This window comes from Nerophis lumbriciformis, linkage group LG25, assembly GCF_033978685.3.
Source record: "Nerophis lumbriciformis linkage group LG25, RoL_Nlum_v2.1, whole genome shotgun sequence".
NCBI classification, from domain to species: domain Eukaryota; kingdom Metazoa; phylum Chordata; class Actinopteri; order Syngnathiformes; family Syngnathidae; genus Nerophis; species Nerophis lumbriciformis.
The window spans coordinates 14,517,459-14,722,500 of NC_084572.2; the positions used below are offsets into that span (position 1 = coordinate 14,517,459).

Genomic DNA, 205,042 nt, shown 5'->3' on the forward strand with positions numbered 1-205,042 from the left:
AGTTTTAGTTTAACTTACTCCTTACCCGGACTAACAGACATTGTAATTGCATGTGTCCGAGCTTGCTCTCGTGTAGTTAGTCAAGCTTGACTCAAATAGTAATCTATATTTCTGGAGAGAGTAATGACGCCTTCCCGGTTAGGGTGAAGGCTGTCCCTCCTCAACAAGCCCGGTTTGCCTCAGAAAGAAGTCCAATTATCAATTAATGTTAGCCCTGTTCTATACAAAAACTAGCGAGCCACTTGTTAAGCAAAACTTATCTGCTATACCTCTCATCATTGACTCTCGCAGGTTGGGGCCGGAGACAGGTACTCGATGCCGGGACATCTTTTTAGCGAGATTACAAGTCCTAGCTATGTTCCTGCGCCTGTTTTGCTTTATCTTACAAATGATCTTCTGAGATTCACAATACCATACATGAGGCAGTATTTCACTCTGGATAGAACTCAATCCATTGATTTTTTTTGCCATATCTGCAGGGAACAGAGCATAATAACCAACCCTCCTCTGCAAGTCAGACGTCATCAGTGACAATATGTCAGGGAAAGCAGATGAGTTAGAGCCTCAAGTATAAAATAAACTTCAAAGTGTCACGGTTTGGTGAGTGTTCTTTGCAAAGTGACCCCAAGGATGCAGAGAATGGCAGGCAGAATGCAAGTAAAACTAGATTTACTGGCAAGAAAAAGCAGGAGACAAAGAATTCCAGCACACCAAGCAGACAACCAAGTACAATGATCCAGCACTGAATGAGGGATCCAAGTGGAACTAAGTCATACTTGCCAACCCTCCCGAATTTTCCGGGAGACTCCCGAAATTCAGCGCCTCTCCCGAAAAAACCTCCCGGGACAAATATTCTCCCGAAAATCTCCCGATTTTCAGCCGGAGCTGGAAGCCACGCCCCCTCCAGCTTCATGCAGACTTGAGTGAGGACAGCCTTTTTTCATGACGGGAGGACAACAGGGTGACAAGAACTAAATCATCCAGACTAGAGATAAATTGTATTATTATGTTTATCTTACCTAAAAATAAATATATATATATGTACTCCGGCTTCCTCCCACCTCCAAAGACATGCACCTGGGGATAAATTGATTGGCAACACTAAATTGGCCCTAGTGTGTGGATGTGAGTGTGAATGTTGTCTGTCTATCTGTGTTGGCCCTGCGATGAGGTGGCGACTTGTCCAGGGTGTACCCCGCCTTCCGCCCGATTGTAGCTGAGATAGGCTCCAGCGCCCCCCGCAACCCCAAAGGGAATAAGCGGTAGAAAATGGAAAAATTTTTAAAATAAATAAATACATTTTTACTATATTTTGCTAAAAACATCAACATTTATTGTATTTTCATTTGTATTTTTTCGTGACTCCTTATTACATCCAGCCATAGAATTATACATTAAAATAAACATATTTGAAATAATTGATTTTAAATTATCATAATAATTCATTTAAAATGACCATATTTAATTATTAAAATAAATGCTTGTTTATCAACAACTTTAGCATTTTATTCATTACGGTACATTTTGAAACTATCAGAACCCAAGTTATGTTATATTCCTTAATATTTATTTGTGCAAGTTTGAAGTATCAATTATCTAAACACAGTTTGTTTGCATATTTTCAGGATGTAGATATCTATATATATATACAGGGCCGGCCCGTGGCATAGGCCGTATAGGCAAATGCTAAGGGCGCCGTCCATCAGGGGGCGCCACGCCAGTGCCACAAATGTTGGAGAAAAAAAAAAGAAAAAAAAAGTTGGTACTATTATTTCTAAATACAAAAAATAATCCCACGTTAATTAAAATGCAAAGTAAAGCCTATTTAATAGAAATATTATTTGTTACAACATTAGCCCCCCCCCCCCCCTCCTCCCCCGCACGGTGCGCCCCCTCCCTTCCCGTATCATGACTCTTTTTGGACGTCGCCACATCAAAAAATCAACACAAGATGTCAAAACGGTCAAAACTGTCAGGTGCCCAGGGAAGAAAAAAGAGAAAAGAAGAGGAGTAGAAACGAGAAAAGACAGAGGTAGCAGGTAGGTAACGTTAGCCTACATGAAATTATTTGTCTGTTACAGAATGTGATAGTAACCTGGCTTTTTAGTATTAAGCTAATGTTACATGATTCGGCAATTGCTAATCAATAAATAGCTAGTTCTGTTTTAACGTCGGGTTAATATTGTGGAGTGGGCTAAATTGTTATGGAAAATAATAATGTAACGTTAGGTAATTACAGTACTCCCACCTTATATTCCTCAGGGACATTTGTATTAGATCTTTTAAGCAGGTGTTTTTTGTTTACATTGTTATTGCCTTCTGGTTAGCTAATGTTTGCCCTGGTATATACCTAATATATAGGTATATACCTAATATATAGGTATATATCTATATATTAGGTATATACCTTTATATACCTAATATATAAAGGTATATATATATACCTTTATATATATATAAAGGTATATATATAAATATATACCTTTATATAGTAGGTATAGTTGTAAGTAAAAAAAAAAGGTCAAAGACAAAGCTATTCAGTTTCTTGTGAGTATATACACTTCACTGCCGATGTGGGGGGGCGCCACCTAAAATCTTGCCTAGGGCGCCAGATTGGTTAGGGCCGGGCCTGTATATATATGTATGAAATACTTGACTTGGTGAATTCTAGCTGTCAATATACTCCTCCCCTCTTAACCACGCCCCCAACCACGCCCCGCCCCACCCCCGACCACGCCCCCACCCCCCACCTCCCGAAATCGGAGGTCTCAAGGTTGGCAAGTATGAACTAAGTAGAACTAATTAATGAGATTCAGGTGTGCTGGCAGAACATGGAACAGAAAATAAGGTGCTTCAAAACACAGACCAAACAGGAAATACTTTCAAAACAAGAGCAACAGTACAGGAAGTGTTTCGAAACATGGGAAGTTAACAAAATCAAAATAGCCATGAAGGATCATTAAAGGGAGCACGTCAAGCGCAGGATGAACACCCCAGAAGCAGCAAAGGTCCACACCCAGGTCCCGGGTGCTGCTACTCTTGGCACAGAGAGCGTTCATGGACTGGCCACCATTGCAACCGACAAGGAGGAAGCAGATAAACGCTAGACAGGCGCTTTTGCACCGGACGAGGACCTCCAAAGCAAATCGAGCGCTTCTGCAGCAAGTGAGGACGGCTAGCGTCAGATGGGCGCTTCTTCAGCAGGCGAGGATGGCCACCGCCAGATGGGCGAGGACGGCCAGCGCTTCTGCTGCAGGTGAGGAAGCTCTGGCGACAACCCCACCGGCATAGAGACAGGCAGCAGCGTCACCAGGACAGGAAGGAATGGTGTCGGCATCGTGGACGAACTCACTGGAGCAGAAGGGAGTACTGGTCGCAAAATCGCTGGTGACGTCATCCCAGCAGGTACGCATGGTAGCTTCATGGATGACCTCACCAAAACAGGGAGGTTTGCTGGTAGCGACGTGGCTGATACAGTCATCCAAGCAGGTAGGCTTGGTAGCGTTGTAGACGACCTCACTGGAGCAGGAAGTAGCTGTGCCTCCCAAGTTGCTCATAGCCCCCCTAAAGGGACGGATCCCAAATGTCCCCAGAGAGAACAACAGACGACAGAGATAGGTGGGAGGGAGCTTGAGAAGCTGGAAAATGCTTCCGTGTGGCCATCACTGGCTAGATAATACACTTCAAAGTGTCTCGGTTTGGTGAGCGTTGTTGGCAGCATGACCCAAAGGTAGCAGAGAATGGCAGGCCGAATGCAAGTAAAACTAGATTTAATGGCAACAAAAAGCAGGGAAAAAACAATTCCAGCACACCAATCAGACTACTAAGTATAATGATCCAGCACTGAAGAAGGAAACCCAGGTGGAACTAAGTAGAACTTATTAATGAATCAGGTGTGCTGGCAGGACATGGAACAGAAAATAGGTTTTCAAAACACAGAGACCAAACAGGAAATACTGACAAAACAAGAGCACCAGGACAGGAAGTTATTCTAAACACCGGAAGTTGGCAACAAAACCAAAATAGTCATGAAGGATAATAACACGAAGGACTCAATAGCCTCACCAGCCATTAACCTTACAGCACATAACTCGACTCATATTTTATATATTTTATTATATTCTTATATAATGAGTAACTAGCACTTTGGTGTTTATATTTATACAGGATTTGTAAAAAAAAATTGTACTTGACCACATTTAATTTCAATCTGTTATTGCAGATATATCACATTGTGAAAATGTTATTACAATTGCATTTTGCCAATCAGCAGTTTCATTTATTTTGTTTCTGGACATTTGTTATTTTGCTGTACATTAGATTAGAGTTACTTACACATTCCTTTGCTTATCTATGGTTTGATAGGAAATATCCATAATGCTTGATTAATTTTCTTCAGTCGTACATTAAACGTGTACACTGACTCAGCAATACCAGACCATAATCAATAAAAATTATTGATATGCAGATGACATAACGTTTTTTTTTTTTATTAGATGTTGAACATATTAACTCAATAACTAATACGTGCTGTTATAAATATTTATATATATATATACATATCTATATAATATATTATATGTGTAATATGATATATAATAATAATATAAATAAAAGGAGGAAAATAGTGCTACAATCGTTGTGAAGAGGTTAGTAAATGATCACATGTGCAGATCAAGTGGAAAAAGAGCTACAGTACTTATTTCGCTCTCTCCTCATCATCATGCAAGTAGCATCATATTGTGTCAACATTGCAAGAGGAAAATGGAATACTTGGGTATCTTAATATGAGTTCAATTAAAAACGACACACAAAACTATCAAAAATGCAATGTGCGACCTGTTGTTGGACTTGCTTGCTGTTCTTCAGAGGTTTGATGCTACGCCCGCTTATCAGAAGCTAAACTTACAGTGTGAGGACCTTCACTTAAGAACACGCCTCTCATCTGTCAGTGATTCCAGTCGTTTCATTGTGTTGTGAGCTCATCACCTCATGAGTGTCTGCATCTTTTTTTTTAGTTGTCTTAGAGCAGTGCATTGGCGAGGGACTGCAGCACATCCCTCTTCTCGTACAAGTACATCTGAGTTTCCCACAGCATGTCCACCAGAACGGAATCGCTGACTTCATCCAGCATCACCTCCTGAGAAAGCTGAGGGCTCAGTCTGCAGGAAGGGTAACAAATAACGTAAAGTGACTCATTAAAATACACAACCACTGTATTGTATTAATAGCTATAATGATAGCAGTGGGGGAAGTGTCAGATCCGTGTGTCACGTTGTCACGTGACAATACAAACTTCAGGCCCAGCTATTAAAAGCAATTGGACCTAATTTAGTAAAATCCAGTCTTTGACCACAGCTATAAATAATTTGTTAACTTAAGACTTGCTTATATATGTGCTGTATATATGAGGGGGCAGTCAGAAATGTGAGCAGGGCATTTAGTGTACACGCTGCTCCATCATGCTCCAGCACTTGTTGTCCGTGCTAATACAGTCATGACATTGCCTTATTCCTAGAATTTGGTTGTTAGCTCCAGTATGGGCCTGACTCACTAAGCTCCATTGGCGTTGTTAGGCCTATTTTAGGGGGGCTCAAGCCCCCCTAAACTATTCTTAAGCCCCCCTAAATAATTTGGTGTTATATACAGTATATATATATATATTTTTTTACAAATACATGCCAACATATTCATTATAAAGCGGCCCGAATATGAGTTTAAATAAATCATATAACCTGTTATTATTCACTCAGTTTCCCCTCACTTCATAGCGTAAGGTAGAGAGCCCCTTTAGTGCGTCGGTATCCAATCCATTCCACTTGTTCATATAGAAAATGCCCATATCACTCAAATTCCAGTCCGCATTTTCTCTGCGACCTTGCTTGCGGTCCTGCAGGTGTACGAAGCACATTATCTTCCTTTACAATGAGTGAAGCTGCACGAAACCTTGTGTGTGCAATTGTAAATAATTTAGTTTTTAAGTTTTGTGTTTCTTGTAGAATCTATATAAAGTAATATACATTATCCTATTGTTAAAATAATGAAAAAAACATCATTAAATATATTTGTTTTATTGTATTGTTACATTAATAGCTGTTGTATTATTATAGGATGGCTTGTTAAACATTTCATAGGATTTTCAGAGGGAGGAAAAACCAAGACATTTAATATAAAATGTGAAATTAATAAATACATAAAAAGAAAAAGAAAAAAAATGGTTAAAAGCCATCGTCCCGGGGAGCATTTAATTTCGTCCTGTGCATTTTTTTTTAAATAATAATAATAATAACAATGAATAATTTCTAAGTCTTTGTTAGCCGTTTGTGAAGTTTTGTGCTCGTGCGCTACGTTCGCTAGCACCCTGTGCATCTCCTGAGGGCTAAGCCCCCCCTGTCCTTAAAAGCTAGTGACGCCCCTGCTAAGCTCCAAATACCACGCGCTAAAAAGCGTGTGCATTTTATAAAATAGTGTGTACTATTAGCGGGCTTGTTGCGTGTGCTATACTAAGACTGCGTGGGCAATTGCAAAGTGGTGCAGACCTCCTTATTTAAATGAGGCTTTTGCATGTACTATATGGGGCATCACCACGGCTCCTACCTGTGGCATTTTTCTATGTTTTCAAACATGCAGGAGATATCCACCACTTTTTATGGGCATTTTAGAAGCAGTAATGCACTGCATCAACATTGACACAATCTTTTTTTTACCTTCTATTTTTTTAGCCGCTGAAAGTGCATTGGAGAGAGGCTGCTCAATGCGCACATATGCATACTTTAATACGTTTTTTTTTTATCAAAGAAATATTTTAATGTTTTAATAATGTTTGTCGTCTGTCCATCGTCTGTCTGTGCAGCCCGAGCACTGATCCTGCAGCCGTGTGTGGAACTGTCAGTTTTCCCAGTCACTAAATAAAATGCAAAATGGTGCTGGCAAAACGGTGATGAGTGTTGATAAATCACATTGCACGTGATAAATAATTATATTTGCATTTTCTTTTCCAAGTATTGTGGGCATTTTGATGATCAGCGTATAGTTTGCATAGTAATGAAGACAGAAATGCAAAAAAAAATATCTATGCAATTTATAGTAAAAAATGTGCGGCAGCATTTGACACAATTAATCACAATATTTTAATCAAAAAAACTAGAACAATATGGCATCAGAGGGTTAGTCTTAAACTGAATAAGAAGTTATCTAATGAACAGGAAACAATACGTGAAGCTAGGCGAACACACGTCTACAACGCTAAATATATCCTGTGGTGTACCTCAGGGATCAATACTAGGACCTAAATTATTCAATCTCTATATAAATGACATTTGTAAAGTTACAAAAGATTTAAAGTTAGTATTATTTGCGGATGATACAACAGCGTTTTGTTCAGGAGAGAACACACAGAAGATACTACAAATAATAACAGAAGAAATTAACAAATTAAAAAGATGGTTTGACAAAAACAGACTATTGTTGAATCTCAGTAAAACTAAAATAATGCTATTTGGCAGAGGTGTGGACTCGAGTCACATGACTTGGACTCGAGTCAGACTCGAGTCATGAATTTGATGACTTTAGACTCGACTTGACAAAATGTAAAAAGACTTTCAACTCGACTTAGACTTTAACATCAATGACTTGTGACTTCACTTGGACTTGAGCCTTTTGAATTGACATGACTTGACATGACTTGCTACTTTCCCCAAAACCCAAAGATGAAAAAGTTATTCGGGAGCGCTCCGTATTTTTCATTGTGTACTTGTCTATCAGCGTTGCGTGTGTCAGCACACCAGCTGTTGTACTGAGCTCAGTACAACAGCCAATCAAATTAGATCTACTTTGTTTTCATCACACAGCATTCATCCAATCAAATTGCAGGACAACCAACGAAGAAGACATGTCCAAACCACACGCCAGTGAACAAAAAATGATACCTAAAATAATTTCGTTTGGGTATAAAAATTACGAGGTGGTCAACACAAAACGGTTTGCAGTATGCAACACATGCGGTTCGAAAATTACTGATGGAGAGGCAACAACTTCCAACTTCGTCCGGCATTTGAAGTTGCACAAAGAACGGGAAGTTTTGAATGTAAGATAATGTTTATTGGCTAAGTAACGTGACTTTTATTTGCTGTGTAGTTAAATCAGTGAGGCTGTAAACTCACTGCTAACGTTATAACGTTATTGCAAACACGGGAATCTGTTGCAGTTCACTACCTCATTCATACTTTTTGTTCAGTGATTTTTTTTAAGCAGGGTTACGTTAGTCAATATATCACACGTAACGTTAGACGGCGGTCAGCAGCACCGCATATTTTAGCCACCTAAAAAAAGACAAAAATAGTAAAATAAAGGTAAAATAAATACTACGCCCCCATCGTGCACAAATGACTGACAGACTCTTGGCTAATTTGGTCTTTTGCAAATGCAATGCAGCATAGGGCCCTGACATATAAAAAGTACAACTTTTTTGTTATGTTCACGTATATGTCATGTTTTTTCAATGTTAACACTTTTGTACAAATAAGTACATTTGCACTTTATTTTTTAATGTGTTTGTTCTGTAAAGGAATGAGTTAATGTTTAAAATGACTGGTTAATAGTGCTATTATAAAGTGCAATGTCAGCACAATTTTCTTTCCTGCAATTTAAAATGCACTTGTTTTAATAAATAAATACAGCGTTTGAAAAGCATACACAATCTGTGTTAATATATTAGTCTGTGGTTAAAAGGACTTGAAAGGACTCGAAACTCAAAATGCAGGACTTAGGACTTGACTTGAGACTTTCCAGTCTTGACTTTGGACTTGACTCGGGGCTTGCCTGTCTTGACTCGGGACTTGACTCGGACTTGAGGGCAAAGACTTGAGACTTACTTGTGACTTGCAAAACAATGACTTGGTCCCACCTCTGCTATTTGGTAACAGTAGAAGAGAAAGTCAAACACAAATACAAATAGACGGAATAGAAATTGAAAGAGTAAATGAAACCAAATTTCTAGGTATAATGATTGATGATAAATTGAACTGGAAATCTCACGTAAAAAGTATACAACATAAAATAGCAAGAAACACGTAGATAATGAATAAAGCAAAACATGTTCTAGACAAAAAATCACTTCATATTCTCTACTGCTCACTAGTGTTACCATATCTGAGTTACTGTGTAGAAATATGGGGAAATAATTACAAAAGTACTCTTCATTCATTAACGGTGTTACAAAAAAGATCAGTTAGAATAATACATAATGTTGGATAGAGAACATACAAATCCTTTATTTATTGAATCAAAGATACTGAAATTCCACGACATAGTGAATTTGCAAACAGCTAAAATTATACACAAAGCAAACTATAACCTGCTACCCAAGAAAATACAACAATTGTTCTCAAAAAAAGAGGAGAAATATAATCTTAGAGAGAAATGTCATTTAAAACATTTGTACGCACGTACAACACTTAAGACCTTCAGGATATCAGTATGTGGAATTAAATTATGGAATGGATTAAGCAAAGCAATCAAACAATGTACTAATATGATCCACTTCAAGAAACTCTTCAAACTTAAAGTGTTTACAAAGTACAAAGAAGAAGAACCATGATAAACATTCTGAATTTATTTAATTCATCCATTCTTTCATTCTTTTACTCTCAAAATAATCTTACTTATCTCATCATATGAAATGTAACTTACTTCACCAATTATTATTTATTTATTTATTTATTTTTATTGTGATTACTTATGGAGTATATTGTCAATAAATTGAGAACAGGAAGTGAACAAAAGTTTTAGCAACTGTTATGTAAAAGAAAAGGGGTAGGATTAAATAAGCTCTCCTTCTTCCTACTCCTTTTCGAACTTGTTGAAAAGAGAAACTGGAGATTGTGATGTATCATGTTGTATGCTTGCATGTTCGAAATAAACTCAAACTCAACTCAACTCAACTCAAAATGGAATTCACGCCTTCTTACTGAAGAGAAGCAATCCACTTTGCACACGTTTAATCGATCAGCTTTTCATCTGCTATCAAGTTTGCACATGTTTTAGTACACGCGAGCCTTTAGTAAATAAGGACCTGTGTCCAACTCCAACCTGGAAAAGGGGATTGCACTTTGTCAGGCCTCTACCTTCACACCTGTTTAACGTGGGTGTCCCACCTGAAGACCAAGTTAACCACAATAAGGTGGCAATCTCTCAAGAGGGAAACTAAAAATGAAAGTAAAATAAAGTATCCTTCATTCACATTTAATCAATTGTCACAACATTTATCTTAACTTGATGGCCTGATTCTTCAACTGAAATTAACCTTAAGTAGGAGTTCACACACAATAGTCACTATTTACAAAATGTAAAGGTACAATAGCCTTATGAATAATAAAAAAAACAATCTTCTCAAACTAGTTTATATCATCATGTCAGCTGAATCATGCCTCAAAGTTTCTACATTCTCAACTTACCTACACAGAGAAACAACAGCAATGCCCGCTCTCTTGACAAAGTAATGTTTTTTTTTAAGTTGTGTTTTCCTGTACCAACTACCGTATTTTTCTGACCAAAGGGAGCACCGGATTATAAGGCGCATTGCCGATGAGCGGGTCTGTTCATATCTATTTTCATACAAAAGGCACACCGGGTTGGTTATAAGGCGCATTAAAAGGGTCATATTATAATTTATTTTTCTACATTTAAAATCATTCCTTGTGGTTTACATACTGTAACATGTAATGGTGTTTATCTGGTCAAAATGTTGCATAGATTATGTTTTACAGACCATCTTCAGGCCGCTTTTTGACCGTCTCTTCAGAATGATTTTGTAGGTGGGTCTCATTCACATGGCTCCAGTTCGAAGGCGTCTTCTCCCCGTCATCTTTGTTGTACCGGTGTAACGTGTAAGAACGGGAGTCAAAGAAGGAGTGTTTTAATGACATTCAGAATTTACTTAACTTAATAACGGAGCAGCATCTCCTCATCCGTGGCTCACTAATGCAACAACGACGCCTGAAATGTGTACCGTGACTAAACGTCCGACCGGAATTCTCTAAAAATAACTAAAGTTCCATAAGTGAATTATGAAAACGCACTATACCAGTAGTTTTCAGCGCCATAGTGAACTACTGATAAATAAAAGTTAGAACTTTACGCTACTTTATATTATAAATGGCAACAGCAGAGGATGAATGCACCACAACAAGAGACTGGAGAAAAAGGAGCTTATTGACTACGGTATCAGCGTGGACTACAATGGCAGATGCGCGCAAATTTTCGAGAATGCAGATCCCAAATACACATCAGCAAGAACTAATAGGTAAGAAAAGTTGGCTTTGCATAATATTGTGAGACAAAACACCAGTTGATGTCTACTAATTGATGCCATTTTGGGGTCCTTATTAAGTTTTGGGTTTGCTTGCTAACGTCATCTTGCAGTGCACACATATCTCTTATGTGTGACTGCCATCTACCGGTTACACTTATCATTACACTATGTACCAAATAAAATTGCTTCAAGGTCAGTAGGCACAACCAGAATTAATCCGTACATTAGGCGCACCAGGTTATAAGGCGCACGGTCGATTTTTGAGAAAATGAAAGGATCTTATGTTCGCTTTATCGTCCAAAAAATACTGTAACAGGGAGTCAACAATTCCCTGTTCTTTGAAATTATATATTTTTTTAATTGTGTTCTCTGATCAGTAAGCATGTAGACACTTGCAGCGTGAAGAAGTTGACATTGTATATTAACGGACAGAAAGCAACGCACGTAGACGATTACAGTATGGGGAAGTTCACACTGACACAAATAATGGTAGCGTACATGTTTGTTTTCATCACCGTTTAAACAGGAATAGCAACTGATGGCTCTTTTCAACACAACACCTGAAGCAGCAGATACACACAGCTTTAACTTACAGTTGTGTCAATACCACGATTAATGGCTTGCCCGCATATGGCAACATATCGTGCAAAAATAAAACGTGTTCACACATTGCGATGTAGAACACGACACACGTTAAACCCACACCTGCCGGTGAGACATTCAACTTGAACTTCCTCATCTCAGAAGGAAAAGCATCTGATTGGCCCACCTTTGTCGCTAACTCCCACCCTGTGTCACAATGTACAGAGGGTGGGAGTGATTGGATATATTCTGAATTATCCTACCAATCTACATAACGTAATTAAATATTATTGGAATTAGTTTCTGACAACTTTTAGTCTTGTCTTAAATTCGTTGACACTGGTTTAGTGAGGGCCGAGGGGAGTGGTGTGTGCGTGTATGTGTGTATATTTATGTGTGTGTATATGTGTGCGTGTGTGTCCGCGTGCGTGCGGACACTCTGACACATCGAAAGGACAGAAAACAGGGAAGATGATATTATACGAGTGTTGTAGCGCGTCCCTTTTTCAACAGATTTCTACGGTACTGGCATACTTTTGTCAACTTGTCATCAATATATTTTGTGGATATATTAAAATATACTTTCTATACTTCAAACATTTTGATTTGAGGAGGCAAGACATTTATTTTCTTGCCCCTGCATAGAGCATGTGTTCTGCATTTCCTCTAATAGTGACTGTCAATTTGTTTTTTGTTTATTTACTCAACTGCAGCGAGCACCCTATCAGCGGTGTGACCCTCATTCAGCAAAATTCTTTTTTGTATTGAATTTTTGGAGAGTACAATTTTGCCTGTAAATATTCTCATTCACTCAGGTCGATGTAGTGCATCCATCCATCCATTTTCTACCGCTTGTCCCTTTTGGGGTCGCGGGGGGTGCTGGAGCCTATCTCAGCTGCATTCGGGCGGAAGGCGGGGTACACCCTGGACAAGTCGCCACCTCATCACAGGGCCAAAACAGATAAACAGACAACATTCACACTCACATTCACACACAAAGGCCAATTTTAGTGTTGCCAATCAACCTATCCCCAGGTGCATGTATTTGGAGGTGGGAGGAAGCCGGAGTACCCAGAGGGAATCCACGCAGTCACGGGGAGAACATGCAAACTCCACACAGAAAGATCCCGAGTCCGGGATTGAACTCAGGACTACTCAGGACCAATGTTCCCTCTAATTTTTCATGTTTGTGAGCAAACGCAAAAACTCCCTGAGCATTCAGCGGAGCCCATGTGAGCGAGGTCAGACGTGCACACTGTGGCTACACCAGCAGCACACCTGTCCCAAACCTGACTAAATAACAAGTTCAATCTCCATCCATCCATCCATTTTCTACCACTTGTCCCTTTCGGGGTCGCGGGGGGTGCTGGAGCTTATCTCAGCTGCATTCGGGTTGAAGGCGGGGTACACCCTGGACAAGTCCCCACCTCATCGCAGGGCCAACACAGATAGACAGACAACATTCTCTTATTATTACAATCAAATGACAGCAGTCATTTCCATGAGATTATTTTCTAATATACTGTAAGTGTTTAGTCCCACTTACAATGACAATAACAAAAAATATTGTTTTTCATGAACTGTGTACTTGTATTGTTTGTCTGGGTGGAGGTCCTGCTTTGGAAATAATGTGTACCCCTTTCAGACATTGCATTCAGTTCCCATTAAAACATTCACATGTTGCACAATGAGATGTAAGCAGGGGATCATGTGTACATTCCTGCAACTTCCTGTTTGTAAAAAATATATATTTTTATTAGTATTTATTTAATATACTAACAGTATTTCATGATTAATATTTATGAATTAAGATTCCTAATAAATGACACTAGAATAAGCACACATTTGATTGGTAAATCATAGTGTAACGACCTGGAATGACACTTTATGTGTGGTGTTGGAGTTGTCCGACTTTTTGTGTGGCTGTAAACGCATCACTGGCTAAGTGCCATATGTGCATGTGTTGGCGAAAGAGCGAGCGGCTGCTGTTGATATAACAAAGTTGGTTTTGGTCTGGTTTGTACTGCAGAAAATGACCAGTTTGCTATATATCATTTTTTTTTTACTAATGTTTTGGTGATGTGTTTATGGCCGACAATAAAGAGTTTTGCTCAGTTAAGTGATCGATGGAATTCATGTCCTCAAAGCGTCTCGACAGACGTTACAATATTTGAACAATGATGACGAAAACTGTTTTCTCTGTCGTGTCAGTGTGTCGAAAATTGTTATGCGCTTATTTTTTTATTTGATTTTGTGCGTGGCATAGACTTGCCGTGCGCAAAGGACGCTTGAGCAGTGCGCAATTGCACAGGCGCGCACCTTAGAGGGAACGTTGCTCAGGACCTTAGTATTCTGAGGCACATGCACTAACCCCTGGTCCGCCGTGCTGCCCGATGTAGTGCAGTGGTTCTCAATTATCTTGTGTTACGCTCCCCCCGCAGGAAGAAGAACATATTTCACGCCACCCCAGTCTCCACCTTGATTATAAATAGTATAATTTGTCTATGAAATTATTACAACCATATCTCTGCATAACGTTGTAAGTTTATTAACATTAAAGGAAACAACATACAGGCCTTTCCTCGTCTCCCACCGTGGTTACAGTGAAGCCAAGTGCTACATACGCTTCATCATATTCTAGTACGGGAAAAAAAGGCATGTTCCCTGAAGTCACACGCTGGCATCGCACCGTGCCCCCCAGGGGGAGCACGCCACATTTGGCAGACGATAGAGCTTTTAATACTATCTTGATAACGCTTGTTGATAACACATTCTAGCTGTGTCACGCAAATTTGCTAACAACAGTGTCCTCAGCGCAATGTAGCATCCTAGCTAGCGATAATGTCCTGCCACGGTGCATGCTTCTAAATCATTAATCCTCGCCTCGATGGCGGCAAATAAACTGTGTTTCTAACAAGTACCATTATCACTACAAGACAAAAGATAGCTAAACATGCAACATTACACATTGTGGGAGGACACAAAAAATGAAAGCTAACTGCTAAAGTAAAGATCTTGAATGGGATGGTCACAGCGATACAAATATCGACAGTAACAATCCCAAGTGTAGTATCAGCATATCATCTATAATACAGTAATTAGATCGATATTTTTTTATTATTTAAAAAATGTTTTTGTTTTAGTTTTTGTTTACAAATTCAGGAAGTAAAAGCCAATAACAGTTTTTGCTTTTGTTTAGTTTTTTTCACTATTATTTAATTACAAAGTATGTATGAAATAAAAGGGAAAGTGTTCAAATATTAATTGATACTGTGTGATTACATTAGTGTTCAAAAATGTTATAATTTATTGATCCTGAAAATTTTAAGTAGGAATATTGCTATGGCCAATATCGCCGCTGTAACTACTTGGCATTGGATAGATACCCAAGTTTGTAATAGTGCCCAAAACGAATGTAAACTATCCAAACTAAAGAACAGGTGCTTATTGTATTTTAACAGAAGTGTAGATAGAAACGTGTTACAACAGAAAGTAATAAGATAGTATCAGTAATTTAGCAAGTACAAAGATGCAATTCGTTATCGCATATGTCAACAGCTAAATTAGGAGCCTTTGTAATCTGTTTTGAAATAGTTCTATTGTCATTTACCTGCCAAAAAATCTATCATGATATGTGTTGTTATTGCAAAAGGCTCCAACATATATCACAATATAGATTTCAGGCCATATCGCCCATCCCTACATAGAAGACATTTCGCCTCTCATCTGAGCAGACTTCATGCTCACAGACTTAGATAGGACAGCTCTAGTCTGAGGCCATGGTGCAGGACCCAAAGTATTTATCCTTCAAAAGTGGGCACATGCCCACGCAAGGATAGTTCCGCTTTATTGGGGTGCGAAATGACAGTTGTTAAGATACTTTGGAGTGAGACCTCTGCCAGCACAACAAATAATCATTGACATCACAATATATTACAATTGATTATGATATACATAGATTACACTCCTTTTTGCTCACACTACTCCCACTACATAATTAGCCCCTAAAAACATTAACTTTTTTTTTTTAATCTATAATCTATTTCAGCATTACAGATGCCAGGTCTGCTATGTGGGCAGTATGTGACATTTACAGTTACACATGGAGGTTTCAATCATAGTAAAGGTAAATGTAGCCTACTTAATGATTGTAGTCTACCGGGAGACGTTCATACCTGTGGTAGATGGTGTCAGTCATCTCACACCAGGCTCTGGCTCTGTCCACTGCACAGCCATCAGAGTCAGTGCACTGTTCAGTCAGGCAGAGATGATATTAGTTGATGATGCATACTCAATGTTTGTGTCCGAGCTCTGATACTCACGCAGTCTACCAGCATCTTGCCCAGCTCCTTGGCTCCCACGATGCTCTTAGCCAGCTCCAGAGGGTTGGAGGGTCGGAAAACGTCCACGGAACTTACCGCCACCTGGGGAGGCTTACCTAGTGCGGAAGGGACACATTTACGAGACAGTGTGAGAAACAGCGAAGGGGACACATTTACGAGACAGTGTGAGAAACACTCTCACCAGTTCAACATTAATCTACCATACATTCCGGACTATAAACCGATACTTCTTTCTTACACTTTGAACCCTGCGGCTTATAAAATGGTGCGGCTAATTTATGAATTAGTTAATTGCAAATGTTTTGTGTTCAATCGTGTTCACTAAACCCAAGCAGAAGACTGATATTGCGTGTTATTGTTTGTGCTGTGCTGCCATCTTTTGGATAAGTTCGAGTGCTGCGAGTTGAAAATGTACTTCCTGTTTTGCCTTAAAGAATAGAATAGAATAGAATTGAAAAGAAAGTACTTTATTGATCCCTGGGGGAAATTCAGCTCCACAGTTTGCTCACAATAGAAAATAATAATAATAATAAATAATCTAATATATATATTATATCATATATATAATATATAAATAATATTAATAATTAATTAATAATATAATTCTACATTTAAGTGCTGTCAAGAAGGAACATATGCATTATGCAGTCTGATGGCTGTCGGTATGAAGGACCTCCTGTGTCGTTCCGTGTTGCATTTTGGGAGTCTGAGCCTTCCACTGAACGTGCTCATTCTCTCTGCCAGGTCCGAGTGTAGTGGGTGGGAGGTGTTGTCCATAATGGCTAGGAGCTTTGCTAGACTTCTCCTCTCTGACACCACCGCCAGAGAGTCTAGCTCCACTCCCACCAGGTTACTGGCCTTCTTTACCAGCTTGTCCAGTCTGTTTGCATCCCTCGCTCTCAGCCCACTGCCCCAGCAGGCCACGGCGTACAAGAAGGCACCCGCCACCACCACCGACTCGTAGAACATCTTCATCATCTTTGTACAGACGTTAAACAGTCCATATCGATTCTGCTCAAAAGGATTCTTCATTCATCACTCTAAGCAGCACGGCACTCGTTATGTCAATAACGAGTGCCATTAAATGAATATTAATAACAGAAAGAAACAACCCTTTTGTGCGAATGAGTGTGAATGAGTGTAAATGGGGGAGGGAGTTTTTTTGGGTTGGTGCACTAATTGTAAGTGTATCTTGTGTTTTTTATGTTGATTTAATAAAAAATAAAAAATATATTTTTTTGGTTGGGGACCACTGATCTACATCATAGCATTGCTAGTTATTGGTAGAACATATAGGATATTTGATACAGCTGTAATGTTTGGGATTGTCTAATTTTTGTCATAATGAGCACATAGAAGTGAGGGTCTTACCAGTGCCAAGGGAAACAACGAGACCAAGCTTCTTGATTTCAACTCCGTGGCCCTGAGACGCGGAAGGGAACGTTACTGGATGTCCGATTTTTGTTTATACAACACTCATTCAAAGAAACAGTCACCTCTGCTTTGAGAACTTTGTAATACTGATGGATCTCTGACATGGCATCTAGCGTGGGGTTGTTGGCCAACAGTCCGCCATCAAGGAAGCGTCCCATTGGGCGGAAGTAGGTGGGAGCGGCGCCACTGGACCGGGCAGCTCGCCACACTAGTTGCTCTTATTTCAAGAGAAAGCAGAAAAACACTAACAGTCTGTCAAGCGCTTTGCAGGCATGCAAACACACACCTTCCTCAGTCAGCTTCCTACGTTTACTGGCAGACTCCACTGTGTATCCTACTAGCAACACATCCTCACTCTCCCATCCTGCAACAACACGGCTGGCACACTACGCACACGCACACACAAGAAGCACAGTCGGCACGCGTCTTACCTTGCGGAATGGTGAGAGGCTTGAAGGTGGCCGTGGTGGCGTAAGGGGACTCTCTTTGTAAGAAGGGCGGGTCGTAATTCCTAAAAATGTGGAGCTCTCCCGGATGGCGGTCTGCTAAAACACTGGTCACCATCACTCTGTGGAGGAAGAAGAGGAAGGGTGAAGCTTAACATTATGACTCCAAAACCTAAATCTTATGGAAATATAGGCCTCAGGAGTCAATCAAAACATGCAGTGTTTGAGACTTAATTAAAGAAATACCTTTAGAACAACACTATGTGGCAGTATCACTTTATCAATCAATTAATCAACGTTTACATATATAGCCTTTAATCAAAAATGTCTCAAAGGGCTGCACCTGCCACAACAACATATTCAGCTCAGATCCCACGTAAGGGCAAAAAAACCCTCAACCCAATGGGAACAACGTGAAACCCTGGAAGGGACCGCAGATGTGGGACACTGGGAATCATTAATAAGCCGGAGTTCTTTGAACACAGATTTCTGGCCAGGACATACGGTACAATACAATCAGCAGGAAAGGATGGAGCTAAATCATTTACTTTTGTACATACGCAGTAAAACCTTAAAGTCGCATCTGAAATTCATAGGAAGCCAGTGCAAGTGAGCCAGTGTATGAATATTATGATCAAACTTTCTTGTCCTTGTCAAAAGTCTAGCAGCCACATTTTGTACCAACTGTAATCTTTTAATGCTAAACATAGGGAGACCCAAAAATAATAAGATACAGTAATCGACACGAGACGTAACGAACGCATGAATAATGATCTCAGCATCGGTGGTGGACAAAATGGGACACATTTTAGCGATATTACAGAGATGAAAGAAGGCTGTTTTAGTAAGACTCTTAATGTGTGACTCAAATGAGAGAATTGGGTCTAAGATAATAGCAAGATTCTTTACGAGTCGCTTTGTGTAATTGTTTGGTTGTCATATGTTAAGGTGGTATTATTAAATAAGTGCCAGTGTCTAGCAGGACCGATAATCAACATTTCCGTTTCCTTAGCGTTAAGATGCAAAAAGTTGCTGGACATCCATTGTTTAATATCATTTAGACACACCTCCAGGTGACTACGATCTGGTGTGTTGGTCAGCTTTAGGGGCATGTAGAGTTGGGTGTCATCAGCATAACAGTGAAAGCTAACACCGTATTTCTGTATGATGTCACATAGCGGCAGCAAATAAATACTGAAAAGTGCAGGGCCAAGAACCGAACCTTGTGGAATGCCGCACGTTACCATAACATACTCCGAGGTCACATTGTTATGGGAGACGCACTGCAACCTGTCAGTAAGATAGGAGGTAAACAAAGAAAAGGCTAAGTATATCATACCAATACGTGTTTTGATACATTCTAATACAATTTTATGATCAACGGTATCGAAAGCAGACCTAAGATAAAGTAGCAGCAACATGGATGACGCATCAGCATCCATAGATAGCATTAGATCATTAGTAATTTTTGCGAGGGCTGTCTCCGTAGAGTGATTTGCCCTGAAACCGGACTGAAAGGGTTCACAGAGATTGTTGGACGCCAAGTGTTCATTTAGCTGCTGTGCAACAATTTTTTCGAGGATTTTCGAGCTAAAGGGAAGGTGGGACACCTGGTGGTAGTTTACCATGAGGTCAGGATCGAGGTTAGGTCTTTTGAACAGAGGATGAATAACCACTTTTTTGAATGCTAGAGGAACAGTACCAGAGGAAAGAGGTGAGTTAAAAATATTTAGCACTGATGGTCCTAATATTACAAACATCTCCTTGATAAGTTTCAAAGGAAGTGGGTCAAGTAAACATGTTGTTTGTTTTATCCCATTTACAAGTTGCAGGAGTTCCTCTAATGTTTTTTCTTCAAATAGAGAGAGATTATTTTGGAGGGCAATATCCATCGTACATATATTTGTATCTGCGTTAATAGAACCCAGTTGGAGCTGTGACGTGTTATCTTTAATCTCCATTCGAATTAGTTAAATTTTCTGAGTAAAGAATTTCATAAAGTCATCAGTCGAGTGGGTGGAGCTACTGGGGGAGTCCATTGTTGGGTTAGCAATGCTACTGTATTGAACAAATATTTAGGATCTTTTTTATTGAGGCGGATAAGATTGGAGTAGTAATTAGCGTAAGGTAAGCGCTTCTTTATAAGTCATAAAACTATCACTCCATGCTTGATGAAAAACCTCAAGTTTAGTCGCACGCCATTTGCGTTCCAGTTTAAGAGCTCTGGTTACTTCTGTGAACCAGGGGGTACAGCTTTTTGGGACCTTTTTTTAGCTTTAGCGGTGCTATACTATCAATGGCGTTGTGCAGGGCATCGTTAAGGTTGTTAGTGAGGTTATTGATAGAGCCCACATAATTTGGGAAAGGAGAGTAGTTTTACTTTGATTTAGGTGGTTAATTTATTATTTATAAACAGTTAATAATATTTTATAACAGTTAAGAATATTTAAAAAAATCTTAAAAAACAATTTGTACAGTCACAAACAAAAGCATTAGGGGATGGTTACAGCTTGACACTGAAACAGACTAATTGTATATATGTTTTATTTGTTCCAGACCATTACACATTCAAAAATGTTCAGTTCATTCATCACACGCATGCTTAACATTTTTTGATTTTGAATTACCACATTTCCAGGAATTCCACCTTTTTCCAAGACATGTTCCCCACAATTGTAATGAATAAATAGACAATTTTTCAAAAGTCCACATATCAGAGTCAAATATTTTGTTAGTTCACTCTGATAGGATGTTTACTGTTATCATATTTAATTTTTAGCTCATTTTGAAGCCATACACCTCAGATTCAAATAGTGTGTTACTTCAGGCATGTCAGCATGTTAGCTCATTTTGCAGGTGTACGCCTCAGAGTCAAATATAAAATGTTTCTTGCATGCTAACTTTTAGCATACTTTAGCAACTTTTAACGTAGCATGTTACTATGCTAGCTTTTTTCGCTTACTTTACCAGTATACAACCAAGAGTCATATATTGTGTCACTTAACCCTATCTGGCTAGCGTGGTAACTGTTTGCATTTCAGTTCCTCTTCAGCTTTTCAGCCTTTATGCGCAAATTCTACTGAAATAATAAGAAATTACAAGAGCCATTTCTTACTGGAAAAACTGTGAGAAATTCCCTTTACACATTTTGTTTTAAAATTTGAAGTCTACCAGTGTCATGGAACTTGGATAACAATACCTGGGATACTGGACATCTGTCATTTTGGTGTTCTCTCCGAATTCATTCTTCAGGAAGTCCTCCAGTGGGGCCGACTCGTATGGTCGAGACCCTTTGAACACCTGCTCCTTCATCCTGAAGTACAAGCAGCGGAGGTACTCCATGGATTTCCCTGCACGTTTGAAGCAGCGTTGTCATCGTGCTCGCGCTGAAATATAAGATAAGGAACAAAAAAGAAATCACAAACCGTGGACTACAGCCAGGGCCAGGATTCCACCTGTGCTGGTGCCAGCCACCCAGTCGAAGAGCTCTCTCGTAGGCCGGCCCGCCTCTTTCTCCAGGGCAATTAGCATCTGGATCAGAACCAGCCCTTTGATGCCTCCTCCATCCAGACACAGCAGTCTGTCAATTCTGCAGAGGAGAGGAGAGACCTCACATTTAATTATCAATGGAAGCCTTTCACACAGTGAAACACAATCTGCTTAAAGGCCTACTGAAACCCACTACTACCGACCATGCAGTCTGATAGTTTATATATCAATGATGAAATCTTAACATTGCAACACATGCCAATACGGCTGGGTTAGCTTACTAAAGTGCAATTTTAAATTTTGCGCGAAATATCCTGCTGAAAACGTCTCGGTATGATGACGTCAGCGCGTGACGTCACGGATTGTGGAGGACATTTTGGGACAGCATGGTGGCCAGCTATTAAATCGTCTGTTTTAATCGCAAAATTCCACAGTATTCTGGACATCTGTGTTGGTGAATCTTTTGCAATTTGTTCAATGAACAATGGAGACAGCAAAGAAGAAAGCTGTAGGTGGGAAGCGGTGTATTGCGGCCGACTTCAACAACACAAACACGGCCGGTGTTTCATTGTTTACATTCCCGAAAGATGACAGTCAAGCTTTACCATTGGCCTGTGGAGAACTGGGACAACAGAGACTCTTACCAGGAGGACTTTGAGTTGGATACGCAGACACGGTACCGTGAGTACGCATGCAGCTGTGGCTTCCAAACATTTGATCGCTTGCCCGTACGTGCGTGTTGCTATGTGCATGTCACGTACGTAACTTTGGGGAAATATATGTGCTGTATGAACTTTGGGGAGGTGAACGGTACTTTGGGCTGTGGGATTGAGTGTGTTGTGCAGGTGTTTGAGTTGTATTGGCGGGTTATATGGACGGGAGGGGGAAGGTGTTTGTTATGCGGGATTAATTTGTGGCATATCAAATATAAGCCTGGTTGTGTTGTGGCTAATCTTGTGTTTATTTACTGTTTTAGTCATTCCCAGCTGAATATCAGGTCCCACCCGCCTCTCACAGCATCTTCCCTATCTGAATCCTTCACTCTCACTTTCCTCATGGCCATGATTGTAAACAATGTGCAGACGTGAGGAGCTCCACAACCTGTGACGTCACGCTACTCGTCTGCTACGTCCGGTACAGGCAAGGCTTTTTTATCAGCGACCAAAAGTTGCGAACTTAATCGTCGATGTTCTCTACTAAATCCTTTCAGCAAAAATATGGCAATATCGCAAAATGATCATTTATGACACATAGAATGGACCTGCTATCCCCGTTTGAATAAGAAAATCACATTTCAGTAGGCCTTTAACTTCTTTTTACACTTGTGTGAGAAGAAAACCTTTCAATATCAACAGTGCAATTATAAAGATTTTATGATGGCAACAGCTTAACCCTGGAACAAATTATTTTATATTTATATGAAGAAAAAGACATCTCTAGACTGTAATGTGTTGATTCATAACGTAAGACACACCTCATTTTCTTGGTACCGTCCACTTGGGATGTGCCTCTGCTCATTGCTGTGATAGCAGCTCCCATGTGCATAATGTCCTCAAAACCTGCCAGCCAATCAGAGCGGTCATTAGCGCGGTGCGAAGGCATAAAGACAGGAAATAGGAAAGGGAGTGGAACTCCTTTTGATTCAGCCAAAATGGTTTGCATTTGTTTTTGATTCATTTAACTTTGCAAAAAATCAGGATATACACAAATACAATGTAGCTAAACTCAGACCTCAATAAAATAAATGTTTAAGGAAAGGGTAGTATAAGAGCGAGTGGAGTAATGGCATTACCTATGCCCGCCTGCGCTACGGCTTTGCTGGAGAACGGGGAAGGGCTGCCAGGAGTGGGAGGATGGCAGCGTTGCACACCTACACTACACAGCATGTCCAGCAGTATCTTTCTATTGGGGCCTTCGTTAAAGCAACATGCAATTAGTTAGACATGCACACACCTACACACTTACGCACGCACACACGCGCACACACACGCACACACACACACACTGCAATAACAACAGGCAGAGAGAGAAACGGATGTGAGCAATCGTGCATTTTACAGAAACATTGCATCGTTAGTAAATTATAGCACTTCAATATTGTGTTTGAAATGATATTTAATTACAACTTCAAAATTAAATGCACTCTGTTAGGGTTCAAAATGATAGCAAACAAACGATATATGATGAAAAAATTGTTACCAGATATTAATATTGTGCTCAAATTTTAGCCAGTGACCTACTTCATAGAGAATAAACCGTTCTTTGACCTACAATCGGAAAATTCTGCGGTCTGGAGTGAGGGGCTTATATTTTAATGACTTCATGATATAATGCAGTATCACAATATTGTGATGTATTGCGATATTCCAAATGCAGCTGGAAATCCAAGTTTTATACTAGAGGACAAAAATAATAATTTGGAACAACTAAATAAAAGAACAATCTAATTCAAATGATCTATTTCGATTTAAAAAGTGGATCAGGTTTCTTGCCACTTCTTATAACGCTCCACTTCTTGTACTGTCTTGCTCACCACTAAGCCGGCACCAATTTTTCTTTCAATTGATATTAAAAGTGACATTAAAAAATGGAGATTATGTTGTTGGAAAAAGTATTGAGATATTTTGCCATATTCGATTTCCCACTACTAATTGTTACAGACTACTTGCATGGGGGCCAAGGGCAGGGAGTGACGCTGTAAAAAGACTGATATATCTATTATAAACTTTTCTATTTAAATGACTCATCCTGCACTACAATGTGATAACATAATTTTTTTTTTTACTTTTGAACTACTTATCACAGACTCATAAGCTGTTTCTCACAACAAACTACCCAATAAGTAATGTATAGACAATTTGTCAACCATTATATTGTAGTGGTGCTCATGTTTATTAGTAATTGGGGATAGAAGGTATTAATAACTCATAGTTATATTTCTTTACAGCTCAATACATTGTTACACAATTTTTTTTTATGTTAACTGGAATTTACAAAAAGGAACATAACAAAAGCAAAGAGTGAGGCTTTTAGGAATGAAGAGTACTCTTTGGCTATTGAGTTGTAATGTCACCCTCTGCTGTTCAGGACTTAATATGTATGGTACTGCGGGAGGCAATCAAGCATGTTATAGAGACTACATAAGAAATGCTTGGTAATGTGGTAAGATCATTATTGTTAGTATGCAGTATGTCTATCACTATAAATATACAGTAGATCCTTGCCGTTCGCTGGGTTACGTTCCACAGTGAATGACAAAATACAGATTAATGAATAAATACCATTCGATATTATATACTGTGTAGTCCCGATCAGAGTTGTGTGGAAAGAGAGTATGGCCAACTCGGTTTAGGGGATCTCCTCAATGATTAGTCAAAAGGGATTAATGTGACTACAAGGCGCCATGACTGCTACTAACTTTGAGGTGATGCGATGTATTTGGGGCGCTTCCTTGTTAGTTTTTTGATGTGAAAAAATGCCTGGTTGTGCAGCATGGGGCTGCTCCACCCGCGAGAACTGTGGAAATCTTTTACATTGCTTTCCCCACAACGGGGAAAGAAGACAAATGAGGAAAGTGAAGGTTAGCGAACGACACTGAAGAGCCACTGATTACAGCGTCTTGTGCCAGGTAAACACACGACACAACGTCTGCGTTTTGTTCAGGAGAGAACACACAGAAGCTAATAGAAATAATAACAGAAGAAACGAACATATTAAAGAGACGGTTTGACAAAAACAGACTCTCTTTGAATCTTAGTAAAACTAAAATAATGCAATTGGGTAGCAGTAGAAGAGCAGGTCAAACACAAATACAAATAGATGGATATTGAACAAGTAAAAGAACCCAAATGTTGGGTGTAATAATAGATAAGAAAATTAACTGGAAATCTCATAAAAAATATACAACATAAAGTGGCAAGAAATACGTCAATATGAATAAAGCAAAATAAGTTCTGGACCAAAAATCAGTCCACATTTTCTACTGCTAGCCAATGTTACCATATTTGAGTTATTATAGTAGCAAATACGGCTGCAAAAATATACTCTCAATACTAAAAGCATGTTCTTTTGTAAGTTTATAAGCTGGAGTATGTTTACAACTATATATAGACATATTATTTTGGTTTATTTCGTCAGAAAAACTGACATCAAAACGACAGAAATTGCATTTATTCAGGCACAGCCGCACACATCCTTGGTAGCAGTCATAGCGCCTGTTTAGTTGGCCATATACTGATACCAACATTTGGTACCCGTACTATTATGTATTTTTATACTTTTTGAAATTAAGGGGAAAATAAAACATTACATTATTGGCTTCATTTTAAAAGAAAATCTTATAACACTAAATTGATTGGATTCAGCATGCCATAATATAAGAATAGGTTAGTATAGAATGGAAAAACATGTTTTACAAAACAGATGCCGAAAAAAAAGAAGACGTTTTTTTTTCTTTTCTTTCCCGCCTGTGCATCGGTTGGGGACATCTCTGCGCTGCTGACCCGTCTCCGCTCGAGATGGTCTCCTGCTGGCCCCACTATGGACTGGACTCCCACTATTATGTTAGATCTAATATGGACTGGACTTTCACAATATTATGTCAGACCCACTCGACGTCCATTGCATCCGGTCTCCCCTAGAGGGGGTGGGGGGTCACCCACATATGCGATCCTCTCCAAGGTTTCTCATAGTCATTCACATCGACGTCCCATTGGGGTTGTGAGTTTTTCCTTGCCCTTATGTGGGCTCTGTACCGCGGATGTCGTTGTGGCTTGTGCAGCCCTTTGAGACACTTGTGATTTAGGGCTATATAAATAAACATTGACTGATTTATTGATTGATTCTTTTAAAAACAGTACAGTACCTTTTTTAATATATTAGTACTCGGTACTTTGTTAGTACCGGTATACCGAAATGTATAAGTACCCCACACTAATGAATGATAATCATAGTTGATTATTAAATTTACTATACCTTAAGTAAATGACATTGATTATGAAGATGCCACAAGCATCAGTAGCCAATTAGGTACAAATAAGCGCCCAGCCATTGGCTACCTTTAAACCTCAGACCAATATTGTAATATTCCATTTCATCTACAAACAAAACTTCAAGATTTGGCTTTTTGTACTGGTTTTAGCCAAGTCCCTTTATTTAATAACTTGCTAACAAAATAACACCCTCCATCTTTTACCTCAAAGCCCAGGCGGGATCTACTGTACATTGCTAACAACATGTCGGTGGACGTACCTTTGCTGGTGCGAGCAGCGATCAGTCCCGGCGTCTCTCCCAAGTCGTTGTGGATCTCCACATCGGCCCCGAACACAATAAGAGCTTTGATCAACTCCATGTGATCCATCTATTCCAACATGAACGTTCCAGTTAGTTTATCTTGGTAGTGTTCCACATTGGACTACGCACCTTCATGGCTAGGTGCAGTGCCGTGTTTCCGTCCTGCCCCTTCAGGTTGGCGTTGGCGCCGTGGGTGAGCAGAACCATCGCCGCCTCGAAGCGACCTTTCTTGGTCAAAATGTGAAGGGCGCTCTCGCCGGTTTTGCTGAGGTAGTTAATTGTGCAGCCTTTATCCAGCATCATGCGACACATCTGGAAGAAAGGAGTTGTCAAGTGTATGAAAGTCAAGCTGTTTTGGTGAACCACCGTAAGTAAGTGTGACAATCCTCACCTCGGCTGTTTTAGCCCAGTGGAGCGGCGTGCCTCCATACAGAGAGTCTTCAGCATGCAGCTGGTCAGGATCCGCTTTTAGGACCTCCTCTGCACAGCTGACAGACAAAGCTTAAATTGGTACAATTCAGATTACGAGATAAATAATCTCCAGAAATATACCACTAAAATTTCAAAAACTCAAATTAGTCACTGAGGCATTTGGCTTTTTAAAGTATTTTTTTTTTCCAATACAGAATAATCAAAATCAGCTTTATTGGCCAAGTATGTTTAACACACAAGGAATTTGACTTGGTAGACTGGGCTTTCTCTGGTCAATGTATGACAAAATAAAACGCAATAACTACGAAAGATCGCAGTACTGTGGTGGCCATCCACGGCACCATCTTGGTATGAGAAACAACAGGGAAACATTAAAGAACCTAAAGGACATAAACTAAAGCACAGAGCTGATGCAACCACCTGGCACTTCAGTAGCACTATTTATCCAAACAGCTACAAAAGTAAAGCACAACGAAAAATCAAAACAATTAGCAGTAATGGCAAAGAGGAAATGTGTGACGATAACCATAGAACTGCAAATTAAGCTTATTGTGACTTAAGGGAAGGGTATACACGTCTATCCTGGTTGCTCAGTTCAAAGTTCTTCTGCACATTTGATATAACCTTCCCTGCACAATTTATTTATTTCAAAGTATAATTTTTGGCAGTTAACTTCTTTATACACTTACTGTACCTGTATGATAAGTAAAAATTGTAAAAAAGTGTCATGCATGTCACAGCATTGTAGGGGACTACACTGTGTTTTTCCAATTGTAATCTACGCTACCGTTGCTATGCGCTCTGTAGAAATCAATGCGCCCAGGAAAGAAGTTACGGTTCTGCTTAAAGCAGCACAAAGTAACTTTCCAACCTTCATAAAATATTTTCAAAACTTTTGGGATAAAACATTGACTTACAACTAGTTGAATGACACCTCTGCCATGGCCTGAGGGAATCTGTATTTCTTTCACTGGCACTGAGCAATTTTGAAGAATGTGGCAGAAACCCTGCCACACAATAAACTTCAAACCTGCCAACTTGCTTTACGGCATACATCACTTCCCCCTTTTCCCATTCCTTACAAAGACGGCAGTTGATGTGAACGCTTACGTGCAATTACTGCAAAGAAAAAGGGAGGCTACTCGGATAATAGGACAGTAAAGGATCAACATTGGTCCGGCTTTCACTCGCTGGCATGAGTTCAAAGACAAGGAGGGATTTCAGACCGATGGTGCTTTGGCTCTGTTCCTGCTTTACGATTAAGTACCTTTTGATGCTCAAATCAAAATGCTAATGCTAATGTTAGCCATCAGAAATTTGAATGGTAGCAATAAATAGCCACCAGCTTCATAGTTCGCAGTACCACACTGACACGACCAGCCGGCAACAAACTCAAAAGTACTGTATAAAGAAAAAAACATGACTTGACATAATGACTGCAAACCGCAAATATAAAGTTTGAGTAAAATATATAAGTTCCTACTGTCGAAAGATCAGTCATACTGAGTCATTGTAGGATTATTGTGTCAGTTTTTATGTACGTGACAGTAGTTTCTGACAAATGATGACGCTATGCACTGGTCCTTATGGGAAATGTGGTCTTCCTTCAGGCAAAAAACTACCGTTTTGGTCCACTGGCGCCGCCAAAATCAACCAAAACTGAAAGTTCTTAAATGGGGCTTTAAAGGCCTACTGAAACCCACTACTACCGACCACGCAGTCTGATAGTTTATATATCAATGATGAAATCTTAACATTGCAACACATGCCAATACAGCCGGGTTAGCTTACTAAAGTGCAATTTTAAATTTTGCGCGAAATATCCTGCTGAAAACGTCTTGGTATGATGACGTCAGCGCGTGACGTCACGGATTGTAGAGGACATTTTGGGACAGCATGGTGGCCAGCTATTAAGTCGTCTGTTTTCATCGCAAAATTCCACAGTATTCTGGACATCTGTGTTGGTGAATCTTTTGCAATTTGTTCAATGAACAATGGAGACAGCAAAGAAGAAAGCTGTAGATGGGAAGCGGTGTATTGCAGCCGACTGCAGCAACACAAACACAGCCGGTGTTTTATTGTTTACATTCCCGGAAGATGACAGTCAAGCTTTACCATTGGCCTGTGGAGAACTGGGACAACAGAGACTCTTACCAGGAGGACTTTGAGTTGGATGCGCAGACGCGGTACCGTGAGTACGCATGCAGCTGCGGCTTCCAAACATTTGATCGCTTGCCCGTACGTGCGTGCCGCTATGTGCATGTCACGTACGTAACTTTGGGGACTTTGGGGAAATATATGTGCTGTATGAACTTTGGGGAGGTGAACGGTACTTTGGGCTGTGGGATTGAGTGTATTGTGCAGGTGTTTGAGTTGTATTGGCGGGTTATATGGACGGGAGGGGGGAGGTGTTTGTTATGCGGTATTCATTTGTGGCATATTAAATATAAGCCTGGTTGTGTTGTGGCTAATAGAGTATATATATGTCTTGTGTTTATTTACTGTTTTAGTCATTCCCAGCTGAATATCAGGTCCCACCCGCCTCTCACAGCATCTTCCCTATCTGAATCGCTCCCAATGCCCTCTAGTCCTTCACTCTCACTTTCCTCATCCACAAATCTTTCATCCTCGCTCAAATTAATGGGGAAATCGTCGCTTTCTCGGTCCGAATCGCTCTCGCTGCTGGTGGCCATGATTGTAAACAATGTGCAGATGTGAGGAGCTCCACAACCTGTGACGTCACGCTACTCGTCTGCTACTTCCGGTACAGGCAAGGCTTTTTTATCAGCGACCAAAAGTTGCGAACTTTATCGTCGATGTTCTCTACTAAATCCTTTCAGCAAAAATATGGCAATATCGCGAAATGATCAAGTATGACACATAGAATGGACCTGCTATCCCCGTTTAAATAAGAAAATCGCATTTCAGTAGGCCTTTAAAATGACCAACATACTGTGAATATTACATGTTATCATGAATGTGCCTGCTACTATATTAAATATATTTATAGCATGTACCGTATTTTCCGCACTATAAGGCGCACCTAAAAACCACAATTTTTCTCAAAAGCTGACAGTGCGCCTTATAACCCGGTGCGCTTTATTACGATTCATTTTCATAAAGTTTCGATCTCGCAACTTCGGTAAACAGCCGCCATCTTTTTTCCCGGTAGAACAGGAAGCGCTTCTTCTTCTACGCAAGCAACCGCCAAGGAAAGCACCCGCCCCCATAGAACAGGAAGCGCTTCTTCTTCTACCCGCCCCCGGAAGAAGAAGAAAAAACGCGCGGATATCACCGTACGTTTCATTTCCTGTTTACATCTGTAAAGACCACAAAATGGCTCCTACAAAGCGACAAGGATCCGGTTCATAAAAAGACGCAATCTCTCCATCCGCACACGGATTACTACCGTATTTCACAGCAACTGATATTCCTGTGAACCGCACTGTGGAACGGGAGCACGTACGGTGAATATTCGCACCACAGGGAATGAGAAGTCATCCTTCACTGTGGTTCTAGCTTGCCATGCTAACTTCCACCCATGGTGATATTCAAAAGGAAGACCTTGCCAAAAGAGACCTTTCCAGCCGGCGTCATCATAAAAGCTAACTCGAAGGGATGGATGGATGAAGAAAAGATGAGCGAGTGGTTAAGGGAAGTTTACGCGAAGAGGCCGGGTGGCTTTTTTTCACACAGCTCCGAAGGCGAACACACCTTCACTAAGACGGGCAGACAGCGCCGGACGACATACGCCAACATTTGCCAGTGGATCGTAAATGCCTGGGCAGATATTTCGGTCACAACTGTGGTCCGAGCTTTCCGGAAGGCAGGATTCACAGAACTGCTGCACAACAACAGCGACACTGAATCCGATGACTTCGACGAGACGGAGCCGGCCATTTTTGGATCCCACGCTTGCGCAACTTTTCAATTCGGACACCGAAGACGAAGAATTCGAAGGATTTACGAATGAAGAATAACTTCAGAAGGTGAGCGCTATGTTTATTTTGTGTGTTGTGACATTAACGTTCGAGCAACATTATGTTGCTTTTGCTCTACACCATTTTGAATTTTACTATGTTTGTGATTGCACATTTGCGTACATTTTGGGACAGAGTTGTTAGAACGCTGGTTTTCAATATATTATTAAAGTTTGACTGAACTATCTGACTGTTTTTTTGACATTTACTTTAGCGCAGCGTTTTTTTGACATTCACTTTAGCGCAGCGTAGGCGCGGCTTATAGTCCGGGGCGGCTTATTGGTGGACAAAATTATGAAATATGTAATTCATAGAAGGTGCGGCTAATAATCCGGTGCGCCTTATAGTGCGGAAAATACGGTATATAAAATGTGTTTGGAGGTTTTTTAATAGTTTTTAGAGAGCTTTATAAGCAGGTTATATTGTATCTCCAGTACATGTGTGGTTAGCTGCCTCTTATTAGCCATTGTTGACTACTTAGAGTACACAGAAATGTTCTTGTCTCACACAAGGATTGCGGATGATGGGCAAAATTCCCCCCAAAAGTACCGAAAAAAGGAGGCGTCCATCACTTGCTACCAAAGTTAACAGTGAGCACAAAATGTAGTGTTTATTATACAGTGTCTCATTTATTTTTTACACTTGAATGTCAACTAATAAAAGGGTAAAGCGTGACTTGAAACTGTGCCTGTACAGTTAGTAAATTGATTGAGTTTGACATCAGTTTACTGGCTGTTGAGTTTTATACATGTAAGCACCTTTGGTCGCCGGCTCACCTCTTCTCACTGTACTTCATGGCGGTGTGGATCGGGTAGCCGACGCCACCCAGGATGTTGCACTTGGCCCCGCCCCCCAGGAGGGCTTTGACGGCCTCCAACCTGCCCAGGCGGCAGGACACGTGGAGCGGCGTCTCCCCGTTGTTGTTGAGCTCGTTCACACCAGAGCACAAGCGTGAGCACAGGACCTGAGCAAAGACAGAACAAGGGTTGGGTATCAATAATTGATGGATGGATTTTTCATCAGGAAGCATTTAGTCAATTATGTGGAATTAGACGGGCAGAGGTGATATTGTGCCGTTGCTATGTCTTACAAGCGGTGGAGGCCTAATGGATTTCACCATTTGGTGGCAACAAGCAAAGGTTGCAATTAATTCAGGCAATTAGTTTGCTGCCTAAATGGGCAACCGAAACAGGAAGTAAACAGGAAGGGAGCAAGCAGCAAGTGTCGATGTAAAAACAACAAATTTGTAGTGAACATTACAATACAGTTCAAACCTACAAAACAGATTAGCAGAAAGTGAACAGAACGAGGATTACTGTTGTTTTTCTCATTCAAACAAGGCATGTAACGTTTGATGGTTTGTAGAAGCTTTAGAACAAGGCCCTCAAACTTAATTTAACTGGGGTCCCAATGGAGGTAAAGTTTGGGTGAGGCTGGACAGTACAAAGTTTTCACTTCAGAATCGCATTTTACCACATGACTGAATTTGTTAACACTTCAGCTTGCTTTACGCAGGTTGCTCATTGTGTTTGTTGGGCTGGACTTTTTGTGTTTCGCCATTACTGTAGTTAGAGTCTAGTGCAGCGGTCTTCAACAATTTCCATGTCAAGGACCCCCAAACTGACAGAAAAATGGAGCGAGAACCAGCTAATTATACAAAATGTATAAAATTGTGTTTTAACTTTAACTGGTCCTCATGGTATCTTGTTATTGAACAACACTGAAATATTCAAATAATACAATATAGTTCTGCTAATCACTAGCTGGCAACTAGCGCCATTAATCATGAGCTGGAAACTAGAGGGCTAATTGCTAGCTTGGATATAATATAATTACACAATAGTGTGTTGGATCACAGTTAATGTGTATTTAAAGACATTTAAATTTGTGGAAAAATTGCAGGGGAATATAAAACCATATTGAACAATCATCAATCGAATCATCCCCAAATTTTCACGACCACCCTGCAGTACCTCTGCGGACCCCTTGTTGAATACCTCGGGTCTAGTGGTGTACAAGATTCCCATAATACATTCAATTATTAGCTGTCCAGGGTGCGCTGGTCGCAGTTCAACTAAACATTGAAGTTAGAAAGAGGGCCACAAAATATGACTGCAAGTTTGAAACCCCTGCTTTAGAATATATCCATCAATCCATCCATTTTCTACCGCTTGTCCCGTTCGGGGTCGCGGGGGGTGCTGGAGCCTATCTCAGCTGCATTCGGGCGGAAGGCGGGGTACACCCTGGACGGGTCGCCACCTCATCGCAGGGCCAACACACAGACAGACAACATCCACACTCACATTCACACACTAGGGCCGATTTAGTGTTGCCAATCAACCTATCCCCAGGTGCATGTCTTTGGAGGTGGGAGGAAGCCGGAGTACCCAGAGGGAACCCACGCAGTCACGGGGAGAACATGCAAACTCCACACAGAAAGATCCCGAGCCCAGGATTGAACCCCGGACCTTCGTATTGTGAGGCACACGCACTAACCCCTGTCTTACCGTGCTGCCTTGCTTTAGAATATAGCATTTTTCTAAAGACAGTGACAGACATTTTTTGGTAAAAGGTGTCCATTAAACAGGAGTACATAGGCTTTTTTTGTAAAAATGATTGGGTTAGAGTAATTTCGATTTATTTTTGGCTTCAGTTAAAAAAAATGCAGCGCATTTAGAGACCGCATTAATCGATGATAGTTCCTTCGTGTCATTTAACACTGATACACATGCCTGAACACCGGGGCCGAAGGAGGGAAGCCTGAGCCGAGTGCTTTAGCAAAGTAGCGTCTTATCAGGTTTCCACTTGCTGCACTACTATAAGACCATGGAAATGTTAATTTTAATTAACTTAGTGAGTTCTTGCTTTTCACTCTGTCTGAATGTAACCTAAGGGTTACCTGGATGATGACGGGGGAGTCGTGCTTGGCGGCAAAGTGCATGGGCGTCTCCCCTTGGTTGTCTCTGATGTCCGTGCGTGCCTGGCTCTCCTCCAGAAGCTCCTTCACACACGCCGAGTCGCTTCGCTCGCACGCCAGGTGCAGCGGCGTCTGACCCAGCGCATCACGAGTGTTGATCTGACTGCAAACACAAATTTGTCCCATTTAGACAATCCAGTTTCAATCAAAATCAAACATATCCTGTTTCACCTTTGGACATAGTTATGCTTAAGGCAATCCCTAAGACCCGTATCCACGGCGATGTGAGCGACGCTCCACTCTGGGTGGTTGCGGAGGCAGTCCACGATCATCTGCACTGTCTCGGCCTTCATCGGCGGGAGTGTTTCATAAAAGGGTGGGAGCTTGAGAGCATACTGCGGGAACCAGTTCATGGCGTCCTCCTCTGATCCCACCTGAAAAAGCCTGTTAACGGATTTCACAATATTTATATTAGTTGTAGAATGCATTTGATGGATTTGTTAATTGCATAATATATAGAGGCAGCGTTTACAAAGATCTACAACTTAGTTCCTCGTATATCCATCCATCCATCCATTTTCCATCCTTGTCCCTTTCAGGGTCGCAGGGGGTGCTGGAGCCTATCTCAGCTGAATTTGGGCGGAAGGTGGGGTACACCCTGGACAAGTCGTCACCGCATCACAGGGCCAACACAGATAGACAGACAACATTCACACACTAGGGCAAATTTAGTGTTGCCAATCAACCTATCCCCAGGTGCATGTTTTTGGGGGTGGGAGGAAGCCGGAGTACCTGGAGGTACTCCAGTCAAGGGGAGAAACATACAAACTCCACACAGAAAGATCCCGAGCCCGGGATTGAACTCAGGACCTTCGTATAGTGGCTGTTAAATTACTCAAATGCAAGGAGTATCAGGTGTCTCCTAATGCTGATACAGAATGAGGAACACAGATTTGTAATGCTTTCAGACCGCTTTATAGATGCCATGTCTGCTCTAGAGGCAACATGCGTTGGGGTTAAGACGTCTACTGTGAAACATGGGATCAATAAGTGCCCCAAGCCGTTCAAGACAAACAGATGAGACAATGATTCTCTTTGTTTGTGGACCTTGTAGGTCAATAAAACGAGTAAACAAAATAAACATTGAGCAATGAAGTCACAAATGATGTGACCCACTGACCTGAGGGCCCCCATAGGTGTATCGGGACACGTAAGCACACAGTCCCATGATTGGCACTGGGCGTTCTTATACAGAACCAGGCGTCCGTCCTGTCTCAGCTTGAGCTTTCCTCCCCCACCGTAGTCGGACAGCTGCACGTCCCTTACCCGGTAAGGGTTACTGAAGAGGGTCGATACGGAGGAGACCGTGTCCAAAAGACGCCCCAGGAACTGCATTGCAACCTGTTATGAATTACATTTGATATGTAATGCAGAGTCAAATGGCCTGTAATCTATTATAGTGATGTCTAACCAAGTAGACGGAATTAAAAAATGATACAGCATTTTTCCAACTAGTTATGATTTTTTTTCTTAAACAAATTGTTTACTAGTATAGTAAGTAAATAGTAGTGCTAAAAGCTGGAGCTATATGCATTACCATTTATTATTTTATTATATTGACATCACTGCTAATTATACACCTACTTGAATGCAATACAGCGTAGAAGTGCATCATTATTGATGACAAAAAGCATTACATACAAGAGACTACACTGATTCTGTTGATTTTGGGTCATCGGACAGTTTTAATTTCACATGACAGTATTCTCGACAGGCGTTGCAACCAGCCAGAGAAATGTTATTTTAACCCCGGCTCATATCGTTTAAACAATGACCAAATGGATAACGAGTATTTCTAGTGGAAATAGTTACTTGCCAAGTGTAGTTAATCGCATTAAATGGCGTACACGCGTTAAGTTAGCATCTACTTACGCCGAGCCGTGATGTCTGACTCCTGACAGCAGCGACGCCAACAACAATCGCCGCACTGCAACCAAGCATGATGGGTGTCGGGATCGAACCAATCACAGCGATCAACGGGAAGAAAGTAGGCGGGACCTAAAACGGCATCGAACCAGCGCACTTTCCATTGAATTTATCATTGAAAGTACTGTAAGAAATTGACATAAACAGGATGGATACAAAAAGAGTGACAATTTACATAGCAAAACGCATACTTTTTGCATATACTCAAACGATTCCCATTAATTTCCCCCTAATGCATATTAAAATAAATCATTGGAATAATGTTTGCATATTATACCGTGCTCATATTTTTCAGTGCATATTCAAATCAGTTTTGAGCGTTTCAGAGATTCATTTCACAACATGTCATACATTGTCAAATGTGGTTGCTAAAGACTAATAACTAAATAATAAAAGTCAGATATATATAAATGAATAAGTATACAGTACAGCATAAAAGTTTAATAGATAAATCAATGCAAATATATTATTAGCTCATCCATTCATTTCCTACCGCCTGTACCTTTAAATAAGTTTATAATTGAATTATGTTATTTAATAAAATCTCATGAATTTTTTACCCAAATATCACTATTCATCCATCCATCCATTTTCTACCACTTGTCCCATATCACTAATCATTCTTTATATTTCTCATATTTAGTTATGTTTTATTTCATGGCATATTTTGTTATTGTTTTATTATTAGTATTTATCATTGTAAAAAAGTGTGTTTTCTTCTTTCTTACTGGTATAAAGCACTTTGTGTTGACAACTTGACTTTGCTATAAAGTGCTATATGAATAAAGTTTGATTGATTTTTTTGATAACTACCACTAAAGTTTGATTGATTTTTTAATAAATACCATCCATCCATCCATCCATTTTCTACCGCTTATTCCCTTTGGGGTCGCGGGGGGCGCTGGAGCCTATCTCAGCTACAATCGGGCGGAAGGCGGGGTACACCCTGGACAAGTCGCCACCTCATCGCAGCCAATCAAACTTTATTTCTATTTATTCTTTTTTATATTAATACATAATAATAATAATAATAAAACAATAACAAAATATGCCATGAAATAAAACATAACTAATTATGAGAAATATAAATAATTTTTTTGTGATATTTGGGTATATAATTCACTAAATGACGTAACATTAACGGATTTTATCAAATAACCTAATTCAATTATAAACTCCTCTCTGAGCTGCCACCTTACCGTGGTAGAGGAGTTTGCGTGTCCCAATGATCCTAGGAGCTATGTTGTCCGGGGGTTTCTATGCCCCCTGGTAGGGTCTCCCAAGGCAAACTAGTCCTAGGTGAGGGATCAGACAAAGAGCAGCTCGAAGACCTCGATGAAGAACACAAACCAAGGACCCAGATTTCCCTCGCCCGGACGCGGGTCACCGGGGCCCCCCTCTGGAGCCAGGCCCGGAGGTGGGGCACGATGGCGAGCGCCTGGTGGCCGGGCCTGACCCCATGGGGCCCGGCCGGGCACAGCCCGAAGAGGCAACGTGGGTCCCCCCTCCAATGGGCTCACCACCCATAGCAGGGGCCATAGAGGTCGGGTGCAGTGTGAGCTGGGCGGAAGCCGAGGGCAGGGCACTTGGCGGTCCGATCCTCGGCTACATAAGCTGGCTCTTGGGACGTGGAACGTCACTTCGCTGGGGGGGAAGGAGGCTGAGCTAGTGCGTGAGGTGGAGAAGTTCCGGCTAGACATAGTCGGACTTACTTCGACGCACAGCAAGGGCTCTGGAACCACTTCTCTTGAGAGGGGCTGGACTCTCTTCCACTCTGGCGTTGCCGGCAGTGAGAGGCGACGGGCTGGGGTGGCAATTCTTGTTGCCCCTTGGCTCAAAGCCTGCACGTTGGAGTTCAACCCGGTGGACGAGAGGGTAGCTTCCCTCGGCCTTCGGGTGGGGGGACGGGTCCTGACTGTTGTTTGCGTTTACGCGCCAAACGGCAGCTCAGAGTACCCACCCTTTTTGGATTCACTCGGGGGAGTACTGGAGAGTGCTCCCCCGGGTGATTCCCTCGTTCTACTGGGGTACTTCAACGCTCATGTTGGCAGCGACAGTGAAACCTGGAGAGGTGTGATTGGGAAGAATGGCCGCCCGGATCTGAACCCGAGTGGTGTTCTGTTATTGGACTTTTGTGCTCGTCACAGATTGTCGATAACAAACACCATGTTCAAACATAAGGGTGTCCATATGTGCACTTGGCACCAGAACACCCTAGGCCGCAGTTCCATGATCGACTTTGTAGTTGTGTCATCGGATTTGCGGCCTCATGTTTTGGACACTCGGGTGAAGAGAGGGGCGGAGCTTTCTACCGATCACCACCTGGTGGTGAGTTGGCTGCGATGGTGGGGGAGGATGCCGGACAGACCTGGCAGGCCCAAACGCATTGTGAGGGTTTGCTGGGAATGCCTGGCAGAGTCTCCTGTCAGAGAGAGTTTCAATTCCCACCTCCGGAAGAACTTTGAACATGTCACGAGGGAGGTGCTGGACATTGAGTCCGAGTGGACAATGTTCCGTACCTCTAATGTCGAGGCGGCCGATTGGAGCTGTGGCCGCAAGGTAGTTGGTGCCTGTCGTGGCGGTAATCCTAGAACGCGTTGGTGGACACCGGCGGTGAGGGATGCCGTCAGGCTGAAGAAGGAGTCCTATCGGGTTCTTTTGGCTCATGGGACTCCTGAGGCAGCAGACAGGTACCGACAGGCCAAGCGGTGTGCGGCTTCAGCGGTCGCGGAGGCAAAAACTCGGACATGGGAGGAGTTCGGGGAGGCCATGGGAGGAGTTCGGGGAGGCCATGGAAAAAGACTTCCGGACGGCTTCGAAGCAATTCTGGACCACCATCTGCCGCCTCAGGAAGGGGAAGCAGTGCAGTGTCAACACCGTGTATGGTGGGGATGGTGCTCTGCTGACCTCGACTGCGGATGTTGTGGATCGGTGGAGGGAATACTTCGAAGACCTCCTCAATCCTACCAGCGCGTCTTCCTATGAGGAAGCAGGGCCTGGGGAATCTGTGGTGGGCTCTCCTATTTCTGGGGCTGAGGTTGCCGAGGTAGTTAAAAAGCTCCTCGGTGGCAAGGCCCCGGGGGTGGATGAGAACCGCCCGGAGTTCCTTAAGGCTCTGGATGTTGTGGGGCTGTCTTGGTTGACAAGACTCTGCAACATCGCGTGGACATCGGGGGCGGTACCTCTGGATTGGCAGACCGGGGTGGTGGTTCCTCTCTTTAAGAAGGGGAACCAGAGGGTGTGTTCCAACTATCGTGGGATCACACTCCTCAGCCTTCCCGGTAAGGTCTATTCAGGTGTACTGGAGAGGAGGCTACGCCGGATAGTCGAACCTCGGATTCAGGAAGAACAGTGTGGTTTTCGTCCTGGTCGTGTTACTGTGGACCAGCTCTATACTCTCGGCAGGGTCCTTGAGGGTGCATGGGAGTTTGCCCAACCAGTCTACATGTGCTTTGTGGACTTGGAGAAGGCATTCGACCGTGTACCCCGGGAAGTCCTGTGGGGAGTGCTCAGAGAGTATGGGGTAACGGACTGTCTTATTGTGGCAGTTCGCTCCCTGTATAATCAGTGTCAGAGCTTGGTCCGCATTGCCGGCAGTAAGTCGGACACGTTTCCAGTGAGGGTTGGACTCCGCCAAGGCTGCCCTTTGTCACCGATTCTGTTCATAACCTTTATGGACAGAATTCTAGGCGCAGTCTGGGCGTTGAGGGGATCTGGTTTGGTGGCTGAAGGATTAGGTCACTGCTATTTGCAGATGATGTGGTCCTGATGGCTTCCTCCGGCCAAGATCTTCAGCTCTCACTGGATCGGTTCGCAGCCGAGTGTGAAGCGACTGGGATGGGAATCAGCACCTCCAAGTCCGAGTCCATGGTTCTCTCCCGGAAAAGGGTGGAGTGCCATCTCCGGGTTGGGGAGGGGATCTTGCCCCAAGTGGAGGAGTTCAAGTACCTCGGAGTCTTGTTCACGAGTGGGGGAAGAGTGGATCGTGAGATCGACAGGCGGATCGGTGCGGCGTCTTCAGTAATGCGGATGCTGTATCGATCCGTTGTGGTGAAGAAGGAGCTGAGCCGGAAGGCAAAGCTCTCAATTTACCGGTCGATCTACGTTCCCATCCTCACCTATGGTCATGAGCTTTGGGTCATGACCGAAAGGACAAGATCACGGGTACAAGCGGCCGAAATGAGTTTCCTCCGCCGAGTGGCGGGGCTCTCCCTTAGAGATAGGGTGAGAAGCTCTGTCATCCGGGGGGAGCTCAAAGTAAAGCCGCTGCTCCTCCACATCGAGAGGAGCCAGATGAGGTGGTTCGGGCATCTGGTCAGGATGCCACCCGAACGCCTCCCTAGGAAGGTGTTTCGGGCACGTCCGACCGGTAGGAGGCCACGGGGAAGACCCAGGACACGCTGGGAAGACTATCTCTCCCGGCTGGCCTGGGAACGCCTCGGGATCCCCCGGGAGGAGCTGGACGAAGTGGCTGGGGAGAGGGAAGTCTGGGCTTCCCTGCTTAAGCTGCTGCCCCCGCGACCCGACTTCGGATAAGCGGAAGAAGATGGATGGATGGATGGACTTCTTTAATGTTATAACACTGTTTGTTTTTTTATTATTTATTTTACAAACCTTTATTTATAATCTTCAACATTTACATACAGTCAAGAAATAATAATAAACAAAACAAGTACAGAAACAGTACAAAAAAAAGTACAAAACAGCGCCAGGGAGTTGTAGACTCAATAAAGTAACTAAAATAGAATGCAAAATATATACCTGTATATGTAACAAAATGTAAAGCCATAGGCTCACACAAGTTCCGTAAATAGTCCAAATTTGGAACACAGCATCATAGTTTTCACAGCGCTTTGGTTGTTAGAGGTAGAGAGTAGGGATAAATGTGTTAAAATGTAATATTGGAAATTATCGGTATCGTTTTTTTATTATCGGTATCGTTTTTTATTTATTTTTATTATTATTAAATCAACATAAAAAACACAAGATACACTTACAATTAGTGCACCAACCCAAAAAACCTCCTTCCCCCTGCGGCTTAATTTGACTCAACACGGGGAACCTTACCTGGCCCGGACACGGAAAGGATTGACAGATTGATGGCTCTTTCTTGATTCATTCACACTCATTCACACAAAAGGATTGTTTCTTTCTGTTATTAATATTCTGGTTCCTACATTATATATCAATACAGTCTGCAAGGGATACAGTCCGTAAGCACACATGATTGTGCGTGCTGCTGTTCCACTAATAGTACTAACTTTTAACAGTTAATTTTACTAATTTTCATTAATTACTAGTTTCTATGTAACTGTTTTATATTGTTTTACTTTCTTTTTTATTCAAGAAAATGTTTTTAATTTATTTATCTTATTTTATTAATTTTTTTTAAAAGTACCTTATCTTCACCATACCTGGTTGTCCAAATTAGGCATACTAATGTGTTAATTCCACGACTGCATATATCGGTATCGGTTGATATTGGTATCGGTAATTAAAGAGACAATATCGGAATATCGGATATCGGCAAAAAGCCATTATCGGACATCCCTAGTTATAACACTGGGTTGTTTTTTGTTTTTTGTTTTTTTATTTTACAAACCTTTATTTATAATATTCAACATTTACATACAATCAAAAAATAATGATAAACAAAACAAGTACAGAAACAGTACAAAAAAAGTACAAAACAGCGCCAGGGGGTTGTAGACTCAATAAAGTAACTAAAATAGAATGCAAAATATATACATGTATATGTAACAAAATGTAAAGCCATAGGCTCACACAAGTTCCGTAAATAATCCAAATTTGGAACACAGCATCATAGTTTTCACAGCGTTTTGGTTGTTAGAGGTAGAGAGTATTTTAAAATAGAGTTCTAATTCTTTTTTAAAGGCACAAAAAACAGGTCGGGTATTGAGAAACTTACATTTATGAATATAAAACTTAGCCAATTGTATAATGATGTTGCAAAGGTAAAATTCCTTTTCAAAATTGTTTTATATACGGTGTAAATCCAAATAGCACATCTTTAAAACAAAGAAAAAATGTGTATAACACTGTGTTGTATTCCTACTTTTTCCGGTCACGATGACGTCAAATGAAAAAGAAGCGCGCGCTTGTGCATTCGCATTAGTGTCTTCCTGGTTGCCATGGCGACCATGGGGGCTGGGTTTGACCATGTGACGCACAACAGGCTGCCTCCGCCGCGCATAATGTCGACGCTGCCGCGCTGCAGAGCCCAGTAGGTGTGTGAGCGTCTTTCTGTGGGACAGTTTGGGCCGTGGTCGAACCGAGCAGAGCCAAACTCCTCGCTGAAGAAAACTTGAGACGTAAAGAAGAAGGAACACGATGGAGCTCTCGGCCATGGGCGACCGCGTCTTTGCCGCGGAAGCCATATTGAAGCGCCGCGTCCGAAAGGTGAGCCCCCCCCCTCCCCCTGTCGCCATGCCCGCGTCTTTTGACAGATGTTGGCCGCGGGAAGTACACAAGCTGACGGGGAACTCTGTCGTACTGAGCGGCGGAGGCCTTATGCTCGGCTAGGCTAGGCTATATGCTAATATACGAAGCTGTAAGTCAGCTTTTTTTAGGGCGTTTTCAGTGGAGGAAAAAGTATAACAAAAGAGGAGTGTGGCTGCGGGGAACCGTGTTCGAAAACTGGGGCCTTATTTATCTTAGTGGCTAATGGTTGCTAAAGCTACACGGTTACACTGTGTATAAATACATCACATTGGCTCTCATGTTTAATACGACTTTTTTCTAGCTGTTTTCTGCAAGATTTAAACGTACTTAACACCGACTTTTCCATGTTATAATATTCCATCTGGAATCCCAGTAGATACTCAAAAGGTTGGGACCACCATAAGGTCACTAGCGTAAATCAAAAGCCTGTCAACAATGGCAGGGGTGCAAAGGTCAAGTGTCATTACAATGCAGGGAACCAGTAGCCCCCCTGCCTGCCTCTCTTAAAAGGCCTCCCATGACCCCTCAATGGCCTCAACTTTGTTTCTTTTACTTTCACGTCTTGAAACCGTCTTCTCCCTTTGAGTTTGAAGCAGGCTGGAAACACAGTTTTTATAAAAATAAAAAAACACAAGTAATTGTAACCCAGCAGTCATGAATAAAGTTATAGAGTAAGACATACGAACATGTCGACTAGAGATGTCCGATAATGGCTTTTTTGCAGATATCTGATATTCAGATATTGTCCAACTCTTAATTATCGATTCCGATATCAACCTATACCGATATATACTGTTGTGGAATTAACACATTATTATGCCTAATTTTGTTGTGATGCCCCGTTGGATGCATTACACAATGTAACAAGGTTTTCCAAAATAAATCAACTCAAGTTATGGAAAAAAATGCCAACATGGCACTGCCATATTTATTATCGAAGTCACAAAGTGCATTATTTTTTTTTAACATGCCTCAAAACAACAGCTTGGAATTTGGGACATGCTTTCCCTGAGAGAGCATGAGGAGGTTGAGGTGGGCGGGGTTGCGGTGGGGATGGGGGGGTAGGGGCTAGCGGGGGGTGTATATTATAGCGTCCCGGAAGAGTTAGTGCTGCAAGGGGTTCTGGGTATTTGTTCTGTCGTGTTTATGTTGTGTTACGTGCGGATGTTCTCCCGAAATGTGTTTGTCATTCTTGTTTGGTGTGGGTTCACAGTGTGGCGCATATTTGTAACAGTGTTAAAGTTGTTTATACGGCCACCCTCAGTGTGACCTGTATGGCTGTTGATCAAGTATGCCTTGCATTCACTTGCGTGTGTGAAAAGCCGCATATATTATGTGATTGGGCCGGCACGCAAAGGCAGCGCCTTTAAGGTTTATTGGCACTCTGTACTTCTCCCTACATCCGTGTACACAGCGGCGTTTTAAGAAGTCATAAATTTTACTTTTTGAAACAGATACCGATAATTTCCGATATTACATTTTAAAGCATTTATCTGCAGTCCGATATTATCGGACATCTCTAATGTCGACCATAGGCGCCGAAAATTATTTTAAAGATTGAAAGTTGCCATCAGTCAAACGTGGGTGCTCGGGCCCCGAAGCACCCACGGAAAATGCCGAGCACCCACGTGGGATTGATGGCAACTTTCAATCTTTAATATCATTTTTGAAAAATCAATCTTGTTGTTGTTAATTTTGTGGCGAGTTAGGTCCGTTTTACATTATAAAAAAGTCACAACTCATATAGTCTATAATTAACAAAGCCTAACCAAGATTTCATTGAGCACGATAATGAACTAATGACACATGCATCTTGACTTTGAAAAAAATGCACACTAGCGAATGAAGGCCATACTTATTCAACAGCAATACATGTCGCACTAAGGGTGGCAGTATGAACAATGCCAACACTGTCATAAACATGTCCCATATAGTGAAACCACACTAATCAACAACGACAAACACATTTTGGAAGACTATTTGCATCGCAACACAACATAAACCATACAGAACAAATTCTCAGAATTCCCTGCAGCACCAACTCTTCCGGGACGCTACAATATAAACAAACGTCATTGGTGGATCTACACCTAAGATCCACTGTAATCATACCACGTACAATAGCGTATCTAGTCGATACTACTATGATTACATCGGTATTTTTTAACATCACAAAATCTTCTTTCGTTTTTTTTTTATTTGTATTATGTTTATAAACTAAGGAAATATGTCCCTGGACACATGAGGACTTTGAATATGACCAATGTATGATCCTGTAACTACTTGGTATCAAATTGATACCCAAATTTGTGGTATCATCCAAAACTAATGTAAAGTATCAAACAACAGAAGAATAAGTGATTATTACAGTTTATCAGACGTGTAGATAGAACATGTTGAAACAGAAAATAAGCATATATTAACAGTAGATTAATAATTCATTTTCTACCACTTGTCCTTAATAATGTTGACAAAATAATAGAATGATAACTGACACAATATGTTACTGCATACGTCAGCAGCTAAATTAGGAGCCTTTGTGTGTTTACTTACTACTAAAAGACAAGTTGTCTTGTATGTTCACTATTTTATTTAAGGACAAAATTGCAATAAGAAACATATGTTTAATGTACCCTAAGATTTTTTTTGTTAAAATAAAGCCAATAATGATTTTTTGTGGTCCCCTTTATTTAGAAAAGTACCGAAATACTTTTGGTACTGGTACCAAAATATTGGTATCCGGGAAATCCTAACACACACACACACACACACACACACACACACACACACACACACACACACACATACACACACCGAGCACCCACTGGCAGAAATGTAGATCGGCGCATATGATGTCGACAATATGGTCGAAGATCCTTTATTCAACAGGCGTGCTATTGTTTTTCGGAATGTTCTTCAAAAATGTTACTCAAAAATCCTACAAATGACAAGAAATCTGCTGTTTTTGGGAATCTACTCAATATATAAGTCAGATCTTCTATCAGGGGTAGCAAACTCATTTTCATTGAGGGCCACGTCACAGTTATGGCTACTTTCTGAGGGCCACTTGTAACAGAGAAATAGAAAAAAATAAAAAAATCTGTAGATTTTATGGTTAAAAAAATATACGTAATTTTTTTTCATTTACAGTAATATGCTGTAAACCAGAAGTGCCCACACTTTTTCAGCAGGCGAGCTACTTTTCAAATGACCAAGTCGAGGTGATCTACTTCATCTTCATATGTGTGTGAATATATACAGTACAGGCCAAAAGTTTGGACACACCTTCTCATTCAATGCGTTTTCTTTATTTTCATGACTATTTACATTGTAGATTGTCACTGAAGTCATCAAAACTATGAATGAACACATGTGGAGTTATGTACTTAACAAAAAAAGGTGAAATAACTGAAAACATGTTTTATATTCTAGTTTCTTCAAAATAGCCACCCTTTGCTCTGATTATTGCTTTGCACACTCTTGGCATTCTCTCGATGAGCTTCAAGAGGTAGTCACTTGAAATGGTTTTCACTTCACAGGTGTCATAGTTTTGATGCCTTCAGTGACAATCTACAATGTAAATAGTCATGAAAATAAAGAAAACTCATTGAAATGAGAAGGTGTGTCCAAACTTTTGGCCTGTACTCTGTGTGTGTGTGTGTGTGTGTGTGTGTGTGTGTGTGTGTGTGTGTGTGTGTGTGTGTGTGTGTGTGTACGTGTATATATATATATATATATATATATATATATATATATATATATATATATATATATATATATATATATATATATATATATATATATATATATATATATATATATGTATACCGGTGTGTGTGTATATGTATATATATATGGATGGATGGATATATATATATATATATATATATATATATATATATATATATATATATATATATATATATATATATATATATATATATATATATATATATATATATAGTTTATTTATTTTTATATTTATTTCGACGTTATTATGTTTTTGTTAACGTGTCAAAGGTGTTTTAATGAAAATACAAGCATGTTTAACATATAGATTCCCTTCTTTCATCAGGACAAAAATATAAGTTGGCGTAATACCTGATTTTGATGACTTGCATTGATTGGAATCAAGACAGGATTCACAGTCGTGCTGTTAACTTCCACATTTTTGAACTTAGATTGTGGAGGAGAAAAAAAGTCATTTTTTCTGTCCAATACCACATGAAAGAGGTTGGTTTTTGGCATCTTATTTGTCCAGCTTACATACTCGTATCCTTGACAAGAAATACAGTGATGACAAACGCCGTAACCTGCTAGCTTGTGTGCGTTAGCTTTCTGAGACTCATATTTTGTTAGCACAGGCAGGATGGAGCAACACTTTTATTGTGAAGACAGGAACTGTGTGGTCGGTCTTTAGGTTTTGATGGCAGGTACGGCGCGAGAGTCTATTTCTCGCCTTCCTGACAGTGGTTTCTTTTTTTCACACTGAGCTCGCAGCAGCAAGCGTCATCTCACATTATCCTCGGGTGCCTTGAATGTCAATCAAGTGACAAAAGTGACGTCATAATGAAGATTGATGATTGCTAATTTTTAGGTCTGTTTTTTAATGCCTGGCTGGTAATCGACTGACACACCCTCCGCGATCGACCGGTAGCTCTCTATCGACGTAATGGGCACCCCTGCTGTAAACAAATGTATGGTTAAAATGAACGGTTGTTGTTTTTCATTGTATATTTTTTGTAAATGGAAAAACTTTTTCTGTAAAATTTACTGCACAATACTGTCATTAGAAAAAACGTACCACACTAAAAACTGGCAGCTCAGTTGCCAGATGTTTGCCGTAAAAACAATGGTACTGTTTTTCTATTGATAGTAATATGATGTACAAACTACCGTAGATTTTACAGTAAAAAACTGGCAGCTCAGTTGCCATAATTATACTGTAAAATCTGTTGTCCTTTTTACAGTGCACAATTTAAAGGATAAATTGCATTGAAATCATAAGTCAAGCCGATTAGTTAAGTTTTTAATTTTTAAAAATCAATGTATAAGAATATATTTGTTGAATATTAGATCATATTAAAGTTTAAAAGATAAGTAATTGCATGCTGTACATATTTTTGTCAAAATAGAAAGAAATGAAAAATATCTCAAGTGACTGTTTTTATTGCAGGGAAGACTTGAATACCTGGTGAAATGGAAGGGATGGGCAATGAAGTAAGTTTAGTAGCTTTGATGGTCACACATGCACTGTGGAGCTATTTTTAATGTCTTAAAATAGAAATCCTTTCTTTTTTTTTTTTAAATGTATTAATGTGTCCTCTTTTGTTCTCCTCATCTTTATTCAGGCACAGCACCTGGGAACCAGAGGAGAATATTCTAGATGACAGACTCATACTCGGCTTTGAGCAAAAGTAGGACAATATGTTGATTTCATTAATAATTACTTGTAAAGGATGGTTAGTTGTGTTTTTCACAATAAACTAATATGTTATTGTTTTTGTCCAGGGAACGAGAGAGGGAGCGTAGTGGTCCGAAAAAACGGGGACCAAAACCCAAAAACCTCGCCACAAGGGTATGAAGATGAACCATTGAACTTCAGTGTGAAAGGGGCTATTATTTGCTGTATTTCCTTAACTATTGGCCTCCACTCTAATAGACACCATTACCCAATTAATCGCCAATGCCACTTACATTAATTGAAATGTTCCACCTTAAATAGATGCCTCTTTAATTATTATTTTTTAAATTACAGTCTCTCTGAAAGGTGCTAATTTCCGTGCTTCCTCAAATAATGGCCTTCGCTCTAATAGACACCGTTCCTAATTAATTGTAAGTGCAACCTAAAGAAATGGGAACTTACCACCTGAAATGCCTCCTATGAGCAAAAAACATCATTATTGTACAGTCTGCCTGAAAGGGGCTACTATTTACCCTACTTTTTACTTAATTTGTGATCTCTAGTCTGATAAAGTGAAGTGAAGTGAATTATATTTATATAGCGCTTTTCTCTAGTGACTCAAAGCGCTTTACATAGTGAAACCCAATATCTAAGTTAAATTTAAACCAGTGTGGGTGGCACTGGGAGCAGGTGGGTAAAGTGTCTTGCCCAAGGACGCAACAGCAGTTACTAGGATGGCGGAAGCGGGGATCGAACCTACAACCCTCAAGATAGACACCATACCCCGAATAATAAAAAAATGCCTCTTGAATACAGTATTTTTACAGTTTTGTGTGAAATATGCTACTATTTTACGCAAGACCTCTGCTAAAATAGACACAATGAGCCAATTAATAGCCTGCTAAATAAATAAAACGCTTCACCTGAACTGAACGCCTCCCAACTGGATTTTGTAAAAATGACAGTCTGTGTGATAGAAACTACTGTTTACCATACTTTCTTAAATTTTGACCTATGGTTTATACTGCAAAAAATAGCCAGCGGCACTTGAATAAATAAAACACTACACATGAAATGGATGTCTCCTAAAGGATAAAAAAAAAGAAAGATGTCTTTTACAGTTGGTGCAAAAGTGGCTACTATTTTACATAAGGCCTCTGATCTAATAGATGCCGCGCCTCAATTAATTTCCAGCACAATCTTGATAAATAAAACACTGCCTTAAAATGAATATCTCCTTAAAAAAAGATGTATTTTACTGTTTCTGCAAAAGTGGCTACTATTTTACCCAAGGCGTCTACTATAAAGGACACCATGGCTCAATTAATTGCTAGCGTTACTGAAATCTATAAATTGCTCCTCTCAAAATGGACACCTCTTTAAAAGAGATGTATTTTATACTGTGTGTGAAAAGGGCTACTATAGTATATAACCTATTTCTTCAAATAGTGTCCACAGCTGTCATAGACATCGTGCCTCTTATTAGTGTCCAAAACAATCTTAATAAATAAAATGCTGCACTTGAAATGGATGACTTCTAAATAAAACCATAAATAAATATAAAAGCGGTAGAAAATGGATGGATGGATAGATGTCTCTTAAGCATAATACATGTAGACACTTTGTGGACACTTTACCCCTATTAAATACCATTACTCTGCTGTTGAGTAGATTAGACTACACTGCCTAGGCCACTATGTGAGAAAAAGCAGTAATTATAAGGGATGTTCCGATCGGGGTTTTATGCTGCCGATTCAGATTAAGATCATCCATGAGTGACCCCGGCCAATACTGATACCAATCACATGGATTAACTGTAAATTTTTCTGTGTATTTATGGTGAGTGCTATCAACAGTTTAAGAATAGTTAAACTAGTTTTCTATTCTCTTGCTCTGTGTGTAATATGTAATATGATAATGATACCTAAAGGGGAACTGCACTTTTTTGGAATTTTGCCTGTCGTTCACAATAATTATGAAAGACATCACGATGGATGGATTTTTTAAAATGCATTCTAACTTGTAAATAAAGGTCAGTTTTCCGACAAGTTGGAACACTTTGACATCCAATTTAGACCTGGGAATGGTGAGAACGACACGAAAAGACGCTTGGTCACTCCCCACCCCCTTTCTTTGTGAGGATTATGAGTAAATTTTCATCTAAATATGAATATATGAACATCCTATGACAGCAGACCTTGTACATTAAGTGATGTTTTATTATGTTTGCTGGCTCTCATGAAGTCTGTAATGAGTAATAATCAGTGATGAAGAAGAAAAAAAGTGAATGTTGTGATCTTCACTTACTATACTATACTATACTTAAAATCAAATCAAAATATGTAAGTATTAAATGTTATTATAAATGTGCCTGTTACTACATTACATACTGTATATACTTACAGTATACAAATAAAACCTTAATGGAGGTGTTTCGATGACTTTTAAGGGCTTTATAGGCAGAATAGAGCGGCCCCCGTAGGATCCATTTTAAGCGCACTTTTGATCGCATTTATTGAATATTTAAAATGCATTAAAAAAATACATCCGTCATGTCTCATAATGATTGTGAATGATAGGCCAAATTCCAAAAAAGGTGCAGTTTCCCTTTTAAGACACAAAGAAATGCAGTTTGTTTGCTGTAATGGAGTTGAATATCATTAGTAGAGAGGAGCGGCTTCACACTGTGTATGGAGACACATAATTAGCTGCTAGTTGCTTGTCAGCTGGGCGACTAAAAATAAATACAGTGTCAGCCAGAGGGGATCAGCATTTGTGACCGGCATTAAAATGCATTAATGGGCAATGGTGATCACATATTTTTTTTACCAAAATCAGTCGATACCGATCGGTGGCCAATTGATCAGCACATCTCAATTGAATTATTTTTCATATACACATACAGTATGTATGTAAACAGATAAGTGTGTATGGATTTGGATGTATAAACACATAAAAGCAATAAAATGTGTGTGTTTTTCCGAAGACACAGCCAGCACTGCGAGAACCATGCAGCCGATCCACAAAGTCCCGCCGGACGACGTCGCACTCTTCCTCTGTGACCCCTTCTTCCTCTACATCGCCTCATCCTTCAGCATCTTCCTCTTCCTCGAGTTTGGCTCCTTCCCCAAAGCTCAACTCCCTGGCGGCCACCCACAAGCTGAAGAAGGACATCCATCGTTGCCACCGCATGTCCCGCCGGCCTCTGCCTCGCACGGATCCCATGTCCTTCTCCAGCCCCGGCGGCTTTCCGTCTCGCCCTCACGCCTCCCCTTTCTCCGAGACCGTCCGCATCCTCAACCGCAGGGTCAAGCCCCGCGAGGTGAAGAGGGGTCGTATCATCCTCAATTTGAAGGTGATCGACAAGCCGAGACGCGGCGGCTCGAGCGGAGGAGCCAGGAATCTTCCGGGTGGACGCCACAACATCCCATCCCGGAATCGCATCATTGGGAAGAAAGGAGAGGCTCCTTACAGACCTTTCCAGCCTCCGCTGAAGATGCTCGGTTTCCCCATGTATGGGAAGCCATTTGGGCTGCAATGCGGAGGTCCTCTGACATTCCACCCTCAGCCTGGGTCCTGCAACACCCGGAACCTCCGTCCAGCCCAGTCCTGCCCCCCGGCTCCCCCTTCCACCACCAGTGCCCCCAAAGGAAGGTCTCTGCCAACCACTGCTGCAGCTGAATCCTCCAAGTCCAGTGAGGCTCCTGAAACCAGTGAAGGTCCTGTAGAACCCCAAAATAACCCACCATCCGCCAAACCTTCTGTCTCACCTATACCAGCAACCTCACCCTCTTGCATGAGAGGTGAGGAAGAGGCCCCAAACCCCTCCCTTCCCCAAGAAGCAGGGGGCCAACCCGAACCCGCCAGGGTGCCTGTTGAGGGGGATCCCGACTGGCACCCAGAGATGGGACCCAGCTGCAAAGATGTGGTGGTCACCGACGTCACCACCAACCTCGTTACCGTTACCATCAAAGAGTTCCCCTCTCCTGCCTCTGGCCCCGCCTCTCCGGCTTCCGTCGCAGAAAACGGGACCTCCGAGGAGCCCGCCCTTCCCAAACCATAGGAAATCATTAATAACACCACTGGTGTTTTTAAAAATAAATGTGCCCTTTTTGCCACTTTAGGCCCTTCCCACCTTTTCCTAAAGGTGTTTCCACATGTGCCCACTGGTCAAAATAATAGGTACACCTGTACAGTCAACAACGAGCTTGTGTATTATAGTGGTTGCTGTAGAACTGTATCGCGTCACTGAGAGCTATTTTGTTTATCATAATACCAAATAGAAATGGTCAAAATGCACTAATGCAACAATAGACATATGATGATGGACGTGAGCATCATCTATTAAAATAAATCTTTGCAAGTGTACATAATACAGATTCCAGTGAGTATACATAACTATGAAAACAACTCCGCCCATACATTGAATTATAACAAAATATGTATTTTGAAGTGTACAGTATACATAAAAAGAGCAGCTACTAGGTTATTCTTGTCCACTTGCACAGCACTGATGCCTTAAGGCACACTCAAACAAGCTATCATTTGTGAACAGACATAGAAAACCCTTTATAACAACAGCTTTTTAAGCCACAGCAGTTTATTTAGCGTTGTTCCAATATATGATTTTTTATAAGTTTTTGCACATGGGACTCTCACATATTGCAACAATATACAGCGAGGCAAAAAATCAAATGCACTTGACTGCATCCAAACAGTATTCTTTGTTCATCCATTGCCTTTCTACTTCTATTCCCTACAACGCATACATAAAGGTTATACATAAACATGCAACCCGTTGGTATTTATATATGTATATATATGCACACCACGCCGCGCTAGACTTTGTAAGTTATCCTTGCCGCCTTTTCTTGCTTGTGTATTTTACCCCCAAACTGCAAAGACTCTTTAAAAAGGACCAGATTATACTGTACATATGTATACAGTGCATCCGGAACGTATTCACAGCGCTTCATTTTTCCCACATTTTGTTTTGTTACAGCCTCATTCCAAAATACAATACAATTTTGTCCTCAAAATTATTCCACAGACAATAAATACCCCATAATGACAATGTGAAAATATTTTTATAAAACATTTTTGCAAACTTATTAAAAATAAAAAAATCACATAATCCTAAGTATTTACAACATTTGCTCAGTACTTTGTCGATGCAGCAATTACAGCCTCAAGTCTTTAAATACGATGCCACAAGCTTGGCACACCTATCTTTGGGCAGTTTCGCCCTTTTCTCTTTGCTCATTTCTCTTTGCAGCACCTCAAACTCCACCAGGTTGGATGGCAAGAGTTGGTTTTCATCCAGGATGTCTTTGTACATTTCTGCATACATCTTTCCCTCTATCCTGACTAGTTTTTCCAGTTCTTGATGCTGATAAAGATCTGCATAGCATGATGCTTCACTGTAGGGATGCTATTGGTCTGGTGATGAGCGATGCCTGATTTCCTCCAAACATGATGCCTGGCATTCTCGCCAAAGATTACAGTCTTTGTCTCAGACCAGAGAATGTTGTCTCTAATGGTTTAGCAGTCTTTCAGGTACTTTTTGGCAAACCTTTTACTAAGAACTCTCTTCTGTCTGGCCTCTGTACCATACAGGCCTGACTGGTGGATTGCTGCTGAAATGGTTGTCCAGGAAGGTTCTCCTCGCCACAGAGGAATTCTGTAGCTCTGGCAGAGTGACCATCGGGTTCTTGGTCACCTCCCTGACTAGACTAAGATGAATGCTGCAATGTGCAGAGACATCCTGGATGAGAACCAACGCTTCCCATCCAGTCTGATGGCACTGATGGGGTGCTGTTAATGAGCGAAACTGCCCAAAGATAGGTGTGGCATCCTATTCAAAAATACTTGAGGCTGTTTTTGCTGCCATAGTGCATCAACAAAGTATTGCGCAAAAGCTGTTAATACATAAATGTACATATGATGCTTTATTTTTTTACTTTTAATAAATTTGCACCAAATAATATATATGTTGGAAGAAGGGTGTAACATAAAATGTGGAATAGATGAAGCACCGAATAGTTGCACACATTTATGTGTGTTTTGCCACATTAGCACTCTTAGTATTCACGTGTCAAATTCGGGAAGGTTCACGATGATGCTTTAAGTGGTTTCACGTACATCAATACCCTATTTCCACAAATTCTGGCTGACATTTTACTCAGCTGCAGAGAGTACCAGGCGTGTTGGAGGCTGACCCAGTTGTCCTCTACTTACGGCACTGTTACGTAGAAGAGCGCAATCTTGTGTCATGTCTTTTGTACAGAATTGCTAGTGAGTTGCGTGTCGTCTTGCTGCAATGATTTCATGCTTACAAGGCTATAATTGAGGTAACCATTCAAGCTCAACCCTTGTGATTGAGATGGAGCGTCTACTGGAGCAATGACCTTTATTTAAGGAAATATAGTAGCTTGTGCGTCTATTCAGGCAGAGTCGTTCAAGTGGACAGTGCAATTAATGAGGGAAGTTTAGTAGTTTAGGTCTGACATTTATTCACACAGACATGAAATTAAGGCATGGTGTACTGTCTACTAGTGCAAAGGCCACTATTTAAGGAAATACGGCAGTTGGTGCCTCCTAAAATGAACTCATGTGGACCATGTAATTGAGCTATGGCCTCTAACAAAGCACAGGCTACTATTTAAGGAAATATGGTACTTAGTGGATTCATTTTTCAAATGGAGAATGCACCTGAAAATTGAGACATTTTGTTAATGGAGCATAGGCCCTTATTTGAGGAAATATGGTAGCTTGGGTATTTAAGCTAAAGCCTTTAATTGGACCATGCATATGAGATATGGTGTCTACTAGATCAGATACTTAGAGGAAATTTGGTAGCTCGTGGAGCTCAACTGAACCCTTTAAATTGGAACTTCTAATTGAAATGTGGTGTTTTCTAGCTCAGACTTATCTGAGGAAATATGGGCGCTAAGCTGAACCATTTTGTCAAACCATTTACAATAATTGAGATATGGTGTTTTAGATTGGAAACTTATTTCAGGGAAATATGGTAGTTTGTGCATCTAAGCCGAACCCTCTTATTAAACAATGTAATTGAGATACAGTGCTCACTAGATTGGAGACATATTTGTAATATGTTAGCTTGTGCATCTCAGCTGAACAATCCGATTAAATCATGTTATTGAGATGTGTTTTTTTACCAGATCAAATACTTATTTGATGAAATATGCTAGGTTGTGCATCTCAGCTTAACCATTTTATTCAGATATTAGATATGGTGTATCATAGATTAGATTTATTTGAGAAAATATGGTAGCTTGTGCGTCTCAGCTGAAACCTTTATTTGGACCATGTAATTTGAAAAAGGGGTTTACTAGATCAGACTTATTTGAGGAAATATGGTAGCTTGTGTAACAAAGCTGAAACCTTTTGTTGGACCATGTAATAGAAATATGGTATTTAGTAGATCCGAGACTTGTTTGAGGAAATGTAGGTGTTAGTGTATCTAAGATGAACCCTCTTATTAAACCATGTAATTGTGATATGGTGTGTATTCGATCAGATACTTTTTTTGAGGAAATGTGGGAGCTTGTGCATCATTCTCAGCCAAGCCCTCCTATTAAACAATGTGATTGAGATATGGTGTTAACTAGATCAAATATGGTAGCTTGTGCATCTCAGCTTAACCATCTTGTTAAACGTGTAATTTAGATGTGGTGTATACTAGATCAGACCTATTTGAGAAAATATGGTTGCTTGTGCATCTCAGCTGAACGAATTGAATTGCTTGTAATTGAAGTATGGTGTTTACTATGATCAGAGACTTATTTGAGGAAATATGGTAGTTTGTGCATTTAAGATAAACCCTTTTAATCGGACCTTGTATTTTATATATCGTGTTTACCATATCAAATATTTATTTGAGGAAATATGGTAGCTTGTACATTTCAGCTGATCCATCTTATTAAACCATGTAATTGAGTATGGTGTCTCCTAGTTCAGAGACTTATTTGAGGAAATATTCATCTTAGCTGAAACCTTAATTTGGACCATGTAATTTAAATATGGTGTTAACGAAATCAGACACTTATTTGAGCAAATATAGTAGCTTGTGTATCAAAGCTGAACCCCTTGGACCATGCAATGGAACTATGGTGTTTACTAGACAAGAGACCTATTTGAGGAAATATGTGAACCGTGCAATAAATTGAGGAATGGCGTTTACTAGAATGTAGGGCACTATCTGTGGAAATATACTTTGATCCCATTGCAACATCTCGACCTTCTCAGACTTTGACACTAAACCGAATGACTTTGCCTTACCTACCGCTGCTGCGTTCACTCCTAAATACCAATTAAAATACACACTCCTGTAAGCATGACTAGAAAGACCGCATCATTAGCAAGCTGTAAAAACACATCTGAATGGCTTCTCTATTGAACACAATGTTTCCTCTTCTGCGTACTGGATGGTTTTATTTGTCGCTAGTATTGTTTCAATACTTACTCACAGGTTACCCTTGAAGTTTATTGTCAAAGTATCACATGAAGAAACCACACTTTTTTGAAGCTGAATGACATTTGGAATAGACTCTTCCATATCTCTGCTAAGTTGTGAGTAGAAGTAGGAGTGTTAGGCTGATGTTTTCGTTCTAATATCGGGGTAGCACAACTCGACGTGGTGGCCTATCTTTTACCAAATAGGGCTTGTGTGATTGTTTTGTTTTTTAGCCACGTTTTACCACTTTTTAAACGTGCTATATAATTCCAATGATTTTTGTTCCTCCTCTTTGTACTGTATTACAGTGTTTTCGACATATGCATAATGATTTTGTAATTGTGATGCAATTCAATATGACTAGAAGGCTTTTTTATTGCTGGTATGAATTGTGCATTGCATTAGTGCGCGGAGGGCGACATACTGTTGTAATGTATCTTTTTGAAGCATGTTTTGCAAAGCCGTATTGTACAGATTATATATTCACTGTCATCATGTGTTACCTGTAAGTCTCCTTGTTGTTTTTGTTTTCTTTTACCAGGCTTTAAATTAAAAACGCTGTAGCAAAGCAGATCTCTTTCTCATTGAACTACAGTGGAGCTTCTACAGGAGACACTGCTTCTGCTTTTGAAAGCAATTATATAATCTTGGTGAAATCATCAAACAAATGGTAATATTGTTACATTTCTTTGCACGTGTGAATACTGTTTTCTTGTAATGTCATTATTAGAGTTCATCTATAAGGAAGTCATCTGTGCAGTTTGTGAATATTTCACAGAGTGGTGCTGTTGGACCGTTATGAAGAGACTTGGGACTGCATCACAAAGCCTGGTGTGTATCCATATATCAAAATCAAGGTATTCTTGTATTTTACATAATTTCTATTATAATGAATTGAATGCAGACTACACCAAAGGCTACATCTACAGCGGTCACCACCCCCTTATCTGTTCAGAGGCTAGACGGAATTAAAATCGTCCCTGCGGTGTCACAGCAGCAGTGGCCCACTTCTGTGCATGCAATGTCAGCCACCTCTGGAGATTAAACTGCAATCTAGGCTGCAGGTCACCATAATGAGCGCTTGGGCCTTATCATGTGGTGGACCTTTTTAGTTTAATTCTAAAGCGGAATGTTAGTTGACTAAACCCTGTTGTTACCATGCAGTACAGTTTGATGGAACAAGTTATTGGTAGGCGGGAGTCAAATGCCCCAAAATATCCACACCACACTTGCAAGACTTTTCAGCACACTTTGGTGGGATACCAGTTGGTCAATCAATTGCAATCAAAACCTTTATATAGCGCGTTCCATACACTGAGAATGTGCAACACAAAAGCAAAAAAAAAAAAGGAACACATGAATGCACACAGCACCATTGACAATAACGAGACATGGCATGGCACTGAGGATTGAGGAAATCACCTTTTTTAACGAAAAATTTGTCACGGCCTGACCCCAGGATGCAGAGACTGCAGAGAAAATTGTTTTAATAAGAAGAGTAGTGCAGCAGGGAAGTGCACAATTAGGAAAAGTGGTCACGAGAAAGCTATGCAACATGGAGGTGCAGAGCACAATGATCTAGAGCAGTTTTTCCACCGAGTACCACTTCAGAAAACACTTTGCTCTCTAAGTACCACCGTAGACCAACATTAAAGCAAACGGTCTAGTTGCGATTGATTGAATGCCCTGAGAATACAAGGACATGGATGAATCCATAAACACGTCCAACGTTAAAATACAGTAGCATAGTAGGCCTACGTATTCATTAAAACAAGGCAGAGGTTTTATTCAACAAGTATATTGTTGGCCACTGTAACATTACACACAGTTTGAACAGTGACACTGCGTTTGAATATAGGAAAATAAAACACTGTACTTTAATCAAGTGGTTCTGTAGCGTACCACTAAATGGAGTCCGAGGACCACAAGTTTTTGATTGATTGATTGGGTTAGGGTTAGGGTTAGGGTTAGGGTGGGGGGGGGGTGTTTAAATTAAACTTTTATTTTTATTTTATTTTTACAAGTTTTCATGGTTAGCTTAACCAAGGGGTTGCACGGGGTTAGGGTTAGGGTTAGGGTGGGGGGTGGGGGGGGGGGGGGGGTGTTTAAATTAAACTTTTATTTTAATTTTATTTTTACAAGTTTTCATGGTTAGCTTAACCAAGGGGTTGCACACTCCAGAAGCTGAACTGAACACAGGCTTTACACAACACAACAATCAGGCAGAATGCGGCTCCAGAGCTGCGGGTAGCAGACCCCTGCACTAGTGCATACTACGCGTACCACAGTTTGAGAATTACTGATCTTAAGGACAGGGCTGACCGAAAATGCATCCCGATTGTCAGACGGGAGAAATAACGTCAAACAGAAAATGGACACAAGAATACAGTGGGTATGGAAAGTATTCAGACCCCTTTAAATGTTTCACTATTTGTTTCATTGCAGGCATTTGCTAAAATCAAAAAAAGTTCATTTTATTTCTCATTAATGTACACTCAACACCCTGTCTTGACAGAAAAAAAAAAACATGTTCAGTTTAGGTTCAGTTTATTTCAAACATACATACAATACAATTACTGTGTAATGCATCACATATTTCCAGTTGTTTCATTACAGCATTTCCAAAAAGGAGTAGGAAGAAGCAGAGCTTATTTAATCCTACCCCTTTTCACATCATAGCATAATCATTATCTCTCTTTGGAAAAAAAAAAAAAGGTTCACAATGTTTATAATTGTTCTTCTTTGTACTTTGAACAACTGTTTGAACAGTCTCTTAAACTTTAAATCATCCATCCATCCATCTTCTATCGCTTATTCCCTTCGGTGGTAGTGGGGGGCGCTGGAGCCTATCTCAGCTACAATCTGGCCCGCCTTCCTCCCACCTCCAAAGACATGCACCTGGGGATAGGTTGATTGGCAACACTAAATTGGCCCTAGTGTGTGAATGTTGTCTGTCTATCTGTGTTGACCCTGTGATGAGGTGGTGACTTGTCCAGGGTGTACCCCTATTCGTGCTTTTTGTTTGATTTATTTGATTAATCCATTCCCATAATTGAATTCAACCAATTGATATGCTAAAGGTTTTAAGTGTTGTACGTGCATAGGCATATTTTAAATTAGATTTTCCTCTCAGGTTATATTTCTCCTCTTTTGTTGAGAAGAATTGTACATACGTGGGTAGCAGGTTATAGTTTGCTTTTTGCATAATTTTAGCTGTTTGCAAATGTACTAAGTCATTGAATTTCAATATTTTTGATTCAGCAAATAAAGGGTTTGTATGTTCTTTATATCCAACATTATTTGGGTGGGGTGACCGGGGGATGGCCTCGCCGCGCTCTCCGGGGATGGGGGTTGGGCTCGTGGGGACCCGGTTGCCGATGGGGCGGGGGCGGTCTTCCCGTCCGGTTGCGGGGAGTCTCTGGGTCCCTCGGGCGGGGCGTCTCGCCTTTCTGCCCGTGTGGGGTGTGGTCTCTCGCTGGCTTGGGGTCTGGCTGTCCCCTGCTTTTCTTGTGCCCTGTCCTCTGCTGGGTGCATCTGTCTGCGGCCTGCTGCTGGCCCTTGTGGGCGGTGCGGTGGGCCGGGCTCTGGGGTTCCTGTCGCTGGTCGGCTTGGCTGCGTGGGGGCGGTGGTCCCTGGTTCCCTGGGCACGCCTACTGTTTGTGGGTTGGGCTCTCGAGGGGGCTGGGGCCGTACTCTGGCTCCCACACACTCCGGGAGTCGAATATATTGTACATACAAATTCACATATGCTCACATACATACATAGGTACCTACGCTCCCACATACATACACTAATACAGTACATATTTACATACTTAAAGTTCGTACATTCACACGCACATTCAATATACAAACATACACATACACATTCTGTACATATACATTCACTGTACAAACACGTATACACATTCTGTACATACAGTATACAAGCACATATGCATACGTACACTCATGCACATAATCACGTTTCATCAAACATATTAACGTTGTTGTCCTAGGGTAAACTGGGTATAACACATGGCACACTGACAAAGCTTAACCTATTGTTACTATAACAATCTACAAGGTTAATGTAGGTTGCTTCTCTTTCTCCCCCTCCATTTTTCTGCATTCTTTCGTATCTCAAGTTATCATTACGTATATGTATTGTTGCATTTGAACAACTGTAATGTCGATAATAAAGGTAAAGTATTGGTATTGTTCATTATCAATAGTGCTATTTCTATTGGTATTTGTATTGCTCCATCTGTAGTGTAATAATGCTCATTGTCATTTTTGTATTTTTATTTATTTTTTCCGCTAACTGCTTATTTGTAATTACTTTTACCATCATTTTTGTACATGTCGTATTTGCTGATGTTGCTCTGTTGTTGTTGTTGTTGTGTTTGCTGTTGTTGTTTTTGTCTCTCTGTCTTATCCCCCTCTTGTCCCCACAATTACCCCCTCTGTCTTCCTTTTTTTCTCTCTTTCTATCCCCTCCTGCTCCGGCCCGGCTGCACCAAATAATAATATAAATCCATATAATAAAGTCAAATACAAATAAGGCAACAAGAGACGTATCCTACACTTCTCTTTTGTAAAGTAAATCTGAACAGCCAACATGGGCATCTACATCAACTATATGATTTGCCTGAGAAGCTGGACAGGACAAAACATAAATAAAATATATATATATATATATATATATATATATATATATATATATATATATATATATATATATCCAACATTATGTATTATTCAAATTGATCTTTTTTGTAACACTGTTAGTGAATGAAGCGCACATTTGTAGTTGTTTTCTTATATTTCTACACAATAACTCAGATATGGTAACACTAGTGAGCAGTAGATAAAAATGTAAAAATGTTTGCAAATAAAAAAACATAATTTTTTACCCTTTGCTCAATATTTTGTTGATGCATGTTTGGCAGCAATTACAACCTCAAGTCTCTTTGAATATGATGCCACAAGCTTAGCACACCTACCTTTGGGCAGTTTTGCACATTCCTCTTTGCCAATTTCTCTTGACAACACCTCTAAAGCTCCATCAGGTTGGATGAGAAGCATTGGTTTTCATCCAGGATGTCTCTGTGCATTGCTGCATTCATCTTTCCTTCTACCCTGACTAGTTTCCCAGTTCCTGCTGCTGAAAACCATGCCCACAGAATGATGCTGCCACCACCATGCTTCACTGTAGGGATGGTATTGGCCTGGTGATGAGTGGTGCCTGGTTTCCTCCAAACATGAGGCCTGGCATTAACGCCAGAGCATTGCAGCTTTGTCTCATCAGACCAGATCATTATTGTGCTTCCCAGAACTATTTAGGTGCATTTTGGCAAGCTTTTTACTAAGATATTACTTCCGTCTGGTCACTCTACCATACAGGCCTGACTGGTGGATTGCTGCAGAGAAGGTTGTCCTTCTGGAAGGTTCCCCTCTCTCCACAGAGGAATGTTGTAGCTCTGACAGTGACCATCGGGTTTTTGGTCACCTCCCTGTCTAGACTAAGATGAATGCAGCAATGTACAGAGACATCCTGGATGACAACCAACACTTCTTGGAGCGTATGAGTTGCTGCAAAGAGGAATGAAAGAAACTGCCCAAAGATAGGTGTGCCAAGCTCGTGGCATTGTATTCAAAAAGACTTGAGGCTGTGATTGCTGCCAAAGGTGCATCAACAAGTATTGAGCAAAGGGTCTGAATACTTTGAGCACGGAACAAAGTCGAATACCTTCTCGAAGTCCACACAACACGTGTAGACTGGTTGGGCAAACTCCCATGCACCTTCAAGGATCCTGACGAGAATATAGAGTTGGTCCACAGTTCCACGACCAGGAAGAAAACCACACTGCCCCTCCTGAATCTGTGGTTCGACTATCCAGCGTAGACTCCTCCAGTACATCTGAATAGACCTTACCGGGAAGGCTGGGAGTATGATCCCACAATAGTTGAAACATACCTTCTAGTTTTCCTTATTAAATAGAGGAACCACCACCACAGTCTGCCAATTCAGAGGCACTACCCCCGATGTCCATGCAATGCTGCACAACCTTGTCAACCACAGCATCCAGAACCTTAAAGAACTCAGGGTAGATCTAATCCACCCCCGGCGCCCTGCCACCGAGCAGCTTTTCAACTACCTCTGCAACATTAGTCCCAGAAATCGAGCCCACCACAGAGTCCAGAAGCACTGATCCTTATTGGAAGACATGTAGGTGGAATTGAGGAGGTCTTTGAAGTATTCCACCAATCCACAACATCCTCAGTCGACAACAGCAGCACACCGTCCCCACCATACACGCACGGTAAATGGTAAATGGGTTGTACTTGTATAGCGCTTTTCTACCTTTTTTAAGGAACTCAAAGCGCTTTGACACTATTTCCACATTCACCCATTCACACACATTCACACACTGATGGCGGGAGCTGCCATGCACGGCGCTAACCAGGCCCATCAAGAGCAAGGGTGAAGTGTCTTGCTCAAGGACACATTGGACGTGACTAGGATGGTAGAAGGTGGAGATTGAACCAGTAACCCTCAGATTGCTGGCACGGCCACTCTCCCAACTTCGCCACGCCGGTGTTGACAGTGCACTGCTCCCGACTCCTGAGGCGGCGACGGTGGTCAAAAATCGCTTTGAAGCCGTCCGCAAGTCGTTTTCCATGTCTTCTCCAAACTACTCCCATGTACGAATTTTTGGCCTCTGCAACCGCCAAAGCCACACACATTTGGCCTGTCGGTACATGTAAAGATTGAAAATAATGGGAACAAAAATTGAGCCTTTGGGAACCCCACACGTTATTTGATGTCAAAACACAAGCCTGAATAGGAGATACCATCCGAACTGTACCGACTGACTGAAACGACCGTAGCTGAGTTACACGTAGCAGTGGCGGTGCGGTGCGCTTTCTTTCATTAGGTACTGTGTGTACTTTTCTAACATTTACATTGTATGAGACACATAAATAAACTTCCCCATAGTGTACCACTTTTCAGCACGCTTCCATTGGGGTACCAGTTTACAGTACGGCTGATGGAAACACAAGCCCGAATATGATTTACTAATCATACTAAACTGTGTTGCGTATCAGAAACTCAAAACACAGGTTTTGAGTTGGAGACACACTTGTAATTTCATGCATTTCACCGTCAATACGGTTCGTACTGCTTTGATTTGCAAATTATATACCACCAGCTCAGTGGCCTTGTGGTTAGAGTGTACGCCCCAAGACTGGGAGGTTGTGAGTTCAAACCCCGGCCGAGTCATACCAAAGACTACAAAAAATGGGACCCAATGTCTCCCTGCTTTGCACTCAGCATCAAGGGTTAGAATTGGGGGTTAAATTACCAATTGATTCCTGAGCGCGAAGCATGCTGCTGCTCACTGCTCCCCTCACCTACCAGGGGGTGGACATGGGGGTGGGTCAAATGCAGAGGTCAAATTTCACCACACCCAGTGTGTGTGTGACAATCATTGGGATTTTAACTTTATTCTGTCAACAATTTGACTGGTGTACAGCTGGAAACCCAAGCTTGATTTGAATCTACTCAACTGTTTTGTGGAAACATAGTTTTGACTCTAAAGGAATGTTATGCATTTCCTGAGCAAAAGTTCTGAAAAAGCAGCTCCCAGTTCTGCAGTCATGTTCATTTCGATATAGCATATGTTCATGCAGGGCCCCCAAAATATCCGACTTCTACCGTCCCACTTTTCAACAAACTTCTTTGCGTGTACCAGTTGCATCTCTATGCCCGGTTGGAAGCGCATGAATAGGATTTACTGATACTTACCGTAATCCTGACAACCGTACCGCTTGACGGCAACATTACTAAGAGGCCACCTGTGTCTGCAGTGTTCATTCGTCAACATTAAAGACGGTCTATACTACCACTTACAACAGTCTTGAGACCCCTCTAATAAAGCTATTCTCATATGTCACCATGACAACCCCTTCAAAGCCTGGCAGACTATTCACCGTTAACACCCCACTTCCCCACAATAGCTCCCCTATGACTTCTCAGTATCGGCTTCTTGGAATCAATAGAGACCTTCCGAGTCAATGCTTGAATCATGTTCAATTGTCTTCCATTCAGTCAACTCGAGGGTTCGCTAATATCTACATTTTTTTTTTCCCTGCCTCCTCTATAGCTTGTTTTTCCGGGAGTACAAAGCAATTGATTTATTCCGTTTCCTGAGAAATGTGAATGTGGCTTATTATTGTTTATTAATCTTGTCTCACTTGGGGAGTTTTAGTAAAGAAATCAATTAGCTTGTTGAAGAAAATATATGCAATTTATTTCATATTTGGCTTACCATATATGTACATGTGTGTGCATATATACATCTTTTTTTCTCCTCATTCTTTTCATAAGGCTGTTATTGGTTGGAGGAAAAATGCAGCAGCCTCACCACAAATAGAAAAGTCTGCAATGTTACAGTTCATCCTCACCTTTTCTGCACTCCATATCCTGTTATACACACACACACACACACACACACACACACACACACACTCTTGTATTCGTCACCTTCTTGAGACCTCTGAAAAATGCCTACCTCTTTAGGACCACCCTTTCTAGATATATAAAGATTTCTGAAAAATGCCTACCTCTTTAGGACCACCCTTTCTAGATATATAAAGATTTGTATTTACAACATTAATAATATATACATACTGTGCAAATATAAAATAGCTTGTTGTGAAAAATTAGTTGGAATTTCACAAGAAAATGGTGACAATTTCACAAGAAAAACTTGAATTTTGGCAGTATTATAATAAAAGTCGTAATTTTACTCAACGCAAGTCAAAATTTTACAAGAAAAACTGAACATTTGTGCAATAATATGCTAAAAGTTGGAATTTTACTTAATATAGGCGCAATTTTACAAGAAAACATTTTGGCAATTTTATGAAAAGTCGTAATTTTACTCGACAAAAGTCTTAATTTTATAAGAAAACTTTAAAATGTTGGCAATATTATAATAATAATCGAAATTTTACTTGGCAAAATTCTGACAAGTCATAATTTTACTTAAAAAAATGTCACTATTTTACAAGAACAAAAAAATTGGCAATATTGTGCTAAAAGTCAGAATTTTATGACAAATGTCACCATTTTGCATTAAAAAGTATTAATTTTACATCAAAAAGTAATAATTTTACCAGAAAATACTGCAATGTTACAGAAACAGAAAGAACATGAGAAATTGTTCCCAATTTTATAAGAAAAAAGTCAACACATTGTGAGTAAAATACTTTTTAGTTCATTTGTTTTGTTTGTAATTGGTTTTTAATCTTCATTATTTACTTCAAGTTATTTCTCTATATACATTTTTTTTTTTTATTTAATTTTGTCCAAAAGGGGGCACATTTCTATATCTTACACGCATTTGTTATTACATATGTTGACCAGAGGGGGAGCATTTCAAATTTTTACACACACTTGTTATTTCATATGTTGACCAGAGGGGGAGCACTTTTAGAAGCGACACACAGTCAATTTGAAAAAAATCGTTCCTTTTTGGTACCACCCTAATTTTGATAGATTTCACCACCAGGGGTGCAAATGAGACATTCTCTATTAGATGCAATGGTTTTCCGTATTGGGACCATGATTTATGTCCTAACTTGTTCACCGGTCCTCATATGGAAGGTACTTTTCCTTGTTGGTGTCTCAAAAAGGGTAGAAATACAAGAACACACGCACACACACACACATTGATCCATCACTGCCTTGTTTGTTCACACTGCTGGAAGTTCATCGCAGCCTGCCTGCCTGCCTGCCTGCCTGCTGCGACTGACGCATAGGCAGAGCTTGGCTCCGCCTCCTCATCCTCTTGCGGTCTCTATGGCAACACACGGGGAGAGCAGCTTAGCAACACGACCAGCGACCGAGCATCTCCAGTGCTGACTGCCCGGTGCCAGCAATAGTACACAACATCCCAGAAAGACTCTTCCGTAAGTGCCAGTATATTACAAACATTTGCGTCAATTTTTTCTGAAATGTCATTTTTACCGTGCTCCGTCTCCTCAGCGTCATGAAGTTCATGGTGGTCCTGGTGGGCGCCGGCTCCCTGGCCTTCCTCGGCGCCGTCATCTGCATCTTCGCCAGCGTGTACCCCCGCAAACGCGCAGTCTCTCTCGGCGACAACGGCACCCTCGCCTCGGAGACGCTCCCGGAGCCCAGCTCGGTAGCGCACGCGGGGCCGCTCGGTGCTTTACACGGCGCGGACTCCTACGATGGCGAGAACGGGCTCGGCGGTATCGGCTTGGGGGTCCCCAGTCTGAACGAGCTCAACCTCGGGGAGGAGAGCGGCCGAGGCTCGGGAAAGGCGTTCAGTTACAGCCGCTTGATCTGCACGCCGGTACCGCTGGGTGAGTGCACGGGTAAAGACGCGCAGCAGCCGCTGGCGGACGACCCCTTGGCCGATGACTGGACGTCCCTCAGCACAACGGCGGAAGAGCTCCGGCAGATGGTCATGCAGCAGAACGACCAGATCCTCATGGACCAGAGGACCATCCGGGAGCTGACGGGGAAGCTGAGCGAGTGCGAGAGAGACCTGGAGGATGACAGGCCCGGCCCGGAGAGGAGCATCGGGGTTTGGAACGGCAACCGGAAGGTCATGGCCGGGGATGATGTGAGTTCCTCGTCGGCCTCTCAGCTGCAAACAGCCCGCGCTGTGGAGGAGCTTGCCCGGGCCATCATGGACCTGAAAGACCGCATTGAGAAGCTGGAGGTAAGCCACGACCTGTTGGTTCTACTACAACTCTACTTGCCAATATATTATTTACAGTGTAAATATATTAAAGGGAATAAGCGGTAGAAAATGGATGGATGGATGGATATATTAAAAGTTTAGAAAAACAATTTAAATACTGTATGCATTTTAAAAGTCTGGGAAAAATTTAAATACTGTATACCACAGTAAATAATGGGACTAGATTATTTTTTATTTTGTTGTTACATTTTGGAGTAGTTTTTTTTGTACATTTTCCAGCAAATAATCTGTTTTACTAGGAAAAAAAGATTAGATTAGATACATTTATTTCAAAGGGGACAATGCCATTTCATAAAACACATGACTACACATGGTTAAAAAAGCCAGAATTAGCCAGAAGGCTAGTTTTCATCTGTAGTCCCCTGGCCATGATGTAAAAAAGGCAGTATTATTACAATTTAGAGAGAAAAAAAGAAAAAGCACACAATATATATACAATATGATAAAAAATAAAATACAACATCACCACATAACATTTATCTTAGCATCAAAACAGGCTCATCTTTTAGTGCTGGCAGCTTTAGGTGTTTATAAGCCACATTTTAAAAAAATTTTGTGAAGCCTTGTATGTTGTGACCAGTTTAACCTCCTCAGGTACTGAGTTCCACACATTTGCGCTCCTTACTGACCAGGCCGACTTACTGAAAGTGCTCCTGCGCAGAGGAATATAACAGTCATCTCCCATTCCATTGCATTGTCAGTTATTTGTAAGGAATCATAGATCGTACACATTTTTTTTTTATTCATTCAAAATTGCTCATTTCCTGTTTTGAGCTTAAAATTAAAGTTTAGTAGTCTCTATAGGTGCTGGTCCAAAAAAGAGGATTTTTTTTCAATAGTTTTTTAGTTTAGTTTATTATTTCTTCGGTCAGTGGTCGACGAAATAAACAAAACAGTTTTACTTCATAAATTGACAATTTTACAGACTGAAAGGGTTTAGGCTAAAATTGAGCACTTATTTCGCCTATAAACAATCTCAAATACAATATGAGCTTCACAGAAATATGAAATTTCCTTTACACAACATATTATATAACATATAGTATGTATATATAATATAATATTATGTTATATAATATTATATAACATATTAGCCTTGTGGTTAGAGTGTCCGCCCTGAGATCGGTAGGTCGTGAGTTCAAACCCCGGCCGAGTCATACCAAAGACTATAAAAATGGGACCCATTACCTCCCTGCTTGGCACTCAGCATTAAGGGTTGGAATTGGGGGTTAAATCACCAAAAATGATTCCCGAGCGTGGCCACCGCTGCCGCTCACTGCTCCCCTCACCTCCCAGGGGGAGAATAACGGAATGGGTCAAATGCAGAGGAAAAATGTCTATCAGTGGTACTTTAACTTTGACTTATAATACACCTTGCACACAACATAAACACTGTTCAAATATATACACAGAAAAGACATAGACAAACAGTTGTGAAATATCCCTGTACATGTGTTGGTTAAACATTTGTACCAATAATATACCATATACAAACACTTATACTTCCATTATTATGTAATAGTATTGACTACTGGTGTTGATTCAAGAGTGATATATTTTTCTAAGACATTTGTTTTAAAGTTTTTTTTTTCATCTTGGCCCTCTCATCAGGCTGAACACCAAAATATTAGAAATATCAATGCAAACAATATCACATTCTTTTGAACATTATATTCTTTAATAAGGGCACTTTTTTTATGCATTGGATTACTCTCTGTCCAGTGTGTGCCGATATTAAGTGTATTACATTAAAAATGCTAATGACTAAATACTGAATATGACAGATAGTTAGTCATTGCTTCCTGTAGCCCCTGAAAAAAAATCACTGTGACCAAAATCGTGACACAAGTCAAGAGAAATTGGCTGCCACCCACACCCTTCACCCCTACCGTGACAGCATCATCTCTCCTCCCTGGCTCTCTCTGCAGGAAAGAAGGGCATAAATAAAAGATGAAGCTGGCCAGGTTGAGAGGAGAAGAGATAGGTCAACTTCTCACAGTCTTACGTGTGGGCTGAGACCTTATGAATACAAAAAAACACTTCCATGGTTTTCCTTCTTGCAGTCAATCCTTGTCTCAGCAACTCTGTAAATGTTACTCATCTCCTCCTCCTGTTAATGCTTTATGTTCAAAGAAGCTTTGCTAATCAATAAGCCAATGCTATTGATCTGCGTTTCCTTTCCTAGTGACTTTGCAAATCCTCACATTTTGTAGAAAGTGTCCTAATACTTTGTTTCCGCTCATATATTTCTCTTCTTCCAGGCAGAGATTGGCCCAGCAGCCTTGAACCTCACTGACACGACCCCAGGAATGAGCAGCGGCCAGGCAGCCAAGCCTCCCACAGCTCCCACCGGAGGCGTCGTCTCCCCTGCGCCCGCACCTGCAGCAGCAGCACCGCCAGGCTCCGGGGCTCGCCGCCCCGCCCCTAAACCTTCCACCAAGGGGCCACTTGGCCGTGGGAAGGGCCCATGGAGGGTGGAGGACCTGGAGGGCGAGCTGGAGAGGAAGATTAAAATGCTAGAGAAGGAGCGGCAGGCCATGAGGAAGGAGACGCAGGGTCAGTACGAGAAGATCAACCAGGGCATCGACACGGCCAACCACCGTGTTACAGAGCTGGAGCACAGTGAGTGATTAAATAGCCGACAAATAATTATAGTGTGTAATTAGTAGGGATGTAACGATAAACGGTAATAATGATAACCGTGGTAAAACTCCTAGTATTGGTGTTTTAAAGTTAAATGATCGAATAACCTTGATTGATAACTGCACTTGAATAAAGTCTATATATATATATATATATATATATATATATATATATATATATATATATATATATATATATATATATATATATCTGTCTCATTGCAGATTAGACAAACTGCCTTTTTCTTAGACTGAACAAAAGAAACGACAGTGATTCTTAACCGGGGTTCGATGGAACCCTAGGGGTTCGGTGAGTCGGGCTCAGGGGTTCGGCGGAGGTCAAAACACACCCGACTCATCGTGTAAATAAAAACTTCTCCCTATCGGCGTATTACTGATACGGCAACAGCAGAATTCACACTGATTTGCAGGTGTGTAATTTGTTGTGAGTTTATGCACTGTGTTGGTTTTGTTCTTTGAACAAAGTGATGTTCATGCACGGTTGATTTTGTGCACCAGTAATAAAACATGGTAACACTTTAGTATGGGGAACAAATTCACCATTAAAATTGTTTCTTATTAACATGCAAATTAGTAACATATTGGCTCTTAACTAGTCATTATTAAGTACTTATTAATGCCTTATTCGGCACGACCTTATTATAACCCTAACCCTCTAACCCTGACCTTAATGCCTTATTCGGCATGGCCTTATTATAACCCTAACCCTCTAACCCTGGCCCTAACCCTCACCCTAACCAAATAACTCTAAATTAAGTCTTTGTTACTTAGAATATGTTCCCCATACTAAAGTGTTACCAAAAACATATAACTTTGTCTTGAATTTGAAATTTTTTATTTATTTTTTCACTGAAGAAGGGTTCGGTGAATGCGCATATGAAACTGGTGGGGTTTGGTACCTCCAACAAGGTTAAGAACCACTGCTCTACAGAGTCCATTTTACGTTTCCCCAACGATTTCAACATTTTTTTCCCTCGTGCACTAAATGACTGAAAGAGCGTGCACTTGCCGGTTTGCGTTATCGATGGGAAAATGCATTTTTAAACAATATGATTTGCTTGAGCGGCTAGGAGACCCCGAGAGTAACAAGCGGTAGAAAATGGATTGATAGATGGGCTCGAAAGGACAGATAATAAAAAATAAAAATATTTAATTTTTTTAAAATTTTTTTTACCTGGGACTACCCGCGGGCCGGATTTTGGACGCTGACGGGCCGTATCTGACCCGCGGGCCTTAGTCTGGGGACCACTGAACTAAGCTATTAATCGTGCACATTGAACCTACTAGCTGTGATCGATATATACTCGGAGGAATACAAGACGGAGGTGTTTTTACGATGCGTTCAAGGACCGCTGAACAGAGTAGGACACTTTAACACCCGCCAGAAATAATACGATTTTATTTGTGACACACTTTTCATTTTGATACATCTTTAAGTGCTACTGTACAAACCGATATTTAAAACAATAGAGGCTTAGCCATTAAAGGCGATAAAATACTAAGACAAACACTCATCAGTGAAGCATAAGAAACACAAAACATGCAAAATAGTGGGTTTTCTAAAAGTGTGCATTTATTTTAGTTGGTAAAAAATCTTTTTACCAAGTTTTTTTTAACTTAGTTTGTACTTTTTGAGGATATTCAACAATACCACAATAATAATTATAACCGTGATAATTTTGGTAACGATAACTGTGATATGACATTTTCATATCGTTACATCCATAATAACAAAGTTGTGTCAGTGTTAAAATATAGCTAAAAATTAGGATTCATTAATAGGCTGGCTGGCATTATTATAATGAGGTTGTTCCATATTTAGGGTTTTCTTTTTGCACCAAGTCTCCTCTCAAAAATATTTTGCTAATAATAATAATAATAATTAACTTAGAATTTCATAGCTGCAACACGTGCCAAAGTAGTTGGGAAAGGGCATGTTCACCACCGTGTTATATCACCTTTTCTTTTAACAACACTCAATAAACGATTGGCAACTGAGGAAACTAATTGTTCAAGCTTTGAAAGTGGAATTCTTTCCCATTCTTGTTTTATGTAGAGCTTCAGTCGTTCAACAGTCCGGGGTCTCCGCTGTCGTATTTTACGCTTCATAATGCGCCACACATTTTCGATGGGAGACAGGTCTGAACTGCAGGCGGGCCAGGAAAGTACCCGCACTCTTTTTTTACGAAGCCACGCTGTTGTAACACGTGCTGAATGTGGCTTGGCATTGTCTTGCTGAAATAAGCAGGGGCGTCCATGAAAAAGACGGCGCTTAGATGGCAGCATATGTTGTTCCAAAACCTTATGTACCTTTCAGCATTAATGGTTCCTTCACAGATGTGTAAGTTACCCATGCCTTGGGCACTAATGCACCCCCATACCATCACAGATGCTGGCTTTTGAACTTTGCGTCGATAACAGTCTGGATGGTTCGCTTCCCCTTTGGTCCGGATGACACGATGTCGAATATTTCCAAAAACAATTTGAAATGTGGACTCGTCAGACCACAGAACACTTTTCCACTTTGCATGAGTCCATCTTAGATGATCTCGGGCCCAGAGAAGCTGGCGGCGTTTCTGGATGTTGTTGATAAATGGCTTTCGCTTTGCATAGTAGAGCTTTAAATTGCACTTAACAGATGTAGCGACAAACTGTAGTTACTGACAGTGGTTTTCTGAAGTGTTCCTGAGCCCATGTGGTGATATCCTTTAGAGATTGATGTCGGTTTTTGATACAGTGCCGTCTGAGGGATCGAAGGTCACGGTCATTCAATGTTGGTTTCCAGCCATGCCGCTTTCGTTTAGTGATTTCTCCAGATTCTCTGACCCTTTTGATGATATTATGGACCGTAGATGTTGAAATCCCTAAATTTCTTGCAATTGCACTTTGAGAAACGTTGTTCTTAAACTGTTTGACTATTTGCTCACGCAGTTGTGGACAAAGGGGTGTACCTCGCCCCATCCTTTCTTGTGAAAGACTGAGCATTTTATGGGAAGCTGTTTTTATACCCAATCATGGCACCCACCTGTTCCCAATTAGCCTGCACACCTGTGGGATGTTCCAAATAAGTGTTTGATGAGCATTCCTCAACTTTATCAGTATTTATTGCCACCTTTCCCAACTTCTTTGTCACGTGTTGCTGGCATCAAATTCTAAAGTTAATGATTATTTGCAAAAAAATAAATGTTTATCAGTTTGAACATCAAATATGTTGTCTTTGTAGCATATTCAACTGAATATGGGTTGAAAAGGATTTGCAAATCATTGTATTCCGTTTATATTTACATCTAACACAATTTCCCAACTCATATGGAAACAGGGTTTGTATAAAAGGCATTATCACATACTATTAAAAACAGTGCTTGTGCATATTCAGTAAAAAGGCATCTAATAAATAAAGAAAAGCAGCAATAAAAATAAAATATATATATATATATATACTTTAAAAATGCATCTACACATTCTATAAAAGGCAGGGATACCAGTGTTTCCATATATACGATTGGTACCTAACAGAACTACACCTAGGATTGGTTATCTGTTTAATAAAATAATTCTTGGACCCCTGAAAAATATGCACAGAAGAAGGTTTTGTCCAAGTTTTAATGTTTGCATCTCATTGTCCATAACTGTGGTGTGTTCAAGGACCCTTCATTAAAGTTAGAAACAGAGGCATCACTTTGTTTCTATAAAGACATGGGCGTAGACTTGACCTCAATGATATGCACTGACATAATTATATTAATGGTTCATTAATATGATTCATATTATCTACAGATGATAATCCTATGTGAATCAGCTAGTCTCTAATAATAATAGATTATATTTATATAGTCCTTTTCTAAACACTTAAAAGTGCTTTACAGTGAACTGAGACATTGACTCCACATTCACATATTGATGGTGGTAAGCTGCATTTGTGGCCACAGTTGCCCTGAGATAGACTGATGGAAGCGTGGCTCCGACCACCTATATTCATACACCTGGGAGCAAGGTGGCTAAAGTGTCTTGCCCAAGGGCACCATAGACAGCGAAAAGCTAGATTTGAACCCGCACTACCATCTGAGCCATGCCAGCACACTTTACTTTACCCTCTGACGTAAAGGAAAACTTAACATTTATACTAATATTTCAGTAAAATAATGACAGGTAATATTATTATTTAGTTTCATATTATGACCACTTTATATGGAATTTGTCGGCACTTTTTTTCCCCCATCCATCCATCCATTTTCTACCGCTTGTCCCTTTTGGGGTCGTGGGGGGTGCTGGAGCATATCTCAGCTGCATTCGGGCGGAAGGCGGGGTACACCCTGGACAAGTCGCCACCTCATCGCAGGGCCAACACAGATAGACAGACAACATTCACACTCACATTCACACACTAGAGCCAATTTAGTGTTGCCAATCAACCTATCCCCAGGTGCATGTCTTTGGAGGTGGGAGGAAGCCGGAGTACCCGGAGGGAACCCACGCAGTCACGGGGAGAACATGCAAACTCCACACAGAAAGATCCCGAGCCCGGGATTGAACTCAGGACCTTCGTATTGTGAGGCTCATGCACTAACCCCTGTTCAAAACCAAATTAGGTGGTTTGTTGAGATATGTTCTAGATATGTTAATCCCATCTTTAAAAAGTCAAACAATTAAGTTTTTTTTACACGTGTTTCAAAAAGCTGATCCATGCAATATCTTGTTTTTTAATGCACGTAAACATATTGTGTATGTGGACTTAGAATTTGGTGCGTACTACCAGAATTTCATGAACCACAGTTTAAAAAATCAATGATCTACACTTTCGCTGCAGTTTTGATGAAACCTTCCCCCCGCTTTCTCCCCCTTCTCTCTCCATAAGCGCTCACAGAGCCGTCGTTCCCGGACGGCTTCGTCCTGTCTTTCCCCATGCGGACCAACTACATGTACGGCCTGGTGAGGAAGGAGATCACAGAGATGTACGCCTTCACCGCCTGTGTGTGGCTGAAGGCCAAAGAAGGAGGCATAGGAACCCCTTTCTCTTACTCGGTGCCCGGGCAGCCTAACGAGCTGGTGCTGCTGCAGGGGGTCCACAACCCTGTGGAGCTGCTAATCAACGACAAGGTAACATGCTCGCTTCAGCCGCCTAATGTCAAGTGAGCACCCAAATTATCCCACTTCGTGGAAGGTGTCTCACCCAGTGTTAAGTAATATCCCCAGGGGCATAGCACCAAATTCTGGGCCCCCATACACAGACTTTTTGATTGATTGAGACTTTTATTAGTAGGTTGCACAGTAAAGTACATATTCCGTACAATTGACCACTAAATGGTAACACCCAAATAAGTTTTTCAACTTGTTTAAGTTGATTCATGATCCAGATATATACTATCAGATATATACTATCATCATAATACAGTCATCACACAAGATCATCACTCCTGAAGGGTCTCGAACCAAACCCAACGTTTCCGCCCCATTCACACATTAAATGTTTACTTGCACCAAAAAACCGTGCATGAATTTAATTGAAACTAGCTTTTCTAAACACATGTAAAAAAAAGTTCAATATAAAATATCTAGATGAGGCAATTCCTGAAGGAATTGCGTACATGTGAATGCTCCAATGCTGAAGTTGACCTGAAATCCTGGAATTTTTTTTAGAATTGTTGAAGTAGAACACACATTTCCCAAACAGGCTGGATATTTTGAAGTTGGAACAGTTTGAATCAGATGAAAAATGTGGGAGTTGTGGAACTTTGAAGAATGTCCCATTGATTTCAATGGGAATTTCAGGAAACTTGAATGGTCTGAATGAGTTGAAATGGTTGGTGTTGGAATTTTTCAAATCGGTCGAGAAATGTTGAAGTGGTAAAATGCTGAATTGAAAAATGGTATTACGGAATTTCGGGAAAACCGGGAATTTTTCCTGTTCAAAAAACAACTTTGTTTTTTGTCATGATTAAGAGGAATGTTTTGACGGTGGAATGGTTGAAATGCGTTGACAAATGTGGAAGGAGTAGTCGCCAGAAAAAAGGGTGGAAATAGGGCTTTGGGAATTCTGGAAAATCCTGGAATTTTTTTGAACTTGGAAAAATTATATTTTAAATTTCCAGGATGGTGGAATGTGTTGAAGGTGGAATAGTTTGAATAGGTTGAAAAATGTGGAAATGGTGAAAGGTTGAAAAATGGCCAATTCATTTTGAATGGGAAACATGTCCCGGAAAACCTGGAATTCTGGAAAATCTGGGAATTTTTGGAAATTGGCAAGGGAAAGCCCGCGATTCCGAATAGGCTGAACAGTTTGAAGTTGGAACGGTTTGAATCGGGTGAAAAATGTGGAAGGTAGAACGCGCCAAAATCTGGAGAAGAAGAAGAAGTTGAAGAGGTTTAATAAATAGATGCATTTTGGTGTAGAAAACCAAATGTGTGAATGCTTTGGAGCATTCACACATATGGTTTTGTTTAAACGATATATACAACCAGGCCAAAAGTTTGCACACACCTTCTCATTCAATGGGTTTTCTTTATTTTCATGACTATTTACATTGTAGATTGTCACTGAAGGCATCAAAACTATAAATGAACACATGTGAAGTTATGTACTTAACAAAAAAAGGTGAAATAACAAAACATGTTTTATATTCTAGTTTCTTCAAAATAGCCACCTTTTGCTCTGATTATGGCTTTGCACACTCTTGGCATTCTCTCGATGAGCTTCAAGAGGTAGTCACCTGAAAGGGTTTTCACTTCACAGGTGTCATAGTTTTGATGCCTTCAGTGACAATGTAGTCATGAAAATAAAGAAAACGCATTGAAATGAGAAGGTGTGTCCTGTACTGTATATTGGTGCCAAAATTCATTATAAATAGGCTAGAATGATTTCAAATAGTCACATAACCTGTCATTAGTCACTAAAATGTGATTATAATAAATGTGTCAAGTTGTACGTTACTTCAGAGTGTAAAGTAGCGATTAGCTGATTCACATAGGATTTACCATCAGTGGATAATATGACTCCTAATAATACATCAACATTACAGTATCATTATGTCTGTCAAATGATTAATTAAAAAAATATATTAATCACATTTCGGAATTTCTATTAATCATAATTTCAAAATGTTGGGTCTGTGTGTAAAGTGATGGTATGAGGTGAAGTGTTATGCTAGGTTTTTTGCTATTCAGGTGGAACGAACCATTTTGTATTTTTGAAAGGGGTCGAGGTCGTCACATTTTTCATTTGATTCAAGCAACTTTATTTTTGAACTTTGACAGGTTTATCAATTTTATATCAACATTTATGTTGTCGTTTTTATAACTTACATATAACCATACTTGCCAACCTTGAGACTTTCGAATTCGTGAGATTGGGGGGGTTGAGGTGTGGGGGGCGGGGTTGAGGTGGCCGGGGTTGTGGGGGGCGGGGTTTGGTGGTAGCGAGGGTGTATATTGTAGCCCGGAAGAGTTAGTGCTGCAAGGGGTTCTGGGTATTTGTTCTGTTGTGTTACGGTGCAGATGTTCTCCCGAAATGTGTTTGTCATTCTTGTTTGGTGTGGGTTCACAGTGTGGCGCATATTTGTAACAGTGTTAAAGTTGTTTATACGGCCACCCTCAGTGTGACCTGTATGGCTGTTGATCAAGTATGTCCTGCAGTCACTTTCGTGTGTATGCAGAAGCCGCATACAACATGTGATTGGGCCGGCTCGCTGTTTGTATAGTGAAAAAGGGGACGCGTCGACAGGTTGTAGAGGACGCTAAAGGCAGTGCCATCACGGCACGCCCTTAATATTGTTGTCCGGGTGAAAATCGGGAGAAATCCGGGAGAATGGTTGCCCCGGGAGATTTTCGGGAGGGGCACTGAAATACGGGAGTCTCCCGGAAAAATCGGGAGGGTTGGCAAGTATGCATATGACATCTCCACTCACCCCTCCACGTTAACACCCCTGGATACCCTGATTGTCCCGCACCTTGGTTGGTAATGAATGAATGAATTATTTATGGCCCCTGGGATGATATTTGATTAGTATTAGAACCGGCCCGCAGGCCACAGCCGCCTGCTGCTGTATTGCACGCACCAATACTCCATCAGTGTTGGCGCTAGGAATGTCCGAAATGGGATCCCAGGGACCCCATCAAGTCATAAAAATGGAATGCCACAGTACATGTTTGGGGTCCCGCTTTTTTGTAACCATTTTGAAAACAAATGATAAATGTATGCGTTATCCTGTTATATCTCACATTCTATATTGTGTTTTGGAAAAAGGTTGTCATAAATGTTACTTGATTCATAAAAAGAAAGTAAAACAAAAGAAAACACATTTTTATGCATATGTAAATGTATTCAGTTATAAACATTCATTCTTTCCTTCATGGATCTAAACTTTACCTCTGCCGGTATTTTTTTCAATATTTTTATTGTAATATTTTCAGAATGTGTTTGTTCTATTTTTGGCCTAAGTAAGACAAAGAAAACAATCTGAAGTTGTCTTTATTTTTTAGTTTTAATGCCATGATTTTAATAGTCCGGCCCCTGAGCTAAAAATGAGTTTGACACCCGTGTGTTAGTGCATGGCAATCATTTGTCCCACCTGGTGTCCCCAAATAACACTAATTTTGTCCCGCTTCCCGCCAGGTGATTGCACTGTTTGTCTAACCCACACAGTGTTAAGTCCTCACCCCCATTTAGTTAAAGTACCACTGATAGTCTCACACACACACTAGGTGTGGTGAAGTAAACCTCTGCATTTGACCCATCCCCTTGTTCCACCCCCTGGGAGGTGAGAAGAGCAGTGAGCAGCAGCGGTGGCTGTGCTCGGGAATAATTTTGGTGATTTAACCCCCAATTCCAACCCTTGATGTGTGATAAGTGCCAAGCAGGGAGGTAATGGGTCCCATTTTTATAGTCTTTGGTATGACTCGGCCGGGGTTTGAACTCACAACCAACCGATCTCAGGGCGGACACTCTAACCAGAAGGCCACTGAGCAGGTAGTGTCACCCTGTTTGTCCCACCCAAGTACACCTGACAGCCTGCAATTGAGGGCTAACCCACCCATTTGTCTCACTTCTTTCCAAGCTAACCTCCTTTAATGCTGTCCATGGCAGGTGGCCCAGCTGCCGTTGTCTCTGCCTCAAGACGAGTGGCAGCACATCTGTGTCAGCTGGACCCTGAGGGACGGCGTGTGGAAGGCCTACCAGGGCGGCAAGATGAAGGGAAGGGGTGAAGGCCTGGCCGCCTGGCACCCGATCAAGCCGGGGGGAGTGCTCATCCTGGGCCAGGAGCAGGTGAGACGAGGCTGGGACAGAGATTGATGTCTTTTTGAATTAGCATGAACTGCTGCGAGAACTGTCTGTTCTAAAGTAAACAAAGAACCAGCGAGCACATCAATCATCTCCGACGAACGATTTATTGTGTAAGCAGACTCTCTTCACCTATTCAAGAAGATACATTCCTGTTTTGTCCTACTTCTATTCAAGTCTGTTGGCTGCATACATTTACTGAAAACAGACGTGCAATCTTCTCGATGGTTGGTAGGATCAAGGACATCTTTGTGTGGGGAAACTGTGAACGTAAAAAAAGAAAAGCCTACGGTTTGGCGAGACTGCTACGTGACTAATTAGTGTCGGGTTGCGATTTCTTCAACATGGCAGCCAGAAAGTGTTTTCAAACTGCAGCAGGGCAGCAACAGGAAGTTTGATTTAGTTTTCTGGGTAGCTAAAAACCTCACTCATTGCCGGGGTGGACTTACCATTAGGGCAAACATTTCCCATTGATCCCAAAATGTCTCATAAAAAACGATTAATAAAGTTGAGTTCTGTTTAAATGGTAAATGGGTTATACTTGTATAGCGCTTTTCTACCTTCAAGGTACTCAAAGCTCTATTTCCACATTCACCCATTCACACACACATTCACACACTGATGGCGGGAGCTGCCATGCAAGGCCCTAACCACGACCCATCAGGAGCAAGGGTGAAGTGTCTTGCTCAAGGACACAACGGACGTGACGAGGTTGGTAGAAGGTGGGGATTGAACCAGGAACCCTCAGGTTGCTGGCACGGCCACTCTCCCAACTGTGCCACGCTGTTTAACAAAAAAAAAAATCCAAAATTTTTTGTCTTAATTCTTGCGCTTGAAAATACATTAAAAGGCTTGTCCTCCTCACTCAATGGACTATTCCATGCTACTGCACATGAGCAGACTTAATTTCGGAAGACCGACGATAAGAGCATTTTATAAAGCTAAAACAGGACTTACCAAAGTGGAGAGGAGAAGTTTTTATCAAAATTACCCAAAGATGGCAACCTTTCTTCTCAGTGACCCTGAATGTATGTGATGTTTCAGCAGGTAGGAACCCTTTTTTTTGTCTCTAGGGCCGCAACGATGAATCAATTAAATTAAGAGAAAATGCTTCGATTAATCTTCTGTCGCTTCGATTATTTGTTCGAGTGTAAGTAATAAAAACTAAAAATATCCAGACAAAACCCCTATTTTCCCTAAAATACGCAATGTGGCTTTACAGTGTGTTTTCCGATTAATTGAACAAAGTAATTACTCGATTACTAAAAAAAAAATAAAAATCGATAGCTGCTCCCCTAACGGTCTTGTCATGTTCAAACTTAGCCAAATAGTCACACGCTCTCTTTTCCCCCCACCAGTCACACACTTCAGCCTTAATGCGTCACATCCGATTATTAATATTCCTATCAACTAGAGTAAAAGTGTTGGGATCAGTGATTGTCATTGTGTGGCTTGCATGGCATTTTCTAACATGCTCAATTATCCCCTTTTTGTTATGTGAAGATTGCAGATTTGCCCTGTCTTGAACTTGGGAAGTATTTTATATATATATATATATATATATATATATATATATATATATATATATATATATACATATACATACACATATATATATACATACACATATACATATACATACACATACACATACACATACACATATATATATATATATATATATATATATATATATATATATATATATATATATGTGTGTGTATATATATATATATATATATATATATATATATATATATATATATATGTGTGTGTATATATATATATATATATATATATATATATATATATATATATATATGTATATATATATATACACACACACATATATATATATATATATGTATATATATTTTACATTATATTTTACATTACCGTATTTTTCGGACTATAAGTCGCAGTTTTTTTCATAGTTTGGCCGGGCTCCAGTGAGATTTATATATGTTTTTTTCCTTCTTTATTATGCATTTTCGGCAGGTGCGACTTATACTCCGGTGCGACTTATACTCCGAAAAATACGGTATATTTTTTATATTTATAAAAAATGATTTTCCCTAAATAAACATCACTGCCATCCAATCTCATTTTTAAAAGCCCCATAAAATGTTGGAGCCATGGAAGTTCTCATCTACTTGTGTTCTTTCAATTACTTTGCAAGGAAGTTCTTGGCAAACATTCCCATGAACAGAAGCAGCCATCAACATACAATTGTCCAGAGTGTCTACTCGGCCGTGGTGGACCATTGTCCTGCTGCCCTCAGTCTCTTTTCGGATAAACGGTCCACTTTTGCAGCATTGACCGAGCAGATTATTGTAAATGTAGAGGTGACAAAAATAAACACATGCTAATTTTAGCTGTCCATGTTGACACTGCAGGATTATTCTCCACTGTCTCCATTTTGCTACAATGGTCCATTTTCTTTCTGCCCTAAGTCTCCTCTTCGTTACAATTGTAAATGTGATATTTGAGCATACAACACTAACAATGCTAGTCTTAGCTATTGCTGGATGCAGCATTATTATACTCCACAGTCTCTGCTTGGCTGCTGCACTCTTTCTTGATGCCCACAGTACCCTCTTGTATGATATTTGTCCCCTTACCAACAGCCCAGTAGTAAAACCTGAAGACACGTAATTGTTTTCTTGCTACCCTCTCCTCTTGGATAATTATTTCTTAGTTTAGTCCAGGGGTCGGCAACCCAATATGTTGAAAGAGCCATATTGGACCAAAAATAAAAATAAAAATCTGTCTGGAGGCGCAAAAAATTTAAAAGCTTTATATAAGTGTTATAATGAAGGCAACACATGATATACGTGTCTATATTAGTTAAATAAACCTACTATCAAAGGCTGACGAAAATCATGGTTGACAGAAATGTTATATTTTAATTTTAATTTTTGCAACATTGGAAATCATTAGTAACATGGACGCTTCTCACTTCTGGAAATTACTGGCTCAGAATGGCCAAAGGTACAAATGCGTGTGTCCAAGTTAAAGGAAACGGCAGGCTGTCTTCTTCTAATGGATGTATTACAATCTTTGCGAGTTAGGTAACGTTTGCTGTGGTCTGGAACAACACAACACACAAACAACTAGGAGAAATGCAGCCAATATTACATACAGATAATGTGTCATGAGACATGCAAATATCAATCAATCAATCAATCATTGTTTATTTATATAGCCCTAAATCACAAAAGTCTCAAAGGGCTGCACAAGCCACAACGACATCCTCGGTACAGAACACACTTTTTTTGGGCTCTGGGAATCACTAATAAGCCGGAGTTCTTTGAATGCAGGTTTCTTGCCGGGACATATGGTACAATACAATCGGTAAGATAGGCTGGAGCTAGACCGAGTAGTATTTTATACGTAAGTAGTAAAACCTTAAAGTCACATCTTAAGTGCACAGGAAGCCAGTGCAGGTGAGCCAGTATAGGCGTAATATGATCAAACGTTCTTGTTCTTCTCAAAAGTCTAGCAGCCGCATTTTGTACCAACTGTAATCTTTTAATGCTAGACATAGGGAGACCCGAAAATAATACGTTACTGTAATCGAGACGAGACGTAACGAACGCATGAATAATAATCTCAGCGTCGCTAGTGGACAAAATGGAACAAATTTTAGCGATATTACGGAGATGAAAGAAGGCCGTTTTAGTAACACTCTTAATGTGTGACTCAAACGAGAGAGTTGGGTCGAAGATAATACCCAGATTCTTTACCGAGTCGCTTTGTGTAATTGTTTGGTTGTCAAATGTGGTATTATTAAATAGGTGTCGGTGTTGAGCAGGACCGATAATCAGCATTTCCGTTTTCTTAGTGTTGAGTTGCAAAAAGTTAGCGGACATTAGAGATGCGCGGTTTGCGGGCACAACCGCGGAGTCCGCGGATTATCCGCGGATCGGGCGGATGAAATTTAAAAAAATTCGATTTTATCCGCGGGTCGGGTCGGGCGGTTGAAATAAAAAAAAATTAGATTTTAAATAGATTCAGGCCGGTGACAGTTAAACCAATTCGGAAATATATATACATAGTTAAATGTTGTTACCCACATACGAAAAACGAGCAGGCACCTGCTGCATATGCCACAAAAGAAGAAAAAAAAAAAAAGAGATGGACACTTTTACGGAGCGGAGAAGGCCCCCGACGCCTCGCCGGGGTCCGGGACCGAGGCCCCTTCCCCCGAGAGGGCCCCACCGGGAGCCGTAGCTGAGGCGATCCGCGAGAAGGGCCCGACGCACGTCCAGGGTCACCACCGCGCCCACCGCACCGACACCCCGCCTCGTCCGCCTTCGCCGCGGCCGGCGTCACGCGCAGCAGGTAAGCAGCTTACCTGCCCGTCACCCCCGTGGCCGGGGGCTCGTAACAGGGGTCACTCCGCGCGCTCCGCCCGCGCAGCTTACCTGCCCGCCACCCCTGTTGCCGGGGGCGCGTAACAGGGGTCACTCCGCGCGCAGTGCGCTCACGAAAGGGGTGGGGCTCACCCTGGTTGATATAGACAGCAGGACGGTGGCCATGGACGTCGGAACCCGCTAAGGAGTGTGTAACAACCAACCTGCCGAATCAACTAGCCCTGAAAATGGATGGCGCTGGAGCGTTGGGCCCATACCCGGCCGTCGCCGGCAGCGAGACGCGCTTGGAGGTGCGCTCAGCGCGGCTCCCATATGATTGCGCACTGGTGTGCGTCTGGGTCGTGACAGCGTGGCACGCGAATGTCTGTGCTGCATTAAATCAGTCTCCTTTCTTTAACAGGCAAAAGCTTTATAACCTCACTAATGCCTTGCATCGTCTATATTAGATATATAACAACGGGCGGGTGCGGTTCTGATCAAATGTTACATCGGATGGATGGCGGATGGTTGACGACTTTCTGATGCGGTTGCGGATGAAATAATTGCCTATCTGCGCATCTCTAGCGGACATCCATTGTTTAATTTAATTAAGACACGCCTCCAGCTGACTACAATCCGGCGTGTTTGGTCAGCTTTAGGGGCATGTAGAGTTGGGTGTCATCAGCATAACAGTGAAAGCTAACACCGTATTTGCGTATGATGTCGCCTAGCGGCAGCATGTCAATAAGAAATTCATAAAGTCATCTGCCGAGTGGGTGGAGCTACTGGGAGGAGTCCCTTGTTGGGTTAGCGATGCTACTGTACTAAACAAAAATTTAGGATCATTTTTGTTGAGGTGGATGAGATTTGAGTAATATTTAGCTTTAGCTAAGGTAAACATTTCGCATATCGTAATATAAATCAAATACACAGAGGACATAAGTAAAGGAAATTAAATGAGCTCAAATATACCCACAAACGAGGCATAGTGATGCAATGTGTACATACAGCTAGCCTAAATAGCATGTAAGCATCGATTAGCTTGCAGTCATGGATTGACCAAATATGCCTGATTAGCACTCCAGCAAATCAATAAAATCAACAAAGCTCACCTTTGTGCATTCACGCACAGCATAAAACGTTTTGTGGACAAAATGAGAAAAAGGAGTGGCATAAAACACGTCTTTCTGTGGAAGCATCGGAGAAATTTGTACATGTAAACAAACTACGATGAGTTCAAGGATCGCTGAAGGACAAAACGGTGCTTGCCAAATACTCTCCTCAGTGAAGCATGTAATGTAAACAGTGGGATTTCTAACAATTAGGAAGGTTTGTGTCATGTTTCTTCTCCTACAGAAAATATATTAAAACAAAAATATATTTTTTTCTTCATCTTTTTCAATTTTCACACATCTCTGAAAGAGGTCCAAGGAGCCACTAGGGCGGCTCTAGAGCCATGGGTTGCTGACCCCCGGTTTAGTCGGTCGACCGCCCTACTTCCAAAAAGTGACGGAAGTACCCCGGGGATCAGTGTGTGTGTGTAAAATATGATAACGTTTATAATTTTTTCCCCGATCACAGGACACCCTGGGCGGACGTTTCGACGCCTCCCAAGCCCTGGTGGGGGAGCTCTCCCAGTTCAACCTGTGGGACCGTGTTTTGAAGCCCGCCGAAGTGGCCGCCGTGGCCGAGTGCAGCTCCTCCGTACTCGGCAACATCGCCCCCTGGACCGACCTGGACGTCGACGTCTACGGCGGGGCCACCAAGGAGTCCTTAGACCCGTGCCACGCTGCTCAGAGATCCAACCCCGCGGGCCCTAAACAGTGAGACAGTCTGGCATGTTTAAGTCATGCATAAAGTGTTTTTCGGGGGGGGGATTACCACACTAACGTGATGGAGCTATTCGGTTCTTTCGAGTTTTTCGTGTCGCTGTATTTAGTTCTGCAGTAAGACTGAGGTTAGTGGAAGCAGCAACCTTGTGGATGTCAACGGGGGCGACTAAACCATACCGGACTCGTCGGGACTTAGCAGGTAAAGCTAAGGAACAGCAAGGTTCTTAATTCACTTTATTGTACAGTAGCTTGTGCTGAAACTGCTGAGGTGTTCTCTGGAGAAAAAAAAATGTTCAGTTCTGCGTACTTGTAGCTTTTATATGGAAAAAGTTGCTCCCGTCGTTGGCTATAATACAGTAAAGGTGTATTATTGTGTCATGTAGCCTTGCTAACACAATTTGTAGACCTGCAAAAAGCTTCGTGTAGAGAAATAACCGAGTTTAAAATAAACACTTAATGTCATACTGTACACCGCAAAAAACCTCTATGAAATTAAATCGTGTCTTGGCTAAAACCAGAATGTGTGTATTTGCATGTAAAAGGTATGTTCTCAGCGTAAGTGTCCATTTGCCAAAGTCAATGAAATACATGAGAAATCACTTATTCCATCCAACCAACAGTATGAAGACCAACTGTAATATTTATGTATTTATTCAACACTTTCACAATTAACTGTGAATCAATACAAATGTGTTGAAGTCGCCATTTTTCGTTTATATTTATATTTAATAAGTAACTCATGTGGCAAATAAATGTGAGATTATCTTCTTTTGGAAAGATTATACGTAGTCTGTAATTCATTAGCATTTTGTACTAATGTACATTGGTGTTTGAATTAGAGATGTCCGATAAATGCTTTAAAATGTAATATCGGAAATTATCGGTATCGTTTTTTTTAAATTATCGGTATCGTTTATTTATTTATTTATTTATTAAATCAACATACAAAAACACAAGATACACTTACAATTAGTGCACCAACCCAAAAAACCTCCCTCCCCCATTTACCGTCATTCACACAAAAGGGTTGTTTCTTTCTGTTGTTAATATTCTGGTTCCTACATTATATATCAATATATATCAATACAGTCTGCAAGGGATACAGTCCGTAAGCACACATGATTGTGCGTGCTGCTGGTCCACTAATAGTACTAACCTTTAACAGTTAATTTTACTCATTTTCATTAATTACTAGTTTCTATGTAACTGTTTTTATATTGTTTTACTTTCTTTTTTTATTCAAGAAAATGTTTTTAATTATTTATCTTATTTTATTTTATTAATATTTTAAAAAAGGACCTTATCTTCACCATACCTGGTTGTCCAAATTAGGCATAGTAATGTGTTAATTCCATGACTGTATATATCGGTATCGGTTGATATCGGTATCGGTAATTAAAGAGTTGGACAATATCGGATATCGGCAAAAAGCTATTATCGGACACATCCCTAGTTTGAATTGTAGTTTCAGCATAGGTGCTAAGCCAAGCTAGCAGCATTAGCACCAAGGCACACTATGACATTGAAATTCATCTTCATTGTGCTTGGAAAACGTTCTTGTTTTACTCCGTATTTTAGCAGGAGTTGAACTGCAAGCTAGTTAGCGCGTTGTTATTAACATCCTGTGGTTGTCTCCAACAAGACTGGAGCCATTTTGTTTTTGTTTTCCGTCATGGACATTTTTTGATTTATGAGAAGAACATGTACGAAAAGTGATTCATCCCTATTTTGTCCAGCTGAACAACAACACAAAACACTGTGTACCGGTAGTCAAGTGTACTTTGCGCTAAATGCTTTCTTTACCTCGTTACATGATACCAAGGAGTGTTTGGCCACACTGGAAAAACCCCCAAAAAACACGAGAATACTGTCAAAATATTACTCTGTAATATATGCAACGAAAAAAATGTATTGCATGAAAAATGTTTAGTTAATGTCAAGTATTGACAAATCCGAATTATACTTTTTCTTTGTATATTTACGACTTGTTTTCTTCTTGCAACTTCTTGCTGGAGCCAATATAATATTACAATTTCAATGACAATAACTCTGCATAGTCATGTTACAATTTTTTTATGTGATGCTACTTTTTCCCTTTATTTCATGGTCTTATTTTTACATGAAGCCTAATTCTTATTATAATTTTACTAAGAAACTAATAGCATTATTTGCATAATGTTACAATTTATTTTTTTTATATTTTGAGGTTTAAAAAATATATAACTTTATAATTTTTTCTATACTTTGTCTAATTATCTAGTACTGTTAATATTTTTTAAATTGTACTTTTAAAAAAAAATTGCTGTATGAGTAGCATTTTGTTTCCCCCCTGAATTTTATGATTTGTTTTTTTTTACTTATCAATTTATTCTTGTAACATAATCTTAAAACAAGAAAATGTAAAATAACATTCTTAAAATAAATAAATTCTTAAAATAATATCCCGTCCAAAAAGTTTACATTTTTTTTCTTTTTGACCAACTTTTTTTCCTGCAATTTTTTAAAACAAAAATCTGACTGTCATAAAACAAGGAATATTTCAACCTTGTTCTCGGGAACATTGCAATTTTTTTTGCGTGTGTGCTGCTGTGTAATACTCGTTGGTACCATGATCCCCACATTCTTTTTGTGTTTTTTCAAGTGCCTGTTTGGGCTTCAAACGCCCTCAATGGTAGTCTTAAAAATATATATTGTTTTCTTCTACCCGTGTTCTTCTAAGTGTTGTCTTTTTTTGCACCTTTTTAATGCAATTGCTCTTGTGAAATCGGTGGATGAACGTAAATAAAACTGCATATGATGATGACGATGACATTGTCGTGCTATGTGGTCACTGATGCAAAGACGGGTATGATTCACTTATCCGCCTCACACGCTACATTTCCTGGCGTCGTTGAGACGTGTAACTTTCCTCCTCCTGTTTTCTCGGCCTCCTTGTCACCGAGGATATATTTAATATAGCCAGCCTCGACAAACCAGATGGACGGCAACACCAAAAATACATGTTTTTAATTTGGCTTTTTTGCATAGTGTCTAACAGATGGACGCAGAAGACTCACAAAGTGCAAGCAAAACAAGCTGAGAGATAATGATCCGCATAAATACAGATGCACTTGGGAGGGAGAGCAATCCCACAGCGCTTATTGCATTAATTAAAGCGCAACAAAAGATGCTCCGCATTGCAAACTAGAAGTAGATTTCTCTCTCTTGGATAAAAGCTGCAAGGGCAAACAGAAATTAAGAATGGGTTGTAATTGATACAACGCCACGTGCATTTATTTGCACGTGGCGTTGTGGCAGATAAAGCAACATTACACACAATGGAAGGAAATATAAGAAGACAACATTGTTTGCCCTCCCCTGTTTGTCACATGGGGGTATACATCCGCCACTCATGAATAATAGATGCTCGCTAATTGGCTCTCCTCAATGCAGCCTGACGTTACCAAAGCTTCTGTTTGACCTTTCCATCTTAGTGCTGCTGTTCACAAACAAACACACTGAATATTGTATCATACACTTTCTTGTGTCACCTCAACCCACACAAGTCTGCAAGCATTCAAAGTCGTCCTCTCTCAAAAGGGACTTTGGAGCAATGTTCGAACAGTTCCCAAGAGCAGGGATGTTCAGCAACAGTAAATAGTTTTGGGGCCACATTTCAAAAAAGCAAAGGACCGGGACACCGGACTTCTCCCTTCTTTATTTAGTCCTATTTTGTATATTCTGGATGATCAGTGTCCTTTACAGTAGAACTTTGGGTAACACTTTAGTATGGGGTACATATTCACCATTAATTAGTTGCTTATTAAAGTAACAAATACTTAATTTAGAGTTATTTGGACACTAGGGGAACATATAAGGGTTAGGATTATAGGGATAGGGTTACTAATAAGCAATAATTCTGAGGTCATGGAGGGAAGACTCTTAGTTAATGGCTTACTGCTTGTATAATAAGGCCATGCAGAATAAGGCATTAATAAGCAGTGTTGGGTTAGTTACTGAAAACCAGTAACTAGTTACTTTATTTCAAAAGTAACTCAGTTACTAACTCAATTACTTACACCAAAAAGTAATGGGTTACTGTGAAAAGTAACTATTTAGTTACTTCTTCTTTTTTTTTTAAGGCTCCCATTAATGCCTTTTTAGCCTTCATTTCAGTACTGTTATTGCACTGGAGAAAAATACAATCTGTTGATCAACTTGACATGCATTTTCCTCACTGAACTCAGAAAGCAATGTGGTCTACATACAACACACAGAGACAAAGATATGTTTGAAAGGGCCAATTTATTTCAGGCCAGAATAAATTGACAAAACTATTTTAAATAGCTGCAACATAATGGCACTTTAACTTTAACTTTAAGTAGATAGGATCTTTGATCCAAGACACAACTTACATTTAACTAAAATGTTATTTTCTTTGTGCTCGACAAAAGAAAAGTATTGAGAATGTCTCCATGTTAAGAAACTCGACTTCTGGCTTCGCCATGATGTCTTCTTAGGTGTTATGAAAGTAGCGTATGTGTGTGTGTGTGTGTGTGTGTGTGTGTGTGTGTGTGTGGCCCTTTAAGATATGACAGCATGTGAGGTGAGTGACGTCAGTGAGTGAGTGGGCGAGAGAGGTGAGGGAACGTCACAGTGAGTGCGTGCAGGTGCTCTAGCTTGGTGGATGGCTGCGTCCAATAAAGTCACAAAGTTGCAACAAACCGCCGACCTCGTCATTCACCCTCAGCTGTAAAGACCCACTTCCGGGTAAAGTGAGGGTTGTTAGCCTCAAAGTACATAGGCCCTGGAGGAACGTTTCCCCTGCGACCCTCAACTACGGTCTGGGAGCCCCCCCACACCCCCCACACCCCCACCCACACAAAGCACGCCTCTTCTTTTCCTTGTGACACAGAAGAACGACACCGCAGCGCTTCAATAAAACACACTCAGATCTTCTGTTTCTAGCCGATACTACATAAAAAATAACGTAAAATAACGCAGTAACGCATCATGTAGTAACGGTAACTGAGTTACTGAATATAAAAAATAACGCGTTAGATTACTAGTTATTAGTTTGTAACGCGTTAGTCCCAACACTGTTAATAAGTACTTAATAATGACTAATTAAGAGCCAATATGTTACTAATTTGCATGTTAATAAGCAACTAATTAATGGTGAATATGTTACCCATACTAAAGTGTTACCGAACTTTGATCGAGGTCTACTTTGTCAAGGAGCAATCTGCTGTTATTAAGGACCTTCTGCAACAACAACAAAAATGGTGGTTTTAAGAATCTGCTTTTGAACTGAAAGTTTTTGGGACTAAACTCGCAAGCCACTAATACCCCAAATGATAAAAAATCAGGACCTAAAATCAAACCTTGAAGAACACTAAAAAACTTGAACAAATGACTACTATTGGCATCTGATACAGCAACACCTTAATTACATAAACATGTTACTGCCAAAAATGAGACTTAATGGGGAACTAAACTTTTTTTTGGAATCGTTCACAATCATGAAAGACATGCCGATGGATGGATTTAAAAAAAAAATCCTTTCTAAATATCAAATAAATTCGATCAAACGTCCGCTTTGGAGCCGTTTAATTCTGCCTATAGAGCCCCTAAAAATATCCAAACACCTCCATTAGGGTATTAAATACAATATGTAAGTATATATGTAATGTAGTTACAGAAACATTTATAATAACAATTCATATTTATGTATTCTGATCATTTTAAGCATACGCGGCGCATTAATTTAAAAAACGCATCATGTTTGATTTTCTTCTTCATCACTGATTTCTGCTCACTGCAGACTTTATGAGAGCCAACAAACATAAAACATCACTTACTATACAAGGTCTGCTGTCAGTAGGATGCCGACTGCTAGGATGTTCATATATTCCCATTTAGATGAAGAATGTCTCATCATCCTCGTGAAGAAACGGGGTGGGGTTGAGGGGGGAACTAACTTTTCGTGTCGTTCTCGTCATTTTCAGGTCCTAAATGGCTGTCAAAGTGTACCAACTTGTCGGATTACATACTCAGCCATCTACTTTTCATGTGAGAGGCATGATTTATGATCTACAATAAACTTACAAGCAGCGAGGAAGCAGCAGACCACTCGATGATGTAAACATAGCGGCACACGGAAGTGATCACTTCGCCGTTATAAATAGTTTGTCTGCATTAGCGCTGACAATAACAATATCACTAATACTTGGTTAATATTAAAGTCACGAAATGTAAATAAGGTATTGTTGGCACTTTTTGAATGGTTAGCGGATTTTATGGGAGGAACTGTGGACCTCCTATTGGCTAGGCTGCAAGCAGACTTTTACAGTGGAGCCAATGGGAGCTCCTCTATTCCGCCCATAAAATCTGATAAATAACCATTCAAAAAAGCATCAACAATACTTCTTTACATTTTGTGATTTGAATATTAACCAAGTATTAGTGGTATTATTATTAAAAGCGCTACGCAGACAAACTATTAATAGCGGCGCCGTGATCACTTCCGTGTGTCCCTATGTTTACATCATCGAGTGGTCTGCTGCTTCCACTTTCTTACCTCGGCCAAAGAGGTTGTTTGCGCCAGGGTTTTTGTGTTCGTGTGCAACATAAATCCAACAGTTATGGATTGATTTTGATGATTTTTTTTCCAGGAAATGTCCAAATAAACAATTCCTCTCATCCACAACGAACAAACTTCACCTCCTGCTTACGGCGTTCAACATCCCCCACCTTGTCAGCCCTGTGCTGCGCAGAGGATTCTGGGAGATGTAGTCAATTTTAAGACATGGCCAACGCTTAAGCGCCAGAAAAAAACTACACACCGAGTTTTTGTTTGATACCGTCACGCGTCACAGCATTATTGTGAAGACTTTGAAACAGTAATACCTCGACATCTACAACAACCGCTACACCCCTAATATCTACCATAAACTATTGGTTGTCAGCCTTGCTCTTTGATTTATGTTGCAAACAAACTGGGTCATTTGGATTGACCTCGATGAACTCCATCATGGCATAGTGTGCTAATGCTGTGCAATTATCCTACTGATTATAACACACACTGTGCATGTATACTATAGTTGACCTTTCGGTTGCATCACAAAAGTTTCAGACGTAGAGCCCAGACGTGAGAGAGCCCAGACGTGAGATGAAGAATATCATCATTATGGGATCTGTTTGCCTGCCTGTCCATGGATTGATAATCCACTCTAATCCACTCACAGAAGGGAGGACTTGTTCAGATTAAAGTGAATACAGAGCGGGAGTGTGAGACCGAGAGGCTGCACTAGCAAGATTGATGAATTTTAGAGCTTCCACTGGAATTCTGGGTCAGAATAGATCCACCTGGGGATTCCATCCAGATGTTTCCTGCACAAGGTTGGTCACATTCGGTAACGGGGATGTTTCAGTCGGATAGTGGTAGCAACGGCATTTCAACACATGAAAATCATAGTAATGTGAAAATAAATAGAAGTATTATTATTAAACAATGTGTAAAGATGAACAAAATAATGCATTAATTTAAAAAAAATCTACTAAAAATACCGTAAATAAATTACAACAAATTATAGAATTACAAAAAACAGCATAAATAAAAGTATATTCCTGCAAATATTGGTCACATTTAGCAAAAGAGATAAAGTGTTATGATGAGTTAAATTAAATGCAGGTATGGTTGTTTATTCTGGTGTACATTTTTTAAAAACATGAATGAAATAAATTGCATTGTATTATTGCACATAGGCAAGTCACTATAGACTATTAAATAGGACAATATATGTACAGTCGTGAAAAAAAGTTTACATACACTTGTAAAGAACATAATGTCATGGCTGTCTTGAGTTTCCAATACTTTCTACAACTCTTATTTTTTTGTGATAGAGTGATTGGAGCACATACTTGTTGGTCACAAAAAACATTCATGAAGTTTGGTTCTTTTATGAATTTATTATGGGTCTACTGAAAATGTGACCAAATCTGCTGTATACATACAGCAATGTTAATATTTGGTTACATGTTCCTTGGCAAGTTTCACTGCAATAAGGCGCTTTTGGTAGCCATCCATGAATAGCCTTTACCGTGAATTGATAAACGTGGACCCCAACTTAAACAAGTTGAAAAACTTTATCCGGTGTTACCATTTATTGGTCAATTGTAGGGATTTTTTTTTACAAGCAACCTAATGTTGTAACACAAATTTCATAATATTCCAACTTAAATATTGAAAAAATCAGCATAATTTTATATAATTGTTTTCTTGTATTGCACTATGTTTCCCTTTATTTCCTGTTTTTTTTACATGCAACCTAATTTCTTGTAACAATAATGTACACGTTTTCCTCATATGACAATATTAATACTAAAATAGATCTAAATTATTCGTATGTTAGAGACTTTTTTTTTACCAAACAAAAAATGATAATACTTCTAAACATATATACACTCTAATGCAAAATGACAAACTAGAAAACAATATTGATAATAATGTTAACACATATAAAATGACAATTTTCAAAAATAATATAACAAAAATATAAATTACATTATCTAAAATATTCATCAACTATAATTCTAAAAAGCACATTAAAGACTATACAAAATATAAAATACTTCTACTAGTATAATACACTGTTGCAACTAACACAAACACAATGATGATGAACAAAAATATATACACTATATGATGAAAATATACGGATCAGTCACATTGACAAAATATATATTTTATAATAATACAACAAATTGTTTTAAAGTAAACGCTGAGTTGCTGATTTGAATAATAATACAACACATTGTTTCGAAGAATACACTGAGTTGCTGATTGACAAGACAAGAGCCAATAGCAGCATGGTGTTTCCACAGTGGGCGGGACTTCCTCCACTATGTGTCGCTCTGTTTAAAATGTCACCCTAACAACCGACCCTGGGACTGAAAACAGTCGGGACTTGAGTCCAAACGGCTCTTAAGTAAGTCACGCCGGTGTTACCTGGCAGTTTTTACCCGAACTTATCAAGCCGAGAGCCGCCACTGAGCGTCTGCCAAAGCGAGAGAAAGCGTCAGCTGTTCGCAATGGAGCTACAAGCTAAGCTAGCTGGGTAGCTTGTAAATGCTGTTTAGCCAGTTAACTCCTCTTGTTTACAAACTGGTTGTTTATCATAATAACACATGTTATATATTTTAAACATATAAACTTGCTAGTTGTGTAGAAATAATGCATTTTCTTTCTACATAGTACTGTATACATGTCTTGATATGGCTAGCTAGGTAGTTTACTCGCTCAGGTGTGTTGTTGCTCAGTGTTGCTAAGTGCACTTGCAGCTCCCCCTGCTTTTTAACAAGTGTACATAATGTGTTGTTGCTAAGTGCACTAGGTAGTTCCCCCTGCTTTTTAACAAGTGTACATAATGTGTTGTTGCACAGTGTTGCTAAGTGCACTTGGTAGCTCCCCCTGCTTTTTAACAAGTGTACATAATGTGTTGTTGCTAAGTGCACTATGTAGTTCCCCCTGCTTTTTAACAAGTGTACATAATGTGTTGTTGCACAGTGTTGCTAAGTGCACTTGGTAGCTCCCCCTGCTTTTTAACAAGTGTACATAATGTGTTGTTGCTAAGTGCACTTGGTAGCTCATCTGCTTTTTAACAAGTGTACATAATGTGTTGTTGCTCAGTGTTGCTAAGTGCACTTGGTAGCTCCCCCTGCTTTTTAACAAGTGTACATAATGTGTTGTTGCTAAGTGCACTTGGTAGCTCCCTCTGCTTTTTAACAAGTGTACATAATGTGTTGTTGCTCAGTGTTGCTAAGTGCACTTGGTAGCTCCCCCTGCTTTTTAACAAGTGTACATAATGTGTTGTTGCTCAGTGTTGCTAAGTGCACTTGGTAGCTCCCCCTGCTTTTTAACAAGTGTACATAATGTGTTGTTGCTCACTGTTGCTAAGTGCACTTGGTAGCTCCCCCTGCTTTTTAACAAGTGTACATAATGTGTTGTTGCTCAGTGTTGCTAAGTGCACACTTGGTAGCTCCCCCTGCTTTTTAACAAGTGTATATAATGTGTTGTTGCTAAGTGCACTTGGTAGATCCCCCTGCTTTTTAACAAGTGTACATAATGTGTTGTTGCTCAGTGTTGCTAAGTGCACTTGGTAGCTCCCCCTGCTTTTTAACAAGTGTACATAATGTGTTGTTGCTAAGTGCACTTGGTAGCTCCCCCTGCTTTTTAACAAGTGTACATAATGTGTTGTTGCACAGTGTTGCTAAGTGCACTTGGTAGCCCCCCCTGCTTTTTAACAAGTGTACAGAATGTGTTGTTGCTCAGTGTTGGTAAGTGCACTTGGTAGCTCCCCCTGCTTTTTAACAAGTGTACATAATGTGTTGTTGCTAAGTGCACTTCATAGCTCCCCCTGCTTTTTAACAAGTGTACATAATGTGTTGTTGCACAGTGTTGCTAAGTGCACTTGGTAGCTCCCCCTGCTTTTTAACAAGTGTACATAATGTGTTGTTGCTCAGTGTTGCTAAGTGCACTTGGTAGCTCCCTCTGCTTTTTAACAAGTTTACAGAATGTGTTGTTGCTCAGTGTTGGTAAGTGCACTTGGTAGCTCCCCCTGCTTTTTAACAAGTGTACCTAATGTGTTGTTGCTCAGTGTTGCTAAGTGCACTTGGTAGCTCCCCCTGCTTTTTAACAAGTGTACATAATGTGTTGTTGCTCAGTGTTGCTAAGTGCACTTGGTAGCTCCCCCTGCTTTTTAACAAGTGTACATAATGTGTTGTTGCTCAGTGTTGCTAAGTGCACTTGGTAGCTCCCCCTGCTTTTTAACAAGTGTACAGAATGTGTTGTTGCTCAGTGTTGGTAAGTGCACTTGGTAGCTCCCCCTGCTTTTTAACAAGTGTACCTAATGTGTTGTTGCTCAGTGTTGCTAAGTGCACTTGGTAGCTCCCCCTGCTTTTTAACAAGTGTACATAATGTGTTGTTGCTAAGTGCACTTGGTAGCTCCCCCTGCTTTTTAACAAGTGTACATAATGTGTTGTTGCACAGTGTTGCTAAGTGCACTTGGTAGCTCCCCCTGCTTTTCAACAAGTGTACATAATGTGTTGTTGCTAAGTGCACTTGGTAGCTCCCCCTGCTTTTTAACAAGTGTACATAATGTGTTGTTGCACAGTGTTGCTAAGTGCACTTGGTAGCTCCCCCTGCTTTTTAACAAGTGTACATAATGTGTTGTTGCTCAGTGTTGCTAAGTGCACTTGGTAGCTCCCCCTGCTTTTTAACAAGTGTACAGAATGTGTTGTTGCTCAGTGTTGCTAAGTGCACTTGGTAGCTCCCCCTGCTTTTTAACAAGTGTACATAATGTGTTGTTGCACAGTGTTGCTAAGTGCACTTGGTAGCTCCCCCTGCTTTTCAACAAGTGTACATAATGTGTTGTTGCTAAGTGCACTTGGTAGCTCCCCCTGCTTTTTAACAAGTGTACATAATGTGTTGTTGCACAGTGTTGCTAAGTGTACTTGGTAGCTCCCCCTGCTTCTTAACAAGTGTACATTATGGAGGTTAATTACATGCATTTGCAGGGGACGGAATGGCAGGAACAGGTGAGGGAAAGAAAGAAGAAGCCGACTACAAAAGACTCCACAGCTTCCCTCTCATCAGGGTAAGTAAGACATACTATTCACAGTACTTGGACATGTGTCTCTACACCACTGCCAGTGATGCAGCTTGATCTCACTGACGTACATATAAAAAAGGTGTGCAACTTGTGTAATAATGCACATGGGAAATACTGCAACTTAGTATTATCCATGGATTCAGCATATACTGTTCAGTTCAGTTCATTTCGAATATTATGAACATGCATACGATGCAATGTAATGCATCACACAATTCCAGTTGTTTCATTACAGCACGTTCGAAAGGAGTAGGAAGAAGCAGAGCTTATTTAATCCTACCCCTTTTCATACCATAGCAATTTTATTCAATTTCCTTGTTCTCTGTAACAGAACGGTGAACAAATAAATACTATGGTATATCATTTATTTATTAAGCATACAAATATTAAATACATAAATAATCTGTCTCAATAACAAGAAAAAAAGGGTTCAAGATGTTCATCATAATTCTTGTTCTGTGTACTTTGCGAACACTTGTAGTCTCTTAAACTGAATCATATTGGTGCTTTGTTTGAGTTCTTTGGTTGATAATTTAATTTCACATACTGATATACTAAAGGTTTTAAGTGTTGTACGAGCATACAAATGTTTTAAATTAGATTTTCCTCTAAGATTATATTTCTCCTCTTTTGTTGATAAGAATTGTACATTATTGGGTAGCAGGTTATAGTTTGCTTCGTACATAATTTTAGCTGTTTGCAAATGCACCAAATCGTTGGATTTCAATAATTGTGATTTAATAAATAAAGGGTTTGTATGTTCTTTATGTCCAACATTATGTATCATTCTAATTGATCTTTTTTGTAACACAGTTTGAGTTAATTTCGAACATGCAAGCATACAACATGATACATCACAATTTCCAGTTTCTCTTTTCAACATGTTCGAAAAGGAGTAGGAAGAAGCAGAGCTCATTTAATCCTACCCCTTTTCTTTTGCATAACAGTTGCTAAAACTTTTGTTCACTTCCTGTTCCCAATTTATTCACAATATACTCCATAAGTAATCACAATAAAAATAAATAAATAATACTCGGTGAAGTAAGTTACATTTCATATGGTGAGATGAGTAAGATTATTTTGAAAATTAATGGATGGATGAAATAATTCCGAATGTTTATCATGGTTCTTCTTCTTTGTACTTTGTAAACACTTTAAGTTTGAAGAGTTTCTTGAAGTGGATCATATTAGTACATTGTTTGATTGCTTTGCTTAATCCATTCCATAATTTAATTCCACATACAGATATACTGTATACAGTTAGTGAATGAAGCGCACATTTGTAGTTGTTTCCCCATATTTCTGCACAATAACTCAGATATGGTAACACTAGCGAGCAGTGGAGAATATGAAGTGATTTTTGGTCTAGAAACATTGTGTTATAAAGGTCTGAAGTTGCTATAAGAACATATTGATATGTCCATAGCACACAGACATGCCTGAGGAGATGAGGGTGGAGACGATGGAGCTGTGTGTGACAGCCTGCGAAAAGTTTGCCACAAACAATGAGGTATGTGCCTTGTCAATTGTTTTTAAATGTGATTTTTATGTTGTCTGTACAAACCATCAACCTACTAGGGACTACAGATGGAAATTAGTTTATAGCTACATTCTGGCATTCGTCCCACGTAACAAAATAAATACACGGTTTAGTCTGTTTTCATGGTATACAAGAAAGTTCACTCCAGTGTGTAAATGTGTGTAATTATTTCATATATTTATAGAAGTTCCACTTAGGCCAGGGAGATATGGCCTGAAAATAAAATCTCAGATTTTTTTTAGTTCTATGATTTATTTCTGAATTTTTTCTGGTATTTATTTATTTTTATTAACATGTCCTGTCAAGCCAATCAGGCAAATCATATTGTTGATGTAGATGCCCATATCTGCTGTACGGAATTGTTTTATAAAAGAGAAGTGTGGGATATTTCTCGTTTCCCTTTTTGTATTTGACTTTATTAAATAGATGTATTTCTAATTTTTGGTGCAGCCAAACCGGAGCAGGAGGGGATAGAAAGAAGAAAAAAAAGAACACAGAGGGGGGGAATTGCGGGAACTCGTTTGAAATGACACTGCATACACTGCATTTTACTCTTAGCGAAATTCCAAATGTGTACCGGTATAATGTTTTATTTTAGACCAGATATCAATTTTACTTTTTAAAGAATCATTTTCAAAGAACTACATGTGGAGCTTCCTCCAGGAGACACTTCTGTCTTGAACAAATGACTTCAGTTAACAAAAAATGTAGCATTGCACATTGCATGCAAATAAATGATAATCTCCAACATTAATATTATTAAAGTGCAAACCTAAAACTTTAATCTGACTCTCGCCAGATCCTTGTAGTTCGCTGAGCTCCACACACGGATCTGGGACTTCTCAATAAGAGATGTATTTCAGAAGGCGGGACCTTGTAAAAAAAAAATCATTGTATGTGATTGGATAACCACTAGTCCGTTATCTTGAATGACATGCTACTTCAACCACTCACATTGAAATCAACCCGTGACGCTGATGAGAGCGAAGCTGGGAAATCCAAAACAGAACAGCCTACATATTGGATAACGACAGAGCGAAAAGTTCTCTGTTCATCTTTTAAAGGGGAACATTATCACCAGACCTATGTAAGCGTCAATATATACCTTGATGTTGCAGAAAAAAGACCATATATTTTTTTAACCGATTTCCGAACTCTAAATGAGTGAATTTTGGCGAATTAAACGCCTTTCTATTATTCGCTCTCGGAGCGATGACGTCACAACGTGACGTCACATCGGAAAGCAATTCGCCATTTTCTCAAACACATTACAAACACCGAGTCAAATCAGCTCTGTTATTTTCCGTTTTTTCGACTGTTTTCCGTACCTTGGAGACATCATGCCTCGTCGGTGTGTTGTCGGAGGGTGTAACAACACGAACAGGGACGGATTCAAGTTGCACCAGTGGCCCAAAGATGCGAAAGTGGCAAGAAATTAGACGTTTGTTTTGCACACTTTACCGACGAAAGCTATGCTACGACAGAGATGGCAAGAATGTGTGGATATCCTGCGACACTCAAAGCAGATGCATTTCCAACGATAAAGTCAAAGAAATCTGCCGCCAGACCCCCAGGAAAAGAGAGCGGATGAGGGTATGTCTACAGAATATATTAGTTGATGAAAACTGGGCTGTCTGCACTCTCAAAGTGCATGTTGTTGCCAAATGTATTTCATATGCTATAAACCTAGTTCATAGTTGTTAGTTTCCTTTAATGCCAAACAAACACATACCAATCGTTGGTTTGAAGGCGATCGCCGAATTCGTCCTCGCTTTCTCCCGTGTCGCTGGCTGTCGTGTCGTTTTCGTCGGTTTCGCTTGCATACGGTTCAAACCGATATGGCTCAATAGCTTCAGTTTCTTCTGCAATTTCGTTTTCGCTACCTGCCTCCACACTACAATCATCCGTTTCAATACATGCGTAATCTGTTGAATCGCTTAAGCCGCTGAAATCCGAGTCTGAATCCGAGCTAATGTCGCTATACCTTGCTGTTCTAGCCGCCATGTTTGTTTGTATCGGCATCACTATGTGACGTCACAGGAAAATGGACGGGTGTATATAACGATGGTTAAAATCAGGCACTTTGAAGCTTTTTTTAGGGATATTGCGTGATGGGTAAAATTTTGAAAAAAACTTTGAAAAATAAAATAAGCCACTGGGAACTGATTTTTAATGGTTTTAACCCTTCTGAAATTGTGATAATGTTCCCCTTTAAAGATGTAATATTCGATAGATTTGACAAAACAGTTGCAATAGCAGAATCAATGTCAGCACATGACTCCTCGCTGCGTGCCGCCATTGTTGTTTGAATCAAACAGTCGCTTTGGCGCTATGTCACATCTATGAAATCCCACCCTGATTGGTTCATTATTTTTTGCTATCTTGAGGGTGTTTATATTGCCCTTGATCCCAGATCCTTGTGGGGAGCTCAGTGAACTACAAGCATCTGGCGAGAGTCAGGTTACCAAAACTTCTGTCATAAACAAAATACTTATGTAAATAAAAATGTAATATTGTGCATTGTATGCATATAAATAATCAAGTAAAACATTGAGAGAACTATACTTTTAGTAAGTAGAGGCAGGCTTTTAATTGTATGTGCACCACATCTGGTCGGTGGGCAGAGCGACTGCTTTAGTGATCGTTCTCCACTGTCCTACTTTCTTATCATACATGGTATCTTGTGTAAATGATTCCACTACAGAAAGCTGCTTTTCAGCGTAAGTTTATTGTTGCGGTCTTGTTCGCCTCGTAAAGAGTTGTATTTCCCGCACTTGACTGGAGGCTTCGGTTTCAGATGCAGGAATAAGTTTGTTGTCCTGCTGCCTTTTTAAAATACATTTTGAAGCGTACAGTCATTTGTTTCACATCTGTTGCCGCAAATTCAAACTACAGACAACACTTTTCTTTTCTTTGAAACAAACATCTCGCTCTCGTTTGCGATAGCATTAGCTATGTTTTGTTAAGTGTGACTCCGTTAAGGAAATAAGGAGGGCGGAAGCTACAGAAGGTCCTCGGGGAGGAGAAAAACATAGATGTTTTATGTTTTATTTTTTAGATCGTTTGCAACAAAAAACTCAAATTTATTGATAACATCAATTTATCGCACAGGCCTACTTCTACTGTTATTAAAATACATATAAGAAGCAGTTACACATATTTAAATGGGGAAGTTCCAATCAGGGTTATATGCTGCCGATTCCGATATTATCATCTATGAGTGATCGACTGATACCGATCACATGTATTAACTGTCCATTTTTTTAAATTATGGTAAGCACTATTACCAGTTTAACAATATCAACACAGTATTTAAACTAGTTCCTTGTTCTCTTTTATTACATACAATTGCCTGATCAAAACAGTCAATAGTACACAATAACTAAACAAAAGCAAAATGTACTATCTACTACTCTTTGTAAACCTTTATGCTTTTATGGTACTCCTCTGTACAGGGAATTATTTTGTGAGTTTGTAAAAATACTTTGATAAAATAAAAATATCAACCTGATCACTGTAATATTGATCATACACTGATACTGCCATTGGTATCAACACCACCAATTTATGGATCAATCCGCCCTCCTCCTTCTGAGTGTGAAAATTCTTACACCAACAGTTATTAAATTATTCTCTCTATACTATTATACTCTTGTTAATATACTTATTTTCCTCTTAATATCTGCTTACTTTCTGCTGTAACATAGTTGCATCTACACTTCTTAAAGTTTACTAAGCACTTATTTCTTTGTGTTGTTTAAAGCTAGCTTAGCAGTTAGCTTGGCTAGTAGCATGCCTGCTCCTGGCTTGCTCTCTGTGTGTAACAAGTTTGGCCTTGTCCACCAGTAATACTCAGATATTAAAAAAATGCTCTTTGACATAATGGAGGTGATTATTATTTGCTTGTGAGAGCGGCTCCACACTTTGTATGAAGACACATTAGCTGCATGTTTTAAGCCAGGGGACTAAAAATACAGTCTCGGCCAGAGGAGATCGGTGATTGTCATTAAAAGGAATTAATTGGCAATTCTGATTAACATACCGGTACTTCTTCACGATAATCGGCCAACGCTAATCGGTGGCCGATCAATCGGCACATCCCACATTTAAAGACAAATCCTAGTGTTAATATTTGTGATTAGTATCATCAGTTCAGGATATTTTTTAAATTTTTACTGTTAGAAAATAAAAATTTCTACTATGTGCCACGGGCTCATAAAACCAGCCGTGGTCCGCAAATGGCCCCTAGGCTTCACCTTGGAAACCCTCGGGATGCCGTTTTTCACGGAATGTTACCAAATGAATGAAGGGTGTCTCCAGGTTCTGTCTTCTTAGCACTATCACTAGTCAAAGGCTGGGCTGCATGCTTGTGGAGTTGTTCTGCACTCTTCCACGCCTCACTTTTCACTGCAGTGGTAATGCACACTCCACCGGGCTTTTGTAGGTGTCCTGCATTTAGATCTCTTCGAATGTGTACCACATGGTCTTTTGGAACTAAAGGCTCTGTACCGAAAAATCGAAATAAGAATAAATCCAAGTCTTTTCATTCCGGTCAAAATTAGTCATGGTGGACCAACACAAATAAATGAATGTATAGGAAACGACGGGTGTGCAATATGATCCGAATTAGGTTATTTTTCTTTTCTTGCACGTGTGACGTCTCGCTCGGTGGCCTCTAGAGCGCTGCCAAGATGATCAAGGAGTCCATGGACAAGAAATTCGGCAGCTCGTGGCACGTGGTGATCGGCGAAGGCTTCGGTTTTGAGGTGACGCACGAGGTAAAGAACCTGCTTTACATGTTCTTCGGTGGGAGTCTGGCCGTGTGTGTGTGGAAGTGCTCGTAGCACAACACACACACACACACACACACTAACACCTCTCTGGGCGCCAAATGGGAGAAAGAACACCAGCCTTTGATTGGACTCTGGCTATAGCGGGTGACATGCTGCTAATGTGGAGGACAAAGCATCTCACCCTGTTGGACTAGCGGCGAAGACCTGTGACATCTCAGTAGCTTCCTGCCTTATCTGCCACTTCTTTCCTTTTAGCTGTTTCCATGGTGTCAACTTTTACAGCTGGCCAGGGTCTCCAAACCCCTTTCTCCTCTTTCCTCTGCAGGGAGGGTCTTGGTGTGCATGTTTGGGCTCTGTTTGTGAGTGTGTGTGTGTGCTGGACACACACACACACAGGCACACTACTGGGTTTTTTTCCACCACTTTTTGTGCGACAGTAAAATATCCATGTTGTCTCTTTTCTTACACCTGTCTTTCAATACAACTTTTTGATATTTTTTAAACGTGTACATAGTTTGATGCGACTTTTAACAAGTGTCATCTTCTTACAAACGACCTATGCTACCTTTCTTTCTTGCTGTAAAAAGTTGTTTGTTATAACTTGTGTGCGCGCGCGCGTGTGTGTGTGTGTGTGTGCGTGCAATGGAGGACACTTGCCAGTGCAAAGCAACTACAGTATATAAGAGAGAGATAACTGATATAATTACACAATGATGAATAATAAACTCTGAAAACAGCATTGTTGCATCATTGTGTTTACTTTCTGTATGAAGGTGTATTTGGAAAAGCAGTTACATAAACATTCCTGTCAGTGATTGCATCAAGCACGTACTTGTTCTGTGTCTACATTTAGAACGTTTTAACGAGTGCGTGTCCTTGCCACCAAGAAATAATTAGCAAAGTCCTACGAAAACTGTTACCACAGAACAAACAAAAGGAGGAAATGCCACACAAAATGATTCAATGCACCTGACAGGGAAGTGGTTAGAAACTGTGTCAATAATTAGTAGCCAATAACTGTACTGTCAGCTTAAGTCCACCTTCAGTTCTCAACCCATCAATCACAAATTCACACCTAAACCTGAATGCTGCCAGACTCATTTAAAAAATGTTTTAAAGTTCCTGTACAGTCTGGGTTGAGAGCAAAATTACACAATATTCCCTATTTAAATGTATTACTTTATTGCAATGGTTTCACAAAGTTATATAATGTCTTGTCCTTTAACAATTATTTTAAAGAAATAATAAATACAGTGAATGTCATTTATTAGAAAAAATAGAGAAAATATTTATATAAAACTACAATTATAAGGAAAACCTCCCATATCTATATTCTTAATGCATATGTAGAAAAATCATAGTCATCCCAATTGTACAGCATATCATACTCATCCATCCAACCATCCATTTTTACCGCTTGTCCCTCATTATTTCATTATTTTAATCAAGATGCCGTGTTTACCTATACTTAGTACATACACATATACTTAGAAGTGGGAATCTTTGGGCAACTCACAATTCGATTACGATTCAGGAGTTACGATTCGATTAAAAATCGACTATTGATGCATCTTTATTTTATATATACTAATGCAGTTTTACATTTATTTTCGTTTCACTATCGCATTTGTAATAAACAGTTGAATTAATTCCTTCTACATTTATTTAATTAATGGAAATGTGAGCAAAATTGGGTCATAAGTGCCCTAAAATAAAGGAGCTGGTCGGATGAGGTGGCTCGCTACTGTCAGCCAAATTTTGTAACTGTCTGCATTACTATAATTACAATAAATAAATCATCTATTATTGATGTTTACTAATCGATTTTACAATCGCGTCCATTTTCAAATTGTGATCTAAAAATCTATTATTTCCCCCACCTTCATATATAATAATGACCTCCTCACTGTCATTTTTATTATCAATTTTATAACAAAAATCTTCTGGAATTTTAAAATATGTCCATTTTATCTTTTAAAACTAATAGTATTTTTTTCTATTTCTATTATCTGTGTCAGTTGTTTTATTTTATTTTAAGTGCTGCGGTCTCTTTCCAAGTCTTTATCGGTTTAATTGCAGTGATTATACAATATAATATTGTGGGGGTTTCATTCTGCCACACTCTAAAAACCTCTGTCTTATGTAAAAAAACTAAAAAAAAAACTGCTGATTGACGCCAAAACTACAGTGCTGCATTTTATACTGTAATCAAATTTGTATATAACAATGTATCAGAATACAGTGGTACCTCCGTTTTTGTTTGAAATTGCTACAAAAACCCATGTACGTAGATAATTGACTTTTTATTTTTCTATATTTGCCCTAAATTCAGTTGTCTGTGGCTTTGTGTCAATATTTACCTGTACTTATTTGACTGATGTGTTTATTTCGATTTCCTTTGTATATATTTATTTTCCCTAATTCTATTTATTATTTTTTATTTTGTGGATTTCTTGTTTTTTGGGGGGGAATGGGAACATTTGATATGTCACTGTATTCCTGGAACTTGTATATGCCCCAAAACTCAAATAAATGTTTAAATATATGTACATATATATTTAAGAAAATCTATTAATCCATTGCTACATACAAGGATATTCAAAGCCACCTCATGCCCCCAACAAGGTTAAAAAATATTAAAAAACGTATTAGTTTTCTGTACAGCATTTTAATCTGGGTTGAGTAAGAGATCAGGGTTTTTACATATATAAGTAATTAACTGGGATAGGCTGCAGCACCCCCGCGACCTCGAGAAGGACAAGCGGTAGAAAATGGGTGGATGGAGGGATGTTTCTTTTGACACATTTCTTAAGATTGCTCAGAAGTTATTAAAAGTTTTTTTTTTTTTTATTGCTGCCATAAATAGTCCCTTTTTAAAACCCTCTAATCTAAATGACTTTCCCTTGCATACTGCATTCCGTACACATTTTCCCACTCGTGTTTGTTTACTTTCATTTGTAGGCTGTCGACATCTTTGTTCAAAGGTCAAAAGGCGAATATGGTATTATAGCTACAGGAGGAGTAAATTTGTGTCCCTCAGTTTCAATTATACGTACAATTATTGGACTCCAATGGACCCGTTTGTACATTTTTTTTCCAGGCCGGTGCTCTGAATGTGTTAGTCTCTGGTTGTTTATTGTAAGGAGTCTGTCTTGCATCATGCCAGTCAAAAGGGCATTGTGACCCAGTCGTGTGATGAGTTTGGGGGGGACACTGTTTACAGAATCAATAGTTTGTACCTTAACGCAATACAACACTGAATCAGGTCGTACTATACACTCTACCGAGAACACGTGTCCTGTCAACATTACACTCTCGCTTGTTTATCTTTAGATCACTATTGTGAGTGGAGAACTGCACTGCTCTAAAGATTTCTTAACACTTTGTTCGGTGTCTTGACTCCAGTAAGTTTTGAGACGGTAAACATAGTCCGAGCCCTGCCCCCCCGTTAACCTTCTGCCAATTTGACGCATGTCATTTATTATTCATATCCTCCCCTCCTTTAAATATCTTTGGCCACCACCTTTTATCGCCTCACTGTTAAATATTCATACTCGAAAGTCACACTCAAGGCTCTGCTGGTTTGCAGTAAAAAAAAAAACATTTTATTTTCTTGGCACACTGCGCTCGAAAGTTACGTTAGGGGACACATTACTTACAACAAGTGGGGGAAATGTTAAAATGTCATGCCGACATTACCAGAATGCAAAGTTCCTTCTGAAGCGTTTATGCAAATTGTGAAAATAATTTAGCTATTTGAAAATTATGTTTTATTAATATTAGTGGTGTTGCTGGAAAGTTTTATTATAGTGTGGGATGTTAAAAAAAAGGCTTGATCAAGGGAAATATACAGTGATGTACGGGACCACTGATTTTCTTAATGATCCGAGAACGAGTAAAATTCAGGCTGGTATCTGCGATACCGATCTGATACTCATACTTTGTGCAAATCTACCTGGTGTGTCTGATAACATTTTAAAAGTTGTGTATTTCAAAAACTAACATATCTCATAGCATAAAGAATACAGGACAAGAGTTATTTATTTCAAACTCTGAAGTACAGTATATCGAGGTAGTGGCATGAATAACAATAAGGCCAAGCTAATAAAACAGAAAAAAACAGGAAAAAATCATAAAGTACACAATAAGGGTGTTTTATACCCTTAAAAAAAAAAAACTAAAATGATAAAAGCATGAAAATAAATGAATTAATAAGAACTACTATTAGAATAAAAAGTAATTCACAATTCCGTTACATAAACATGTCAACATGTAAACAACACTTAATAAAAGACACATGGCCTCATTCACAAGTTTATAGTCTTTTACACTGATTATGATACAAATTATCTCAGGTAATTTAAGTATCAAAAGTATCAATATTTTGATTTGAGACTGGATATTACAGCATAAATATCTGGTATCTAGTTATTGGCGGCATCGGTATTTTAGTATCGATCCGCACATCACTTGAAATGACTCATACAACATGTATGAAAAACACACCTATTTATTATTAACCATTTGGAATAGAGGTTGAGTTGTACAGTAATTCTTTTTTGCTGACACATAGTGGCCCCAATAATTCATCAAGTTAAGTTTATGACGCAGTAAGGTGACGTGTTTGTTACTGGATACTTTCTAATTCTGCCTCAATATTGGATCGGGAGACCCTTAGTAGTAAGAATGTCATCTTAACATGGAACTTTCAAAAAGGCAAATACATTTATTTTATTTGCAAAGCTGCTTTCTTCATTGAACAGCACCAGCTTAGCTCTACTTAGCTAGATTTGGCGGGATTGTTTTTTCTCCTCACTTGGAAATTGTATCGTGTGACAATGCAGAAATCACATCACACTGAATGCATCAGCCTCTAAGAGCCATCCTATCAAAACAAACACCAACTGAGACCAACAAGGGTGTCCTGTGTTTACTTCTCCGTAAGTAGACACATTTGGTCCAGGAGGAGACTGAGGGCAAGAAGAAAACGGGCAGCCAAGCTTGGACTTCGGTGTACAATACTGCAGCTCTCTACAGCTAATGCACAGCAACAGGCACTCCCTCAAGGATTTAGCGATCGTACCAATTCATGCAAATTCAACCAAACACGGAAATTATGTGCAGCCACTAACATTGTCCAATGCCTGCAACTTCCCCGCTCATTTTGGCCAATCAGCTTTATTTCTGATTTGTCTCTGAGCGGTACTCAAACGCACACGTCAAAAGTCTAACCAAAAGGTACGTGTGTTTCTTGTGTACATGAAACATGAACGGCAACTTGTCACAATATATTAATTGTTTATTGCTCAAACGGCACAACTATCGTCCTGCCGCGTAGCACAGAGCAACTTTCTGTTCCTGTCTACGACGCTAAGCCTTCTGGGTAATGTACAATATAAACATTTAGCAACACACTAGCATGGTCACTCCCTAGTTAACATGTATATATTTACCCTTTTTTGTTCATCCAGGGTAAGACATTAAAAAAACTAATTTGCGATGCCAACCTAGCAACAAGGCAGCATTTACATGACTATGTTGTTGATGGATGATTAGGGATGTAACGATATCAACATTTCATATTACCATTATCATTATTATCGCAGTATTGTTTAATTTGTTCAAAGAGTACTGACTTGGGGAAAGACGTGAATGTATGTTGCTTTCTTGTCAGCGTTTAAGATAGCGAGCTGGCCGCAGTCAGTCTTGAGTTTATCAAAGTGCACTTATCAATCACGATTTTTTTTTATAATCTTAATTTAAAACGGTAACCGCCTGGAGTTTTACAGCGTTAATCATTACTACCGTTTAATGTTACATCCCTAAGTGTGATGATAATCTCTCAACAAAAAATACCGCTATAGATAGAATCAAAAGTTTGTAAATTCTGTCATTATTGTGCATCTCAGAGCAGACAATAAGACTTAGGTGGTGTTTCCTTTTTTACATTTTTATTATAACTATTGTTAGTTATAATAAATTAAGACGGTACAGAAATTTGACAATGAGCTCTGATTCTGGACTTTTACTAGTGTCTACCTGTAAGTCTGTGTGGTATAAAACGAGTAAAACATAAAAATTATACAATTTTTTAAGTAAAACATCAAAATTATAATACATTATTACTAAAATCAGTTATTAGTTAAAACAATAAAGTAGTTTGAGAATTAGCTCCGAGTATGTGCGGGCATTAGGACCATACTCACACTCAGCAGAATGGGTGTGGTCTTTATGTCTTCTTGAGCACACTGTTAAGGAGCCTCTGTTGTGATATGAACATTCTCATGTTGGCAGTCTTACAATAAAGACCTGAGAGAAACAACATTGCACTCCTGCATTTGCCACATTGGTGACCTCGACAATGTTTCACGCAGAAGAGAAAGTTGTGTCTTCATTGGCCATGTCGCCCCAACTCCAGCAACCTGCATTTGTTGCCGCAGTGACGAAGCTTCCGGAGTTCTAGCAGAGCGACACGGCATCATGGTTCCAGCACATGCGGCAGCTTCCACTTGCGGTCCGTGCGATGCTGGCTATCTCCGCTTCTCTGGCCTCCGGCGACTACCGGGGCTTGGCTGAAAAAGCTGATCGCCACTGGCTTCCAGACGGTTTGCCGTGCAAAGCGTAGAAGCGGACCCCCGCAGACGATGGAGAACGCAGAACCAGCGGTAGTGGTGGGAGTCTCTACTCGGAAGCGGCGCGAGGGGAGCCTGTGCTTCTTCCATCAATGGTTTGGCGCCAACACTTGACGGTGTGTGCCTCCGTGCTCCTTCACGGCCCCGGGAAACTCCAACACCGGCGTTCAGTAGCGGCTGTTGGCGCCAGCGAAAAAAGTGAGCTGCTCTTCATTGCCGACTCGTCAGTAGTTCCGCTGGGATATGCTCATTTCAAAATTAGATTTACAGCCCCGTAATCTTGTTATTGTTTTCATTTCGATGTCCCGCCCTCCACCGTTTGACCAATTACAACGTCTGTGAGTGTGTCACATCCAGGTTGCCAGTTACGCACCGCCATCTTTGTCTAGCTACTACCACTGGTAAAGCTACTAAACATGTCAGACCTTAGTAAATCTAAAAGGCCTCGTTACGATTTTCAACTTATCCATGACAAAAACAGGAGCAATACGAGGATTTGTATCGGGGATGCCTTTGAAAGATGGAGGCGATTGAAGGCGGAAAATGTTTTTTCATCTGACGCTAAAACTTGCTTAATATCCTCCTTGATAGGTAAGTCAGGCATTTTTGTTTCCTTATTACTATTCTTATTACCCATTACTATAAATGGAAATGGACATTTCGTATGTAAACTATATTGTCCAATACAGTCGATTATATTGTCTAACAAAGCTAGTACGTTCGTGCAACGAATGCTTAGCATGCTAGCCCGGTCAATCATCAACATATGGGTTAACGGGGAAATATATGCTCGTTAGCCTGTACGTCGATGTGTAATCGAACTGACAGGGCAAAATATATTTTCGACAACATATGGGTAGTGTCAGTTCCCATTTCGTTTTCAATATGCTGATACGCTGAGAAAATGGGTTCCCACATTAGCATGGCTGTCATAGCAATGTGATACGTATGGAGAGAGCCAAATCACATGATAAAATAATTCCTCATTTGTCTTTGCATATTGTGGACCACATGTACCAAGTTATATGGCAATCTGAAACGTTTGAAACAGTAGCCTATAGGCATACCTTGTAAAATGTCTCCTCTTTAGTTTTGGGTGTACATTATGCTGCTAAGCATGCTCTACTTATTTTCACTAGTATAACCATTGCTAGCTTTGGTTGTAGTTCGTTTTAGTCTTTGTTTTCTGATAGTACTGACAATAACCATAGGATTGCCATGTGTTGTGATATTGTACACAGGCATGACATACTTCTCCTGAAAATAGCCCAATTGCTGTGTAAAATGTGTTGGTTGTAGATTTATTATTGAAAACACGCTTGTCTATTCACCTATTATGGTCCCAGCACCTCAACCTCGAGTAAGAGGCAGTGGAAGTTTGAAGTTTCTTGGAGTAGCCCAGTCGATCGAGCTGGATTCGGCTGCGTACCTGGCAACCTCAGTCAGGGAGAGGGGGATGGGGACTACAGAATTTTGACCGTGATTGCAGTACCATTGCTGGCCAGAATCTTACATATGGCTCCATTAATAGCTGATGTACGTACATTTCTACAGGCTGTGGTTACTTTGCCAACACGCAGAGGTGGTCGTCCGGGATTTCCATTATGTAAAACAACATTAAGGCAAGGACACAAAATTCACTTTTTTGCCAATGCATTTAATGCTTTATATCCATATTTGTGAGGAAATATACTAATTTAGCTGGTCGATCATTTTGCCACGTATTGCCGTCAAAATGTGTTCCTTGGCCATGTCAGGTGGACAGTGGATAGTTGCCGCACACAGGCACCGGAGACCAAACAAGATTTCACGTATACGGCTGCTACCGCAAGAAGCTCTCCTGTGTTTTAATAATAAATTGAGTAATCAAACAGGAGTCAAAGTGTTTTGTATCTTATGTGATGTACCGACATGTTTGCATTTAAAAGACTTTCCAAACACTTGTTGGTTTTGGCAATATCATCTTCTCGCATTACACAGCAATTTTAACCCGCTGGCGATCACTCGAAACCCTAAAAAGAAGCACTTCCTCTAGCACAGTGTTTTTCAACCACTGTGTCCCGGCACACTAGTGTGCCGCGAGATACTGTCTGGTGTGCCGTGGGAGATTATCTAAAGTCACCTATTTGGGTTAAAAATATTTTTCGCAAACCAGTAACTGTAGTCTGCAAATGATGTGTTGTTGTTGAGTGTCGCTGCTGTCTAGAGCTCGGCAGAGTAACCGTGTAATACTCTTCCATATCAGTAGGTGGTAGCTAATTGCTTTGTAGATGTCGGAAACAGCGGGAGGCAGGGTGCAGGTAAAAAGGTGTCTAATGCCTAAACCAAAAATAAACAAAAGGTGACAGCACCCAAGAAAAGGCATTGAAGCTTAGGGAAGGCTATGCAGAACGAAACTAAAACTGAACTGGCTACAAAGTAAACAAAAACAGAATGCTGGACGACAGCAAAGACTTACTGTGGAGCAAAGACGGCGTCCACAAAGTACATCCGAACATGACATGACAATCAACAATGTCCCCACAAAGAAGGATAAAAACAATTGAAATATTCTTGATTGCTAAAACAAAGTAGATGCGGGAAATATCGCTCAAAGGAAAACATGAAACTGCTACAGGAAAATACCACCAAAATAGGAGCGCAAGACAAGAACTAAAACACTACACAGGAAAACAGTTAAAAACTCCAAATAAGTCAGTGGGTGATGTGACAGGTGGTGACAGTACACCTACTTTGAGACAAGAGCTATATTGATGCATGGTTGGTTATGGTTTAAAAGTCATATCCAACAATTGTGACGACTTTTTACTGTCAACTGAGTTTCGTTTTTTAGTGATTTCTGCTGGTGGTGTGCCTCCGGATTTTTTCAATGCAAAAAATGTGCCTTGGCTCAAAAGAGGTTGAAAAACACTGCTCTAGCATAATATTGTGAGAGTCCAGTCCATAGTGGATCTAACATAATAGTGAGAGTCCAGTCCATAGTGGGGCCAGCAGGAGACTATCCCGAGCGGAGACAGGTCAGCAGCGCAGAGACGTCCCCAAACAATGCACAGACGAGCGGCCCACCCCGGGTCCCGACCGGGATTTGAATGTATAACTAGGAACTTTACTGTAGTTACATGAGGACCCTGAACTGCACTTTAATCCACTGAGGCACAACATCAGTGTCCTCAAATATCCGAATAATTCCTGGCTTCTCTCTTGACTCTGAGAGACAAGCGCTGTATCTTAGCAACCTTTTCAGCACCTGAGATAGAGCAGAAAGAAAGTTGCAGTAGCCTCAGAATGTTAGTTGACAGTGTAAGGCTGACAAAAAAAACTCAAGAGGGTACAAAGAAAAACAACTTAAGATGATCCAAGTCTTTATTCTGGGAAAGAAAAGCCGGAGCGATGAAGTCCCAAAAGCCACCTCAGGATAGGAGTAGAGTGAAAAATAAGTATGTCAGACTGGAACAGAGATTAATTTTTTATCTGAACATCTTTGCTTTGCTTTCTTTTGTGGAGCAGAGAAACACACTTTAATATTAATAAAAGAGTGTCTGCGCGTCTTTTATTCTGACCATGGGAGGCTTTTTTTATAGTCCGAATTAAAAAGAAAGCAGTGAGTTGTGGAGGAGATGAGAGTAAAGGAATAAAAGCTGCTAGGCGGATGGATGAAGGCTTTAACCAGCTTGTTTACGAAACACCAGCGAGGGACACAAAAGGATGTTCCACGAAAAAGACAAACATCTAAGATGCACACAGGGCATGCGAGGGGAAAAACAAATCATTAGCGTAAGGGAGAGATGTGAAGAAATCGCCTAAGACGTACTGAAGTGAGAACTTCTCCTGTATGACATTTGGAGCATGAAAACAAATACAAACAGGATTTTAATAAGGATGTGAGCTTAAATCGGCGACTAACAACCTTGAGGCTCATCAAATATAGATTTACACTATGTGCGAGGGTTTAGCAAAAGGCTACTGGGATTAAATATGCAGCTACTGTCAGTTCAAACACACAGCGGAGTTAAAACTAATATTACCAGATTTATTTTCAAGACAACAGTATCCATCCATCCATCCATTTTCTACCGCATGTCCCTTATAAAATACAATTTCTCTTATATTTAGGGCAGGGGTCTCAAACTCGCGGCCCACAAGACAATATTTTCTGGCCCCCACCTTAATATGAAAGCTAAATGTTTGTGTTGCCGGAAAGTTTTATCTGACTGGCACTCCACAGATTTGCGCATGGAGCTGAACTAACCTACCGATCACATGGGTACATGGCGCTTGGGGGTGGCACATCAGCCGATCTACATTTCTGCCAGTGGGTGCTCGGTGTGTGTGTATTAGTGTTGTCCCGATACCAATATTTTGGTACTGGTACCATTACCAAAAGTATTTTGGTACTTTTCTAAATAAAGGGGACCACAAAAAATTTCATTATTGGCTTTATTTTAAGAAAAAAATCTTAGGGTACATTAAACATAAGTTTCTTATTGCAATTTTGTCCTTAAATAAAACAGTGAACATACAAGACAACTTGTTTTTTAGTAGTAAGTAAACAAACAGAGGCTCCTAATTTAGTCTGCTGACGTATGCAGTAACATATTGTGTCATTTATCATTCTATTATTTTGTCAAAATTATTAAGGACAAGTGGTAGAAAATGAATGATTAATCTACTTGTTAATTTACTGTTACTATCTGGTTATATTCTGTTTCAACATGTTCTATCTACACTTCTGTTAAAATGTAATAATCACTTGTTCTTCTGTTCTTTGGATGCTTTACATTAGTTTTGGTTGATACCACACATTTGGGTATCAATCCGATACCAAGTAGTTACAGGATCATACATTGGTCATATTCAAAGTCCTCATGTGTCCAGGAACATATTTCCTGAGTTTATAAACATGATATAAAAAAACCGAAATGACATTTTGTGATGTAAATAAATATTGATGTAAACATAGTAGTATCAACTAGATACGCTATTGTACGTGGTATCATTACAGTGGATGTTAGGAATAGATCCACCAATGGCGTTTGTTTATATTGTAGCGTCCCGGAAGAGTTAGTGCTGCAGGGATATCTGGCAATTTGTTCTGTAGTGTTTATGTTGTGTTGCGGTGCAAATATTCTTCCAAAATGTGTTTGTCGTTGTTGTTTAGTGTGGTTTCACTATATGGCACATGATTATGACAGTGTTGGCATTGTTCATACTGCTACCCTTAGTGTGACATGTATGGCTGTTGAGTAAGTATGACCTTCATTCGCTTGTGCGTAGTGCGCTCAGAGTCAAGATGATTGTGTCATTAGTTCATTATCGGGCACAATGAAGTCTTGGATAGACTTTGTTAACTATAGACTACCGTATTTTTCGGACCATAAGTCGCATTTTTTTTCATAGTTTGGCCGGGGGTGCGACTTATACTCAGGAGCGACTTATGTGTGAAATTATTAACACAATACCGTAAAATATCAAATAATATTATTTAGCTCATTCACGTAAAAGACTAGACGTATAAGATTTCATGGAATTTAGCGATTAGGAGTGACAGATTGTTTGGTAAACATATAACATGTTCTATATGTTATAGTTATTTGAATGACTCTTACCATAATATGTTACGTTAACATACCAGGCACGTTCTCAGTTGGTTATTTATGCGTCATATAACGTACACTTACTTATTCAGCCTGTTGTTCACTATTCTTTATTTATTTTAAATTGCCTTTCAAATGTCTATTCTTGGTATTGGGTTTTATCAAATAAATTTCCCCCAAAAATGCGACTTAAATATGTTTTTTTCCTTCTTTATTATGCATTTTCGGCAGGTGCGACTTATACTCCGAAAAATACGGTATATGCTTTGCGACATTTTTAGTATGTAAGACGGATCAAACTCGCCACAAATTTAACAACAACAAAATAGATTTTTCAAAAGCTATTTTAAAGCTTGAAAGTTGCCATCAATCCCACGTGGGTGCTCGGCATTGCCCGTGGGTGCTCGGGCCCCGAAGCACCCACGGGATCGGCGCCTATGAGTGAAAGTGACATCAGCGTTGCTATGGAGAGTTTTCTTTCGTGCCTGGCTGGCTGTCTTGTTTTCTTTGGGAACACGCCCAGCGCGCTGCGTTCCCAACACTTCCAAAAAAAAAGTTTTTCAAGTTGCTGCCCAGCGGCACATAATACATACTGTATATATGTCTCTGACAAAATAAATCAAAGTGATGTGTACACTGCAGGATAACAGAAAAGTAAGGAACTCAATGTAGCGACACCTGTCCATCGGCAATAACAGTAACCCGGAGCAATTATAAGGGTGCACCGTTATTTGTGGGTCATTTTTTTTTTGCATCGCCTCACACGATGAACACTACAGTACATATATTTCTATATGATGTTCAAAAACAGCACGGCAGAGGAGCAGTTGCCTTTTTGCGCTCGCTATCCTGGCACCTTCTACCATCTACAAATGCAATGGTGTTCATGTCATTATTAAAGACATGAACAGCAAGCGCAAAACCAAGGGAGACTGCTACCGGGCTATTATCCGCCGACTGCCGTGCTGTTGCTACAAGAAAAAGAAGCGGAATTACGCATATTACGGAAATTACGTACTTTGTGTTTTCAGACATTCTCCGTGCGCCGGCTTAACACAACGGTGATACCAAGTGGAATTAAAATATATCCTACAGCCCCAAACATGTACTTTTTTCTTGTTTGTTTTTTTAGATTTTAATGTATTTATTTTTTCATCTAAAAAAATAAAGACATTTGAGAAGATTGACATTTATTTAACCAAACTTTTCTTGTGGAATACCTAATAAGGCCCAGCCTCACCCAGCCTCTGCCTCCAGCAGTCCCCAGGTAAATCGAGTTTGAGGCCCATTTTTTAGGGGTCTAGAAATGTATATAAAGTGGTGCCTTTTAGTTACTAATCCATTTAAAAAAGTCAGGCAAAAACCAAAGCCATAGCAGATATTGTAAATCCAATTAATCTGTTTCACAAACCTACAAATATTAACACAAAACACATTTTGCAGAAAATGGCTGCGTGGGTTCCCTCCGGGTACTCTGGCTTCCTCCCACCTCCAAGGACATGCACCTGGGGATAGGTTGATTGGCAACACTAAATTGGCCCTAGTGTGTGAATGTGAGTGTGAATGTTGTCTGTGTTGGCCCTGCAATGAGGTGGCGACTTGTCCAGGGTGTACACCGCCTTCCCCCCGAATGCAGCTGAGATAGGCTCCAGCTACCCCGAAAGGGATAAGCGGTAGAAAATGGATGGATGAATGGGTTGTAGTTTTACTTGCATAAAAACATTGCGAAATACATGGGACATACATGTCACATTCACTTTTACTTTTATCAATAACCTGAGCGGAAAGAGGAAGGAGAGCCACATGAATGCCACCTTTGTATTTTGCAACTCGTTCCTTCTTGAATTTAATAGAGTTTTAGCTAGCACAACATTTTTATGGCCCTTTGGTGTGGTTTATTTTGCAATCATACGCAATAAAAAAAAAACCCACAGAGGCTGAGTCACCAACATTTGGTGACTTGTGACCAATTTTTGGCACTTGATTCAGCTGAATGATCCGCAAACAAACACGTTAGTTTGTTACATGCAATGTTCGGCCATTAACAATTGGGACGGTATACAAAAACCTTGTATGATTTAATTTGGTGGAAGTCTTCCACCAAACAATCATACAAAAAGTGGGGCGGTCAAAAACCGAGGTATTTTCACTGTTCTGTATGTGCAAACCTACAGGTGACAAGTCAGAGCTTTTCTCCACATCCCTCAAATAACAAGTGACTTGGTGAGATGAAACTTGGCGTTCTTGGAAAAAAAGTATCTCAAAAAGGTTGAGTGATACTAGGCAATATTAGGACGCGTGACACAATAAGTAATAAATGGTAGTCAATTAAGCATTGAAAAAAATGCAGTGCAGACAAATATGGATAATAAAATGCCATTGATTTGAACACGATTTAAAAAAATATTAATATTTGAATATTTTTCAAAATGAGGGTTCGTCTTTAAACTTAGCAACAACTTCTATTCAGGTCAATAGTAACCTTTATTATATGTAACAACAGTCTAATTCAGCTGTGAATCATGTAAAAAAAAAAAAAGTAGCTATACATAAGATATTGTTAGTGAGAAATTCCATCCATCCATTTTCTACCGCTTGTCCCTTTCGGTGTCGCGGGGGGGTTTTGGAGCCTATCTCAGAGAAATTGTTACTGGCAAATTCCAGTGAGTGTTGACCAAGTGCCAGTTCAGATCAACCAATTGACTGATACTGGGATCACTTTGACCTGGCACTGTGTCCACTGAGAAAAGTCCAAACTGGCTGGCAGGTGATATTCAATGATCCTGTTTGACTGCAGCAGCAGGTAAGAAGGCTCCACTTACAAAGTAAGTTCTTACTTTCTGTCCTTGAAAAACAACTTTCTGTCCCCTTGCTACCTCCCTTCAGCCTTCATTTAACTTCCTTCCTCCTTCCCTAAAGGATGATGTGGCGAATGTGCCGTCGCTCCAGGACAATCTGTCTGTCATTGGCACTCATCTCCATTTTCCTGCACCTTCTCCTGGCGCTTGTCTCACTTTCCTTGTACCGTCAGCCCTGTGACCCCCCGCTAACCCCATGGACACACGTATTGAAACGTCTGGTAAACAAAAGCGGCTCCTCTACGGGTATCGGTGGTCCGACCATATCACCAACCTCTACCGAGAATCGTGTTGGAACGCCTCGTAACAAACTCCTGTCGGGGAAAAGTGAAGGAATCGCGCCGGTGAAAGCACCCCTGGCTGAACAACTGGCGGCCGGCCTGTCGAAACTGGGTGCGTTGTTTGATCACCCTCTTTACGATGTCCCCACCACAGCCATGCATGAAGATGACTGGCTGCTGAGGGTCAAACCAAAGCGGAAGTCTGAAAGGAGCTCCCAGATGTGGTCAGTAGTCACACAGTAAAATAGTTGTCTGAGCATTTCTTCCTGTTGCTCACACCTTCCGGAAAATCAGGCATAAAACTTGCCATTCTACCGTTGCAACCTACGGGTGGTTGAAGCATAGCTCCTTTCTTTACAGGGTGAGCGCGAGCCAAGAAGGCTACGACCACTGGAACAGCAGCAGCAACAGCCATCCCCCCTGGCTGCGCTTTCACCTCGGCATCTCTCGTTGGCAACTCTACCCCCATCAGGACCCCAACATTGACTCCGTGGTCGAGCAGCTGGCCACTCACCACATCGTTAGTGCAGGTGCAACACAAGATGCAGTCAAGTGAATGGAGCGTCAGAGTTACTTCCAATGTTTCAAATGCAATCATTTACTTGTGTCGGGCGGCCCGCCCTGGCTCACATTACAATTACGTATATGATGATAAAGCTGAACTAAATGGGGTATAGTTACAAAACTGTCCAATGGAGGGCGATATTACTCTGCATATATTACTCTGCACATATTACTTTTCACATATTACTTTGCACAGTCAGAGCACTTGAACTGCAGCCATAAACTTAATTCACAAACCTGGCAGAGTTGGCGTGGAGTCGCTTAACTAAGTTACTAATCCTCGCCTCCCTGGTGGAAAATAAACTACATTTCTTACAAGTATTATTGTCACTGGAAGACAATAGCTAAACATGTGATGTAAATGTGATGTAAAAGAGTAAGAGAGAAAAACAGGGGAGGAGATAAAGAAGATGTGCTAACCACTTAAATGGCTTGAAAGTTAAGTAACAAAACAAAATAAGTGCTTGGTACACCTTAATGAGGGTTTCCCCTTAACGTAACTGAATGTGGCGCACCGCCACGGCAAATTCATTGCCGCCACACATTGTAAACAAGAGTTTGTATATGAAAACAAATTAAATTTAAATAATGTGTTGTAGCCGCCAGAAGAAGTCGCACAAAGTCTGAGGCTATTTTTAATTTTTATTGCCAATCTAATGCTAACAAACGGCACAAATCCAACAGATTTGACCTCTCGTGCAAACATTTTAGTCTCTGTGCATCCCCAGAAACAAAACATTTCCTTATTCTCCACCAATCTGCTTCCAGGCACGGACGGTGTGTTCGCAGTCATGGGAAAAATTTATATCAAATCAAAACCAAACAAACATAAAACATTACCACCCGCAGATTGTTACAGTATGAATGTATATATATATGTAGCCTAATAAATGTGCACTATTGACAAGTGATGTACCGGAAACTCGGCCACCGTAATAGGATCAAAAACACCGCTGCTGAAACTTGATGTTGTGATGACCCAAAGAAGATGCATGCAATTGTCTGGAGCGTAGTCCACATGTTTGCGATGTGGACTTAACTTTAAAGTACCAGTACAGTAAAGTGGATAAACAAGTTGAGTTTATATCCTTATTTGTGTTTCATTGTATCCATTTAACCATTTCATTGTATTTAGAATCCAATCCGCAAAGAATGTGACAATGCCACAAATTCAGTCAGCCATTTTGATTACCGCACTCTGAATACCTTTGGCTATATCCCAGTAGTAACACTTCTGCACTCTGCCAATGTTATCAGATCAGTCATACTGGAATCACGCAAAAATTGGAAAGAGATGTTTATCATTCACAATCCTTATGTAAGACCAGGACACATATGTTTTGCTTTTTTTATGCATTCGAAATGGTAAATAAATAGCCAACAGTTGATTCAACAGATCGAGGGTCCTATGTTACGCTCATTGTACTCGCTCTAAAACATCCAGAAACTGCCAACAATATTCTATTTACATGTCGTGACCTGAAAATGAACCAAATATGAGTGATATTGTTATAAGCGCTAACGCAGACGGACTATTTTAGCGGCACCTTGATAGGAGGGGGCTAATGCTAGCTTACACTGCTATTGTTGACACACTGAGCCGACAGCCGCTTCTGCTTTGTCTCAAGCTTGCTAAAAGTACATTCTAGATTATAATTCATGCATTCTAGATTATAATTCATGCAGTTCTCACCTGGTAGTAGACCAATGGTCGACTTTCACATCCCCCGAGATGGCGAAATAGACCTCACAAGACGCTTCCTGCAGGAACTTTTTTTGAACCCTTAGTGAGGATTGCGATTAATTCTTCATCATTCTTATGTGAGCATCCCGTCGGTCGACATCCCAGCGAGAATGGAAACATTACAGTAAGTGTTTGTTATATTCTGGTTTGTTATTAGTTTTTATGTTTAGTACCGAGCAATGCTGCGGATGCTAGTGTCACAATGAAACTGCATCCATCACTCGGCTTCTAAAACTTATTGCTCATCCTCTTTGTGTTCGGGCTCAAAAATATAAGGTCCTGGATCATGATTTTTTTCCCAAAGTAATATTTGTTGGCTCTCACAAAGTCTGCATGATTAGCATTGTTGTTGATAAGGTAGGGATCTTTGGTTCCTAGTGTGACGTCATGCGATCACGTGACTGGCTTCATCATTATCTCCCACAATGGTTCGGGATGTTTGATCATATCTATTTATTCGCAAACTTTGGAAGTCTTTTGGTGCCATAAATCAGACATATTTGATAATAGCTTCAATATAGAGGCAACTTGTTTTTCCACTCAACTGGTACTTTAAAGGGGAACTGCACTTTTTTGGAATTTTGCCTATCGCTCACAATCTTCGCAAAAGATATGATTAAAGATGTCTTTTTTTAAATGCATTCTAACTCGTAAATAAAGTCAGCTTACAGTAGAGCCAATGGGCGGTCCTGTATTCATAAAAAAACCCATCCAAAAAGCGCCAACAATATTTCATTTACATTTTGTGACTTAAATATTAACCAAGTATTAGTGATATTGTTTTGATAAGCGCTAACAAAGACAAACTGTATTCGAATCGTAGCTCCTGAATCGTAATCGAATCGAGAGGTGCCCAAAGATTCCCACCTCTAGTCCCTGCCAACCTCCTTAAAATTGCTTAGTCCTAGTGAAAGCTATACAGACCCCCTCAGGCCATGACATAGGTGTCAATTAACTAGTTGTTAAGTCCATATATCATCCCAAAAAGTATAAAAATATTTTTAGAAGGTTGAAAAGTTACTTAGTGCTGCTTTAAGGGCTTTGTTGGCAAAATAGAGCGACTCCCATAGGCTCCATTGTAGGCGGACTTTTTATCACATGCAGCTGAGATAGGCTCAGCACCCCCCCGCGACCCCATAAGGGACAAGCGGTAGAAAATGAATGGATGGATGGAATGCATAAAAGACAGAATAACATATGTGTTCTTGTCTTACATAAGGATTGTGAATGATAGGCAACATTCCAAAAAAGTGCAGTTCCCCTTTCATGTATCCCAGAAATACAAATATTAAAAGATGACTGGTGGTGGCTTTTACGGAGAAAAAGTCCAACTGAAGCAGCAGCGCTAAGCAAGTGTGACGTTATGCTCGCTGCAGCTCGCCTCTTTCATCGCGGACATCAAGGGACAAAAGTAACGTCTCTAAACACGAGTACAGGCCTTGAATTCTAACTTTTTAAGGTCAAGTCAAGTGTTGCCTTAAAGGAAGGCTCATATTTTAGGGCACCAAGGCAAGTTGGAGGGGCACCAAGGCAAACATTCTTTTATTTTGAGGCAGGGGCTCCAAAGCCCATATTTATATATGTATATATACATATGTGTGTATATGTATATACTAGGGCTGCAACAACTAATCAATTAAATCGAATATAAAAATAGTTGGCGATTAATTTAGTCATGGATTCGTTGGATATACGCTATATGCATGCGCAGAGGCTACTTTTTTTAAATTTTATTTTTTATAAACCTTTATTTATAAACTGCAACATTTACAAACAGCTGAGAAACAATAATCAAAAATAAGTATGGTGCCAGTATGCTGTTTTTTTTCAATAAAATACTGGAAAGGATAGAAATGTAGTTTGTCTCTTTTATCCGATTATTAATCGATTGATCGAAGTAATAATCAACAGATTAATCGATTAGCAAATTAGTTGTTAGTTGCAGCCCGAGTATATACACACATATATATATATATATAAAAATATATATACATATATATATACACACATGTATATATATATACACATATATATATATATATACACATATACACATATACGTATATACACATATATATATACGTATATATATATATATATATATATATATATATATATATATATATATATACATATATATATATATATATATATATATACATATATATACACATATATATATATATATATATATAAATGAATAAATAATATATATACAGTATATATAATATATATTAATTTATTTATTATATATAATATAATAAAATATATAATATAAATGAATAAATAAATGACACTAATGTCAGCAGCCAAAGGAGGAGCTTTTTTAACCTACAGTATAACCTGTTTTGAAATGGCTCTATTACAAATTAATTTGACGAATAATTTATTGTGATATACTGTATATTGCAACATAGATTTTAGGCAATATGTCATCTTACCCCAACCCATTGCAATCAACACTGACTTCCTTACTTAAAAGTACTTTTTATCAAAATAAGCTGAGCAAAGCCAGCACAATAAAGGTCGAAAAGGTTGAGGTGTCCTGGGAGGGCAAGGGAAGAATAGAGAGCAGGGCCGTGTATAATAGCTGACACTCGCAGTTTAGGAGTGACACTTTCCAAATACAGATTCCACTCTGATTCTTGCTACCCGTGTCAAGAGGCCTCAACAAGCGCATCATTTTTATTGTGAAGGGTCCTAAAATATCCAACCCATTCGTCACATTTTTCAGTAGCCTCGGTTGCGTTGGTACTTTGCAGTAGCCTTTGGTTGGGTTGATACTGATTGTTTTTTTTGGTGCAGTTGCTGCGGTCTATTAGTTGCCCCACATGTAATTAGCCCCAACCTTCTGAAATCTGTTACCGGTCTTCACACCCTGCAGTGGAAATGCAAGCTTAGTAAGGGTGTTCGGGTGTCAAGAGAGGGCAAGGTCAGAACGAAGGGCACGATTGCGTAGAATAGCTGACACTTTCCAACACGGAGTCAGTATGACGCAAGCAGCATCAAAACACTTCAGTTAGATGATCCTAATCTATCTAATCTGAACTGTCACAGTTTTCAGCACACCTGGGTTACAGCAGTATGTTTTGATCAGTATGTTTTGAAATGATACCAAAATTACTCTAATCTCTAACAGGCCTTAATAAATTGGTTATAAAGCGATTGAATGCGTACGTGGTATTCCAGTTCTTCTAGCACTGACTCAGATGTAGACCACAAGAAGTTGGTAGACTGAGAAAACAGTATCTCAATCTGTGTGTGTAATCAGATCTGTGTGTCTGTCTTCAGAACTTTATTATCATACACTCTGGGTCTCAAAAATAGAATCAGATTGATTGTAGGTTTCATGTTAATAATGCCACAAGTCCATACTTGCCAACCTTGAGACCTCCGATTTCGGGAGGTGGGGGGCGTGGTCGGGGGTGGGGTGGGGGCGTGGTTAAGATATATATATATATAAGAAATACTTGACTTTCAGTGAATTCTAGCTATATATATATATATATATATATATATATATATATATATATATATATTTTTTATTACATTATATATACATACATATATATATATATATATATATATATATATGTATATATATATATATATGTATACATATATATATATATATATATATAAATAAATAAAAGAAATACTTGAATTTCAGTGTTCATTTATTTACACATTTAGACACACAACACACATCTACTAATTGTTGAGTTAAGGGTTGAATTGTCCATCCTTGTTCTATTCTCTGTCACTATTTCAGAACACACACATTATACGAATATACATTATAAAATCAATAAGAAAACCGGAGCTCTAATTTGGGAGTCTGAATTAGGATCAGAAAATCCTATATAAACATTGCGCACTCACGTCGCCTTTTTGTATTGATTACTGCAGCTGTGCACTGGATTCATTCACAAATACAAACTACAACTCACAAACACTTTAGAGTTAGGCTCCACCATCAGAATGTGTACTTAAACTTATAAAGATCGCATGGATATTATTCAGTGAGTTGATTCACCAAAACTAACCTGTTATACAGGCGGAAAAAGCACACAGGACGTTTCAATTGTTCACAGACTGGTTGCTCTCATCAGAATGACAAGACACTTCCGGTCTGCAGGTGATAGCATTCAATTGGGAAGAAACGCCCTACTGCCCCCTACTGACCAATGTGAATACTGATAAATCTGTAATGACAGCTCCAAAAACGAATTCAAACCACAAAATAAAATAAAATAAATAAATCAACACAAAAATGTGACACATTATGGGTGGGTCACATATGCATGTACAGTAGATGGCAGTATTGTCCTGTTTAAAAGTGTCACAACATTGCTGTTTACGGCAGACGAACTGCTTTACGGGGACGCAAACTTGACTGCTGTTGTTGTGTGTTGTTACCGCGCTGGGAGGACGTTAATGAAACTGCCTAACAATAAACACACATAAGAAACCAAGAACTCGCCCTCGATCATTAGCTGTTTATATGGTGGGAAAGCGGACGTGAGAACAGGCTGTCAACACGTCACTCAGGTCCGCATGGAGCTGGAGGAGGCGTGGCCTCCAGCTCCGCCTGAATTTCGGGAGATTTTCGGGAGAAAATTTGTCCCGGGAGGTTTTCGGGAGAGGCGCTGAATTTCGGGAGTCTCCCGGAAAATCCGGGAGGGTTGGCAAGTATGCACAAGTCAACAAAACAAGTCTTAATTTGGAAGAAAAATATTTCTTTAAACTTGTAAAAACAACTTAAGATCATCTGTGTGAGACTTCATTGTGTATGATCATAAAGTTATTGAATGTTAACTCAAAGTATTTCTAAAAAAATATACAGAACGTGGTTTGTCTATTATAATAAATATGCTATCAGTATGGATCGCTGCGCACAGGCGAGGGATGTACAGTCACCATCATATTGATTTACCGTGATAAAATTCCTGACAATTAGTATTACCGTTTCAAATTTTAATTATTGTAAAACTGGGATATCCTCACTTTGAAAAATTCACGGGAATACTTTTCTTTACCAGAAGAAGCAGCTAGTACACTGTTATCCTTAGCTACAGTATCTTTAATGTTAACATGACTATAAATTGACGCCCTTCCCCATTACAAACAACACCCATTGTGCCTTTAATATCAAGCACTCTAAAACCTTTACAAATTAAAACAGAAGATACACATATCTAAAAACGCAATAATAGAACAATATAAGTAACGTGTGAGTTTTTATTTATTTTAAATACAACTTGGTTAAAATATTTTACTGTGTGCATAAGTACATTTTGAGCACATTCAACAATACTGTAATAATAATGATAACTGTGATCATGTTGGCCACAATAACAGGGATGTAAAACCATATTACAATTTCTCATCACTAACATTTGCCACGGCACAAGTGTCGCAAAAGTCACGTGTAAAAAGACAATTAAGGGTTACTGTTTCACACAGATCTGAACACTGACACACATAAGGCTTGTCTGTACTCTCAACAATCACATTTGATCATGTAAAGGTCAGGTTAGCAAGGTGTGCGTCAGATCTCGGTGATGACGCATTTATTTTTCACCATTGCACCCTGTGAGGTGTTGCGCTGGGGAGAAAAAGCACTCGCACTGTGTTTCTATTTTAATAACATCTTCTTGTTTTTCAGTGCAGAAGACCGGAGGTACACAACTGAAGCTGGTGATGTCATTTCCCAACTATGGGAAGGCCATGTTCAAACCCATGAAGTATGTTGATTCGGTAAAATGGAGATATAACCTTACATTTTTTTATTCAACATTTTATTCAGTTTTAGGGTTTTTCGATGCTTTGCTTGAGTGCACCTGAACAGTCTTATCTAAGTGTGAAACAGATATGTCTTGGGGAAAAAAAACATGATGCACTCTGCTGTTAAGACGTAATGACAATGCGGGGGCATAATGCGTAAAATTAAACTAAATACATAATGAGTATACAAACTGTATTGTAAATAAGAAAAAAAAAAGTGGAACGTTAAAAACAATACCACAGTTGACCAAGTAGCAACTCGGAATACAACGATATAAAAATTTAATATCACGTTTATTGTGACCACAATTATTACGGTTATCATTATCGTAGTGATATTGTCCAATGTACCCAAAAAGTACACATTCTTATACACACACTAAAATATATATTTTTAAATAACTAAAATAAATAGACCTACTGTTAGAAAGCCAACTATTTTGCATGTTATTTTTACTATTTTGTTTCTTTCTTATGCTTCACTGATTAGTGTTCTGGCGGGCGTTGTGGTGTCTTACTCTGTTCAGCGGTCCTTGAACACATCGTAAAAACACATATTCCTCCGAGTATATACTTATATCGATCATCTGTGCTAAGAGCGCACAGCTTGTAGTGCACAATTGAATATCTTAGTTGCTCTGACAGTAATGTGTTTATATAAGTTTAGATTGGGGTGTGTCGTTTATAAAATGGGGAAAGACGTTAATGTCTCTTGTATTCATATTAGCATTTAAAGCCCAATCTAAGAACTTTTAGTTTTGGTTGATTTTAGCGGCGCCAGTGAACCAAAGCGGTAGTATTTTGCCTCAAGGAAGACAACATTTACCTTGAGGATTAGCGAATAGCGCCGTAAATTGTCAGGAACGACGGTCACGTACATACAAACGATTTTCGGTTTGCTTGCTGCTTTATTTGCTTTCAAATCATCATACAAGTCTTGGATATAAGTTTATTCCTTTTCTTTCAAGTGAACCAAAACACTCATTTTTATGCTTTTAATTAAGTAATTTTGTATTTTTTTATGCTTTTTACAATCCATCTGAAAAGTCAAATACAACAACCCTCTCAACATAACTGAAGGTGTAACCAATACAATGGCTCTCCGTGAAAGCCGTTTGAAATATCAACAAGAAATGTGTGCGCTAAAAGCAAGGATTATTTTCACTTGAAAGCTTAAAAGGACTTCATGAGACACTCCCAGTGGTAATAAGGGATTCCAGATTGTCTTTTCCAAGACTCTGTAAAGACACCTGTAATGGACTTGGTGCTAATGCAAAACCAAGTCAGAAAGTTGGTATCCATGGCCGATCACCTGGGATAAAGTAAACAGCGCCATATCTAACATAAACATAAACAGAATGGTTACAAGCAGCTTTCCAAGTGCCACCGTGTCAGACATCACAAAGCAGCTACCTGAGGTCTTGGCAAAACATCAAGGAATCAAACAGCTGATTGTGCATGTGGATGCCGTGGACGTCAGAAACCAAAAGTCTGAAATCCTGAGGAAAGACTTTAATAAACTTTGAGAGTGTTGATAAAGTGGAAATATCTATATTTATCACTGGACCTCTTCCAAGCATTGACAGAAGGATATACAAATTCAGCAGGCTGCTTCAGCTAGATACATGGCTGTCCAAAGTCTGTGAGTCCAGAGAACTCCATTTCATTGACAATTTAAATCTCTTCTGGTCAAAGAGAGGATCTGTTTCAGAGGAAAGACTTTGAACCTGAACAGAGGTGGAATGAGACGACCGACGGATAACCTCCTCCATTAGGCATCGGAATAGGCCTGGACCGGATCATGTGCTGCCACAGAGAAGAGAGAAAGGGAGCGGAAGAAGAACTCCTCCTCTGCTACCACCTTGGAACTCAGCAAAGGACTCAGCCACAGCAAACACAACAGCATCTCCTGTATCTCGAATACAGGATTCTGATGCAGTAAACTCATCACCACCATAATTACGGCCCGCACCAAAACCATGGATCCCACCTGCTGCATATACACCCTCCAGAGATGCTTCACTATCTTTCTCCTCTCCACCGTCACCCATGAGACTTCCTGACCATCTTGAGGGCTTGGTGAAATCAGGGATTAAAATGATTCCCCTTACTCCGGACATGGCACGATCAAGGAGTCCTTCATCAAAAAAATATCGCGCCCCTCTTCCTCCTTAGCCTATTCGACTAACCAAAGATGCCCCAACCTGGCCCTGCCAGCGGTGCCCGTAGCTGTTATTCCCCCAACAGCATCAAAGCTGTTGACTAGGATGCAAAACGTCTCTGATAAACATCACAACAACCAGAGACCCAATAAGAAAGGGCTCTCTTCTAAAACAATAACTATCAAAGCACATTGATTAGTTAAAGGACAGTTAGATTATCTGATCAGAGAAATGTAATCCACATTCCTTTGAAGAATACAATGTCCAGGGTAACTCTAGCTAATCTCAAACATTCAGTGCACAATGTCCGATCTTTAAGTAATAAATAATTTTGAAGTAATAATTATATTTCCTCTTACAATCCCGATTTTATGTTTTTAACTGAGACATGGCTCCACATAAACACAGCAAATGAAGTTCTGATTGAAACTAGCCCACCTCACTTTAACTATTTGTTTGAGACACAACAAAACCAGAGGGGTATTTGTGCCACATTCAGGCAAAATATCAGCACACACAAATTGTCAGTTTTGTTTTTGATCATTTGAGTATGTCCATCCATCCATCCATCTTCTTCCGCTTATCCGAGGTCGGGTCGCGGGGGAAGCAGCCTAAGCAGGGAAGCCCAGACTTCCCTCTCCCCAGCCACTTCGTCCAGCTCTTCCTGTGGGACCCCGAGGCGTTCCCAGGCCAGCCGGGAGACATAGTCTTCCCAACGTGTCCTGGGTCTTCCCCGCGGCCTCCTACCGGTCGGACGTGCCCTAAACACCTCTCTAGGGAGGCGTTCGGGTGGCATCCTGACCAGATGCCCGAACCACCTCATCTGGCTCCTCTCGATGTGGAGGAGCAGCGGCTTTACTTTGAGCTCCCCCCGGATGACAGAGCTTCTCACCCTATCTCTAAGGGAGAGCCCCGCCACCCGGCGGAGGAAACTCATTTCGGCCGCTTGTACCCGTGATCTTGTCCTTTCGGTCATAACCCAAAGCTCATGACCATAGGTGAGGATGGGAACGTAGATCGACCGGTAAATTGAGAGCTTTGCCTTCCGTCTCAGCTCCTTCTTCACCACAACGGATCGATACAGCGTCCGCATTACTGAAGACGCCGCACCGATCCGCCTGTCGATCTCACGATCCACTCTTCCCTCACTCGTGAACAAGACTCCGAGGTACTTGAACTCCTCCACTTGGGGCAAGATCTCCTCCCCAACCCGGAGATGGCACTCCACCCTTTTCCGGGCGAGAACCATGGACTCGGACTTGGAGGTGCTGATTCTCATCCCAGTCGCTTCACACTCGGCTGCGAACCGATCCAGTGAGAGCTGAAGATCCTGGCCAGATGAAGCCATCAGGACCACATCATCTGCAAAAAGCAGAGCCCTAATCCTGCAGCCACCAAACCAGATCCCCTCAACGCCTTGACTGCGCCTAGAAATTCTGTCCATAAAAGTTATGAACAGAATCGGTGACAAAGGGCAGCCTTGGCGGAGTCCAACCCTCACTGGAAACGTGTCCGACTTACTGCCGGCAATGCGGACCAAGCTCTGGCACTGAGCATACAGGGAGCGGACTGCCACAATCAGACAGTCCGATTACCCCATACTCTCTGAGCACTCCCCACAGGACTTCCCGAGGGACACGGTCGAATGCCTTCTCCAAGTCCACAAAACACATGTAGACTGGTTGGGCAAACTCCCATGCACCCTCAAGGACCCTGCCGAGAGTATAGAGCTGGTCCACAGTTCCACGACCAGGACGAAAACCACATTGTTCCTCCTGAATCTGAGGTTCAACTATCCGGCGTAGCCTCCTCTCCAGTACACCTGAATAGACCTTACCGGGAAGGCTGAGGAGTGTGATCCCACGATAGTTAGAGCACACCCTCCGGTTCCCCTTCTTAAAGAGAGGAACCACCACCCCGGTCTGCCAATCCAGAGGTACCGCCCCCGATGTCCACGCGATGCTGCAGAGTCTTGTCAACCAAGACATCCCCACAGCATCCAGAGCCTTAAGGAACTCCGGGCGGATCTCATCTACCCCTGGGGCCTTGCCACCGAGGAGCTTTTTAACTACCTCAGCAACCTCAGCCCCAGAAATAGGAGAGCCCACCACAGACTCCCCAGGCACTGCTTCCTCATAGGAAGACGTGTTGGTGGGATTGAGGAGGTCTTCGAAGTATTCCCTCCACCGATCCACAACATCCGCAGTCGAGGTCAGCAGAACACCATCCTCGCCATACACGGTGTTGATAGTGCACTGCTTTCCCCTCCTGAGGCGGCGGATGGTGGTCCAGAATTGCTTCGAAGCCGTCCGGAAGTCGTTTTCCATGGCTTCCCCGAACTCCTCCCATGTCATTTGAGTATGTGTCATTCAAAATTGAGATGAAACAACCATCCATATATATAACTATCTAAAAACCACCATAGAATTCAAATTCATTTATTGATGGTGTTATGGAATTACTTTCAGTTGTGTACACAGACTTTGACTGTTTAATCATCACAAGGGACATAAATGCGCATGTAGATGTAGCCAATGACAGGCATGCTAAAGAACTTAGTGCTGTCCTTAAAATTTTTGGTCTAACTCACCATGTAAACAAGCCCACCCACAGCAGAGGCCACACTGTTGATTATCGATGCTGCTTTATCAGATCATTTCTGTGTTTTCTTCGACCTGTCTGTCATTACAGTTAAAACAATTTCAAATGTGGACTCGTCAGACCACAGAACCCTTTTTCCACTTTGCATCAGTCCATCCAAGATGAGTGTTGTTGATGGCTTTCGCTTTGCACAGTAGAGTTTTAACTTGCACTTACAGATGTAGCGACCAACTACAGTTACTGACAATGGTTTTCTGAAGTGTTCCTGAGCCCATGTGGTGATATCCTTTACACACTGATGTCACTTTTTGATGCAGTACCGCTTGAGTGATCGAAGGTCACGGGCATTCAATGTTGGTTTTCGGCCTTGTCGCTTACGTGCAGTGATTTATCCAGATTCCCTGAACCTTTTGATGTTATTACGGCCCGTAGATTGCAATAGCTCATTGAGAAATGCTGTCCTTAAAATGTTCGACAATTTGCTCACACATTTGTTCACAAAGTGGTGACCCTCGCCCCATCCTTGTTTGTGAATGACTGAGCATTTCATGGAAGCTGCTTTTATAAGTTATCATGGCACCCACCTGTTCCCAATTAGTCTGTTCACCTGTGGGTTGTTCCAAATAAGTGTTTGATGAGCATTCCTCAACTTTCTCAGTCTTTTTTGCCACTTGTGCCAGCTTTTTTGAAACATGTTGAAGGCATCAAATTCCAAATAAGCTAATATTTGAAAAAAATAACAACGTTTACCAGTTCGAACGTTAAGTCTTTGCAGTGTATTCTATTGAATATAGGTTGAAAAGGATTTGCAAGGTCCTGAGTAGTCCTGAGTTCAATCCCGGGCTTGGGATCTTTCTGTGTGGAGTTTGCATGTTCTCCCAGGTACTGCGTGGGTTCCCTCCGGGTACTCCAGCTTCCTCCCACCTCCAAAGACATGCACCTGGGGATAGGTTGATTAGCAACACTAAATTGGCCCTAGTGTGTGAATGTGAGTGTGAATGTTGTCTGTCTATCTGTGTTGGCCCTGCAATTAGGTGGCGACTTGTCCAGGGTGTACCCCGCCTTCCGCCCGAATGCAGCTGAGATAGGCTCCAGCACCCCCCGCGACCCCAAAAGGGACAAGCGGTAGAAAATGGATGGATGGATGTATTCAGTTTGTATTTACGATTTACACGACGTGCCAACTTCACTGGTTTTGGGTTTTGTACATCTGACATGTTAGATAGAGCCATATAAACCATCTCAAGCTCTGAGAACTTCACAGAGTGGTCTCCTGCTGGTGCCTAGAGTCAGGACCAAACATGGTGAAATGTAGTTTGTTTTATGCTTCTAAAATCTGGAATGTCTTCCTTAAGATGTGAGACGGGCCTCAAGGTTGGCAATGTTCAAATCCAGGCTGAACACACTGACTTAATTGTGCATATTTCAACTGAAAGTATTGTATCCACACTCTTTGATTGATTGTAAATTTAATAAATAATAGATTAATAAATAATTAATTAGTTAATACATTCAGATTGTTTTTATGATTGTATTTTCTGCCTATTTTTGCCTTTTAATTTTCTGTATAGCACTTTGAATTTTCTTGTGTACGAATTATGCTCTATAAATGAACTTGCCTTGCCTTATTTAACGCCAAAATTATTATTTGATTGCAATAAGAAACATGTTTCATGTATCATAAGATTTGTTAAAATGAAGCCAATAATGATTTTTTTGTGGTCCCCTTTATTAGTATTGAAATACATTTTGGTACTGGTAGCAAAAATATTGGTCTTTGGACAACCAAAGATACAAATTCAGTTGTATTTTCGACAGTATGCTTTGAACTCCTCCACTTAAACTTATGTTTAAGTGGAGGAGTTCAAGTACCTCGGAGTCTTGTTCACGAGTGAGGGAAGAGTGGATCGTGAGATCGACAGGCGCATCGGTGCGGCATCTTCAGTAATGCGGACGCTGTATCGATCCGTTGTGGTGAAGAAGGAGCTGAGACGGAAGGCAAAGCTCTCAATTTACCGGTCGATCTACGTTCCCATCTTCACCTATGGTCATGAGCTTTGGGTTATGACCGAAAGGACAAGATCACGGGTACAAGCGGCCGAAATGAGTTTCCTCCGCCGGGTGGCAGGGCTCTCCCTTAGAGATAGGGTGAGAAGCTCTGTCATCCGGGGGGAGCTCAAAGTAAAGCCGCTGCTCCTCCACATCGAGAGGAGCCAGATGAGGTGGTTCGGGCATCTGGTCAGGATGCCACCCACTCGCCTCCCTCGGGAGGTGTTTAGGGCACGTCCGACCGGTAGGAGGCCACGGGGAAGACCCAGGACACGTTGGGAAGACTATGTCTCCCGGCTGGCCTGGGAACGCCTCGGGATCCCCCGGGAGGAGCTGGACGAAGTGGCTGGGGAGAGGGAAGTCTGGGCTTCCCTGCTTAGGCTGCTGCCCCCGCGACCTGACCTAGGATAAGCGGAAGAAGATGGATGGATGGATGGATGCTTTGGCAACAGAAAAAAAAAAAGTTTTACCCAAATTTGACCTACAGTATTTATTTTCTGTGCTTGCAGGCAGCAGAGAGAAGACGAAACCGACTACAACCTCTACTACTTCTCCGATTTCGAGCGACACAACGCTGAAATCGCAGCCTTTCACTTGGACAGGTACAAAGGACAAATGAAAATGAATGAAAAGGTCAAAATGCACAGTGGCGTGTTAACATGTAACAATGCCTACACTGTCATTTCATCACAAATCCCCTAATCTTTTCTGTCACTTCATCTCGTCTATTCTCTGCAGGATTTTGGGTTACAGGAGAGTCCCTCCTGCCGTCGGGAGGCAAGTGGATGTGGTCAAAGAGATCAAAAACATCACCACTGATCTCAAGCTGGCCAGGACGTTCTTTAACTCTCCCGGTATTTTTTGCTTTCAACACCACATAGAGCAATGTTAATATGGCAATACAGACTACAATATTTGGGAACTGTGCCAGACAACTTTATATACAACGCTTGTGGTCAGGTCTGTCGAAGTGACAAAATACTTGTTCGTGGCACACAACTACAGGGAACAGAACAGGTTGACATATACAGTCGTGGTCAAAAGTGGTAATAATATGTCATGGCTGTCTTGAGTTTCCAATTATTTCTACAACTCTTATTTTTTTGGGATAGAGTGATTGGAGCACATACTTGTCACAAAAAACATTCATAAGGTTTGGTTCTTTTATGAATTTATTATGGGTCTACTGAAAATGTGACCAAATCTGCGGGGTCAAAAGTATACATAAAGCAATGTTAATATTTGGTTACATGTCCCTTGGCAAGTTTCACTGCAATAAGGCGCTTTTGGTAGCCATCCACAAGCTTCTGGTTGAATTGTTGACCACTCCTCTTGACAAAATTGGTGCAGTTCAGCTAAACTTGTTGGTTTTCTGACATGGGCTTGTTTCTTCAGCATTGTCCACACGTTTAAGTCAGGACTTTGGGAAGGCCATTCTAAAACCTTCATTCTAGCTGGATTTAGCCATTCCTTTACCACTTTTGACGTGTGTTTGGGGTCATTGTCCTGTTGGAACACACAACTGCGCCCAAGACCCAACCTCCAGGCTAATGATTTTAGGTTGTCCTGAAGAATTTGGAGGTAATCCTCCTTTTTTATTGTCCCATTTACTCTCTGTAAAGCACCAGTTCCATTGGCAGCAAAACAGGCCCAGAGCATAATACTACCACCATCATGCTTGGCGGTAGGTATGGTGTTCCTGGGATTAAAGGCCTCACCTTCTCTACGTTAATACGCTTTCTAATTGGGGCTATTGAAAAATACTTTTCAGGGCAATGAGCTGACAAGAAAACAACATTCTACCGAAAATGTGACGGCAGTTATTTAAAATAACAAAATCCAGGCAAGCTAATGCTGTAAATTCCTTATGTGTTGTGTGCAGGGAGAAGTTTGTTGTTTTGTAATTTTAAATTGAAAGTTTAAAGGAACTACTCAGAGCAGGGCTATTCAACTGGTAGCCTGGGGGCCAATTCCAGCCTAGGAATGACACCACACTGGCCACTGAATTCAGTTGAAAATTTCGAGACAAGCATTTTTGCAGCAAATTCCTTAAAACACTAGAGTACTCTCTTTGTGTAGTGGACCTTGGACCACTGTAAACACATTGGAATATCCTTGTGTCGACATTTAACCTTGCTAGCAAACATAGAACACTGAGGTCCAAACTTGTTATTTACATAACTGAAGCATTCCTCGAGGCGTCCCTTTGAGTCCTCTCCTTTTTGGCTGGTACAAATGTTTTTTTTCCCGTAATGTGATTAATGTAACTAAGGTGTTGTTGTAGCTTATTTACTTAAGTTGGAAAACTTATTTAGTAAAAAAGTAGTATAGGTTACATTTTAGGCTATTCAACTGTTGGCCTGCGAGTTCAATGAAAAAAAACTGCAGCAGATACTTAAAAACACAAAGTGCTGTCATAGAGATGGTTCTTTAACTAGCTTTTTTGCAGAAGGTCCTTAAAAACAGCAGAGTGTTCCTGTAATTCTGACAAAATTAACAGACCAAAATCAAATGTCCAATATAGAAGACAGTGGTTCTTCGCAATACACAAAATAAGAATAATGAAGGGAGAATTCTGGCCAGCGGTCCTTAGCTTTCTATAAAATATGCCCCCAAAACAATTTATTTTAATATTCCTGATCTAATCTAGAGCTTTCCACAATGGCATTAAAGATGTTTGTATTGATCTTGAGGTGACTTGGATACAGTGGTACCTTAGTTTTCAAAAAAACGTTTTGCCAAATTTTGCCTTGGTTTTCATACGGCCAAGGATTGCAATTAGCAAACTAGTTTCCTGCATATTATTTTGTGGAATCAAACGCCCAAACACATATTTCCACCCTTTGTGGAGCCAATCTGTGGCTGATTTTTGAAATAAACCACCACCAAAGAAAGTTGCAATGCCAGCACACTGTGATAAAGAAGGTGTGAAACACTATCAAATCTTCACCAACAACAGTTTATAGTGAAGGTAAAATTATGTTTATTTATCCATTGCTAGGGGCAGCTCGGTGGCAGAGGGGTTAGTGCATCTGCCTCACAATACGAAGGTCCTGAGTAGTCTTGGGTTCAATCCCGGGCTTGGGATCTTTCTGTGTGGAGTTTGCATGTTCTCCCCGTGACTGCGTGGGTTTGTACTCCGGCTTCCTCCACCTTCCAAAGACATGCACCTGGGGATAAGTTCATTGGCAACACTAAATTGGCCATAGTGTGTGGATGTGAGTGTGAATGTTGTGTGTCTATCTGTGTTGGCCCTGCGATGAGGTGGCGACTTGTCCAGGGTGTACACCGCCTTCCGCCCGATTGTAGCTGAGATAGGCTCCAGCGCCCCCCGCAACCCCAAAGGGAATAAGCGGTAGAAAATGGATGGATGGATATCCATTGCTATATATTTTACATTGTTTTCCGCATCCATCCATCCATTTTCTACCACTTGTACCTTACAGCAGTGGTCCCCAACCACCGGGCCACGGCCCGGTACCGGTCCATGGACCGATTGGTACCGGGCCGCACAAGAAATAAAAAAAATAAAGAAATACATTTAAATGTTTTATTAAATCACCATAAAAAACATACATTATATATCAATATAGATCAATACAGTCTGCAGGGATACAGTCCGTAAGCACACATGATTGTATTTCTTTATGAAAAACAAAAAAACAAAACAAAAACAAAAAAACACCCCCCCCCCCCCCCCCCCCCCCCCCCGGTCCGTGGGACAAATTTTCAAGCGTTGACCGGTCCGCAGCTACAAAAAGGTTGGGGACCACTGCCTTACAGGGTCGCGGGGGGTGCTGGAGCCTATCTCAGCTGCATTCGGGCATAAGGCGGGGTACACCCAGGACAAGTCTCCACCTCATCACAGGGCCAACACAGATAGACAGACAACATTCACACTCACATTCACACAATAGGGTCAATTTAGTGTTGCCAATCAACCTATACCCAGGTGCATGTCTTTGGAGGTGGGAGGAAGCCGGCGTACCCCACGCAGTCACGGGTAGAACATGCAAACTCCACACAGAAAGATCCCGCGCCCTGATTAATTAATAATACCTATTTAGGTTAGAATTACATCATTTTTTTTAGGAGAAAAGTTGCCCAGATTCGGTCTTCGTTGGACGTACTGCAACGGATAACTAATATAAACCGATGTGCCACTATAGATACTTTTTTAATACCAAGGTAAATCCTCAACCAATTACCAATATTTTTGGCTCTGACTACCACAAATAAAGACTCCTCAGTGGTTTGACAGAAAAACTAGAAACATGGTGTTGTGGACTACTGATGGAGTTTGTTATTTGCATGTTCACTCAGCACTTTATTTCTCCTCTGTGTGCTCTTGCGGCTCCCCCTAGTGGGAAACGTGTGCTTCTACGGCCGGTGCTCTTACTACTGTTCAACAGAGCATGCTATCTGTGGCCGGCCCAGGAACCTGGAGGCCTCCTTGGCCCTTATGCTGCCCGACCTCTCCCTGGCAACCCGGAGGAGCTGGAGGTCCCCCTGGAGACGCTCCTACAGCCGCAGTAAACTAGCAAAGTGAGTGGCTGCATTGTTGTACCGTAGCACGACAAAAAGGCGTGTGCTTTGTGTGACAAACAATGTACTTTTTAAGATGGGAGACAGAACCGGACTACTGCTCCACCATCAAAAAGACAGGTCCATACGACAAAGGTACCAGACTGGTGGATTTTATGGACCTGGTCATACTGGACTTCCTGATGAGTAAGTTCATATTTTGATAATACAAACTGAGTCAAAGAAGGAGGGTCACAGTATTTTGTGACAGTGTTTTTCAACCTTTTTTGAGCCAAGGCGCATATTTTTCATTGAAAAAATCCGGAGGCACACCACCAGCAGAAATCATTAAGAAATGAAACTCAGTAGACAATAAAAAGTCGTTGTCGTAATTGTTGGCTATGAATTTTATCCATAACCAACTATGCATCACTATAGCTATTGTCTCAAAGTAGGTGTACTGTCACATCATGCCGTGACTTATTTTGACTTTTTTGGTTGTGCTCCCGTGCGTAGTGTTTTAGTTCTTGTCTTGCGCTCCTATTTTGGTGGATTTTCCTGTTTTTTGGTATTTTCCTGTTGCAGTTTCATGTCTTCCTTTGAGCGCCATTCCCCGCACCTGCTTTGTTTTAGCAATCAAGAATATTTAAGTTGTTGCTATCTTTTTTTGTGTGGACATTGTTCATTGTGATGTCATTGTGGACGCCGTCTGCTCCACATGCTGTAAGTCTTTGCTGTCGTCCAGCATTCTGTTTTTGTTTACTTTGTCGCCAGTTCAGTTTTTGTTTCGTTCTACATAGCCATCCCTAAGCTTTAATGCCTTTTCTTAGGGGCACTCACCTTTTGTTTATTTTTGGTTTGAGCATTAGATACCTTTTTACCTGCACGCCGCCTCCCACTGTCGTCTGCACATGTGATCACGACAAACCATCCCGACATCTACAAAGCAATTAGCTACCAGCTTCCACCTACTGATATTGAGGAGAATAACATGGTTACTCTGCCGAGCTCTAGACAGCACCGACACTCAACAACGGCACATTATTTGCGGATTATAATTACTGCTTTGCAAAAAATATTTTTAAACCAAATAGGTGAAACTATATAATCTCCCACGGCACACCAGACTGTATCTCACGGCGCTAGTGTGCGCCGAGGCACACTGGTTGAAAAACACTGCTTTATGACACCAGAGAACACTTTCAAGCCTTTCATCCCAAAACGGTCAAATAAATGTGTGATTAAAAAACTTCAAACATTTTTATCTATACTAATATATTTTGTGTTCATGCCCTTTTTTTTGGCAAAATAACCCCTAATTTCTTTTCAGGAGCAAAGACACAAAATAGGGGTATTTTTGATGACCGTTTGGCCAAAAATACAGTGCCTCAGGTTAAATGTTCAGTTATGGGTGTCAGTGAGGGTAAAAACAAAGTGTAAGCATAACTGTAAAAACTTTGCAAGAAAGGGGATCATGAAATTTAAAAAGAAAAAGAAATAAATAAAACTACGGCTGTTAAATGATTACTATTTAAAATCAGATTATTCCCATTTTGGAATTTGGGGAATGATACTTCACAGGTGGTTAGTACTCGCGTGCGTAATTTAAAAAATGCTTTAGAAAATACCTCAATATTTGTACCCAAATGAAATTGTATTGTCAGAATGTCATCCAGGAACATTTTTAAACATTTGACCTTAATGCATGTCATTTATTTGCACAAAATTTGGTAACAGTTTTATGTAAAGTTCTGTCAGGCGGTATTTTGGAGTGGGTCTCCTTACTCATTTCTATACTATTCTACGGCACACCGCGGCACAGTGGTTGAAAAACACTGGTTTAGAGAGCAATCAATTGGTGTTCAAAGGTTAAATAAGTCTCTTTATACCTAAACCCTCTTGGTAGAACAACTAAACTCTCAGGCTTTCATCTGTTAGTGTTGAGCAGGGATCTGGAACCTTTTTGGCTGAGAGAGCCATAAAAGCCAAATATTTAAAAAAATGTATTTCCGTGAGAGCCATGTAATATTTTATAACACTGAATACAACGAAATGCGTGCATTTTTAAGTAAGACCAACATTTTAGAGTATAATAAGTCTCTCATTCTTTTTAATTACATTGTTATGCTGAAGCTAACCAATAATAAATAAAATACTTCTTACCATTAATGCGACTTCTTGAACAGGTGCGGTAGAAAACGGATGGATGGATTGAAATGCATGAGAATGTTTTATATTTTGAACGTTATTTTTAACACTGTGATTACCAGCGTATTTATTCATTACTTATCGTGTTAAGCAATGTCAGCTAAGATTTATCTGAGAGCCAGATGCAGTCATCAAAAGAGCCACATCTGGCTAGAGAGCCATAGGTTCCCTACCTCTGTGGTGTAGAATATTGGGATTTATGAGAAACCCCAGTAAATGCCCAGTGGTATACATTGTGGTCGTCTACAGCCAAGCCATGCTGAGGCCTTCTATTGGGAACATGCTTGATTTTGAAACTGGCCTTTAACATATGGTGGAATGACTTACACATATAAAGTAAAAAGCAAACGGCAGGTAAGTAACTTTGTAAACAGGAGTCATATATGACCGAACTCACTGATTGTTGTCCTCTTGGTGGCCTTTCTGTTTTGTTTTGTCCCGTTGCTCTACATCCAAAACGAGAAGCTGTCCGAGGTGCAAAAGTCCAAGAGCAAAGCTCATGGCGTCATAAAGTGACGTTCATGGTCAAGAGAACAGCTCCGGAATTCCGAGTTGCGCGTGTTGCCAACAGCAACCGCAGAGCAGGTAACACGAAAAGCCCTTCAACTTTTCACTTCGAGGGGAGCAGCGAGAACGCTTTCGTGACGTGTATACATTTAAATAAACCACACGAACGACGACTTTCGCTCATTTGAAGCACGCCGCGTGTATACACAAAAAAAGCTGTTTTTAAAACCGGTAAGTTGATTTATTTTACTATGGTAGTGACGTCACAGGGCTAAGTGTTAGCTAACCAGCTAACACACTTTTAGCTAGGTAAGCTTTTTGTAAAACAATGTTGTCTTTAAAAGTCATTTTAAATGGTTATTTAGTTAGATTCCTTTTTATATCATAGTCACCCAAACACTATGTGAGCATATAAATCACAGCATTTTACTCAATTATTAACTGAATGTTACATAACCACTTTATTGCTACATTTGTGGAAACTAATTGATTTATTTTAATCGTAAATGCGTGAAGTTGGGCCTACATTAACTAAATTGAATACTTTTAAGGTTTTATTGGCCCTCATGTTGCTTATATGTATTGGAGACTAGTCTAAACTATACCATTAAAAATATTTGCACCTACTGACGCTGGTGGTATAGTCCTAATATAATATGCTTCAATGCAACAGATTGTATGTTAACATAAGCAATTAAACAAAGTAATGCCAACATTGGTAATATGTACACCTTAATGATGCATATTGGGGACTAATGTTAAACACTAATGAATGTGCTTTTCCTTTAGAAGATCAGGGGAAATGTGCATAGTACACCATCACGACACATGTTGTGAGTTTTGCTGACATTACTGCAGCATGTTCACTGCCACTTCCCAACCAAAGTCACAGTCACACCACCATGGATCCTCTGAGGCGCACAGCAGACAGTGGAAAGCCAACCTTTAAGCGAAAGAAAAAAGACCCCTCTTCTGTGGTTGCCAGCAGTCAAGCCACTTTGCCGCAACTGTGGCCTGTGCCGTATTGCCATCCGGAGTCCTCGTTGCGCAGGAGCCTTTTTGATCCCTCTGCCATTGTTAATGGCGTCCCCTCTGACACAGACAGTCTTACGACTCGAGCAGGATCAGGGAAAGTCCTCACTGAGACAACATTTATTAAAAGGCTTCGATCAAGAGCTTCTGTACAATCATGCACGGACAATTCCGATGCAACTACTTATGAAGCAGCAGCACAGAGGTATATCACTCAAAACATCTGATTTTGAAAAATGTGCTTTATTCATATGTATTTTAATCATTCTTTTAGTTTTACAAAAACAAATGAATCCAGAGTCACCATAAGGCACTTATTCAGTCTTCCTGCCATCGTGCATTCTGAAAGTCCTCGTCCTCCAGCAAGAATAGACTCACTAAACGCCACCCCAGAGACAAAATGCAAAGAAAAACCAAGGAAGACCTCGGCATCGTGCACAGACATCCCTGCTTCAACTGCTGATGAGGCAGCGGCACAGAGGTACATCTCACATTGACATACATTCACATTCCCATCATGATTCACCTTTTTTTTGTTTCAGTTTTATTGAAGAAGACGACTCAAGAGTTGTAAGAAGAGATTTGCTCAATCTTCCCTCTATCGCTCCGAGTATCTCCTGTAGCAGCCCTCGTCTCGCAGGATCCCGGAGAGGAATCACAGAGATAAAATGGACGGAAAAACCTAGAGCCAAGTCTTCCCTATCATGCGCTGACATCTCTGTCACGACGGCCGATGAAACGGCAGCACAGAGGTACTCGGAAAAATATCTGCCAAATATCCTTAAGATTTTATTGTTGCTTTATCCTTTTTTAGCATAATTTTCATGTATTTTCCTGTATTTTTACTCATACGCAATATTCAAATATCAAATTGTTGAAGTTGCAGGCAGTGGAGCCCTTGCCTCTGCCATGTCCAAACATGTTGGTGTCGTGGGATACAGTTCCACTCCAAATCTGTAGGAGGGAATAATGCACATTTTTCCTCAAGTGGGTTATAATTGGCACATCCACCAAATGATTCTAGTGGACTGTAACACTGAAGAGGGAAAATACAGTGGAACCTCGTGTAGCAGCCATTGGCGTCAATAAGCACCAGCGTTGAGTTTGACGGGTACAATTTTTAGTTCTCACTTGGTCTTTGATACATACCTTGTTGTACAGCAGTGGCGGGCCATGCATTTCCCACCTAGGCCTTCAGTGATGTCCAACTTCAAAGATTACCTCTCAAAATACCATAGTTGATGTCGTCACATGACCATTGCTGGAGAAATACTATACAGAAACACATTTACGTCCTACTGGGCATTGGATCACATCAGCATTATACAAAACCTATTTTTTTCTGGCGCATTTAAAAATCAATTAAAACGCATCAGCAATTAAAACATCTTACGTGGTACTGTCAAAATTAAAATTGCAAAAAACATTAAAAGTGAAAAAAATGAATATTTGAACACAGTTAGTAGGACCTATTCAACGCCGTTCCCCATTTCATTGTCAGAACAGCTAAACTAACTTCCGGGGTTAGCCGACATCGTCTCACAAGATGTAGTTTCTCTTTAAATATTCTTCTTGAAAATGGCCTTGCAAATATATATTTGCCACCTAATCAAAGTTGTGTTCTTTTTCTCTGCTATCTCGGTCTGGCTACGGCGCAACACTTCCCGCTTCCCACTAAATTGAAACTTGTGATGGATACTCACTTTGGAGTGACAAGTGAATATCCAATCACAGTCTCGTTAACATCAGGCTACTTGGATAGGCTACTGTCAACAACTTGTGATCTGATTGGCTATCGCAACTCTCTATCAACTGTATGTGTTCTCAAATTCATCCGCTAATGGTCCTGATGAGTATCCAATCACAGGACGCTTAAACGTTAAGTTCAACGTGAGGCAATCTAGAAGGCCTTAGTGACAACAACTCGTGATCTGATTGGCTATCGCAACTGTCTATAACTGTATGTCTCCGATCGCTTACAGTGCACGGACGCCCGCATTATTGATTCTGAAGGCCTCTGGCAGATTTCCTACAGCATGGCAACATAAGCTAGCTGAATTCTGATTGGATACGAACTAAAACTAAAAACAACAGCACTGTAATTAGGTTAATATGACATGAAGAGAATATGAATACGTTTAGATATTTAGGGAAAGTAAATAAAAAAATAATTGTATCTTTAATTATGATTTTGATTTCTGGTTATGTTAGGCCAGCAGAGAAGGCCTTGCTGGCCCTGACGGCACACCACTGTTATACCGTGAAACTAAAACAAAAGAAAAGAAAATCACATCGTAACATAAGCAGAAAAACAAATTGACCTCACTAACACACAGGCACATATTTTCACCGTGAAATAAATAAATGACACGCCACTATATGGCGGTCATAGCTCGGTTGGTAGTGTGGCTGTGCCAGCAACTTGAGGGTTCCAGGTTCGATCCCCGCTTCTGCCATCCAAGTCACTGCCGTTGTGTCCTTGGGCAAGACACTTTACCCACCTGCTCCCAGTCCCACCCACACTGGTTTAAATGTAACTTAGATATTGGGTTTCACTATGTAAAAGAGTCACTAGAGAAAAGCGCTATATAAATATAATTCACTTCACTTCACTACTATTCTTAATTAACATACCTCTCTTCGCCTATCAAGAGTGCAACTGGTTGTGGGATTTCCTAGCCGAATGAAAATGGGCTTCCTCAGACCAACTGCACGCCGTGACAACACAAAAATAAGCTCACGTAAATATTGGCTTATTGCAGACTATAAAGAGCAGAACACCTACATTTGAACTTTCCTTCATAAACATTTACTCACTTTAGTTATCTGCGATATCTGATGTATGAGTATCTGTTAAGAGCCTGCCACATGTGGATACTGTGACAAAGTCAATCAATCAATCAATCAATCTTTATTTATATAGCCCTAAATCACAAGTGTCTCAAAGGGCTGCACAAGCCACAACGACATCCTCGGTACAAAGCCCACATACGGGCAAGGAAAAACTCACCCCAGTGGGACGTCGATGTGAATGACTATGAGAAACCTTGGAGAGGACCGCATATGTGGGTAACCCCCCCCCCCCCCCCCCCCCCCCCTCTAGGGGAGACCGAAAGCAATGGATGTCGAGTGGGTCTGACATAATATTGTGAGAGTCCAGTCCATAGTGGAGCCAACATAATAGTAAGAGTCCAGTCCATAGTGGGGCCAGCAGAACACCATCCCGAGCGGAGACGGGTCAGCAGCGCAGAGATGTTCCCAGCCGATGCACAGGCGAGCAGTCCACCCCGGGTCCCGACTCTGGATAGCCAGCACTTCATCCATGGCCACCGGACCTGTGCCCCCCCCCCTCAAGGAAAAGGGGAGCAGACGAGAAAAGAAAAGAAACGGCAGATCAACTGGTCTAACAGGGGGGCTATTTAAAGGCTAGAGTATACAAATGAGTTTTAAGATGGGACTTAAATGCTTCTACTGAAGTAGCATCTCTAATTGTTACCGGGAGGGCATTCCATAGTACTGGAGCCCGAATAGAAAACGCTCTATAGCCCGCAGACTTTTTTTGGGCTCTGGGAATCACTAATAAGCCGGAGTTCTTTGAACGCAGATTTCTTGCCGGGACATATGGTACAATGCAATCGACAAGATAGGACGGAGCTAGACCGTGTAGTATTTTATACGTAAGTAGTAAAACCTTAAAGTCACATCTTAAGTGCACAGGAAGCCAGTGCAGGTGAGCCAGTATAGGCGTAATATGATCAAACTTTCTTGTTCTTGTCAAAAGTCTAGCAGCCGCATTTTGTACCAACTGTAATTTTTTAATGCTAGACATAGGGAGACCCGAAAATAATACGTTACAGTAGTCGAGACGAGACGTAACGAACGCATGAATAATGATCTCTGCGTCGCTAGTGGATAAAATAGAACGAATTTTAGCGATATTACGGAGATGAAAGAAGGCCGTTTTAGTAACACTCTTAATGTGTGATTCAAACGAGAGAGTTGGGTCGAAGATAATACCCAGATTCTTTACTGATTCGCCTTGTGTAATTGTTTGGTTGTCAAATGTTAAGGTGGTATTATTAAATAAATGTCGGTGTTTAGCAGGACCGATAATCAGCATTTCCGTTTTCTTGGCGTTGAGTTGCAAGAAGTTAGCGGACATCCATTGTTTAATTTCATTAAGACACGCCTCCAGCTGACTACAATCCGGCGTGTTGGTCAGCTTTAGGGGCATGTAGAGTTGGGTGTCATCAGCATAACAATGAAAGCTAACACCGTATTTGCGTATGATGTCGCCTAGCGGCAGCATGTAAATGCTAAAGAGTGCAGGACCAAGAACCGAACCCTGAGGAACTCCGCACGTTACCTTAACATAGTCCGAGGTCACATTATTATGGGAGACGCATCGCATCCTGTCAGAAAGATAAGAGTTAAACCACGACAAAGCTAAGTCTGACATACCAATACGTGTTTTGATACGCTCTAATAAAATATTATGATCGACGGTATCGAAAGCAGCGCTAAGATCTAGAAGCAGCAACATAGATGACGCATCAGAATCCATCGTTAGCAGTAGATCATTAGTCATTTTTGCGAGGGCTGTCTCCGTAGAGTGATTTGCCCTGAAACCGGATTGAAAAGGTTCACAGAGATTGTTAGACACTAAGTGTTCATTTAGCTGCTGTGCGACAATTTTTTCGAGGATTTTCGAAATAAAGGGAAGGTGGGACACCGGTCGGTAGTTTACCATGAGGTCAGGATCAAGGTTAGGTCTTTTGAGCAGAGGATGAATAACCGCTTTCTTGAATGCTAGGGGAACAGTGCCAGAGGAAAGTGATACGTTTATAATATTTAGCACTGATGGACCTAATAATACAAAAAGCTCCTTGATAAGTTTCACAGGGAGTGGGTCAAGCAAACATGTTGTTTGTTTTATCCCACTTACACGCTGTAATAGTTCCTCTAATGTTATTTCATTAAAAAGAGAGAGACTATTTTGTATTGCATTATCCGTCGTAGATACAGTTGTATCTGTGTTCATAGAACCCAGTTGTAGCTGGGATGCGTTGTCTTTAATCTCCTTTCTAATGAGTTCAATTTTCTTATTAAAGAAATTCATAAAGTCATCTGCCGAGTGGGTGGAGCTATTGGGAGGTGTCCCTTGTTGGGTTAGCGATGCTACTGTACTAAACAAAAATTTAGGGTCGTTTTTGTTGAGGCGGATGAGATTTGAGTAATATTTAGCTTTAGCTAAGGTAAGCATGCGTTTATACGATATTAAACTATCACTCCATGCTTGATGGAAAACCTCAAGCTTGGTCGCGCGCCATTTGCGTTCCAACTTTCTACATGATAATTTATGAGCTCTGGTTTCCTCTGTAAACCATGGGGTGCGCCTTTTAGGGGCCCTTTTTTGTTTTAGCGGTGCTATACTATCAATGGTTTTGCGCAGGGCATTGTCAAAGTTGTTAGTGAGGTTATCAATAGAGCCGACATAATTTGGGAATGGTGCCATTACCGAAGGCAGTAGGTCAGCAAGAGTCATCGTTGTGGCGGCATTAATGTTGCGGCTGCTATAGCAGTTATTATTATTATTAGTTTGTTGACAATGAGTCAGAACTTCGAATTTTATAAGGTAATGATCGGACATTACTTTAGTATACGGGAGTACCATAACTTTGGAGGTGGTGACACCCCTGACCAGCACTAGATCTATCGTATTGCCGTTGCGATGCGTAGGTTCATTTATTATTTGTGTAAGACCACAGCTATCAATTACAGTCTGAAGCGCCACGCACTGAGGGTCCGATGGGGTATTCATATGGATATTAAAGTCCCCCATTATGATTATATTGTCTGCGTGCGTCACTAGATCAGCAACGAACTCTGAGAATTCATTAATAAAGTCCGAGTAGGGCCCTGGGGGGCGGTAGATAACAGCCATATCGAGAGGCAGCGGTGCGACAGACCTCATAGTAAGCACCTCAAACGATTTGTATTTATTATTTAGGTTAGGGGTAAGGTTAAAGTTTTCATTGTATATTAGTGCGACCCCCCCACCCCTTTTAAGGGGACTGGCAATATGCGCATTTGTATAGTTAGGAGGAGATGCCTCATTTAGCGCAAAAAATTAGTCTGGTTTGAGCCAGGTTTCGCTAAGACCAATGACGTTAAGATTGTTGTCTCTAATGACCTCATTAACTAATAACGTTTTGGGAGACAATGATCTTATGTTTAAAAAGCCCATATTATAAGTATTGGGCTGTTTTGACGAGTTTTTGTTTAAATTATCCGTAGTAGAAATATTAATAATGTTGCGTTTATTATACGTAGTGCACTTTAAATAGTTTCGACCATATCTAGGAATTGATACGACGGGAATTTTCAGATTGTTTGCTTGATGCTGCGATCGACTGAACGCATCATGATTTGCCACCTCAGTAGAATGCATATCTACCCCGGACACATTCACAACAGAAAACACATTATGTGAGTTGTGTGTTATTCTAAGAAAATTGCTATGCGTACAGGAATTATCCAGCCTGGTGCTGGCTAGTTCTAGCTTAACTGACTCCTCACCCGGACTAGCAGGCTCTGTAATTGCCTGTGACCGGGCTTGCTCTAGTGTAGTTAGTCAAATGTGACTTAAACAGTAGTCTATGTTCTTAGACAGGATGATGGCGCCTTCCTGGTTAGGGTGAAGGCCGTCCCTCATCAGCAAGCCTGGTTTGCCCCAGAAAGAGGGCCAATTATCAATAAACGTTAGTCCCTGTTGTCTACAGAAGCTAGCCAGCCACTTGTTAAGCGAGACTAATCTGCTATATCTCTCATCATTGCCTCTCGCAGGCAGGGGGCCAGAGACAACTACTCGATGCCTGGACATCTTTCTAGCGAGATCACAAGTCCTGGCTATGTTTCTCTTTGTAATCTCTGACTGTCTCATTCTAGTGTCATTGGAGCCAACGTGTACAACTATATTACTATATATAAATTTATATATATATTACTATATATAAAGTGGCCTGTCAAACTGGCATGTGACGTCACTGTTTATCCATTTCCCTTGACACTACCAGGGTGCATCCACACGGGAACATAAATACAAAATAACATTCGGCTCTATTGGCCACTTCACAACCCAGGAACATGGTTACAACATAAGTCGGCTGTGTGGGCCACTTACACCTCAATTTATGAATTGGTTCTTGAACACAGTTGTTAAAAATAAAGTTTGTATGTTAAAGAACATTTCTCCATAAAAAAACAATTTAAATATGAATAATGGTTTGCAGCCTGGACAAAAGTTAATATTTTTAGTAAAAGTTTGTACACTTTGAACAGAATATAAAGCGCTATACAGTACTGTAAATTAAACAAACATAACAAGGGGGTGATGGATCAACTTTAAATTTAAAAAAAAAGTCAAAACAACAAGTAGCTGAACTGTCCCCATTTGCAGCCAACGCGCATTAGCCCTGTGGTGCACTCACAGTTTGAAATCCCACAATTCCTTAACTTTAACAGCCAGGTGACTGCAATGATTAGTAACTAAAGACAAAATCCATCTTTTCGTGCAGCAGAAGGGAGGGGGAGGGTGGAGAAGCAGTGTCAACAATGCTGTGAATAATTCCTGAATGTAGTTAAACCATACATTGCTTGTCCATTGCTTTCTTTGGACTCATATTGTGATAGCAAAACTAGTCAAATGTAGCTAACGGCAGCACAGTGCTCTGCTGACTGAATGAGCACCGGAGCTTGATTAGCACACCCAATGGATGTGCTGCCAAGCACAACATGGCTGCGCTGCGAGACACACAATGGGTGGATGACACATTCGCACACACTGACAAGGTTCGCGCACCAAAGCATATTTTTATTCGGTCGGTGGTTTGTAATTCATAACATTTGTACAGTGAGAAGTTTGTAAATCGAGGTTCCACCGTAATATTTTTTTTTGCTTAATCTGAAATTACAAACTGACCAAAAAAGTATTGTTTCAGTTTTACAGAGACGGATGATTTAAAAAGCAGGAGTAAAAAGGCGACCCTGGTGGGGAAGGTTCCAGTCACTGGCATGGAGATCATTCAGATGTTTGTCAAGAACAGAGATGTGGGAGAACTGAAGCTTTTCTACTTGAAGGAACTGGAGGGTGACACATACAGGTATACAGTGCATCTGGGAAGTATTCACAGCGCTTCACTCTTTCCACATTTTGTTATGTTGCGTAGCCTTGTTTCAAAATGGAATACATTCATTAATTACATCAAAATTATACGCACAATACCACATAAGGACAATGTGAAGTTTTTATTTTGCAAATTTATAAAAAAATTAAAAATCACATGTACAGGTATACACAACATTTTTCATCAATACTTTAATGATGCACCTATGGCAGCAATTACAGCCTCAAATATTTTTAAATACGATGCTTTAGTCAGTTTTGCTCATTCCTCTTTGCAGCACCTCTCAAATTCCATCAGGTTGGTTTTCATCCAGGATGTTTATGTATATTGCTGCATTCATATTTCCCTCTATTGTGACGAGTCTCCTAGTTCCTGCTGCTGAAAAAAAATCCCTACAGCATGATACTGTCACCACCGTGCTTGGCTGTAGGGATTGTATTAGCGTGGTGATGGGCGTTGCTTGGTTTCCTCCAAACATGAGGCCTGGCATTCACCCCAAAGAATTAAATCTTTTTCTCATCAGACTAGATAATTTGGGTTCTCATTGTCTGATCCAATCTTTTAATTGCATTTTGGCAAACTTTTTACTAGAGATGTCCGATAATGGCTTTTTTGCCGATATCCGATATTCCGATATTGTCCAACTCTTAATTACCGATTCCGATATCAACCGATACAGATATATACAGTCGTGGAATTAACACATTATTATGCCTAATTTTGTTGTGATGCCCCGCTGGATGCATTAAACAATGTAACAAGGTTTTCCAAAATAAATCAACTCAAGTTATGTAAAAAAATGCCAACATGGCACTGCCATATTTATTATTGAAGTCACAAAGTGCATTATTTTTTTTAACATGCCTCAAAACAGCAGCTTGGAATTTGGGACATGCTCTCCCTGAGAGAGCATGAGGAGGTTGAGGTGAGCGGGGTTAAGGTGGTAGGGGGTAGTGGGGGGTGTATATTGTAGCGTCCCGGAAGAGTTAGTTCTGCAAGGGGTTCTGGGTATTTGTTCTATTGTGTTTATGTTGTGTTACGGTGCTGTATGGATGTTGACCAAGTATGCGTTGCATTCACTTGTGTGTGTGAGAAGCCGTAGATATTATGTGATTGGGCCGGCACGCAAAGGCAGTGCCTTTAAGGTCTGTTGGCGCTCTGTACTTCTCCCTACGTCCGTGTACCACTCCGTACAGCGGCCTTTTAGTCATAAATTTTACTTTTTGAAACCGATACCAATAATTTCCGATATTACATTTTAATGCATTTATCGGCCGATAATATCGGCAGCCCAAAATTATCGGACATCTTTACTTTTTACTAAGAAATTCGTTCCGTCTGGCCACTATACCATACAAGCCTGATTGGTAGATTGCTGCGAAGATGGTTGTCCTTCTAGAAGGTACTCCTCTCTCCACAGAGGAATGCTGTAGCTCTGACAGTGACCATCAGATTCTTGGTCACCTCCCTGACTAGACTAAGATGAATGCAGCAATGTACAGAAACATCCTGGATGAAAATCAACGCTTCCTATCAAACCTGATGGAGCTTAAGAGGTGCTGCAAAGAGGAATGGGCAAAACCGCTTAGAGATCGGTGTGCCAAGCTTCTGGCATCATATTCAAAAATACTTGAGGCTTTAATTGCTGCCAAAGGTGCATCAACAAAGTATTGTGCAAAAGCTGTGAATACTTATGCACATATGATTTTACATTGTCATGAGGTATTGTCTGTAGAATTTTGAGGACAAACATGAATTTACACCATTTTGGAAAATGGCTATAATATAAAAAAAATATGCAAAAAGTGAAGCACTGTTTTCCGGAAGCTCTGTAAACAAACATCAAACAGGTCAAGTGCAAATGTGCAGCATTGAATTACTTTTTTTGCTCTATTTTTCTGCAGACCCTATGACCTGCAAGTAGTCCCAGCTAGTGAGGCTGGTCCCGAGCACTACGTCTTCACTTGCAGCACAGTGCTGCATGTCACACAGAAAGGTTACGGTGGACTCGTCAGTTTGGAAGAGTGGTACAGGGAGTCTGTGCTCTGGACAGCTTTGCAGGCATTCCCCTTTTTCAGGGCGTTCAGATTGAGAAATGCATTCAATCGGTAAGTGACACTTGAGCAAACTAATATTGTGGACACAGCTCTTTTATTTTACTGTTTTTTACAATACGAAGGTCCTGGGTTTGATCCTGGGCTCGGGATCTTTCTGTGTGGCATTTGCATGTTCTCCCCGTGACTGTGTGGATTCCCTCCGGGTATTCCGGCTTCCTCCTACCTCCAAAGACATGCATCTGGGGATAAATTGATTGGCAACACTAAATTGGCCCTAGTGTGTGAACGTGAGTGTGAATGTTGTCTGTCTATCTGTGTTGGCCCTGTGATGAGATGGCGACTTGTCCAGAGTGTACCCTGCCTACCGCCCGAATGCAGCTGAGATAGGCTCCAGCACCCCCCACAACCCCGAAAAGGACAAGCAGTAGAAAATGGATGGATGGAATCCTAGCGCTAAAAACACAGGATTTCAACAAATATAACAAAATATACCTTATTTGCATTTTAAATTAAACATTTTTGACCACTGACATCAATCAGTTTAATACAATTTACCAGTCCCTTCAGGATCTCACAAGCCTTTTTTGAGATGCCTTAATTTGAGTTATTCTCAAATATTGCAATGGAAAATGCAGAGGTTTTTTTAGGTGTTTGTTGCGATAAAATTGCAGGAGCAAGTGAAAGTTACAATAAATAGTAATGATATTCCCTCGGAAATTATAATATGGAATTTGCTGAAGAAAAAGTAATTAATGAAGTAATACGAAAAAAAAGACAAGAGGAAATCATCTAGTCAACATGGCTCACAAAAATGTGCAAAATCGGCTTTATTTATCACAACAAAGTACACGTTTTTACAACAATACTAAAAATGATAACTAAGCCTTCACCTAAGAAAAAAAAAATTTCAGTTAAAAACATTTTTTTTCATGTTGAAGACAAGTAAATAATAGAATAGAATAGAATATAATAGAATGGACTTTATTGTCATTATATTTGCATATAACGACATTAAGGACTCCAATTTAAGGTGCGGTAGTGGGAACAAATATGAGGTAAAAATAAATAAATAATACAATTTAAAAAAATTACACAACAGGCAATAAAGAAAAAAACTAACAATTGAAATAAACAGACTACCGTACTATCCAATACACTAATACAAATAATCTTGAATTAAATTATGTTAGAAATGACACTTTATTGCAAAGCTTTACTTCTTGTATTTTCTCTTGAAAAGATGTGAAGTAGTAAAAACAGTTAAAGGGTGTATTCACTTTAGTGAGATACTGTATTTACTGTGCATCCGGAAAGCATTCAAAGCTATTCTCTTTTTCCACATTTTGTTAAGTTTAAAGCCTCATTCTAAAGTGGAATACATTCTGTTTTGCCCTCAAAATTCTATAGACAATATCTGATAACGACAATGTGAAAAGTTAAAAAAAAAAACACCACCAAAGACAGCCTTTTTTCTTCTTATTGTCATTATTATTATGCCTTATTATCTGCTCTGTTGTCCACAGCTTGCCGACATTCTCTTGCATGTTTTGAAAGTCAGTCGTGAATTTTGGTTCATGTTCTCACACATTGCACATAGTTTACCTGCGTAAATGCGTTGGGTATGCTGATGACCTGTGTCTTGCAACACAGGGCAAACAATTAATCAACGTGGAAAACACCCCTACATAAGCATTCGGCTGCAAATAAAATGTATTACAAACAATGGAACCTAAAAGCAAATCGCTCCAAAACCCAAGTAACGTCATTCCTTCTAAAAAAACAAAAAACAGGCAGCCTACCAGACAAAGGTCTCTTGGTTTGGGGAAATCCTTCAACCTCACCAAAAACAACCTAACTCAAGAGTAACCTTAGACAGGGCTATCACCTATAACGAACATATCAAAACCCTAAAAAGAAAGTCAGTACATGTGCATAACGTAAATGCAGAGCTTAACGAAGCATGCAGGATCATCACAAGATGCCTGTGCCCAACACCAATCAATAGCCTACATAGACTTGCTGGATTAGCACCCCCAGTCAATCACAATCAATCCCACAGCCCATAATACAAGAACTGTTATGCCACCAGGCGCGGTACTGAACAGGAGGGAATGGTGCGCACTAAATAGGGCACGTGCATAGGTATGCAAAACCGGCACAAAAATGGCAAGGTGGGGCCTAAAAACTGACAGTCGGTGCGACTGTTGTGAACCCCAACAAGACTTTCACCACATCAAGGAATAATGCCTTTTAAACCAGGTCCATGTCACAAACAACGACGTGAAAAAAGCCACACCCTTGGCTAAGACTTGGCTCTCTGTCTAGTCCAATAAGATATGATGATTGGTTAAATGTCGCTGAATGGCTAAATTGTGAAGAGAAATTGCGAGTAACGAGGCTGCACATAATTCGTGGGGATTGGTTAAGTGTGCGTGAACTAGTGACATTGCGAAATCCTGGAAGAACTGATTTATTGGATAATATACAGTACCTAAGATTATGACCAGTAAGAATACACAATTATTTTTTGTATATTGTACTAGGTGGTATAAAAATGTGCGTCAGACTGTGTTCAACCGACGTTTTGAGGAAGTACAGGCAATACTGCTTACAAACATCCCCCAGTACAGAAATGGCCTTCTGCTTCTATCCAAGTAAGTCAAGTCTTTGTTTCGGGGGATTAAATATTTTTTTCCATACGTGGGATCAAATCTGTTTTAATACTGAATAAAGACTCCAGTTTGTTCAAAAGAGTCAAAAAGGTTGATAAACCTTTGTCATCATAGCTTTTTTCCAGGTATTTATTTTAAAAAGTGTGGCACAATGAGCCTCCCCTCAGAGATTATAATACTGTTAGGGCCTCGCTTACTGCACGAAGAAACACATTTTCTGGAGCTTAGACATGCTTGAAGTAAGTTTAGCATGTTTTAAAAAATATTTTATTTATTTTTCCCAAGCTGCTGCACTTCCCTTGAATTCTTAAGGAAGCCTCTTAGGGGAGGTCTGCCACACATTTGAAAAAAAACAACAACTGCTATAGAGCATCTGAACTCTCTTGTAATAATGGTAAAATACTTTCAACAGAACCATACAGGAACTCAAAGAGACACACTTGCTACCTCTGGATGAGTCTAAAAAGTACACATTGTTGGAATTTAAGAATGTCCTTCTCACCAGTATGCAACAAGTTTTGCTCAGCCTGAAAAGGTTATCACAGTATCGTGTCGACATCTTTTGTAAGGTACCTTCTTCAAACTTTCAAGCTTGTGTAGTGTAGAGGGAAAAAGAAGACACGGTGGAGAGAGTCCATACATTTTTGGCACATAATGTATCAAATGTTTTCCCCCTAGGCCAAAGATGTTAGTTTTAAAGCCCAGCAGGAGCTGCAGTTGCACTTAGAGTACGCCGACAAGCAACATCATTGCTGCAAACCCATTCACCTGCATAAGGCTCACCTGCAGCAGCTGCAAAGGGAGTTTGCGCTTGCCGAGGGCATCGTGCAGAGGCTGGGGAACTTTGCCACCCTCATCAATCAGATCATCATGCAGAGTCTCGTGACCATCATCAAACATAACTCTTTGTCGTTTCTTCACAACGTTTTGAAGGTGAAGTGCGAGCGTTTGTTCATAGCGATGTGACAGAATAATGTTGTCTGAATGTTTTGGTCTTCGTCAGCGGGAAAAATCTGTGGATATATGTCTCTTCCAAACTGACCTGTGTGTCGATGATGACAGTCAGCTGTCTCTTGAACCACCTTTACGTCTCTTCCGAGAAACAGTCAGTCAGGCTCTTTGGACTGTTGGTGACTCCATCTGCCAGGTGACCGACATGTTTATCTCAAAATAATACACTACTAAATGCTGACATTGTGTTTTTAAGCTACTGTTCAAGGCCCTCAATTTGTAAATCAGACTGATAAAAGAAACATGATTTGACATAAATGAGTTACACATTTAAACACATCCTTATGATTTTTCTTGCAGATGTGTGTCACTTGTGGATTTTTCATGGAAGTCAGCAGCAACCTTGGTTGTCAGGATGAAAAACCTGACCCCAGCTCCAGTTCTTCTCCTGTTGTCATTGACTTTTCAGGTATCTTTTTTGTCCTAAGCTTCCTTTTTCTATTCGTACAAAACTACGAGTCAAGCATTATTCACATTTATGTTATTCTAAGGCAGATGTTGGCAAAATACGGCCCACAGGCCCAATATTGTACGACCCTTTAAGCTTTTCAATCTGGCCCGCCGATTGTTTCCAAATTATGATTATACACCAAACCTGGGCAATTATTGTGACTCCGGGGCCATTGTGAGAGAAAAAAATGTGTCTTTGAGAGACTCTAAAGACAACCTGGATGAAAAATAGATGTTTATGTGTATTTATATGTATGTATGTATGTATATATATATATATATATATATATATATATATATGTATGTGTGTGTGTGTGTGTGTGTGTGTGTGTGTGTGTGTGTGTGTGTGTGTGTGTATACAGGGTTAACCCTAAACTGCGAAGATACCTGTGGCATTGGGGGCGTGGTTATGGGTGTGGTCATATGACATCATCGAGTAATTTGCGTAATTTGTTATGATATGATATTCTTTAAAAAGTCTCAAAAAATGTACACATACGTTTAAAACAAATCTGTTATTATGAATTAGTATTAACATATATATATATATATATATGCTGTTTGTACATTATACTTTGTTGAGATTTCTTCAAGTGTTTCCAGACTTTTATTTACTTAAAAAAAAAAGAAATACAACTAGCAACAAATCTAACATCATCTTCTGGTGTTATTATAGAATGTACTTGTGTTTAGAGACAACTTCTGTCCCTCGATGTCCCTGACGAAAGAAGAGCGCTGTCGTGAGCATGACGTCACACTTGATTGGCGCTGTTACTCCAGTTGGACTTTCTCTTTTTAAAAGCCGCCACTGTCCTCCTAATATTTGCACATTTTGTAGATGGTTTTCACGGGTATATCTGCAATATATATAAAAATCACATACACATCGCAGACATGCTGACAACGTTCCAGACAATGGCGTACGTTTTGTTTACATTTGGTTTTGGGAGCGTGGTTTTCGGTGATAAAAGTCTTTTATCGGTGGTCTAGTTTTCGGTACATCACTTGTCAATAGTGTGCAAATAATAGGCTATATACAGTCGTGGTCAAAAGTTTACATACCAATCAATCAATCAATTCCTTTATTGTCATTGTCATAATAACACTTAAGTCATATATAAACAACGAGATTTTGTTTGAGCTTTGTCCAACGGCATAGAAACTGCATTGATGTGCAATTTGACAATAGTTTACATTTTAGCATTTTAGCATTGTCAGGATGATCGCGATAATGCTAAAATGCTAAAATGTAAACTATTGTCAACCTGCACATCAATGCAGTTTCTATGCCGCTGGACAAAGCTCAAACAAAATCTCGTTGTTCAAGTCTGACTTAAGTGTTATTATGACAATGACAATAAAGGAATTAATTGATTGATTGATTGGTATGTAAACTTGTAAAGAACATAATGTCATGGCTGTCTTGAGTTTCCAATCATTTCTACAACTCTTATTTTTTGTGATAGAGTGATTGGAGCACATACTTGTTGGTCACAAAAAACATTCATGAAGTTTGGTTCTTTTATGAATTTATTATGGGTCTACTGAAAATGCGACCAAATCTGCTGGGTCAAAAGTTTACATACAGCAATGTTAATATTTGGTTACATGTCCATTGGCAAGTTTCACTGCAAAAAGGCATTTTTGGTAGCCATCCACAAGCTTCTGGCAAGCTTCTGGTTGAATTTTTGACCATTCCTCTTGACAAAAGTGGTGCGGTTCAGCTAAATGTTTTGGTTGTCTTTCTAAGTCAGGACTTTGGGAAGGCCATTTTAAAACCTTAATTCTAGCCTGATTTAGCCATTCCTTTACCACTTTTGATGTGTGTTTGGGGTCGTTGCCCTTTTGGAGCACCCAACTGCGCCCAAGACCCAACCTCCGGGCTGATGTTTTAGGTTGTCCTGAAGAATTTGGAGGTAATCCTCCTTTTTCATTGTCCCATTTACTCTCTGTGAAGCACCAGTTCCATTGGCAGCAAAACAGGCCCAGAGCATAATACTATCACCACCATGCTTGACGGTAGGTATGGTGTTCCTGGGTTTAAAGGCCTCATTTTTTTCTCCTCCAAACACATTGCTGGGTATTGTGGCCAAACAGCTAAATTTTTGTTTCATCTGACCACAGAACTTTCCTCCAAAAGTTTTATCTTTGTTCATGTGATGTCAGATGACACAAAAATTGAGCTAATTGGCCAAAATACCCAGCAAAGTTTGGAGGAGAAAAGGTGAGGCCTTTAATCCCAGTAACATCATTCCTACCGTCAAGCATGGTGGTGGTAGTATTATGCTGTGGTTAACGTTTGGATAAAAAAAAAAAAGAATGGTCAGTTGGATAAAACTATGGCTATTTGTAACATTTGGAAAGCAGCGATATAGAAGCGGCAGTAAGACTAATCTGAGCACTCACCTGTTCTGACGGCATGAAGACACTCAAGCCGGTGATGAGGGATCTAGGGATGCTAATGCTAGCAGACCTACCGACTGGCAAGACAGTAGACACGGATTTGAAAGACTTCCAGCCCAACTTAGACACAACTCTGCAAGGTAATCACATCAACTACTACACTGTTCATTAGGGATGTATACAGAGTACCGGTATATCTTAGTACTGCTTTCTAATTTGGTCGGTCCTTCTGGACCGTGAAGATTCTGGACTGTGGATACTGCTTCCGGTATTTTTTTATTCAGTTGATCGTCATATTTATGATACGCTGCATACACATAACAAATCGACTTGGAATAATTGCAAATAAGCAACACCACACAAAGGTTTTAAACACAACAATTCATCCTCAAATCTTTCAAGTGAACGATCGCATTCTCGTTGTCTCCTCTTCGACAAATGGACAAAGTTTTTTGCTAAGTAGAATCACAGCTGACCTGGACATTCGAAAATTCTCTTGCCATTCCTCTGGCACAACACACTGCCGTTCTTCCAGGCCTTATTCAGAACCGTCGCTCAACATTGCTATGTTGATGTCTGAGATGTGTTGTATCCGAAATAGCTGCAATCGCGCGTTTCCTTCTCTTAAGGTATTCATGTGGGATTTCTACAAGCGCCTGTACATGTAGAAGAAGGAGAAACACGGGCATGTCTGGATGATTCGCCTCCATCTTTCCAGTGGTTACTTACGAGTGCAAAGTGGTTGTTGTGAAGCTGGCTGTGGCGCGTTCTTTCTGACGTCACTTTCTCTCCGAACTCTGTTTATTAAAGATCAATGAGTCCATACAGAGCTAAGAGCCGGAGATTCAAGAAATACACAGCGCACTTACCCGTGTAAAAAATTATCCAAGGAGGGGAACCTTAAACGATGGGTTAGTGTGGCTGACACGGGGTTTAGGCTAAATAATTATTAGTTTAAGGAGTTATCCGGCTTAATGTAGACATGGCCTTAAAGGGGAACTGCACTTTTTTTTTTAACATTTTGCCTATCGTTCACAATCATTATTAAAGATGTTATGACATATGTATTTTTTAATGCATTGGAAATAGTAAATAAAGTATTTGAGCTTCTACACTGAAGCTGCTGTTTAGTTTACGTGGTGTCACTTAATTATATCTTGCACTTGTGTTACTGTGGTGGTATAACACCTCTACTTGATGCGCAGCTTGCTTGCTTTCTTTCTATGTATTTAATTGTTGCTACCTGAGCAAACAACAGTAAATACCTGGTAGCTTTGCCAAAAGTGTTTTGTTTACATCTTCTTTTCTTTAAGTTTATGGATTGCAATTCCTTAAAGTTGCTCATAAATAATGCAGAGACCATCTGTTTTACATGTGTCTATATTAAAAAAATAAACACATGACATTGTTCTAACATGATACATGATACATTTAATTTTCTTTTCACCATGCAAAGCTTCCATCTGCATCGAATTGCACTAAATCGTATTGCATGGAATCGTATCAAATCGTAATGTTTACAAAAATATTGTTAGTAAATCGTATCGTAACCCATGTATCGAGATTCATATCGAATCGCCATTTAAGGTAGTGCTGCAAAAATAAGGCCGCCCACAAAAAGGTGCAAAACGCAAAATTCCTATGACCGCTTTAATGTACTAATGTGTCTGACGTTCCCAGGTGGAATACAGGACATGGACGGAATGCCTAGTCTCACACATTATAGCTGTTGTAAATGGATAAGAGAGCAGCGATCTAACTGGACCAGGATGATCGTTCAGGGTCACAGGATACCTTGGTCCTACTACCCTTTATCCAAAGCACAACTTGTTTGGCACATCGCTATCAGTGATGATTCCAAACACATCGACAAAGAGCAGGCCGAGCTGATGCAGGCGAGTGTTAAAATAATTACTGCATTTCTCTTTACAGTACAAATATATATAGGATTGTGTCTCTCTTTTGGACAGGAAGCAGAGTCAGACATCCAGCAGTTGTTAGAGCATTACATGTGGTTGGTGGACATCCATGTGTTCATCAAGCAATGGAGTCCAGCCACTTTGGAGAACATGAAAGGTCAATCTGCTGCACTTTATCAGGAGCTGATTGACAAGCTGCGCCACTGGATTGAAAGAATCCACGTTGTCCCCTCACTGATCTCTACCTCCAACCGGCTATTTATCATCCACTGCACCCGCATAAAAGAACATTTAGGTATGCAAATGAAATCCAGATCTTTGACTGATATGAATATTTTATAAAAACAGATTGGTCTACATGTAGTATACCTAGATAAAAAAAATAGTACAAATTTCTTCGTATATCACCTGTGGAGTTCCTTTGCTCAACTTCAGAGAGTACAAGGTGTTTATTAGGTGAATGATCATTAAGAAGCCTGTGTGTATAAATTTATTTTTAGTATAATAATAAATAACAGAAAAAAAGATTATTAAAAAATATAACAATTCTACAAGTAAATATAAGTGTTTGCAAACTTTATGCGGATGCCTACAGGGAGATAACTTTCCACTTTGTTTAAAACATTAGCTCCCTCCCTCTTACAGCTATTAGCACGTAATGACGTAAACTACGGCCGTACATACAGTAACCCAGGATGTGTTTTTAGCTATCCATTCATCGATTAATCCATCTTCTTCCACTTATCCGAGGTGGCATCGCGGGGACATCAGCAGCCTAAGCACAAAAGTCTAGACTACCCTCTCCCCAGGCCAGCTGGGAGACATAGTCCCCCCCAACGTATGCTTGATCTTCCCTGTGGCCTCCTACCAATTGGTCATGGCCTCCCGAACACCTCCCCAGGGAGACGTTCGGGAGGTATCCTGACCAGATGCTCGAACTACCTCATCGGGCTCATGACCATAGGTGTGGATAGGAATGTAGATAGACCGGTAAATTGAGAGCTTTGCCTTTTGGCTCAGCTCCTTCTTCACCATGACAGATCGCTACAGGGTCTGCATCACTGCAGACGCCGCACCGATCCGCCTTTCAATCTCACGATTCACTCTTCCTTCATTTGTGAACTCCACTTCGGACACAATCTCATCTCCTACCCGAAGGTGGCACTCCACCTTTTTCCGGGCGAGAACCCTGCACTCTGACTTGGAGGTGCTGATTCTTATTCCAGTCGCTCCTCACTCGGCTATGAACCGATCCAGAGAGAGCTGAAGATCCTAACCAGATGAAGCCAACTGGCCCATATCGTCTGCAAAAACAAATAACTAATCCTGCAGCCACCAAACCGGATTCTCTCAACACCCTGACTGTGTCTAGAAATTCTGTCAGTAAAAGTTATGAACCGAATTGTTGTTGTTGGCTAATTTTCGTGTTTTGGCTAGCTAACGTTAGCGGTAGACGGCAGTGAATGAAAAGCTCAAACGCCGGTCAAATTCCTCGGACCAACAATTTTTATTCATTATTATTAATAATTATAAAAATATAAATAAGCTAAAGCCATATAGCCTGTTCTGTTAAACCACTAATGGTAACATTCGGTAAACTAGCCAGTGATGGTCTTGTTGTATTGTTTTAGTTTGAAAAACTTAACTTAGAGCCAGTTGCATTTAATTCAGTTACTGTATATATATTACAGTAAAATTGTTCTTGTTTATTTTTTTATATTTCCCCCCTGCATACAGCAGCATTAATTTGTACAGATGCCATGTATTGTACCCATTTATATATAGGGTGTCAGCCATTTCAATGTTATTTTTTTTTCTGAGAAAGAACAGAGGCATATATTTGATGTAAATTGTTGACTTGTTTAAATGAAAGAATCACCTGGTAATTAATTGGGGCATGGCGTTCATTCATTAGTGTGAATGCGGCATTTTCAGTAACATTTTTACTGTATCTTATACTGGCTTACCCTTATACTGGCTTACCCTTACTGTCTTTGCTTCTCAGGGCAGCATCTGGCTTTGATTGAAAAGGAAGTGATGGAGGAAGTGGTCAGGCAAATGAAATTACATTCACAAAGTTTATTGTGTGATTTAGAGGAAGGTATTACCGATCTAAGAATGGAGCCCAAAGACATGCATGACTTCCCGAAATATGCTGATATGGTATGAACGCTACCTTTATCTTTTTAGGGTGACCACCATATTTAGTTCACCAAAAAATATATTTAATATTTAAAATGAGCTAAAAAATGTTTTGTCGTCAAATATGTCTTCAGGTGTGGAAGTTTATAAACATGCTGGCGGTAATGCAGAAACGTTTGGAATATACTCACTCCCTTCGGGACAATATATGCCTTAATTATGGAGAGATGACTGCACAGGAGCTGAATTTGGAGCAGAAGGTCTGTATGCAATTAATTGTACAAGTTGATAATAAAAGTGTCGTACTTTTATAATTAGATGTGTATAATTTGTTTTCTGTTTAGATGTTGGACAAATGGAATTGTTATTCTTTTCACTTAAACCAAGCAGATAACAATGTGTGCTCTCGTCTTCCAACTGTGGCTAACGCATTGGACACAATGTTCCCATTGTTGGCTTCTGATCTCAAAAGTATGGTCTGCAAGGCTACATCTGGGCCATTTCTTGATCCAAGGCAAAACGCTGAAAAGTTGGCCTCTGAACTGAACTACATGTGCCTCCGCGTGGAGACTATCACAGTAAATCTGCAACATCTTTGCCAGATTGGAAAAGTTCTCCAAGGTCAGGAAAAAAAATCACTGTGTACTATTTAGCACAATAATTAGCCTTGTGGAACATTGTAGCAACGTATGTAGAGAAAAATACATGAATATTTGTTACTTCTCTCCAGAAAATCCAGTGGACTTGACAGCTTTGGCAGAAGTTAATAAACTGACTGCCCGTAAAGAGCTTTGGGAGCTTATAGCACTTTACAGACGATGTTTTCATGAATGGGAGAAAGTGCTTTTCATTCAGGTAAAGCAACCATCACTGCCATAATATTTGTTCTGTGTTTGACTTTTAAAATGTATTTAGAAATATCCTTATTTTAGCTTGCTGTATCTCAAGTTGAAGAGCAAATTGCTCAGTGGCAGCAGAAAGTTGCAACTCTGACAAACACTATACTGGCTGACGACGCAGTGCTGCAGGAGGCTTCAGAAAATCTTGAAAATTTAAGCTGTCAATTTAAAGTCTTAGCCCATTTTCTGACCCCTCTAATCAAACCAAAACACCGCAACATTTTTTTCCAAGGTAAGTCTGTCATATTGCAGTGTGTTGTGTATAACAATTATAAACATGAATTCCATGTAACAGGCATTGGGCTAATGCGTGCCTCTGATAAGAATGTGACTGTTGCTCAGCTAATTTCTCAACCGTTTCACACTCACCAAAAATTCATCAACAAGGTGGGAGAGATCGTGATTAAGCGACTAGTTGAAGGAGAGTCTTAGAAAAACCTCACAGTAAGTCAAAGTACCATTCTTTGAAAATATTTCAGATATGCAGCAATGCACAGCAAGAGTTTGAAATGGAACAGAATTTCCAAACAATTCAACAGCAATGGATGAACAGAATGTTCCAGTTGCATGACATAAAATATCCTTGTCGCCAGCACGGTGAACAGGAGGTATCAGATGACGATCCCACTTCTGACATCTATTGTAATGTCAAAATTTTCATTGGTAAGATACATTCATAATGCAGTATTAAATGTAATAGCCACCACAGGTTAACGTTTTGTTTTGATAACTATGTTTTCCGACAATCAGGCCTGGAATTTATCTTCAATGACATAGAACATGATTTGATGACGTTGACAAATATGCAAAGGTCCCGGCACAGTGTTGACTTTAGATTGCAAGTAGAAGAGTGGATGCACTTACTACAAGAGATTGGTAAACATAAACAACAACAATAGATAGAAGACTCTAAAAAGAGTGAACGTTAAGAATTAACATTTACTTTCCATTCTATAGAAACCTTGTTGCATTTATTTGAAATCTATCAACAAAAAGTTATCTTTCTGTCAAAGGCCTTTGAAGATACATCTTTGGGTGTTCAAAGATGGGATTTGGTATGTACCTGTGTGATTACATTATAGAATGATAGCGTCACCTTATTTAAGATTTTGCTCTCTTTTTTCACAGCTGGCACAATTTAAATCAGTTGAAAATACTTTCAAGACCATGCTTCATGCTATCTCTACACAACCCAATGTGTTAAATCTTGTTAGTCCCAAAACGGCCAATGATAAATTGCACAGCGCAAGCCTAGGCCAAATCCTCATTGACGGCCTTTCGACAATGGAGGCTATTTCCAACCAGATAGCCAATCGCCTCCATTCCTTCTGCAGTGCCTATCCAAGGCTCTACTTCATAAGTGACAGCGAAACTGTTGAACTGCTATCTTTAAAACCAACACCTACATCTCTGCTACCTTTTGTGCAGAAGTTCTTCAAAGGGGTACAGTGTCTTGAAGTGGAAAAAACACATGGTAAAATGGATCCAAAGACAATATGTGACTGCCGCGCACAGAAGACGGTACTTGGAGTTGTTGGCAAGCTACAAGAACACATTACTTTTCTCTCTCCTTTGGAACAGAGTCCCGATCCCTTGATTTGGCTCAGTATGTTTGAGGAACAACTGAAGTCTGCTATGAAAGAACTCATGAAGCAGTGTGTTAATGAAAAAACACAATTGGAACCAAACAGTAAAGACTCAGCATGTGATTATAGCCAATATGGTCATGGGAGTGGACTTGCATTACCTGTGCTGGATCTGACAGATAAATATCCCCTTCAGTGTCTGCTAGTGGCAGAGGAAATAACATGGTACCAAGTCCTTAAACAGGCTTTTCAGGAATCAAGCTCAGTTAAGCTTAGCACCATCAACACATTTATTAGTGTACAACTGGAAAACCTATGCCAATATATAAGGGATACAGCGTCTTCAAAGTACACAACCACATGCTTGTGTACTTTGGTACTCCTTACAATCAAACATGCACAGCAGATAACCCAATTAATGCAGGTGCAATGTATTCCTGAGTCCTCTTTTGAGTGGCTAAGTTCCCTCAAGTATTGTATCACTTCAGAGGGTCAAAGCCTAAAAGGAACTGATGATCCACAATGTTATGTGGATGTTTTGAACCACAGACACCAATATGGTTATGAGTATTTTGGTCCAGAGGGCTGGGGATTGGTACACACCCCCTGCACAGATCGAGGGATGATTGGGACTCTCCTTGCGGTGATGTGGTATCGATGTGGATTTGTGAGTGGTCCTTGCACATCAGGAAAGACCAAGGCAGTGGTCTATTTAGGGAAAGCATTGGGGCGACTCGTTGTGATGCTACATTGTTGTCCAAACATGGCGCTTAATTTTTTTCAAAAGATGTTGCTTGGTGCTCTTTTGACTGGAGCATGGATTGTGCTGAAGTCTGTAGAACTGTTGCCTCAGGTTGTCCAAGCATCCCTGGGTCAACAGCTCGATGAAATTAACCAGTGTTTTTCTGGGTTGTCAAGAAAGAAGAAACAAGGTGTGCAAGAGCAAGAAAAGTCTGATTTAGAAATTGTATTTTCAGGGGTGAGCATTACTGCTAGCGTTAACTATGGATGTGTTCTCATATCATCAAAAGGAAGCACCTCTGAGATTTCACAAAGTCTGCGATTTTCAACAAGACCTGTGGGATTAACGCATCCCGATTATGGTATAATTGCAGAGCTAATGCTGACTTCCTTTGGTTTTAGAGAGGCAAAGTCTTTAAGTCAGCGTCTGGTGTCTCTCATCAGCCTCACCAAGGACTGCTATTGTCTGCCTCAGTTCAGCGCACAAGACCAGGGCAGCCACCTTGTTGCCTTGCAGCGTATCTTGTCTGCCTCTAAAAAGCAATTAAAAGGAATCATTCTGGATAGGAAATTTTCAGGTAAGGCTAGACTGTCGCTAGTCATACAAGCTATTCTTACTTCTCCAGAAAATGAGAGGGCAGAAGAGTTTAACAAGGCTGACGAACAGGCAGTTATACCCGGATTATTAGAGGAGATAGCTATTGTCAAAGCAATCCATTCAGTCTCAGTGCAAATTGTTTATGTACCTGAGAAAGCCACACAGTTCAACAGCATTTTCAAAGACATATTTCCTATAGCGTGTCAGCTTCCCTTTATCCTACAATATACTAAGGATGAAAAAGATCACAGACTTGAAGAGGCAGTAAAGGGCGAATTAGAACAGCAGTTGTGTCAGTGTAACTCTGAAATAATTTGCCAAGTTTTTGCACTCTATCAGACTTTGAGATTTTCTCAGGCAGTTATACTTGTTGGACCCTCTGGGAGTGGAAAAACAACTTGTTACAATACTCTAGCAGAAGCCCTTAGTAAACTGGCAGACAAAACAGAACATTTCTCTGATGAGAAAATGCTTAAAGTGGGTACCCCGTGGACAAGGCAAAAAATCTCTACTAAAAACTGGAACTTTATCAACACTGTTGTCCTATTTCCTAATGCCATGTCTCACGAGGAGCTTTTTGGTAGCTTCTCTGATAAACTAGGGTGGCAAGATGGAGTGGTGACCAAGGCTTTGAGAGATTCAGAAAGACACAAATATAGAAAAGTCCAGGGAAAGAACTCAAGTCGTGACAACAAAGCACAGAAATGGCTTGTAATGGATGGCAAGCCAGTGGGGCAACCCGGCTGGCTTGATCACATAGGCATACTGAGCAATCATGAGGAACCATCTTTAAGCCTACCATCTGGTGAAACTCTTGTGCCATCCCAGTCACACTTCAAGTTACTCGTGGAGACCACTGACCTTAGTCACGCAAGCCCTTCTGCAACGACACGCTGCAGCCTCATTCATTTCACCGGCACTGAAGTTTGGAAAGATGTGTGGAAGAGTGAAATAGATTTTCTTAATTACAGTCATATCCTGGATCAAGATACACTGAATATGTGGACTGAAGTGGCAGAAGATCTTTTCTCGAGCACTCTCAGTTCACTAAAGATGAATGGGATTTCTACTGAAGGTCAATCTTATACGAATGGGCTGGTAGAAATCATGTCGTTCATTCGAATCCTTCATGCCCTCCTGCAGCATTTTGCCAAGGAAGTGAATAAGGGTAAAGGACAAAAAGACACAAGAGGTATAGAGGCAAACTTCACAAGTACTGTGTGCTGTTACTAATTAGAAATGTTTTAAACTGTTGTCACCAGCAGATATGCCTTTACAAAGCGATGACTCTTCAGGCACAGATTCCACAATAAATGAAGAGATTTTTCTCCTGTCTTATATTTGGGGGTTTGGTGGAAATCTCCATTCACGGTAGATTATTTCTTTCATAGATCACTTTCTATAAACTATGCTAATGTTAATTGTAATATACTAATTGTCTTTAACATATTTTGCTTGTCTGTCTACAGACTCTGGCCACAATTTGACGTTGTCGCTCGCCAAGAGCTAGCTAATTGTCCATTTAATATTGTGGTGCCAGATGAAGGGACTGTGTTTGAGTCCTTCTTTAGCATTGACAATCGGATATACACCAAGAACACAATGTTGACAAAGTCCATTACGCCAAAGGTTTGTCCTTTTTGTTCTGTCAAAGAAAGCTACACACCATATTGACTTGGCTAAAAGATGACTCGTATTCTAGTTTGGGGAACAGTCCAAAATATCAAGACATCAGTCTTTTCCAGTGCAGTATCTCAAAATTAACTGGGTAATATAACATTCTAAGGTGCTGAACAGTTTTTCGTTTTTTCTCTCTGCCCAACCTGACACAACATTTTTCAAGTGGGTGTCATGCGTCATTACCACTTTCTCCAGGTCAATGATGTGTTTGTCACTTGAAAAGTCTGACTTGCTTTCGAAAAGTTATTTTTATGCCATCTGTTGTACTACATGTGCAGTATAAATCCCTATTTTAAGAATTTAAGAAGACTTTTTCAGCCTTTTTTCTTGGGAAAACTACAGTCCCATTCAGGGCAACACAGTAATTAAATGGGAGTATTCTAACTGGAATATCACTGTTTTTACACAGTATTGGAAATATACCTGTCTGCTGACCGTCATGTTGGAGGCAAACCAGCCAGTGTTACTTGCTGGAGAGCCAGGTTCAGGAAAAACTACCGTGTGTAACAGCCTGCTGTGTTTTGATAAGCCGCACATCAAACTACCAGCTAGTTCTATACGGGGTCCCACAGACCTGTGCCATTTACTGTGCAGAATTAGCCACCGAAGGACCTGTCAAAACACCAAGGGTGTGATGAGCCAACAGCCTGGGCTGTTGCTTTATGTAGATGACTTGCATGAAACGCCATGTGGTAAGTAAGAAACAGTACATTTTAGGGAATCTATAGAATTTTAATTTGATGTTTTGTTAATAGATGTGACTGGGAAGATTTCCAGGATCTTGGAGACTCTACGACAAAGTATTTCAAAATCAGGGGTTATTTCATGTGATACTGCCCAATTCAAGGTTCTTAGTCCTGGGACAATTACCTACTTGGCCACCTGTTGCATATTTGAACTGGACAATCCCCACGTTAACGTGATATGCTCCAGGCTGTCACGTTTGTTCTCCATCTTTGTACTTCCAAGTTTAACTACTGAGTTGATCTTGTCCATTCATTCACCTCAGCTAAAACTCTGGCTCAGGGATTTTTCCTTTATCCCAAGTGTGACTGACATGTTAGATTGTATCATCAGAGCCACAAAACACTTGTTTGAGGATGTTTGCGACCATTTCCAACCCACACCACATAAGCCATATTTTTTGTTTTCCCATAATGACCTGCAAAAAGTGTTCCAGGGACTGTGCTTGTGGCAGCCTGATCTTCCAAAAACGGAATTGCAAGACCCAAAATTAAAATCCAAGTGTTCCTCGATCCCTCAAGAACCTGTAGCAACAGAGCTTAACATTGTGCATCTGTGGGTACACGAGTGCATACGAACATTTGGTGACCGGATTAGCTCAGAGGACGAAAACAAAGCACTTTTGTCACTAATTACCAAGGAGGCTACTGTGCACTTTACATTGCAGTTGCTCGATGACTCCTACCTCGACACTGTCTTTTTGCAAAGTTCCACACAAGACACAACAAAGTTAGACCCATCTCCAAAACCAGACCCATCTGCGTCAACAGAACCGTTTTTGTCTCTTTTGGAAAAAAATCCCTGCAAATTCCAAAGACGACAAGCCCAGTTTCTTCAGCACTTGCAAAAAGTTGCTACAAATCTTGCATATGGCCCACAGCTTTCTGACAATACTATATTCAATTGTAAGCGTTGTTATCAGCCACGGGATATCAATTCACTTGTGCAGCATGTGTCTGCATTTATAGACATAAAAGGAGACAACAAAGAGCAGGAAGTTGATTTCAACTTTACATCACAATATGTTGTGCACAGACAAAGGATGCATCAGCTGCTGCATATCATCAGGGCTCTGTTGATACCTGGAGGTCACGGAGTGCTAATGGCCTCAGGCAGAAGCACAGGACGTAAGACCACTGTGCGTCTAGCTGCCTGTGTCACGAGCTGTCACTTGATGGAGGTACACGCCGGGAACGAGAATGAGTTGCATACAATTTTAAAAGACGCTGGGAATCTAACTCGGGTCAGTGAAGTTAATACTGTCATCCTGGTCCATGAGAATATAAGTTCCTCTGTCAGGGATGAGCTACTTGTGGCCCTCAGAGCCTACCCGGGGCTCTACACAGACCAAGAGCTAACTCAGCTTGTTTCTCGGGTGACTGCTGTGAATAAAACAACAAAATTCCTCTTGGACAGCTGGATTTTTGACAAGTAAGAGTTGAATTCTATATGTTCCATATTGAATTGTGCAATTACTTTGTAATTACAGTGGATAAGCAAGAGTTGAATTCTGTACATTAGATATTGAATCCTGCAATTAGTTTGTATTTACAGTGAACCTTGAAAGTCATACAAACTGATAAGGATATTTAAAATGAAGTTTACTGTTGTTTAATACAACTTAAAAACAAAATGTAAAACGACTTACTCTTTAAAATGACTTGAAAGATAATAGATAATAAATGAGAAGATTTTGAAGAGCGACACTGGCTTTTTGTAGATATGATCAAAATTCATTCCACCCATCTTCTTCCGCTTATCCGAGGTTGGGTCGCGGGGGCAGCAGCCTAAGCAGGGAAGCCCAGACTTCCCTCTCCTCAGCCACTTTGTCCAGCTATTCCCGGGGGATTCCGAGGCGTTCCCAGGCCAGCCGGGAGACATAGTCTTCCCAACATGTCCTGGGTCTTCCCCGTGGCCTCCTACCGGTCGGACATGCCCTAAACACTTCCCTAGGGAGGCGTTCGGGTGGCATCTTGACCAGATGCCCGAACCACCTCATCTGGCTCCTTTCGATGTGGAGGAGCAGCGGCTTTACTTTGAGCTCCCTCCCGATGGCAGAGCTTCTCACCCTATCTCAAAGGGAGAGCCCCGCCACCCGGCGGAGGAAACTCATTTCGGCCTCTTGTTCTCGTGATCTTGTCCTTTCGGTCATAACCCAAAGCTCATTACCATAGGTGAGGATGGGAACGTAGATCGACCGGTAAATTGAGAGCTTTGTCTTCCGGCTCAGCTCCTTCTTCACCACAACGGATCGATACAACGTCCGCATTACTGAAGACGCCGCACCAATCTGCCTGTCGATTTTACGATCCACTCTTCCCTCACTCGTGAACAAGACTCCCAGCTACTTGAACTCCTCCACATGGGGCAGGGTCTCCTCCCCAACCTGGAAATGGCAGTCCACCCATTTCCGGGTGAGAACCATGGACTCGGACTTGGAGGTGCTAATTCTCATCCCAGTCGCTTCACACTCGGCTGTGAACCGATCCAGTGAGAGCTGAAGATCCTGGCCAGATGAAGCCATCAGGACCACATGATCTGCAAAAAGCAGAGACCTAATCCTGCAGCCACCAAACCGGATCTCCTCAACGCCCTGACTGCGCCTAGAAATTCTGTCCATAAATGTTATGAACAGAATCAGTGACAAAGGGCAGCCTTGGCGGAGTACAACCCTCACTGGAAACGTGTTCGACTTACTGCCGGCAATGCGGACCAAGCTCTGACACTGATCGTACAGGAAGCGGACCGCCACAATCAGACATTCTGATACTCCATACTCTCTCAGCACTCCCCACAGGACTTCCCGAGGGACACGGTCGAATGCCTTTTCCGAGTCCACAAAGCACATGTAGACTGGTTGGGCAAATTCCCATGCACCCTCAAGGACCCTGCCGAGAGTATAGAGCTTGTCCACAGTTTCACGACCAGGACGAAAACCACACTGTTCCTCCTGAATCCGAGATTCGACTATCCGGCGTAGCCTCCTCTCCAGTACACCTGAATAGACCTTACCAGGAAGGCTGAGGAGTGTGATCCCACGATAGTTGAAACACACCCTCGGGTTCCCCTTCTTAAAGAGAGGATCCACCACCCCGGTCTGCCAATCCAGAGGTACCGCCCCCGATGTCCACGCGGTGCTGCAGAGTCTTGTCAACCAAGACAGCCCCACAGCATCCAGAGCCTTAAGAAACTCCGGGCGGGTCTCATCCACCCCCCGGGGCCTTGCCACCGAGGAGCTTTTTAACTACCTCAGCAACCTCAGCCTCAGAAATAGGAGAGCCCACCGCAGATTCCCCAGGCACTGCTTCCTCATAGGAATACATGTTGGTGGGATTGAGGAGGTCTTCGAAGTATTCCCTCCACCGATCCACAACATCCGCAGTCGAGGTCAGCAGAACACCATCCTCACCATACACGGTGTTGACAGTGCACTGCTTCCCCTTCCTGAGGCGGCGGATGGTGGTCCAGAATCGCTTCGAAGCTGTTCAGAAGTCGTTTTCCATGGCTTCCTTAAACTCCTCCCATGTCCGAGTTTTTGCCTCTGCGACCCCTGAAGCCGCACACCGCTTGGCCTGTCGGTACCTGTCCGCTGCCTCCGTTGTCCTATGAGCCAAAAGAACCCGATAGGACTCTTTCTTCAGCTTGACGGCATCCCTCACCGCTGGTGTCCACCAACGGGTTCTAGGATTACCGTCACGACAGGCACCAACTACCTTGCAGCCACAGCTCCAATCAGCCACCTCGACAATAGAGGTGCGGAACATAATCCACTCGAACTCAATGTCCAGCACCTCCCTCGTGACATGTTCAAAGTTCTTCCGGAGGTGGGAATTGAAACTCTCTCTGACAGGAGACTCTGCTAGACGTTCCCAACAGACCCTCACAATGCGTTTGGGCCTGCCAGGTCTGTCCGGCATACTCCCCCACCATCGCAGCCAACTCACCACCAGGTGGTGATTGGTAGAAAGCTCCGCCCCTCTCTTCACCCGAGTGCCCAAAACATGAGGCCGCAAATCCGATGACACAACTACAAAGTCGATCATGGAACTGCGGCCTAGGGTGTCCTGGTGCCAAGTGCACATATGGACACCCTTATGTTTGAACATGGTGTTTGTTATGGACAATCTGTGACGAGCACAAAAGTCCAATAACAAAACACCAATCGGGTTCAGATCCGGGCGGTCATTCTTCCCAATCACGCCTCTCCAGGTTTCACTGTCGTTGCCAACATGAGCGTTGAAGTCACCCAGTAGGACAAGGGAATCACCCGGGGGAGCACTTTCCAGTACTCCCTCGAGTGTATCCAAAAAGGGTGGGTACTCTGAACTGCTGTTTTGGGCGTAAGCACAAACAACAGTCAGGACCCGTCACCCCACCCGAAGGCGGATGGAAGCTACCCTCTCGTCCACCGGGTTGAACGCCAACGTGCAGGCTTTGAGCCGGGGGGGGGAAACAAGAATTGCTACCCCAGCCCGTCGCCTCTCACTGCGTGCAACGCCAGTGTGGAAGACAGTCCAGCCCCTCTCGAGAGAACTGGTTCCAGAGCCCTTCCTGTGCGTCGAAGTGAGTCCGACTATATCCAGCCGGAACTTCCCCACCTCGCGCACTAGCTCAGGCTCCTTCCCCTCCAGCGAGGTGACATTCTACATCCCAAAAGCTAGCTTATGTAGCCGAGGATCGGACCGCCAAGTGCCCTGCCTTCGGCTTCCGCCCAGCTCACAACGCACCCGACCTCTATGGCCCCTCCCATGAGTGGTGAGCCCATTGGAGTGGGGACCCACGTTGCCTCTTCGGGCTGTGCCCGGCCACCAGGCGCTCGCCATCGTGCCCCAACTCCGGGCCTGGCTCCAGAGGGGGGCCCCGGTGACCCGCGTCCAGGCGATGGAAATCGGAGTCTCTGTTTTTGTATTCCCATTGAAGTCTTCGAGCTGTTCTTTGTCTGATCCCTCACCTAAGACTGGTTTGTCTTGGGAGACCCTACCAGGGGGCATGAAAGTCCCCGGACAACATAGCTCCTAGGATCATTGGGACACGCAAACTCCTCTACCACGATAAGGTGGCAGCTCAGAGAGGAGTCGAAATTAATTAAGCCGTGTTATATTTAAATACAGTATTGCTCATATTATACACAACAGCAAGCACCCTTCTTCAATGTCACAGTAAAGTTTCCTTATCATCACACTTTTTCTCTTGGCTTCAGCTCTATGGCTATGATCCCAATTTTTATTCTTGATAATTATGGTTTGAACCCTTTGTTTTACTGTTGAGGAATCTTATTACAGAACATTTTAAACTCAACATTCTATCACTTTTGGGCTATCTGATTTATCTTAACATTTGATTTTGTACTTAGTGGGAACCACATTGTTTCTTGTTTTCTTGAACTGTATTGTTTTTCTTTTTAAACCAAGGTGCTTGTGTCAAAACCTCAGAGACGTGCATGTATTTCTGTTGATGCCTTTTGTTACATCAGCTAACAGTGGGAACCTGGAATGCAAGGTTTCTAAGTTGCTACACTTGCAATTGAATATTTTTATGTTAAATACGTATTGTGTGGACTGTCTTGTGGGGCCACGAACAGAGTTCTAACCAATGCTGTCTGCATTTTACCATCTAGGCACAAATGACCAAAGCACTAGGCCTCTGCTGTGTCGAGTTGTACCATCCTTGGTACAACCAGTCTTTAGCAGAAGTTGCTGCTCAGTGCCTGACAAAAATTGGCCAAAATGGTAGGTCAGACCAAATATTTACTCAATTGTGTTAACAACCAATAACTATAAGAAAATTGTGTATTTCCCCGTTAATTCAGTCACCATACAAGGTTCCTCACAGGCTGGCCTGGCTGCAGCAATGGCAGGTATCCATCAGTCGGCATATCAGTATGCGTCTGTCCTTCTAATGGCACAGCCTTTCAGCCCTTATACATATACGGAGTTCATGTCACACTTTGCTTACATCTGCAAAGTCCTCCACAATGACTTGGACGATCGAACCAACAGGTAGATTATTTTTAAATACAAATATACATTAGTTAGAAGAATAGTTGACAAGCAATTACCTGTCACAGTTTAATGTCTTCTGATCTGTAAAATCTATAATAAATATGTTCTATACATAGACTCAACGCTGGTCTATATCATTTGGATAATCTGGACAAAATCGACATGAAGTGCGAACAGGATTTAGTTAGAATTCAGGGAAAGGCTGCTGAGATAAAGCAGGTACTGTTTTCAGACTTTAAGCATAGCAGACTATATAATATTTATGAAACATACACATGTATGCCATTCTCCTGTTTTGGAATGTTTCTTCAGTGTATTACACGTCAACATTTTACATATTGGAATTTTACCATCTTCTATTACTCGTTGCAGCATGTCAGTGATCTCCTACGAGCTATAGACCATCAGAAGAGCTTACTTAAGAAAGCTCTTAAGAAACGTGCTGCACAGGAGACAAAAATACAGATTCTCGAGGCCAGGATACTTGAATCTGATCATGTGGTGAAGAAATAGCACATTAAAGAGGAACAAATTAAAATATCTGTTTACACTGACACAATGCTAGTTCAAAGAAAAAAATATTTTCCCTCTCTCTCCTCAGCTGAGACCGTTTTTCTTGGCAGCCGTCGGTGTGCTGGAAAGTCTGGACCCATTAGAACTAGAGGAGGTGCGCCACTATAGAGACCCACCTGAGGGAGTGGTGCTAGTCATGGATGCTGTTTGCTTGCTCTTTGACTGTCCACCTGGCTGGCCCAGTGCAAAAAGACTTTTTGGGCAGTGCAACTTGTATAAGGTACCTTTTTTTTTTTTTTTTTTTAAACAACAAATACACAACCCAAAACCAGTGAAGTTGGCACGTTGTGTAAAGCGTAAATAACATTCAGAATACAATGATGTGCAAATCCTTTCTGCAAAGACAACATATTTAATGTTTGAACTGAGAACCTTAATTTTGTTTTGCAAACAATCATTGACTTAGAATTTAATGGCAGCAACACATTGCAAAAAAGTTGGCACAGGGGCAGTTTTACCACTGTGTTACATCGCCTTTCCTTTTAACAACACTCAGTAAACGTTTGGGAACGGAGGAGACCGTTTTTTGAAGCCTTTCAGGTGGAATTCTTTCCCATTATTTCTTTATGTACAGCTTAAGTGGTTCAACAGTCCGAAGTCTCCGTTGTGGTATTGGACGCTTCATACTGCGCCACACATTTTGAATGGGAGACAGGTCTGGACTACAGGCATACCATACCATCACAGATGCTGGATTTTGAACTTTGCGCCTATAACAGTCCGGATGGTTCTTTTCCTCTTTGATCTGAGGACACGACGTCCACAGTTTCCAAAAACAATTTGAAATGTGGACTCGTCAGACTACAGAACACTTTTCCACTTTGCATCAGTCCATCTTAGATGAGCTCAAGCCCAGGGTGTTGTTGATAAATGGCTTTGGCTTTGCATAGTAGAGTTTTAGCTTGCACTTACAGATGTAGCGACCAACTGTAGTTACTGAGAGTGGTTTTCTGAAGTGTGCGGTGTTTCACGCCAACCTAATGCTTCACAGACACACTTTTCTGTATATATATGTACAAACATGCATATACACATACTGTACATATGCAAGCACATACTGTATACATACATATAGTCACACATATAATCACGTTTCATCAAACATATATTAACGTTGTTGTCCTAGGGGAAACTGGGTAACACACTGACAACGCTTAACCTATTCTTAATATAACAATCTACAAGGTTAATACTGTTCGCTTCTTTTTCTTCCCCTCCATTTTTCTGCTTTCTTTTGTATTTCAACTTATCATTACATAGATGTATTGTTGCATTTGAAACAATTGTATTCTTGATGATAGAGGTAATTGTTGTTATTATTCATTATCAATAGTGCTATTGGTATTTGTATTGCTCCATTTGTAGTATAATAATGTTCATTGTCATTTCTGTGTTGATAGTTACTTCTCTGACTGCTTCTCTGCTTTCACTTTTACTATCATATTTGTACATATCGTTTTTGCTGATGCTGTTCTGTTGTTGTTGTTGTTGTCTCTCTGTCTTATCTCCCTGTTGTCCCCACAATTTCCCCCTCTGTCTTCCTTTTTTTCTCTTTCTATCCTCTCCTGCTTTGGCCCGGGTGCGCCAAATAATAATATAAATCCATTTAACAAAGTCAAATACAAATAAGGCAACAAGAGAAGTATCCCACACTTCTCTTTTGTAAAGTAAATATGTACAGCCGATATGGGCATCTACATCAACAATATTATTTGCCTGAGTAGCTGGACAGGACAAAAAAAATTGAATAAAAATAAATAAATTTAAAAAAGCAGGGTAAAAATTAGCATCTTATAGTCTGAAAAATATGGTAATCTTTATATGAAACGCTAATCTGGATGTGAGCATGCTACTGTATGAATACATTTTGTTGTAAATTACATGAATTATATTTATATTGGGGGTAATCAGTCACCCACTCTACTAAAGCTTTACGTATCATATCGACGGATGGTTGTCAGTCGCAGGGATGTCGTCCGCTGCCACTGAGCAGTGGGCTTTGGGAGGGACACACAGCAGTGAGGGAGGAAGGGGACACCCACCGAGCCAGTTGCAGCGACTATCTTTTCAAATGTTGGTCTGTTTTGGCGATGTGCATCCATCTACTTCTTCACCTTCTTCGTGATGCCCGACCATTTCTTTTTTTTCAGCCTGTCTGCAAAATCCCAGAGCACGCAGTTCACAATTTCAACCCGCTGTCGTTCGCTCGAAACCAAAGAAACAAGAACCCCCTACTGACTTGTGATGGGGAAAAGAGTGCAGAGCTCAAGCACTACTTTCAATATAGTTTGTGTATTTATAACAGGGCCGGAGCTAGGCAGGCATATATGAAGGGGCAATCCTAAATGTGAAGGGGGCATCGTGTACAAGCTGCTCCATCATGCTCCAGCACTATTTTTCTGTATTAATGCAGAAATAGCATTGCCTTCTTCATAGAATTAGTTTTTAGCTACAGTAAAGGCCTGATTATTAAGATCCAAATACCACACACGCCTTATTCTGCTCACTTGTGACACAATCCACTTTGCGCATGTTTAGTAGATCAGTGTCTACTATCAGGTTTGCACTTGTTTTAGTACACGCAAACCTTTAGTAAATGAGGACATGTGTGTCCAACTACAACCTGGACAAGAAGATTGCACTTTGTCAGGCCTCTACCTTCACACCTGTTAACCTTTGGTGTCCCACCTGAAGACTAAGCTCCTGCTTGTAGCTCTTAACCACACTAAGATGTTAATCTCTTAAAAGGGAAATAAAAAAAGACAAGTAATATAAAGATAAAAAGTATCCGTCACACACTCTTAACTTGATGGCCTAATTCTTAAACTGAATTTAATGTCAAGTAGGACTTCACACACGAGAGTCAATATTTACAAAACTGAAAAGTACAGTAGTCTTATGAATAACATAAAAACATTCCTCTCAAACTAGTTTATAATCAGGTCAGCTGAATCAGGCCTCAAAGTGTCTGTATTCTCCACTCATTTAGACAGAGAAACTTAACAGCATTGTCTACCCTCTAGACATAGTGTCATGGCCCGTTTAATTGTTTATTTAGGATCCCCATTAGCCGACACATCAGCGGTAGGGTAGTCTTCCTGAGGTTCTCATTAAAATATAAGTTACAATAACATACTCAAGATACAATCATAATATAATAACAATACCTACATTATCACAATGCAATACCTGTATAGTTACAAAACAATAAAATATACAGTTAGAACCAAGGCAAAGTCAAAAACAATGAATGAAAACAGCATCTCAACGCAGATAAATCTTTAGAAGTCTTTTGAATCCTACCTTACTAGGGGTATTTATTATATGCAAAGGAAGAGTATTCCACAAAGTAATAGCCCTATACAGTTCAGTGACTTTCATGGCATTGGTTCTTGGGCATGGCAATGCGAGTAGTCCTTGAGATGAGGTTCTGGTGCCGTACCTATGAATGTCAGAACTATAACCAATGTGACTAGCAATATCTGTAGGACAATGGGTAAAAATAACATTTCTTATGAATAACAATAGGTTTTTTTGAAAACCTGTTAACTTTCGCCAATTTAAGGCTCTTGTGCGTATGGTCAACACTAACTATAACTACAACCAAGAGCAAGTCGTGCTGCTCTGTTTTGGATAATTTTACATTTTTGTAACTCACACTTAGGTTCAGAGGACCAAATTACGCTGCAATAGTCAAGATGACACAACACTAGGGATGTCCCGATCCGATATTTGGATCGGATCGGCCGCCGATATTTGCCAAAAAATGCGTATCGGCTTGGCATGGGAAAATGCCGATCCATATGCAGTTTAAAAAAAACTCCGGTCCGTGTTTTCCAACGCACAGATTTAAATAATACATTCCACTTTTCTGCTGCTCCCTATTTCCGTTCCGCATTTTCCAGCACACCTTCAACACATCTACAGGTCTGTGGATTCTCACGCAGTTGCTTTTAGCTGCTGGCATTGCACTACAGGCTCTTCCCACTCCTTCTTCTGTCTCCTTCTCACAGACAGCAAGCGCAACTTCTTACACACGTCACATACTGTCACGTCATACGTCACATACGTACACGCCCTTCCCGAGCAGAGAGGTAGCAGCATGGCTAACGTTAGCTGTGATGCTAGCGCAGCCGCTAAGGTGTGCGCCTGCTCAAACGTCCTCTGCGCACGGCAAATCTATGCCACGCACAAAATCAAATAAAAAAATAAGCGCATAACAATTTTTGACACACGGACACGACAGAGAAAACAGTTTTCCTCATCATTGTTTAAATATTGTGACGTCTGTCGAGACGCTTATCTCCATTCGGTGCCACACGTCCACACCATCAAAATGCCGAGGCAAAAATTTCCACATCAACACCGTATGAAAAAAATTGTGATTTGTTTAGTTGTGATTTCCTTCTCTGCATGAAAGTTTAAAAGTAGCATATATTAATGCAGTATGAAGAAGAATGTTTTAATATAGACATGCAAGCATTGAAAGAACATTTTGAAAATCAAGACTACATTTTCTGCAAATGGGTGCATTTCTACCCTATATTTTAACTTTAGATTTATTCTCATATCAAACTCTTTTGCCTGTCTTTTTGACACTTACATCAGGCGCCCCCCTCCACACCCCGGATTATAAATAATGTAAATAATTCAATGTGATTATCTTGTGTGATGACTGTATTATGATGATAGTATATATCTGATAGTATATATCTGTATCATGAATCAATTTAAGTGGACCCCGACTTAAACAAGTTGAAAAACTTATTCGGGTGTTACCATTTAGTGGTCAATTGTACGGAATATGTACTTCACTGTGCAACCTACTAATAAAAGTCTCAATCAATCAATCAAAACACATAGAATCATCATACTGCTGTGATTATATGCATCAAGTGTTCATTCAAGGCTGAGGCAAAATATCGAGATATATATCGTGTATCGCAATATGGCCTTAAAATATCGCAATATTAAAAAAAGGCCATATCGCCCAGCCCTAGTTTCAATGATGCCATTTCTGTTTGTCATGTATAATTTTGTCTATTTTGTGTTTATCCTTGAATAAACAGGTCAGTTTCTTGTGACCAACCATTGTGTATTATTCAAACTCCCCTAATTCAGCTGGCTAGTTGTTATCAAGAGTACTAAAACCCTTTTCAACATGATTCTGACAACTAAGTAGGCTAAATAACTTTAAACTTTAATACATGCTCGGATAGGCCAGTATCAGTCAGTATCGGTATCGGTCAGTATCGGTATCGGATCGGAAGTGCAAAAACCTGGATCGGGACATCCCTACACAACACCAACGTTTGTACTACCTGTCTGCAACGGACAGGGGGTAGATAAGTAATACACTTCCTGATGGTAGCAATGTTTAAGCCCATTTTTGTAACAACTTGATTAATGTGATCAGACCGTTGCCCGGGTCTTGGCTTGATTTATGTTTTGTGGCTTTTTTTCCTATGTTAGTCCGTTTCCGTGCTCTACCCTCTTTCCTTTCGTTTACTTTTGGTTTCCATGGACACTAATTCTCCACACCTGCCCTTGTTTAATAATTAGTGTTGCCACCGCTGTTTCGGTTAATCACTCTCCTTTATATTTTTCAGTCACCCAGCACAAGTCGCTGGATCAATGCTCGCTCTACGCGACATTTACGTTTAGTCTTGTTTTCACCACGCTTAATGAAGTATTTTCCTTGTTATAGACTTTCTCGCTTTTCACCCTTGGCAACTATTTTGGTTTTTGAACCCATGCTTTATTAGAGTCTGAGTTTTTGTATTTTTGTCCTGCTTCAAATAATTAAAACACACTCCTACCTGCACGCTGCTCCTGCTTGTCCTTCTGCATTTGATAGCACACAACCATCACAGCCACGCGTCCAAAACGCAACACAGTAATATAATTGAATAGAATAGAAAGTACTTTATTGATCCCTGGGGGAAATTCAGCACCACAGTTCGCTCACAATAAACAATAATATATAGTTCCATTCATCCATCTTCTTCCGCTTATCCGAGGTCGGGTCGCGGGGGGCAGCAGCTTAAGCAGGGAAGCCCAGACTTTCCTCTCCCCAGCCACTTCGTCCAGCTCTTCCCGGGGGATCCCGAGGCGTTCCCAGGCTAGCCGGGAGACATAGTCTTCCCAACGTGTCCTGAGTCTTCCCCGTGGCCTCCTACCGGTCGGACGTGCCCTAAACACCTCCCTAGGGAGGCGTTCGGGTGGCATCCTGACCAGATGCCCGAACCACCTCATCTGGCTCTTCTCGATGTGGAGGAGCAGCGGCTTTACTTTGAGCTCCCCCCGGATGGCAGAGCTTCTCACCCTATCTCTAAGGGAGAGCCCCGCCACCCGGCGGAGGAAACTCATTTCGGCCGCTTGTACCCGTGATCTTGTCCTTTCGGTCATAACCCAAAGCTCATGACCATAGGGGAGGATGGGAACGTTGATCGACCGGTAACTTGAGAGCATTGCCTTCCGGCTCAGCTCCTTCACCACCATGGATCAAATATATAATAATAACGTTTGTTTGTTTCCAAGTTGTGTTTTACTGTACCAACTAACAGGGAACTTTTAAATTCTATTTATTTCATTGTGTTCTCTGACCAGTAAGCATGTAGTCACTTGCAGCGTGAGGAAGTTCACATTGAAGCAAATAATGGTAGCCTACATTTTTGTTTTCTTCAGCGTTTAAACAGGAATGGTAACTGACTCTTTTCGACGAAACAGATCATTTTGACAAAACACCCGAAGTAGCAAATACACACAGCTTCAACTTATAGTTGAGTCGATGTTTCGATTGATGGCTCACATGCTTAAGGCATCATAAAACATATAGCGTCAAAAATAAAATGTTCTTTTTAAATGCACTTTTTATGCTTATTACTTAGAATAATCCTACTCTTTGTTTTCCCTCAGTGCTTGGAATTGTTTGACTTCTACAGCATTACAGACGAGCAGATGGAGCAACTTGGTCAGTTAATTTCAAGCCCCATGTTTGTGCCAGAGTTTGTTCGGGAGGTGAGCAGGGCCTGCGAGACTCTGTCCCGCTGGGTTCTGGCCGTGTACAGATGTGGCCGAATGAGGTACCAGCTGATGGTCAGGAAGCAGCTAGATGGGCTGCTGAAGGCAGCGCAATCTCGACTGAAACGTATCAAGAGTTACATGGAGGACATAAAATGTCGTCTTGAAAATCTTGGTCTTCAGCTGCAGCCTGTGCAAAAGGTGTTGGACGAGCAACTGGTGCTGTTACACAGAGCTGAGGACTTGAAGAGGAATGCTGCTAACGCTGTAGAGTTGTTAGAGAGGCACACTAAAGTGTGGAGAGCTGCAGCTCAGGTAACACTGAGCTGAAAACTAAATGCTGTAATTATAGCCCTAAATGTATTTATCCAAATTCCTGGTAATTGTCGTTGATTTAATGATTGGGGAGAGCCTGTTATTTCTGAACTGTGAAAGCTTGTTATATATAACATACAACAGTTAACTGAAATGTTATTCAGAGGATTTATGGTACTAAATTGTTTCTCTTTTTATTTTTAGGAATCACTGCTGCAGAGGCAAAGAATACCAGGAGATGCTGTCATCCTGGCTGCTATTATCTCATATTTAGGTCCCTTTGCGGCTGATGTACGCACTGAATTGCTGAGCAAGTGGAGGGAGCTGTGTCAGACAGGAAGTATCGACACAAACCCCAAAGACCCTAGAAGCTCTATGTTCACCTCCACTAACATCACACCTCCCGAATCCGACGCCAGTTTTCCGGTCGCTCTCTCTGAAACGCTGCGGCTGCCTCTGTGTCGGGTGTTGGGGATGAAAAATGAGTGGCCACTGCACGAGACCTCATCCACCAGATTGATGATGAAGCTGCTGCTGTGGGGCTGCAGGAGGAACTGGGTTAAACACTGGCCACTATTGGCTGATACACAGCATCATCTAGAGATCAACTCTGAAAATGGGGTCCTCACAGGTTCGTGTTTTGCCCATTTTTAACCAGTACGTTTCTCTGCTGGAGCAACTTTAATTAATAATACTGAAGAAACATAACAAAGCAAAATCGATGTGTTTCACAGGCGAAACAGGAGACGATGCCATTCTTGGGAAAGAGTTAGAGTGCGAAATGGTGATTAGTGCTGATGATCCAAGGCTGCTGTTTCAGTTGAGCCTGGCTGCTGAGAAAGGTTTGTTAACAGTAATTAAACATACTATACATAAAAAAATAGTGTTAATCTTTACTGAAAGAGGAACTGCCCTTTTTTTCATTTTATTTTGTCCATCACTCAAAATCTTTATTTGTGACAACAACACACGTAGTTGTCGTTATTTGTGCAGTCTAAATTGTAAAAACGGCAAGTACAATACAGCCAACAATGTAGCTAATAGGGTTAATCTTTTCTTCCCATAAAGCCCTCTAATAACATCCAAAAACTGCCAACAATACTTGATTTACATGTGATGACCTGCATTTTAACCAAGTATTCGCAGCATTATTATACAGTAAGAGTCGACACAGAGGAACTATTTTTAGTAACACGGCACCTTGCTCTCGAAGGTAAGGTAGCGACTGCAGCTCTTGACCTACTGAGCTGCTGCTGCTGCCTTACCTCTGACTTGGTGAAAGGTAATGCTCGGTATTAAATCATGCCTTGAACCTGTATTATAGAAGGTTGTGTCCTTAACCTCTTAAGGCCCAAGCTGTTTGTTTACATGCTTTTTTTATTTATCTTTGCTATTTGGGCTTATTGGACCCTAATTAGAATAAAAACTAAGAATCATCTTTTGATGTGATGTACTTATAGTCCATAAGCACACAAACATGTATATACATGCTAATTTTAATTTTTACACTTTTTTTTCCCCCCAAATTCTATTGTATGTTATACTCTTCTGACACCACCAGATAACAGTATAAGTGTCCACATAAGCGGCCATAAGACCCCAATTCAGTAGTGTACACAATTTTGGAAATAAGAGCTAAAAGGTGCTGTCCACGCATGTGGCCACTAAGCCTTTAGAGGTAAAAGCTGGGAAGTTGGTCAACTTTGAAATTCAATGCTTTAAATGACTAAAATACAGTAAATATTACAAGGTAATATGAATGTGTCTGGTACTATAATACATATATACTTACAGCATGTTCTGTATATAAAAAGTTGTTTGAGGTTTTTGGATGTTTTTAGATGGCTTTATAGGCGGAATACATCAAATTACCATTTTGTGCATTGTTAGCCGCCTCTTGCTAGCGTATTTTGTACGATTGCAATTTTTTTATAATGCACAAAAAATAGAAAGACATGTGTTCCTGTCTCACTTAGGAATTTTGAATCATCTTCAAAATAAATACAAAATTAAGTTCCTCTTTAAGCCACCATTCCACCAGGCAGTACAATTTCAATGCTGTAATTGCACGAGTGCCATCAGCAGTGTGAATCCATCCATCCATTTTCTACCGCTTATTCCCTTCGGCGTTGCGGGTGGCGCTGGAGCCTATCTCAGCTACAATCGGGCGGAAAGCAGGGTACACCCTGGACAAGTTGCCACCTCATCACAGGGCCAACACAGATAGACAGACAACATTCACACTCACATTCACACACGAGGGCCAATTTAGTGTTGCCAATCAACCTATCCCCAGGTGCATGTCTTTGGAGGTGGGAGGAAGCCGGAGTACCCGGAGGAAACCCACGCAGTCACGGGGAGAACATGCAAACTCCACACAGAGAGATCCCGAGCACAGGATCGAACCCAGGGGCTTCGTGTTGTGAGGCAGACAAATCTCTCTATTCATATTAACATTTTTTACAGTATTTTGCAAAATTTAATACAGTTAATTTTATCAACCATATTTTATCCAGTATTTCTCAGGGGCAATACAATCAAATTAAAACATCACTGCTTTAGAGTAGTCAGTGTGCTTCCGTAAGAGCCATTATTGTCTAAATAGCTGGCAATACAAATCAGTGGAAAGTAATTGTCTCTGGCCTACATTCAAGCAAGGTGGTCATGGTCTGGGGATGCATGAGTGCCGCAATTTATCGTGGGAAACATGATTTCCAACATGTACTGTAACATTTTGAAGAAATTAGGCTGCTTGGCAGTTTTCCAATATAATAAATGGCCCAAACACACCTCCCAAGATGAAAAGTTGAGGAAGATGAAGTTAATGTAGTGTTGCCATCAATGTACCGTTGACAATAATGGCTGAGTTGACTTATTTTCAGAGGACAAAAAAGCTGTACAACTCTCAAAGGAGACCTTTGATGATTCTAATCTACATTTAACACACCTCCCTGTGGTCGAGATAATATGAATAGGATATGCTTTGGTGTAAATTTTGTTACACAGTCACATTTTTAAACGGCTTTCTGAGTCTGTGTGCAAACTGTTCGTGTGTGGAGGCCCTCCACGCCCACCCTGTCTTAAAGTATTAGAATGTATCTTTTGAAAATGTACTCTTTAAATTTGTATTTTAAAGACAAACATATCCCCTATTTTTTTCTGACACAGTCCAAAATAAACTTTAAACAATATATAGATTAACCGGTCACAACATTTGGTATACCTTGTGTGGCACACAATGCTATATTTAAAAAAAGCTGTGTTATTGTGTGCATGCCACAATTGGATGAAAATAACTTAACCCACCTTCTCTCCTCAAACCACGTTGTATATGTCGCAATAGTGCTGTCTTTTAAATTGGAGATTAGCCAGTAATTCAACTTTGTACTAGTCTCTGTAACACGGAAGTGTTTAGTACTGGGATGCCCACATAAGTATGTCAGTCAATCTGTGATGTCACAAATGGGCCCGCTGTTGAAAAAAGACTGAAAAACACACAGCGTTCAGCGGTAACTAAAACTGTGCAATCTCACACCCAAATGCATGAACTTTATGATTTCATGCTTCGCTTTGTTTAACAGGAGTATCCAACATTGTAACAATATTCATAGGTCAGAAAAGAGGAAAACTATGATCATCATAGGTCCCCTTTAAGTAATTGCCTAGCTTCCTTTCTAAAGTACTGTCCCTTGTTGCTAAAAGGGGCGGTATAGCTCGGTTGGTAGAGTGGCTGTGCCAGCAACTTGAGGGTTCTAGGTTCAATCCTAGTCACTGCAGTTGTGTCCTTGGGCATTACACTTCCCCCACCTGCTTCCAGTGCCACCCACACTGGTTTAAATGTAATTTAGATATTGGGTTTATGTAAAAGCATTTTAAATCACTAGAGAAAAGCGCTATATAAATATACTTCACTTCACTAAAATGTAAGGCGTGTACTTACTTTTGAGAGATACTGCTTGAGATGTGTTTTGTAATTAGGTTCAAGGTGACTTAGGCCAAACCTTTCTTTTTGCAGGTTGGAAAGTCCTGGTTACTCATGTAGAACGTGCAGCAGCCAGTCCACATTTCCTCGCTAACCTCTGCCGTCCCGGTGGTTGTTGCCCTCCTGGGTTGAAACAGACTCCCCATCAGACACACCCAGAGTTCTGCCTCTTCCTCAGCACCCACCTACCTGCCCGACTGCTTAGCAATGGTAGGAAAGAATAACTGGAGAATTTTTAAATGAGCTACCCAACCAAACCTAAGCCTAATTGTGCTTTGTTTCTGCTCAGTCGTCCATCCGTCCATACTGACTGAGGTGTTCGTGGTTGACCTCTCGCCAAGCTCGGATCAGATCCAGGAGCTCATGCTGACACAGCTACTGCAGTCGGAGTTCAAAGAGATGCTGATTCAACACCTGCGGACACAGAATGACAAGCAGCTGCTTCAGAGGAAACTGGCCACAGAGGAGGTGAGTCTGCCAGGTATTTAGATGACAGGTATTCATCGCACAGCCTTAAGGGGAAACAAGCCTTTTACTATAAAATCCACTGACTTAAAAGGAAACTTTTTTTCCCCCCCCAATCTTTCACAATCATTATGAGAGACAAGAAGACAGATGTATTTTTTAATGCATTCTCCCTTATAAATAAATGTACTTAAATAAATAAAAGTCTGCTTTCAATGGAGTCAATGGCAGTTATTCTGCCCATGAAGCCCTTTAAATAACCGTACTAAAACCGTCAACAATATTCCATTTACATTTTGTGACCTGAAGTTTTAGTGATAATGTTATTATAAGTGCTGATGCAGGCAAACTTTTTTTAGCGGCCCCGTGATCACAGAGGGCTAAGTAGCTTGTGCTGCTATATTGACATAATCGGGTGGTGAGCGGTTTTCTCGCCTCGGAGCTCGTGAAAGTTTATAAATAATGCCCTTCAATATAATATTAGAAGGATGAGGACATAATCCTACCAGTTGGTCATCTTTGGAATCCAATTTAAACCCGGAAATTGTGATAAAGACACGAAAAGACGCTTGGTTCCACCCCCCTTTTTTCTTTACGAGGTTTATGAGTCATTTTTCATTTAACGGGAATATACTGTATCAACATCCTATCAGTCTGCATCCCAGTGAGAACAGACATTGTACAGTAAGTGATGTTTTGTTATGTTTGTTGACTCTCTTGAGTCTGCAGTGAGTAGTAAGGAAAAGGCAAACATTGTGTTGCGCCGCTGTTTGCTTAAAATTAGCAAAATACATAATTATTACATGTTATTATGAATGTGCCTGTTAATACATTACATATACTTACAGCGTTATGCGCTTTATAGGTACATTAGAGCGACACTAATAGGCTTCATTGTAAGCAGAATTTTACCCGCATTTATTTACCATTTAGAATGCATTAAAAAAAAAAAACGTGTGCTTGTGTGCCCAGAAGTAATTTCAAATCAGATGAAAGTAAAAAAAAATCCTAATTATCTTTCCCTAGGAATCTGTGATGAGCGCCATCCTGCTGTCCAATGCAACACAGATGCAACAGTCCGGCTTCCTCACGCATGTGGCGGTGATTCAAGAATCAATGACATGCATGGAGACTGAGATCCAGCTGGTGCATGAGGTGACGGAGTACCTCAAGCCACTGCTGGATGCTCCTCAGCAACTTGTTAGGCTTGCTGTGCTCTTCTATCAGGCTTTGCAGGAGGTGTCTCACCTCTCCCCAGCCTATTACTTTCCCTTGTCCGACTTCCTGGCAGTGATTCACGAGTCCTTTGTTGAGAAGGGAAGAACGCTTGTATCATATGCCACTGGACAAGTTGTGGGGGGAGTCATACCGGAGATTAGGAATAAAATGGTGGGCAAGTTGCTGCTCCACTACAGGCCTTGTTTGTTTAAAAGTCACTGTGATGTCCTCAAACTGTTGCTGACTTTAGCTGTGATGAAACACAACCAGCTCTGCTCTCCACCCGAGAGAGCAGCCTTCCTAAAGGGAATCACAGACATTCTAAACTTTGAACCACAAATGTCATCATCCCCAACAGAAATACCTTGTTGGATATCTCCTCATGTTCACCCAGACCTTATCTGTTTGGATAAGATGTCATCTTTTAGAGGAATTACTTTCTCTATGGCCTCTTCACAAGAGCAGTGGCAAGAGTACCTGAGCTCCCCTTCCTCCGTCGTAACAGGACCAGCTCCCTGTGACTCTCACTCCCATCTGTCCTTGATGCAGAGGGCACTCCTTTTGAAGACGCTCAGACCGTTCTGCATAGAGGAACTTGCTAGAGCCATGGCTATTTGCCAGCTCTGCCCTCCTCTCCATACAGCAGCTATTAATGCACCCCACTGCGGGAACCCTCAGGCTCTTCATCGACTTATTCTAAAGCATAAGGGGCCCATCATGCTAACATGGCCCTGTCCATCTAAAGATAAGTGGACATGCACTCAGCCTCTCCTCCTAGTGAAGCAATTGGCCTCCATTGCAGCAGACACAAAGGTACTGCTTTTGCATCACATAATTGTATTTTTTGTTTTTTCCCCCTAAATAACCATTTGTTTGCACAGGTGAAAGTGATTTCTGCATCAGGAGTTTGCAACAGCGAGGTCACCATCTCAACTCTGGGCAAAGCAGTTAGAGACGGCCATTGGTTGGTTTTTAATGACTGTCACCTGCTTGAGCAATTGGACGCTAACATAGAGGCGCACCTCAATCAGCTGATATCTCCGATAGGTGAGAGGGCACTCAAAAAAAGGCTGTATTTTGTAAAGTGGATTTATATTAATCGCTTGCGTCAACAAACATTACCACAGAACTGTCTTGTTTTTATTGGGTGCACAAAGAGGTACTTTACTATGAAGCAGGTCTATAACCACGCTCCTAATTTAATAAAGAGAACTAACTGAACCCCACGTGAGCTAGCATTTGACCGAGGCAATGTAAAACTCCCCTAAGGGATGAAACCCAGGTAGAGATAGAGAGAAAGAGATGAGGGACGGAGGCGGGTATCTAGAGATCCATCTTTCCAGCTCTTCCGCTGAAGAAAACTAGTCTGGAGCTGTAAAACACAACACATCTTATACACTTTCACAAGTTTGTATCTTTTTTTTCACATTTTCTTTTACAGGCAAAGTATTTTTTATTGCAGTGTTTTAAAATATTCTCTAAAGGGAGCCCTCATGCAAGAACCCCATGTGGCTTTGGAGCTGAGGGTTTCTGACCTCTATTATAGTAAATGAAAGTTGTTACAAAGCTGCCTTTAATTTAAATTGTATTTGGGATAGCCCCTTGAGATGGAGCATCTAGGTTTTCAAGGGGGGTCCCTCACAAATACATAAAAACATAAAACATACATTACAATAAAACACAAAAACACACTGCTTTACCACTTCCACAGCACCTCACTTCATACCTGCTCACAGACATTTACATAAACCATTGCAATAGAATACAATACAACATCAGGAGCAACAGAATACAACTTCAAAATCAGAAACAATAACAAATTGTTTGTAAGTGAGAAAACATATTTGATTTAAAGATAAAAAAAATAGTAATGGACTTTAAAGAAGCAGAGTTTATTCCATTCAGTTGGGATTTTGAACTTGAAGGACTTATGGCCTATTTCTTTATAAATGTTAGGGACTGCAAAAGTGGATATGTCATATGTCTAAGAGACAAGTGAGCTGTATACTGAACCAAAAGCTGTTTTGAGTACGGTGCAAAATGTAAGTAAATTCATTTAAAAAGAAAAAAAAACCAGTGAACGTGACCCCTTGATTTAGGATTAAGCCAATTTACAGCCTCTTACATGATTCAATGGTGTATTCTGATTGGACATTTTAGGTGGACAAAGAGTTATTTAAAAATGTTGAAAGGTTTCAGGATAGAGGCCGTAGTGTTTTGACAAACATCATCAGCATAATTTAGTATGGGAAGAAACAATTGTGAAATTAGTCTTTTTCTAACTAGAAATGGAAAACAATGGCTTGATCTGTAGTGAGAGCCTAAACAACCATACATTTTCCAACAAATAAAATGAATATGCGTTTTGAAGTTAAGCTGCAGGTTCGATCCAAAGACCAAGGTTGTTTTAAAGTTAAGCTGCAGGTTCGATCCAAAGACCCAAGGTTTTTGAATACATAAACTCTAGTGGAGTTACATCACTAAAATTAATATGCAACTCAGGTAAATGAGATAAACAATATTTTGCGACGTATTTTCTGCCAAACACCATTTAACATGATTTTTTTATATTAATAACAAACCTGTTATTAAACGACTGTTTTACAATATGGAATCGTGTTGCAAATTATACTTGATTCGTGATATATCAGAATTGGAATGGTAAATAACAGTGTCATCGGCATAGAGATGAACATGACAGAATGAGCACATTTGAGGTAAATCATTAATGAAAATTGAGAAAAGAAGTAGCCATAAAACATGTGATGGTAATTTGCATCACAGTGTGCACCATTTTGTACAAGCAAGTGTCAAAAAAAACTGTTGATGTAAAACATCAACAAACAACAGAAGTTTTGTTTATTTTTAAAAGCATATTTTTCCTCAAAATGTTGGTCATATTTAATATGGCACAGCCCTGAAGGTATTTGACGTTAGGAGTTCAACTATACAAATGTTAGGGATTGATCGGCCACCGATCAGTATCAGCTGATTTTCCCAAAAAAGTATGTGATTGCCATTGCCGATTAATGCCTTTTAATGTCGATCCCCTCTGGATGACACTGTATTTATTTTTGGTCCCCCTGGGTTTAGGTTTAGGGTTGCCAACTCCCTGAAAAAAGAATAAAGGATACCTTGCAGGGCTGGTCAACCAATTTATTTTTGACCTTTTATATTCGAATGAAATTAACTACATTAATAGAATAAACTAATGTTTTTTTTGTCTTAACAGAATGAAATAAAGATATTTCTTTAATCGAAGTCTGTCCTGCTTTACTTAACACAATAAAAAAATTAGTGTGCAGATTTATGATAAAGCATGTATCCAACCTTCAGCACTATGAAAACGGCTTATGACAAAAAGAGAGTTGAGATATTTGTGTTTTATTAATATAACTAGCAACATTTTAATTGTGCTTCATTAATGAAGGAGATCACATCTCAGTGTGGTTATTGTTTTTATACTATATTGTGTTAATTTGTCATTAAATAGAATATATATGCCACTAATGATAGTTTAAGCCACATACATATTCGCCTACTGAAGGCTGCAAACTGGATGTGCAATATCCTCATTGAATGGCAAAGTGTTCGCGCCCTCGGACCAACTGCATTGAGTGACAAACACACTCATTTAAATATTGCACTTGTTGCATCGATAGACAGTAGACCACTTCTATTTTAATTTTTATACAGCTACTTTAGTTATCTGCTGTACTGACAAGATGCCTGGTCTGTGTGTTTTGGTTACTGTGGCGAAATTGCTGTGATAAAACTGGCGCGTGACGTCACAATTTACCTTTTGATTAACTTTATGAGGCGCACCAACCCGGTAACATGAATACAAAAAAACAATTGGCTCCTTTGCCACTTCACCAACCCAGGAACATCATTACAAAATATTTAGCTGTGATGGCCACTTGCTAATAAATATACAGGACAAATTGCGTCCCTTGACAGCTCAATAGAAAACGCATACTTTTGTTGCTAAATACGGGACCATTTTGTTTTTCAAGAGACGGTTGGCAACCCTAGCTGACAAGCAGCTAGCAGCTATTTGTCTCATTAAGAGTCCGGAGCTGCTCCACTAAGCTAAATAAACCGCATTTCTTAGTATCTTAAGTATCATTATAAGTGCTTTGTAAACTTTAAGAAGTATCGATGGAACCACATTACAGCAGAAAGTAAGCTGTTATTAAGATAACAACCGTTGTTGTGTGAGCATCGTATTAGGCGGATATTTCTATTCTCTCATTTTTTTGTTGTTTGTGTTGATGTTTACAAATGAGGGGAATACTTCCCAGGGCACAGGAGGACTTTGAGGACAATAAACTAAGGATTTAAATTAGTAGTAGATAGTAGTTTTTGCTTCTGTTTAGTTATTGTGAAGTAAACAGAATTGTTTTTTAATCAAACAATTATATGTAATAAAAAACAATAAGAAATGTGTTTAAATGTTGTGTTGAAATAGCACTAACCATAAATACATTGACATTTTTTTAGTTAATACATGTGATCGGTATTGGTATCTGCTGATTTCACTCATGGATGACCATTATCCTGATTGGAACATCCATAATACATACTATAATTTACTTGTGCCTTTCACCACCACACAGGAAGAAAATACATGAAAGATCCCCACCCAAACTTCCGATTGTGGTTTTTAACTGAAGAAACTGCGTCCTCTTGCATACCCGGTAGGTTGTTCATTGTAAGCTGTACAAAATGATCTATGCCCTGATTTAATTGAGTTGCAAATCCAAAATGACACGCGCATGATCTTGATATCAATGTGTGCCAGAATCAGTGCGAATGTGTGCATTGCCTCTGGTCTGTGACACTTCCTGGGATGTGAAGGAGGAGCTGAGCAGCTCTTTGCAACTCCTGTCGTCGGTCGTACGGCATCAGGTGCCTCCAGGCTTCATGGCTGACAACATGGAGCTTCTTCTGCGTTGTGCAACCTTCCATACAGTTTTATTACAGAGACAGGCCTACAAATACTTGGGCCAGGCCGTAATCTACAGCTGGTAAGAACTTGTAATTGTAGACATCATCACTAAAATTTGATTCTCATGCGCATGGCGTATTTGTACTTAAAAGGGGCCAGTCAGACCTTCTGGCTTTGGCGGATGCCTTCATTTCCATTGCTAGTCTGTGCCACAACAAGCCTAAAGCTTTACAGTATATAGCAGGTGATGCAACATGACACATTGTGCTACATGTTCACCCAGTGTCATAGTTTTTACTAAATGTTTATCTTCTTTATTTATAGTCAACCTTGTGTATGGTGGCCATGTTCTGGAGTCTACAGATTCAGAGGTAGTCCGGAGTATTGTTGAAACCTGCTTCAGCAAAGAGCCACTTCTGGACTGTGGGCCACACATGCTTGCAAATCTCGTCAGCAGCACTGAGCACCGGGGTAAGGCAGTGTGTAAATATTATTTTTTGCGCATTATATTTACACGATTGGTGAATATTAATTATGGTAGTTAAACTTGTTTTAATTTTTAAAATGTTGTATTGAGAGTGTGATGTCCAAAACTTATTAACCTTAATGATTGAATTTAGAAAGGTGTTTTTAATAAATCCTACTGGGAAAACACTGTTTTGTGTGTCTGTAGCTTTAATGCTAATGAGTTGTGTTTGTGCACGGCTGATAAGGAGCAATTAGGATGTTAGTGTTTTTTTGGTTTTATTTTATCTTTATCGATACATATTAATGCATAATATGTATTATTTATTACTATTTGTTTGTTTTTCATTACGTTTTACTTTTACCGTATGTAGAAACCTGCACTGCGACAACGTATTTCCCCATTGTGGGATAAATAAAGTCTATCCTATCCTATCCTATCCTATCCCATAAACAGCCTCTAGTGTCTAAAAAAATAATTGCTACATTCAGTAATAGTATACTTTTAATATAAGCATTACCATCCACAATCTGTTAATTTTCTGCCAATTATTTCTTTCAGATTTGCCCAAACTGATAAAAGCCCTGCAACAACATCTCTTGCTGTCGCTGAACATCAGCGACCCTACTCTATTGGGTTTCAGTGTTGATGTGCCAGCTGAAACCATCAAGATCAACAGCCACAAACTGATCTTACTGCTGCAGGCCTCCCAGACTCCTGAAGGAATAGCCACATGTTACAGCAGGGACATGGCTGTGCTGCCAGAACTGAGCCACGTTAGAGAGCGACTTCAGACCCTGCAGGACTACCTCACACACGAAAACGAAGTCCGTGCAAGAAATGCGGGAGCTGTTTTCCAAAGCGCCCTTTATGACTTCCTTCTGGCCGAGTGGAATGAGGTCAGTGGCTCGGTTTCCTCGCTGCTCTCACAGCTCAAGCAGCCACTTCGATACATGGCGGTGACCGTCCATTCCCTGCCCAGCCTCACCGCTCTGTCTCGTTTGGAGCGGCGAGCCGAGCTGCTCAGTGCTTATCTGTGGAACGACAACACTTCCTCTCCACGGGGCGCTTACAGACTGTCTGCTTTCACTAATGCAAGGGGTCTTCTGGTGGCCCTGATGAGAAGGGCTGCTAAATTGCATCACAAGTGCCTCAGCGATATTACTCTGCATTTTGAGGTAATGCCTAGTCAGTCAAGTCATCCTGAAACTCAACTTATTTACTAGCTGTGGGGAGTTATACATATTGCAGCACATAGCCTGCTGAGAAAGAAATAAGTGGACAGACAATTCAAATTATTTTACCCATGGGGAATAATCCATTCCATCTGCAAACTTTGTACAGGCATTATTAAATGCACAGGCATATTCAGTAACATTTGAATGTTCTTAAAGGGCAACTGCACTTCTTTTGGAATGTTTCCTATCATTCACAATCCGTGTTTAAGACCGAACACATATGTCTTTATTTGTGCAGTCTAAATTATAAAAAAACAACGAAATAGCTAACAATGTAACTAATGGGATTCATCTATTTCGCTGATAAAGCCCACTAAAAAAACATCCAAAAACCGCCAACATATCTCCATTTACATGCGGGGACCTACATTTTAACCAAGTAGGAGCTACATTGTTCTTGTAAAAGCTAACGCTGAGGATTATTCCGGCAATGCTTAAAATGACCAAAATGTGTTTAATATCACTCCATCCACCCATCTTCTTCCACTTATCCGAGGTCGGGTCATGGGGGAAACAGCCTAAGCAGGGAAGCCCAGACTCTCCTCTCCCCAGCCACTTCGTCAAGCTCTTCCCGGGGGATCCTGAGGCGTTCCCAGGCCAGCCGGGAGACATAGTCTACCCAACGTGTCCTGGGTCTTCCCCGTGGCCTCTTACCGGCAGACGTGCCCAAAACACCTCCCTAAGGAGGCGTTCGGGTGGCATCCTGACCAGATGCCCGAACCACCTCATCTGGCTCCTCTCGATGTGGAGGAGCAGCGGCTTTACTTTGAGCTCCTCCCGGATGACAGAGCTTCTCACCCTATCTCTAAGGGAGAGACCCGCCACCCGTTGAAAGGAAACTCATTTCGGCCGCTTGTACCCGTGATCTTGTCCTTTCGGTCATAACCCAAAGCTCATGACCATATTGTTGACGCTCGCCATCGTGCCCCAACTCCGGGCCTGGCTCCAGAAGGGGGCCCCGGTGACCCGCGTACGGGCGAGGGAAATTGGAGTCTCTGTTTTTGTATTCCCATAGAAGTCTTCGAGTTTAATATCATATGGTCATCATAATGTTTAATATCACTGTACATGGTATTTTGAATGTGCTTGTTAGGTGTGTGTGAATGGGTGAATGTGGAAATAGTGTCAAAGCGCTTTGAGTACCTTGAAGGTAGAAAAGCGAGTATAACAAGTATAACCCATTTACCATTTACGATTTACATTACAATTACACTTGCAGCATGTACATAAAAGATTGGAGGTTTTTGGCTGTATTTAAAGAGGGCTGTTTAGGTGGAATAGATTGAATCCCCATTGTTAGCCACCTCTTGCTAGCATTTATTTACAATTTAGAATGACAGAGAGAAATGCATATGTTTTCTTGTCTCACATGGGGATTGTGAATGATAAGCAATTCCCCCAAAAAGTGCAGTTCTCCTTTAACGTCATTAAAATGTAAGGGGAAAAAAACAACTTAAAAACGACACATTTCCTTGCTAACAAATGAAGAAGGTGTGCATGTCACATATACATGCATGCTGCTAGTCATTTCAGGCCACGCTAAAAAAAAAAGTTATAATTTTACTATTTTCTCAGGCCATGGTCAGTCCGAGAATCGTCATCTTCCCCCACTTTCGGCGCTCCTGCCCATACAACATTTGTAGTGTAAAAAGACCTCTGTCAATAGAAATATGTGAAAACAAAACACCTTAACTTTTAGTACACTCATTTCAAATTCCTGTGTATATTCTTCTGTTTCTCTTCACATCCCTTAAATCTTGTTATGTCTCCAGGTCCATCGCGATGATGCATTCTTTGATATTCCTCCAAAGGATGTCGTGTTCTTGTGCGGCCTGCAGCTGAGAGGAGCATCATGGGAGCCGAATATTGGAGCGTTCGAGAACACACTCTCCACTGAGCCTTGTTCCATGCCTCTAATTTGCGTCAGGGCCGGAGTAAAAGAACTAAACTTCCCGCCTCCCAGGAGTGCTCTTCCTGTCCATAAGTGTCCACTTTATGTGGAAGACCTACACACGGGAGAGGAGGGACTAGCTGATTTTAGCTTAGTCGATACTGTTCCGCTTCCTTGCAATTCCGAACTTTCCTTGTGTAGTTTAAAGGTGGTTCGGTTAGTGAGTAGGCTCTGTGACAGCTAGACACACATTGATTTGCCGAACAATGTTTTCTATTCACCTGTTAGCATAATATACCTTTATATTGCATTGTTTTTTTGATTAAAATGGTTATCCTCTCATTGTGATCATTTACAGAAAATGGCCTTGTGCCTGCCCTATTCCTTATAGCATGTCCATATTTCCCTATTCAAAACAACTCAACTATTTTGGATTTACTACATGTTGAATTAAACAATTCAATAGGATCAATGACACAGACGTGCTTAGTGTCTGTGACCATAACAACGCCTTCCAATGTGCAACACTTGTTCCATAACATTAGCACGGCGCCGGCTCGTTAAGGAGTTTCTTCTCTCTCATCCTCTAGGCAACATGGACAGACATCACTATGAAACCTTCGAGAAGTTTGGCAACAATACTTCCTTGCTGCATCTTGACAACGGACGGGCGTGAGTATTTTTATTTTCTAATATGCAAACCATATAACATTTATTATTATCTAACCCTATGTGATTTTATCCGATCATAACGGTTTCCACCAATTTGGCTGCAGATTCGGACGTCACTCCAAAGACGAGCCATCAATCCTCGTGCCGTTGGCGCAGTGCTGCAGGTAAATAACCTGCTATCATAACCGCCACTGTGTCTGCTTAGCATGCTTATGAACATGGGAGCAGCGTGGCTCAGATGCTAGAGCAGCTATCCAGCAACTTGAGGGTTACTGGTTTCAAATCCAGCTTCTGCCATGTTAGTCACAGCCGTTGTGTTCTTGAGCAAGACACTTCACCCACCTTGCTCCGAGTGCCGCTCACACTGATGTATGAATGTTTGGTGGTTGGAGGGGACAAATGGGCGGCCACGCTGCGGTCAGTCTGTCCCAGGGCAGCTTTGTCTAAAAATGTAGTTTACCGCGATCATTGTGTAAATGTGGAGGGAATGAATGACAGGTTCTCAATTCTAGCCCGGTCAATAACAAATCGACATATAGGCTAACGGGGGAAATATTTGCCTGTTAGCATGTATGTCGAAGTGACATCCAACTGACAGGACAAAATATATTTTTGACAAATAAAACCTATGTGGATAATGGTAGTGTCAGTGCCTATTTTGTTCTCAATATGCTGATACGCTGAGGAAATAAGTTCCAACATTAGCACGGCTAATTGCGGTTTCTGGTACTGTAAGTACATCCGGCACATATGGGGTGCTATTTGCTTGGCACAATATAATGCATTACCATGAATTGATTTACTTGGACCTCGACTTAAACAGGTTGAAAAACTTATTCGGGTGTTACCATTTAGTGGTCAATTGTACGGAATATGTACTATACTGTGCAATCTACTAATAAAAGTTTCAATCAATTACATGTAATGTTTTTTTACTTTGTGTGTTGACATGGTAGTAGTTGTTCAACTATATATGCCAGTATATATGCCAGTGGCATATAGTGACAGTAAGAACAATTACATGATCATCCAGTAGGCAGAAGGCACATGATCAACCTGTGCATCCACCACATTCACAGGGCAGCACTGTGGTATAGGGGTTAGTGCGTTTGCCTTACAATACGAAGATCCTGGGTTCGATCGATCCTTCGCTCAGGATCTTTCTGTGTGGAGTTTGCATGTTCTCCCCGTGACTGCGTGGGTTTCCTCCGGGTACTCCGCCTTCCTCCCACCTCCAAAAACATGCACCTGGGGATAGGTTGATTGGCAACACTAAATTGGCCTTAGTGAATGTGAGTGTGAATGTTGTCTATCTGTGTTGGCCCTGTGATGAGGTGGCGACTTGTCCAGGGTGTACACCGCCTTCCGCCCGAATGCAGCTGAGATAGGCTCCAGCACCCCCCGCGACCCCAAAAGGGATAAGCGGTAGAAAATGGATGGATCCACCACATTCGTACAACATTTTGGTTTGGTGCTGTGAGATATTTTTCATGTAAAATATGTGCTTTGATGCAATAGCATACTTGCCAACCCTCCCGAATTTTCCGGGAGACTCCCGAATTTCAGTGCCTCTCCCGAAAATCTCCCGGGTGTTAAGATAGAGTTCAAGGGTGGACCCCGGGATGCAGAGAATGGAGGCAAGGGAAGCGATAACAAATGAAAATATTTAATAAGTCCAAAATGGTAACTGAGGGTGATGGGGCAAAGTGCACACCATGGGAAATATAACAAAAGTAGTCTCTTTCAGAGGTTGGCGGAGCAAAGGTCAGGACGCACACAGCGTGGCAAAAACTAGTCCTCTAAAACAAGGTGGCTAGGAAAACAAAAACACAACAAGGTCAATATAACAGAAATATGCGAAGGCAACATACCAGGGAAGCAGAATCAAGGTAGCACATGTCAGAGCGGAGTTCAGGAACAATAACCGGCGGGGACCAGCTGGTGGAGACGCGCTTAAATACTACCAGGAGATGATTAGCAGCAGGTGTGCCTTGTTGGGGACAAAAGACTGTGGAAGAAACTGAAAAAACCAATAGAGAAGGCAGGGAGAAGACAACAAACATAACACCGGGACAACCATTCTCCCAAATTTCTCCCGATTTCCAGCCGAATTTAAGGCACGCCCCCTCCAGGTCCGTGTGGACCTGAGTGAGGACAGCCTGTCGTCACGCCCGCTTTTCTTTCATATAAATAGCGTGCCGGCCCAGTCACGTTATAACATCTACAGCTTTCGGCGAGTGCACAACTGCACACACACCAAGAAGGAGATGAAGAACGGTCTCAAGGTTGGCAAGTATGTGCAATAGCTTGGGAAACACTGCCTGAAATCCTTTCACTATTCAATGGTCACTGGGTATGTGGTCTACAAAAGTAAATAACTCTCTGGGTTTCTAATTAGGGGTAGCTCAAAACACATTGGCATGTGTTTATTATTTGTATTCATTCCACAAGATGTAAGTAGCTATATCCACTTCTACATGCACGTTAAAATGTTGGGTGCATGACTCAGCTGTTAGTGACACTCCTGCGTGTTACATTGCTGTACTCTTGTTTAAAGTCAATGAATTCATCAACCGTAATAATGCTGGCTGAGAAATGTGCTCCTTACCACCATAACAACATTAGCTCAGTTGCTGCTGTGTTGTCAAATATACTTGTTTATAATTGATTATGTGGTCAGAGAGAGCTAGGTTTTCCTTTACAATTTCCCATGCAGTCAATCTCATAAATAGTTTTCAAATAAGAGTTTCAGACCAATAGTCTGAAATAGTCTAGCTTTTTCTGTCTTGCCTCTGGTGAGGGCGGTCGCATTTTTTTCCGCTTCTTCTCCCTGCTCGCTCTCTTTGTTTTTGTCTTGTCTACACTTTTTTTTTTAAGCCTCTTTCTTTGTGCTGTCCTCCAAATCTAATGGACATGATCAGCTGGACTCTCGACTCAATTGACAAAATCTTTTCGACGAGGAAAAGAGGTTCTGGCTCGCCTGGCTGCCCTGATGGAACCATTGCTGCGGGGTACGTGAGAGATTCCTGGGATAAATGGAGAATCATGTGCCTCTCAGTCCTTTCCATTGAGGACGTGGAAGACATCTACCTATTTGGATCCGTGATCGCGGGGCACCTGCTGATTGGGCTGGGCATTGCTCTGGTGTATCGTCAAATTCGTAAGACGATGGCAGCCACCCAAGGGGCCCAAAGGCTGTTCGTCGCAATGGAAGGTTTGGGCGGGGCTGTGGCATCACAGACTGGGGTGATTTCTGAACTGAATCGCAAGATGAATCACATGGAAAAGCTGGTAAGGGAAAAATTGGATATGAGGGCCAGCATGGACGAATAGAACGAACAAGCCATTGTAATGTCTGCTCGCGGAAAAACAAAAATCCTAATCTACGATTTGACTCCCTGGAATTGCCTTGACGCTCCAACAACAGGAGCAAGCTGTTCTGAAAACATCCCCGAGGACACCTCAATGATGGAGGCTTTTGACCTCCCTCCCTCCTCAACGACACCTGGAGTCGAACTTTTGCTTGCATGCAGAACGGCCCCAGGCCTATGAACATGAACACTACATCAACACACCCAAGACAATGGGCATACACACACACACACACACACACACACCCTCCCCCACCCCACGCCTTCACCACCGCTTGATTCCCCTTCGGGGTGATGGACGGCTGGCAGCGCTTCATAGCAGCAGTCGACCTCCAGGGCTCCAACTACCCCCCTCCGACCCCCCCACCCCCTCTGTTGCAAGTTGTCGTGATTAAATGTAACATGTTTATGTGTGTATGGCATGGAGGTTTTTCCCCACTCCAGACTAGGCCCCCTTAGGAGCCCAGTCTAGATTGTATTTTTTTACTCATCTTCTTCCCCAGCGATTTATCTTTTTCCCACCTTTTACGGGGCGCCTCGTGGCGACCCATCAGTGTTCCTGTTCTGTAACCCTCTACACTGTTTGTCTAATCTTGAACGGGTTTGTGCTGAAAACATAGTTTCGTTGTACTTGTTGCAATGACAATAAAGACCTATGCTATCCTATCCTACCCTATCTTATCCTAGTGTCCTCTTAGTTAAATAAACACCACAGCTATAATTATATAATTTACAGTGTTTCTTTTCTTCTAGAATGCGTCGTTCTACCTGGCTACGCCTGCGCCTCCTGTCGCTGCCGCAGTATTGCCTCAGTGACGTCATGCGAGCCTCGCTTTCCCACGACCCCCTGCACGCCGTCGCCCCGCTGCTGACTGAGCCCCACTTGGCCGCTCTGGATCGGCGCTTGAAAGTCGTGCTGGAGACCGTAAGCCGTTGCGTGAAGCGCCAGAGCGAAGGGGGCAGTGATGAGGTATTCTACGAGGACCTCGATCACCTGAAGGACATGTAAACTACCACTGTATTGCACAACATCCTATGTGATATGTTACATAAGTAATGATTACCTATTAGGGTGTCATTTGCATGTCATATGTTTGCACTTTTGCAAAAAAGTAATCGGACACTACGCTGTTCAATAGGTGTTGAACGAGGGTGAGGTCAGGGCTATCGCTTCATCCAAGCACCCTTGGTTTTTACAGCTTTTTATATGGAATTGTACTACATTACACAATGTCAATTATATCACATAATTGTATGATCCATAAGTAAGTTTTATATGTAGGTTTCTGCTACACAAGGTTTGTCAGTGTTTCGTTCATTTAATGAGTGCCCTTCGGTGGCTTAACTGGCCTTCCTGTGTGTGCAAACGTATATTAAAGCCAAAACTTAATGAGTGTATGTCATCGGCCTCCTGGCTGTCCTCAGCCTCCTTTCCTTTCAACCTTCCCAATCAATAATTCACCTGGCAGCTCCTATCGATTGCAACTGCTCCCTTTTCTCTTTGCCCTCCACCGCTTGCTCGCTTGTTCCACACACTGAACTTTTGATCACAGGAAGAAAAAGGGGATAAAGAAGCTTCACTGTGTTGGACACGGTTTCTCATCTTTGGACTACTGTAATGTAGAATTGAAGTAAAGGTCATCGTTCGAGGACGCCCCAAGAAACTTCACACGTTTGAATGGGAATACAGACTACTTTTACCTGTTCTCTTCTTGGTGTTCTTTCTTAAAGCTTCTGTCTTTGAGTTTCATATTCGCCATTGGGCACCATGTCAGGAACCAGCAGTGACCAGCTGCACAGATCCACCTTGTCTGTCTATTCAGTAAGTGCCAACATTCTATTAAGTCTCCATCACACATTTGAGCTTGTAATGATTATGCTCATACACGCTTGTGTGTTATTTCAGAACCTGATAGAACACTTCAACCCGGGCCTGCAGAAGCTTGTTGCTTTGGGAAACAGCTACGTCAAAGCTTTCCAAGGTATTGGGCTCTAACGCACTTGTGCAAGTACTCCTGTGTCTGTGTACGTGAATGAGTGCTACGAAGACACAGTCAGGCAAAACATGTTCTAATGGTCAATCTCTATGTATTCTTCTATAATAATTTTGTAATAGTGGCCACCCGTTAATGTATACATTTACAAATACTAGCACAGTTACGCTTTTTATGATTTTTTAAATCTACCTTTAAAACACTACCTTGTGGGCTACATATCCTTTAATGGTGGTGCTTTGGTCAACATTGTTCATATATTTTGCTTTACAGACTGTCTTTAAGCCGCTTTTCAAGGGTCTCTTCAAAACAAGTCGATTTGTGGCTCATCTTTTATACATGCAAATGGCCTACTCCACTCTGCGACTGTGTCTACAGCCGCGTCTCCACCTCGTCAGCCATGTGTGTTGTTTTAGCAGCATGCTTCCAAATTGACAAATATGTTTAGTTAAAACTATACGCTACTTTTTATTACAAATGAGAGCAGAGGATGATTTTAGCATTCAACCGTACATGAAGAGCAACAGTCTCATCGCAGCGACAGGAAAGCAAAGGAACTTTGAGAACAGTGGTTTTCAAAGTTGATTCCAGGGACTCTGTGGGTTCCTTTAGGGTGATCTAAATTGACCTTCACAAGGTCTGTAACTCTGACAGTGTTGGGTCCATTTGGTTACATTCGTACACTATCAGAGGTAAGGACATACCTTAAAGCATTTACTTAATACTTTAACATTTTGAGAAACACTGCTTTAGGGGGGCCTACATCTACTTTTACAAGTCTGTACAAAACACGCACACAGACACACACACACACACTGAGACTAACGTTAGTCTCGTTTTCAAGTGTGTACTGGCCAAGAGAAGAGGCAAATACATGTTACACAGCTCTGCAACAAAAACAGGACAATGAAACTGTTAGGAGACCTAAAACAGAACATATTAGCAAGGAAACTCAAGAAGAAACAGTAAATCAACAGTGAACAAAATTAGATAGTTACATTCTTCTAGCAAGCAGGAGAACATGGAGTGGGTTTTAAATGTTGGTGCTGTTGTGTGTGAAAGATAGAAACGCCACATTCTTCATCTTTCTTTTATTGGCGGATGGCAAATCAATCAATCAATCAATCAATGTTTATTTATATAGCCCTAAATCACAAGTGTCTCAAAGGGCTGCACAAGCCACAACGACATCCTCGGTACAAAGCCCACATAAGGGCAAGGAAAAACTCACCCCAGTGGGACGTCGATGTGAATGACTATGAGAAACCTTGGAGAGGACCGCATATGTGGGTAACCCCCCCCCCCCCTCTAGGGGAGACCGAATGCAATGAATGTCGAGTGGGTCTGACATAATATTGTGAGAGTCTAGTCCATAGTGGATCCAAACAACATTATGGTGTGCATTACTGCTCCCTTCTGAAATGTAGTGTGAATCGAGATGGTACCCCTCTCTGAATTATTTTATTCAACTCCATTTTAAGAAAAATGTATGTATTGCTGTGTACCCTACATGTTCCAAATGCAATCTTAAAATATCCTCCACTACTATACTCTCTTTCTTTTTCACTGATTTATTTTTCATTATTTCCCTATCTCTATTATATTTCCTACACTATTCATGCTCTACATTTCCTATTTGATGACAGTAACCACACAGTTAAATTTTTAGATATGTTGCTCTATACAACTATAGTCATAACCTCATTCTAGTAATGATATCTTCCTATTTCCGAGTTATGTTACCTCCTCTTATTACTCTGGACTTTTTAATACTGCCTACCTTTTGTTTCTTTATTCCAAATAT

The 205,042-nt window shown here is 40.8% G+C and overlaps 7 protein-coding genes and 1 long non-coding RNA gene across 15 annotated transcripts in view; 6 read left to right on the forward strand and 2 right to left on the reverse strand.

Moving 5' to 3' along the window:
- Positions 1 to 2,773: 2,773 nt before the first annotated feature.
- On the reverse strand, positions 2,774 to 36,276 carry pla2g6 (phospholipase A2, group VI (cytosolic, calcium-independent)). Of its 3 annotated transcripts, XM_061983853.2 has the most exons (19): positions 36,159 to 36,276; positions 35,407 to 35,627; positions 34,458 to 34,670; positions 34,209 to 34,389; positions 32,086 to 32,273; positions 27,289 to 27,385; positions 27,027 to 27,209; positions 26,856 to 26,964; positions 23,398 to 23,517; positions 23,080 to 23,164; positions 21,542 to 21,705; positions 21,316 to 21,466; positions 18,102 to 18,238; positions 17,957 to 18,034; positions 17,733 to 17,887; positions 17,608 to 17,659; positions 16,216 to 16,331; positions 16,069 to 16,142; positions 2,774 to 5,162 (listed from the first exon to the last, which is right to left on the reverse strand). In XM_061983853.2, the coding sequence occupies exons 1-19, from the start codon at positions 36,225 to 36,227 to the stop codon at positions 5,024 to 5,026; spliced, it is 2,532 nt and encodes an 843-aa protein (XP_061839837.1). In that variant the 5' UTR covers positions 36,228 to 36,276; the 3' UTR covers positions 2,774 to 5,023. The 3 variants fall into 3 exon arrangements, with proteins under 3 accessions (XP_061839837.1, XP_061839839.1, XP_061839838.1); XM_061983855.2 differs by lacking the exon at positions 23,398 to 23,517; XM_061983854.2 differs by lacking the exon at positions 17,957 to 18,034.
- A 6,114-nt stretch (positions 36,277 to 42,390) lies between these two features.
- Positions 42,391 to 57,128, forward strand: cbx6a (chromobox homolog 6a). Its single transcript, XM_072916063.1, has 5 exons — positions 42,391 to 42,632; positions 47,851 to 47,894; positions 48,026 to 48,091; positions 48,186 to 48,252; positions 51,065 to 57,128. Exons 1-5 carry the CDS (start codon positions 42,564 to 42,566, stop codon positions 52,139 to 52,141), a joined length of 1,323 nt encoding a protein of 440 aa, XP_072772164.1. The 5' UTR covers positions 42,391 to 42,563; the 3' UTR covers positions 52,142 to 57,128.
- A 9,298-nt stretch (positions 57,129 to 66,426) lies between these two features.
- nptxrb (neuronal pentraxin receptor b) lies at positions 66,427 to 88,266 on the forward strand. 2 transcript variants are annotated; one of them, XM_072916064.1, is made up of 6 exons: positions 66,427 to 66,517; positions 66,594 to 67,296; positions 69,600 to 69,960; positions 74,857 to 75,098; positions 79,081 to 79,260; positions 85,212 to 88,266. In XM_072916064.1, exons 2-6 carry the CDS (start codon positions 66,598 to 66,600, stop codon positions 85,455 to 85,457), a joined length of 1,728 nt encoding a protein of 575 aa, XP_072772165.1. In that variant the 5' UTR covers positions 66,427 to 66,517; positions 66,594 to 66,597; the 3' UTR covers positions 85,458 to 88,266. The 2 variants fall into 2 exon arrangements, with proteins under 2 accessions (XP_072772165.1, XP_072772166.1); XM_072916065.1 differs by having other exon boundaries at positions 69,600 to 69,894.
- Positions 67,126 to 141,079, reverse strand: LOC140679816 (uncharacterized). Its single transcript, XR_012051165.1, has 3 exons — positions 140,848 to 141,079; positions 79,057 to 79,271; positions 67,126 to 67,269 (listed from the first exon to the last, which is right to left on the reverse strand). It is a non-coding gene; the product is annotated as an uncharacterized lncRNA (long non-coding RNA).
- LOC133621642 (dynein axonemal light chain 4) lies at positions 94,285 to 104,183 on the forward strand. Its single transcript, XM_061983860.1, has 4 exons — positions 94,285 to 94,431; positions 97,019 to 97,098; positions 98,540 to 98,623; positions 103,333 to 104,183. The coding sequence occupies exons 2-4, from the start codon at positions 97,027 to 97,029 to the stop codon at positions 103,495 to 103,497; spliced, it is 321 nt and encodes a 106-aa protein (XP_061839844.1). The 5' UTR covers positions 94,285 to 94,431; positions 97,019 to 97,026; the 3' UTR covers positions 103,498 to 104,183.
- Positions 109,940 to 139,995, forward strand: LOC133622128 (extracellular serine/threonine protein kinase FAM20C-like). Its single transcript, XM_061984676.2, has 8 exons — positions 109,940 to 110,067; positions 118,592 to 119,035; positions 119,172 to 119,341; positions 126,788 to 126,866; positions 134,228 to 134,320; positions 134,457 to 134,572; positions 138,083 to 138,263; positions 138,340 to 139,995. Exons 1-8 carry the CDS (start codon positions 109,940 to 109,942, stop codon positions 138,464 to 138,466), a joined length of 1,338 nt encoding a protein of 445 aa, XP_061840660.2. The 3' UTR covers positions 138,467 to 139,995.
- Positions 141,080 to 141,441: 362 nt separating the features above from the next.
- dnhd1 (dynein heavy chain domain 1) lies at positions 141,442 to 198,037 on the forward strand. 3 transcript variants are annotated; one of them, XM_061983852.1, is made up of 46 exons: positions 141,442 to 142,194; positions 142,264 to 142,470; positions 142,532 to 142,741; positions 149,990 to 150,151; positions 152,080 to 152,283; positions 154,776 to 154,886; positions 155,317 to 155,473; positions 155,583 to 155,837; positions 155,908 to 156,051; positions 156,216 to 156,324; positions 160,449 to 160,663; positions 160,739 to 160,982; positions 162,693 to 162,850; positions 162,964 to 163,089; positions 163,174 to 163,450; positions 163,560 to 163,684; positions 163,762 to 163,960; positions 164,024 to 164,115; positions 164,208 to 164,391; positions 164,479 to 164,604; positions 164,686 to 164,783; positions 164,857 to 167,845; positions 167,916 to 168,024; positions 168,123 to 168,282; positions 168,743 to 169,025; positions 169,089 to 170,508; positions 174,489 to 174,576; positions 174,695 to 174,806; positions 174,887 to 175,076; positions 175,196 to 175,298; positions 175,452 to 175,580; positions 175,681 to 175,872; positions 182,571 to 182,990; positions 183,195 to 183,621; positions 183,725 to 183,832; positions 187,006 to 187,182; positions 187,262 to 187,440; positions 188,464 to 189,468; positions 189,537 to 189,702; positions 193,275 to 193,355; positions 193,460 to 193,685; positions 193,759 to 193,850; positions 193,931 to 194,077; positions 194,634 to 195,250; positions 197,083 to 197,873; positions 197,978 to 198,037. In XM_061983852.1, exons 1-45 carry the CDS (start codon positions 141,860 to 141,862, stop codon positions 197,443 to 197,445), a joined length of 13,521 nt encoding a protein of 4,506 aa, XP_061839836.1. In that variant the 5' UTR covers positions 141,442 to 141,859; the 3' UTR covers positions 197,446 to 197,873; positions 197,978 to 198,037. The 3 variants fall into 3 exon arrangements, with proteins under 3 accessions (XP_061839836.1, XP_061839834.1, XP_061839835.1); XM_061983850.1 differs by lacking the exons at positions 141,442 to 142,194; positions 142,264 to 142,470; positions 142,532 to 142,741; ... (6 more) ...; positions 156,216 to 156,324; positions 160,449 to 160,663 and having other exon boundaries at positions 160,768 to 160,982; positions 167,919 to 168,024; XM_061983851.1 differs by lacking the exons at positions 141,442 to 142,194; positions 142,264 to 142,470; positions 142,532 to 142,741; ... (7 more) ...; positions 160,449 to 160,663; positions 197,978 to 198,037 and having other exon boundaries at positions 160,768 to 160,982; positions 194,634 to 194,971; positions 195,055 to 195,250; positions 197,083 to 197,227.
- A 4,127-nt stretch (positions 198,038 to 202,164) lies between these two features.
- The window catches only part of baiap2l2b (BAR/IMD domain containing adaptor protein 2 like 2b), a 26,658-nt gene continuing 23,780 nt past the window's right edge, over positions 202,165 to 205,042 (forward strand). For 2 of the 3 annotated variants that reach the window (XR_009817680.2, XM_061983857.1), the window contains exons 1-2: positions 202,249 to 203,066; positions 203,151 to 203,226. Coding sequence is in view for 2 of the 3 variants with exons in the window: in XM_061983857.1 (XP_061839841.1) it covers positions 203,013 to 203,066; positions 203,151 to 203,226 (130 nt within the window). In the remaining variant the exon portion in view is untranslated. Of the gene's footprint in view, positions 202,215 to 202,248; positions 203,067 to 203,150; positions 203,227 to 205,042 lie in introns of those variants that run through there. The other variant, XM_061983856.1, reaches the window with a different exon arrangement.

What these genes read in the sequence shown, in the direction of transcription:
- pla2g6 (XM_061983853.2), bottom strand. Translation starts at nt 36,227, where the DNA reads ATGCTTGGTTGCAGTGCGGCGATTGTTGTTGGCGTCGCTGCTGTCAGG. An exon ending in ACTGGGCTAAAACAGCCGAG is followed by an intron (nt 27,210 to 27,288) that starts GTGAGGATTGTC and finishes CCTTTCTTCCAG; the next exon opens with ATGTGTCGCATGATGCTGGA. An exon ending in CGTAGCGCAGGCGGGCATAG is followed by an intron (nt 23,165 to 23,397) that starts GTAATGCCATTA and finishes ATTGGCTGGCAG; the next exon opens with GTTTTGAGGACATTATGCAC.
- cbx6a (XM_072916063.1), top strand. Translation starts at nt 42,564, where the DNA reads ATGGAGCTCTCGGCCATGGGCGACCGCGTCTTTGCCGCGGAAGCCATA. An exon ending in ATACTCGGCTTTGAGCAAAA is followed by an intron (nt 48,092 to 48,185) that starts GTAGGACAATAT and finishes GTTTTTGTCCAG; the next exon opens with GGAACGAGAGAGGGAGCGTA. An exon ending in CCAAAAACCTCGCCACAAGG is followed by an intron (nt 48,253 to 51,064) that starts GTATGAAGATGA and finishes GTTTTTCCGAAG; the next exon opens with ACACAGCCAGCACTGCGAGA.
- nptxrb (XM_072916064.1), top strand. Translation starts at nt 66,598, where the DNA reads ATGAAGTTCATGGTGGTCCTGGTGGGCGCCGGCTCCCTGGCCTTCCTC. An exon ending in AGCTGCTAATCAACGACAAG is followed by an intron (nt 75,099 to 79,080) that starts GTAACATGCTCG and finishes TGTCCATGGCAG; the next exon opens with GTGGCCCAGCTGCCGTTGTC. An exon ending in TCATCCTGGGCCAGGAGCAG is followed by an intron (nt 79,261 to 85,211) that starts GTGAGACGAGGC and finishes CCCCGATCACAG; the next exon opens with GACACCCTGGGCGGACGTTT.
- LOC133621642 (XM_061983860.1), top strand. Translation starts at nt 97,027, where the DNA reads ATGGCAGGAACAGGTGAGGGAAAGAAAGAAGAAGCCGACTACAAAAGA. An exon ending in ACAGCTTCCCTCTCATCAGG is followed by an intron (nt 97,099 to 98,539) that starts GTAAGTAAGACA and finishes ATATGTCCATAG; the next exon opens with CACACAGACATGCCTGAGGA. An exon ending in AGTTTGCCACAAACAATGAG is followed by an intron (nt 98,624 to 103,332) that starts GTATGTGCCTTG and finishes GGTGGCCTCTAG; the next exon opens with AGCGCTGCCAAGATGATCAA.
- LOC133622128 (XM_061984676.2), top strand. Translation starts at nt 109,940, where the DNA reads ATGCGGCAGCTTCCACTTGCGGTCCGTGCGATGCTGGCTATCTCCGCT. An exon ending in GACGGTTTGCCGTGCAAAGC is followed by an intron (nt 110,068 to 118,591) that starts GTAGAAGCGGAC and finishes CCTTCCCTAAAG; the next exon opens with GATGATGTGGCGAATGTGCC. An exon ending in GAAAGGAGCTCCCAGATGTG is followed by an intron (nt 119,036 to 119,171) that starts GTCAGTAGTCAC and finishes CTTTCTTTACAG; the next exon opens with GGTGAGCGCGAGCCAAGAAG.
- dnhd1 (XM_061983852.1), top strand. Translation starts at nt 141,860, where the DNA reads ATGGATCCTCTGAGGCGCACAGCAGACAGTGGAAAGCCAACCTTTAAG. An exon ending in GCACTTACTACAAGAGATTG is followed by an intron (nt 164,605 to 164,685) that starts GTAAACATAAAC and finishes TCCATTCTATAG; the next exon opens with AAACCTTGTTGCATTTATTT. An exon ending in CCATTGCAGCAGACACAAAG is followed by an intron (nt 189,469 to 189,536) that starts GTACTGCTTTTG and finishes TTGTTTGCACAG; the next exon opens with GTGAAAGTGATTTCTGCATC.